A 288,358-nucleotide genomic window follows, 5' to 3' on the forward strand; every position below is an offset into this window, starting at 1 on the left:
TAATGTAACAGACTGATTCTTTGTGGAGAACAGACAATGCAGAGAAATAAAGACCTGCAGGAGAAGTTATGGATTTTATTGTTATTTGAAGGTAAAGGGTTGGAATGCAGGTAGGCACCAGCATAAAAGATTTGCGCATCAGGACAGAAGTCTATAGAAAAATCACAGTGATGGACTAATACTGGAGAACGCTGCAGCAGAACTGTCTGGGCTTGGTTTTATGTTGCCACAAAACTGCTAGATAATCTTGGGCAAATTACCTTAATTTCATCATCTGCAAAATGGGCATACCTCTCAGTTGTTGAATGAATTAAATAAAAAGTATAAAGTGACTGGCACCTAATAGACAATAAATCAGTTATTTTTATTAACATTATTTTTATAATTATTACCAGCTGATTATGACCAGTTGATTATTATTAGATTCTAATGATAGGGAATAGTTTCAACAGGAAAAAGAGTAAAGCAAAACTGGAAAGGCCAGTTTAAGAATACTTGGCTTGGGGCTTCCTTGGTGGCTCAGTGGTTGAGAGTACGCCTGCCGATGCAGGGGACCCGGGTTCGTGTCCCGGTCCGGGAAGATCCCATGTGCCGCGGAGCGGCTGGGCCCATGAGCCATGGCCACTGAGCCTGCGCGTCCGGAGCCTGTGCTCCGCAACGGGAGAGGCCACAACGGTGAGACGCCTGCATACCACAAAAAAAAAAAAAAAAAAAAAAAACTTGGCTTGATGAAACTGATATGAGCTTGGGAAATTGTATTAAGCCCTAAATAAAATACATATGCTGATCATTTTATATTACACAAGGCTATTTGCCTACTCCTGCAAGAGGAAGTACAAGAGTTTGAGTCTTTTCTGAAACAACTTCTACTACAGATACAGCTTCTTCAGTGGTTAATCGCAATGCAATTACACGTTTTTGTACACTTTTCCCTACAATACGAGCAGTTTTCAAACAGGGGGTCATATTTTCTATGATCCTGGCTCCCAACACAATTATAGGCTTTTAATAGATGCTCAATAAAGATGGGTTGAACTAACAAGAAATTTAATGAATGCCTAAGGAAAAATAGAAAACTCTCAAATTAATGAAACTCATTGCTGGTGTATATTTAACTAATGGTTGTTTTTTTTGTTTGTTTTGTTTTGGTTTTTTTGCGGTATGCAGGCCTCTCACTGCTGTGGCCTCTCCCGTTGCGCAGCACAGGCTCTGGACGCGCAGGCTCAGCGGCCATGGCTCACAGGCCCAGCCGCTCCGCGGCACGTGGGATCTTCCCAGACCGGTGCACGAACCCATGTCCCCTGCATCGGCAGGCGGACTCTCAACCACTGCGCCACCAGGGAAGCCCTAACTAATGTTTTAACATCCACTGGCATCCATACATCTATTTAGGTGCTTGTTTGAAAACCTCTCTCCTGCTTTACCCATTATCTAACATATTAAAAGCACGTATTAATTGAGCAGGTCTATCACACTTTTTCCATGCTGTGTTTCTCAGAATGCAGAACACAGGAGTAAACTGAGTAATATTAGACTTTTCAGCAAGGGCACTATAACATAATGTTGTAGAAAATAATAAAAGTCAAACTCACTGGTTCTTATTGCCTGCAACAATGTCAGTGTAATGCTCCTGGGTTGGGTGGGTTGGGTGACAGGCAAAATGACACAAAGCCATTCTGTATCCATAGAAAGAGGAATTTAATATTCCATGATAATAATGGACCTATATGGGCAAAGAGTTTAGTGTTTTTATTTTTAAAAAAATTTTTTTTAGTTCCATGCCTCTCTATATGGTATCCAAATCCTTCTTGCTGAACTTAATTTTGTTCCATTTTTCTTCCTTAAAAAATACGGAGAATAAATTTTTGATATCATTATCAGTATATAAACTATTCCTAAAACAAAACTCTCTCAAACTGTGGTTTCTTGCCTATTTTTCTTCATTGGTCTGCATGAGATAAGTACAGAAATTTTAATCGCCCACACACTTTCAATGAGTAATGTATATCGGTTTTGTGACCCTCGTTCTTCTCTCTCTGTTATGTTTACTCTGATATATTTATGGAAATTCAATTTTGTGTCTGTTGAATCTAATAAAAAACTGAGGCTTGAATTGTGTATGTATTGTTTTAAGTTCATTTTCTAAGTAATTCATCTTTATTGCATTTCAAAGAAGTGTCGTTCTGTGATAGATTGGGAAAAAGAAACTAGTCCTCTACCACAGATAGTTCGAGAAGCACTGTCCTAGAATATTATGGCCTTTTCCCCTACACAATTAAAAAAAAAAAGAACAAAAATAAGTACTTTTAACTTGTTAAATAATTTGTAGAACTTTTTTGTTTAATCTTCTCCAGGTGCTGCATTCCATTTGTTATTTATGTGGATGCGCTTTAACAAACCACAGAGTTGTCAAAACTGAGTTTAACAACAACAAAAATCTGATCATATTACTTCCTTCCTTAAAATGCTTCAGTGGCTTCTCCTTAACAAATATCTTTAATGCTTTTGAAGGCTTAAAAGATGCTCCAAGATCTGCCTCTGATTACTTTTTAGCTTCATCTCCCCTCCAGCCCCCATTCTCTTCCCCTCCCCTGCAGACCAAAGACATAGGCTCTCCTCATCAGGCCTCTGAATGAAAGTTTACCCTCTCTCTGTAACCCTTCTCTCTCTCTCTCTCTATCTCTCTCTCTCAAAATACGCCCCCACCACACACACACACACACACACACAAATACACATGTGCATAGGTGCATACATCTATGCACACTCGCTGATATTATTCATACTTACTGCTTCTTCAGATGTCAGACTACAGGGAACTTTCTCCTGAGTCCTTGGCCTCTTACTGATACTGTCAGGTCTTTCCATTTTCCTTCCATAAAATTTACTACATATGTAAAATGTATTTAATAGCTATATTTTTCATTGGATCGTGGCTCTGTAAGGGCAGGAAACTGATTTCTGTCTAGGCTTTTGCATTCCCAGAACCTAGCTCAGTATCTGACACATTGTGTGTTCTCAATATTTATTAAATGAATAATGCATAAAAATGATACAAGAGCTGATGATTTTAAATTACATATTCTCATAAATTCTTCGTTTGCTTCATATCTTTCTGAAATAACCCCCATAGCATTTCGAAGACAATATAATGTTAACTTATAGAAAGAATGCTATAATCTTTGTCTTTTTAAAAATCTTACTATTATGTAGGGACTTCCCTGGTGGTCCAGTGGTTAGGACTTTGCCTTCCAATGCAGGGGGTGCAGGTTCAATCCCTGGTCAGAGAGCTAAGGTCCCACATGCCTCATGGTCATACAACCAAAACATAAAACAGAAACAATACTGTAACAAATTCAGTAAAGACTTAAAAAATGTCCACATCAAAAAAAAAAAATCTTAAAAAAATATAAATTAATATATTACTGTTATGTAGATCCTCCCTCTACAGTATCTGCTGTACAAAGGAGTTTGTTGTCAAAAAATTCAGCTTGTCATCTGGCAGTTTATTTTTTCAACTTGTCAAGGGTATTTAAAGCTATAATCCTTTCCTTACTGTGATACAAAAACTTACTAAGGCAAACATTAACCTAGGAAGAGGGGTGGGATAAAATCTCAGGAATTCAGTGTAGTTGATCTTGATTTGAAATTAGATTCTTTCTAACTCCATTATTTCTGATTAATTTACACTAACTTCATCTGTAGCTCAATCTTCAATGTATGCTTTTTCGTGCTTTGGTCTTTTAAAATAACCTATTTTCTTTACTTATGAATTAATTATTAATTTTAAAAGATTTGTTTCTTGCCCACCTACCAGGAGCCAGACACCATGATAAGGACTTTTACAAAGACTTCATACTCATTGACGCCTCTGAGACTGTTATTTCTGAGAAACTGAATCCTAGAAAAATAAAGTGATCTGTATGAAATCAAGGAGCTAAACTCTCAGAGAGTCAAAATCCATACCCAAGCTGATTGACTCCACACCTAGTACTATTTCAAATACTTATCTTATCGTCATCACTGATATTTTCTAAAAATGTATATGGTTTCTCCAGCAGCTCTTAAGATTATAAAAATCTAAAATAATTGCCCTTGAAAGATGCAACCTAAAACACTTTCAGTACATTTGCTGAGCCAGTTGGAAACCATATAAAAGCAAAACATAAAGGAAAATGGTTGGCACACACGGTGATTTTTGGTTCACAATAAGAAATAATGAGTGACTGAGTCCCATATCATCATGGCTGGTTTGATGGCAAAGGGGCAATCATTCACCCTGTTCATAAGCCACTTGAGTTGGCTTGATGGCAACGGCAATGGGCAAAAGCATGTCTGTACAATTAAAATTCAAATTTATTTTAATAATTTTCAAAGCAGGAAAATCTAGAAATCTGAGTATTCCTCCCAAGTATAAGAGCATATCAGATATGAAACAAAGATGGATTAACTTGGTTTATTTCCTTTCCTAACTGATAATAATTGGCTTTATACCAGATTCATTAAGTCTATTCACTGTTCTACTCAAGGATAAAGGCAGAAAAAGACACCTGTAGGGAATGTGCTTTCCTGTGAAATGCGTTTCCAAAGAAAGACTCAGTCTTCTCCACAGATCATCACATTACTCATATTCCATGATCAAAGAATGTTGGTTGAGTTGCTTAGAACTTACTGCAAATGTGACCAAGCTAACTATCCAATCACTCAGCCATAGAGTGAGTTTTCTCTTATACACCACAAAACGTGGCCAGCTGTGTCACCAAAGTTTGCTATTGGTCACAAGCAGGATCAGATGAGTCTAATTGGCCACAAACGTAAGTTAAAATATATGACCTTCGGTTATGTGCCACTACACATGAAAGCAAACCTGATAACACATCTATAGAAACACTAATAATTTAAGTCATCAGTTATGAGATAGTCTTTTAAACATGTACCTGTTAATTTCCTTATATATGCTTATATAAATAAATCACATTAGCCTTCATACCAAATAAACATAATAATTTTAAAACAAAACACCCTTCAAACTAGCAAGTAGATGCTTAGTTTGGAACATGAGTTTTTTTGCTCTCACTGTATAGGTTTGCCTCCCTAAGAATAAAGAATCCTCTTATATGAAAACCCTATGGTTTATAAACAGGCAACCAGAAATTTAAACTGAGCCATGCTGTAATAAGGAAGACTGGCTGCTAGAAAATGTATAAATGTCCTTCAGAATAGCATTCACTTGAAATGGGTTTTGATGGTTGCTTTGATCATAGGGTTAGAAGCAATGAAGGAGGAGATCTTATCCACTATATAAGCTGAGTGTGGAAACCTGTATTAAGCAATCTGAGAAGCCTGGGTACAGAATACTAAGTCTCTAGAAATGCCTTACACATACAACTGCAATGGCAGAAAACAGAAATCTCTGGCCTTGCATAAATATATTTCCACTTTTCAATTTATAAGCGCAATTACTGTAGGGAAGGATATTTCATGGGGATTGATGACCACCTGAAGGTAATGATTCCTGTCCTTCTGTTGGGCCATCAACTCCCTTCAGAGATGAAAGCTAATCAATCTGTCATTATTGAGCTGATGTTTATAGGTACTTTTAAAAAAAACAAAAAAAACCCTGTCTCATTTGATGCCAATAAACTCCTGAAGATAAAGGAACACAGCCCTCTTTAGCAGGACCATCCTGATTGACTTGCCCCAAAAATCTGCAGAGAAATGTAACAGTCTGACTATAAGCTAAAATATTTGCCTATAGCCATATTCACAATACATTCAATGAACATTATTTTGGGAGACAATTAAGAGCAGGCACTGTCATAGGGGCTAGATATACAACTATGACTAAGGCATAGATAGTTCCTACCCTCAAGGGATTTTTAGACCATTGGGTAAGAAAGTCAAGGGATAAAGGAATTTCAGAAGACTGCAGACTCTACTACGGCTGGTGTCTGGTGGTGGAAGCATATAATGCAGTTCTCCATGAAAGGTGACTGGAAAAGTTTATCCATAGGAAATGACCCTGAAATAGCAAATAATCGGGCTAAAATGTGGATCTCCCAAGCAGAGGTTATAAAACAAGCAAATGCCTGGAGACGATTAAATAAAAAACAGCACACTCAAGCCACTGTAAATTGTCACTGTCTGGCCCAATAATTCAGGGCCTGGGTGATGCGAGAGAGGCTAGAGAACTAAGGAGAGACAAAAGCTTAATGGTCCCTCCTACACCACATTCATAGGGCTTACCCTGAACGAGATGGCAAAGTCATTTGAGTTTAGAGTGAAGAGCTGACGTGGTCAGATTTTAGAAGGTTAACTTTGGCCAGAGGGAAGGGTGGATCAGGGTGGAACTCAGCCTCAGCACTGCTGGCTGGAAAACCAGTTTTGCAATGCAGTCAAGAGATGATCGTAGCAGGAGAGAAAGAGAGACATTGATATTATCAAAAAATAATGAGGATGTAGGAGGTGGCATTCCCTAAGAGAGGGTAAAAAGGAAAAATTCAAAGGGGTAGATAAGACTTTCCCTTTGGGACCAGTGAAGTTTTAGGGGACATCCAAGTAGAAATGTCTGTTAGACATGGCGATGCAAAGGTCTCATCCTGAGGAGAAAAAGCTGGGATAGAAATAAAGACTTAGTAAGTATCTGAACACACATGCTGATTAAAGCATTCAAAGGGGATCAGACTGCCTAAGGGGCATAGTGAGAAGAGAAGAGACAAGAAGAGAGATGAACTGAGAAGTCGGCTAAGTATTTGAAACCATATGAGTGATGAGAAGTGACAGAAGGTACACGAAGGCACAATGAAGTATGTAGATGAGATGCGAAAACATTAGAGGAGTGTGTTGTCATAAAGGCTCTAGCGGAATTTGCGTATTTTTATTCTCAGCATCCATTCCCTCTTTTTATGGGAAAGCTATCTTAACTTTGATTTAGGTGAACTCTTCATTCCATTCTCAGCCATGTTCTTCAGATGAAATAGACATCACCCCTAGGATCCAGGAGTTGAATACGTGAAATAAGCAAAACCAGTCAGCTTATTCCCTTCCTGCCTACAATGACTGGTTCAAGGAGAGGGCAGGGCACAAACCTCAAATCAAGTCAATCCAAGTCAATATGATTCAATGATAGCATTCTGAGTTACTTGGGAAATAGATTCTTCTGTTGAATGGGTGTTGTGATTCTGTGAGGTTGAATCATATAACTTTTCTCCATAGAGTCTGAGAAGGGAGGCAACCCAAAGGTAGGCAAGGAAGATGGATCCTACTAACATCATAGGAGCTCTTAATCAGAGGTAGGTTATAGTTTGAAGTTCATTTTTTCCATCTTCCTACCAAGAGTCTCTGTCCCAAACAGTCCCGTGTTTCCTAACTTTCCTATACTCAAGTGTACCTAGAAACTGCTGCCATATTAACTTTCTTATTTTTGTTATTTTAAGCACTTTCTCCTGACTATAAAAGAAATACAAAACCATGGGAAAATTGAATATTGGAGAAATTACAATGAAGAGCACAAAAATTAGCACTAATCTCACTACTCAAAGATACCGTTTAAATTCCAACATAAAACAGGGATTGTATATGATATAATGAAAGAAAAACTTCTATCAAAAAAGAGAAATAGACCATAAGGAAATGTGTTAAAATATCAATTTAGGCTACTCTGAATGGCAAGAATAAAGATGAATTTCTTCTTCTCCCTATGCGAGTTAACAAGGCACTCTACCTATTATCTTAATGTGAAGGAATTTCAGAGATGTTTTTCCTTCTTCCCAATTTACCAGTGGTTCAGCTCTCCCTACAATGGACTGGAAGGATCCAGAAGTGAGACAGTCAGCATCTATAATTCTCCCTTTCTCCCTGAAGGGGTAAAAATTCTGTGGTAGAAGTTACGAAGACTTCAGAAGAGGTTAGTGTCATAAAAATAAAACAAGTACACTATATATAAAGTAAATATGCAACTGAACAATACCATGCCATTATCAGACAGGCGTGTGGGATGTGGAAATATGTGACAAAGGTTAGGTTTAATTCCAGACCACATGTTTTAAAATGTTGTTTTAAACTAGTAAGTGTGTATATATTTGTTGACATTTGAATGGTAACATACAGAATTATCCATGTAATCTTGACAAAATGACCCTGGGACAGGAGTCTGCATCTCTGGGTTTAACCAGGAATCTAGCACCAACCAACATGGGCAAATAATTCTGTTCAATTTTGTAAAGTCACAAGTTTATTTTTCCTGTTGTCAAAATCAGGCAAGAATTTTTTTACACAGCTTAAAATGAGCTCATTCTGTTTCAGGTGCTCAACATATTTCCAGTAAGGGGGGATTATTTTTCTTTCTTTTTTTTTTTTTTTTTACAAATCATGTTCTATAAAAATTCATAAAAACTTACATTGAAAAAAAAAAAAAGCCCCAGTTTCTTTTTGAGTAAGAAGTTGAACTGCTAAGCAGTGGCATCTTAATTTACATACAACTCTCCATGTAGTTGTCTGGAACTTAATAATGAAATAACATTTGAGCAATAAATAATGTATCAAATGCTTTCTCTTCTGATAGGCCACACTTTAATAGAGATTCAATGTGTGCTACCTATGAAAGTCCAAGTGAGATTTAAGATGACTCCTAGATATTTTAATTCCATGATATAAATTAATGGCCTCAGCAAATATTCTAATGTTACATTTCTCCTTACAAGAGTTCTTTCAGCAGTTGATGAGTCCTATCCAGAGCTGATATTAAACTCACGCTCTGGAGAAACATAATTTTAACCTGTCAAGTGGTTCAGACACTTTCCAAGGCAGAACAAGGATTAATTTTATTTAAGGCAATAAAATTTACTGCATAAACCAAAACTTTGTAGAAATTATACGAGATTCGCCCCCTAACTCTCGATTCAGAAATGCCCTTAGCATAAAGGGTCTGTATAACCTTCCTTTTCTGTCTACTCCAGTATCTACCCGCAATCTAGGGATGGGCTTTCTACTAACTAGATGTCTTAATATTTTCTCTCCTTGATGTGTAATGTGTACGCTTGCCTCAACAAACAAAAGAAAGCATTTGTTTTGCATTTTTATAAACAGATGACTAACAACTATTAACTATTATTCAGCATGTATATTGTGAATTTCTAAACTCCCTAATAAAGAATTCACATTATGTCTTATGCTGCTGTGCATTAGCTCATTTCCAAAAAACGTGCCTCCACTGCTTTAGATCTTGTGGGCTGAAGTATTGCCTGTGCAGTGGTGGGTTTTTTTGGGGGGGTGGGGAGGCTATGAGGGAATCCTAGGAAGATGGCTGAGATTTTTTACTTTTAGGACCTCCTACCTCTTTAAAGCCTCTGGGTATTTTGGTCACATCAGGATTCAAATCATGGTGGGAGGTGGGGGAACAGAGCGGGATGGGGTATGCATGTGAGTTCCTTTTTCCCTATCAGAGTTATCCCGTAACTCTCTCCGGAATTTGACTCCTGTTTGAACTTAGGGAGCAATTAAAATGCAGTCATGCCCAACTCTCAGCCCTAGCCAAATGCTTTACACTTTTCTATTAAAGGAATGTTTGTCTCTGAAGCCAAGATTCCAGTCTCTGTTTGTCCCTAAGCTGGAAAGAGTCTTCATTTACCCAGCTGTTTAGATTAAGCAGAGATAGGAGACTGGAGGCCTGACCTCTCACTCACCCTACACAGGAGCCTCTAAAGCACCTCTGTGAAACGTGGGGGCTACATGAAGCACAGAGTGAAAACCACTAGTGTAGAATGGTCTTTCAGAGTCCTTCCAGGTCCCCAGTCCTTGGATTCTATATAACCCAAGACAATCAGTTTCTTTGGGTAACATATATCCTTCCTTATTTAGGGATTTTAATACAGTCCCTCATACTCAAATACATAAGCAGTTACATTAGGGACAATATTTCCAGTACATCCACCATGATTTAGGAACACAGCTGTGGAGCAGATAGTGACACTGCATCTCTAATCTACCAAAAATGCCAAGATTCTAGTTATCTCCCAAGGGGTGGAGTAAAATACTATGATAATAAATGAATATAGGTAAATAGCAAAAAAGGAAACTTAAAGGCATTTTGTCTGTTGAATATGACAGAAAAGTTACATGTTCTTTTAGATTAAGATCAAGATGTCCCCCACTGATACACTGCGGTGCCCTGACACCAAGGTCTAGGACTGAAAACTTATCCTGTAACTAGACCCAACATATTTGTCTGGAGCTGATACTGCCCTCTGGCTGCCAATGTGAATTAAATCCTTACAGAAATAGACCTACAGTTCTTCATGAAGAAGCACCTTCATTTGAGGAACTGCAATTTTTTGACAGTATTCTCTGAGAGTCCCTCATCTGGGTCATGAAGTCAATACTCTCTTCATACTCTCCTAACAGTACTGCCTTTCTAAAGGGTTTCGTCTCAGTTCTCTGTTTCAAGCATTTGATAGTCCCAAAGAGAGGGAAGTTTTTCAAAAAATCACATTCTGCAAAAATAAAAATAAACAAACTTCATAGAAAATTACAATGAGACAAATTCTCTAACCAGCGTCTCTGGCTTTCACATGTTTTTGCATAATGAAAGGGCTAATATAACATAACAGATCCTAAACTGTTTTCACAAGGAGTGGAAAAAAGATGTGTAAAAGTATGCTCTGTCTTGCTTCCTTCTGTTCACAATGTATCTAAATAAAACAAATGGTGTTCTTGCTCTTTCTGTCTGTTTCCCAATCTGTTTGGATAGTAGCCACCATTCCAAAGCCAACCATAATATCTGACACTTCCTGACATCATGAAAGCCACCATCTGTCTATCACCAAAAACCCTGTACTTTTTAAAGACTACTTGGCTTGATCCTTAATGAAGCTTCACGTTGAATGCACAGATAAGTTTAGAAGGGATACAGGGAATAACTGACACAAGGAATCTGTATAAAATCACGTTTTCATTAGATTCCATCTGAAAACACAAAATGAAATATTAAGGCCCCTTTGCAGGCAGAAAAGGGTTGGTTTAGTTTCAATTGTGTTTCATTTCCGATTTGCCTGTGAAAGTTTAGACAGGGTTGGACACCAAGAATAAACCTCAACTAAAACCTAAGCTTTAAATCCAATATTTTCAGTCTTGTAAAATTAAACAGTTAGACATGACTTTGCAGTGTGTATATTTGAGCTATGGAAAAGAGAAGAAGAAAAGCCATCAATTACTTTTCCAAGGCTTGAGGAAATCATACCATTTAAAACTGAATCAACTTCTTTAACACCTGAGCGATTATCCAGGAAACAAAAGAAGGCTCTGTATGTCTTCACTTGTAAATGTCACAGGTGAACACAAACAACCAAGTGCTGGCAACGTCAAGTCACTCTTTGTTTTATTAAACTATTGTACCTCTATGTGTGCAACAAGGGACTACATTAACAAGGGAGACTGAGGAAGAATATTTTCCTAGGTGATATTTTCTTGCAGAAAAAGTAAAGCTTTCCAGGAAGAAGACAGAATAACAAGTTTCGTATACAAATTTCATTACTGCACTCCATTGAGGAGCTGATTTTCCACTAATTCTTTTTCTCCTCTCTTCACCCCAATATTATTCCCCTGGTTCCTTTAACAATCTCATAAATTCAAGTTGTGTGAAGTCGTAGAATTTCCTCCAGCAATCAAAAAAAGTATATATTATAAAATACACACAGAGACTATATTTATATATACGTACAAACGTGTATGGTCTACATATATATAGAGAGAGAAAGACAAAAAGGGAAAGATATTACATATTTTTATAGTCTGGAGCAGCTCAGTTTAAGTTTGAATCTTAAACTAGGAGAAAGCTACTTATGAAGGTGTATTTTAAGAGTCCTGTGGGAGTTGAAGTTGCATTTCTCTGGAAAATATCTTGGTAAAATATGATTTATTAAGTGCTTATTCTATGCCAGCTAAAAGGTCAAGCACTTCATACTTGTTATTGTGTTTGACTCTATGTTGGGCACTGTTATTATCCCATTTTGTTGAAGAGGAAATTGAGCTTTAGAGAAAGTAACTAATACTCCCAAGAGCCCCACAACTAGTAAATGCTGGATCCTAGATTCAGATCAAGATCTTCTGATTCAAAGTCTATGCTCTCTCCCGCCACGATCCTACATTATCTCTTGGTTAGACTGTATATACCCTGATACATTCTAGCTATGAAATTATAAAACTTGGAGCAGCAGTGGGGGGAGGGTAGAAAAAATGGACGTCAAACTATTTTCATCCATGAGTGACAGCTTTCAAAATCAGCACCATGAAAGTCTAAACACTTATTCCTGCAAGGATACTAATGCTTTGAAAGGGCTAATGACTCTGCACCAGTGCATCCGCCTTAAAAGAAAGGATCTTAGTGCATTTTGCCCCACCTTGTATATACAGAAAGAGCCTTGAGTTCATTAAAAAGCAGTCTCGTTTCTACTCTTTGCCTGTCCAACTCTTCATCAATGTCTTCAAATGGAGAGTGAAGAATGAATTATCCACTTGGAATAATAGGGAGGCAGAATGAGTCACTTGAGTAGCCAGTCTGTCCTAATACTTGACTCTTACTCTGCTTGAACAGAGACTGAAAACCAACAGATGCTCAGGGAGCTACATTCAACACGTCACCATCATCCCAGGTCCTTCCTAAATTGTCATGGAAATAGCTATAAATTTTATTTTCTGAACAAACTCAGCATAAAGCACATATCTTCATATCACCGAGTCTACTTTTTGCTCATCAACATACCTATTGAAAAAAATAAAAAGCCTTGAGTTGAAACATGCACAATACCAGCAGTTAGTCCTTTGACTGTGTGTGTCCTGAATAGTACAGTTGTGCAGGGACTCTCAACAGACATTTAATTTTACCCTTCAGTTTAGAAACATTTAATTCCTTCTCATCTGTAACATAAAAACACATATTTATTTCACATCACACTTCCCTCTACCAGGGAAATCAGGTTCATGTTTCTCAACCTGGAGATGGGACATTGTAGTTTTTAGAATAGAAACAATACATAAGAAAAAACTGAAAGCAGATTGTTTAAATAAAAAAGTGAATAAATTATTCAGACCAGCTGTTTGGATTTGGAAAGAACTTTTCCGTGTTGATTAAAACCTCTTAATTTGTTTTGCGCTACTGTGAAAGAGCAGGGTGTAAATAGACCCATGCCTACCACCACTGAGCTTGCTTTTATTCTTAACTCTTAGTATAAATATAATTGTGATAAAATGGCTTTTTCTTACCAATGAGTCTCTAAGCATGACTATCTTTTCCATGGAACTATATTAAAATCTCTTGTTAGTTTACCTCCAATAACTCAATAATCTTTTAACACTACAAAATACATACATTATTGAATGTAGTTATGATCGTGGTGATTTTTATGGAATATGATCTGATAATTATAGAATATTATTTGGAACTTCTATTACACCTTAGTTCTTCGGAATTTAATATAGGAACCAGCATACAAAGTTAAAAAATGATAAAGGATTTAACTCAGATTTGGTCAAAAATTGAAAATCTCAAATATGTACATGAACATAATAAAGTATCTGAAGTTGATTTTTTGAAAATGGTCTATTAAGTAGATTGAATATCAATGATTATCAATACATGTATATGCAACAGGTGCTCGTGTTTTCAATATATAGCCGGTATTCTTAAAAAGACAAAGGATTTTTTTTCTAGTGCTATAACTCAAAATGCTGAATCTTGCAAAATGTATAACAAAACTGTAAGTGTCTACAATGTTTTATATTACTTGATTTAATCTTCTTAAACAGTGAAGCACAAGGAGAACTTCTCCAAATTTTATGTCTCCCAGGTTTTTTTTCTTCCTCGAATACTGTTTCATTTTACAAAACAATTGCAATGTGGACATCTGCATGGAGACACCCTCGTTTGCAAGAAACTGCATTTACAAAAACAAAACACCAGGAAATGTAAGAGGGTAAAAAGCTTCCACCAGGGTCCTGTAGGTAAGCAACAACAGGATGTCTTCTCTTCGGGAGCCTAATTATCCTATGGCCCCCTGGGAGCTGGAGGGCTCTCTAGGATTTTCATCATCTGATTTTAACTTAAGCCATTTCTGGACTTTTTCACTTCAGGCAATCAACACTATCCTGTCAAGTTTATCGGGTGCGGATTGGTCACAACAGTCCTCTCGGATACTCCATTCTTTAACACATCACCGTATGGAATACTTGGTAGAACTGATACAATTAACATGAACCACAAATATAGGTATCCATGAAAGAGAACAGCTGCAACGAATGAGGATTTTTAATACAGAAGACGAGTTAATGTTTGCTCTAAGCTTCAATGACATTTTTTCCACATGTAAATTTCCCAATATCAAACATAAGGATATTTATACCTAAAATTATATAATTATATATTAGTGATAGAATTGCCTGCTGTGGCCCACCAATGAAACTATTCTCTAAGGAGACGACACCCTAAGCTAAACTCTTTTTTTTTTTTTTAATTATGGAAAATACCTTTAGAAATGTATACATATGCCAGACACCTAGGACTTCTGGAACCTGGCAAACCACATTTTTTTTTAGGATCAATGCCATCTTAACAGATGGGTGATAGTGTAGGCATGCCAGGGAATCAAAATGTACATCACATTCCACTATGAGGGGGCAGAATCTCATCCAGAAATACCCGTCTGTGCCACCGGCTAAAGGAATATTCCGTTTCAACCGCACCTCAGAGCCAGATCAGTTAAAACAGTAACTTCTAAAGTCACAAAACAGTTTTTTGTTGTGTGTGTGTTTTTTGGGGTTTTTCAGTTTTTTTGTTTTGGCTTTTGAGTGTAAGAATTCACACTTCACTGGGAAAAGTAGGACGGGAGTCATTGTAATGAAATTTTAAGCAGCAAAAATGCTATTATGGCCTATTTCATTTTTCACCTGAATGACTCACCTAAACAGGAAAACCATTTTGTGGAAGCCAGCATATATTTTTGTTAAATAGAACCCCAGAGATCTTTCTGACTTAATTATTTTGAAGTATTTTTTTCCCTCCCTGAAACCTACAGAAACCCATCTTAATTTGGGAATGAACAGTTTCACCAGAACTGCCCTGCTGGGCAGAGTTGTATCAACAGCCATAATTGAACATGCTGCACAGAATTCATCCCTAGTTCAAGGATGTTCACCAACTGTAGTATTAAAGAGGCTCTTCACAGATTTTCTGGCTTTGACTAGAGTAAAAGAGAGATGTTCCCTGAAAGAATGGAAATTTTGAGCCTTTGTACTTTAGGTTCCTTATCTCTCTTGAGTTTATGACTTCATAAGCCCTACCAAAGAATTTGTTCACTGATATCAGTAAATCATTCATGTGTAATGAGTTTTAATTCTCATCATGCTGCTGAAACTAAATATTTTGGTCTTGGGTCATAATGGGAGAGTGGAACCAATATCCATTGCAGACAGACTTTTTATAAAATTAGGCCTGAAAACAATTTTATCTTAAAATTTACATTTTCTTATATCTATATCTGCTTCCCCTACTAGTCAAGATATGCCAGCTACTAATATATTAAATTTGACTAGGTATAAAAAGTAACAATTTTCAATAAATTAATTTAAGAGGTCATTAATTAATATACTTCCTAATCATTATTACTAAGATAAATACAAATTTTTATTTTCATTTAAGCATTTATAGTAAAATGTAAATGAAACTCTTTTAGATACATGGGATCATAGAATATCAAGGAGCATTGTGATCTATATCAATTATCTTAAGTCATAGAACCTTAAATGTGACTTTTTGCATTTGCGATTTTTTTTATTAAACTTCTACAGGATTTTTTTTTTTTTTTTTTTTTCCGGTACGCGGGGCTCTCACTGCTGTGGCCTCTCCCGTTGCGGAGCACAGGCTCCGGACGCTCAGGCTCAGCGGCCATGGCTCACAGGCCCAGCCGCTCCGTGGCATGTGGGAACTTCCCAGACCGGGGCACGAACCCGTGGTCCCCTGCATCAGCAGGCGGACTCTCAACCACTGCGCTACTAGGGCAGTCCAGTTGCTTTATTTTTAATGAGGAACATTATTACTCAGTAAGAACAATAACAATAAAAAATCCTTAGTGAGAGCCCTGCGTACCGGAAAAAAAAAAAAATTTTTTTTAATTTTAAAAATGAAAAATACAGCAACAGAGTTTAGGTAGAACACTCATCAGATACAATAAGTAATATAGTGCCCTAACTAATGAAACAACTATTAGCAAATATACTTGGTACATGGTATAATACTACATTTATAAGTTCAAGAGAAAATGAAATCTCATATTTAGAGATTCTCTGATTTCTAAATTAAGAGCAAATCAATGATTGTTGGTGAAACTCCTGAAACTAATACCCCCCCCCATCAACCTAATCAGTAATTGTATATACTACAGAACTTTGAGAAGTGACATATTAAGTTGTATGAAGTATACAAAGGCATAACTCTACTTTTAAATATAAACAACCCATCTAAAGTTTTTCACAACATGAAGCATAAAAATCACCTGGAGATTAACAGCTGTAAAACAGGACATAATTTTTTTCATCATTTCCCAAACTGGTAAACTACTGTGGAGAAAAAAGGAAAACAAATGTGCAGCTCTCTCAAATACAAAGTTATCTTCCATTGGCCAAGAGAATTACCTAAATGTTACTTGCTGCCATTTGCTCTTCTCATCTCCAAATGAGAGTATGTCAAATGTGCCAAGTTGACTAGCCATTCTATTAAAATAAAGACTACCTTAGCCAAAGAAGAAATTGGACAGATTCTCAGCTTTGTCTGCAAACATGAAGAGGAAAAAATACACTAATGGAAGCAGCATGATTCTTCATTATGGACCCCTCCAGGTCTTGAAAATCATCCAAGGAGCTATCTCATCAAAAGCTGAACATCTTCCAAGGATCCCTTCACACACACCCTTTTTAAATGGTGAGTTGCTATCAAATATTTTCTCCATTCAAAGAGCTGAGAGGGGCTTCTGCAATGATTCCCATTTTCTGAATCTTGTCCAAGATCTATCCAAGGAGTAATAAAGGATTCAGTATACCTTATTCAATTTTTAAGGATGGAATACCTCTAAGGGAGAAGAAACCTATCGCCATGATTTCCAAGGACATGTCTTGCTTATCATTTGATGGTGGAAATTGTCCAGCTGATTCTGTCTTTGCTTCTAAATATATATCTTCCTTCAGCCCAAGGGATGAAAGTATTCCAAGGTCTCTTTTAGTCAAGAATCTTCTCACATTTACACATATATTACAGACATATCCCCTGTTTTTACTACTGAAATATTTTCAACTAGGAGCCGTAAAGTTGGGGAAAAGGTTTTAACTGAAAAGTAATTGCCAATCGTATCATTTTCATTTTGAAATAATACTTATGTTTCACATACTCTAAAGCATTTTATTTATTTATTTATTTTTATCTAAAAGAATTTTTTTAATTCCTTATTTACCAATAGCTTTTTTTTTTTTAACATCTTTATTGGAGTATAACTGCTTTACAATGGTGTGTTAGTTTCTGCTTTATAACAAAGTGAATCAGCTATACATATACATATATCCCCATATCTCCTCCCTCTTGTGTCTCCCTCCCACCCTCTCTTATCCCACCCCTCTAGGTGGTCACAAAGCACCGAGCTGATCTCCCTGTGTAAAGCATTTTAAAATACAGGATAAAAAATTATATAAGCATTTATCCAAATATAGCAGAACTTTAGCAACAACCCATTATAATCTTTATATTTTATGTTTGTTTCCAACAGTTTTTACATATTTCTTCCTATACTAAAAAAATTAAGCAAATAATATACAGGTTTCCCCAGATATTTAAAAGCAGAGCGTTCCCATGAAAGCTTTCCTAAGCTGAAAGGGTTTAAAGTGAAGCAGCAATTATCTTAGGACACATCTTGCTTATGGATGCACAAAATAAATTAAGATAAAGCACAGATGCTCACAGACACAGTTCAAAGCTATGGTGGCTTGATGCTGACATGCTGAGTGCAGTTCCTGGGGAAGGAGCTTGGCGGTGCCACTGTCCCTGCTCAGGAAGCACACTGTCTCTGTAAGAGCTTGCTTTAAAACAAATGCTGACCACTATTTTCCCTTTTTGCTTATTTTCGTAAAAGTGAAAACCCTCTTCAGACTTCTTGCAGTTAGTGAAAACAGGTACTAATGTAGGTATTTTGTAAAAGCTAAGTGGCATAAAGCAAACTTCAAAAAGTCGGGGGTACCTATACCCCCAAAGTACAAAGCTGAACGTGGGAAGGAATCTCTGGATGTAAGAAGTGGAAATTTACAAGTGTCCTGAGAGTGTGGAGCTAGAAGTCAGGCTTCAAATTGACCCCAAAGTGTGACTGTTAAGAATGCCAGAATGCGGAGGTTCTAGAAGAGAGTAAAGCCATGGCTGTTCCCTCAAGGTCACTTCCAGAACCACAGTGTGCTTTTTGATTTGACTGCCCTTTGCTGGCAGCAATATGCACTTTGGGTTCTTTAATCTACAGTGGCACTTTGCATTTGCACAAGTTACTTCTGGCTCCGCCTCTTCCTATGTGAATGTAAATGGGTAACAAATTTTGAAGAGGGCTTTCAGAGTATTCAGCTGTGTACAAGTAAAATTAGTCAATTTTGTATGAGGTGACATTTGGAAGCTGAGGGTATTTGTAACTGAAACAAATCCAGTACCCAACACTAAGGAATAAGCTACCATCCTTAAGATAAAACACTTGCTAAAACTGTTTTTTTACTGAGATATAAATGAATGTATAGTATACTAGTTTCAGGTATACAATAATGATTATATATATATATATATATATATAAATGATCACCACAATAACCACATTGTGGTTAACACTCATTATTACCACACAGTTACATTTTTTTTTCTTGAAAAGAGAACTTTTAGGATGTACTCTCTCAGCAAGTTTCAAATATACAATACAGTATTGTTAACTATAGTTACCATGCTGTACATTACATCTTCAGCACTTATTCTATAATTGGAAGTCTCTCCCTTCTGACTACCTTCATCTATTTGGACTACTTCCCCAAATCAAATTTTTCAAAATTGTTTGATATAAACTTTTTTTTCATTAAAATCGGGGAAGTTGTGGTCAAATGTACTGTTTCCTTTTTAACAGGGCTTAATTCACATCCCTGGTGGGTAAATTCAGTTATTTAGAGCTGCTCTTTTACTTTCAATGATTATTCCGAGTAAAGCTATAGAAATTTAGAAAACTGTGACAAAAAGAAAAAGAATGAGTCAAAATCTCATTGTCCTAGGATAATCGTTTTGATGTGTCTGCTTTCATTAACATATTTTTTATTATTGTAATCAGACTGTGCAAATAGTGTTCTTGACATTTTTTCTACTTAGTATCAAAAGCATTTTATATTTAGCTCATTTTTTTTACAATGAAACATTTTAGTGACTGCATTATATGCCATTAAGTGAATATGCCACTGGAAATTTAATAATCATTTTCTCATATTTTTAAACATTTAGCTTGTTTCCAGTTATTCACTTTTAATTTTTATTTGTAAATTATTTTTGTAATGATTTGTAAAATTTTTTTGCCTTGTTCATTTTTCAAATAAACTTTTTGTTCAGGAATAATTTTAGATTTATAGAAAAGTTACAAAGAGAGTAAAGAGAGCACCCACATGCTCATCACAGCCTTCCATTTCTCGTAATGTTATCACACTACACTGTCACGGTTTATTCATCTAAACTAAGAATACAATATTGGGACACTGCTGTTAACTAAATCCTAGACTTCATTAAGATTTCACCAATTTCTCCAAATAATGTTTTAATGATGCTGTACATTGATATGGACAAATAAACAAGTGGACTATGGTTACATAAGGCTATGAGAAGACCAAAAATGGTCTATCAGGTTCTATTAGTTTTTGTGTTGTTTAACATGAAATCAGTTATCACCATTAATTTTTCAGGCCAGCAGATTTCTGCTCTAAAATCTAAAATCTAATCATAGTAAAAAGAAACAGACAACATTAATTAAACATTAAAAGTACAAACAGATATGTTCCTGTTCAAATTAGAATATCTAAAATGTTACTAAGGAGAATATATTCTAGCGATTTGTCTATAGATTTTCGTGTATGTTTGTGCAGATAGCCAACCTTTCTTGAACTCCAAATATGTGCTCAAACCTCTTCCAAGTGCTGCAAAAGGAAATTGATATATCCCTAAAAGAGTTGACTCTCCCTTCAGAAGCTTAAAACTCCAACACTCAAGTAAACAACAGTAAGTTCATAAAATGGATATGTAAACATCGTGGCAGTGGAGAGCACAAAAACGACCGCAGAAGTTTTCCTGACACATAATTCTAAGAGAAAATGAAAAGAAAAAATACAGACTAACAAAGTTGTAGGCAAAGTGTCTTGCGGGGGGGCGGGAGCGGGGAGATTTTTACAGAATTTCTGGCACCCTCTTTGGAGTTACAACAATAGTTACTAATGATCACCAGTGCGACTGAGGACTTATTATGTACCAAGAACTACTGGGCAAGTCATTCATTCTCCAAACAAATGGAAGCACATAGCCCCACAAAAGCAGCTAACTCAGACTCCCCAGTTTCATGAATTGTAGGTCTCAATGTAAACCCCTGGAACAAAATGAAACAATGTTTTTGGTGGGCCTCAGAAACATGTGTTGGACAAAACAGTATAATAACTAACATTTACTGAGCACTGTTCTAGGCACACTTTTATACACTGTACATGGATTTACACACATAACCCTGACAACAACTCTTTGAAGCAAGATCTAGTGTTAGCTCCATTTGAAGCTGAAGAAACTGAGTCCCAGAAGGTTGCAGAGCATGTGAAAGAATGTTAAAGTAGGAAGCAGAGAAGTGTGTATTCAAACTCAGGCTACCCCACAAGGGAGGAGAAACCCGGGAGGCAGGGGGTTCTAGTCGGGAAGCCGGAAAGAGAAAGCGTTCCAAGTGGTAATCTTTCCTTTTGTTTTTAATGTGTCTTCTAGGCCACTCTAAGAATGCTCGTGTTTCAAACTCTGTACATTTGGTCATAATCAAACTGGCCATGCCCCACCCGGCACCCGCCAACACACACACACACACGCACGCGCACACACAAACACACACACGCGCGCGCACGCACACACTTTGGGGCAGGTTTCAGCATGCAATTTTTCAGTGCCTAATACAGTGCTAGACACTGCTATGGATCCACAAGGCAGGCAGTTAAAAGCATGATCTTGTTATCACTGGCCCAGGATCAGCATAATTCTCCCCAACCCAGAGCAGTTTTTAGGTTGGCAAATTCTTTCATGATCTAGAAACAAGAGAAACTTTAATACTAGGCTCTGTTATCAAGGCACTCAGTTCCTGCTTCTGTTCTTCCTGCTCCTCCTCTTCTTCCTCCTCTTTGCCCTCGTTATGCTAATTTCTTATGATTTTAAAATATGTTTAATATAGTTCCTATGAAGTATGATTAAGAAGTTGAATACAAGATATTTTTATAACATCTGATGTTCAAATTTGGCCCAAATTTTACTCCCTGGCTCCATACTGTTCAGAAAAGTAGAACACATCATTCTTTATGCCATGTAGTCATTATCATCGTTATTAAAGTTCACTGTGAAGGTAACATATGTTTTACAGATACTAATACAATCCTCACAACAACCCTTTAGGTAACTACTATTATCCCATTCTACACATTGGGCCATAAACTGAGGCACTGAAGCAAAATAAATTGCCCAAGATTACATATCTATTATGAATCTGTTGTGGTACCAGGATTCATCACAGACCTTGTGACTCCAGAGTTAAACACATGGAGTTGAACACATCATTACGATTTTACTCAATGTATAATAGAAACAAGTTCCCTAACTAACAGAGTGATCACTGAAGCAATTTACAGAAATATAATACACAAACGAAAAATTATGCACACATTCAGACACAGTGAGAGAGAACAACTTCTAAAAATAGGGGATGTTGAAACTCGTTTTGATTCAGAACCAATTTTATATTTTTTCAATTACCCCACTGTCTGTGATCATCCAGCATCCCTGTAAAACAACCACCACAGGTACCACTGTGAAAGATGTCATTCAAATGCTTGAGTGGGTACATAATGTTCTCAGTGTTTACTTAAGTATTTGATTCCATAATTACAATCTCCCCTGTTAATATTTCACCTTTAGTGTTCTTTATAGGGGCACATTTATTGCTTGAGTACTTCTAATGCTAGTTAGGAAAAATATATATTGCATGTAACTCAAAGTGGCTTCCAATGTGCATATTGCTTCAGAAGCATCAGATGTCCATATATGCTGATGGGAAGCACACCTGGGATTTATTGACAATTCATTATGTTCAGGTAACTGCAGTCCTATATGTGGCCTTTTTGTTGCTGATATATACTTTAAAGCTAAAATAAAATCTGTTTACTATTAACAACATGGTTAAATGAATGAATGAATATGATTTGTTGTATTCTCTAATAGAATCAACCAAGCCATTACAAATAAAAAAAGCAAAGACAATAATTGTTTCTAATGTTTGTAATCAGCTAATAAAATACACCACTGTTACTGAAATAAAGTACAAAGATAACACATTTTTATCTCTAATATCTCTGCTGCCTACTCCATGACCGAATTAAAATTTCTGAATAGTTCCTATCTACAAAAGAGGTGTTTGCTCTTGGCTTTTTCTTTTTCTTTGCTGTGTTTTGTTTCTAAACTTCCTACTAATCTAGAGACAGGCAATACATAGGCGGCAGTAAAAGATTTAATAGTGAAAGATAATTGCCAGAGTTGAACTACCTAGAATACAGGAGTTGGGCTGATTCCCATACTGGGTCTCTGGGGTCAGGAGTTCCACAGAATAGATTATGTAAAATAAAAGTCTCTATAGAATTCTTGCTGGTGATAGTTTAACACATACATGGCTTTGATAAGCCTTTGAAAGTTGGTTTTTTTTTTTTTGACTTTGAAAATACACAGTTCTAACAAATTTGGCAAGTTATCTAATTTGTTATATCCTCAGACTTTAAAATTTTTTTTAGTTTTTTCATATATACAATGGTAGTAAAATTGAAGGGCAGGTATAAGAATTAAATGAGATCATACATGTTAAACACCTAGCACACATCTTAGAAATTGGGGGTGGGAGGTGGTACTGTAGTGAAAACCTCAAGCCTTGGCTTTCAGTGTTTGAGCCCAAATTCTTGCTCTGGTCTTTACTAGCTGCGTGACTTGAGGACTATATAGCACTTAACAATGCTCAGTTGACACTCAATGGCATCATGACTTCTCCACATTCTACTCATGATCAACAATTTTATTCCACTTTTACTACTCTCCCCAACTCTTCCCTTGCTCTCCCTTTTCCAGAAAAGTAACAAAAATATACAGAATGATACCTGCGATATTGCCTTATTCCCCTTGAAACAGCCCAACCCTGGCAGTTGTGCCTTATCAACATAAGTTGTGCAACTTTAATGTCTTCTAATTAGTTCTCCTCTAAATAGCCAGATGTTTTATTTGGCGTCACCCCCGGACAGATCAACTGAAAACAGTAAATTCAATCCAAATTCAGGGAATTTGGGAACATCATGTGACTTTCAATTAGGAAACTAGTGCTAACTTATAAAGAAATGGCTAACTACTGAATACTGTTTGACAAATCAATTTTTAAAAACAAATCCTTCCAAATCTATCCATTTCAGCTTCAGATTTCACTCGCAGAGACAATATTCTTACAGATAACCTCAAAAAAGAAAAAACTAGCTCTGGTATCTATTTACTCAGAGAAGTGAAATGGTGCATGTAACATCTCTGTTACACAGAACCCAGCAGTGACTGACGTTAGCCCTTAAATTCGTCTGTCGTTCACTTTGACCGCAAAGTGACCTATGCTAATTTATGTTAGTTTATATCAGATAACACCCTTCATTTTTCAACTAACACCAAAAAATGAACACATTCTGGTTCAATAAGGAAAACCCAAATTTTCCAAACACGAAAGCAAGAGTTAGTCCACAAATGTCCAACGTTACATAAGTTTACAGAGAACAAGACACCAAATGGCAACCCCTAGATTTCTCCATTACTTGGGCTCCCTTCCCTCATACTTAGGTGGAAAAAGTATAAGCTTTGATTCAGTTCATATAAGCACAAATCCCAGCTCTATTACTTAATACTTGCTTAGTCTTTGGCAAAACAGTAAATCTCTTTGTACCTCAGATTCTTCATCAAGCAAAATGGAAACGGCAATCATAGTAATTGTTAAGAGGATTAAATACAATAATACATGTAGCACTCTTTAAAGAATGATTGGGATACAGTAAGTGCTCAAGAGATTTTAGTTATTAATACCCTCAATAATAATAATAGTACTTTAAAAATTTAATGCATTCTACTCACCACAGAAACATCCCTAGCTGATAAGAAAAAGAGTCATTTATTAAACCACTGGTGTACATCAACAACTTAATTATTAGTATCACCTAACCAAGAGCCAGGTTTTATGTCTGTATCCTAAAATTGCAACAGAGAGTCAAGAATTAAACGCATGGCTCAGAAAGATCCCTCTGGCAATATCTGAACCCCAAACTGAAATAAATCCAGATATGGGATTATGCCCAGAGTCAGAAGTAAGGGTGTTGAAGACCTACATACAGGCAGTAGCAGCTATTATATGAAGAATCGGAGAGACATGAGATGTATAAAGAAGGTGGAAACTACACAAAAAGATCACTGATGTAACATGGGTGGTACCAAATAAATTAAACCCTATCAAGTTTTTTTCTTTTTAAACTTCCTAGAGCAGGGACTCATTTATGTTTCTCTAGTATATACCTCATACAACAAGTATTAGTAAGCCAAAATTTATCTCAACTTCAACTTTTTAAAAAATAATTATGTCTCATCGTAGAAGATAAAAAGAATGCATACAGCTGGTAAAATATGATTAGACTCATTAACATGTCAGACTAAACTATCCATATGTTAATCAATATATTTATGTTAATTGCTAATTTTCATGTCTCACAACAAAGGTGCAAATTGTGGCATCATCTGACCTTCAAAGAACACATGATACCAGGGGATTTTTTTTTCTTACTAAGTTGTGCAACTGCTAAAATTAATTGCACCCCAGGGCTATTATATTATGCATGAATTGTCACCCAAATGAATGACAATGTTTGAGAGGGAGTGAAAGAATAGGGATTTACATGTGTTCTCAGTGAATGCTGCCAGCTACATGACAAACGACATGATACCCAATTATAAGATCACTAATTAAGGCTATCAAACAAGTTCGTGCATTTTTGCCCATCACTACGATTTTCCATCTCGTCCTTTGAATTTTCTTTCAGTAAATGGGGAAAAAACCTTTTCAGAGTAGTTTTTTCTGGCTTTCTGAAACTAGGATTTATCCATTTTGATATGTCATAAAATATGGTAATTTTGCTGTGCCCAATTCTAACATGTAACAAAACAGCAACAATATGGGTTGATGTCATTTTTCTTATCTCAGCACTCAAAAACAGCTAATAAAGTCAGGTCTAAGGTTCTCCTCTTAAGACTGAGCAATGCCAGTGAAATCTTAAGAGTTTCATTTCATGGGGAATGCAGGACATATCACAGAGGAGAGAGCCTTAAAGATATACAATTCATTATTTTCTTTATTGGAAAGGAATTTTAGCCAGTTAAAAGTACAGCTTAGGGCTTCCCTGGTGGCGTAGTGGTTGAGAGTCCGCCTGCCGATGCAGGGGACGCGAGTTCGTGCCCTGGTCTGGGAATATCCCACAGGCCGCGGAGCGGCTGGGCCCGTGAGCCATGGCCGCTCAGCCCGCGCGTCTGGAGCCTATGCTCCGCAACGGCAGAGGCCACAACAGTGAGAGGCCCGCGTAACGCAAAAAAAAAAAAAAAAAAGTATAGCTTATATCACTTCTTATAACACTTCCTTATTCACAAGTAAGATGAACGTGATGGCTCAAATTTCTCCATATATGAAGTGGAGCCACCTTTCATTCCACAAGGTAATCAATAAACGTCTTGATCCTTTCAATGAAATTCTTAGAAATGCATGTATATGTAGACATTGTACTCATTTTATTATGTATTATTTATTTAATATGTATTAATTGTATTACTTTATTATGTATTATTTAATACATATACTAAAAATATATGCAGATATACGCATAGTGTTTTGTATATACTTAGTGTTTATATGTATGCATGTCTGTCTGTCTGTTCAAGGTTTAACCAAAGGGACATAAAAATTTGTTTAATATTACCTTGCACAATAAAAGTCAGCAACACTCATACTTAACACACGAAGGTGCACACATACTCACACACAGCACCTATTTAACATATTTAGGGAGTGATGTCAGCACCATGGGAGCATAAGACATCCCTCCTTTTTGTCTCCACTTTTTAGCAACTAGTTTGGCATCCATTCATGAACAAGAGAAGCACTGTGTGAGTTGTGGGATCCAGTATCACACACCACGGAAATCAGGAGGTGTCCCAATCACCTATGCAATGAGTAATAGGCAGACAGACATTGATATTGCTATGGAACCAGCAGGAGCTTGCAAACTGATCACAGCCCCTCTCAACTTCGGCCAGGAAAACCAAGAGAGTGCTGACTTGAGTAGACACCCACAGATGAGAGCGACTATGCAGAAGTCCAGCCTTCCTGAGGAGAGATTCCAGCATCCCACTTGAGGAAAAAGAAAAGAATACAAGTTTGGATGCACTGGAGAGGGTTAGAGAAATTCTGCCACCACACTACTTCCCCTGATACCTCAGCACAGCCCTGGACTGAACAAGCTGGTGGGGACCACACCTGAAGGAAAAAGAGACCAGTGAATGAGTACCTGGCTACCCACGTTGTGTAGGAAACTGGGCTGAAGAAGCCCATTTCTACCTGCAGCACCCAGAGTACTGATGCAGGACCTCCAGGACTGGTGGTAGGGAGATCAAAAAGGAGGCAGATACAAATATCAAAGGGCATTAGAAGCATATAGTGCCTGCTGACTGCTTTCACGACTCCAGCAGAAATTTCACCCATGAGTCACTAGGAGAACCTCACTCAAGGATCCCCTCACCTGCCACACAGTTACCCCCCAATGCTCCAAGTGCCAAACTCACACCTCCCTACACTCTGCATTCAGCTGGCTCCTGGTGTTCAATTCAGAGCACAGCTGCAAGACCAAGGTCCAGGAAACAAGGAGTCCCTTCAAAAAAAAAAAAAAAGGCTGGGAACTATGGGCAAGGGATAAACTATAGCCTTTAGCTGTAGTACCACATTCTAGGAAAAAAAAAAAAAGGTTTCCAAGAGAAAGGCTGGTAAGTTGTAAGAAGCAGAGAAGACAGAAGATTAAGAATTCTGACACAAAAAGGAGTAAAAAGTGTAGAGCAGGTGCATCCACACAAGCTTGGAGAGAGTGCTAGATTTAAGCAGAACCAAAGAAGATTAGTTCTCACCAGAAATCAACAAGTAAAGATTTGAGAAGGTGTCTGCTGCTTCATATGTGAAAGCAGCAATGCTTTCACATATGAAGATTCAAGGAACATGAAGAATCAAGGAAACATGTCACCAGCAAAAGATAATAATAAACCTCCATAACGGAATTCAAAAGCATGCAATTTTGCAATATAGCTAATAAAAATTCAAAATAGCTCTTCAGAAGAAACTCAATGAACTATAAGAAAACACAAAAACACAGTTCAATGAAATCAGGAAAATATATGAAAAAAATGAAAAATTTAACAAAGAGATAAAAATCTTTAAAAAGAACCAACAGGAATTCTGAATCTGAAGCATTCAGTAAACAAAATGAAAAATGCAGTAGAGTGCAGCTACAACAGAATAGATCAAATGGAAGACAGAATCAATGACCAGAGAATAAACAAGTACTTTGAAAAAACCCAGAGGTGAACAAAAAAAAGAATGAAAAAGAGTGAAGCCTATGTGATCTAGGGAACACCATCAAGTGTGCAAACATTAGATTAATTGGGATTTGAAAAAGAGAAGGGGGGAGAAGGCAGAAAGTTTAAAAAATGATAGCTGAGAATGTACCAAACCCTGGGGAGAGACTAGGACATCTGTGTTCAAAAAGCGAATTGATCACCCTATTATCTTAATGAAAAAGACATTCTCCAAGACACTTTAAAGTGAAATTATCAAAAATCAAAGACAAATAAATAATCCTAAAAGCAGCAAAAGAAAAAAATGTGTTAACCTACAAAGGAACCTTCATTAGTTTATGGGCAAATTTCTCAGCAGAAACTCTACAGGCCAGGAAAGAGTAGAATGACATATTCAAAGTGTTGGAAGGGCTTCCCTGGTGGTGCAGAGGTTGAGAGTCTGCCTGCCAATGCAGGGGACACGGGTTCGTGCCCCAGTCCGGGAAGATCCCACATGCCGCAGAGCAGCTGGGCCCGTGAGCCATGGCCACTGGGCCTGTGAGCCATGGCCACTGGGCCTGAGCGTCTGGAGCCTGTGCTCCGCAATAGGAGAGGCCACAACAGTGACAGGCCCGTGTACCGCAAAAAAAAAAAAAAAAAAAAAAAGTGTTGGAAAAAATTGCCAGCCAAGAAGAATACTCTATCTGGCAAACCTATCCTTCAGTTATAAAGGAGAAAGAAATACTTTCCTAGACAAGCAGAAGGTGAGTGAGTTTATCACCAGTAAACCTGCCTGCAGGAAAAGCTGGAAGAAGTTCCTCAAGCAGAAATGAAAAGGTGCTAATTAGTATCATGAAAACATCCAAAAAAAAAAAAAATACACAAACTGTAAAAGTAAATATACAGTCAGATTTAGAAAACTCTAATACTGTTATATAAGTATGAATTAACCAGGTAACTATTGGTTGGTGGAAAAGAGTATTATAAAAATAACTATAGCCACAACAATTTGTTAATGAATGCACAATATAAAGAGGTAAAATCTGACAACAAATACATTAAAGGGATAAAGTAAAAGGGTAGAGCTTTTGTATACAATCAAAGTTAAGTTGCTATCAGCATAAAATGGCCTGCTTTACCTATAAGACGTTGTGGTTTTGTTTTTGTTTTTGTTTTTTTTGTGTGTGTGTGGTAAGCAGGCCTCTCACTGTTGTGGCCTCTCCTGTTGCGGGGCACAGGCTCCGGACGCGCAGGCTCAGCGGTCATGGCTCACGGGCCTAGCCGCTCCATGGCATGTGGGATCTTCCCAGACCGGGGCACGAACTCGTGTCCCCTGCATCAGCAGGCGGACTCTCAACCACTGCGCCACCAGGGAAGCCCCTATAAGACGTTTTATGTAGGCCTTATGTAACCACAAAGCAAAAGCCTATAGCGTATTCCCAAAAGATAAAACAGGGGCATTAGAGCATATCACCATGAAAAATCACCTACTTATAAAGGCAGGAAGAAAGAGAGGAAAAAAGAAACAGTGATAATGCAAAAGAGCCAGAAAGCAATTATATAACAGCATTAGTAATTCTTTATATATCAGTAATTACTCTCAATATAAATGGATTGAATTCACCAATCAAAAGACAAAGAATGGCTACATAGACAAAAAAACAAAACCCAACTATATGCTGCCTACAAGAGATTCACTTCAGCTTTAAAGGCACATATAGGCTCAAAGCGAAGGGATGGAAAAGATAGTCCATGCAAGTGTAAATCATAAAAGCAGGGCTAGCTATAATTAGACAAAATAAACTTTAAGCCCCAAACAGTAAAGAGACAAAGAAGGTTATTATACAATGATTAAGGGGTCAATTCATCAAGAAGATACAGCAATCATAAATATACATGTACCCAACATCAAAGCACTTGCATATATTAAGCAAATACTAACCAATCTCAAGGGAGAAATAGACCATAATACAATAATAGTAGGGGACCTCAATATCTCACTTTCAACAATTGATAGATAATCCAGACCCCAAATCCATAAGAAAATGTAAATTACACATTAGACCAGATGTACTTAACAGAAATTTACAGAAAATGATATCTAAGAGCAGCAGAAGACACATTCTTCTCAGGTATACATGAAACATTCTCCAGAAAAGATCATATGTTAGGCAACAGAACAAGTATTGAAGGACACAGCAAACATCGGAATGGAAACAAATAAAATTGAGACCATAAAAACAGTAAGACAAAAAAATTAAGAGCTGGATTTCTGAAAAGATACACATAATTGACAAACCTTTAACTAGACTACCTAAGGAAAAAAGAAACAGATTCAAATAAATCACAAATGAAAGAGAAGACATTGTAACTCATACTACAGAAATACAGTAGTAGTCATAAGAGACTACTATAAATAATCATATGCCAATGAATTAAACAAACTAGGAGATATGGATAAACGCCTAGAAACATATAAACTACCAAGACTGAATCATTAAGAAATAGGAAATCAGAACAAACCAATGAGTGACGAGATTTAATCAGCAATACAAACCTACCAATACAGCAAAGCCCAGTTCCAAATGGGCTTTTCACTGGTGAATTCCACCAAACTTTTAAGGAATAATGAATGCAAATCCTTCTCAAACTCTTTCAAAAAACTGAAGAGGAGGAAATACTCCCAAACTCATTTTACAAGGCCAGTATTACACTGATAACAAAGCAAGATAATGAATACTACAAGAAAATGACAGACCAATATCCCTGATGAATACAGATGCAAAATTTCAACAAAATGCTAACAAACCAAATTCAGCAGCACATTAAAAGGATCATATACCATAATCAAATGAAATTTATCCCTGTGATATAAGGGTGGTTAACATATGCAAATCAATAAATGTGATATACCACATTAACAGAATGAAAGATAAAAATCATATGATCATCTCAATAGATGTGGAAAAATAATTTGACAAAATACAGCATCCTTTCATGATAAAAACCCTCAACAAATTGGGTATAGAAGGAATATAATTCATTATAATAAAGGCAATACACAACAAACCCACAGCTAATATCATACTCGATATCAACAGTGAAATGTCAAAAAACTGTCCTCTAAGATCAGGGAGAAGACAAGGGTGCCCACTCTAAGCACTCTTATTCAAAATAGTACTGGAAATCCTAACTAGAGCAATCAGGCAAGCAAAGGAAATAAAATGCATCTAAGTTGTAAACAAAGAAGTAAAATTGTCATTATTTGTAAATGACATGATCTCACATAGAAAAAACCCAAAAGACTTAACCAAAAAACTGTTGGAACTCATCAACGAATTCAGTTAAGTCACAGAAATTATATTCAACATACCAAAGTTGGTTGTGTTTCTATACACTGACAGTGAAATATCTGAAAAAGATAAAAAGCACTATCCCATTCATAACAGAATCAAAATCAGTAAGGTACTTAAAAATAAATTTAACAAAGGAAGTGAGAGAGATATTACAATGCAAACTACAGCTCTTTAATGAAATAAATTAAGGAAGATACAAATGGAAAGATGTCTCATGTTCATGGATTAGAAGGATTAATATTGTTAAAATGGCCATACTACCTAAAGCCATATATAGATTCAATGTAATCCCTCCATATCATGATTCCAATGGTATTTTTCACAGAAATAGAAAACAAAATTGTAACACTTGTATAGAACCACAAAAGACATTACAGAGCCAAAACAATCATAAGAACAAAGCCAGAGGCATCACACTTCCCAATTTCAAACTATACTCCAAAGCTACAGTAATTAAAACAGTTCAGTATTAGCATAAAAACAGACACACAGACCAATGAAACAGAGAGTCCAGAAATAAATGCCTGCATTATACAATCAACTAGTTTTTGACAAGGGAACCAAGAATATACAATAAGGAAGTTCTCTTCAATAAACAGTGTTAGGAAAACTGTATAACCACATGCAGAAAAGTAAAATTGGACCCCTATCTTACACCACTCACAAAAATTAACTCAGAATGGACTTAAATGTAAGATCTGCTACTATAAAACCCCTAGAAGAAAACATAGGAAAAAAGCTCTTTGATACAGCACTAACTTTTTAGGTATGATTCCAAAAGCACAAGCAACAAAAGCAAAATCAACAAATGGGACTACATGAAACTAAAAGCTTCTGCATAGCAAAATAAATAATCATGAAAAAATAAAATAAAAAAAGAAGAAAAGGCAACCTATGAAATGGAAGAAAATATTTGCAAACCATCTATCAGATAAGTAGTTAATATCTAAAATTTAGAAAGAACTCATTCAACTCAATTACCAAAAACCCCAAACAATCCAATTAAAAAATAGACAAAGGATCTGAATTAACATATTCCAAAGACATACAAATGGCTAACAGGTACATGAAAAGATGCTCAACATCACTAATCATCAGGGAAATTCAAATCAAAACACAATGAGTTATCACCTCACACCTGTTAGAATGGCTAGCCTCAAGAAGACAAGAGATAACAAGTGTTGGTAAAAGTGTGGAGAAAAGGGAACTTTGGACAGTCTTGGTGGAAATCTAAATCAGTTCAGCCACTATGAGAAACAGTATGGAGGTTTCTCAAGAAATTACAAATAGAACCACCATATGATGTAGTAGTCCCAACTCCTGGATCTATATCCAAAGGAAATGAAGACAGGATATTGAAAAGATATCTGCATATCCTTGTTTACAGCAGCATTATTCACAATAGCCCAAATATGGAAACAACCCAAGTGTCCATCAACTGATGAATGGACAAAAAGATGGGATTATACATATAATTCAACCATGAGAAAGAACAACCTACCATTTGCAACAACATGGATGGACCCTGAGGGCTTTATGCTAAGGGAGATAACTTAGAAAAAGACAAATACTGTAGTGCTATCACTTGTATGTGGAATTTTAAAACATCAAACTCATAGAAACAGGGTAGAATGGTGGTTACTAAAGGCTGGGGAATGGAAGAATTGGGTGGTGTTGTTTAAGGTTACAAACTTGCAATTACTAGATAAATAAGTTCTGGAGATCTAATGCACAGTACAGTGAGTATAGTCAACAATCCTGTATTATAAATTTCATAGCTGTTAAGAGACTAGATCTTAACTATTCTCATCACAAAAAATGGATGATAATTATGTGACGTGGTAGACGTGTTAGCTAACACTACAGTAATAATCATATCGCAGTAGATAAATGTACCAAATCAACACATTGCACACAATGTACTCCTTAAACTTACACAATACTATATGTCAATTATATCTTAAAAATAACTATATTGTTATATATAGTATTTTTCTGAATTTTATTGGAAAATGATAATCATATTTACCTCTAGGATTAGATCTCATGTTCAAACCGGATTTGTACCTTGTTTCTCTAATTTAAAAATTGTTTTCATTTTTCTTGCATTAATTCCATACACCTTAAACTAGAGCCCAGTGATTATTCAAAACAATGTAATTGGTATCTTTTAGTGGACTGCTAGGTCATTTCTTGCCAGACTCCTTAAAATATGATGAGAGGAGGAGGAAAGTAGGTATGGAAAAGAGCAGAAATTCAAAGGTATAGAAAGGAGATGGACTGCTAGGGAAGCCCTGAACACCTGCATTACAACAGAGGATGGATTAACAGTTGTCTACCAATGACTTTCAAGCAATGCTGCTGTTAACGGTTGGATTCTTGCCTTGTTCTCCAAATAGATGATCCTGTTTTTGATTTTGGCACCCCAGCTCATGACAGAAATCAACCACATTGCTCCAACCAGACTAACTGCCTACCTGACCCACAAAATCGTGAGAAATAACAAATGTCTGTTATAAGTCACTGAGTTTGGAGGTGTCTGGATAAGCAGCAGGTGATAACTGACACACTGCATTAATCCACTGCAATTATGAGTTGATTCAACAACTAGGTTTTCCTTTCCTGACAAATATGACCAGTAACACAACTGACTCAGCAGTGTCACACCCCATGGCTGAGAATTACTGGCCTAAGTGACAGGCAATTAAATACTATAACTGAAAGTACTGTTGGTAGATTTTAATTTCAGTGGTTTAAAAACTGTTCTAGGGACGTCCTGGTTTTCAGGAAAAGCTTCAAAGGCTGTCTTGAAAGAAAGGCCAGAATTTCGCTCTGGTTCTAGTGGACCACATGTGTTAAATATAGGGCTTTCGTTTCAGAAAAGTTTTCATTTCATAAAAAGGCCCACCTGAAAATAAACTTTCCTAAAAATGTGAAAGTCACTAAAATTGTCTAAGTGCATTAGAATTATTAAGCCAACACCCAGAGAAGTATGGTGGTTTCTTCAAGTTCATGAACTTGAAAGTGGGGCTGAGAAAGAAGGAATCCAAACTCCTTTCTCTACCCACCTGACCCAGGGTTTTGCCTCCTGCAACATCCTGAGATTTTTAGTTTGGAGGATGAGGCCTCTGCAGCCCCAGAGGGCCAAGAAATGTCTCAGCATCTGTGCTTTGATTTTTTTTTTTTTATATTCAAATATTTACTAAACAACAGTCACTGTCACCTACATGCAGTTCCTACCTTAGGCATGTTTCCCTCTGAAGGAGGAAGCCAACCTAGAGTTATAAAATAGCAGGTCTGGGGTAGCATTTTTACAAAGCTCTAAGTCTCATTAGCTACTATGTTATTTAAAACTCGATTCTCTCCCCCTCTTCTTTTTTCAAAAAAAAATTCAATCCTTTAGATCTTATGTTACATACATACACAGCTTTTAATATTGAGTGTTTGCTTTTGGGTAATCCAATAAAAAGATCAGGAACTTTAGCCGCAATATAAGCTATCATTATATTGGATTGCCCACACTAACGCACAGTTTGAGTATTGTAAATGAGTTCCATTCATTTTGCAAACCAAGAACAAGTCAACAGTGTTTGCTTACAAGGTCAGGATTAATGGGCACACTGTATTTTTCTCTTTCTTCCACTCCACAGCAAGCACTGAGCTCTCAGAATACGTGCAAGGAAATAACTCTTTAATATATAGTAAAATCACATATATAAATGAAAAAATCCTTCTTCTTGCAAAAGGACACTTCTGTCTCAGGGCAAATCCCAAATGTGGTTTAACCAACGTACATCTTTATCAAGCAGTCTTTACTAAAAGTTAACATGCCTGTTTCCCTAAGCAGGATAAATGAATATGCTTATGAACAGCAACTATTTACAAACAAGTTATCACATTTATCAAGTCAAAAGAAGCATAATAAAAAGCTTGCCAGAAACCATCATAGAGAGAACTGGGCCAGCTTTTTAAGCGTCATACAATAAGTCACTTGCTACATCAGAATTGTTAATAAAGAGCTCGCAATATTTTAGATACATTTTGGTCAGTATGCTCCTCTTCGGTGCCAATGGGGACCTCACACATTTCATACTTAATGAAATTGATGTAAAATTACAGCACAACTAAAAATAATCACATTCCTGTCTTGGAGGAAGAAATTGTGAAAAAGAAAAAAAAAAGGGTTATTGTTTCGATTCAGGTTCAAATACTATTGTGGGACCCATGAGCCGGGCACTTTCATTACATTTGATCACTTAATCCTCTGAGTAGTCTGACAAGGCAAACATTATCATCACCTCCTTTCCACAGAAAGGAAAACTAAGAGTCAAAAATATATGTGAAAAAATAGTAACTTTGTAATAGAGAAGATACTTGTAGATACTATCTATGACTTCCCCACCCCCAAAAGATATCTACATCCTAACCATAAGAACCTGTGAATATGTAATATTACATGACAAAGGGGAATTAAGGTTGCTAATCAATTGACCTTAAAATAGATAGATTATCCTAGATCAAGCAATGGGCCTGATGTAATCACAAGGGTCCATTAAAAGAGGAAGGGAAAGTACTGACAGAAGAAGATGTTAGCCCAAGGGAGAGTTGAAGATGCTGATATGATGGCTCTGAAGACAGAGGAAGACAAACCACCGAGTGCAGCAGCCTCTAGAAACTAGAGAAGGAGCAAGGAGGCAGACTCTTTTCTAAAGCCTCCAGAGAGAAAGGCAGCCCTGCCAAGAGCTTGATTTTAGCCCAATGATTCCCATGTTGTACTTCTAACCTATAGAACTGTCAGAAAATAAGTTTGTGTTGTTTTATGGTTTTAAGACACTAAGTTTGTGCTAATTTGTTACAGCAGAAATAGGAAACTAATACACCACCATAACCAAGTGCCAAGTTTAACATCACCAGTGATGTCATGCTATGTCATGAGCCCCTGATACAACATGTTGAGGAGGACATGTCATCACTGTGATATCCTTCCCCCAAACTCATCACCCCAGTCAAATCATGAAAAGACATCAAATAAACCCAAATGGAGGTACGTTCTAGAAAATACTTCAAGTGTACTCTTCAAACTGTTCAAGGTCATGAAAAACTAGGAGAGACTGAGAAGCTGCAACAGACCTAAGGAGCGTAAGAAGACAAGATGACTAAATGTGACACTGCATCCTTGACTGGATGTTGGAGCAGAGAAAGGACATTTGTGGAAAAGGCAGTGGAATGTGAATAATGTCTCTCGTTTAGTTAATAGTATTGTGGCAAAGTTAATTTCTTAGTTTTGACAGTGTACCATGGTTAGGTTACCATTAGGAAAAGCAGGGTAAAAAGGAGGTAGGAACTCTGTACCTTGTAACATTCTGTAAACCAAAAATTATTCCAAACTAAAGTTGATTAGAAATATAGTTGTATTTTATACATGTATGTATTATATTTATATATTATTTATGATATATTTATATAGAGACCATATATTACATATAATGTGTATAATACACACCAAAGACACATGCCTTACGGAATCAACTTCAGAATCCATATCTTCTAAGTTCTGTTTCCTCATTCCCTCCCCAAGTATCCTGTTCTGTCTTCAGTCTCAAAATCCACTCAGAGTGAACTTGCCTGACCTATCTATACCATTAATTCAGTTAAAGTCAAAATTACCTGAAATAAAGCACAAGGTTCAATTACTTGCTTAAAATTAGGAAGTGAATGGTTAAAAAAAAGTTAGAATTTTGTGGATTAAGGAATGTCTCTACAACTAACCTTTTCTCAGTTTCTCACTTCTTTCCTGCTTAGTCACAACTATTTTTGTGGGATTTTATTTTGAATCAGGAATAATCTATCTAGTGTAGTTTCTGGTATTGATGTTGGCTTAAAACTCTAGGTGTCCTGAAGCAAGTGCTAATGATAAAGACATTTTATCACAACATTGGGATTAAGTGGGGAATGATACCCATAATAATAGTGAGCACTCACTGAGCTTACTACAATCCAGCCTTTAAATGTATTTATCTCATTTAATCCACAAAACCTTTTAATGTGGGGCTATCTTTACTCATTTCCAAATGAGGAAACTGAGACACACATCAATTAAGCAACTTGTTACATGCCCAATAAGTGGTGGAGGTGGATTTCAAACCTCACCAGTCTCATTCCAGGATTTAGTATCCAACCATAACTACACAAATTTGGAGGTGGGGCTTCCCTGGTGGCGCAGTGGTTAAGAATCCGCCAGCCAATGCAGGGAACACAGGTTTGAGCCCTGGTCCGGGAAGATCCCACATGCCTCGGAGCAACTAAGCCCGTGCGCCACAACTACTGAGACTACACTCTAGAGCCCACGAGCCACAACTACTGAGCCCGTATGCCACAACTACTGAAGCCCACAGCCTAGAGCCTGTGCTCTGCACACAACAAGAGAAGCCGCTGCAATGAGAAGCCCACGCAATGCAATGAAGAGTAGCCCCTGCACGCCGCAACTAGAGAAAGCCCCACGCACAGCAACGAAGACCCAACGTAGCCAAAATAAATTAAAAAAAAAAAAAAGTTAAAAAAAAAAATTGGGGGGTGAAAAGTAGGGTTTAGTACATCCTTATTTTATATGATGATATTAAGAGCTAACATTTCTAACATTTATTAAAACATCACCTCATTTAAACCTCACAACCAAGCCTATGAGGGTGGTATGTACTATCACTGCCACAGAGCAGGTTCTTTGGGAAGTAAACTCAGAGTGAGATTAGAACGCAGGAAGTTTATAGGCAAGTGTACCTCAGGACTGTAGCGGAAGGGAAGGAAATGAGATTGGGCACAGGAGGAGCGGGGCTGTGATACAGCCACAGCAAAGTTCTCAGCCATTCCTCCAGGGAGCTCTGGAGCTGAGATGGCCCTGCAGAGTTGTACAAACTGGGGCAAAGGGGCCAGATGTTTAAACCGCCTCCACAACCAGTCACTGGATGTGGGCTGCCCTTGGGAAGCGTTGAGGCCTTGGGTGAGAGCAGATGGCAAGTTCCAGAAGGGTGCTCGGCTATGAGTCATCAGCTCCAACACCCCCAGCAGCTAAAAAACAAGCACTTGAGTCCTGGATTATAAGTGGAGTGCCAGGTGGTGTGCCAGACAGTTACAGATGAAAAGACTGAGGAATAGAGAATAAATTAGTTATCTCAAGTCAAATGAATAGAAAGCAACATAGGTGAGGCAGGAGCCCAGCTCTGTTGGACTCCAGAACAAGCCCTAACCAGTGCGCTATGCTGCCTCAAGGTACACAAGAACAACTGGGAACCAAAGAAAAGGTTAGCTGGAGTGTGGTAGCAACAAATACTTCCAGGTCAATACAACTCTAAGGGAGGCTACCTGATTCAGTCGAGAGGCCAAGGTCAAATGCTCCCAGAGAAGTGACCGAATAAGGCAAGAATGAATTCAGTGTACATTTTTATTTTAGTTATAGTGATTGTTAGCTATCTTTCTAAAATGATGAAACCAAATTTCTTTCTTAAAAAGAACAAAAAATTAAAAATTTTTTTAAAGTTTACATGCAAAAAGCATGAAAGATTTAAAATGGAACTTCATATGCCTTAGTAGTATAAGAATGCAACTCCCATACCAGCAATCTCCAACTTTCTGGGAAATTAGGCTTTCTTCAACTAGAACTCACCTATGTGTAACTAACTCTGCTCATAGAGGGCAAGGGAATAGAATTCTGTGTACAAACACATTTGTGAAAATTGATATGGTGATACATTTTAATATATTTACTCCAGGCTCAAATAATTTAATGGTTCACTGTCATGAATAACCCTGAGAAATGTTTCACTTTTTCAGCTAATTGAACAGTAACTGAATGAACTGTTCGATTAAACTTTTTTCAAAAGTACAGACCTTGTCTTATAATGCCTTTGAGAGGCTCTAATTTCCAATGTATCAAAGAGAGAATCTTATTCTTTCCATTCCGCACTTAACAGATATGACTGAGCAAATTGAGAAGATCTGAAGAGAAGTAACTCCAAACATACATGGGAGGGTAACCAGAACAATCAGAAGGAGCAAAATGAGAGAACGAAGGAGGAGGTGGAGAAGGAAGAGGCAGAGATGGAGGAGCTTGTTTAAGGTCTGACTGTAGAAATAGTAAATAATCATGAGGTCATTAGAAATGGAAAAGATTTTAGAAACTTTGTGTTCAATGCTGATTCACTGATCTCCACAAAACTGCCAATAAGTCTCACTCTTCCCATAATCCTACCTTCATCTTGTCTTTAAACATAAAGACTAGAAACTGTCAAATGCCCTTCTTTTCCAAAATCAAGCTATAATACATCTATAAGAGCATTCCTCCAGATTTTCTCATCCAAGAAACACTGCCTAAAAAGGAAATGACTCTGGTCTGGCATTAGTTCCTAAAAAATGTATTCTATGATCACTGCATTCTTTTCTAAGGATTCACGAAATAACTGTTTATTAATCCATTTGAGAACTTGACCAGGGGTGGTGTCATGCTCACACGTCAAATCTGTACTTCAGAATTATTCTGCTCTTTGAGGTTTGCAAGATTTCCATCTTTGGCCCCAGGTTGTCAGTGGTTTCCAGTCCCAATGATAAACAATCATAAAAGCTATTTTTGAATGAATTTTTCACTATATTGTAATATGAAGATTATTCTCTCTAGTTGAAAAAGACATTTGCAAAAGAGCAAAACTTCCATGCACAGAAGTGTTCAAGCAAACACTGGATGATTCCATGTCAGAGAGTTAAGTGCTGCTACTGTCTTTCTGTCATCTATGGCTTCTACAGTCCTTCCAATGTGTTGGTACATCTACCACACAGATGTAATGCACTCATTCAACAAATGGTTACTGGGAAAAACGATTTGATTGTTATGTACTAAATACTGAGCTAAACACTGAGGGGACAAAGAAAAATTAGGCAAAATCTGAGCCTATAAAGTTTACATCCTTCTTAGTATCACCAAAACTCATTTAACTGGAAGACGTTAAATAAAAATGTTTTCTGAAAAAATTATTTTTAATTTAAATCAGTAATTTAGAACCAAAGAATGATATTCAGTATTACCATTAACACCAAGGACCATATAGATTCTACTACAGGACTTCTCAGCACCCTGAATATGCTAATACACATTGTGAACTTGTAGGAGCAGAATAGAATATATAGTGTTTACCAAAGTATGACCAGGGGTCCCTGTTTTCCCCTTGAGACCTCTTAAGGGAGTAGGGTTTAGCAGAAAGAAACATTCTTTCCAACCAGTGTGGGAAATAATGGCCCCCGAGAACTGTGTCTTTAGCATTGCACTGCCTGTTCCCATTTTGCAGCATCACAAAGCAATTCAAAGGCAATTTCAACACAACTAATGAATAAGTGCATGACTGAGCAATGCAGACCATATGCGTGAGGAAACTGACATTACATAAAGATCTTGTAGGAGAAACAGAAATTTATTTTTTAGTCTAAGTGAGAAGTTTCAGAGTGTATTGTATACATATGTACATTGAGTCCCAAATTTAAAGAGTGCCTATGTACAAAATGAATGGAGAAATTTTGCATCTACAAGGCCTGATTTTTCCATCATTCAGATGTTTTTTTTTTCTTTAGGAAATCCTTTTGAACTCTTGGGATATACAGTTAAAAAAAACTGTGCATTTGTTAACCTTACCCCCCACCCCTGCCCCCCAAAAAATCACAATCTCTGGTTGTGGTATCCAAGAATCTATTTTTTAAAAATTCTAGTGATTTTTATGTGTGCCAAAACTGGAGAGGCACTGAACTAGACTCCAATCTCTTCCTGCTCTTGTTCCCTAATTTTAAGAAGCATCTCCTTACAGTGCAACATTTTTAATCTCCAGGGCAAGGGATCAAGGGTCACTATAGGTGAACAGGAATCCACAGGGGAATAAGAAGCACTGTTGTGTCAAGGGTGGCAACCTTATTAAAATCCAAACCTTTCAATGGGGGAAAAACAAGAAAAAAAATAAAAATGGCTAGTTTGGGATTAATTTCCATCTCACTGCAAACTGGAAAAGCTAAGAAATCAGAGGAAGGCAGATAATAAGCTTGAAGACAATGAGATAATATATTTCTAAGCATTTTAATACATATTTATTTCTTAAGAAGTTAAAATAAGTATCTAGAATAGAAAGAAGATTCTGGGAAAATGACTGCCTAAGCTTACATTCCTGGCCTCCTTGTCTTCCCCTCAGCTCCCAGTCAAGAGGCTTAACCAATAAATTAACCTTGATGATAAAAACTCCAGAAAAAAGTACAGTCAGGTATGTCATTGTTGGTAATGCCTGTGACATAATCAACAGACCAACGGAGCTTAAGGTTAATAAGGCTTCTGAACTAGGGTTTGGTATGAGATACTGGTAGACTCTGGATTTGGGTAGGGAAGGGGGTTTCTGCTCTTCACTTTCTTCTGAAGGTGGCCTGTTTAGCTGGTAAAAGAAATCTAGAGGAAAGTACACTCAAACTGAACCATCTGTGGTCCATCAGTCAAGAGATGCCATTTCTCTTCTGCTTGGTCCTCAAGAGGCCCAAACTGAGAAGCCCTTCTCCTTATTCCCCAGTAGAATACTCACAGTTTTTCCTGCCTAATCCTCGCAGAGGTTCTCCAGGATTGCCACAGACCGAGGTCCCAAAATCTGTCTGTGCTGTACTGAAGTTACTTATACCTATGGGCATGCAAAGAAAAATTAACACACCATCAGTGTAGGCACCATAAAGACATCCACTGGGAGAAAATATTTACATTCCATGCATAACAAATTATCTATAAATATTTACATAAATACATAAATTCCATATATTTATCCCATAAATAACAAAGGTCTAGTATCTAAAATATTTACAAAGCATTCCAAATCATAAAGGAAAAGTTAAATGACCCAAGAGAAAACATAGTCAAAGAATATGAAAACGCCCTACAGAAACACTCATCCTGGAAAACCTCTTGCACATATATAAAAGGAGTCATGTACAGACATATGGATTTCAAAATTACAGAAATATGGGAACAACCCATTTTTAAATTATTGTTTATTCGGATCCGTGGTTATTTGTGTAGCTGAATACAAAACTAAAATGAATTAAATAGAAAGAGATTTGCTTCCAAATGAAACAAATGTTTCATTTGTAAAACTAAAAAAAAAAAGCCAAAAATTATGATTTCAGTCATGTGTTCACAGATGATTATACTATTTTTTCTATTGTTCTAAATGCTGAAAATGTTTTTTAATGCAACACGGATATAAAAAGATCTTAGCTTAGATGAGTAACAACTCAAGTTTTCAATTTAGAAGAAAATCACCAAACCCCTGTTATGATAAATAGAAGAGACACATATAGATAAAACTGATGATATAACTCTAAGAATAAAGACAAAATTTTACAAGCTTTCAGACAAAGGATAGATGAAAATAAAGAAAAGAGTCAGACTAGAAACAAATTTCTAACCTTCAACTCTAGGCAGCAAAATCTATACATTTATAATCTATTGTCAGGAAACAACTGTGATTTCAGAATCCTATTCGTAGCAAAGATATAATTTTTATATGAAAACAAAAGAACTTCCGGTTTCCTGTTCCACAAATAAGGAGCCTGTAAGACGCCATTCCGTCCCAGCAAGTAAAAAGCTGAACACTTAAAAAATCAACAGCTCTTCTTAGACCCACAGAAGAGAGGAGGGCACAGGGCCAACCACTGGCCCCAAGACTGGAGAAAGGGACAGGGGGATACAGGGAGTCCAGGTCCACTGGGCAGAGACTCACCAGTGGAAACCATGCCAGGAACCAATGCTGGGAAGGAAAACTTGAACTCTGATGAATTGCTGGCAGTTCAGTGTGGACAACTCTGAGAGTTAAAAATTCCAGGAGAACTCAGTTATAAGGGGCCCCACAATATTGTGAGATTTACCTCCAGGAGCTTGACAAGCCTCCCACAGTAACCAGAGGAGAAAACTCCCCCCATGCATTGGGCAGGGGGAGGGGAAATGGAACCACTTTTAAATAAGTCAGAACACGTTGTTCTTAACAAGGCCTGCACTCAGGAGAAACTAGTTAACCAGACCCCGAGTTGCTGGCATTTAATCAGAGCCTAACTGACCTGGGAGAAGGGAGAACACCAGCTCCCTTTAGCCTTCGTGTGGGGAGAAAGGAAATACCTAACTCTACCTACTCTAGCCATCCTGTCCCACCTAAGAAGAGAAAAAAACACTGAGAAGCACTGGTGAAGTTCACAGCTGAAAGGTACAGGCTCACTAAGAGTGACACCTGATCACAGGATTACAGGACACTTCCCCTCTTCCCACACCCCACCACCACATTACCAACAGCCTACTTAACAGCAGTCCCTTTTACCCAATACATCAGCTGCAGCTGTCATGAAAGCAAAAGAAAGACATTTTCTGACATGCAGCAAATAACGTATATATCTTCTATAATCATCCATACACTCTTTGAGGAAAATACTAGACATGCTCCTACCAAACGACAATTTAATGAGGAAACCATCAACAAAATAAAGGAAAACAAAATTCAACGAGTGGCAAGAAATGATTTTTAAATATAGATATAAATATGTATGTAAATACTCAAACTTATGTGACTTGGTATTATGATGAAAGTATTAAGCAATGATTTTTAAAACAAAGATATTACTATAGTTCATAAATAAAAATTCTGAATGGCTTAAATCCAGCAGTTGGAGAAGTAAATGCATTCCAAACATTTTCTGCGGTAGAGATTTTGGGAAACCAGTTATGTGAAATGTTCTGTGCACGTTTAGACATTATTTAATTTACTCTGATTTAGATATATCTTTACATAGATGGTTACAACAGGAATGTAAACAGTAATAGGATAAGAAATGCAGTAGTACTGTATTTCCAATTTAAAGTAGGGAGTAAAAGAGGAACAGAAAGACATTTAATCAAGTCAGCATAGAAAAAACAAATTGGAAATCAGAGGAAAGGAAACAAATGTACTCAATAATTAATATAAAGTATGGTGAAAATATTAATATTTATTTAATTACAATAAATATGAAGGATTGAGATTATTTATTCAAAGGCGAATACCATCAGACTGAATGAAATAAGGAACTCCAGTGACATGCCATTTACAAATGATACACGTAAAACAAAATCTCAAAGACAAAGTGAAAACAAAGGAATGACAAAATCATAGAATTACAAACAAAAGTAAAGTAGCATGGCTATACTAACATCGGATAGAGGGCAATTCAAGGTCAAAGGCAGGAAAAAAGACTAATCAAACTTAACGGGTACTGCACACTTGCTATTTAGATTAAACCACAAAAAACTGTCGTTTTTAGGTCACAAGTGGTCAAATATTGGCAATTTCAAAAGTGTCAACATATAACTATTAAAAGTCTTTAAAAAGTAATCAAACATCACTTTATTATAATTCTAGTAAAGCAAAGATTATTCAACATTGGAAAATGTTTAAAATTGTCAAGAAAAAAATAAGTAAACTCATAAGATTATATTGATAAATGCCAAAACATATTTGCTAAAGTTCATCAACCATTTCTAACAAAGTTTCTAAAAAAAACAGGACCAGGAAAAAAAAAAAAACAAAAAACTAAGGTACAAAAAATACTTTAAAAATTAACATCAAATATTTATTAAACAATGAAATGATACAGTCCAAATAAAATCAGAAATACATGAGGATGACCACTATCACCATACTTATTCAACTTGCTTTTAATAATAAGTTTATTTAAATAGTATATGAAATTGAAAGAAACCAATATTTTTATTGTCTGATTATACGATTGGTTTTAGAAAAGAAAATCCAAAAAATTCTTCTGATAAATTTTATATTTAGTAAGAGAGATTTGCACTGTAGCTGAATATATTTGCAAACTCAATTGTATTTCTTTAGAATTTCACTGGGCAGTTAAAAATAGGAATAAAGAGGAAAATCACAATAATAACTGTTGACTACCAATTCACCGAAGGGACCATCAAAGTAATCTTTTTATCAAGCACAGCCAAATTAATCGTTCTGTATTAAGGGAGAACATCACCTCCACAGACTCTTAGTAGAATCTTGGCAGGAGGGATATTTTTAAAGTTTGGGGGATTGGATTTAAGGTGGATCTTCCCACGCAGCGGGCAGATCTTGATCGGGATGGAACAAAATTCATGATATGAGAGTTTAGGATTGATGGACATAGGGAAATGAGAATTTTGAAGCAAGTCTTAAAGAGTAAAGCCCAACTGACCAAACGAATTTTTCTGAGAAGGATGCTGTTTATCCTGATGAGAGCAAGTTGAAAATGTTTTCTTTGAATAAATGAAATGTCTGAAAATTCCTGAAACAAACATATAATTATGTCCAACTGTTATTATCCTGACCAAAAATTTCTTGGAATAATAATGTTCTGTTAATGCACATAATCAATAGTAAAGTCACCTAGATGTAGGGTTTTATACTTAATCATATTAATCTGTGACTATTAATGGTTTTGTCTCTCATGAGCAAAACTGTAAAATGCTGAAGACTAAATTTAATAAGATTAGGTTCAAAACATAGAAACTTATAAAATATGATACAATGGAGACCTGGGTGGGAACACTTAAAATAATTAAACTGTGTTATTTTCTAATTATTACATAAATTTAATGCACTTCCAATCAAAGTTTTAGAGAACTTGGTGGGGAGAAAGGATCCTAAAAATTGGTTTTAAGTTTCTTATAAACAGGTATTTTGTAAAAACTGCTTTAAAAGTTTTGGGAGAAAAATGAAAACTCTAGAAAAACTGTAGAGTGTGGTAAAGTGTATTATTCCTCTTTATTCAAAACTGTATGTAATTGACCCAAAAGCAAATAGCTAGATAAGTAAACAAACTAGAGAGTCTAGAAATAGATTTAAGTGTATTAGGGAGGTTAATATAAGTGTGGCATTTTAATTGAATAAGAAAAAGATCTTTAATTTGCTGTACAGTTCTTGCACAGTAGCTATCCCCAAAATAAACCTTATAGATCATTTCCTCACAATATACATTAACAATCTAGAAGAAATAAAGTTCTAAATGTTCAAGAAAAACGTTAATTTAAAAGTAAAGAAAATTTTGGAAAATATTCCTGTAACCTTTACGTGATAAACTTTTACCAGAAAAGAAACTCAAAACCAAAAAAGAAAAAGTTATGTATTTGACTGCTTTTTAAAAAAATTATATTTAAAAAGACAATTATTAAAGTCAAAAGACAAGAGAGGCTGGAAGAAAACTGTTCTGCAATACATATGAAAACAAAAAAAATTAATATTCATAATAAGATGAGGAAAAGCCAAACCACCCAAAAGAAAATAAACACAGGATATGGCAGGCATTTCACAAAAGAAGAATGGCAAATAGCCAATAAACATGAAAGGATGCTTACTGTAACTAGTCGTCAGGAAAATGCAGTCAGATACCATTTTGCACACATCAAATTTGCAGAGACAGAAAAAAAACACTCAATAGGCTACATGTGGAAATAGGCCCTCACATTCTGTGGCTAAGACTATAAATTTCCACAACTTTTTGAAAGTCTACCAAGTTAAAAAGATGCACTTTGAACAAGCAAATCTCCTTTTGAGTATTTATCACACAGATAGAATGTACCAGTTTATAAGTGATTTTTAGGTGTATTTTAGTAATATCATACACTTACAATAAATTACTTATTTCATTTTCCTTACCAGTTTAAAATAATAGAGACACAAAGAGGATAGTCATCAAATAATGAACAGTTGATCACATTCTGGTACAGTCATTCTACAGAACATCAGAAAGCTATCATAGGAGAGGAAAAATTCTCCTCTACCCTCTGACTGTCTGGCTGGCCCTGAGGATTAAATTGATTTAAGACAGATTAACAGGAAAGAAAACATACCAATTTTATTAAATTTTTACATGTTCGTAGGAGCCTTCTCAAGAGAATGAAGACCCAGAGCAGGAAGCTTGTGTACGTTTTAGACAAAGAAACAATAAAATTGTGAAGAACTGACAAGCCAAAGGGGTTTGGGCTATGGGTAGCAAATGGTGAAGAAGTAGGTAGAAAGATAAGACTTTTACAGAACAATATCAACCAAGAGAATGAGTGCCCCAGAAGCCCCCAATGCCAAAGTAAACCCTCAGCCTACCAGAGGAAAAAACTTGCCAGAAATATGATAGAATAGTGAAAAAAATAAGTCAATACATGTCATGATTTTAGTATTTTCTGTAATACAGTTAGTAGTTCTCACCAAGATAGGAATTAAAAATAAAGGTAATATACATTTACAAAGCTAGTCATAACCAACTTATCTGGCAATTATCTACAAGCATTTTTTTCACCTTGTCAAATGTCATTCTTTCCCTAAATGACATAATATTTAAACTATGAAAGTACTATGATAAATGAGCAGACGTTTGATAAAAAATAGCCCATGGATGTTCCTTTATCAATCTTAAATTCCATGTATTCAAAGTCTGTTACCTTCTCACTAAAGTGTCTCCACTCTAACGACTCCAATTCTGTGAACCTTCTTAACCAAAAACCTGGAAAATCATCTCTAGTTCTTCACTTTATTTACATGTTAGCTGTTTCTAAGCCCCATTACATTTTCATTTGAAAAATTTCTTGCTTTTATCTCTTCCATTTCACTCTGATAGTCATCACTCTTATCAAAGTATTTATCACCTTACACCTCAATTATAGTTTATACCCAATCTCATGATTCTCTGTTTTGGCACCTCCTCTCCTCAAGTTCCTTTCCAAAGCACACATCTACTGTCCTTTTCAAATGCCTACACTCATCTCTTAATATAACAAATCCCAACAACTCATTCTGCCTGGCTCTTGAGTTGTACGGTACACACTCACTCTCCCTTCTTAGGCTTGGTCTTTTACCATAGCAACCTTCCACTTCCATCCAGAATAAGATCAAGAGCACAACATGGGCAGGGAGACTGTGGGTGCCCCAACCATGCTAGCAATTTAGTAATCTTTTAAAATAATAGATTTTGACTTCCATTTAGAGCAGAGCCAAGTACAGTTTGAGAGAAGGCAGGACAAAGACTCTCTACTATTGTCATAAGCAGCTTATTAGCTGTATCAAATTTACAATATTACCCCCCATAAACAAGCCCTGATGCTTGCCAAATCCATCCTCCACAGAGCGAAATTTAACAATCATCCATATTAACTCCAGTCCTTATCAAAGTATTCTTTCCAGAATACAGAATATTCATTCTCTCACAGAAATGATAGGAAACATAATTTTCTCCACCATGTTGTATTTCAATGATGTTTTTCCTCCTCAGTGTTTTTTCAGTTCCATTTAGAGACAGGTACCAGGATGACTGTCTACAGCTTAATCTACCTTCATGCACAATTCTCTTTCACTCCACATTTCTGCTCTTTCATACATGGAATGCTTCCCTCTTTCCTGTCCACCTATGAAAATGCAATTTACCCACAAGGGCTGACTCCAATTTCACTCCTGCCTAAAGCCTTTTCTGATTAATCAGAATATATTTTCCCCCCTTTGGCAATTGTTATTCTGTTACTGTCTCACCTATGTTAGTTTTGTCTCCTGGTGGAGATTGCAAGTTACCAGTGATCAAGCACCCTATGTTTTCTTTCTTTCTTTTGCGTCTCTCTAATCACATAGTACATACTCAGTGATCAATAGGTATGCGTTAATCAATTAAAAACTGTAAGCCATAATAGCTTATTTGACAGATCAATGTAAAAACAAATTTGACCAAAACTAAGCTTAATTACTAAATAACTTTTTACCTTCAATAATCTGTTACAGGGGCTTCCCTGGTGGCGCAGTGGTTGAGAATCTGCCTGCCAATGCAGGGGACACGGGTTCGAGCCCTGGTCTGGGAAGATCCCACATGCCGTGGAGCAACTGGGCCCGTGAGCCACAATTACTGAGCCTGCGCGTCTGGAGCCTGTGTTCCGCAACAAGAGAGGCCGCGATAGTGAGAAGCCCACGCACCGTAATGAAGAGCGGCCCCAGCTTGCCACAACTAGAGAAAGCCCTGGCACAGAAACAAAGACCCAATACAGCCAAAAATAAATAAACAAACAAATGTGGGGTTAAAAAAAAAATCGTTTAAAAATCATCTGTTACAATATCACAAGAAGTCCTCCCCAAACAATGTATAAATCAAGACACAACAGACTGTTCATTATTTATCAATATGACAATATCAAAGTAAAGTGGAATATTATATACGGGAATCACATTTTCTGCCCCGGAGATATTAATTCAAACAGTCTAAAATCCCAAATTTTTCAAGACGACGACTCTTCCTTTGTACCTGAAGACACCCAACAATCATTGTGTTTCAGTTAAAATAAAATAATACAGCATGGGGAAATGCAGGAGTCTGAGAAATGCCCCGTAAGAGAGGAAACAAGGGAAAGTTTCCATTAAGATCCTCTACTGGAAATGTTTCTTATATTTTAGATATTCCTAGGAGTGCTGGAAGAGAGGAATTAGCCATCAATGATGTTCACGAACATGACGACCTGGGGAATTCATAACAGAGCACACTGACATGCATGTTACATAACAGTTCTGAAAATCCTTCCAGATCTATTCATGTATTTGAGAACAGATGTTTCTTCTTCATGATTTTTTCTTCTTCATGATTTTTTCTTCTTTTCAACATTGAAAAACTGACTTTGAAGTTTGGGATCAATTTACAGATTTCCCATAATGTTAAGTCATTTTCTATAATGTTCTATTTGGAGTAAAATTCATGTTTATTTTTATAGCAATGGAAAAATCTCCCTTTGGAATATAAAATGGGACAGTCAGTATGATTAGGAAGTCAGTTAAACAATATATTTTGTTTGGAGACCATCTGTTTTGTTTTGAATTCTTAGAGAAAAAAGAAAAAAGTCAATTAGTAAAAATATCTGTTAAAATAGCACTAATTTAAAATTAATTCAGGTCCTTATTCAAAAAATTGTCTTAAATGTTTCATCAATTTCCCACAACTCTAATTTAGCTACGCTTGAGTTAATTTTAGAATCATGTTTCATGAGTGGGCCTCAAAACTTCAGGTTTAATGGTTCAAAAATGGTGAATGTTGAATCTACTAGTTAATAAAAATAATGAAATCAAAATATTTTAGAACAGATAATAATACAAAAAAGCAGGAAATGAATGTAGAATACTAATGCAAATGAAATTTTAGCACAAAGTGGAACAAAGTCCACGTCGAATTACAAAACATGGATAGGACAGGTCCATAGTATGACTGACTCCCAGTGAAGAGTTTATGTATTTACCAACACAAGTCAGCATTTTATTAAAGATTTTCCTAATAAATAGATGTAACAACGCAAGCCACACGATGTGTATTAAACAAGTTTTGTTTCTTTTCTACAGCAGAGCTCCTCCTTCCTTCCCTAGCATTGTGTTAAGTAAAACTTAAGTTAGAAATCTTTTGTAGTTTGTTTTTAGATATAAAATGTTTTGATTATATATTTACTGTATTTTGCTCCCAGTAAGTGAAATCAGTTTTGTTGATTACTCCTCCTTGTGCATGAGACAAATACTATTATAGCCATCAACCACTTAGGATTTTTTTTAAGGCTTTGTTCATTTAATGATCACTGAATCACATTTTAGTTAAGAATTGTCCAAAGTGGAAGCTCAATCAAATGGAGCTTTTAGATTTTTTCAAATAATAAATGTCATTAATTTTCCTTAATATTTTTAGTTTTTCCTTTTAACAATATATATTTAATTTTGCAAAAGTAGTTCTAAAGGATACCAGGAAGGTGGAAACTTATGTCAGTCCTAACCACCTTTTAATAATGAAAATCCAGGAATTCGCGAGACTCTTTTTTGTGAAATTAAGCAACAGCTTCTACCTTTGGCTGCTAATTGATCACAACATGAGCGAGGGCAGAGTAAAGATCAATTATCACACAGTGGTACCCGTAACATAAGGATAACTGCAATTAGGAGCCTTTAAAAAACCACATTCAGTCGGTGTATTTCTTCTCTCTTTTCAATGACTGAGAATGAAATCTTCCTTCTCAAACCATGTATAATTAGTCTTAAAAAGTGACTCAAGTGAGGTGAGGCACTGAGTTTAACACATTTGCTTCAGCATCTAAAATTTGCTTCATTTTATTGCTAACTTCTCTGGTCCTTTGGAAACTTTACTTCCCTTTTCAACCATATAATCAAACCTGTAACCAACCATGAAGACAGATTTAAGAGAAGATATTTCTCATATAATTTTTACAAACATTTTCTCATACAAATTTTTCTCACTATGTACCAGATTGTGACTCTGATTCTATTTCCCTTCTTGGAGTGGGCATTCCCTTGCCTAAAAAGAATTGGACAGAAGCCTATAGTTCAACCCTGTCCCTCAGTGAGGCAGGATAGTGATACTTAGGTTCATTTACATTCAACAATTATTTACTGAATGTCTATCAACTATACTTCTGGTACTCTGTGGAGCTGCTGTGTATATAATGGAGGGCAAAACATACATGATCCCCGCCCTAAAGAGCTTATGATCTAGTGGCAAAGACAAACAATAATAATCAAAGACACACGTACACAAATAAAGGCTTGAAGAGTGTAGTAAAGGAAAAATATAGAGTTCTGTCTTATGTCAGTTTCCTAGAAACAGAGCCTAAGATCAGGGTTCTTGTTCAAGTGACTTATTGACAGAGTGTTCCCAGGAAGACTGGAGTAAGGGAAGCAGGATAAACAGGGAAGAAATTTAAGCAAGAATGTGGACTCAGCTGGAGACTAGTTTGGGCTTGACCCCAGAGGGATCTCTGGAGCATGAACCACACCACCAAGCTGGTCTCACATTGAGGCAAGGAGGCACACTTTTTGTAGTCAGTCACTGGGTGAGGGCTATCAAGCAGAATAGGGGTGGCAGGAGGGGCACACTTCTCTTCTGAACATACCCAAGTTGAGATCAGAAGGTTGTACAGTGTTTGCCTCAGAAAATAAAAGGGCCTAGAACATGCAAGGTAGTGAAAGAGGTCAGCAATAACGGGGTATCACAAGTTGATACCGGGAGAGAGGCAGACAGGAGATAGATTATGAAGAATAACATAGAACATGTGAAAAATGTTATTTTTTATTCTAAGAGCAATGGACAACTTCCAAAGATTACAAGCAGATGAGGTACTTAATCAGGTACGGGTTTTTTTGAAAGATTTTTGGAGAAAAAGAATCAAGTGTAAATCTTGGAATAACAGTCAGGTGATAATTATAGGGATCCAAAAGAAATAATGATGGTTTGAACTACAACAGTGATAGAGCACATGGATACGTATAATTGGATTATAGAGTTAATTACTGGGGCTTCCCTGGTGGCGCAGTGGTTGGGAATCCACCTGCCAATGCAGGGGAACACGGGTTCGAGCCCTGGTCTGGGAGGATCCCACATGCCACGGATCAACTGAGCCCGTGCAGCACAACTGCTGAGCCTGCACTCTAGAGCCCGTGAGTCACAACTACTGAGCCCACAAGCCACAACTACTGAAGCCCGTGCACCTGGAGCCTGTGCTCTACAACAGGAGAAGCTACCGCAATGAGACGCCGTGCACCGCAACGAAGAGTGGCCCCCGCTCGCCGCAACTAGAGAAAGCCCGAACACAGCAATAAAGACCCAACGTGGCCAAAAATAAAATAAATAAATTTATTTTTTTAAAAAAGAGTTAATTACCATGTTAAACTGACAGGGACATGTTTACGAATAGGTACCACAAAGAATGCAATGAGGTATAACAATACCATACCAGTTCTCTATCTTGTGTTATTTTCTTTAGCTATGCTATACTACCCAGGGACTAGCACAGATAAAGAGGTCGGTAAAGTTCAACCAGATTTGATTATTGCCTGGATGTAATGAAAAGGCAAAGGGATAAGAGAGGTTAGGTCATGGGTGAGAGAGTTACCAAAACAGTGTATCACAGAATTCAAACAAGACCAAGAGATAACGAAGAAACAATGGGGTTACAAGTATGGAGAGATGAGGCATGAACGAGCTGGAGATATGGACTGGGTAGCATAGAGATTTGTGCTGCCTACTATGTACATTAGTTCAATTGTTCTAATTGTGAAATTATCCAAATTAAATAAATTTAATTTAATAGCAATGAGCCCCTGGAAGAATGCATAAAGGAAATTAAAGAAAATTTTACCAAGAGAAAAAATTCTGTTTATATATTACCAATGTAGAGATGATTCAACAATGTAATTCAATGGTACTCGAAGCAAATCCGTAACTGATTAGATGGATTTCGAAGCAGTGTGGACTAGCTTGGTACTAGTTAGTACATTCATCATGGTACTTATTAAGACTGTATAGTGAATTCTTCATTGCAACACTAAAGCAGATTAAGAGAAATTTGGAAAACCAGTGGAACCATACAAAAAGCAAAGTAAAAATAATCTTAAGGTGGGCCAGGGGATAAATTTGAGGTCACAATGATCTCACTGTTTGATCTGCTTGGATAATTTCTTCAGTTCTTTATTTTTGAATCTATACACACAATCTTTGTGAGTTTTGTGTAGATTTTGGAGTCCTTGAATTCCACTACTGTCAAGTAAATGGAAACAGGAGTGAAATCAGAAAGGCAAATCTGCAGTGTGTTCTCTGGAATAGTTTGGAACTGCCTGACAGGCTGCCCCAGTTGGCAGTGAGGATCTTGGATCCATGAAAAACACAGCTGTGCAGACCAGGCTGTAGATCAAAGGTTAGAATGCCTATTTTTATTTTAATGTTGTGAAAAATTCCCTGGTCCAAGAACCACACAGATTCTGACATAAAGGCTGCAAAGAGAGAAGTCAAACGCCTTCAGTTCTGAAGTCCCTTGGAAGGATCATATATTAGTGAATAGGTGGAAATGAAAATGCTCAGATTAAAATAAAATCATGTAAAATTTCAGCATGAATTTTGGAAGTCTAAAAATACCCTTATTGCAAGCAGAATGGATTTTAAAAGCTTCTATACTAAACTTTTACTTCTGAAAATAAACAACACACTGTTTACAGCAACAGTGAGCTGTTGTTCTGAGATTCTTAAAGGTGATTATAAATGTGTCAAGATGACATTTGGGGTTCCAGAAGCAGTGCTCATTATCAAAAACTTTTTTGGCTGAGCTGGGACTGCCTCTCTCTTAATTCTAGTAGAAAAATATGGTAAGGCTCTGATCTGTGCTATTTAAAAAATTCTTTAAGGTAGCAGGACTGAATTAACCATTCCGTGTCCCTTTTCCCTAATATGGCATCACATCTCCTTCCCACACTGCCTCAAAGAGTTCAGTATTTGCCTCAAATATATATATATATATATATATCTTGAAGCCAAGAAAATCGGCAAAACTGTTCCTGATAACCAGACACCTATTTATCTATATCTGAAACAAAGTCCACCGGATAATTATCTCCTGAAATTGGATAAGCCCCCACTGCCCAATACCCTTCCAAAAGCTGTTGAGTTTTTGTTTTTTGGGTTTTTTTAACATCTTTATTGGAGTATAATTGCTTTTTTTCTGCTGTATAACAAAGTGAATCAGCTATACGTATACATATATCCTCATATCTCCTCCCTCTTGCATCTCCCTCCCACCCTCCCTATCCCACCCCTCTAGGTGGTCACAAAGCACTAAGCTGATCTCCCTGTGCTATGCATGCGGCTGCTTCCCACTAGCTATCTATTTTACATTTGGTAGTGTATGTTAGTCCATGCCACTCTCTCACTTTGTCCCAGCTTACCCTTCCCCCTCCCCGTGTCCTCAAGTCCATTCTCTACATCTGCATCTTTATTCCTGTCCTGACCCTAGGTTCTTCATAACCTTTTTATTTTTTTTTCGGTATTAAACTGTGATAGCAGAGATGCCCCAGTCACTACTGAAAGGAAGAACCTCCAACAACTGAATACAACAGAACTTCCTACTCCACAAGTAGTTCCCTAAGATGTGAGAGAGAGGGCCAGCAGTTCCTAAAATCTACCTGAGTAGCTTTCCGTCTCATTTATTTTTATAGGTTCCTCACTTTCAGCAGGATTTTTTTTTTCCCACAGTGTTTTAGATTCCTAGTAAATGCCAGTTTTCAAAAACACCTGGTAAAAAATTAAAAAGTGCAGGAAGATCAATGAAATCTTTTAAATAGTGTCTAAAAATGTCCTGGGTTGTATTTTTTTTCCCTCTTTTGTAATCTATGGGATATTTGGGGAAGTCACTATAGCATTTTGACAGCATCTGTGACATTAACGGGGGTGGACCTTTAATGCATTACAGACATATGTCTTAACCACTTCAGTATATGCCATGCCTTTAAACCGATGGGTGTATTATAAAAGCAATTGGCTTTTAATCTGAATACATTACTATCAGAGCAATGTATACTTAAAAGAGTTCTATCTATAGTTAATTATTTAGCTCAGAGATTTAAAGCCACGTGGTAAATGGGTTTCTCATTTTCTTAACAGAAGGTTAGATCAGTCTTTTAAATGCTATCACAAGTTGGCAGCCAGGAGATCTCCGGTTGGCCTCTATTCTTTCAATTTGTTAGATGCTACCTACTATCAGTTTCAAAATCCATGTTTGCCAGCTGCCCTCATGTGTCCTGGGTAGCACCACGCAATGAAGCTGTTGTGTACAATTACACAACCGTTCCCAACCACTTAAATCTAACATTACCCTAGAACAGCAAAGGCAAATAGGTCCAAACCAATTCCATTCCACAAGTGTACTAATGTGTCAAATGATTTGAATAAAGGTTTGATGTCAAATCTCTTAGGGGATTGTGAGGAAAATAAAACTTCACCCTGCCTAAAATCAGAATTGTCTGCCTCTCTCTCACTGTGGGAATATGAATATTCTGCTGAAAACTAGGGTGGCTGTTGCTTTCTGTTGCTCTCTGCTACTCCTGTTTTCCAGGCCTGGGAACAGATGGTGCGCCACTTGACTCAGAATAGTCTAATGTAAGATTCATTGTGCTTCACGGGAAATCAAAGATCAAGCAACATTACAGAAGGTGACGCAGCACCTCAGCAACCAGGAACCCAGTATGATACAGTGGAGTGGCAAAGGAGGAGGGGAGGAGAGCAAGAAATTCAAAGCAAAAACTGGAAAAGACAAAGAGAGAGAGAGTAGAAAATCAGTCAACGTATTTGGAAAATAAAACCTTCAGTCCTTGAAGGCTAGCATGTGAAAATACTATCAAACTCCATCCCAAATATTTAGCCCAAAACAGTAATAACTCTCTCTCCAGAGGACTTTAGTTATCTCATCATTGTCAACACTAAGAGATTATTCTATCATGTCCTTCAAGATATGTCTTAAATTCAAATCACAACATTAGAGGCACAACAGTAGAGGTTGATAGTGACAAGTGGAAATTAGTAACTTTACCAAAACTACGGAGAAGGGGCCTAGGACAGAATAACTTGGATTACGTGAGCCAATCTGTCCTCAGAGCTATCGTAAAAGAATAGCAAGTGCAGTCCCAGCAATCCCACTACTGGTCATATACACAGAGAAAACCATAATTCAAGAAGACACATGCCCCCCAGTGTTCATTGCAGCACTGTTTACAATAGGCAGGTCATGGAAGCAACCTAAATGCCCATCGGCAGACAAATGGATAAAGAAGATGTGGTACATATATACAATGGAATACTAATCAGCCATAAAAAGGAACAAAATTAAGTCATTTGTAGAGACGTGGATGGATCTAGAGACTGTCATACAGAGTGAAGAAAGTCAGAAAGAGAAAAACAAATATTGTATATTAATGCATGTATGTGCAATCTAGAAAAATGGTACAGATGAACCAGTTTGCAGGGCAGAAATAGAGACCCAGATGTAGAGAACAAATGTATGGACACCAAGCGGGGAAAGTGGCGGTGGGGGGTGGTGGTGGTGGGATGAGTTGGGAGACTGGGATTGACATGTATACCCTAATATGTATAAAACAGATAACTAGTGAGAACTTGCTGTATAAAAAAATAAATAAAATTCAAATTTCAAAAAAAAAAAGAATAGCAAGTGAAGTAGTGCAAGCATCTGCAAGCCCTCCTCCACTCAACCTAGAAAAGCAGTTAACAAACTATGGCCTGTGCACCAAATGTGGCCCACTCCCTGTGTTTTTAAATAAAGTTTTATTGGAATACAGCCACATCCATTCATTTGTTTATTGTCTATGGCTGCTTGCACACGACATTAGCAGAAATTGGTAGTTATGGCAGAGAACATACGGCCCACAAAGCCTGAAATATTTACTGTCTGACCCTATACAGAGAAAGTTTGCCGAGCTCTGGCTTAGAACCTGTTTCCCGCTAATAATCTACACATGAACATGAACTTTCACCCAATCCAAGAAGTCCACGAAAACCCCTATAATAAGAGCATCCTATATATTTGACTCACTCTCTCTTTTAGAAATAAACCAGTTCTCATGGATGTAAATGAGGCAATGAATGCCTCCATCACTAGGAGGCAATGTTGTTTCTCTGGCTCCCCCACCCAGTACCACCCACCACCACCAGGAGTTCAAATCAGCATTAGCAGAAAATATATTAAGATGGCCTCTCCATGCCTGAATGTCAGCTTCTGACTTCCTTATAAAAAGAACCCTTGTGTTGGGCTTCCCTGGTGGCACAATGGTTAAGAATCCGCCTGCCAATGCAGGGAACACAGGTTCAAGCCCAGGTCCGGGAAGATCCCACAGGCCACAGAGCAACTAAGCCTGTGTGCCACAACTACTGAGCCTGCGCTCTAGAGCCCGCGAGCCACGACTACTAAGCCCTGTGCTACAACTACTGAAGTGAAGCCCACACGCCTAGAGCCCACGCTTCACAACAAGAGAAGCCACTACAATGAGAAGCCCACGCACCACAACGAAGAGTAGCCCTAGCTCGCCACAACTAGACAAAGCCCACGCACAGCAACGAAGACCCAATGCAGCCAAAAATAAATAAAATAAATTTATTAAAAAAAAAAAAAAAAAAGAAAGAAAGAACCCCTATGTATAATGCCTTTGGGCAACCGTATGCTAATTTGTCACTTTCTTACCCTTATGCTGCTAAATCTTGTTGAATCATTTGTTCCTGTCAGGCTGTCACAACACAAAAAAGTTTCAGGCCCTAGACAAATGCCACGTGAGGATGTATTCCTAACTTCGTTATCTCTGTTACTGGTTGTAACACAGACTCACCCACAGAGACAGAGTGGCATTAAAGTGCAGTCAAGACATTTACAAATAAATTACTGCCTGAAAAAATCATAATAAGTGAAACAGCATTTCATCCACAAAGAGCACACTTGAAAATCCGTTATCAAAGTCAATTTGCTATTTCCACCCTACATTAGCCTAATACAATGCATACGAGGCACAGTCGGTGGTGTTCCAGCACAGGCTCTCCGAAAAATAAGCCTTTAAGGATTTCAAAATATCTGAGAAACTGCATTACTGGTCAAGATAATGGCATTTTTGTAACAAATGAAAAATAGCAGCTGAAATGCACAAGGGCATGAGATTAGGCATGAACAATCTGGTTCCAATACAATCCCACCATCTGCCACTTCATGCATCATTCTGAAGCAGGTCAGCGCTTTAGCAATTTTATGTTTCAAATCAGTACCAGCCAGAGGGACAACCGGGAGACACAGGAATACCTTTTCTTACCCTCCTTCTCCAGTATTACATTGATAATGAGAACACCACCTTTTGTGCCGACAACCAATCTTCCTCCACCCCAACCCAAAGACACTTTTCTCTCAGAAGAGTGAGACCATAATAGACAGATGGGTGACTAGTTGGAAATACTAGGACAATTTCATCCTACAGAAAAAGTTTTACACAGGACAAAGAAAAAGTCAAAAAAAATTAATTGGCTCATTTGTAGTACATGTATATTCCTCTCCCAGTCAGCATTCACTCGTGTTAAGTAAAAAGAACATCAAAGATCATAGAAGAAATGGCGAACCTCCTTGTTTTTCTCTTTGAGCCGTTAAAGTAGATCAAAAAAAAAAAAAATCTAAAAAATCTATGTCACTGTACTGCCTCCATGGAATTACGACTGGTAATAAAGGAGTTTAGTTGCCAATGAGAATCACCCTGCCATGAATGGTGGCTTCAATAATATGCTCCACGACTTACATACATACATCACATGTAGTCTTTTGTGTTTCAAACACTTCATAGTAAAAACAGGGAAAAGGCAAATTTTAAAAAATATACTTTGAAAGGCAATGATTTGACTCTTAACTCACTAACCTAGTCAAAATGGCAGGAACAAATCTGAGACAATTTTCTCAGCATTACTGTTCTTGCTCAAGTGGGCACAGTAACTATAAAGATTTTTGCTTTTCTTCTTGGAAGAATGATAGTCTATAAACTTTTCAGTCTATATGACCCAAGACCTTCCAGAGTATAGTTCAAAGAGAAAACTTCTAAATAAGGTAAATCATAACTCAAATGCCCCATCAATATTGTCTTCTATAGTAAGAAACTGCTGAACCTATCAGTGCAATTGGGGATAAATCAAAAGAGTTACCAGTGTCTCCATGACTGAATGTCACTATCTCAATTTATACATTATAATTTCATATCAAGATTGAGCATACTAAAAATGCTATTAACTTGCCTAGCAAAACTAAGTAAAAACAATTTAAATTATAGCTTTCAGCTAGAATTTTATCTTTGATTCTCCAAATTTAAACAAACATATATATGTAATTTGTAATTTTATACAAATATTTTCTATTTACTCAAATAACAGTATAAGAAGCCAACATCTGATGCTATAAAGAGGAACTAATTTCACAAAGTTTGGGAAAACAATTATTCCAAGAGGAGAAAAGAGCTCAGTCTCACTTTCATAGCCCCACATGGAATAAATCAATGCAAGAATATTAATTTTACATTGAACTGAAAATTAGTATTAGTAGTTCTAATGTTATGTTGACATGTTTTCAGATGGTCCACCACTTAGATCAACAAAACAAAGTGGAATAATTCATTCAACAAACATTTACCGAATACTTGCTCTACCCTGTAGGGAACAGGAGATAGTTTGCAATGAAAGACTTCTTGAAGAAAATGACACCTAAATGATTTCTTAGGAATTAACTAGGTCAAGGATGGAAAAGGAGAGAGTCTTCTCAATAGTGACAGCAAAGACACAGGGCAGAGGAACCAAATGGTGTCAGACAAATATGCAAGCAGTTTGGCTTTGCTGGAGCAAAAAGTGTAAGACAATGTGTAGCCAGAGGTATGACTGGAAATTAGGCAAGGATTAGATGAGAGAGCTTTTGCCCTGAATTATGAAGCTTGGGAGGTATCTTCTCAATCATAAGAAGAAATTTAAAGGCTTTAAGCAGACAGTGTTATATTGTTTAAACCTGCATTTCTGAAGGATCATTCTAGCAGCTGGATTGAAGATGGATTTGACTGACTGGTACAAGAATGGAGAAAGGAGATCAATTAAGAAACTAATCAAGAGAAAGCAGCCAGATGAAAGATAATGAGGACTTGAACCAAAGGGATGACCAAAGGGATGGATTAGAAAAGATGGATTGGGATTTAAGAATCAGCAGTAAATGCACATATATGGAATCTTAAAAAGCAGTACTGATGAACCTAGTGGCAGGGCAGGAATAAAGACGTAGACATAGAGAACAGACTTGAGGTCACAGGGAGGGAAGGGGAAGCTGGGACGAAATGAGACAGTAGCAGTGACATATATACACCATCAAATGTAAAATGGATGGCTAGTGGGAAGCTGCTGCACAGCACAGGGAGATCAGCTCGGTGCTTTGTGACCACCTAGAAGGGTGGGATAGGGAGGGTGGGAGGGAGATGCAAGAGGGAGGAGATATGGGAACATATGTATATGTACAGCTGATTCACTATGCTGTACAGCAGAAACTAACACAACATTGTAAAGCAATTATACACCAATAAAGATATAAAAATAAATAAATTTAAAAAATCAGCAGTAATCAGGGAATTCCCTAGCAGTCCAGTGGTTAGGACTCTGCACTTTCACTGCCAAGGGATCCCTGGTCTGGGAACTAAGATCCCACAAGCTGTGTGGTGTGCTCAAAAAAATTAAAAAAATAAATAAACCAGAAGTAATCTATAATTAATTATATATGGATGGTGGATAAGGGGGAGGAGTAAATTACTTACAAATTTCTATGCAAGTTTCCTGGCCATGATTCCATTCGTGGAGCTAGAAAGTATGGGATGAGGAGAGAAAATTGGTAGGGAAAGACAAATTTGCTTTTTGACATATTACAGGTAAGTTTCCTATGAGTCGTTTGACAGTACCCAGTAGGCTGTGGGATATATAAGTCTAGGGAGAGGTTTAAACCATAGAGTTTGGAAGATGAAACTATGAGTAGATGAGACACCCCAATGAGCATGGGAAACTGATGTGGAAGAGGAGATGAATGTAACTGATTCACTTTGTTGTAAGCAGAAACTAACACACCATTGTAAAGGAATGATACTCCAATAAAGTTGTTAAAAAATAAAAAAGAAGACAAAGCAGCAGTATCAACATAGAAGACTCAGGACAGTGCCTGATCACAAAAGCCCGAGCAATAGGTAACAGAAGGATCAACAGCAACAGATACGGCAGATAAGGTCACAAATCAAACAGCAGAAAAGGCCTCAGTTACGAATTAGGAACAATTAGAAGCCACATTTGAGTGGATCCAGGACTACATAGGAGGTGAACGTGCAGTATTATTATGATCAGGCAAAATTATTGGGCAGATTCTCAAATAGCAGTAAAAAGGAAACAAAACCATCATTTCTAGTTATTTTTGTCAGAGACCAGGTACTATGTTATAATTTTTCCCAACCTCTGAATCTGTGCTTAATGCACATTTGATTATAAGAAAATGAATTTTGGAAAACAGAGAGATACCAACTTTAGGAGTCAGATCAATAGAAATGACACCTAGGAATAATGGCAGTGAAAAGGAACAATAAACAAGGTAAAACTGGAGCTTGGAGGGTGGCAAATGCCCACATCATACTCTCAACAAAGGACCAATTTCTATCCATCCTTCACTTTAGCAGGAAGTGCTTTGTGTTTATACACTAAATGAAGGTCAGCACACTGCTTGCTTGGGGGACATATAACACTCCGAATGAAAATGGTACTAGTTATCAAGACACATTACATTCTAAGCAAATGTGTCCTCTAAAATGTGACCATAAGTTATGCATCACCATATTTTCTCCCCAATTCTATTTTTTATTGAACAGTAATACAGGAAAAGAGTTTAAAATCTGATTTGTAGGCAAAAACTGCTTCCTTAGAAAAGAGCCAATTTCACAAAACCACTGATGAAGTTCAGACGATTCAATCATCAACCTCAACTTTAAAGTGAAACTCGTACTTTCCCCTATTTTGGCCAGAATGTATTACTGCTGCAAAGCAATTTGCACTTTGCAACTTTAAAGAGAGCAGAAAGGACTAGACTTGCCAGAAGGCACTTGGGCAATTGTCACAGGCAGATTGTTTATTCTACCTAGAGGTTTATTATTATTTTCATAGTATTCTGCAAAGATCAAGCAAAAGTGATAACAGACTCTGATGCTTTTTTTTAAGGTGGAGTTTAAAGTATTATAAAGCAATAAACCATCAAGTTGCTTGACAGGTTATACACATAGGTTGTTCATATAACTATATTAGCAGGGAATATACCTTATGTCCATTAATTCCAGAACTGTGTGGCCTAACCAGAAGAACAATCTGAAGGAATTAAAAATTTTTGTTTCCAAATTTTTAGCATAGCTCTGCAAGTGATTCAGGGCTAGAATGTAGTAAACCCACAGCATCTGAAACAGGAATCAATATTAGCACCCGAAATCATGATTCTGTCCATTTCCAACTTCAAATACAATTGACAAGCATAGTAAAAGTTCAATAATGAAAGCAGCAGTCTCAGAACTTAGGAAGGAGGCAGAAAAGAAAGAAGCTTCCTTTGTGATGACACATAATGGGAAGAAGTCAAGTTCAGATCATGTTTCATTACTATAAAGTAAAATTGGTCAAGCTGGGAACCAAAGAAGCATCTATATTAGGTTCCTGGGGCCTCTGAAACAAAATGGCACAAACTGGGTTGTTGAAGCCACCCAGAAATGTATTCTCTCACAGTTCTGGAGCCTAGAAGTCCAAGATCAAAGTGTTGGCAGGGTTGGCTCCTACTGAGGAGCTGTGAGGGAGAATCTATTCCATGCCTCTCTGCTAGCTTCAGGTGTTTTGAGTTTTTTTTCTTTTTTTTTTTTTTTTGCAGTACGCGGGCCTCTCACTGTTGTGGCCTCTCCCGTTGCAGAGCACAGGCTCCGGACGCACAGGCTCAGCGGCCATGGCTCATGGGCCCAGCCGCTCCGAGGCGTGTGGGATCTTCCCGGACTGGGGCACGAACCCGCGTCCCCTGCATCGGCAGGCGGACCCTCAACCACTGCGCCACCAGGGAAGCCCTGGCCTGCTCTTAATATAGTATGTGTTTAATGAGTTTCAAGTGAAAGACTCCTCACTGATTATTTTTTTTTTTTGCGGTATGCGGGCCTCTTACCGTTGTGGCCTCTCCCGTTGCGGAGCGCAGGCTCCGGACGCACAGGCCCAGCGGCCATGGCTCACGGGCCCAGCCGCTCCGCGGCATGTGGGATCCTCCCGGACCAGGGCACGAACCCGTGTCTCCTGCATCGGCAGGCGGACTCTCAACCACTGCGCCACCAGGGAAGCCCCTCACTGATTATTAAAATTTATTTCTAATTAGACTTCCTGTTTATAAACCTCATCTCCACTGCACATTTCTCTTGCTGCTAACAGAAAAATCCTTTTAATAGTTATACCAGGCTCAAAAACTTTCAGTGGCTTATCATGACTTACAAGATAAAACTCTCATCTCCTCAGCTGGTACATAAAGAACTTCATCCTTGCTTCAGCTCACTCCTTCAGTCTCATCTCCTCAACTTCCTCTCCTATCCCTTATCCAATAAAAGCAATAACTGGAGTTCCTTGAAAAATCTCATGCTCTCTCATGCCTCCATGTCTTTGTACATCTTCACTTTGCCTTTTCTTTATGCTTCTCATCCCACTGACTCAAACACATTCTCCTGTGTGAAGTCTTCACCAACCCCTCTAATCCACCTTTTACGTACATCTATGTTAGAAAAGATTGTATAGTGTCTATTTAAACACTTGTTTTTGTGGCTCACTTTCCACAAGACTGTGAACTCCCTCTGTTCCTTGAGGACCAAATGCAAAATATTTTTTCATCTTTGTATTCTCAGCACATAATATATGAGGCATGGGCAGGCACTGCATAAACATTTGTGGAGTAAACAAATACATGGGAGAAAAACTATATGGTCCAACGTACATTTACAGAGCCTACTTGGGACACTTTTCGTGGGAAATCTGACTTGAAAGTGTTTGTCGCTCTTCCAAATCAGGAGCCAGAGTCAAAAGAACACATACTTCAATAATAACCTCAATGTCACCATTCCACCTGTCAAATCTAGGCAAGCAAGCAAGGACAGAAGAGGCTTAGAAGCTCCCTTTCTTAAGCCATGTTAATTCAGCAGGCAGTTACTGACTGATAGCTCAGACAGTAAAATCAAACCAAATCTAAAATAAAGAATGCAGGAAAAAGGGTTTGTGTGTGTGTGTGTGTGTGTGTGTCTGTCTGTCTGTCTGTGAAATAGCTATCCTACATAGCGTGATCATGGCCCACAGAGATGGTTCTGTTTAGTATCAATCTTCAGATGCAGAGGTTTGCGTTTATTAAGTGCTTCCTTCCATATGAAGGCAGCAGCGACATTAGCAAAAACTCTCCAAGGAGATGTTTGATGCCTGAAGGTATGTAACTATGAGGCACTGGCATGGCTACCTTGGACATTTTCTCTTCTATTTCTAGCTTCTGTCATTCAGGCATCACTTAATTATGGGAGCTGGCAGATTAATTTTTCATGCCTCTGGGTATGCATGGTGCATGGTATATACAAGATGATACTGCAGGCGCTGAAAATGAAAAGATGGCTTCTCTCCTCAAGAAGGTCACAACCTACTGAGGGAGGCACCTCTTCAAGTAAGTCATTATGACAAAATATGTGTCAAAAAGTTTTGCAGAAGGTACACTGGGGTCCTAGAAGAAGTCACTAACATTGTCTCCCTTGTCCTTAAAAAAAAGAAAGTACATCAGAGTTCCATGCGCCTTCATCATTTCTGCACTGTATCACTGACATTTCCCAGTGCTGAAGATGGGGGATGGGCAGAGAAAACGGGTGTGCTTCTGTCTGAGCTGGGTCAAGGTGAAGTACTAGTGGGAAACTGGAGGGCACAAGAAATACAGAAGCCCAGTTATCTCTGTCCTTCTCTCACTGGCTGGGGCAGCATCTTCAGTGTGGCTTAGTGTCCTCCATAGCCCCACACAAGCAAAGCTGTCCTGCCACGTTTCCTGAATTCCACATGCCTTGATCCTCCATTTCAGGGATGGCAGTAGCCTCCTGCCAGTACTGATCTCTGTGTTTTCTACCATCCTCTGGCTTCCTAGCTCTTTCATCAACTGTGTAACCCGTTCTGTATATTTAATTCCCCCTGTCTGGGATGTCCACTGTTCTGTTGGACTTTGATACACATAAAATAAAACAAACCAAACTAAGAATGGAAAATGTGAACTTCTCTCTCCAAATCTGGGATCTTCTAGGTGCAACGAGTTGAGCAGTCAGATACATGACTAATAATTATCTCAGGTCTTATTTCACTCTTTTTTACATTAAGATCAGCTTTGGAGTCCAAATTACTAATATATTTTTGAAAAATCAGTGCCAGAAATTCTGAGATTTTTTTTTTTTTTAATATGGGATGGAACAAGTTAGTCAAATAGTTAAGATTCAAAGGCTATGTGCAAAACCTAGCACAGTTCCACAGCAGAAAATAAATAATATTCTAATCTTCATAAATAGAAAATGCTAGTAATTTTCCTTTTAATTTCAAATTTTGCTATAATTTTTATATTAATAACAATAATCTAATTACCCTAAGGAGAGGAACTAAATTTTCTTTATTATCCTGACTGAATAACAATAGAGATAATATGAAATAAAAATTCAATGTTAATATCAATAATGATAAATGACTAAAAATATTAAAGCCAATAATAATGATATAAAGCAAATACCTATGAGTTGCTTTTAGATGTTTAACTACCTTTAAACATTTGGCAAAGACATTAACTCTTCGGGCTTCAGTTTTTTCCTGGGGAAACTTAAGAGTTTGGATTAGAATAGTTGTTCCCAACCATTGGTTCACAGGTCTAAAAGTTCCGAGATAATATTGATCTCTACTGAAATTTCCATTCTTTAAAAATAAAAATAAAGTCATTGTTTAAGAAATGTTTCCTTTATAAAGGAACAGTTTCAGACCCTCCATGCGTCCTCAAGTGAGCATTTTCGGTGTTTGGAGGAGGTCAGATGAGCTGGCTCATGACTCAGTCTTTTTTTTTTTTTTTTGCGGTACACGGGCCTCCCACTGTTGTGGCCTCTCCCGTTGCGGAGCACAGGCACCGGACGCGCAGGCGCAGCGGCCATGGCTCACGTGCCCAGCCGCTCCGCGGCACGTGGGATCTTTCCGGACCGGGGCACGAACCCGTGTCCCTTGCATCGGCAAGCGGATTCTCAACCACTGCGCCACCAGGGAAGCCCATGACTCAGTCTTAATTTCTGACTCAGCTGATAATCTCAGCTAGTACATTAGTTTTAAACAGCACATTGCTTTTTTTTCTTTAATTCTCAGTCAAATATTGTTTAATTTATATCCATAATTAACCATTCATTAAAGGCAGGAAGCACAAGGCACACTGATGTTGAAATGCAATAAGGAAACTAGGAGCATAATGATATAATTCTGCAAATTTTGTTCAATTTTCCCTTCATCAGATGAAAATTCTTGTGTATGTTTAGTACTTCAAAAATCAATTTGAGGTCTTCCCTGGTGGCGCAGTGGTTGAGAGTCCGCCTGCCGATGCAGGGGACACGGGTTCGTGTCCCGGTCCGAGAGGATCCCACATCCCGCGGAGCAGCCGCGCCCGTGACCCATGGCTGCTGAGCCTGCGCGTCTGGAGCCGGTGCTCCGCAACGGGAGAGGCTCACATATCACAAAAAAAAAAAAAAAAAAAAAATCAATTTGAAAAGCATAAGCTAATGTAATGAGTATTAAATATGGCTTAGCATCATGGGAAACAAAAAATCACACTGCATACAATATGTTATTTGCAGACTTTTCAAATAACATCTTAAATATCATTTCTTATCTATTCAGTTAGAAACAAAATGTAAAAATTATAAAAATAAATCAGTTAACTTTTAAAGTAAAGGGCAAGAACTCTACATACATATTTGGTCACAATGGTACTTTTTTATAACATGCATTAAAAATATTTTATAGATATTTATTCACAAAACCAAATATGATGTACCCTTAGGTTGTTAAATTTACTTTTCAATAAATTATGACCTTTACATGAAATTAAAATAAAAAGCTTTTATTTTTAATGGACACGGTTGCAGTTTATATTTTTATGTGTATCTCTTCTTAAAAATAGCATTAAAATATTTTATATTTTTGGATAATGTATTAATCCAAAGCTATACATATATTTATTTAAAATATATTTATTATATGTCACTCAAAAGTTATTTTAAAAATGAAAGCCTGGGGGCTTCCCTGGTGGCGCAGTGGTTGAGAGTCCGCCTACCGATGCAGGGGACACGGGTTCGTGCACCGGTCCGGGAGGATCCCACGTGCCGCGGGGCGGCTGGACCCGTGAGCTATGGCAGCTGGGCCTGTGCGTCTGGAGCCTGTGCTCCGCAACGGGAGAGGCCACAATGGTGAGAGGCCCGTGTACCACAAAAAAAAGAAAAGAAAAAAAAAAAAGAAAGCCCTACAGACTATGTGGAATTACACATCCCACTGAAGAATTTTTTCAAGTGAAAAGGATTTTGAAAATGCTTATTTTGGCTAAACTCAGATCTTTCTAGTTAAGTCTTCATGAATCCAGTGGTTTTTATGATCCAAAGTAGATTATCTTCAAGGGAATCCTAATGTTGTTATTTAAGTCTATAAATGCTAAACTTAAAGATAAAACTGAAAGGAAGGAAAAGAATTATCTGTAAAAGAACCATCCATTAAAAATCTCTGTCTTTCAGATGCAAACTATTAGACAGAGAATGGACAAACAACGAGGTCCTACTGTATAGCACCAGGAACTATATTCAATATCCTGTAGTAAACCATAATGGAAAAGAAATAAATAATTTTTTTTAAAAATCTCCTTCACTGTCTTCTCCCTCTCTCATCGTGTCCTCTTTCTGGGCTATGGAATCCAGTTTTACACAGCCTGACACAAAATCAGGCCTTATGAAAACATTCATGTCATCCAAATTTTTTTATAGAAACCTACTTTTTTTTCACATTTGGAAGTTAAGGATTTCTGTTTGAGACATCTGAGAATCTGGTGCCTGGTATTTAGGGTGTCTATTGGCTCTCTTCTGCTTTCATTTCTAACATTGCAAAACACAGAGACCAAAAGAAACTGAGTCCTAATCCTTAGTCATATGGGACTGAAGTAGACAGAGGATGGCCTATACACAGATGTGAAGTGTTCTTGATTTGAATGTTTATATGGAATCCATGAGGTGCATAAAGAGTTAAAAGGAGAGAATTCTCATAGGCAGTATGCTCATTCTTTGGATTCCAGCCATTGTGTTTAAATTATAGAAGAAATACCTATGAATGTATACTTGACAAATTTTCTGGTTTCCAACACCCTTCACCTACTCCTCCTGGAAAACATTCAAATGAAAGTATATAATACTGTGTCTCTAGTGCTGACAGCCTTTATGCCATGAGATCACAATTTAAGTCAACACTCAGATGTAAAATTGTCACTCTTGATGTTAAGTAAAGACTTGCTCTTGCCTTCTTGGGGAACAGTGAACAAAAGCAGCTCAGTATCAGAAATATTGCCCATGTAGTAGAGACAGTAGTTTGGTTTAACAGCAGGTGTTTTGCACTTGATAATTACTGCCAGCATCTAATCTGATGTCTATCTTTCTTACTGAATAGAAATTAGAGTAATAATTTAAGAAACTGCTGGGAATAGAGTTAAGTTAGTTTTATGGACTGAATGTCTGTGTCTGCCCAAATTTATATATTGAAGCCCTACTATCCAGTGTGATGATATTTAGAGATGCGATCATTGGGAAGTAATCAGGTTGAGATGAGGTCATTATGGGGGTGCCCCATGATGGGCTCCATGGCCTTATCAGAAGAGGAAGATACCAGAGCTCTCTCTTTCAGCCATGTGAGGACCCAAGAAGGCATGCCACAGAAGTCAGAAAGAGGGCTCTCACCAGAACCTGACCATGCTGGAACGCTGATCTTGTACTTGCCAGCCTCCAGAACCATGAAAAATAAACTTCTGTTCTTTAAATCACCTAATCTATGGTATTTTGTTATAGCAGCCCAAGCTAAGACAGGCAGCATAGAGATGAATTACTTTTTTTTACAATGTGCCTCTTCATAGAACATATTAACACTCTTCTGATGACTCTTATTAGTAAAATTTCAAGATGCATAAAAACACTGACACTATACAAGGAGAGAGGATTTTCTTGTTATACAAATACCAAATTTACAAGGGCATGTATTCCATTAATGATGAAGTAAGATCCAAGTATCTGGATGAAATAAAATGCATTTAACACTAAAAATGTGTTGAACAACTTCTAAAACTTGCAGGTTCCAGAGTCATCATGAGCATATGTAATACCACTCTACTGATGTACAAGGTTTATTGCATTTGTCATACCCTTTATTTGTCACGAAGAGAATATTTTTTAGTGACTCTTTGATTAGTTCAATACCAAGTTATCCAAATATAGCTATAATTGGAGATAATAGATGAGTCAAATCCTACAATATAGCCAACATTTTTGTAGATATAATTCTTTGGATACCTGAAATCCCTACATTCTTTCCATCTTTATACTTTAGCTTTACCTATCATTTAATGTATATCTATTATAAACTAGGCAAAGCCATGGATTGATGTTTACATAAACATTGCTTAGTCTTCATAACACTCTTACAGCGTAGAGATCATAACCTTTTTTTTCCAGAAACGTTAATATTCAGAATGTTTAAAAGCCACACAAATTTCTAGCCCTATACTGTCCTTATTGCTGGCAATTTCATAGAAATGAGCATGTTTTACTTAGCAAGAGTTCCCTCTGATTTTCCAGAGATAACTCTAATCAATTCGCTTGGTATTAATACCCTTTCTTGAACCAACTGCTCTGTAAGAGGATGGCACAATCTCCCTGGACAAGCCTTGGTTTTCTGCTTATCCTGAGGCTGGAAGTTACGAGAGGGGATTGCCAGTCTACATAAATCACATGTACTAAGGAGAGGAAACAGGTTTTTCCCACAGGGATTCTGAACAGTAGACCAAAATTGAAATATATTTTTATAATGTCCTGTTCCTTGATTGTCAGCATCTATACATGCAACTCTTCCCAAATAAATATTCAAAACTGCCTGGCCTTATATGATACCACTATCCCATATACAACCCAAAAAGGTCACACTCCATCCCACCAGGAGACAACTCAAAATTGTCCAATTATTACATCCTGATATCCAATAAACAAACCATGATACATGATTAATTTAACCATCCTCAACATACTCAATATACCATGGCGGAGGGTAAACAGGATATCTTTGATAACGACTGGAAAGAGGACACAGGAAAATCACAATTAAAATCCAAGCACAGGCTTTGTCATGAGAATGAGAAGAGCCCTTACTCTCTCAGCTGACAATGAGTAAGTTGCTCAATTAACTGGATTTCTCAGAATTCTTTTCTCTGATAAAATCTCCCTTGGCCTTTGTTTGTCTTGACAAATTATTTTCTCTGATAAAATCTCCCTTGGCCTTTGTTTTCCTTGACAAAATATGAGTTGTACAATGGAGGAAGATTTTCTTTCTGGGGGTTGTAGCCCTTCAAGCAGCCCAGATCCTGTTAAGATGGGTCATGAATTTCACTTTAAATGCAGAGTAACAATGTGCTTTGTTTGTCAGTTTGGGAATTTCTCTCACAAAATAATTTCTCAACTCTTCAACTGTTTATTTTCCAATTTCTAATAGGTGCTATTTATTTGGGTTTATCAATGACTGTCTTTAATTTGCTTACATTATTTTTTCAACTAAGGATGACAGTGATAAAAATTTTAAGAGTTAAAATCGCCAAGTCTCAAATCCCTGCATGTAAGAATTTACAGAGAAAACGGGGGAAAATTTAGAAGTAATCACAGTCAGGATAGAGACCACAAGTGATAATATGATAAAAGTGACAATGCACTATTGTTTTTGGTTTTGTTTTCATGTCAAGCCTTTGATTACAAGTCGCTTATTAAACAAAATACTTGATATGGCAATTAGTTGTAGTGGGTTTTTTTGTTTTTGTTTTTTTTTGTGGTACGGGGGCCTCTCACTGTTGTGGTCTCTCCCGTTGTGGAGCACAGGCTCCGGACGCGCAGGCTCAGCGGCCATGGCTCACGGGCCCAGCCACTCCGCGGCATGTGGGATCTTCCCGGACCGGGGCACGAACCCGTGTCCCCTGCACCGGCAGGCGGACTCTCAACCACTGCACCACCAGGGAAGCCCAGTTGTAGTGTTTTTTAAACACCAAAATGAACCAAGCCATACTTCAGATCTATAATTAGGGGGTGAGAGACCATGTAGTGATCAGAATAGCAAAGAAAAGTCAGGGAACAAGTAAATAATTTTTGGTAAATTATCTAAGCCCTCTGACTCTCCGTATTCTCAGGAAAATAAAGATTGTGATAATCTTTAGGACTTTCCAAATATAGTCTGACTTTCCTCTAAAGACACAGTAAGATTGTAATTCCCTGCCTCTTTCAAGTTAGGTGTGGCCACATTTAGCTAATGAAATATGTCACGACTGAATGGACGATGGAAGAGTCAGTGGAGAGTGACCTCACTGAGATGGTGGAGTAGGAGACACCAGTCTCCATTCCACGTAAAAGATCAACAATTAGACAGCTATCCATGAACAAGAAACAGCTCTCGGAGACCTCGGGAGTCCACCCAAGAAACTTCAGCAACCCAGTAAGACAAAAATCCTCTAAATAATCACACAAAAAGGGAAGGAAGAGTAGCTTCATTTTACCTGCATCATCCCATCCTCCCAGCTGGCACTGCTCAGCACTAAGAGGGAACTCCCAGCTAGAAAGAGTTTCCCTGAATCAGAAAAGCAGAGTGAGGTGAGCGACTTGTTTCCCCAGTCTTTCAAAACAGAACCCACTTCAGTTTCATTCCACCTAGAGACTGGCAAACTGAGACATACACAGAAAGTGAGGAATCAGGATGAATGGCAGGGACTACCATATCAACTACAGGAGTGACCACAGTTCCCAATGATCTGCTCTGCAGAAGACCTCGGCCGCTACTGCCATTGCAGAAACCCATGGCCAGAATGGCTGCCATGGACTCACTGCAGATTTCACCCTACAGGTTATTTATTTATTTATTTATTTATTTTTGTGCTAGGCGGGCCTCTCACTGTTGTGGCCTCTCCCGTTGCGGAGCACAGGCTCCAGACATGCAGGCGCAGCGTCCATGGCTCATGGGCCCAGCCGCTCCGCGGCATGTGGGATCTTCCTGAACCGGGGCACGAACCCGTGTCCCATGCATTGGCAGGCGGATTCTCAACCACTGTGCCACCAGGGAAGCCCTACCCTACAGGTTATTGCATTTGCAGATGCCAGTCACCTGAGTCCCTCCTCACCCCCTCCATCCACTACCAGGACCTAGTACCCCCAGCAGCTCTTTGGCTGCACCAGTGTAAGACACCAGTCTAGACCCGCATGGCTGAAGTCAACCACCATATCAGCTTGAGGTCAGCCCCTCCAGTTATGCACCTGCATGACTCCGGCCTAACTTGAAACACTGGCCTCCACTGCCACACTTGCCCCTGTGGCAAGACTGCAGCAAGAGGAGTATGCAACAGGAGTGTGCACTGACAGCCAAGGCACCCACAGCTGCTAGTGCACAGGCAGTCCAGCCCAGCCCTTGCTGCTGACCCTGGCCCCTCACCACCACGTGAGTGCCTGCATTTGGCCTCTGTCACTATAGACACCAATAGCTGGCCTCCACAGCCAAGTACGTTGCACCACTGGCCCAGGTACCCCTGCTGCCTGCCCTGGTCCCTAGCTGCTGGACTTGAGGGGCACTGCTGAGGACACCAACAGCCCTTGCAGGAGCTCAAGTGGATCCCCAGAGAACTCACCAAGAACCACACAGTTGTTGACCTCTATGGCCTGAGCTATGGACACACCACACACTCTTGAACTTGACACCCTGCACCACTGTGGCCACAGCATGCTCCAGCATGCCCCCACCAACAGCTAAAGGTAGTTAGTTCATAAAGTATAGAAGAGATGACTGCTTCTTCAAATGTGCATACATCTACGCAAGGCTACCGGGATTGTGAAGAACCAGAGAAACAGGACACCGTCAAAGAAACACAAGAAGCTTCCAGTCACTGACCCTAAAGAAATGGAAATACATGAATTTCCTGACAAAGAATTCAAAATTGTTCTAAAGATGCTCAGAGAGCTACAAGAAAGCCCAGACAAACATTTATGAAATCAGAAAAACAATATAAACAAAATGAGAAGTTCAAAGAGATAGAAAATGTAAAAAAGAACCAAATGGAAGTATTGGGCTGAAAACTATGACTGAACCGAAGAATTCAATAGAGAGCTTCAACAGCAAAATGGCCAAAGTTACCAGAAAGGAGTACATAACAAAGATTTGATCAGAAATAAATGAAAAATAATAGAAAAAATCAAAACACTAAGAGTTGATTTTTTGAAAAGATAAACAAAATTGACAAACCTTTAGCTAGACTACTACAGAAAAAAGGAGAAAAGATTTAAATAAAATTATAAATGAAAGAGGAGACAAAATGCCTGAAACCACAGAAATGCAAAGAATCATGAGACTTCTGTGAATAATTATATACCAACAAACTGGATAACCTAGAAGAAATGTATAAATTATTTAAAAATACACAAACTACCAACACTGAATCACGAGGAAACAGAAAATCTGAACAGACCAATTACCAGTAAGGAGACTGAATCCGTAATCAAAAAGCTCCCAGCAAAGAAAATCCCAGGATCAGATGACTTCAGAGGTGAATTCTACCAAAATTTTTAAAAGAATTAACACCAATTCTTCTCAGACTTTTCCAAATACTTGAAGAGGAGGAAACACTCCCAAACTCATTTTACAATACCAGCATTACCCTGACACCAAAGCCAGATAAGAACACTACAAGAAAAGAAAACTACAAGCTAATATTACTCATGAAAGTATATGTAAAATTCCTCAACAAAATACTAAAAAATGAAATTCAACAGCACATTAAAAGGATTATACACAATGGTCAAGTGGGATTCATCAATGAAATGCAAGAATAGTTCAATAAATGCAAATCAGTCAATGTGATACTTCACACTAAAAGAAAGACAAAAAACACACTATCATCTCAATAGAAGCAGAGAAATCACAGGACAGAAGTCAACATCCATTTATAATTAAAAAATCTTCAACAGCTTAATAAGTCAGACAAAGACTAATACAACATGATTTCACTTATATGTGCAATCTAACAATGTTGAACTCAAAGAAACAAAAGGGATTAATGGTTACCAGGAGCTGGAGTGTTGGGGAAATGGGAAGAGGCTGGTCAAAGGGCATAAACTATCAGTAGTAAGATGAATAAGTCCCAGTTATCTAATGCACAGCATGGTGACTATAGTTAACAATACCATATTGTATACTTGCAAGTTGTTATGAAAGAACACTTTAAATGGTCTCACCATGACAAGAACAACAAAAAAATGTGTTCTGTGTCCCTGTTTTGGTGATGTCAAAGCTCTTGTAAAGCTCCTCCATCAGTATGGGTCCCTGAATTGGTGCAAAGCATCCCTACTGACCCATGTCAAATATGCTGGGGAAACAAGAAACATCTTCTGTTGGGTTAAGCCACTGTGTTCCAGAAGTTGTTTGCTACAAGGATCAAATAACACAACATGTTTAGTTTTCATAGTGCATAACACATAATAGAAGCACATAAATATGTGTTTCCTTTACTCTGGTCACAAATATTTAATCTTGTTCAAATGCTGTCTCAGTTTTTCCCATGTATAAAGTTGAAATAATAATTTCAGTTCAATAATAATTCAATTCAAATGAGTACCATGAAGCTCAATTAGCTGATTATTTCCATCAATTCAACTATTTTCATATTTATTCCTCTCCAGTCTAGCTGTTTCAGGGCCAGATACTGTCACTGAAAAAATGTTCTCTTCTGTGTGTTTTAGAAAAAGTGTCCTTTTTGAGTTATTAAAAATTACTGATTATTTTTGAAGAAATAAATCACTAAATTTGAATTGGCATCTTCTCAGTAACAAGAAGGTGGCTCCAAGGTCCCTGAAAGATGGCATATTCATCAACAAAATTAACTTCTAGAATGAGCCTGTTGAAGACAACAGTGGGAAAGGGATACATAATGTCTAAGAAAAAGAAATCACCCAGAGAGAACAGATTTTTTAAAAAATAACAATGAGGGGCTTCCCTAGTGGCTCAGGGGTTGGGAGTCCACCTGCCAATGCAGGGGACATGGGTTCAAGCCCTGGTCCAGGAGGATCCCACATGCTGCGGAGCAGCTAGGCCCACGTGCCACAACTACTGAGCCTGTGCTCTGGAGCCCGCGTTCCACAACTACTGAGCCCGCATACTGCAATACTGAAGCCTGCGTGCCTAGAGCCTGTGCTCTGCAACAGGAGTGGCCACCGCAATGAAAGGTCCGTGCACCGCAACGAAGAGTAGCCCCCACTCGCCGCAACTAGAGAAAGCCCACGGGCAGCAACAAAGACCCAACTCAGTCAATAATAAATAAATAAATTTATTTTTTAAAAAAATAAAATAAGAATGAAAAAAGGTAAAAGTATAATATACAAAGAAGTCTCATCCTTAGAAGGATAACTGTTGTCTTTTCTATTTAAAGGTAGCCTACATTCATGAAGGGTTTAGCTTGTACTTCTAAAGCCTATTTTTTTTCCTGGCCTTTGTTTTTCTTCATTGTTTCAGTGTATATCCTGGACTTATAAACATTCTGCAATGAGCTTTTATTTTTTTTTTTAATTTTTGTGTGTGTGTGTGGTACGCGGGCTTCTCACTGTTGTGGCCTCTCCCGTTGCGGAGCACAGGCTCTGGATGCGCAGGCTCAGCGGCCACGGCTCACGGGCCCAGCCGCTCCGTGGCATGTGGGATCCTCCCGGACCGGAGCACGAACCCGTGTCCCCTGCATTGGCAGGCGGACTCTCAACCACTGCACCACCAAGGAAACCCTGCAATGAGCTTTGAAAACTCCATTTCTGGCCCATAAATAGAGAGTTCTCTTCTATACCTGAAACTGCTGCCATTGTGAGAGAGTGTGGCAAGGGAGAGCCCAGCATAGAAAAAGATAGAACAATCACCTGAAAGCTGGTCAGAGACCATGGTTCCCAAAGAGCCACTATGGTGTACAGTCAGATAGGAGACACTACCATGGTTTTCCCAACAGCAGAATGTGATTTGTAATACGTTTTCAAGTTAATCTGTTTATCTCTTGTAAGGTTTTTCACATATTAGGCCATGAAACATCAGCTGTATGATCGTATTGCCTCTCTTTAAGCTTCTATTCCACTCTAGTTGCTCTGGCTTTTCTCACTGAAATTCCCTGTTTACAGAGACACAAAGAGCTGTTTTAAATTGGAAGCCAACACTTGGGTGCCAGACAGCATGCTGGTGCCACATCACATTCATTCCATAGTGAAACTGCAAACCAAGACCTTTCTGTGCTAAATGCCACCGTATCTCCTCTCCTCCTTCATTGGAGAAGACTCCCTCCATGATGCCAGCTGCTGTTCTGGCACCAGACATGAAAACTCAGGCTGAATTATCCTCACTCAAACCATCGCTGGTCTCACTGTGCCAGACGCACCATTCAGACCTCTTTCACCACACGATGTTGGAAGGCACATGTCCTCTGGGGCTGTTCTAGATTTTTTCTAGTTTTCCCTGGATCTTGTACCCCCGTACCATTTTTGTGGGCACTGTGTCCGATAAACGAGCTGATTGCTGCCACTCATGAATAAATTTCACAGCTCTTCATGCAGAGGCTTGCTGCCTTTTCTTCATGACATTCCCTGTAATAAGAATGATATACTTCAAAGAATCACAAAGAAATAGGAATTATTAGTTTCTATTCAAGGTGAGACAAAAGTCATTGTGTTGTAGGGAATCTGCCTCTTCACCAAAGCGTAGCTCTGTGAGTGATTTTCAAACAGCCCTCAGTGTAAATTATTGGTGTACAGGCGTTACTTGTATTGTGCATTTTATAACCGTTTTTCCAGAAGTAGAAGTACTTCATAGAAATGTCCACTTCTTTTCTTTACATTTCAGCTTCACTGACATATAACTGACAAATAATAATAATGTTCACTTCTTTTTCCAGCTTAAAAATGTAATCCCCTTCACTGTTCTACAATGTTAAGCTAATGGCAGAGAGCAAGGATCACCTTCCTTCACCAAAGCTGAGCCACAGGAAAGGGTATTTGGGCACAGGTTCAATGACTGCAAAGCAATCTGTGCTCATCTGAGTCTAAAAAAGGGAGGAAAGGACCATACTGTGTTTGGAAACCTGTCTTCACCTCACAAAGAACACTATACAATAAGAAACAGAAAATAAAAATCAAACTGACTTAAGCAGAAAAGAGAATCTATTAGTGTATATATGTGGATGATGCAGAGGTAGATAGGGCTTCAGATTTGGGGTTGACTCAGCAGCTCAAGGATATCATTAAGACACTTCCCCTTCCCCATTTCTGCATCAACTTCCTAGCATCAGGTTCGTTCTGAGCCATTCTCAAACGCTGCCACAGTTCTAAGATCCATATCCACAAACCACACCATCCAGAAAGACAGATGCTGCAGGCTGCAGCCAGCTCGCCTAGAAAGGTGAGGAGCTCTCTCCCCAGTGGCTTAACGTCCACCCATGTTTCCTGGGCCAGGCTCACCCATTCCTAAACCAACTTAATTGACACAGGAATAGCATGGAAAGCTAGGCTTAAGGCAGAGCCCTCCGAAACAATCAGCGTAGCAGGAGGGAGGAGATTTTCATGATGGGGTCAATCAGGGCACACCTGCAGGTGGGATGGGGTCAGGGTGCCTTCCACCCACCCCCCACTCTTTGCTCCTACACAGGGGGATGATGAGAGGGGAATATGAGACAATCACAAGATCCATATTACTAGCAGTTACTAAAGGCTTTCTCTTGCTCCCAAAAGGCTTTGCCCAGGGCTTCTTTAGGGGAAGGACTATGCATACTCCCCGACCATTATCAGTGAGCTCTCTCAGAGCTGAGGAAGCTAAGCTTCTGTTCCACATTCAGGGTACTTTTTGAAATGAAATCACAAATTGCACTAAAATATTTTACAGCCTTTAAAGTACAAGATCTCATGAACAAGTTGAGAAGCACAAAATTCCCCGCTTGAGGAACTATCCTGAGCAACTGATTTGATGAAAATTCAGACAGAAAATAAAAGACAGTATCACCTCTAGGATAAAAGAGTAAACTACGATCCTCTTTTTTTTTAAAAAAAGTTGTTACCCAAGGAATATATAAATATATATACATATATACACATGTATGTATATATGTACTCACACATATATACATATATACTTGTATTCACATATGAGATATATGTAGATATAAATATAATGTTTATGCATATGTGTGAGTCCATATGTATCTGTGTATACAGATATACATGTACACACATACACTTTGATCACCAGATAAATTTTGTCTTAATTTATAAAGAAACAAAAGGGAAATCTTAAAAGTCTCCTTTAACCATGTGATTCTCAAAAGATTCTTATCTCAGTGTATCCATTAGGGATTATAAACTGAATGTGGTCCACAGATACATGCGTAGACAGGTCATCCTCTCTCCACTTTAACCAAAGGCCACAACTTCCCGTCTTAGACCAGGTCCAATTCATAACTTATTGTTAGTCCAGCCTCCAAAGATATTAGAGTACCCTTATCAGAGATGTGATCAAGATGGGATCACAGCCTGTCTTAACATAGGTATAAAAGTTAAATTAATAACCAGGCAACTCCTTGGTAAGCAAGAAAAAAGAAACACGATGGCACATTCAGGCCAAGGACATTCAAAACTACCAGAGATTTTGCTGGGCTTTTTAAAGTTTTCTTATAACAACAAACTTATTTTTTTCTTTTACAGAAAGGATCAAACAAAATCGAGTATGTAACAGCTTTAGCCATGCTAAGGCAGCCACCCAAGAACTTAGTCATGAAATTTGTTGTTAGTTGTTCCTAGACTCCTTAGTCACAGATTATGGCTTTAGTCCAGGTATTTCTATAGCTGACTGATCTCAGTTGTTTCATGATGATTGTGTCTAATTTCATTCTCAGAGAGAAACCTGAATCCTAAGAGCTCAGGTTACCTAGCATTACCTCCTAGATACTAACTACAGTCTTCACTATGGGTGTTAAAGTCAAGATTTAAAAATATTGGTCCAGCATCACAACATGATATTAAACTGATACTGATGAATTCTTTTCGCTCTTTTAAACATTTTCCTAGTTTTCTCTCTCTGTAGGGTTGTTTTCTCTTTAGTTAAAGTATGATAACACATTTTTAAAGCACAGAATTTCCATACATCACACTCTGACAATCTTGGCATTAAACAAATCAGTTTTGGGTACATACAGCATTTGAACCCGGCAGGTCATCCCTCACTTGCTAGGCTACATAAAGGGGGTTGATAAATTGCAAAAACTGACACACCTTTAGAAGTTAAGTGATGGTATAAAAATTTTGTGGACCAAAAAGGATGGAGCTACATTTCTTTAGGACACTGTCTTCTTCGGCATTTTCTTCCTAGCACCTAGAACAATGCCTGGCACATATAAAGGGTTTGATGTATATTTTTGAATGAACTAATTAACCATAAAAGTTAAAAAACAAGTCCAAAGAAAACATATTCTCCTGCTAAGTCATTTAGACTACAGGGAGATTTCTTACAGAGAATCTCACCCAATGACGTAACAACTGATTCCTCCATTTGAACAACAATTACTTCCAAATTCCATTTACGATCCATATAACTTGTCAAAATTCACAGGTAGAAACACCTGTTCTCTATGATTTGTTTTAAATAAAATCAGATAGTTTTCTTTAAGGAGGACACATTGTTAGGAGAAGTTTTTTTGTAAACTCAGCTAGTAAAATAATACTTTACTTCCTAAAGAGACCCTTCTTAAGAGGGACGGACCAGCAACAGAAGTAAAACATTTCTCAAAGTAGATATGGATGTTGAGATGTTACAAGGGTTATATGAGCAGTTATTTTGATTTCTTTAACTTTGGCATATATGCCAGGAGAGCACACGTTACTTACTTTAAGTAAAATTAAAATTAAATTAAAACCAAGGCTAATACTATTAGCTATAACCTGCTTAGATTATTTAGAAGTTTGGATCATAGACATGCTTCAATTCAAAATAATTATTAAAAGCACTAAATCTTTTTCTGGGTGGTGAAAGTTAGGTGAACAATAATTAGACTAGAGCAACAGGAAAACAAGAGGACAGACTATCACCAATACCACCTGTAACTTTCCTTGGTCTAAGCAATTCAGAATACAACTTTATTTTACTTATAATTCCAGCTTGAATCAAAGCATCTTCTACCCCAAGCATCAATGCTCTTCAATATCTAATTTCACAGTTTTCTTAACACGTATCTCATGTTATTTATTATAGTCAGGGGCATCCCAACACCTTTGTCTATCCTTGCTACCTTTTAAATGATTTATCTGGCAAACCATCAATCACAAATCATGAAGCATATTTTAGTCCAAGTAAGATCAGTTCAGAAAGAAAAAAAGTCTTGTGTACCCTAATTGGAAACATTACTCACATCAATAAGTGATAAATGCTTGTTCTGAGAAAGATTTTTCCCTCAGATCTGTCTGTAATGTATAATATGGACAAGATTTAAATCTCCAATCACCTTCTAACTTGAGGCCATAAAGATATTGATAAAAACCACCCAAAGTTTTGTGAAAAGTTTCAAAAACTCAAATTAAGGTGCAGAAGATTGCTTTTATTAGCAAACAAACAACAATATGTACTTTATTTATGACTTACTCTCTGGTTAAAACCAGAACTGATAAACAACTTAAAAAAAAAAATGCCCAATCAACATATACAAATGTTTTGCTGTGTTACAAAAGCCTTGATAAATCTGCTAACTTGGCTTTACTCCGAATGACATGTGCTGGACGTTTTCAATCATTTCTTATTTGATATTTAAACTATTCAAAGAACTTGTAATGATAATATCATAAAATATATAATTCAGAATTTATTAACATTATATATAGTATTTTCTATATCTTATGGAGGATACCTTAAATATATCCTAGTAAACATATTCTCAAAATAGGAAAAGTCCTTATGTTTCTTTCATAAAATTTTAATTTAAAGGACATAGATGTGCCCACTTATTCCATGAGGTCAATTTCACTACCACCACCACTTTACCCAGGTGAAGTTCATTTTCACGTTACAGGTCATTTATTATAATTGCAGCACTGTCACAGGGATGGGTCACACAAATAATTAAACTTAGGTAAACACCATTTTCCAGTAATGATAGGACAAAACAAACTTTAGGAGCATTTATGAACAGTAACATCTTATTCTCAGTACACATTTGCCAACCGATCTCTGTTGTTTGCAAATGAATTAACAATGGCTCAAAAAATCATTAGAGCCATCTGCTTTGATAGTAAGGAAGAACTGCCATGATCATTTTATTATAGGAGCAGAGACTAGGTACTATTGTAGCGTATTTTTAGCATCATTTATCTTAAATTTCCCATGCTATCTCAAAAGTTACCAGGAGTATCCATCCTCTCACTGAGGCTCCTTGTAAATCCATTTACTGAGAAACCTCTTTGCACAGGTAACTGTGCAGTTTTTTAGAGATGTTGAACATGGGAAATGTCTATTTTTTCCTCCAGTAAAACTGATCATTATGGCTTTTTTCAGTATGTTTTAATCCCTCAAGTAAAAAACTGATGAAATTAAAATCAGCTTAACAAATTAGCTCCTCTGATTGTTTTTGAATATAAATGTACGTTTGTTCAATATACTTCCCTGTTTAAACAATTTATGTGACTATTATTTTCAATGCTACCAGAATTTGAATAGCGATTTTTCTCACTTGCTTAAAAAGTATCTATCTACTTTCCTATCAATCTTTGATTCAGAAACATGTTTGTAATGTAACTTTTAGTATTTGCCTGTATTTGGCAGGTAAAAAGAGGAAGAGAAGAAAGAAAGTTCAGTAGTGTTTATCTTTGACAGAAAATTCCCAATAATCACAGAGCTTAAATAATATTTGATACGTAATATTAAGACACATGCTTTACCATAAAAATATCATTTTGCTTCTTTTACGGATGGTGGTGGTACAGAGATGACTGTAAAGGAGGACCTGTCCGTATTCAAGTGAATTGAATTCAGTTGAATTTCAAGAGCTAAGTATATGTTGAACATATATGGAAGAATGGATGGATGGATAGATATATGGATGGATGGATGGAGGGATAGATACATTTAAATACATCCTATCTAAACCTAAGTTAAAAGCTAAGAGAGAAAACAAAACCTGTCTATGTACTAAAAAGCAGTCTTTTTTAAACTCAGAAGAGCATCTTTTCTTATATGGGTTTGCAGCTAACAAGGGAACAAAAATATAGTTTTAAGCCATCAGATTAGCTGAATCAAAGTTCTTAATCTGTGGAGTGAGAAATATGCTAAATATATCTTCACTAAAACTGCATACAGAATTGTCTTTACCAATAGGATATAAAAAGAGATAAGCAGGTAGATTTCACAGAAGTTTCTCATAATTCTAAATTTAAGTAGCCAAATAGCAGATACACTTAAGACAGTGAATATAAATGCATATATACTTTACAACTTAGGTTTGTGTATTCAAAATGAAATTTCACAATCTGGTAACTGATTTTTTTTTTATATTATTGGGAAAAACATCATTACACTTTAATGGAGGTTTAAGTCAGTGAAGCCAAGGGCTGGCCATAGGCTGCTAGTAAACACTGGCCACTTTCTCTGGCTGGGCAAGCAATCTGACAGAGAACAAGACAGAGGACCACTGTCTTTTTGCCACTTAATCTTGAAACTAACACCCCGTCACTTCCATGATATTCTTTAGAAGTAAGTCACTAGGTTCCTGTCCACACTCAAAGGAAGGGAATTACAGAAGGGAGTAAATATCAGGAAATGGGGATGGCTGCCTACTACAGCTCCTTAGACCATGTCAGCCCCTTCTCCATTGCTTTATTCCAAGGTATTGCTCTTCTCTGAATTTCAATTATTTATTTTAAATTCAAACCTGATGACAATTAGCTTACCCATAGGTAAGCCATACTTTCCTTCTTCCCATAGATCTTAGAAAAAAGATCTGTCCTTCCACCAATCCTACAGGGTTACTGAAAATATTAATCATGACAATGAATATCTAACACCTTCCAGAGCACCTGTCGTATTTAGTAGCCCTTATTGGGCCATCTTTATCACCAACATTGTTGCTCGGTGTTAGTTCCTAAACCTCTACTCTGGATCCCATTTCTGCAAGTTCTTACACCATTAAACACTCTTCTGCCTACTTTAACACCAGTAACAGACAATTTCAAGTCACTATCATTTTATTTATTTATTTATTTACATTGCAAATATTCCTTCCCATATCCTTCATCTTCAGCAGCAACTGCCCTATCTTCAAGTCAAGTTCCTTAAAGAGTAACAGGAACTGCTGAATGTACTTTCTGACTGCATTGCACTCTAGTCCCCCAGGCCCACTATGATTCTCTGCTAAAGACTGACAGGGATCTTCCAACTGCCTTAACCAATGATTCTCAAAATGTGGCACCCAGATCAACAGCATCAGTGCCAAGCGGGATCTTGTTGGAAATGCACATTTTGGGGTCCTTCCACAGACCTACTAAAAATCTGGGGCTGAGACCCAATAATCTCTGTTTTAGCAAGCCCATTAGGCCATTCTGATGCCTGCTAACATTTGAGAATCATTGGCTTAGACCACCATAAAAGAACCACTGGCCTAAACTAATGGACTCTCTTCAGTTTTTATCTAACTTTCTTTCTGCAGCATTTAAAATAGACTCCTTTAAAGAAGATGTGGTACATATATAAAATGGAATATTACTCAGCCATAAAAAAGAACGAAATAATATCATTTGCAGTGACATGGATGTACCTAGAGATTGTCATACTGAGTGAAGTAAGTCAGACACAGAAAGACGTATCATATGATATCGCTTATATGTGGAATCTTAAAAAATGGTACAAATGAACCTATTTACAAAACAGAAATAGAGTCACAGATGTAGAAAATAAAGTTATGGTTACCAAGGGGGAAAGGGGGGAGGGATAAATTGGGAGATTGGGATTGACATACACACACTACTACATATAAAATAGATAACTAATAAGAACCTACTGGGTAGCACAGGGAACTCTATTCAATACTCTGTAATGACCTATATGGGAACAGAATCTAAAAAAGTGGATATATGTATAACTGATACACTTTGCTGTACAGCAGAAACTAACATAACATTGTAAATCAACTATACTCCAGTAAAAATTAATTTTAAAAAATAAATTAAATTAAAAAATAAAAGACTTTGGAAGTCTCATCACAAACATTCATTCTCTTCTCCACACATTGTCTTCTCTTTCACAAAAACATTCTTTCCTCCTAAACATTTTCTCTTTCTTCCTCTGATAATTCATTCTTAGTGTTCTTTTTGCACTTGTCTTGCCCCACCTGTCCCTAGCAGGATGGACTGGTCCTCAGTTTTCCTCTTTTATCATTATATATGTTTTCCCTAGTTAATTGTGTCCATCCCATTAATTTATACATGGGGCTGCTAACACATATCAAACTCATATCTCCTGCCCAGTCAAATCCCTCAGGTACAGACTTATATTTCCAACGTCCTAATCAAGGTTGTTAAATGTATGTCCTCCGTAAGTTCCAAATCAACATGTCCAAAACTAAAATTACCATTTCCCCTCCCACAGTTTCCAAATCTGTTCCTCCTATATTCTTTATCATAATAAAATGTAACATCATTTTTAGAGTCATTACATTGAGAAAACTGGCATTCAACCCACGGAGCACCCTCTTCCCATACTTTCATATAGTCAATCAGGACTTCCTTCAGATTATGTCTCCTCTTTTATGAGAATCCCTCTCTGGATCTTTACTGCCATTCCTAGAACTGGCGGTTTTCTTATTTTATCCTTTAAAAACATTTCTATTCTTTTATAAATAACATATTTTTATGAAATATAACTAAATTTTCCAACACAAACAGAAAAAAAACAGTGAGAACAGTGCTATTGTTTTAAGTGTCTATGAATCTCTTTAAAGTCTGGCTTAATAAAAGATAACTGGATTCTCATATCTGCTCCTGCATTCAACCTGATATAATATGTTGTACTGACTGAAGTAAATGAAGAAAACCCTGCTTCATATTATTATATAATTGAACAGATGGAGAAGTGTTTTAATAACTTTTGCATATAATTGTGAATATTCCTCTTTGATATCATAGTAAACTCACCAAGTAGCAGTTTCTTAAAGAATAGTTGCAATGTGGTATCTGAAATCATAACAATAAACTTTCTGTAATGTGTTACATTAAAATCCATTGGTTTATCATGCATTTTGAATGTATCTGTTATCACGTAACGTCATGCATTGGCTGTTTGGAAAATCGTAATTTACTGAATTATGCAGATCTTCCAACTATTGACCCAGTTTATCACATAATATTTTAAAAATCACATTCATTAATATCACCATTAATCTCATCAGAAAAATCTCTAGTACTAGAAAGTAATGGATATGTTTCCCAGAATTCTAATTATCTCTTTGAACACTTAAATTTTTTCACTGACATCAAACATTGTCAGTTGTCTTCCTTGAAGTGATACACTCACTTTTTTCATTTTCAAAAAAACGTGTCTACCACCCAAGTCTCAATGGCCACAGTTTTGTCTATAAACCATTCTTTCAAGTGCTCCTGAAAAAGATGACTAGTTCAGCTTGCACCTGAAATGATCACCCAAGTGCTTTTGAAATAACTGTCCTACCTTAATATTTAGTAGACGTTCTTTGAGTACTTCTCATCTCTTCACACAAAATATTAAACAGACATGAACTCAAAGACTGAGATTTAATAAGATTAATATTGCCATGGCTTGCCCCCCTCGGTGAATGAATGGTGGTAAGGAACGCAATGACTGCTAGTACCATTTGGTGCCAAGGCCTTTAGTTGTGCTAATATACCAGAAGTTTTGTCCACCATTGCTTTGGTACCATGAATGCAACTGTCAACACAATGAAAATAAGTAAATAACTTCCTACTACTATTATTACAGGATTTTAACCTTGCAAACTCCTTAAAAGGATCTCAGGGACCACCCCAATCACCCTAAGGACACCCCAGACAATGCTTTGCGAATAGCTAATCTAAGCATTCTGCCTCCAGGGCCATGCCCCTAATTTTACACTCACTATCCGCCCTCATTTGGAGAGTTATTACAGTAGAGGTCTCAGTTATATGGTCTCTGAGGACAGAATGCTGAGATTTGAATCTCACTGTGCTAATAGCTGTGTAATTCTAAACTACAAATGTTACCTATAATTATTATTCCAGATAAAGAAATTACAGCTGAGGAAGTTGATAAACTAGGATTTAAATCCAGGTTTGCCTGCTGCTGCCTACATTTAAAATCTTACATCCTTTATGTGCCCTTCAGGACTCCCCATAATCATGTTCTTGTCTCTAGTCTCCCTCTCTGCCTTCCTCCGGTCTCACTCTACTCCCAGACAGCCAAACCCCAGGAGCCCCAGCACTAAACTGCTTGCAGTCTTGACATTTACAAACATATCGAAAGATGTATTTCACATCTATTGACCTATGAATACTCTCTTGGTGGTCTCTCCGTCTCTATTACTAATCCCAGTACTGAGGACCTACATACTTTTATAAGAACATTAGTGCATTTTACTCCACTTAAATGTTTACATAACTGGTTTCCCTTTCTTGTGGGCAGGCATCTTTGTACAGTGGAATGGGTGAAATAATAATTGTTTTTATAACTTTCAAAGACTTCAAAACACAATGTAGGTTTAATTTAGAAGATATAAAAGGGGATTTATTGCAAAGCACTCTCATAAATATGTTGGCTTTCAAAGGAAATTATGAGAAATTTTCTTGCAAAGGGCTGGAAATTTCCTCTTATCTAGAGATCAGTAAGTAAGTAGTCTTAAATGAAATCTGGCTTAATTACTGTATCTAAAGCTGGCAAAGAATAAACTAAATTACCATGTATAAAGGAAAAATGTGCTGATGTAGAAGGGGTGGGGAGGTGGAGGGAGGCCTTAATTGAAGGACTAAACTTGTCAAGAACCATGATGGATATCCTGGAACTGTAAGGGATATACAGTAACATGTGAACAGCGTTTTCTTTGGTTGGTGGAATATGTATCCATGATTTTATCCTCATATTTTTCTTTTTTCCCAAATTTTCTACAATGGAAAGATGACAAATTTATAATTTGAAAAAAATGTTATTTTGAAAACTATCTGAGGAAAACAATACAGAGTTGCCCAATCACAGTAGATAAAAGTGAAATTCAGAAAAGAGAAAATAAAGGTCCAGAAAGGTTACCTGTTTAATCACAGAGCTGCAAAAACTATTTTGTGGAACACCAAAGACAGGAAGGGACATCCAATGACATTTAACATTGACTCTTACCAATCTTCACACACCCCCCAACACACACACACACACGTTTTCAAGCATCCCCAATATTCCTTGAGATATTTGATCAAGGTTTGTATGTCACAACCACATCTGGTCTCTGTTAATATTTACTGCAAAATGATCCATGAAGTTGAGAGTAGAAAAAGTTAAAACAATTTATATCTGGATTTTCCCATTAATAACGAGAAAGGGTTACTACTGCATCTATTGTATAGGGTTGCTGAAAAGGGCATATGACTTAATTCACAAAAAGCACCTAAAGTAGTTTGGAAGTTCCTTGACCAATAAATGAATGGTAGCACTTATTGTTCTAACTATTATTGATGTTGTCACTGATTCTCTAATTTGATACAAGCAGAGTTTTACCTGTATTTACAGAATGGGACAACAGCGATAACCACAGAAATACACATATCTTGGACATTCATATTCAAAAATGTTCACTGATCACAATCAAAATTTTGGAGATCACTGACATACAAAACAAAAGACACAACTAAATCTCACCTCAACCCAGAGTTTGCCTAAATTCAGCCAAGGTGACCCGCTGTTTCTATATCCATGTAAATGGAATTTCTCCTGCCTGGAATTCTCCTCCGCCTCCTCTTATCTGCTTAGTAAATTCTTCAATCCTCAAGTTAACCAACTGTGAACCGTCCCATTCCTATTCTCCTTTACTTCCCACTTCGCTCTTCTCCTTGCAATTTTTCTCTTGCTATATACGTGTCTGTTTTATGACTCCTATCTTGTACTGTAATTGATTATGAATTTGTTTTTCTTACTTGATTATCAACCCCCTGAGGATAAAAATCGTCTTAGTGAACTTCATCTCTCTGGTGACTAACACAAAGCTGGCAGTCAACAATTATCTGTGAAATAAACATTGAATGATCTCCCTCTCTATGTTGATGTAGGGATGGGTCAATTTCTTTCCCTCTTGAGTGGTACAGGAGAAACAAAGCACACAAGAAAAATCTAAAAAGGGTAAATATTTATATATATTTAATGTGTATTTATATTGTACTTTATGTATTATATATAAAATATTTATATATGTATATTAAATATTTACTTACACTTTAGATTTTTTTGTATTTTGTTTTGTGATATATGTGTATATCTCACAGATCTCTTTTTCTTGGATTGTTAAAATCTGGTCAGAGGTTGACTCTGCGATACACATCTCCTTGGAGGTGAAGAACTCAGTTTTCCTTCACTCCTGTCTGACTTTGATCAATACGCTCAAACTGCTAACCTGGAGGTTCCTAGGAGGAGCACACTGTAGGAGAAGGGACTCACTTTCGAGCCATAAGAAAACCTCAGCTTGTATGTTGACTCTGCCACTTAGGAACAGGATAACTTTGAGCAAAGTATGTAAGCTGTTCTGTCTGTCCATTATTTTATCAGTAAGTTAAAATTGTAAAGTTTAATTCGTGGATTGTTTTTTCTTTAATAGAATGTAAAATCCTAGACACTATCTGGCATAGGTGGGTTTCCATATACATGGTAGATATCACTACTGACACCCATGTAACACAATCACTCTCTCCTTCTAAAATGGGGCTTGCACTTTAAAATTATTTTTTAATGTTAGATGATTGCCTCATTTCTTTAATATAGTAAGCTCTTTGATGACAGACTCAATGTCTTCCTCTTCTTTACCATCTCTTCAATGCTAAGCCTGGGACAGAGTGCTTGCTGGATCGGTATTTGTTTCTTGAATTGAACTGAACTGATGGTAAGATTTCCCTCCAGTTTTGGTTATTTTCAGTGTGTGCTAATGTAATGGATGATCCAAACACACGGTTTATGTGCCCTTGTTCAGTCTGCCAGGCTGTGAACACCAGCCAATTTTCAGCTGCAAGCCCACATTTTTTTTTTATTCTGGGAAGTTATAAAAATAACAATTCTGCCATCACTTTTTAATTCACAAAGTGACTCCTGCTTTCTAATTCCTTTCAATTCTCCTTTATAGGCCTGCCAAAAGCCTTGGCCTTTGCTGGCCTTACATATATAATCAGAGTTACCAATGCTGATGATTTTTGCAGGGAATTAAGTTTGATTTGTTTTGAAACATTTATTTATTCCATATGGCATTTAAAGTGACAGAATTACTTTTGGTTTTGAAATGAGGTTGCGTGAACTAGATTCAAATTTTCTTTAAAAAAAAAAAAAAAAAAATCAAAACCACAACCAAAAGCCCAGGAGTAATTTTGTTTAAAAAAATCCTGTGTAAAAGGAATTAACATACAACTGAGAGATCAGATCAGATCTAGCAAAATCACAAGATAATTGGGTAAAGCTAAGTCTTTAACATCAATTTCCTCAATCTCAGGCCAAGACTTGGTTCCACACTGTAGTAGACCCTGGGTTTTTTTCCTCCCTACACGCACCAGGCCAGTGCCATGCTGCAGTACTCTGGTTTGGCCAGCATTAGCAGCGACACCCTGTCTTAGCTCAGGGAATGAGCAGAGAGGGCTAAGTGGCCTCATCCGTTCCATGAAACACCTTCACTCTTAAACAGGTTCAGGGTAGTCAGGGGTCCAGGCCTAAGCCTCAGCATCGGGCACAGTGACTGATTGGTGGTTGGGTCAGAGGTAGGGATGTGACCTAATTTTGTCCAATTAGTAAAGTCTACTCCTTTTTTTCAATAGTTGAGTAAAGATAAATTATTCCAGATCCTGTGGTTAGAGATATACATCCCAACACTTCTGCAGCCATTTTCCTACCATGACTAAACAAACAAACAAGAAACAACCTGAGAAAATTAGAGAAATACAGTCATCAAAAAAGAAATACTGTTCATCAAACATTGCCTAAGTCCTAACCTGGATGTGAACCAAAATATACAAAAAGTTGCCTTTATAGTGTAAGTTAATATGAGTTGCTGTTGTTGCTTTTTTGCATTCAACAACAAACGAAAATCCTGATACATAAGCAAAGATGCAGAAAAGCAAGTGTATAATTAGTAAATCCTTATGCTGGGGTTCTTCTGCTGGGGCAAGTAGAACATGGTATATATTATTTCACACATTCCCTTACTGAAGTAAGATTGCCCTTCAGCCCTTAACCACGCTCAGGAGGAAAGATTGTGCTGGGAAGACCACTGTTTCTAATGTATGTTACAAAGTTAGTGCTAATGCTCATTTTAAACCAGCTAAGTGCACCACTGCTGTTTCCCTTCTCTGGTGGTTAGAGGTGTGAGTCATGCTTCCTGTTAAGCCCAGGGATGGTGCCTCTGTTTCAGGTTTTATTATTTGGTAACAAAATGGAAAGCACGGGGGGAGCTATGTCAGGGAGCTGAAAGCAATCAACATTTACTAGGCTTACACACAGGAGAAACGCAAATATGTTTCATTTGCAGGGATATGGGTTGGTGGCTTGACTCAAACAGCTCATACCCCCAGGAAAAAGGAAGTTTAACCACTGGCTTACTCCTTGACTAAATCTTGAGGCATTTAGAACCACAAATTAGAAAATTAAAACCAAAATGTGTTCTGCCTTTCTAGAATCAAAGAGTTAAGCTCTTACTTTAAAAGCTGGTAAATCCCACCACCTTGGCCCATTTCACTTGATTCTTACCCACTGGTTTACTTTTATGGCCTCCTGCCAGCTCTCTTAAGGCAGAGCTATGGAATCATGACTCTCAGCTATGGAACCAGAGACTGGGCTGCAATTGGGCTTGAGAGGGCACCAGAAGCTTCCAGTGATAGTTAACTGCTGAATTTATTGGGATAACCTTGGACTGTCTGAAAAAAAATATTAATCTGAAAACTCAAAGCCTTCACAGTTGTTGTGAAAAGTGTTAATTATAAAGTTAAAGGTAGTTTTATTCCTGTAGAGATGATAGCACCAAAAAAGGTAGAGAAGAGGTGCTATCTATGTCATTCAGTATACAAGGTTCTCAGCAAACAGTAGTTGATAGTGATGATACATTTACTTTAGGAAAGCAAGAAAAATAACAGTTCTCTGAATTCATCTTATATAGGCCTAATTTCATTCCACACACCAGGACAGCCGGGAATTTTTAAGAAAATTGCAACAATCTCTGAGAATTGTTAAATTGAAATTCTTGATATGAAAAAATAATCCAGAGAACAAAGGTTGTTAATGATTCATTTAAAAAATGAACCATTTGTGAGAGCACAGAAATAAACACATGCAGGTACAGTCAGCTTATGCCTGATAAAGGAGCCAAGAAAAACTCACTGGAGAAAAGACGGTCTTTCAATAAACAGTGCTGGGAAAAGTGGATATTCATTTGTAAAAGAATGAAACTAGACCCCTATCTTATACCACTCAAGAAACTAACTTGAAACGAATTAAAGACCTAAATGTAAGACCTGAAACCATAAAACTTCTAGAAGAAAACACAGAAAAAAAGCTCTTTGACACAGATATTGACAATGATCTTTTTGGATATGACCTAAAGCACAGGCAACAAAATCAAAAATAAACAAGTGGGACTACATCAAACTAAAAACTTCTGTACAGCAAAAGAAACAATCAACAAAATGAAAAGACAGTCTATGGAATGGGAAAAAATATTTGCAAACCATATATCCAATAAGGGGTTAATATACAAAAGAACTCACATAACTCAAGAGCAAAAAAGCAAACAATCCAATTAAAAAACAGTAAAGGACCTGAATAGACATTTTTCCAAAGAAGATATACAGATGGCCAACAGGTACATGAAAAGGTGTTCAACCTCACTAATTGTAAAGAAATGCAAATCAAAACCACAATGAGATATCACTTCATACCTGTTGGAATGGGTATCATCAAACAGACAAGAGATAACAAATGCTGGTAAGGATGTGGAGAAAAGGGAACGTTTGTGCACTGTTGGTAGGATTATAAATTTGTACAGCCACTATGCAATACAGTTTGGAGGTTCCTTAAAAAATTAAAAATACAACTAAGACATAATCCCAGCAATCCAACTCCTGGGTATATATCCAAAGAATTAAAATCAGTATATGGAAGAGATATTTGCACCCCCATGATCATAGCACCATTATTTACAACAGCCAAGATATGGAAACAACCTAAGTATACTCTGACATATGAACGGATAAAGGAGATGTGGTACATATATACAATGGAGTATTACTCAGCCATAAAAAAGGAAATCCTGCCATTTGCAACAACATGGAAGGAGTTTGAGGGCATTATATTAAATGAAATAAATCAGACAGAGAAAGATAAACATTGTATGATCTCACCTATAAGTGGCATCTAAAAAAACCAAAACCTTACAGTAAAAGAAATCAGATTTGTGACTACCAGGACTGGGTGAAGGGGAAAAGGGGAGGCTGAATGAAGGTGGTCAAAAGGTATAAACTTCCAGTTATAAGATAAATAAGTACTAAGGATGTAATGTACAACACAATGACTATAGTTAACACTGATGTGTAGTAAGTGTGAAGATTGTGAAGTAAATCCTAAAGAGTTCTTACTTCAAGGAAAAAAACATTTTTTTCTTTTTTATATCTATATGAGATGATGGATGTTAACTAAACTTATTGTGGAAATAATTTCACAATATATGTAAGTCAAATCATTATGCAGTACATGGTAAATTTATATAGTGCTGTATGCCAATTATATCTCAATAAAACTGGGAAAAAATGAATGATTTGGAAAAATGGGATGGAGAAGTACATAACCAACTTTGAGAACCTACAACATATAATTCACTTGACAAACTCCAGTATATTTAATGCTCACAATTTAAAAAAAAAAAAAAAAAATCAAAGTTTCTACTAATCAGAATTCCAGAGATGAAGCCATGTTAATCTGTGCTTCTACAATGATCCTGAGGTATTCTAATAAATGTTGAGAAGAGTTGAAAGCAATATGTATTAATATCTTTCATTAATTCATTCCGTAACTATTTAATGAATACTAATTGCAAAATATATAGAGCTATGAGGCTACAAAAGTGAATAAAATAAAATTGAAATGTCTGTCTTCAAAAAGGTCATCACCTAGCAGAAGAAAGGCATGGAGCTGTGTGTCCCTCTTTAGTATTTGGGATGCAAACTGTATCCCAGTTGTCAAGCTTGGAATCTGATTCTATTCCATTTAAAACTGGTAAATTAGCCTATTTATGCTTCATAGACACCGGCAGAAGACAAGAGGCTGCTGGTTTAGAAACCAAGGACTTTATTATTATTTTTTTTTTTTTGCGGTACGCGGGCCTCTCACTGTTGTGGCCTCTCCCGTTGCAGAGAACAGGCTCCAGACACGCAGGCTCAGCGGCCATGGCTCACGGGCCCAGCCGCTCCACGGCATGTGGGATCCTCCCGGACCGGGGCACGAACCCGTGTCCCCTGCATCGGCAGGTGGACTCTCAACCACTGCGCCACCAGGGAAGCCCACCAAGGACTTTATTAATCGTACATGACACAGCAAGCAGCATGAGTGTCAACATGATTGTGTCGATTCCTACTGCCCCACACCCAAGTCCAAGGGGAGATGCAAAGAGCTCAGATAGATATCTGCACACTCAGTAGATTGTGTTATAGCAGAGGAACACTGAACTAGAGAATCTATTACTTTCATAGTAAGCAATAAGCAAGCCAGTACTGCTCATCAAAGAGGGAGACTTCAGGGGCTTCCCTGGTGGCGCAGTGGTTGAGAGTCCGCCTGCCGATGCAGGGGACGCGGGTTCGTGCCCCGGTCCGGGAGGATCCCGCATGCCGCGGAGCAGCTGGGCCCGTGAGCCATGGCCGCTGAGCCTGCGCGTCCGGAGCCTGTGCTCCGCAACGGGAGAGGCCGCAACAGTGAGAGGCCCGCGTACCACAAAAAAAAAAAAAAAAGAGGGAGACTTCACCTATCTGTTAAAGCTGCTCTCTGTGAACACAACCCTGAGAAACAGCAGTCAGGGTCTTGCATTCTTAGTATACCAACAAGACACGCAGGAGTGCAAGGACTCTCACAACACCAGGCAAGATCCAGAGTTCAATACCGTAAATGCCATGTGTTGCTAAAAGCAGGAAATCCAATCTCTCTCCCTTCAACAAAAGCTATTTTCTGCATTCTAAATGTGAAAGGTTGCAACACAGAAAATCATTGGGAGGACTGGGAGCTAAGGTCAGGGAAACTGCTGTCCTCAATCTCAACCTAAAGCACCAAAGTAGATGGGTCTCAACAACTCTGCAGGAAGCTGATAAAATTCTCAAGAATCTCCCGAATGCTTCCAGTCAATACCTCAACTGCTACGGACTGAATTGTGTCCCCTCCCAAATTCACATATTGAAGACTTAACAAACCCAATGTGATGGTATTTGGAGGCGGGGCCTTTGGGAGGTAATTAGGCCTAGATGAAGCTGTGAAGGTGGGGCTCTCATGATGGGATTAGTGCCCTGATACCAAGAGGAAGGGAGACCTGAGCTACCATGCTCTCCCACTCACACCCACCCCACCCCGCAACATCCACTCCCACCCCACCACCACTGCCAAGTGAGGACACTGTGAAAAGGCTGCTGTCTGCAAGACAGAAGAAATCTTTCACCAGAACCCGATCGTGCTGACTTCTGATCTTGGACATCCCAGTCTCTAGAACTGTGAGAAATAAATTTCTATTGTTTAAACCATGTCATCTATGGTATTTTGTTCTAGTAGCCCAAGAATTCTAAGACATCAACCTAGAGCAGCAAGGTGAATCCTGACTGTCCACAGGTGTGGCTGCTTTTGCCTAAGAAAAATAATAGCTACTCCTATTCACATTTCAAATTACATGCAAGGGTTTCATGTGGAGAAACTCTAACCCAGGGACACACAGTGAAGTAAATTCTGTGAAATATAGTTCCAGCCTATTCTCTGTGATAAAGAGAGCAGTAATGATGCTGAGTGTATTAGAAATAATCAACCAAACTGGATTATTAAACTAACAAGCCAATTATGTAAGTGCCATGTGGATATTATGAACTAAGTAATGAGTATGACAGTGATATAGAAGATAAATGTACTCCTGAACCACCGCAGAGCTGGGGTAAGCTATGACCACCTAGAGCAGAGGACACAATTCAAACTATGATTGACACCACTCACTAGGTTCTTCTCAGAGAAGGACAGCTTCCTGGGAAAAACTGGAGACTTTGCTGGAACCGCAAAGATGGGAGAATCTTCCAGAGGACTCCCAGAAATATCAAGGGGCCAAGAGAGGATGAAAATTTCCAGAAATTGTGGGTCCTTTGTTATCAGGTGGTAGCAAGCATCAAAATAGTCTTTCAAAAATAAAACAATCAACTTATATTTAATAATGGACTTAATGAACTGTATTTCCCAAAGAATAAAATAAAATGGAGTAAGGATATTCCTGTGGATCATGGGGAATTACGCTGGAACAATGGTTTGGATGGATTCAAAAAGATGAACTTTGGCCTGTAGGCAGGTAGGGGACAAGTGAAGATTTCTGAACAGAGGAATGATATGAACAATGTAGTGTGCAAAATGGGTTGAAGAGTAGACAAACCTGAGGCAGGAAATAAGATAAAAATTAGGCCACTGTATTATTTAAACTGATGATAATCAAATGTCCGACTACAGCGATAGCCCTGAGGGGATTCCTGATCAACATTGTGAAGAAAGAACCAAAATAACCTAATGACTTGGAAAGAATCTTTTTTTTTTTAAACCTGAGAATGTCCTTCACCTAATCTTAGAGACCTGTATTCACTGAAACCAGTCCAGGGCCTTTTAGAGCCACCTCATTGATCTTCAATTTTAAATCCTCTCAACCATGACCTTGGCTTCATTTTTAAGAGGATTCATCTTTAAACACAAGCTGGAAACAGAATAGGCATTTAGCATTTCTGTCTTCTCACTCATGTTATCTCTGCCTGAATCCTGAGCCCATTCTTGATCTTCTCTAGATCTGAATAGGATCGATAAATTCTTTTGCATCTCCCCTAATTTTTTTTTCTCAAATTAATTGGTTCATCTATTCGTTCTTTAGAGAGTGGCTACTATATGCCAGATACTGTACTAGATGTCAGATATATAAAGATTAATAAGGTGTGGCCATGCCCTCAAGGGGCTCACGTTCTACAGCTAGGCACACAAGTATGCCGCATAACACAATAAACAATATTTTTAAAGTGTCCTGTTAGCACAAAGGAGAGATTAGTGACATGGGCTAAGGGATAGGCAGTTTGCAAAGGCTTCTTAACAAAGGAAGTTTTTCTTAAACCGTACCTTAAAGGATTGGTCAGGTAGACAAGATCAAAGGAAGGGAAATCCAAGCAGCTACAAGGCAAAGAAAAAAAAAGGACCATGGCTTTGGACGTAAAGCATTTATCTGCACATCTGATACTTCACACGCTTCTTGCATACACCACTCTAATTTTCATAAGTAGGTTGACCGTTTTCAAATTAACTGCAGTAAAAAAAAAAAAAAACTATATGTTTTTGAATGAATCTATATTTTTATGAATTGTTTAAAACACCTACATATTAGGATGTGTCTATTACTTGGAACCACATGGAAACACCGTAAATTTGTTTGAGTCTGTTGCAGAGGACGGGCGCCCTGATGCTGTATTCCATTACGGGGAAAAGTGAGAATTCAGCTGAGATGTGAGAGGCAACAATAATAGACTATTTCAGTAGAGAGCAATTTTAGCTATTTTTTATCAGGCAATTTATGGTTGTAGATCTAAACTACAGCTCTAGTGTATTTTCTTCTTTGGATGCCATTTACAGAATGCTACATTTGCATGTCATTTTAACTTTGAGAAGTTTACATTAAATCCAATCTGCACTTATTTAGCTTTGGTCTTTAGTTGTATGTAACTACCTCTTCCCAGGTCACCATCACCAAGCCACCAAGTTTAAACCACCTTGTTAATCACGAACTCACTTATCTGTATTGATTTACTCTGGTTTTACACACCCCTGCTTTCATTCTTCATGGATGTCCTGTTAAAATCAGATGTCATCAGAGATCTCACTTTTCAACTTTTTTTTTTTTTTTTTTTTTTGGTCTCTTCCTCCTTAGAAAGCTGTTTTATTTGAAGTCTCTTGTCCCTCTTCATTGTATTATATTTTGGATTCTCTATTCATGGCATCGTAACATCTTTTTCCTGAGAGTTTCTCCATCTATATCACAGTATTAGTTTGTTAGGGCTTCCATAACAAAGTGCCACAAACTGGGTGGCTTAAAACAAAAGAAATTTACTGTCTCACACTTGTGAAGGCCAGAAGTCCAAGATCAAGGTGCTGGCAGGATCGAGTTTCATGTTTTCTCTGAAACCTATAGGGGAATACTTCCTTGCCTTTTCTAGCTTCTCTTGGTTTGCTAGTAATCTTTGGCACTCCCTGGCTTGCAGCTGTATAAATAAAATCTCTGCCTTGTCACATAGGGTTCTCCTGGTGTGTCTCTCTCTTTCCACAGCCATCTTCTTATAAGGACACCAAGCATATCAGATAAGGGGCCCACCCAACTCCAGTATGACCTAACTTAATAAATTACATCTGCCACAACCCTAAATCCAAATAAAGTCACATTCTATAGTTAAGACTTCAACACATCTGTTTTTAAGAGACACAATTCAAATTCATAACAGTTACTGATATTGAAAAACAATCACAGTGACGCTCACCAGTAGGGGCTTTGGAATGAAAAAGCTCTGGTTTCAAAACCTTGTCCTACCACTAACTGTGACCTGAGTCAATTTATTGAATCTTCCTAAAAAGACTTAGTTTTCATGTATAAAGTAGGATTAATGACGATACCTTGGAAGTTTTTGAGGATTGGATAAAATATCAATACATTAAGGTGATTAGCTTAGCACCTGGCTTACAACAAATGCATATAAGTAAATGGCACATAGTAAATATTAGCAACTGATATTATCTTAAAGCGTATCAACTCTTTTTTTTTTTTTTTTTTTTGCAGTAAGCGGGCCTCTCACTCTTGTGGCTTCTCCCGTTGCGGAGCACAGGCTCTCAGCGGCCATGGCTCACGGGCCCAGCCACTCCGTGGCATGTGGGATCTTCCCGGAGTGGGGCACGAACCCATGTCCCCTGCATCGGCAGGCGGACTCTCAACTACTGCACCACCAGGGAAGCCCTCAACTATTTCTAAATGTATTCAGTTTTCCCTATTGTGAATACTATAAAGGGTGAAATAGTAAGGAAGGGCAAAGGAGTCACCAGCTTTAGCCTCAACTGTGTCATCTGTTGGAGTTCAGATATTCTGATAATACCTGTAAAAAGGATGAAGAGGAACTAGAAAGAGAACTACTTGCAGGGGGAACTGGGAAGTCTCCAGGGTGTGAACTCATTCCAAGGAAAAAAAGAGCTTTCAAGGACCAACTTGATTACCTACAAGATGTTTGGTTTTAGAAGGGAAAAGTGATTCTCGTGTCAGGCTGTCACTGGCCCACCACCATGGATTTCTATCTGGGTCCTAACAGAGAGACAGGACTCCAAGTTTAAAACAAAAGGACAATTTCAGTGAAAATTTTAAAACTGTGGAGCACAACGTGTATTTTTTTGGCATGCCTCTAACAAATTTTAAAGCAAAATGGTGCCACCCTATTCGAAACTGCTACAAATAGCTGTGAAACTTTGGAACTTTGAGGACCTTTGTAATGCCTGGTAGTCACAAATGTATGTAGTAAAGGGTCAGCAGGGATGACAGAAACTGTAATAATCCCTGGAAGACACCAATAGGGAAGCAATACAATAGCATAGATGGAGTGAAAATCAGGAGCAGTGGTGCTTTTAACTCTTAACATATTTAGTTGGTCCTAGCAACCACCCTAGTAGAGAAGGATTATTATACTCATTTTATACATGAGGAAAACTCAAAGTTGAAGAGTGGCAATGTCTAGTCCAAGACTACAAGGTTAGTAGGCAGAAGAAAAAGTACTTTAACCCAAGCAGTCAAATTTCCAGAGCTGAGAATTCTCTAAAACGTATGTTAAGTTTGGAGGTTCCTCAGAAAACTAAAAGTTCAATTGCCCTATGATCCTGCAATCCCACTCCTGGGCATATATCCAGAGAAAACTCTAATTCGAATAGAAACATCCACCCCATTGTTCACAGCAGCACTATTTACAATAGCCAAGACATGGAAACAGCCTAAATGCTCACCGACAGATGAATGGATAAAGAAGATGTGGTACATATATACAATGGAATATCAGTCACCAAAAAAGAACAAAATAATGCCATTTGCAGCAACATGGATGAACCTAGAGATTGTCATGTAGGGCCTTAACTATACTTACACCCCTACTTCCCTATCGATACTTTTGAGCTTTGAGCTTTTTCGGCTGGCAATACGGAGTGAAGTAAGTCAGAGAAAGACAAATACCATACTTTATCACTTATATGGAGAATCTAAAATGTGACACAAATGAACTTTTATGCAACAGAAACGGACTCACAGACATAGAGAACAGACTTGTGGTTGCCAAGGGGGCGGTGGGAGAGGGTTGGTTTAGGAGTTTGGAACTAGCAGATGCAAACTATTACGTATGGAATAGATAAACAACAAGGTCCTACAGTATAGCACAAGGAACTATATTCAATATTCTGTGATAAACCACAATGGCAAAGAATATTAAACAAGAATGTATCTATAGTATAACTGAATCACTTTGCTGTACAGCAGAAATTAACAACACTGTAAATCAACTATATTTCAATTAAAAAAATACGTAGGCCAAAAAATGCATTTTAAGCATCCTTTTGTGCAGAGGTCAGAGATCTTTTTCTGTAAAAGGTGAAATAGTAAGTATTTTCAGCCTTGGGGGCTTAATGATCTCTGTTGCAACTATTTAACTTGGCCACTGTAGTGAAAAAGCAGTCCTAGACAATATGTATACAATGGCCATGGCTATGTCCCAATAAATGCTTATTTCCAAAAACAGAAGTCAGCCAGATTTGGCCCACAGGCCAGTTTGCTGACCCCTGCCTCCTTTTAACTGCTGTGGCAAATGATTTGTTCAGTCATGAGAACACGCATATAGAAACAGCATTTAAGCCTACATCACCTCTTCTCCTCCTTTACCCTTAACCCCTTTAAAACTGTTAGATGTGAGTAATCAGCACTGATTAGTTTCACTTAGTGAGAATAGTCCCCTTCCTAACAGAGCTAGAAACAGACCCTTGATGTGAATTTTCCATAATAAATCATTAATCTTTGCACCTCTCTTGCTGCACCTGCTCATCGCCTAGATGCTGCTTGCTTAGATTTACGCTTCTCTTTTTCTACACCTGTACTAGCCCATCTCCTCTTTTCCTTTTATTTCTCAGCTAGCTTTTACTTATGTTTCTGAAATTTCACTTGGTTCCTGAACTTTTATTTTTTCCTTTAAATCTCTGACTTTTTTCCACTCGCTAGCTGTGATTGCAACACATTTACTTACTGCATTTGCGTCTCTGGACACCATGTAAATTCTATGAGCACTTCAAATGATTAGAGGATTAGCAGTGGGTGGGCAACCTCTTAAAATTCAAGGTTATTCAAAGGTTTAACTATGTTAATACATCCTAAAAACACTGAGAAAGAGATACAGGATGAAACAAAAACTATCTAAAGGGAAGGTAAACTCACCACACTCCTTAAGATGAGGGTTTATTACAGCTGAAAGGAACATAACTACCAATACATCCACCACTTTCTTCCTAAGAAAAAAACCAAAGTCGAGAAACTTGGAGAAATTAACCAACCTGATTATGCAGTTTACTGCAAAGCTGACTCAAATTCAAGTCTGCCAACTGACCAGCGAAGGATGTTTCTACCCATGTAAGACCTGAATGGGTGTAAAGAGAAAGAACATTTCTAAAATGTTTTGCCTTCTATCTAACCTATTGCATCATTATTCCTGGTTCTAATCCCTCAGGCAAAATGACAGGGTCTTCTTCCCTCATCTACATATATAAGGGCCAGAGGTGCTTACATCTTTAAAGCAAGTTCAGTTTTAAATAATCTCAAGTCAAGCAACCTTCTCTTCTTGCTGACTTCCACCTGCAAAAAATTTCGGGGCCAGCTAAACCTGTCTCAGTCTTTCTACCTATGATGTGACGTGAGTTTTCCTAAAGCACAATTCTGAGAGTGCTGCTGGGCTGCCTGCTGCAGAAACACTGGAGGCTTCTCACTGTTTCCTCAGACGACAAGTATTTCCTAATCCTCAAATTTTGCTATTTTTTCCCACTGTGTCTACTACCAAAACAAACCAAAAAAATATCTTTCTCATTATTCTAGTCAAAGCCCTTGTGTTAGTTTGCCAGGGCTGCCGTAATGAAGTGCCACAGATTGGGGGACCTAAACAATGGTAAAGTATTGTGTCACAGTGTTCTGGAGGCTTAAAGTCCGAAATCAACCTTAGCAAATTTCTAGGAGTCTATTTGAAAGGGCTGGTTCCTTCTGAGGGCAGGGAGGGAGAATATATTCGAGTCTCTCCCCTAGCTCCTGGTGCTTCGCTGACAACCTTTAGCCTTCCTTGGCAACGTAAATCCAACCTTCACATGGCATTCTCCCTTGTGTCTCTGTCCAAATTTTCCCTTTTTATAAGGACACAAATCAGATTAGGACCCACCTTAATGACTTCATCTTAACTCAGCTACTTCTGCAAAAACCCTGTTTCCAAATAATGTCACGGTGTGAAGTACTGGGAGTTAGGACTTCAAGACATGAACTTGGGGCTAGGGGCCAAAGTTAAACTCCTAACCACCCGATTTGTGTTTCCAGACCTATGCAAAAGCAATCTCTCTCATTAAACATTCCCCTGACTCCAGGCTCAGGGAGTATCTTCCCCTGCTGAGTCCCTCAGTGACAATTCTCTCTCCCTACTTCATGACAAGATTCTTGAAATCAGGGATTGTATTTTTCTTAGTTTGCTATTTTATCCCCAAAGTCTATCATGCTGTGTAACATGTAGTAGACCTCCCCAAAATGCTTGCTGAATTGAAAAGGTTTCTCCCCTTAAGGGGGGGCAGGGATTTTTCTGCAGTTGGGAGCCAGGCAAGGACTCTCCAGCTTCGTCACATTTACACCATCGTACTGAGAGACAGCATAATACTGTGGTTAAGAGGTTGGACTAGGCTCAAATATCGCTTTTGTCACTTATGTATGTATGTAACCTGAGGTTTCGTAATTTCTCACAAATTTCTCTCAAGTGTCATTTATAAAGCATGACCTATAGTCCATACCTTGAAGAATCTGACTGAAAGTTGATTAAGGTAACCGTGCAAAGTTCTCAACAATGGTAGCTAATAATACTATGGTACAGGATGGCTACAAGCTTAAAGCGCTGACACGATTCTGCAAGACTTGCTAGAAGTTCTGTGGGTTTTTTTCCCAAAACACTTAAGAAGTTTTATTGAAAACAATAAAATACAGAAACACCATCTTCTCATTTTAAAGTAAAACTAACAGCATCTTCCACAACTTTCCTAGTACTCCACCATTCTTATCACTATTAAAAAACACCAAGTTCCAGATCCAAAATAATTAATGAACCTGCTGGTAAATAATTTTCTCATGGTTCTAGCCTCCACTCCACTTATTTTGTAAATTTTACATTTGCACCTTTTCAAGAATGAGTAGCAATTTTTATTTGATTAATATCTGTGAGAACTGGACTTAACTTTCTTCATATTAATTAAAAAACAAAACAAGGGCTTCCCTGGTGGTGCAGTGGTTAAGAATCCGCCTGCCAATGCAGGGGACACGGGTTCGAGCTCTGGTCCAGGAAGTTCCCACATGCCGCGGAGCAACTAAGCACATGCGCCACAACTACTGGAGCCCGCGTGCCTAGAGCCCATGCTCTGCAACAAGAGAAGCCACCCAGTGAGAAGCCCGGGCACCGCAACGACGAGTAGCCCCCACTTGCAGCAACTAAGACCCAGTGCAGCCAAAAATAAATAAATAAATTTATTAAAACAAAAGAAAACAAAACCACACATACCCTAATCAAACTCAGAGAAAACACACATTTGTTCATTAAAGCTCACCTGCTTTAGATAATTTTTTCCCTTCACACATTAGCATAGTAAGCCAATGTTGGATCCATGCTGCAAAAGCTGTATAAAATGACAAGACCTGTTAATTCCCTAGGGAAACCTTAAGGCAAAAGCAAAAGCCTCACTCTACAAAAGAAAAACAAAGCAGAGGCATGGGGACTATGAAGACGGCTCAGATGGGTAGATACCACAAGGATGAAGACAACTTTTTTTTTTTAATTTATTTTCATTTTTGGCTGCGTTGGGTCTTTGTTGCCACACGGGGCCTTTTCTCCAGCTGCGGTGAGTGGGGGCTACTCTTCGTTGCTGTGCACGGGCTTCTCATTGGGTGGCTTCTCTTGTTGCAGAGCACGGGCTCTAGGCATGTGGGCTTCAGTAGTTGTGGTGCACAGGCTCCGTAGTTGTGGCTCATGGGCTCTAGAGCACAGGCTCAGTAGTTGCGGCGCACGGGCTTTGTTGCTCCGCGTCACATGGGATCTTCGCAGACCAGGGCTTGAACCCGTGTCCCCTGCATTGGCAGGCGGATTCTTAACCACTGCGCCACCCAGGGAAGCCCCAGATGAAGACAAGTTTTGTACAAATATATGCAAGATAAAGTTTTAAAAGGAGCATTGAACATCCAGTTTCCTGCAGAAATAATGATGTCAGATAAAATGACTCCTGAAACAAGTTCTGCTTGGATCTTAATTAACAGAATCTTGTTAGTTCTCTCCTACGTATACCCGTGGTATCAGAGCCTTGTTTCAGAGCTCTTCTTTCCTCCTGTTCACTGTACAGACCTGGATCCCAGGCCTGCCCAACAATCCCTATAGAAGACACTGTCAGTGCGTTTGGATCCTTCTTTGAAAAGCAGTCACCTCTCCTTCACCTGAACACTGGGACTAACTCCAAATTCCAGGCAGTCACTTCATGTTTTTGAACTGTAGCAGAACAAACTTTTTGGCATGGAGATTTCTTTAAGGCTACAAACTTTACAAGTTGGTCCCATTAACAATGACCTAAAGGCAGGACTTCTTTAAAAGGCATGAATCAAACACTTAAGACTTGCTAGAAGTTTTTAAAGAATTTAGCGTGGCTATAGATCACAGGGAGGCCTCCATACACACATAGAAAAACCATCTGAGCCAGATTCATGAAGAGGTTTTTTTTTTTTTTTAAAGGGATACTTTGTATGACATTAAGGAAACAGTAGTCACTACTGCTCAAGGAGCAGAGCCAGCGACTGTACAGAAGTAAGCTCCAGAGCCTACCTTTGACTTTTTAGTCCTGCCACACAATTATCCAGAGGGGCTGTTTTCAAATATCAAGGGCAATACACACAGAGTTATCATCACTCGCTCTTCAAAGCAGTGACCTTTACTCTGGGCTAGTTTCTTTGGCAAGGAAGTTTGGCATGAAACTACTAAAGTAACATTAAACAGCAAAACTCTGTTCTTGCAACTCAGCTCTCTTACTGGCAATGTAACAAAACACCTAACTTCGGGCTCCAGAGGTAAAACTTCTTAAGATAACCCACCTGAGACTCCCAGGAAGCATATTTATCAAAACTAGTTAAAGTCACCTTCTGAGTAATTGCTGTGGAGGTGTTTCAGCACAGCAGACAGGCACATTTTCCGTGGGTTGAGCGATTGATCACTCAGTTCTAGTAACAGGTGCATCCTGATTCTGGGGCCTTGAAACATGACAGCCTGTAGAAAGACTATTAAAATAGCTTTGCTAACAAAGAAAAATCAATTGTTCTCCACAAGGAGGTGCCCTCAGGCACAATCAATATACAATAGCACAAGGCTGGGCTGTAAAGCCCGGCAACAAACAGATTGAAGCTTTTGATTAGGTAAAAGTAAAAAGAGTAGCCTTCATCTCTCTGATGGACTAAGAGAGATAAACATGTATTTTGCTGCAAGTTGCATTTGGTTTTCCTTCAGCAGATCAACATGCTAAAGGACAGTTTTTTTCTTTCGAGTGTAATCCTTTCTAAAGTATCATTTTACCTGTGTTCAGTTCAAAGTATGTGGGAGAGAGCCAGAGTTGATAAGGGACCTACTTATGAGACTAGTCGAAGAATCAAAATGGAGAGGCACATGGGAGCCGTGACACCATCAATTGTTAAGTGCTCTGGTTGAAAAGTATACAGTATTGTGATTTCTCTGCTAAATGTAAGAGATATATGAGTGAAGATGTGGGTGAGGTCGGTACTTTTTGTGCATTTTTCTACCAACAAATCAATAATCATCTGTCATTTACAGACATATGTTTCAAGAGTAGAAAAATGGCATTTTCATGGCATTTACAACCTCCATGTATTTTCGTAAAGCTTTACCTGTGTGCCAATAATCTCTGAAGCAGGTACAAAATTCAAAATAAAACTCAATTCAGGCTGTTCAGATGTGTAAAAGGCACACTCTCAGGAACAAAACTTTATGCTGAGAACATGAAATGCTTTTTTACTCAACACTAAGTAAAAATGTTACTAACATTGAGTAAAAATGTTATAGCTGAATAGTGCAGACAAAACCCATTGAACAATTGTCAGTAACTTTTCAGACTTAGCTAAAATGTGTATACATTAACAAATTTGAAATTCAATGTCAAAAAATATTAAATGGTTTTGATTTTATACAATCAGCAACATACATAATTCAGTTTTTCATGGAAAATTAACTATATGAATTGATTGAGCATAAAACAAAAAGATACTTTGAAATTTACATGGTATTGGGAAGTACACATAAATGAGGAGGTAATTTTTGTTCAACATAGATCAGCTAGTAAGTATCATTCAGTAAAACTTCCAGCCTCATGAGTTTGAGTTTAACCAGATTAATCTCTGGTTAATCTTGTCCCTGTACGGATGTTTTGGCCATAGAGGAGTCAGGTAGATTGCCCGACAGAATGCAATGTGGTTCGCACTCTATGTATCCAAAATAAAGATCTGGAAGTTTGACAGTTAGTGTTAGGAACTGAGGCCAAAATTCTAAGACGAAAGAGTGCTGTAGAGTCAAAAACCAGGAGAGGTCTATGAGATTGTTTGCTCTAACAGCCGCCTACATACTACTGCCAACTTTTCAACTGAAATGAATTAGACATAGCTGTAAGTTATCCCCGATCTGCATCTCCAGAAGAGGGCTACGTTCATCTCTGATCAGACACCGTCATTGTCCATATGTTTTGCTCAGTAAATTCTAAAGGGAGTTTATCAGGCAGATGAAACTGGTAAAAGAGGGAAGCATAAAAGTGAAGAAAAAGTATTTGAAAGAGCAATGTATTTGGAAATCCATAAGCAAACTTAAATAGTTACTGACAGTAAAAAATAAATACAATGTTTTAAGTTTAAAATATATACTGTTCTAAGGTCACTGTATTGTCTGGAAAATAGTAAAGGTATTCATTTATATTTGACTTTAATCAGTCAAAAAATGTGTTGTAATCTCTAGGGTGGATGTTAAAATGTCAAGGAACCATTGTAACAGTAAAAATAGTACAAGAATGTATAACTAACAAGCTAATGGGTATGGAATTTAACAATTAAATACAAACAAAAGAAGACTTAGAAAGAGAAAACAAGGTACATAGGACAGATAGAAGAAATACAAAACAAATAAGATGGTAGATTTAAACACCAATATGTAAGTAAAAACATTAAATGTAAATGAGCTAAAATTACAAGATGAAGATTTAAATACTTGAAAACAACTAAATTCAAATAAATGCTGCTTGTAAGAAATACTTTCAATTTTAAAATTCAGAAAAGTTAAAAATAAAAGAATGATAAAAGAATTATACAGCAACATAAAAGGACGTTTTTAAAACTACACTAATATTAAACAAAGCAGACTCTAAGGAAAGATACATTATTACAGATCAAATATACATTTCACAATGATAAAAGGGTAAAACCACTATAAAACTAGAATAATTCTAAATATGTACACACATATTAGCATAGCCTCAAAATAGTGAAAAATTTCACAGTTCTACAAGAAGAAACAGTCAATTTCACAGTTATATTGAAAGACTTTAAAACAACTCTCTCTGACTGATAGGACAAGCAGATAAATCAGTAAGGATAGAAGACTTGAACAACATACATAATTAACCAATTTGGCATAACTGACAAATATAGAATATCCAAACCAACAACTACATACTATAAACTAATTTATGCTAAAACGAAAGGGAATCTGTTGATTTATTATAATTTATTATAACTAGGAGGTCTGTGCTTGGATCTTCAGGTTTCAGGCATCACTGAACCAGGGACTGAAAATACATTATGGATGTTTCTGCATTTTTTTTTTCCTAGCTCAGTTCTGCTTAATTTTACATGTTTGATCTCATTATTTCCTGCTGCAAATAGGCTGTCTTTTTGAAATCTAGTAATATTGACCCAAGCAATTCTAAATCTGTATTATTCTAGTATTGAAATTCCAAAGGCAAGAGACAGTCATCCATAGTACTACTCGCTAAAAAAATATGGGGAGTACACTGATTGACCTGGATTTGGTCTCATGCTAATCCCTGAATTAAACATTGAGGGCTGGAAGATGGGTTAAGTATCTAATTCTGTAGCAGCCCCATTAAATTTCCATGGAGCAGAAGAGGAGTTTGCCAATTAAACATGTTTCATGTGACTGGATAAGAAGTTCTAAACTTCCATCTTCCAGTACTGTGAGCCCAAAGACAGTCATTGATGCTGGATCATAATAGAAAAGTTATAAGAAAAGTTATGATTGGTCCATTTTGGGTTACAAATTCATCGTTGAATAACTAAAGCCATACTTTAATAACTTCAGGGAATAGAGAGTATTCTTATTTTCTCCTCTTTCAACCTTTTATTTGGAAATAACTTCAAATTTCCATAAAGGTTACAGTAACATTATAATTAACTCCTTTATTTCCTTCACCCAAATTTACTAACTGTTAACATTTGGTCACATTTTAAAATGTATCACAATGTTCATAATGTGTGTGTGCACGCTTATGTTTCTAAGCCATCTCAAAGTATGTTGCAGGGGCTCCCCTGGTGGCGCAGTGGTTGAGAATCCGCCTGCCGATGCAGGGGACACAGGTTCGTGCCCCGGTCTGGGAGGATCCCACATGCCGCGGAGCGGCTGGGCCCGTGAGCCATGGCCGCTGAGCCTGTGCGTCCGGAGCCTGTGCTCCGCAATGGGAGAGGCCACAACAGTGAGAGGCCCACGTACCACAAAAAAAAAAAAAAAAAAAAAAAGTATGTTGCAAACATCATGGCCTTCACCCTTCTCAGCACTCATGTTCTAAGTACAAGGACATTCTTTTATACATTATAGCATAATTATCAAAATCAGGAAATTTAATGTCAATAAAATCCTATTATATAATATATAGCCCATATTCAAAGTTGATCAATCATCTCAATATATTTAACCACCGTCCAATGTTGGATATTTAGGTTCCTCTTTTCTATCCAAACTAATTTTGATCCTATACTTTCTGAACCCCTGTATACCATGGTAGATTATCTACCTTCTGTGTCTCCTTTGTCTTGTTGCCTTCTGCTATTTTCTTCTCTCATTCCTTCTCTGTGTTGCGTCTTTTGAGATCCATACATACAGTTGGTGTTTCCTTCTGTCTCCTGCTATATATAGTTACACCACTGTGTTTATCCCCTTTTGATGTCAACAGCTATGCCTAGGTATGCATGTACTTTGGGATTCTATGGTTCTATGGCCATAAGATACTATTCACTACAAGAAAAAAATTGTTTGCTTCAGAAAGAAAAAGGAGACAATGTTCCTAGGTCTTTACCAATGTTCCTCCTAAGCCCAGAGTAAATTTACATCTTCCTGTAGCTAATCAATTACTCTAATAATATTCAATAAACTACACTGAACTTCCAGTCACTTATCTTAACTGAAAAAATTTCATTGATTTGTTTTTGCATGGTTACCTTTTATTCAGGAATATGGCTTTGTTATTTTCTCAAAAATGACCTTGACACAGCTTTCCTGCTGGTTGATTAAAACTTCAGCAAAAGTTAAAATAATGCTACAACAGCATATCCTGTGATCCAGTGCTTTCACTCCTAAGAAATTTAACAACTCTAAGATAAAAATACAAAGATAAATCTGTCTAAAATGTATAACAATACAAAAAATCCCTAGAAGCAACTAAGTGTCCAAATTTGAAAACTGGCTAAATAAATCGTAGAACATCTATACATAACTTTAAAAAGTCACAATGTACAGTTATACTCAAGAACACAGAAAGTCATCCAGGTCAATAAATCAGGTTATAAACTGATTATTCTAGAATTATTCCCAGAGTTAGTAGCAAAAGTTGAGATTAGATAGAATTCTTACTCTGGAGACAAAAGGAAAACAGAGCCAGAAGCAAAAACTAAACATGTTCTTGAGGGAAACTGTAGACAAAATACATGAAACCCAAAAGAGTTTTCTGGGCCAACATCAGTCTTAATACAGTGTCTTCCGTATATATTAATACCCACCAGTAACACTGTACATTTAGAAGAGTAGCTCCCTCAAGACCACTTGACTGTCAGATTCAGAGCAACCCCATACTCAGCCTCTGTGTCTGTCACGGAAAGACTCAATCCAGTACCTTACAGAGCTCAGTGGGAGAGCCAGACTCTTTCAGCAGTGTGTACAGTTTGTATTCCTCTTCTCTAACCCATCACTCTCTTAAGCATGTTAGCCCTCCAGCCTAAGTATAGTGGCAAAACAAAAAATATCAATATTAACACAACTATTCCTTTCCCTTCCTCCAACCCGTAGGCAAGGTTGGGATATTTCTTATGCCAGAACCAAAATGACTGGGTTCTCCTGAAGCAGGAAGAGTGGACACATTATAGGCTCTGCAAGTCAGGTCTGACACACCCAGTCAACACAGTCCAGGATAATTTTGCTCATGATCTTTATGGCTTTTATCTTCTGCTTCTAGAGGACAGACACAGAGGACAGTGTCCTACTGTGCCACATACAGGGGTAAAGATTGGCTCTAGACTTTCCAGCTCATTAATATCCCTGGTCATCTTCATGTCTGTGCACATAAGATATTTGGAATTCCACTGCCCCACTGTCCCTGCTGTGTTTATCAAATTAGCAATAGGACACAATTATTCAATGTTTGCTTACTATTTTATTAAAATACGTGTCACACAAGGTCAAATTTAAACAACTTATTGTTTCAATTAGTTATGAGACACTAATACTAAATACAGATAGAATAAGCAAGGAGATACAGTTGGAGGGTGAATTGTAGAAGACTTACCAGAGTAAATGCTTATAGGGTGAGGTGTGGGACCAGTGCAGGGAAACAAAGGGCCTGTGAGAGGATAATTATTGGGTTCGCTTTGGGACACAATACATTTGAGAGTCTTGTGGAATACCCAGATGTCCAGCAGGAAATCTGAAATTGGGATTTGGAGCTGGGGTTAAGAGTTAGATTGTTAGGGCTTCCCTGGTGGCGCAGTGGTTGAGAATCTGCCTGCCAATGCAGGGGACACAGGTTCGAGCCCTGGTCTGGGAGGATCCCACAACTAGTTGCGGAGCAACTAGGCCCGTGAGCCACAGCTACTTGAGCCTGCGCGTCTGGAGCCTGTGCTCCACAACAAAAGAGGCCGCAATAGTGAGAGGCCCGTGTGCCACGATGAAGAGTGGCCCCCGCTTGCCACAACTAGAGAAAGCCCACGCACAGAAACGAAGACCCAACACAGCAAAAATAAATAAATTAATAATTAGATTTTTAGACTATGTCAAAATAAGTGGTGACAGGAACCATAGGCTTCAAAGAGATAACCCAGGGAGAATCCATAAAGTGAGACTAGAAAAAGGCCAAGGATGGCCAGCAGAGCAAGAAGAACACACAGAGGGGACTGACAAGAGTGACTAAAAAGGCAGGACAGAGCAATATCTGGAAGTCTCTTAAAGACAGAAAAAGCAGCCAAGTGTTACTAAAAGGTTTTATTTGTCTCTAAGTCCCCCACAAATCAACCTAGAACTCAAATTTCTCTAAGTATTTTCATTATAACCCACCCTCTCCATGCACAGGAGAAACTGCCCCTTCTGATCAGAAGCATCTAGTGCTCGATAAGAAGGTTCCTGCTAGTTTTCCTTGATTTAGGCTACCTATGTGTGTTGACTCTGGCTGTACTCAACTTTTAGGTCCTGTTAAGATCCTTCCTGATGCACTGGCTCCTGCTCACCTTGATGATGGGCCTTGGCCAGATACTCCTTTTGCTTTGTTCCATTCCTTGTCCAGCCCCCGTCCACTCCTGTTCATGCTGCGATGCTACCAGACTGGAGTCTATCTCTTATCTGGTTTCTATTGGCATCAAAACTTTTCAGCTACCCTGTTTCTCAGTGCCAATTATTCTAATAGGCCCTAAGTGATGGATGCCTGAACTATATAGGGGTATTTTTGCTCTTTTAACTTTCTGATTTCAATCTTTCGCTCTTTAGGACCTATAACAGGAAGCAACGGTAACAGAAGCCAGGTTGATTCACTAGCCTAAATACGTGTGTGTGTGTGTGTGTGTATGTGTATACACACAACTACCTTCAAAGAAACTCTACTCAATAATGCTTTAAAGCATCTTCCTCAAGCTGGAAGCTCCAAAACCTCAACCCTGGAATTCTTTTTTTATTAGGATGAGTTGATGGATCATGATAGGTAGAGAATAAAGACATACATCCAAATTCCAATCTTCAGGCTCACACAGTATTCTACAATGAACGCCAACACTGAATAATTGTTCAAACAGACCTGTTCCTTTAATCTCCTCTATAATTTATAAATGAGCCACGATGCTACTACTGAGCTGCAATTTGGGGCAGACTTTCAAAGACCCTTCAACCAACTTGTTTCAGATGTGGGTATTATGCTGACCTCCCTAGCATAACTGGCAATGTATTTAAAAGCAGTGTCTCCACACGAGGGTACCACTGTTCTTATCCAGACCAAGCCTGCGCTCAGAACCTTCCCACACACCCTTTCTTTCTTGGTTTATTCCTTTTCATCATTTAGAATGTCAGATTTTAAGCTTCTTGAGAGCAGATGTGAAGATGATAGCTTTGTACTCTCCACAATTTCCTTGTGCTTTTAACATGGAAAGCACAAACTACTATTGGGTAGGGGAAAGGGAGGAGCATAAACCCAGGGTCCTTCTCTTAGGCTCTTCCCAGAGGAAGTCACAATTTCTAGAAAATGAGGCTCCAGGGTCTAATTATGATCCTCATCCATCTCTTGCTGTAACTAACTGCATTCTAATTGATGAGCTTGTCTCCACTCCATATCCCCCAACATACCCTTCACACATCTACAAAAGAACATTTTTTAAACAAAAATATCACTCTTCATACTTATGCTTAATAGACTTTGATGGCTCACCTTGGCCAAAAGCTGAGTTTCTAAAACTTGCTTTATATTAAGAATCAGTTGAGCCATTTTATGAATTAAATTACATACAGTAAAATTGAATTTTTTCCTACTGGTTTGCAATCCTATGAATTTTATGCAATTCTATGCCTGCATGTTGCGGTAGGCAGAACAGCAGATCCACATATTTACAGGCCGCATGAAACCCTTATCTTTTTCTTTCTGGTTTTTGGTTTTTTTCAATTTTTATTGGAGTACAGTTACTTTACAATATTGTGTTAGTTTCTACTGTACAGCATAGTGAATCAGCTATACATATACATATATCCCTTTTTTTTGATTTCCTTCCCATTTAGGTCACCACAGAACACTGAGTAGAGTTCCCTGTGCTATACAGTAGGTTCTCATTAGTTATCTACTTTATACATAGTATCAATAGTGTACATGTCAATCCCAATCTTCCAATTCATCTGATCCCCCCCTTTGCCCCTGGTATCTACATGTTTGTTCTCTATGTCTGTGTCTCTATTTCTGTTTGAACCCCTTATCCTTCCACAGAATAATTTCAAGCTCTAGTTTCAGCCTCTCCCAATAACCTCAACCCCAAGCATACTTCCTCATATCCTGTATCCCACAAAAGTGAGGGTGGTGGATCACTTATAGTAGAATCACATGGGATAAGGATTCCTGGGCCCTATCCCAGGCCTACTGAATCTGAAACCCAGGAATCTTTATTTTAAAAACAAAACCCCAAGTGATTCCAATGTTAAAGAACACAGCTGGGTGGGTTGTTGATCTACTGGAGAGCAGATCAAAGCATGGAGTGGTAGTGGTGATGATATTCGTAAGGGTTGTGCGTGCATTAGAATCACCTTGGAAGTTTTATCAGAACGGTCATGTCTCCTGCTTTTTTCTGTCGTGTCATGGGGAGTTGGGGGATGGGGATGCATAGCTTAAGAAAGGTTCCCAGAAGATTCTGACAATCCCAGATTTTCTCTCTCTCTCTCTTCACTTGCCAGTCTCTATTATCTACCTGAAATTATCCACCAAATTTACATGCTTGGGCCCTACATCATTTCATCTATAAAGATGTCTCCATATCCACATTCAAGCAAGATTAACTGCTCGCATAACTGTACTCAGATACTTATTAGATATTTGTTATACAAAATTTCACACATTGAATTACAGACAGTGATCTCTGTGTCTTTCTTGCCTCCAACACTGACTTCCTCAAGAGAAGCTGTGTCTTCTTTATTTTTCTCATTTTTCGAGCTTATTCAATAAATATATGTTGAAGTAATTAAGAATTACTTGTTTTATAAACACAACAATACACATATCACAGTAACAGGAGTAAGGAAGTCAGTGAGACAAGTTCTAGTGTGGTAATTTTGACCCTCTCATCTCTAGAAAACTCTGCATGGCCAGATGCAAAGCAGTTCTGTTCCATGTTTCCCTAAAATTTTTACTATGAATATCGGTGTAGCAACCATCACCTTGTTTAAAGGTGTGACTTCCACTATGGGAAATTTTATGATGAATTCCAACGTTATTTTCCTTGAAATTCAAAAAGAATATTCAGAGCCAAAGATGGTTTGTTTACTCATATTAAATGCCCCTCCCAGCAGAAAAGTTGTATATCCCCATTCTCTGGAACTCAAGCATGGGCAAGTGACACCCTTCGGCCAATGAGTATGAACCAAAGAGCTAGTGTAACTTCAGAGTAAAAGATGGTTACCATGTTCTTTCTCCCTATGCCATAACAACCATCAATGTTCTGCCTTAAGACTGCAGTATCAAAACAAAGTCTGAGACAGGACTGCAGCTGACCTATGGTGGATATGTAGACCGAAAAATAAACTTTGTTTTTGTAAGCCACTTAGCACAAGTTAATATATCCTGACTGATACAAGGTTCTTGTGACACTGACCCTTGAATTCCCCAAGCAGGTATGACAATAAACCTAAATATGGAAACCTTAATTAATGAGCTTGCTATGGTGAGTGTGCTTAAAACTTTTTTGAACTTTTCTGGGATAGAGGGTGACATTAGGGGAACTTAGAAATGTGTGTGTGTGTGTGTGTGTGTGTGTGTGTGTGTGTGTGTAAGGATTTGACTGTTATCGTTGCTGGAGGACCTACTGGCATGTAGTGTCTGGGGGTTGAAGATGCCATACATCCTATAATGCACAGGAGTCTTGCTCAAGAATTGTCTGGCCCAAATGCCCAGTGTTCTGGTTGAGAAACAGGGTAGCACACAAACCACTTAAAAACATGCAGGTGAATCATACCAAAAGAGAGAGAGAGGGAGAGAGAGAGAAAGAAAGTGGGGGAAAGAGAGAGAGACAGAGAGGGAGGGAGGGAGGCAGGGAGGGAGGGAGGGAGGAGGAAAAAAGAAAAGAAGGAAGGAAAGAAAGAGAAAGAGGGAAGGAGGGAGGGAAGGTGGAAGAAAGAAAGAGTGAAAGAAAGAAAAAGAAAGAGAGGGAGGGAGGGGGAGGGAGGCAGAGAGAAAGGTAGAAAGGAAGGAAGGGAGGGAGGGAGGGAGAGAGGGACATACAGATCCAATAGTTATGGTCATAATGGATATATGAAAAATGTGTATTAGAATTTGAATTTTTATTCAAATAAGTTATTGAATCTCTGAGTTTGTCAAGAAAATTCTTAAGTTCTTGGCAAACCCTTGTTCAGAAAGCCATTGCATTTCTCTACAGTAATCAAAACAGCGTGGTATTGGCATAAAAACAGACATATGGATCAATGTAAAAGAATAGAGAGCCCAGAAATACACCCACACACCTACGGTCAATTAATCTTCGACAAAAGAGACAAGAATATACAATGGAGAAAAAACAGTGTCTTCAGCAAGTGGTGTTGAGAAAGTTGGACAGCCGCGTGTAAATAAATAAAGAACACTCCCTCTCACCATATACAGAAATTAACTCAAAATGGCTTAAAGACTTATAAGATATGATGCCATAATAAGATATGACACCATATAACTCCTAGAAGACAACACAGGCAAAACATACTCTGACATAAATCATACCAATGTTTTCTTAGGTCAGTCTCCCAAGGCAATAGAAATAAAAAAATATTTTTAGCATCTTTATTGGAATATAATTGCTTTACAATGTTGTGTTTCTGCTGTATAGTGAAGTGAATCAGCTACACGTATACATATATCTCCATATCCCCCCTCTTGCGTCTCCCTCCCACCCTCCCTATCCCACCCTTCTATGTGGTCACAAAGCACAGAGCTGATCTCCCTGTGTTATGCAGCTGCTTCCCACTAACTGTTTTACACTTGGTAGTGTATATATGTCTATGCTACTCTGTCACTTTGTCCCAGTTTACCCTTCCCCCTCCCCGTGTCCTCAAGTCCATTCTCTACATCTGCATCTTTATTCCTGTCCTGTCCCTAGGTTCTTCAGAACCACTTATTTTTTTAGATTCCATATACATGTGTTAGCATATGGTATTTTTCTCTTTCTGACTTACTTCACTCCGTATGACAGTCTCTGGGACCATCCACCTCACTACAAATAACTCAATTTCCTTTCTTTGTATGGCTGAGTAATATTCCATTGTATATATGTGCCACATCTTCTTTATCCGTTCATCTGTCAATGGACACTTAGGTTGCTTCCATGTCCTGGCTATTGTAAATAGAGCTGCAATGAACATTGTGGTACATGACTCTTTTAGAATTATGGTTTTCTCAGGGTATATGCCCAGTAGTGGGATTGCTGGATCATATGGTAGTTCTATTTTTAGTTTTTTAAGGAACCTCCATACTGTTCTCCATAGTGGCTGTATCAATTTACATTCCCACCAACAGTTCAAGAGGGTTCCCTTTTCTCCACACCCTCTCCAGCATTTATTGTTTCTAGATTTTTTGCTGATGGCCATTCTGACCAGTGTGAGGTGATACCTCATTGTAGTTTTGAGACCTAACCAAACTTACAAGCTTTTGCACAGCAAAGGAAACCATACACAAAACGAAAAGACAACCTACAAAATGGGAAAAATGTTTGCAAATGATGAGACTGACAAGGGTTTAATTTCCAAAATGTACAAACAACTCATATAACTCAACAACAAAAAGACAACCCAATCGAAAAATGGGCAGAAGATCTAAACAGACATTTCTCCAAAGAAATACAAATGGACAATAGGCACATGAAAAAATGGTCAACATCACTAATTATTAGAGAAATGCAAATCAAAACTACAATGAGCTATCACCTCACACTGGTCAGAATGGCCATCATTAAAAAGTCTACAAACAATAAATGCTGGGGAGAGTGTGGAGAAAAGGGAACCCTCCTGCACTGTTGGTGGGAATGTAAATTGATACAGCCACTATGGAGAACAGTATGGAGGTTCCTTAGAAAACTAAAAATAGAGCTACCATGTGACCCAGCAATCCCACTCTTGCGCATATATCCAGACAAAACTCTAATCCAAAAAGATACATGAACCCCTGTGTTCATAGCACCACTATTCACAATAGCCAAGACATGGAAACAAACTAAATGTCAGTCGGCAGATGAATGGATAAAGAAGATGTGGTACATATATACAATGGAATACTACTCAGCTATAAAAAAAAGAAGGAAATAATGACATTTGTAGCAACATGGGTGCAACTAGAGATTATTATACTAAGTGAAGTAAGTCAGAAGGACAAATACCATATGATATCACTTATATGTGGAATCTAAAATATGACACAGGGAGGGAGACACAAGAGGGAAGAGATATGGGAACATGTGTATATGTGTAACTGATTCACTTTGTTATAAAGCAGAAACTAACACACCATTGTAAAGCGATTATACTCCAATAAAGATGTTTAAAAAATAAATAAATAAAATAAAATATGACACAAATGAACCTATCTGCGAAACAGAAACAGAATCAAGGACATAAAGAACAGACTTGTGATTGCCAAGGGGGAGGAGGTTGGGGAAGGGATGGAGTGGGAGGTTGGGATCAGCAGGTGTAAACTATTATATACTGAATGAATAAACAACAAGGTCCTACTATATAGCACTGAAAACAATATTCAGTATCCTATGATAAACCATAATGGAAAAGAATATGAAAAAAAGAATGTATAATGTATGTATATTTATATATGTATAACTGAATCACTCTCCTATACAGCAGAAGTTAACACAACATTGTAAATCAACTATACTTCAATTTTAAAAATTGATAACCAAAAAGAAAGCATTGCATTTGTAACTTTTTGGCATATTCAAGTCAATTATTTAATCAAAGGGTGAAATTTGAAGACTTTCTCAGATACATAGTGTCTCCCCTTCTCAAAATTTTAATTTTTTATTAATGTGGTTATAAATTTATTCTCAGGTTTTTCAACTGACTGTTTTCCTGCTCTTTAGAAAATACTGATTCTCTTCTGCTACTCACCTTAACAGATTTTATTATACATCTGCAGATCAACTGTGTAATTCCTTTTCCTTTTAACAATACTATACACATTTTGATCTTTCATTGTGAGACTATCGTGCCACTTCATAAACATTTTTTGTTGCTATGCTCTGATTTCCCTCTGTACCTTTTTGTTATTCTGGAAAAGGATGTTTCCAAAGGGAATAAACTCAGTCTTCCAGAAGGGACTTGAGCATTATATTAGAAACTGATGAATCTTTTTCAAACTCATCTAATAGATCAAACATTCTGCTACATCTCTTGGGTGATATCTGACATTGTACACTCACATGCAAGTTGCTGCTTCCTGTCGCCTCCGGCATTTCTGCTGAATGGTTTTCTCCTTTCCAAGCGACTCTTGCGCTTTGCATTTGACATACACATCTCTCAGCTGTGCCAGGACACCAGCTGTAATTTTACTGGTCTCACTGCTTTTAGCAGCACCTCCCAATTTAGCTATCAACTGCGAATTTCATTGGAATGCTTCTACTCCTTCCTATTTACTTAATTAGGTATCCTTTTAACTTGCACCTTGAGGGTGGTATCTAACGTGAAGTCCACACACGGTGGTGGGATTTAAGTCTCCTGAACGCTAAAAAGTCGGGAAACCGAGAGAGCTTGTGTTATCTTCTTCATTGATCTTTAGTATAAGGCCAGGCAGACTTACACTACAGTATGACTTACCCTACGTAAAAATATGGATGATGTTACTGGCTCATCCTGAGACACAGAAAAGGGATCAAATAACAGCATCACAACAAAATCTTGGAGCACTAAGTGAATTAAATGATCCAGTGATATAAATAACTATTTTTAAAGACATCAAAAACGTTTGAGGCTAAGTCTATTTTCTCCTTCCCCCAAACCTGGATTGACTATACATATGGCCTGAAATCATGGGGTGCATTCTGAATCCTTATTCCATTTCTTTTTATCAAGCCTGAGAAAGCTGTATGAATGTTAATATGGACTGAATAAATCCTGTGATGGCTGTAGTACCTATAATGATGTGTTCCCAGGCTGCCATATCATGATTGATTATGACTTCTTTTTCTTTGCAATCCTTCATTTAATTTCTATTCCTTACCTCAGTGTTAATATTCCTGACTCTTTGAATTCTTTTCAGAGTTCATGAGACGCTGTATCAAATGTTTTGCTAAAATCCAAATGTATTACATCTCCCTCTTTGCATTCATCCACTAATCTTGTAATTCAATAAAAAAAGCAATCAGGTTTGTTTGGCATGATTTGCTCTGTGTAAACCCAGGCTGCTTATTGCTCAATGGTGCTTAAATTATAAGTAGTGCTCAACGCAAATTTCCTCATCTAACTTCTCATTTTAGCCTAGAAAAGTTTATAGTGTTTTTGTTCATAGATATTTTTCTCCTAGCACATAGAAAGTTTCTATGTCTTAAAAACCAGAAAACAGAAACAACATACTAATTTTTTTAGGGTACCACTTTTTCTTCTTTTACTTTCATATTACTTATTTTTCCCATTTATCATCCCTACAATTTCCTTTTTATTTTGCCTGCACCTTGAAGCATGTGGGACCTTAAGTTCCCTGACCAGGGACCAAACCCACACCCCCTGCACTGGAAGCACAGAGTCTTAACCACTGGATCGCCAGGAAAGTCCCCCTACAATTTCTTATTAGATTCTCATTTTACTATGTGAGTAATTCCTTTACTTCTATTCTCCTATAACATTTTTTTAGGAAAAGTGTTCACTGGTAGAGGGACAAGAGGACGATGAAAATAAAATTTATTTTGAACATCCTCATTGAAAATAAAGGGCAGGGCTTCCCTGGTGGCGCAGTGGTTGAGAATCCGCCTGCCGATGCAGGAGACACGGGTTCATGCCCTGGTCCGGGAAGATCCCACATGCCGCGGAGCAACTAAGCCCGTGAGCCATGGCCGCTGAGCCTGTGCGTCCGGAGCCTGTGCTCCGCAACGGGAGAGGCCACAACAGTGAGAGGCCCGCATACCGCAAAAAAAAAAAAAAAAAAAGAAAAGAAAAGAAAAGAAAGGGCAATGACTTGGTTATATTTATGCAATATCTTTATCCACATTAGTCAAGTAATATAAGAAAGATACAGTTGTAATTTCTCTCTTAAGCTTAAATCTCATATGTAATGGATAATAACTTCATTTTAATGGATTCTTTCACTTTCGCTTGACCATAACTTGCTACGGGTTGAATTGTGTTCTCCCCCAAAAAGAAACGTGAAGTTCTAACTGCAACAGGTCTGAAAGTGACCTTACTTGGAGATGAGATTGCTACCGAGCCAGGTTCGTCTTACCTGTCAAGTCAAAGCGCTGAGACACCGAGGTTTGCAGAGAAGAGAGGGTTTACTCGCAAGACAGCACAACGTGGAACAGGAAAACGAATCCCAAAGCCGCCTTCCGCCTTCCCTGAAGGCAAGGGGCTCAGAATACCAATGGGATAACAAATAAGAAAGCAGGGCGGTTTGAGGCCTGCGGAGCATGGGGAAAGGTGATTGGAGGAAGGTGTGTGGTTCTGCGCAGGCGTAACTAAGCTACAGGCTTCTGCCAGTTCAGGTCAGCGAGAGGACGCTAGCGCATGCCCAGTTGGAGGGTCTTAGCTTCAGATTGATTTAGAGGCAGCTGACACCAAGTTCCTAGAAAACAACTCAGGCAAACAACTTATCGTTTAGGCTACCTGCAGCTTGGAGGGCATGCAGATCTTAAAATGGCCTTGATTAGTAAAGGCAGGTGAAATGGATTTAACCATGGTTTCAGGGTCTTTACAGACGTAAGTTAAAGTGAGGTCATTAGGGTGAGCCCTAACCCAATATGACCAGTATTCTGAAAAGGAGAAAGTGAACACAGAGGCAGATGCAGGGGAAAGACGATATGAGGAGAAATGGGAAAAAGAAGAACAGCTAGAAGCCAAGGAGAGGGACCTGCAACAGATTGAGCCCCATGGAAGATACCAACCCTACCACAACCTTGATTTTGGAAGTCTAGTCTCAGAACTTGAGATAATACATTTCTGCTGCTCAAACCACCCTGTTGGTGCTACTTTGTTACGGCAGCCCCAGTGAACTAATATAGTATATATCCTATATGCATATTGGTTTGTTCTCATCATTATTCCTCTTAGATTATACTCTTCTAGAACTTGGTAAATACGTCCAGTTCTTGCTAATCACTGCTGCTTTTATGCACATTACCATGTCAGCAGGCTTTAAGGACCTATAGGAATCAAAATACTCTTGAAGGAAATGGAAGAACAAAAAGGACATTCTATATTCAGCAGTTTTCCCATTCTGAAGATGGAATATTATTTTTAGGGACTTTGAGAAAGACTGAACACCCAGCCGGCAATTCCACTTCTTGTTTATGCCAGTTACTTGAGGGAATTACTTCTCATCCAGCATGCAAGGGCTTGATGGGACTGTAAGATTCCATGCCCTTTTACCGGCAGAAGGTGAGGACACAAGGGGCAAACCCTTGGGTTCTCTCTCCTGGGCTCTGAATCTTGAGTAAAGTAATGCAAGAATGGAACGATAGTTGGTAATCTTTGATTTCAGTAAGTGACCTGAATAGATTGATGATTATTTCTTGCTACTAGGCTGTACACATACACAGCAAATGGGCATTTGATAAATGCTTTTAGTCAACATTCTCAGGGTCAAGACAGTCTGGAAGTTAATGAGTCAGTAGTCTGCCCTGCCTTGATTTTTAGTTAAATGTTCAGCATTCTTCTCCATGATGGGCCACGTAGACGTGCACATAGTGATTAATTGAATGCTTCATTTTATAGCAACAGGCATGGCATGATTGACCTGAAACACTCATTATATTTGAATAAAAGTATCCCTGCTTCCCACTGTCACTAGCATTTTAAAGGCCACTTTGTTACCATACTCCTTTTCCACAGACTTTATGCTCTAAATAATGGATTATTTCAGCCTAATTGATATAGCATATGTAGTTCTCTAAGTGTGGGTTAGATTCACGTGGGTTAGTCTTATGTAGTTTGAGGGCAGGGATCACTTTTATAAATCTACTACATCTTCCATAGAGTCTACTTATGAGGTGGGGTAACTTAATTTGGATGCAGTAAGTACACAATCAACTGAATTTATAACAATGTTTAAGACCAATTTGTAGAAGATTCATAATTGGGGATTTTTGAGGGATGAAATCAATGGATTACCCAACAAAGAACAAATTGAAATGAATAATCCAAAGTTTGTTCTAATATGAGTGAATTAATAATCAATGAATAAATTAGTGAGCAATGTATTTCTCTTTTGAGATCTAAATTATCCAAATATTAATTTTTATATTTCTCCTTGTTTTGGTTTTGGAAAACTGCCTCAGGATTTCTACATGATCACAAATTTTTATGAAAATAACAGTAAATTCTAGGGAAGAATTCTTTTTTTTGGTTGATTCTATTTCCTAACTTTTTAAAAAGATTTATTTATTATTTATTTTTGGCTGCATCGGGTCTTAGTTGTGACACACGAGCTCTTCATTGTGGTGCATGGGCTTCTCTCTAGTTGTGGCGTGAGGATTTTCTCTTCTCTAGCTGTGGTGCGCAGGCTCCAGGGCATGTGGGCTCTCGTTGAGGTGTGTTAGTTGTGGGGCGTGGGCTTAGTTTCCCCGCAGCATGTGGGATCTTAGTTCCGTGACCAGAGATCAAACCTGCGTCCCCTGCATTGTAAGGTGGCTTCTTTACGACCGGACCACCAGGGAAGTCCTTCATAATTTTCATGATAGTGAATTTCAAATGTTGGCATATGAAATAATTGAAATGGCAATTTTATGGTTTAGTTGTTGCACCTGCAAAGCAAGCTCTTCATGAAACAGACAAAAATCAACAAACAAATTTGGAATGTTATCACATTTGGTCCTGGTATTATATATCTGAGGAAAAAAATAATAGACTCTTATCTCTTCAGATGCTGTGCTTTCAATAATAAACCAAAATTTACTCTTTAAGTGAATGATTATAAATAAGTCACCTTGTGATTAAGCACCATATTTCAGGGGACAGATTTTGAAAGGAATATATGAGATTTGAAAAGTCATAGAAAAATATTCAATTTCTGTTTTAATTTAGCGAGTTCTTAGTGTTTGGTGAGGGGGTGGTGGCGTGATGCCCAATGTATCTTGTTAACCTGATTTCACATTAATTCAGTACTTTTATTAAATCTCACGTTTCTGTTTGGGAATTTTTTCCTAAAAAAAAAGTTACCTGAAATTATCACTGTATTAAAGAGCATAGCTTCAGTATGTTTGTGTCTTTATGATATGTTAATCAAATCTGTCCATTCAAACTAAAGAAACAGCGCAAAATATCAGTTCTCTGTTTGATGTAGTTTATTTTAAGGTTCTGGGCTGTTTTTATTTGTTAACATAGATGTAAATAACTGAGTTATTTTCAGAACATCCAGTAAGCTCCTTATCTAAATGTACTTTTTTTCCCTGCAAACATTGGGACTTTGTAAAAATAGTGTTTATACATAAAGTTCTTTTTTTTTCTTTAATAACGCTATTAAACTACAGTATGAAATCAAGGCCAACCTATTAATAAAGGAACTACAAGTAATGTGAATTATTAGAAAGCATAAGGTTGCATTTTTTACATTTCTAATTCCAATATATAACAAAGTATCTCCTATAGTATATTTTTTTAATACTTTAAGAATAAAATAATCTAAATGGATTGGAAATACTAGTGGTGATGGTTGCTCAACACTGAGAATGTAATTAATGCCACTGAAGCGGACACTTAAAAATGGTTAAAATGGCAAGTTTTATGTTACATATATTTTACTCCAACTTTTTTAAATAGAAAAAATTTAAAGAATTTAATATTTTAAAATATCAAGTAAAATATTTCTCAAGTATTAAAAGTAGGAGAGCGTTTTGCAGTTTAAGATGTAATGTCAGGACTTTCCTGGTGGTCCAGTGGTAAAGAATCTGCCTTCCAATGTAGGGGGACGCAGGTTCGATCCCTGATTGGGGAAGTAAGATCCCACATGCCGTGGGCCAAACTAAGCCCATGCCACAACTACTGAGCTCACGCCTCAGCGAGAGAGCCTACATGCTACAAACTACAGAGCCCACACATCCTGGAGCCAGCACACCACAACTACAGAGAAGCCTGCATGCCGCAACAAAAGATCCCGCGTGCAGCAGCTAAGACCCGACACAGCCAAAAAAATAAATAAGAAAATAAACAAATAAATAATTTTTAAAACGTAATGCCACATGCATTATCTTATTTTCTCCCCATCTTTTTGTGCCATATTTGTCTTCTGTCAGTTAAATTCACAATAAATTTTCTATAGGACAAATAGTTTTACTGGCTGTTCAGAAAATTTAAACGTACATAAGATGTCATAGTCCCCTCTAAAACAATGTGATAGTTTTTAAAAATTAAGATTTCTTTGGAAAATAGCTGCTGTGATTTCAGTTCTACTTTCTACTTTAAAAATTCACTTGTTGCTTCTTCTGAATCACGTGACTTCAAATCTGCCATGCTTTAAAAGTTTCCTGGGGAATCTATTACTTTCAGAACTCATGTCTAATAGCGTAAGTCATGGGGGCAGTGTTTACAACATTCTGAAGAAGTTGATCTGTCCCTTTGGGGATCATTAAGCTGTATCCTTCTCCAGTGGAAAAACCAAAGTGGTACTTCAATAATTTTGATTTCTAAATGCTTAAAGACTCAAAAAAAATTCATGTTATGATACTGCTATTGTTTAAGTAGTACTTGATTTCTTTTTCAGATTTTTCTATAAAGACTAATCAAAGATGTTTAAAGAAATACATTTTAAAAGACTGTGTTTCAGCAAAATGTGAGTCACTGTTACATAATTTTTTTCTTTTTTAGTAGCTAAGTTTTATTTTCTGCAGTAATAAACATTGAAGCATCCCATTCCTCAAGCTGCCGGGAAACAAAACAAGTGAACCAAGAGATACCAAGGGCCAGTAGAGGCAAAAAATTAAACCCCAATAACAAAGTGGCAATTACTCTAAGTTTGAATTCCCTATGCCTTGCCTAGTAGGGGACACAAGGTTAGGCCTCAGCCCCCTTTCCTCCGCCTAGCCTTTGGGGAGGCAGGGGCCCAAAGCTCCAAATATTCCGAATCACCAGGGAAAGCTGATCCAGGAAGGAGTTGATGGAAATCCAGAAGAGGACAAGGTCTTCAGCAGTCCATCTACTAGCCAAGGCACTGCCATTCACTGTATATTCCTTATGAATCATGCCTTGGTGGCATTAGGCATCTGGGATCAGAGATCTGCGGGGCATGTCTGCCCCCACCCCCAGGGGGGGTCGGAAAGGCACTGTGAGTGTGAACACCCGCAATCCACTTCCAGGCCCTACAGCCGCGGGTGCTACATCTCCACCATGTCCTAGGGCACGTGGTGCCCACTCACCCTTGGGACCAGCGGCAGCTGCTTCCATCACTGCTCCTCTGCCAGGCCCACCCTGGCCTTCTGGGCCCCGGTGACCACCCTCGCCTCCAGGGCTACCTGAACTACTCTGGCGATGAGGAGTTCCAGAGCTTTGCTGGCCAACTCCGCCGCCTGCCCCTACAGCGCTGTCCCCCGGGGCCTGCACAGCCGCCGTGTCCCTCTCAGAGCTGAGGAGAGACTTACATACATTTTTAAGTTATTTAAAATTTAAATCATGAAAGTAGCTAGGTCCAGGTTACCAAAAAAAAAAAAAAAAAAAGCATTTATGAATTTGCCTGTGGTCATGACATTCTGGTTTTGTCTTTAGCCTCAGCTTCTCCTCAAAGCCAATCAGTGATGGAAGCAGTAACATCTGTCAAGCATGCACGCTGGCTGGCACATGGGAGTCACTGAAATAATTTAGATAGTTCCTTTCCCAAAATTTCTTCCTGATATAGTTGCTGAACAGATTAAGTGAAACAATGTATTGAAAAAGATTAGAACACAGTACTAGAAAAATATTTATCAGGTGTCCTGGGACCTAAATTACCAGAAAAAGAATAACACGTGGGAAGTGACAGGAGGGCAAAACACTACTCAAGTACACTGGTCATAAATTAAATGATTAAAATGATTCAAAGCAAGTCAACAACTTAGACGATATTTATCAGTTTTACATGTGCCACCTCCCAGAGTGATCACAATAGTGCAATATTTTCAGTTTCTGGGCTTTTATTTTAGATTTAAATTTTAAGCATATTTATTTGCTATTATCACATAAACTTCATGGAATATTTTCTCAAACCATAAGTATAATTTTAATACATCCAAGTGAATTAAAAATTTCTTCTCCATAGAAACATAATTTTAGGACAGAACTAAATAAGAATATTGGAGTCTATATGCAAAAAGAAAAAGAAAAAAAACAACCCTATCTTACATGAGTTTATAAACCACAGCTATTCTATGTATACTTTTAATGGAGCATTCTAAAATCGCCAATATTTTTCAGTAAAGGCATCCACTACTCTGATCAAATTCTCCTCTTCTTAAACTATACTTTTCCATAAAATTTTTTGTAATAAATAAATCTTTCTAAAGGAGTCTATTAAAAAAAAGAAAAAAAAAAAACTAAGTCCTCAAAGTATGTACTAGTTGAGCTCTGAGTAAACTGAGCCAAATTCTTCAGTATCATGTCCAACACTGATATCTTATGGAAACTTGGCGTTTATGTAATTCTTATAACAATTGCTCAATATGTTCATTTGCCTTCTTTAACTTCCTTCTATTATTTTTACCCATCTTTATTTTTTTCTTACAATTCTATTTTTCCCCTTCCTCATATCAAACTGCTACTGGAAAATAGCTCACTCATTTATTCTCAAATTTCAGTTTTTCTCTTAAGATACCAAGTAAGAAACATTCAAATGGTCTTCCCCTCTGTAATGTTTTGTCGTTATAAGCTCTGAAAATGCTGCCTGATAGAACATTCATTTTAGAAGCACCTATGATCTGGCCAAATGCTAAAACATCTGGTAATAGATTTATTTCCTTGTCATATAAACATGTTGACTCATATTTTAAAATTGCTCTTTTGAGTAACAAACATATTCTATATACCATTCTTTCTTAAACAGTAATAACTTGTAGATGTTAAGGTTGTATAGTAACAACTCATACTAGCACCAAAAGAAATTTATATTTAAAAAAATCTGACTTAGATAACATAATTAACTATGCTATAACTCTGTAATTATCACACTATTTTTTTCTCTCATTATATAATTTTTACATGTGGGGGAATTAAATAAAAGCTAAAAGCTCTATGTGATTATCAGATGCTTTAGTGGAGTAGGTGAACTTTAACATAGAATGCTTTCATTACCTTTTAGGCAGAGTAAACTGAGACCATCTCAATGGTAAACAAAAATGTTCTTCAGTAATTTCTCACCCTAGATCCATCAATAGAACATTTTTGTCCATACGTAAGTCAATCGGTATTTTTAATACACAGTGTCTTCATCTGTGTGGTAAGCTGAATAACAGCCACCCCTTTTCCTCCATGCCCCTTACCTGTGTCCTGATCCCTGTGAATGATAACTTACCTGGCAAAAGGGACGTCAAAGATGTGATTAAGTTAAAGATCTTGAGATGGGGAGATTATCCTGGGTTGTCTGGGTAGACCCTAAATGTAATCACAGATATCCTTATAAGAGATAGGCCAAGGAAGATTTGACTACAGTAGAGGAAAAAGAGATGTGACCACAGAAGCAGAGATTGGAGTGAGGAAGCCAGAAGCCAGGAGCCAGAAATGACAATAGCTTCTAAAAGTAGAAGTAAGGATGGGATTCTTCCCTCCAGAAGGAACCAGCCCTACAGACACCTTGATTTTAGCCCCTTTAGACTCATTTTGGACTTCTGATCTCTAGAACTAAAAGAGGATAAATTTTTGTTGCTTTAAGTTATTAAATTTGTGGTAATTTGTTATAGCATCTACAGGAAACTGATAAAAACCTATAAAAAGGAGTTTCAATTAAGTGACCTCCAAGAACCTTCTATAATTTGAGAAAACTGGTCTGCACTGTCAGCTGTGTGAATTTTTATTTTTAAGCATTTTTATAGGCATAACTTAAAGAAAATCATCTTTCATTAGTTATTGGAGAGGTGACATTCTTTGTTGTAATTAGTCTGTTGGGTATAGCATCAAAAGGCAGCAAACATGAGGGGAGATAATTCTTTTAGTTTCCTTTACCAGGTTGAAGGAAAATGTTGTTGATTTCTATGTTTGAATAGCCAATTCAATTAGAAATTCAAAACACAAGAATCTTGCAGAAATCAGCTGCCAGATTTATTAATCTATCTGAAAATAAAAATACAACCAAACAAAAAGTAGAATAAGAACAGAACCAAAAAAAAAAACTTTAGATACATTTCCCAAGAGTTTACAATGCAATGTCTTGAATCCTTCTGTATGAGAAATATACTTAATGTTGGCCAATTACTTACTTGATTCAGTGAGTTATTACTGTAAACAGCAAAATATATAATTTTGTCCTTAAATATTATATAATCAATACCAATTCTTCCTTGATTCCTTAAAATAACTCATAGCCCAATTTTCTCACTGTCAAACTAGAACTAGAAGTTTTAAAAGAATAAAAGAAAATGAGAGGAAAAAAAAGAACACTCAATATAATTTTCATTTAGATCATATTTTAAGGACCCACTTTCAATTTCTCCTTCAATTTCTCCAAATGTGTCAATTCTCCTTCCAGTAAAACTTTAGCTGAATATTTTAAAATCTGTTTTTATTCTACGTGCTGTAAATGGCCACATGAGCAAAGTGGGGGGAAAAAGTTCTGATTTTTAAGGCATATTTATTAGCCCATAATGGGCCTAATGCTATATAATGTAAATGTAGAAAAAGCATTGAAATCACAGGTTACATAGATATGTTGAAATTAGAATATGTTTTTTTTGTGTGTGTGTAGGATTAAATGTGAGTAGTATTGATTATGGTATGTGCGTTTCCCAATAACTGTTCAATTTAAAGACATGAGTTGTGATCCATGTCATGTTGGAAAATGGGTAGCCAGGAGATCATCTTTCAACAATTTTTCCTGTGTTCATCATGAAAAGCTTTTATAAGTGGATTCTGGCTTTGTGTTTAGGACTTTTTTAAAATTTTGCTATTGACTCTTTAAAAATTTTTGTTCCTCTGGGATATTGATGGATTGAACAAAATTCGTGTTTCTTGCTTGAATCAATTTAGCAAGCTCTCCAGAGATACTGTAACACCATTTACTTATGGTTTTGTTATACCCTGCTTTCAGTATTTTCTCCAAATGCAAAACCAAACCAAAACAAAAACCTTTGAAACTTTAAATCTTTAAATCTTCTTTCAAACAATCCAATCACATTTACACGAGTGTCCAAAACAAGATGATGGATAGTACCAGTGCCAGCACTATGTCATACAGCAACTTCCTCATATTCTTTGACAGATTGTAAATAATTTTCCTTTCACCAAAAGTTACAAAATTTTCCACAGTTTCCCTTAGCAAGCTGAAGCTTACTCTTCATTTCGTCAATGTGCATAAAAGCTGCTTATAGCATAGCATGGCATAAGCTATTTTTTAAGCAATAAATGGTTCGAGTCATCTATTTTGTCCTGAAATACTATCTGTAGTTAACTGCATTGCTTATAAATGGTCATAGTAAATTCAGCATGAAAGAGAATATTACAGAAAAGACAGCAGCAGAAGCATTAGCATTATCTAATATTTATATATGTTTCAACATAACACAGCAGTAAAATGTTTAAATGCATATCAATGGGTACCATGTCTAAAAATTACTATAGTACCTATTTAGTGTATTGGATATTTTTCTTAAGGAGTGCTTGCTGTATCTAGAACAGCATATTATGTGATTTAGTACAGTTAATTCTTATTGATTAAATAATGTTTTTATGTACTGAAGGAAGCGAAAGGAGACAGATATTTTTTGCTTCATTGTGATCCCAGATTTAACATTTAAATGAAGATCTCAAAGGACCATGAAAAATATCATTATTTAACTGAAATGAGCTTCAAAATACTTTAACAACAGTATGATTTGTATCTAAAGAGCAAGGTGGCACCAGATACGTATACTGCTACTGGCCTGTGACTCAGTTTGGAGCCAGAGTCCAAAATTGTGCCCCTCATTTACAGTCATGGTGATTACTCAACTTCAGAGAGAATTACCCATTTTATGGTTATCCTCTATGAGTCATATATAAAGCAAAAGGAAACAAAAAGCAGCAAATGCAATCTCTAGATACCTTTTTACAAGAGGTGCAAAAACAGTCATTTCTAACAAGTAAACTGCCTTTTACAGTAGTTTTTTTTTTTTTTTGTACACCTTGCAGAGACTCAGAAATGATAGGGGGAAATGCCCAAGGCAAATAGTCTCCAAGTGGATATTTACACAATGTGAATTAACTGTGTACTATAGACACCCAGAGGAAATGAACATTTTCTAGGTTGTTATGAAATCAAATCAACATGATAGAGCTTCATCATACTTAAAACCTGTAGGACCCCATCCCAAGCCTAAGTAAAAAGTAATCCCCCAATCCCCCCCTCCCATTGACCCATTACCTTCCTGTTACACAGAATAAATGTTTAGATTACTCCCACCCACCCTCAAATAAAGTGCACAGTCCATGGCAGACCATAGAATAATGCAACAGGAAAAGCCCCTTTTTGTGTATTATTATTTAAAAATAAAATACAAACAACAAAAATCAGACAAAGATTGAAGAGAATTCAGAGATTCTCTGCATCTTGCAAAAGAGGAGAAGCGCGAGGAGGCCCTTGACTGTCACTTGTGTTAATACACATAGCCTTCGTTATAGGGGTGAGGGTTGCAGCAGCCCCCTTCTGGCATATAGGCCATGCTCTCGTCAAAGTGGGACAGAGGTACTGTGTCCTCTTCGTTGATATGACGCTCCATGTCTGTCTTCAGCAGTGGGCGCTGATTATCTGGAAAGGCCATGGAGAAGAGGGCTTCTGGATCACATACAAATTTGTAGACGTATCTCTCTCCAGCCACCTAAGGGAAACATGGAAGAGAAATCCCATCCTTATGTGCAGTACTGGATGGTAACTAGACTTAGTGTGGTGAGCATTTCACAAGAGATACAAATATCCAATCGTTGTGTTGTACACCTGAAACTAATGTGAGGTTGTTATGTCAACTACATCTCAGCTTAAAAAACAACAACTCATCTTCACCATCCCAGATTGGAAGGGCAGAGAAAGAAATAAACAAAAACATGATTTAATACTCCAGAAAGGATGAATAACAAAAGAAGCAATTAACTATTAACAGATAGAAAAAAAATCGTCACTTTGTGGGATAAACTATGATTCAATCGAGGGAAATGCAAAATGTTGATCTTGAGTAATAATTACATTCATTCCAGATATAGCTAGAAAGCTTAGCAGTTTGCTTGTTTTCATGTAAGTGTAAACTTACATTGCTATTTGGGGAAAAAAAAAAAATCAATGATTTCATGCAGGCATCTTCACATTACAATTTTTCCCCTCTGTTTGAAAAGGTAGTATCTATAGTACTTATAAAAAACCAGGCCTTTAAAGTGTAGTATCTCCCTCTTAACATTATATTTCTGAAACTGTAGAAAAACTAAATTTCCAAACCTTAGAAGAAAAATGTATTGTGTTCCTAATAAGACTAGACTAGTGATTCACTGATTCGCAGGGTGAACTGTTCTGGTTTTTTTTATTTTTATTTTTATTTTGCACTGTATATTCTCACCTGAAAAAAAAGATACATAGCCTTATTTAAACGAAAGATGGATCAAGAGGGCAGCATTATCCTGGGTACATCACTTTTAAAAATGAAAGCAAGATGCCTTAGACAGAAGTTAAGGATGTATATAAAGTGTCAAATTGAAGTAAGAGGTGTAAAAAGTGAAAGGAATTTAAAATACACAATGCATAGGGAGGAAATGAAAAAAAGAAATGTGACAGCTGCCTGAAATAAAGGAGAAGTGGTGTAATTTGTAGGAAATAACATGTCCCAAACTTAAATTTTGAAGAGTAATGCTTCTCTAGGAAATTATAAACAATTGAGTGGAACAAATACAGCCCTGCCCCCGCTGCCATTAATAGACAATGCTGAGCTTCTCAAAAACCCAGGGGGGTTGGGCAGGGCGGGAGTGGATGAATACAGTTCTTTGTATTAAGTTTGGCAGTAACTTTTTGTGTGTATGTAGAGTTCAGTAATTTTAGAAAGGTGAAAATTACTCAACTCCTCTGCTACTTGCTGTGTGATGTGGGGGTATGGTGAGTTCATAGTTTATAAACTATCTGTGCATGTTTAGGAAGAAAAAAAAAAATTGCCAAAGAGCACTGCTGTTCTGGACTCAGATTTAGAATGTTGTTTGCCCTGGATTTTTTTTACCCTGTAAGAAGAATCAATTTAGAGAATTCAAATACTCTGAATATCCCTAGGCTTGAAAACAGCCAAGACTTAGTTTTTATGAATTTGGACATGTTTCTTAAACTGCCCCCAGTTCCCCTTTTTTTTTGTGAAATGGAGTCAGGAATGACTTCTTGGAAAGCCTGCTGAAAGACTAAGATGGAAGTCTCTAGCACAGGGCATGGCAAACAGAGGAGTCTGGCATAAATTTATTCACTTCAGTCCTTTATAAAAAGGAAATTAAGTTCGTAAAGGTGAAATGGTGAAACTGCCATAAAAGTAAAAATAGACCATATCAGAAACAAAGCTTAACTATACTAAATCCTCATTTCCCTTTTTTCTTTGTTCAAAGCACTTTGAGAATAAAAATAAAATAAATGGCCTGCATACCTCAGGGCATTTAATAACCTGCTTTGTTTTGTCTGCAACCGCTGAGAAGGAGGCATTTGCTTTAGGATACTGGAAGTTTTTTTGTACAACCTGTTGCTATTGGTTATAATTAGAAATGATTTGATAAATCACTGTGGGGAATTAAAATGTATAATATGCAATCAAGATTATAAAACCTCTTAAAGACTCTGCCTTGACTCACTGTTTTATTTTCCTTACAGTAAACACATTTAGGGCTACTACTATAATTACTGGACTATGTTAAATGTCACAAAGTTTAGAACAAGGGCTGATAACCAACCAAGGGACAGAACATCTTCTGTTATTCAGTTACAATATGGAAAATGCTATACATTCAGTATACACAAATTGCAATGCTTAGATAGATAAAACATGAATTTTGAAAGACTAGCTATTTAGATTATGTATTAACTTTTAAAATTTCAGAAGTAATACAGGGATATTGGAAGAAAATTTTAAATTACAGATTAAGCCAGAAGAAATAATAATCTGATTATAGCAACCAGAAATAACCAATGCTTAAATGTTTGTATATACTTTTCCCATCATTTCTAAATTTTGAAATTCATACATGTACTGTCTATAAGGTATAATGATCATTACTTCATTTCTTATTTCTTTCATAGCTACTAAATTAATCAGGGTTTCTTTGATATTTAGATCCACTTGGGTTTTATTTTATTCTCTAATCTCTCCATTTTATTTTCTTTTACATATACCACATACATACAGAGTTTTAAGTTCATGAACAAGCGTGATCAGATAAACACTTTCCCCATACATTAAAATATATAATTCTACATCAGAGTTCTTTTTTTTTAAAGGACTGCCTAATTTTCCTCTGAATGACTATACTAGAACTTACTTAACCATTATGTTAACAGGTAAAGATAAGATGGCAGGACATTCTAAAAAGAGTGAAGCAATGAGAGAGTCACAGGTGTGTCAGAAAGTAGCAAGTAGAACGGCTCAACATGTGGAAGGAAGAATAAGTATATGTGTGTCTGTAAAAATTGTCCAAAGTCTTGATTGTTGTGCTAGTTATAAGTAGACTTTAACTTTTGCATTTTTCACCTTTAAACGATCTGTTTTTCCTTATATCATATGCAATAGCCCAAAAGGCCTGTGAGGTACATTTTGCTCTCCTATATTAGCTGACAAATAAATAGTTGCTAATAGTTTCCTTTGGCAATTACAGCATAATAGAAAAAACGTGAGGAGCCACAACATTTTTCTTTGTTTTTTCAACATCTATGCTGTCATTTGACTATTAGATAGCATCTTGCCTTATTAATTTATTAGAGTAAGAGGCAAATAAATAGGATATGTGATAACTGGATAAATAAATAGGAACATGGAAGTGGTGGTATCAGTAATAAGCATAAGTTTGAACACCTTTGAGAATATTTAAGACCAGACATATCATCCTGCAGATACCCCCTCAAACACTGTGTCTAAAACCTGAGGTACGATTAGACATTTTATGATACTTTTTAGCTCTCTGTGACGGCTCCATTTAGTAAGGGACTTACTGGTCAAGACACACAAGCTAAACATGACTTGGCTTCAGGGTGTGAGATGCATTCATAGCTACCATTTGTTGAAGACTTTTGCACCAGGTACAGTGCAAGTGTCTCAAGTACATTATTTCATTTAATAATCACAGCAGCTTCACGAGGTAAGAATACCACTGCTTAGTAGCAGAAGAATCTGTTCAAAAAAGGTGATCTAATGAGAAGGTAGTAGCATGCAAACCAAAGTCATGACTGCATTTTGTGTAACACTGTCCAGGAGACCTGCAGAGCACCTACTGTGCCAGCCCACTTGATGTGCCCAATTAGGAAGATGGTGATGAAAATGAAAACAATGGGATGTATCTGAAAGGGGTTGGCTGCAAATGGGAGTGGTGGATGAGAGAAAGGGAGGAATTAAAAAAGACTCCAGGGTTGAGATGGAGAAGACAGAGCAGATAGTAACTGGTTTTACATTTTGAAGATGAGATTCAGGGAAATAGGAAGAAATTAAGAAGAATATTAAGAAATTAAGAAATTAGGAATTAAGAAATTAAGAATTTAAGAATATTAAGAAATTAAGAATCTAATTCAGGACTTCCCTGGTGGCGCAGTAGTTGAGGGTCCGCCTGCCGATGCAGGGGACACGGGTTCGTGCCCCAGTCCGGGAAGATCCCACATGCCGCGGAACGGCTGGGCCCGTGAGCCATGGCCGCTGAGCCTGCGCGTCCGGAGCCTGTGCTCCGCAACGGGAGAGGCCACGACAGTGAGAGGCCCGCGTACCACAAATTAAAAAAAAAAAAAAGAATCTAATTCAGCCTTATCTTTTAAAGATCTTCAAAGTTCTAACTTCCAGGCTGGCCAACTCCAGAGCACAGATTCCCTTTGGTCTAGAAAACTCAATGGTGCAGTTTCCCTGTCTTCTAGTAAGTTTCATGGACCAACTGGTCTAGTTTTTCTTGGCAGAACCATGGTGACATAAAACTATGCCACAGTCTGTAATATACCTCTGTGTCCCCCCAAATGAACAAAGGACGCATAATAAAACTATAATGTAATATTCACAATGAATAAATCCTAAACGTTGTTCACAGTCAAGACTATTAGATCGAATATGCATGCAAGGCTGAAGGATGTTAACAATAACAAATACGCAAATGTTTTATCTTTATTTATTCATTTATTCATTACCTTCTTCAAAAATTTTATATTTTGTTCTAGGTGTAATTCATTTGTTTTATCTCACACCTTTTAAAAAAGCTACCTGGAAATATTAAGAGACACTCATTTGAAATAAAATAAATTTAACTTCATTATACCAATGAAATAAGATCAAATACTTATTTTTAACCAATGGTTTAAGATGCTAAGTTGTCTAGTAATGAAATTAGCCAACAAAAAATGTTTTTCAGAATGAGAACAAGCAATGTTCTGAATGTTTTAAGAATCAGAACAAGAGGGAAAAGGTAACAATTCAGTTAGTATTCAAAATTATATACTTGTGGAGAATGTAGCAAAATATCAACAACTTCTGGGGATATATGCTTGCCATGTTAGTACTAAAACAACAGTTTTTCTACCAAACACAGGAAAGTGGTGACTTCCAGAAAGTCTACTACTTTGTATATGATATTATTACACATTTGTCTACAATGCCCATGAATTTATAAACAGAAAGGTTTGTAATAGCAAAACAAACAGCTAAGCATATGTTAAAGTGGGCGAAAACCTTGCTTCAGCAGTGTAATGATATGTGGCTTTAAAGTATGACATGCAGATGAATGTGCAACATTTCAATGAATTTTAATGCTGTATTAGCTGCTCACCTTTTGCATGATTCCTTTCTCATAATAATAGCGGAGTGAACGGCTAAGTTTATCATAGTTCATAGCTGGCCTGTTTTTCTGAATGCCCCAACGCCGGGCCACCTGCCACCAAAACAGAATTACATTGTAGTGTTAAGTATAAACTTATCCAGGTATCTCATAAAAATTAGTTAATTCATTAATTACTTCCAAACACTCTAAAACACATCCAAATCAAAAGCATAAGTAAAGACACAAAAGCTATCATGATCTGCATATCCTGTGTCCTGGTTTGCTTTTTAAACCAGGCCTTCAGTGATCATTCTGAAGCATCACAATAGAATTCTTTGTCACTACTGTTTTAAATACAAAATTAAATGGAAATAAGGGACTGTATTTACAATGGTAATGAACAGGCTGCAATTCACCAAAATGAGGCATGCTTCGCATTCTGAGGTACCCTGTCTGTTTTTTCCTTCTTATTTTTTCTTTTCAGATAAAATCTATAGATCAAGAGCAGCTTCGTGATCTCTTTGTAAAGGTGTTTTTGAGGTTATGATAAACCAAAGGAAAACAGATATCCTGCATGACACTGAATAAAAGAGTGAACAAGTGGCACAGTGTGTACAGCAGAGGAAACAGTATACCAATTAGTCAGCTGAACTGCAAATAATTTTTATTGCCTGAAGCAGCATCAGAATAAAAGTGTAGCCAATACTACACTGGGGAATTAGGCATTCATTTAAAGAACAGTAATCAGATGCTAAAAATAAGAAGGTCACCATGTATATGAGTCCACAGACAAAAATCTCTAAAGCAGAATATCCACTTTTGTTGTTTAGTGAACAATCTCCGAGCTTTTTATAATGTGGCTTTGGAGGAGCAACTTTTCTGGCAAAGAGAGAGAATTCTTCAACAGAGCTTCAGCAAAACCTCCTTCCTCAACATATCTGTATCGCCTACCTCACCACTACCCTGGCTAGCTGCAGCATTATCCAGAACAGGGTGGCCTGCTTCTGTGACCCCAGCTAAAGCCACCTTCGCATTAACTTCCACTTTTGCTTCATCTGAGCAGAAATTGCAGCTGCCATGCACACCTAGGTAACCCCGAGAGAGCATTTTTAAATAAGGTTAGAGTTTTCCTTCATGTTCACAGAATTCCAAGTTGTTGCTATGTGTAATAATATACTAAAAAAACAGAATGCTTTGCAAAGAGATCATTCTGTCTCTCTCTACTTCATTAGCAATAACCTTTCTCCAGGGTTTTTTTTTTTTTTCTCTTTTAAAAACACTGATCCTTGCTATTTTCTCTCTCACTAATTTCTACTTCCTGAATGAAGATACAATGTAATTTAGTCACATATATCAGTATAATATTTTAAGAACAGAGAGATGTAACGTCACAGGGACGTGACTATATATCAAAACAGAGTCACTGTGACAGGTACATCTTAATGTACCAAAGATAAACTTCATTTTAATGTAAATGTTCTAAGCAATAGCAAAATGAGCGGATGGCAATAAGAAGTGAAAGCAATAATTTCTAAATAAAATGTCTTTTAAAAATCTAACAATGGACATCAGTGAATCTTTAATAGACATGACAACTGAACAGCCTGCGAACCTGGAGGGGATGTGAAAATAAATTATTAGTATCTCCTGAAATTGAACAACAATTTCTGAACACTTATGCATTTGTAAATGATACTTTTCTAGAGGCTCACCAGGAGGCACCTAGAAAGTAAAATACCTGCAACAAACTTCAAGACAACACAGTGGAAGTCTTTGGGGGAGAGAAAGATGTTTTTTTAATAGCATAAGCAGAGTTTGACTTTTATGATGCCAGTTAATTCTCAGCACCATGGGTATCAGTAGACATTTTAAAACAATCACATTTATTCTTAGAGCTGTTTCAATATCACATTCATTATAAAGTTGAGGGAAATGGGACATACTCATATGCCTAGGAGATGCAGACAAGTTGTGCAAGATGAAGGAATAAGATACAGAAATCTGTTGTACAACACTGTTCCTATAGTTAATGATACTGGATTGAACACGTAAAAATTTGATAAGAAGATAGATCCCATGTTGTGTTACTATCATGATAAAATTTTTTTAAAAGATTGAAACTTAAAATTAACAGATAACATAAAGAATTCCCAGGATAGGTTAGACCATCCAACAACTAAGAAAGTCCATTCAGCCCTCATATATGACCCATTAATCACCACTATATCCAGCGCCACTAAAAGTCAAGGTACCAAATGTAAAACATATAGCTAGTGGGAAGCAGCCGCATAGCACAGGGAGATCAGCTCGGTGCTTTGTGACCACCTAGAGGGGTGGGAGGGAGACGCAAGAGGGAGGAGATATGGGGATATATGTATACATATAGCTGAGTCACTTTGTTATACAGCAGAAACTAACACACCATTGTAAAGCAAATATACTCCAATAAAGATGTTAAAAAAAAAAAAGCCAAGGTACCATTTTCAACATGGAGCGGGTACGATGATGGCAATACTTCCAGTAACTTCCTTTTAACACTCTTTCAAAAGAAAACTTTGGCTGTTAATGAGGAGAGTGAAAAGATCTCTATAGCACTCTAGCATTTACCCTTATCACCAAATGAATTAAACAGGAAAATGCAATCGTTCAATTATTATTCAATTTATTTTTTAAAATCATGCTTGAATATGTAAACAGTAAACCTAGAAACCACAATCAGGGCCTGGCTATTAGACTTCTTGATAACTCTTCCAGCTCAACAGCTTGAATATTATCAGAAGACTTCTACTCTGCATCCTACAGATGCTTCACTATGTCAATAACTGTTCCCTGGAACAATTCCCCAGAACCCATGATTAATTAAAAAATAACATCTCATTATCTCAAATATCTCGAAAAGAGAGATGTTAAAGATTATGTGCTTGCTAAAGTTATCCAAACACACTGAGCAGATAATCAGCGCAAGACTGCAGCCTCACTCAGTATCATTTTAAACTGCAAGAGGAAATATAAAAAGTGGAACTCATGAGTAATTCCAACAAGGATGGCTTCAGAGCCACCTTTCATGAGCTGTGCTGTCACAGGCCCTCAATTAACTGCTGTGTAGTTGAAAGAAGAGGGTGACCGTGGGCCACAGAGACTAAAGAAATTTCACAAACATTTTCCAAAGAAGAAATTTAAACATAAGCAGCACAGTCACCGCCTGATGGAAGCAATTGTAGCAGTGAGCAATGCAGCAATCAGAAATGGAATGTTTCATTTTGAACAAAGGGCCTTAGGAGACATTGAGTGCTTATTGCACAATTGCCAGGGAGTTAGGATGACTCTGAATTCCCTTGTCCTTTTTTACTTTCTGAGTCTGATCCAGAAAAGGTGTCTAAATGTTGGTTTGTTGTATGGAACAGAAGTAATTGTATTCCTTCCCGGTATTAAAAATAAAATAAAATCACAGAAATTCACAATTTGATGTAACTTAATGGTCCCCTGGTCAAGTCTCTTATTCTACTTGTTCAAACATGATCAGCTTAAAAATCAACAATTGCTATATAATAAAGAACTTAATCACGTGCCTAAGTATTTTTACACTTCTGAGTGGATCAATAATCACTGACATAATTCAGTCATTTCCCCTATCTTAACAGATAGATGGCAAAAATAAAAATTCTGTTTCTGCTCACTTTATTTTAATCACAGATGGACGGAAGTAATTGATACAAATCCCTGTTGAATGTCCTCAGTTCTAGCATGAACCAACTCTTGCAGAGATTATTAACATCTTTCATGAGGTGAAGAGCACACATTCCCATCATGTTAAAGGGCTTTCAAATTACTTTACGTTAAGTGTTTCTAGTCTCAATTTTTAGTGCTTCACATTTTTGCGGTTCTTTCACTTACATCATTTAAGTACACCTACATAAAAAATGAATTTCTTTTGACAGCTAAATTAAGTTTTAGATGCAGTACAAAATTCAAACACCCAAACATTTAGCCATTTACTCAATAATGGATACTTTGAATTTCTGATTTAACTTGAGACCTCAAATGCTACCAGCATATTGATGTAACCTGGAGTACACTTAATTCTGCTAACCACCTCCTCTGATTTCATACTTTATTTAATACATATTCGAATCGGATAATCTCTTAAATCTTAATAAGTAATGTCACCTTATCTTCTGGATATCCAATTAGAACACGTTATCTGATTATGATTAAATACATGGTCTCATAGAGCAGAAAATGCAAGATGTATAGGCCCATTAGCCTAGTCTAGATTGTAGATGTCTAGTCTACGTGAAACTAATCACTTTGAGTTAAGAAATAGCTGGATAACTCTCTGAATTTTTCGACTTTTCTGAGGTGTTTAGATCCTATAGCCAATACAATCAGTCATAGGCATGTTAGCTAAAAGTCTTCCATTGCTTTCTCAGCTAACGTAAACAAAGTCAATTTTAACAGCAGCAGAGAAAGCGTCTTTAATAAGACACAGACATTTCATATAAAAGTCACCTTTCTTTTGAGGTCCAAAATGCTATTCGGTAGGTTATGTTGTAATAATAATAGTAGGCTTGGGACTTCCCCAGTGGTCCAGTGGTAAGGAATCTGCCTGCCAATGAAGGGGACGTGGGTTCGATCCCTGGTTGGGGAACTAAGATCCCACATGCTGTGGGGCAACTAAGCCCGTGTGCCACAGCTATTGAGCTCATGCACCTCAATGAGAGAGAGAAAACCTGCATGCCACAACTAGAGAGAAGCCCGAGCACAGCAACGAAGAGACCGCCCCGTAATGAAAAGATCCTGCATGCCTCAACAAAGATCCCATGTGCCGCAACCAAAAAAAGAAAAAAAAAAAAAAAAAATAGTAGGCTTAAGCCTAAAGTTAGTCCTGGGAAGAATAAAAATTGAACTGAGAGGTTTTTCAGGAAAACACTCCATTGCTATGTGCATGGGGGAGGGTTGGAAGAAGTAAGACAGCTGAACAGAATGAAAGGTGTTCCATCTACCTGTATTATCTCTATCCAGAGTCTTCTTAGGTATGGTGACATTTTAAACTTTATTCCTACCTTCCAAAGGAGCGTACACAGCCCAGCTGATTCAAAACAGATGTCACCAATAATCAAAAGGAAACAATGGTCGTACAGGTCTGTGTCTCCTAAGAAACACTTAAGGAGTGAGAATTTCCCACTGTGGCCCTTGTGTGCCTTTATCGCCCCACAGCTATGTCTCCCCTACACCCTCTTACACATGACTTTGTTCTCTAAATGTTCCTCTCTAACCCTCTTGACAAAAATCAAGATTGTCCAAATAATAACTGCTAATTCTCAAGAACAATTCCTCCATACTCAAAACTAATTGAACTTTGATAGACACCTCTCTTCCTCAAACACCATCAAATATGCCCAACTTAGACGCACCTTTAGAGACTTCCCAAGCCCTGCTCTCTTGAATAAAGGATTATGCTAATATCTGGTTGATTTCCTTCAATTCCTGTAGGATGGTATTCAACTGGAAAAAGCCTGCAACATATTCATGTCTTATTTTAAATATATTCCTGCTTTTTTTTTTTTTGGCCCACCTTTTAATTCAAAATGTTTCCCTATAGTTTTAAAATTAAAAAATACTTTTTTGGCATATTAATCAAGTATATGTTTCTTTATATTAGAACATATATGATCTCCTAACTAGAATCTACTAAACTCACCTCTTCAGGCTCAATCAATTTAAATTCCATGCCTCTCCCAGTCCAGGCAATGAAATGGGAATTTGAAGGATCGTCCAGAAGAGCTACCAAAAACTGCCAGAGCTGAAGTGATCCGCGCCGCTGGTATGTGGGTCCTTCCCGATACATTCCTGGCTCTTGTTTTATATCTCCTAAATTAAAAACATTTTAAGTTTCTATGATTAGCAATGATATTTACATAAAATTTATATTAAACCAATCACTAAAATAGTTACACCACAACCAATTTAAGTGTTTCTATGAAATATACTGTTACCATTAAATAGGGATTTAAAATAGGTAAAAGGGTGAATATAACCTAGGAATCTACAAATTTACACACAACTGTATATATAAAGGTCACTATAAATGCACAAAGGGCAGAATAAATCCATGGATGTCATTTACTTATAAAAATGCTGTATAACTTTTTTTCTTTAGATACTATTTTAAAAACTATAGTATCCGATCATACTTCTTTCCTTCATTGTTAATGCCATTACTTACTGCTCTAAGTAACAATGCAGAGGGAGTAATCAATTTTAAGCTCTGTGCATTTTATTTGCACAAATTAAATTTTGCAATTTGTAAATACCTTATTGACCTGCACATGACAAACTAGTGAAAATTTTAATGCAAATACTTCAAAGCAAAGCTAGTAGCATCTTAGACTCTGTGAGTTAAGTAAAAACTAGGACAATGTCATGGGTAATTCAGGGCATACTGTATTACCGGTATACCATCTTTCTTCCACACCTTCACTGGCACTCTGCTTTCTCAACTGGCAGCAAATGAAAATTCTCTCATTTTTCCTTGTCTCGTTTGTATTGCACTTATTTGAGTTTAGCTTGCTATTCTTTTTCTAAAAGTCCAATTTTATAATGTTTATACACACACAAAAAAGAATACACCAGAGTTTTCTGTTATCTATATTTTTAAACAAGAATGGTTTGTTTGTGCTACGTTTATTTGTAATTCATACAAAGTATAAAAAACTCTATTAACTAGATTACAGCAGCAAAGGTGTTGGTTTCCAATTCTTTGGAATATCTGGCCAGATATTTTGAATTTACCAAAAAACAAACAAACCAAAAAAAAAAAAACCACAACTCAGTTTCATGACTACTGATTATTTATTTCTATCTCCAGCAAACTGTCTCAAAAATATGTGGAGGGGCTTCCCTGGTGGCGCAGTGGTTGAGAATCCGCCCGCCAATGCAGGGGACATGGGTTCGTGCCCCGGTCTGGGAAGATCCCACATGCTGCGGAGCGGCTGGGCCCGTGAGCCATGGCCGCTGAGCCTGTGCTTCCGGAGCCTGCGCTCCGCAACGGGAGAGGCCACAACAGTGTGAGGCCCGCATAACGAAAAAAAATTTAAAAAAATTTGTGGAATTAGTCACATTGGGGATTGAATGTCTAGGGCCCTACAAGCATATCACTATTAATGCATGAATTTCTCTCCTTCACTAAAGAAACAATTCAGACAATATACTCGAGTGGATCTTCTGACATTAAATGTGAATTATACATCAGACCAAATCACAAGCTTTTTAAAAATTTCCTTTGGTCAAGAGACAGAAATACACCTCTTAAAATAATTACAGAAAGAACACTTTAGAAACCTAAACCAAAATAAAATTATTCACTCAACAGCTGCTAAAAATCATTATGTTGTTTTGGTCTAAGCTATAAAATATAGAAGTGTCTCTTCATACTGATTTCAATGACAGGTTTATTTATCTCAGTTTTTCCTTCTGAGATTTAGAAATTTTCATGGGGGTAACTGAGCAATTATGCAGATAGAGTGAAACACTGTCAGATTTTCTAACCTTCAGATTGCTTCTGCCTATAAATGTGACTGATCATACTGGCCTTGTACAATGAAAAAATAACCCTTTGTTCTTCTTTCTTCTTGTTCTCTATTCCTTATAAAATGTAAGCCCAATACTATCTTCCCAAAAATATTTTCTTAGTATAAAATTGAGGAGTATTTAAAAGCCAAAGGGAAAAAATAATCAAGACAGTTAGCTTCTGCAAACATGTAAGTGACTTAGACTTTGCCCTGTTAGATTATATCATTATCCTGTCTGCAGTTTTGAGCTACTTTCCTTCTTTACATGCCCATACTAATTATCGCGACTTCTTAAAATGTTAAGCTCACTAAGAATGAAAGAAACTGATGAAGGTCATGCCAAAAAGTAGACTTTATGCTTTATCTCAAGAGAAAAAGCTGGATTTTAAGGATTTTGATGCTCTGCGAATGATGCTAAATAAAATAACACAGATCACGCCTCTGAAACTCAAAGGTTAAAACTAACATCTATTATCGAGTAAGGCTGAAAAAGTTATCCGTATTGGAGTTTAACACTGTGACCTTGGCATGAATTTAGCAATCTAAAGGGAAGCTAAGGAAAGAGATCTTCCCAAGACTTACATCACCCCTTCTGAAAAGTCTATGTGTAGCCAAAGCCTGGGGAACACAGTAGACTGCAAGCAACTAATTAGAGACTGAGGAGCAATCTGCGCATACACTTTGCTGTTTAAATAATGACAATTAAAAACTCCTGAGAGCTACCAGGTCATTACAGCCATGATCCCCAAAGTTTGTGCAATCAGCTAATCAGAGTGCCCCTGATCGTTTCCTGTTAAACAATCAAAGCAGGAAATATGGAGACCACTCTGAAAAACCACTAAGTCAATCAACTGTTCACTTTTTACCCAAGCCTCTGTGTAGATACTGACTGCTGCCACGTTTGTCAAGAAAAGAAGATTCTAACTTGACACCCCTTTCTAACGTTGGGGGGGGTGATATTTTCATTTTCTTTGCCACAGCAAGTGAAGTTAAAGGGTAATGCTTTCCTAACTCCATCTGAAGCAATTACAAAGTAATGTCACATTAGTAATGAACATCTTCCCAGGGGAAAAACAAAAAAAAGGAGGACTCACAATCACTAACTAAATGGGCAGCTGTATTGTTCCTGTGTTCCGTAATGCATCTTTTCATGAACAATAAAAGGCAAGAGCCTGCATTAGTCATCCATGCATCCACAGTAGCATGCTTTCTCCTCTGCTTTGTTAATTACGGGATCAGCTCTCAATAAATCTCGAGCAACAAGCTGCATGTTCTCAGCCGGGCAATGGAAAGGGCCCTCTTATTCTACATAAAGCTCAGCAAGAAGGATACTCTGTCTAACTCTAAAAATGGGATCTCTCATAGGACAAAAGAGAAAAGCTTCTTAATGGGCAAAGGAAAGGGAACTTATAAGAGGCAAAGTTTAGCCAGACTTGAGTGCATCCTAAGTGATGGGCATAAAAATCGTTAAGTAGCATGTTGACTGCTTTCAGGAGAGGCGAAGGTGATCTCTCCATGCCCTCTTACAGAAATCAAAACTTGATACACAATGAAAAACCTACCATCGAATTTCTCTGGGACAACACAGGTGTCATCATAAAACTGCCTGGGGCCCTTTTCAAACATGCAGCCTGTGGGGGGAAATGAAATACATTTATTCATGACAGAAATAACAGTCACAAATAAATCAAAATATAACCATTAACGCAAAAACGGAGGTAGAAAAGGACTCTTCTACTTTTCCACTCCGTGACCTTGGACACATTATTTAACCTCTGTGCCTCAGTCTCCTCATCTATAAAATGGGAATGATAATAAAGCATCTACCTTATAGGGTTGTTGTGAGGATTAAATGATTTAATATATGAAACTTTAGAACACTGGCTAGCACATGGTAATACATGAGAGTTAGCAACTTATGTTATTACTAACCAAAGCATAGAGCTTACGTAAACACTGGCAAACCTGGGATGTATAACATATCATTTCCTTTCCCATTTTCTTCCAAGTTTTGTTATTCAACCAGAAGAGAGGGAAATCAGAGTGAATTACTACCATGTACCTTGCATTATGACCCTGATGAACTGAAACAGGTACGGTTTACCTCCTTACTTCTTTGGAGAAATATTTAGCTAGGTTAACTTTCTCATGTTTTCATCTTCAATAGCCAAGGCAGTTAAAAAAAACTTGCCTTTTTTACTGTAACGTAACTAAGTCCATAGGAAAACTGCAAAATAAATTGACAGCTTTTCACAATCATTTTCTCCCCCAAATATCCTTGACTGTGGGAACTTCATTTAATTGCTGTTATCTTTCATCACCAGGAAGAAATTTCCCATAGTTTAGTCACAGTTTTATTTCTCAAAAGCATTGGTCTCTGTGGTAGGTACATAATATTAAAAATAGCAACAATAATGATACTGCATTTGTGTAAAATTTTTGGTCTCATATTTTCTGGATTTACCATCTCATAATACTATCCTTTAAACATGGGGATTTACTTCTATTAATGTTATTTAAACAAAACAACCAATACTGGACTCAACCTAGAAGGATGGATCTAAGTCATTCACTGAAGATACATAGTGCTGACATCAAGGACCATGCACATAATTCCGGAAATACTTTAAAGGGGAGTCTATCCAGATAAAATCATTTTCATTCCTTACTTTGCAGGTATCATGCCCATTAGAACAAAACATTCCCCCCAAGGTTACCATAACACATCCACAACAGAAACTCCTTTTCTAAGTCTCTTATGTGAAAGTTGATTCTTAACAATTACTTGTCCCCAAATGTAAAATCTAGGCTATTTAAAGGTGAATGTATTTAAATCAACAGTGCTTTATTTCAAAACAATGACTTAGGTCTCTAAAGCAAAACTGAAAATTTCTCAAAGATACATTTCAGTAGAAAGCAGTACGGTAAGGTGATCTTATAAAAAAGCACATGTTCTCTTTCAAAAGGATGTAGTTGCTGGCAAAAAAGAACAGAGAAGTCCACTTTTCAGCTGTTTATAGGCACATGACTCATGTTAACAACCAAATATAAGAGATCATGACCTGAAACATCTTCCTTTTACTTTAAAAAGAAGTTTTTAAAAATAATGGTTTAGTGGACGTAAGTGATTTTTCCCATGTAATATAATGCTAATCTGACAGTATCCTTAGGATGTCCAATTATGTTGACAGGTATTTACAAGAATTTCAATAGTGGAAAACTTAACTTCTGTTCTGCTGGGATGAGCCAGGAAGCCTTCTTGCCTCATATAAATGGAGTGGCAGCTAGGCACTTCTGCAAGAGGAAACAACATCGGTCAAAGATGTCTGGAGCTGAAAATGTGCTGTTATCAGTGGACAGAGTGCAGAAAGGAAAAGTAACAGAAACTGACACGAGTCTCTTGAGGGGAACTTGTCAACACATAGTTAACATTTCAGGCAGGGCCCACACAAGAAACGTAAGGATGAGAAGCACATCATGGTGAATACTGAGTCTCCTGAACAGGCAGGTGAATTCAAAGTTTTACCCACACCAACCTTACTAAAGTAAAGGTGGCTCTACTAGCAACCCTGCATAAACGTGATTGTGTCCTCAAACAGTGTCATGAGTTAAAAAATATTTCAGGACATGTATGGAATAACTTTGTATACTCAATGTCATCCAAAGATCAATGAAAGACTCATTCATAGTTTATTTCATGAACACTAGTTAGAAATTATTTTGAGAAGACGAAATTGTTATATCTCTTAAAATTACTCCAGCCTATTAAGGTGACTGCTCTTTTTTCTTCAGATAGAAACATGACTGACTTTTCATTTTGTTAAGCCCACAGGTCCAACAACTTCATAGCAAACACCACTGTTACCTTAAGAGTGAGGCCTTGCCTGTGTGACCAAGTTAACTCATCCCTGAGAAAATAAACTTGGTTAATGGTTAAACTTGAGTCATAGTGATGGTTGTATATCTAATGTGTTTAGTAGCTTTAGATATGGAGAAAAGGAAAGATATATAGATTAAGAGACAAAAGATTAAAATTCAAGTCCTTCATTTACTACTATTAAAGCTACATGACTTTAGATAAGCCATTTTGTGTCTAATTTTATATAAAACAAAGGGTTGGGTGAGATGTTATCTAAGTCTATTATCGTCCCTGGTTATTTAACTCTGAATATAGAAGTTCACTCACATAACCAGAGGTCTATTCATGGTGAAGACAGTGAAGTTTCAACCTCAAGACCCTCTACTTGCAAGAGCCCTACTGAAATCCTATGCCTAATTTTGTATATGTCATTTCATTTTCTTTTTCTTTCAGAGGGTTCCCCAAATTTTATAAGTTTTACGTACCAAAAACCTGGGCCCAACCCTAAATATAACATATATAGGTTCCACAGGAATATATACACATGTGATTAAGTTGATTCTATCTTCTGTATGTATTACTTAAGTTTTTAAAACAACATGTATAAAAATAAATGTATAAAATATGTATGACAAGTGTGCTATTTAATCTAAGAATATATCTTCCTTTCCACCACTTGTAGTAAGCACTTAACTTCTGAACAAGTAATAACTTTTAAATGAATAGGAATCCAAAGGCCCTTATCTCTCTCTCTCTTTTTTTTTTGCGGTATGCGGGCCTCTCACTGCCGTGGCCTCTCCCGTTGCGGAGCACAGGCTCCGGACGCACAGGCTCAGCAGTCATGGCTCACGGGCCCAGCCGCTCCGCGGCATGTGGGATCCTCCCGGACTGGGGCACAAACCCGTGTCCCCTGCATCGGCAGGCGGGCCCCCAACCACTGCACCACCAGGGAAGCCCCCTTAACTCTCTTTAACTATCCATCTATATACTTTCATGCTGTAATAGAAAATGAGCACTATTTAGCCCAGATGTCATTCTTTCTTGGTCTGGAATGTTCCATGTTTAAAGTCTACCTGATGTTCTAAAATTTTTTCTAGTGATAAATATCAACCAAAATATGAGATAATATTTCAGAGAAAAAAGCTTATCTTATGTGGTTTTAGTCAAAAACAGCTTAATGGCGATCCCTAATAGCAGTAATATTGAAAAGTATGTAGTAATCAATAGCTTACAGGCTGAAAACAGTGTAAAACTCATTTTAAAACACTTTATTACACTTCGCCTTCTTTATATAAAGTATTATGTAGTATATAATTCTGACCCTACAGGGTTAAACCTTGCTTTCTGATATCAGTGCTTACAATAGGGTTGCAGTGGAGTTGATCTGGGTTAACAAATGATTAGCAATGCATTTTATCCCAACTCTTTAACCAATGGTACTTCAAATTAATTTTTAATGTTATTTTGATTTATTACCAAGGCGTAAGTTCCCTCAGGCAGCTGGGCCTGGAAGGGAGAGTGTTAATGACTCTGCCATCAGCTCCCCAGCTGCTCAGAGGCAAGCATTTTGTTGTACCAATGTTGACACCCTGCCACAAAATACTTTTACTGACTGCTGCCCAGCTGGAGTGTGGCTGTAAAAACAGCTGGCTGGCTCTGGAGGCAGCTAGGAAATGTATAGGTTAAACTCTATTATATATTAAGTGTGACTAAATGTAGTTTCCTCCCCAAAGGGGGAAAAAAAGAGAAAGAAAGAAAATGCAAGCGTTTCTGAGAAACCCACTATTCAAAGTTGAACAGTCAGCTTATAAAAGTGCCCTAACATCATATGAAATAATCATAATCCTGGAAAACTAGACATTTGACAGCAAAGATAGGATTCGATGGATAATTTCACTAATACTCGTACTGAACTAGCTGATTTATTGGTTTTTGTTGTACTTACTCTGTAATATTCTTCATAAATTCTACTTACTATTCTATGATATTTAAAGTATACTGATTTAAAATTCATCATAAATTAATGACATAAAATATGCCTAATGCCGGAACCTCCATTACATTTCCAAAGGCTCAACTTGTGGTCTAAATTCTAAACAAAAAAGCACTGAACAGCAATTTAGAAAAAAATGCATACATGAGAATATATTTGTGACTATGCCAGTTCTTAATACTATTTATTATACCCCAGAGTAAATAAAATTAACATCTAGCTCTTGAAATTGAGACACTTGGCCAGCATTGTTTAAGTCCAGTCTATCTTTAAAATCGGTGTCCTCTATATGGTCCAGAGAAGCCTGAAAAAAATATGGCTAAGAGAAGTTTATTCCCCTAAAGTAACTAAAGTCATGTTATCCTAAAGTGATATCAGTTAATTTATGACCATCAGAGTGGGTCAGACTCTAATCAAATTGTAGAAACATTTCCAAAGTGATTATTCAATCAAATGACTAACATGGTTAATTAGGAGCCATAAACATTGCTCTGAAGTTCATCAAAGTAATGACTTGCCCAGAAAAATTACTGCTAATTAAATTGCCTGCTGCTTTCATTTCTACCTTATCTAATAAAAGATCCAACCAATGAAGTTTGGCATTACATTTTAACTTTTGCTAAATGCTCAACTCAGATCCAAACTAGCTAAATGGGGACTTCAAAGGGAAATGTTTTGTAGCAGAGAATGGAGGCATTTCATATGTACCCGTTTATGTTTATCCATGAAATAAAACTTACATAATTCAATGACAATAATAAGCTGCAGTTTATCCTATTCACAAACGTTAAGATGAGAGCATATTTATACTGTCTTAATATGCATCCATAATTATAATCTTAGGATCATTAGTACAGCAGTGATTACAAACATTCACCTTGTCATCTAAGAGACCTGGTTTTGAATCTCAGTTCTGATATTTTATGGGAGTATAACATTTTGTTAGTTATTTAACACCTCAACTCTCAACCTCCACATCTGTAAAATGGGAATAACAGTGATTTCCTTCAAAGAGTTTTTGGAAGACCATATGGAGTAAGCCACGGGCAACATTCTGCCCACTTTCTGCTAACACTAAGGATTCAATATAAGGTATTTATTATTAACAGAATATATTTTCAAGTGAACCTCACAAGTATTTAAACTGTGTGAATCACCGTACTTAAAACTCGAAATAATTACATACCAAAATTATTTTTGTAACTTAATTTGCTATTCTTAAATCATGTATCTATTGAGATGGTTGACATTGCTTATTTGTGTATTCAGTAGTATTCTTCATAAATCTATTAACCTATGATATTTAAAATAGATTGATTTTAAATTCATTATACATTTATGATTTATAAGGTTTAAGTGAGAAGCTCCATTATATTTTCAAAATATTTGGAGGTACCTCTTTTGAGTTTCTTTTTACAGTATTACTTCCTGATATTTGATGCTAAATGGCTTTAGCCTAAAAAGTTTTAAATTCAATCTGTAAATTGAATTATGTATATTTAATTTAGGGTAAAGGATTTTTTTTATTATTTGGAAACTTATGGATCAAAGAGCTCTTCAGCATGACCTTAGGACGGGGCCAAATCAGCTTGCAGAAACTAAACTGCCTATAATTTGTCACAGATGAGTTCATGGTGATGAAAGCTGATCTAATATGCTGCAAAAATTCAAAGCAGCAAAGTACTGTTGTCATTTTAATGCGCTAGTCATAGTCACTGTGGAGGAAGTTTAGAAGTAAACTAACACACTAAACTACCTGATTTGATTAGTCTTCACCTTTAGTAATGCAGTTAAAATTTCCTTTAAATTAAGATAAGCAAGTATGAAACTAAAAAGCTGTTTCTTGACTTGCATTTTAAAACTGTATTGGGAAACATAATACTGATTTGGGAAGCTTTACCAAAGCAAAGGTCTACCCACAAAGTGCAGTTTTGAATTTGCTAGGCACTTTTCTGATTTGCATATGCGTTGCCCCATATGCAACGGATGAAGTTTCCTCTTCAGGATATGTTTTGCCTAAAGTTTCTAGGAGCTGTAACAGGCCGGATCAGAGAGAAACTATTTGCCACAGTTGTATGAGACATCCCTATAATTTGTTGAAATTGTTTGTTATCAAATAGTGTACACAAAGCTGAAAACACTTCAGAATGTAAACTCTAAATAAGGGGGGAAAAGCACCTTGCTTTCATTTGATGCTTCTAGTTAAATTCCTGGAGAAACAATCAGTGTGATAATTTAATTAAGCATTCAAATCTCTGAGAGTAAATGAGAAATCCCAGTAACATAGAAATAAGTTCGATGTTGTATTTTAATGTGATTTTGCTTTCATGTGAGTGTGCACTGCAGAGATGGCTTGATTACACACTTAACTAACTCCTTGAGGAGGTGATGTAACAAGATCAAGTCCACCTAAACTTGTTTATGGTATAATGATGATGGTGGAAATTAAAAACTCCAGGACCAAAATGTGTGTGTCAACATACATCTGAAATTAACAAGTACTTGGTGCGAAATGTGCTTGTGTGTGTGTATTTCAGCGTAAACACAGGAGTTTATTAATTTTTTGTGTGTGTGTGGTACGCGGGCCTCTCACTGTTGTGGCCTCTCCCGTTGCGGAGCACAGGCTCCGGACGCGCAGGCCCAGCGGCCATGGCCCACGGGCCCAGCTGCTCCGTGGCACGCGGGACCCTCCCAGACCTGGGCACGAACCCGCGTCCCCTGCATCGGCAGGCGAACTCTCAACCACTGCGCCACCAGGGAAGCCCAGCGCCACCAGGGAAGCCCAACACAGGAGTTTAAACAGGTTTTCAAAGACATTTATCTATCATCTAAACAAATACTGAGCTGTACCAAAAACTAATGGCATCAATCTCATTCAAGAAAGAGGAACATTCTGACAGATCTTGCCTAAGTTTTGTCTTTCTTTCTTATGTACGCGGGCCTCTCACTGCTGTGGCCTCTCCTGCGGTGGAGCACAGGCTTCGGACGCGCAGGCTCAGCGGTCATGGCTCACGGGCCCAGCCGCTCCGCGGCATGTGGGATCTTCCCGGACCGGGGCACGAACCCATGTCCCCTGCATCGGCAGGCGGACTCTCAACCACTGCGCCACCAGGGAAGCCCCTGTCTTTCTTAAACTTAAGTTTTTTGTTTCTTCTCATTTCCTGGCAAACTCAGTTTAATGTTTAAAATCCAAAGGTTTTCCAGAGTGCATAAATAAGTGAGCTTCATAAAGATGTATTTAAATGCACAGGTCTTCGCATACATTCTAGTGTAGCATCCTTGTACTCTGCATTTCCACTTGCCACATGAAGAGATTTCGTGTAGCTAATCAAAATATATTTTATAAAGTGTTCTAAAAAGGATGCTAACCTGAGGATTTTTTTTTACACCTATACAATCTATTTATAGAACAAACCTGAAAGTAATTAACTCTAAAAAATAAGACCCAGTATTAATACGTCTGAATTCAAGTGTGAAGGCTTTAAGTCAAGTTTTAAAAGATCTATCTGTTGTCAGTCACAGAAGCTCTATGTGAATATAACAACTTAGTCACTGAAACTCACGTGAAGAAGGCAGAAAAGTTGGAGGTGGCTGAAATCGTAAGAGAGTGATGCATTTGGTATTAATTACTTCATTCACACTTAGATGGGAGCTTTGTCATTAGGATTTTTAGTAAACTGTGAATATAAGTAATGTAAAATCTGCAGAGATATTTCTTTTGCCACAGATCAGATGTACTGAATCTACTGTTGACAGACTTTGAGGACAGAAAGAGAACTATGTCAGTCTTTGTATGCCTAGAATAGTGCTTGCAAAACCTTAAAAAAGAAAAAGTAACACAGTTATCTGCATTCAGATGCTTTTAAAACGTAAAGGCTACATAACCTAAAATAACAGCATAGAATTTTACCTAAGAAACCACAAACGTCTCTTGTAAGCATCTGGGTTTTTTTACTTTTTATGCTTTTTTTTTTTTTTTTTGCAGGGGACAGTATCCTACACAAATAACCACCACATTCAAATAGTAGCTCATTATGATCTAGTTGGCTCACAGTTTTACAAGTTTTACAAGCCTGTGGAGGTTTCAGTAAGTTAGAGTTGAAAATAAAGTTGAAATGATAGGAAACACAATTGCACAAAATAAGCACAATTTTAACTTTGACTACTTATTAGATATTATTGCACTCTGACAATTAACGGAAGTTTAAAAATATATATGAGAAAAGATTCCATTAGTTGCCAAAACGGGCCACAAAAAAAATTCGAAGTGGGGGAATTTTTCATGATGAGCTTCAATACTGAATTTTTCCCTTTCTGGAACCTACACAATTTGAAACAAATACATCATGAATTACTTTGTCCTCTCACTCATTTCTCCTTGGATCACCTCAATATTCAGATGATTTAGTCTCCTTGCTTTAAACATGAATAACACTAGCAGTAAGTTCAGTATGATTGTTTCACTACGTCAGAAACAGCATAACTGTACACTATCTTGTTGGCCATGCACAATATGATTGTTTTAACATAAGAATATCTCTTTTATTTTGTCTTACCCTTTAGCACCGAAGTATATTTATAAATATTAGATATAATAGTGGCACCTCATTCAAGAACTAGCAACAGCCTGAGGACATCTCTAGAAGTAAAGATAAAATCATATCAACAGAAAGCCTTATTCTAATTGCCTGGACCCCTAACACTATATTAGCAATTTTACAAACATAGTCATATTTAATCCTTACAAAAACACAAAAGGTATAGGAATTATTTTCCCCTTTCCATGAATGAGGAAACTGAGGACAAAAGAGGTAATAAAACATGCTCAAAATGACATTAGTAGTAAATAGGTAACAGGTCCAGGATTCAGTAAAATGTTTCCAGTGTCATACCAAGTGGGTGGTTTTATTTTTTAATGCTAAGAATAACAAAAACATGTGGATGAAAACAGTGAACTGTGAGGGCCCACACACTGAAAAGAAGGGTTAGCAGAATGGAATGTTCAAAGATACTTTTCTAAACTTAAGAGAATAGTAAATAAATCATAATGATATATGCGTGTCTTTCAATTTTGCCTTGCTTTGTTTTTCACATGTGTTTTTGAATAGCTATCTTTGTAAAATTTTCAAGACTGTATTAGAATGAAATAGAAAATTTACACACATGTACACACATGATAAAAACAATAATCTGTTTAATTTGAAAAAAATTCCTTGAAAAGATTTCAATTAAGTTATGCCTATGTTAGGTAAAAATATTTTATGAAATAAAAAGTCTCCCTTTCCTCTAAACTATTAAATAGTTAAGTCACTTAAGTATAGAGATCCTTTAAGTGTAAAATATTCTATAACAATATTCTAAACCTAAACATATATACTCAGATATATACTTGTAAAAAATAAATATTTATCTTCCCTCTCTTGTTCACATTTATGAAACACACACACAGAGGGAGAAATCCAAATGCGCATCCTTAAACTGTCTCATTTAACTGCAAATCTTAGTTGCACATATGAAAACAGTTGTATGTTCACCTCACCCACTCGCAATAAGCAGTTCTGGGCCTAAGCATCCTGGTTGTTTTCTTTAAAAAAAAACTAAAAATCCCACACTAAAAAAGTACACCCCCCTCCCCGTTCTAATTCCCTTTTTTCATGCTAGTTCAACTCTCAAGCAGATTATCCCTCCCTTCCCCCTTTCCTGCCTGTAAAATCCAAGTTAGACAAACACTGTGTGGCTGAAATGACATATTTGAATGGAATTCAGACCCACCAGTTCCTGTTTATGTTTCTGATTTGAGAATGTTGTCTTCTCATTCACTATACATTAGGAACACTGCAAGGCCATAAATAGTGTCAGGTTACATGCAGGCAGGACCAATGAGCATTAATCATTACTTCCAGTCAACTGGCAAAAGCAGCAGCTGATGGAACACTATACCCTTCAGCTCTGTATAAATGGACATTCCAGAGAGTGAGAGAGAGAGAGAGAAAGAGAGAGAGAGAGAGAGAGGTGTGTGTGTGGGGGGGAGTGAGTGTGTGTGCGCGTGCATGTGTGTGTGTGTGTTTCCTTTCAGTCTCCATTTTATGAATGAAACTCCAGGCTCTATAGAGTCCATTCATGTAAGAGAAATGCTTACAGGGCTCTGCCCCTAGGGATCAATCAGTCATGGGTAAAACTGATATGATTGGTTTAAGACAGCCTTCAGCCTTCCATTACTGACTTAAAATACAGTCCCTGTCCATCTGACCTGTGTTAATGCATAAAGAGTAAATCCAGACCATAGTCTCAATTCGCAAATCAAATCACTAGCCAATGCCACTTACTGTAACTGTAGATTTAGAGCATACTGAAGTATTTCTTAGAAAAACTGATATAGTGGACCAAAGTACTGTTTGGGGAGATTTGCTATTTTAACCCAGAACTGAATGAGGAAAACTCATATGAGATCTGCTAAGCAATAGAAAGCAAAGTCAAATTGTGAGCTCTATTATAATAACAAAATCAACTAGGAAGGCATCACCGTCACTTTTCACAATTTAAGCACCTAAAAATCAGAGATTAAGTGATCTACTAGTCCACAAATCACACACTGAGAAAAAGAAAATTATATTTGGATGCTAGAGAAACAGCTAAGATGTTAATTTTTTCTGAAGGATCAATAGCTCATTCTTTTAAATTCCCAAGTGATTCTCCACTTGAAATTCTTGGAGCAATGGTTTCAAAGTTAGGAGGGAAAAAAATCAGCTGCCATGTTTTAGGAAAAAATGTGGCCATAAGCAAATGATGCTTAGTAATGGAGTAGGGCCAAGGCTTGGCCTTTGGGAGTGTTAAATATCAGGTACAAAAAGCCAAAGTTCATGGAACCATAATCATCGCTGCGCAGGAAATTACTAAAGATGGTAATGCTTAAAAATATCTAGAGTTTTTAGAAGGGAAGAAAACTATTCATGAACAATTATGGGAATGATTTGTAAAGAGTCATTCCAATACCAAACACTGTTAAAACATATAATCGGTTTTATCAGCCATCTGTAACTTGGTCCTTGACTCCAGAGGGAAGAAAATACTTTTCTCTTCCAGTGACCTGAAGCCATATTGGGAAATGGTTGCAGTCAACAATCCCTGAATATATCTCTAACTGATTTCTCATAGGATTTCTGCTATGCCTATAGAAGAAGGAATGAGGAGAAACATGAAAAATGCATGGTCTTTGGTTTTAAATGTGTGCAAGATTTTCTACTATGGCGTTATAATTTAATATTTATCTTCCAATTTCTAATATCTGGCTAATAAAATGATAGAGAATAAATCAAGTTACCACCATATTTAACTTTAAACTAAAATTAAAATACTTGACACAGTCAGGAGGGGAGATGATAAGGAATCCTATAATCTATCATCCAGAGAAAACATGGAACAGAGAAAGACCACTGAAGAGTCAACGTACATTCAATTATTAATTCTTAAATAACATTCTCTTTTTTTGGCTTTAAAAAATTTCAGTATTCTTTTAAGAATTAGTTTTTAAGGTGGGTCAAAGATACGTAAGTAAAAGCGATGAAGTAAAGCTTAATATTTCTAAATGTTTTTATTTCACATTTTAAAAAATTAAAGTTATAATTATCAATCATGGGGCCTTCCATTTCAGAAATGAAGAAGCTAGTCTATGGCAAGCCTGAAGTTCAAAATAAATATCAGTAGCCTTTACTTCTATTCTCTCTGTTCCATCCAACTTTTTTTTTTTCTTTTCTTCTTTATTTATTTTTTATTTTATTTTTTTAACACCATCCAACTTTAATGAGCATTTTTCAACAGTTTCCTTTTGTCATCACTACATTCCTTGTATTTCTTGAACAATATTTTTGGTTGTTTCCTTATGTATAACTCAGTTGTTCAGAAAACATATAAGAACATTTATTATAAAATATATATGAGGTTAATTTCCCTAAAATATATATCCCCTCTTAAAAAGTAAATAATAAGAAATCATTAAAAAATAATATATCCTGACGACAGAATTTCTGAGCTATTACTACAGTAGTAGTAGTAGTAACAATCTTAATAGTAACAGTTTAGAAATAAACTACTGAGTACCTTTGGCCTTCTGAATTTTGGTGTTTTTTGTTTTTTTTTGTTTTTGTAATTTTGTGCAAGTTGAGCCAGTTGATTGAGGCCCTGACAAATCATCTCCAAACACATAAAGCACTATTTACTCATATTTCTATGTGGCTGCAGAAAACAATTATGTTTTTCTTGCTCTATTATCTACTGATTTCATCCTATAACTTTAAGCTTAAAACCATGTTCTAAATTCTGCAAGGGGAATCCCAAGCAATGCTCACTAAGAGCAGCATTAGGAATTACTTCACTATTTTCTCTGCTATATGAGTACCCATCAACACAGCAAAGCACAGAATAACATTTACAACATAAAAATCTTCTCTTGCCATTTCAGAAATGCAAAACTATTTAACTCTTATGACTACAGTGCCAGCTTGGACCTATGTGAGTACCAGATATATCTGTCAGCTCTCACAGATGAAAGTTAAACATATTCCTAGTTTTAACATATTTAACATGAGCTAACTATTGTGCATTTATTTTATCATTTCTCTGCCTACATGTTATTCTTCTACATGCTAAGTACAGATAATTACTCTCTAAATTTGAAGGTTTGTCTATTGCCCTTCATCAAAGTCCTAAGGTGATGAAGTATATGGAGAACTTGGGAAGGGTTGCTAGGATTTAAAAATGAAAGATAGAAAAGGCCCGTCTTATTTTTCCAAATGTAAGCTTTCCTTATATGTTCTTTTGTTTGTTTTGTTTTTTAATTTTTTGGCTATGCCACGCAGTATGTGGGATCTTAGTTCCCGAACCAGGGATCGAACCCTCAGCCTCTGCAGTGGAAGCGTGGAGTTCCAACCACTGGACCGCCAGGGAAGTCCTGTATCTGTTTTAGATACCGCAGTTCTTCACAAGCTTTCTGCTGAAAAGTAGAATCAGATGACAAAAGTTTGAAAATGACTCTTAGAGTTAAATTTTAAGCCATCAAGCTATCAAGTGTTTTAACAAAGAGCGAAGTCCAATAAGAAAGAAGGCTCAGACAAACTCAAAGTTTATATAATCAATCAAAGAATTTTAGAGCTGGCTAAGCCATCAATTTTATACTTTTCCTTCTAATTATTATTATTATTTGTTTTTTATTTTTTATTTTTTCAGTACGCGGGCCTCTCACCGCTGTGGCCCCTCCCATTGCAGAGCACAGGCTCCGGATGCACAGGCTCAGCGGCCACGGCTCACGGACCCAGCCGCTCCGCAGCATGTGGGATCCCCCTGGACCGGGGCACGAACCCGTGTCCCCTGCATCGGCAGGTGGACCCTCAACCACTGCGCCACCAGGGAAGCCCCCCTCTAATTACTGTTCAGCCTTTTCCAGAAGAACTATTAGGAAAAGTTACTTCTCTGACAATCTCAATTTTTGATCGGTTTACGATGTATTTTTAAAAAGGAAATAGAACGCATTTTAATCTGAAATATCATTTGAAGTTTTATATTTTCCTATCTTACAACAGTGAGCACCTAACAGTTAGAATAAAATCTGGGGAATGTCCAATGTGAAACAGATACCCCCCAATTAGGAAAAGCACACCTTAAGTTTTAATGCAAATACTTTCTTTGCCCTGGGTCACATAAAGCTTTTAAAAGACACAGACAGGGTTTCCCTGGTGGCGCAGTGGTTGAGAGTCCGCCTGCCAATGCAGGGGACACGGGTTCATGCCCCGGTCTGGGAGAATCCCACATGTAGTGGAGCGGCTGGGCCCGTGAGCCATGGCCGCTGAGCCTGCGCGTCCGGAGCCTGTGCCCCGCAATGGGTGAGGCCACAACAGTGAGAGGCCCGCGTACTCATTCTAAAAATATTAGAGAAAAGGATAAATAATATAACAAATTGTGGATTAACGTACTTTATTTTGGACAATTATATAGAAAGACAGGCTGTAGACTGTGCACTAAACTAAGAATAAGAAAACCTTGGTTCTGGTTTTGGCTGTTTCACAAAACACCTTTGTAACTGATGGTAAGTTAACTTGAACGAGCCTCGGACATTTTATCTGTACAATAGGGCGTAAAGAAGGAATGTGAATTAGGTGATACCCCAGAGCTTTCATGAATTTAAAGATTTATGATTCTATGAAACAGCTATTTGCATCAATTTCCCAACTGAAAAATAATGCTAACATTTACTACCACATAAATGCGACATGCCTCCAAGCTGAAAGAAGGCCTCATCAGTACCAGGACTCATGGCCCTAAAAAACACAATTAAAAAATACAGAAACTTTTTCTTCAGAAAACATGACGTCAGCTTTCTCCCCTACCCTCTACAACTACTTCCTCCTCTCCCAAAGCTCCAAGTACACACTTTCTCCCTTTTCCTTATGTCAGAAACCTTACTCTGTCCCTGAAAGTTCTCTTTCCCCTCTTCCTTCCCAGCTCCTAGCTTAAACTGCTCCACCACAGGGCTGGGAGGTATCTTTTATAAACTAATTAAAGTAATAGAATAGGCACTGAGTGTTAAAAACAGCTTATTAATGTATCACCCCCTCCTATCAACTCCTAGGTTAAGATTTTTAAGACCCCCCAAAATGCAAAGGAACGTAATAGCATTAAATGATGGGACTGTAAGAACAGTGCAGGAATGAACCTGAAACCCACCAAGTAGCATATTCATTCTCCTCCCTCTCTAAGGCAGTCCTGGAAACAAACCAATAGAAAGTCAGGTTTGCAATGAATGAGACTATGTCATCCTTAACTTAGCATTCTTTTCACTTATAGGACTGATATGATTAATTTGGACACATTTTTTCTTCAACTCTAAATTGGTTGATACTTTAAAATATAATACGTACTCTGTCTGATAAAGAAAGCAGTACGTAAGCACTATTGAACTTTACAGACAAAATAAATATTGACTATAATAGCACCACGCATATATAACCACAGTACTTCTGTCCTGAGTCTTATTTTGCATGAGTTGGGCTTTACACTTATAATTTTTTTTACTCAATAGTCTCATTTCACTAAATATTTTTTAAAACCTGACTTCTAACGGCTGCATAATATTTCTGTTATTGATAGCCATAACTTACATTACCATTCAATTACTCTGTAATATTCCTCCCCCTCCCCAAACATTCATCCTCCGTCTCCCCTTCCTTAAGATAATTTTCTGAGAGTGAAAATACCTACTAATCAAAGCACATGAACATTGTGTGCTGATATTTTCTTGAGTCAAACTTTACTTTCATGTGCCCACCACCCTCCTAAAAATACTACCCGAAGCTATCCAAGACCAAAACCAAAACCAAAACAAAAGACGAATCAACGAACACATACAACTCTAATAAAAATATGTTGTGAGTATCTAAAATATTTACCTCATTGGGCATTTTGAATCTGCAAAACCTCATATGCAAGCATGAAAATGGGGAAATAGCCACGATTTTATGAAAATGGAGCATTGCATCCATATGAAGCGCACAATGCTTATTCAATGCTTTTTACATAGTTCACTTGGCCATAGGGGCAAAAGAGAGGAAACAGGTTGAATTCGAGAAAAACCAACCAACAAACAAAAAACCTGTGTCCTGCTTTATACAGTACTATTAGGCTAGAGAAACAGAGGAGGAAAACAGTAATAATAGATGCAGTTGGACTGTTGAGAACTTAATATCATATAATCATGATCACACTGTACTGGTTCACCAAATTGGCCCTAAATATCCATTTTTTAAATCTCCTCAGTGTCTTCTGATCCAAGATTTGTCCCTTTTCCTGAATAAAAATTTCTACTCTACTAACATAATATTTTGCAATTTGGGGGCTTAAATACTCAGCAGTTGAAATTGCATTCCTGTAATTATAATTATAACTAATAGACCTTCCATTTCCCATATCATAATTAATGTCAGGCTTTATTAAAGCATAATCATGCTACCTTTTCACTTACAAAGCTTCTTTTATTTTCACAACATTTATGTTATATTGAATTAAGCAATAATGAGTTCTAGAGGCCTTTATAAAGGACAACCTTTGGATCACAGATGCTGAGTAAATGGACTATGAAACGTTTTTTGCATTGTCTTTAAATCACATAAAGTATTTTCTAATGTGCTACTTGTTCAACATCAACAAGTGAACAAAGAACTTAGTAATTCAGTGATAAATACATTCGATTTCCTAAAAATGTTATTTAATATTCTGTCAGCAAGGATGAAAGAACTAATGACAACAAAACAAAACATCTGGAGATAGTACTTGTTGACGGCAAGGTATGACGTATACAGATGCATCAACTTAATTGCAGCAATTTGGTGGCCAGTAAAACATATTTTGAAACACACAGGTTAATTTTTCATCTGCCCTGGTTACATAGTAACTACAGTTCTTTAGACCACATTCATCCAGAAGATACAACTTTACTATTTAACTATTCAAGCAAAACTGATGAGTATCTTACTGGCAGTATTGAAATTAGAATTCAAAGGTGTTGTCCAACTTTAGCAATTTGAAATATAATTTACAGGGGAGAAAGTAACATAAATTAACAGCTTCTTAAATATTAAACAAATATTCCACAAGTCATTTGCAAGGTTTATGGCAACTTACAAAAGAGATGCCCTATGTACCTTTAAAATAGGATACTGGACTGTTATAGACTGAATAATCGTGTCCTCCATAATTCATTGTGAAGCCCTAATGCCAAAAGTAATGGTATTTGGAGGAGGGCGGGGGCTTTGAGAGGTAATTAGAATAAGACTAGGTCATGAGGGTAGGGCCCCCGTGGTGGAATTAGTGTCCTTTTAAAAGAAGAGGAAGAGAGACTAGAGCCCTCTCTCTGCCACATGAGGACACAGTGAGTAAGTAGCCATCTGCAAAGCCATGAAGAGAGACCTCACCAGGAAATGAATCTTCTGGCACCTTGATCTTGGACTTCCCAGCCTGCAGAACTGTGAAAGTTAAATGTCTGTTACTTCAGCTTTCCCACTTATGGTGTTTTATTATAGCAGACTGAGCTAAGGAATGGACTCTCCTTCTTTAGGTTAGAAGTGACTGAATCTGTGCTTTTGAGGGTCAGACCATGGCTGACTCTGAAATACATATTATATATATGGTCCACAAATAATGCAATTAAACCTCACAGCCCCAGTTCCTATTTTTTTTGCCCTCAATGGATTATTTAAATCTTTTTCTTGTTTGGTTCACATCTTCTTAAGAAAAGTTACACGTCTTCAACATCATGTTATATATAATTTTATACACAATATAAATATAAGGAGAATATATATATGTGTATATATATATATGTATATATATACATATATATATGTATGGAAAACCACAGAATCAAGAAAATGATTTCAATGATAATCTCGCTGAGATTATACATATAAAAACATTTCTAAAAAACACAAAGAAATTTCTAAAAATGCTATGACCTACAAGTCCTTTTGAACCAATTTTTTGGGCTATTTTAACTGATTTCCATGTAAAGTTTCTTGAAATCACGATGAATTAAAAAAACTGTGCAGCAAATTAAAATTTGGTTTGGAGAGTAAGGATAACATCAGTTAACAGGACTAGAAACTTGCAGAGAAAAATGAATCGTATCTATAATAAAGCCCATTGGGCTTCTCTGGTGGCGCAGTGGTTGAGAATCCGCCTGCCGACGCAGGGGACACGGGTTCGTGTCCCGGTCCGGGAAGATCCCACATGCCGCGGAGCGGCTGGGCCTGTGAGCCATGGCCGCTGAGCCTGGGCGTCCGGAGCCTGTGCTCCGCAACGAGAGAGGCCACAACAGTGAGAGGCCTGCATACCACAAAAAAATAAATAAATAAAAAATAAAAAAATAAAGCCCATTGTAGTGCAGAGTTCTTAATTATGCCCGTAAATCATGGACAAACATAAAAGGTTCTAAAGTGTAAACACTATGGTACATTCTAGGACCGTCTCCAAATTACAGGGCCTGGGACAAGCATTCAAGTACAGTCCCTCACACCATATGTTTAAATTTTTAAACTATAAACCAGCCAAACAAACTGATAAATAAATATGTTCTCTCCTCCTATTCCTTGAAACTATAACAACATAACAAGTTGGAAGGCCAGGCCAAACCTAGAATTCGGGGAAATCTCTAGGATTAGTGCTGAAAGAAGATGGTATGGAGCCAGTTTTCAGTCTTCAGACCCCGGCCCCACCCCACCCCCTTCCTGCCTCTCTTCCTATCCCTCAACCCCACCTTGTTCCACACCACGGGGGCCTCACACACCAAACATATGGGCACAACCAAGCTTCATCCTCATCCTCCCACAAACAGCTGTCCTTTGGCCACCTCCTTGGACCTAGACATATACACAGGAACAGTGTGCTCTGCCTTCAGAAAACTAGGCCTGGGATAAACTTGCTCAGGCCCTGGAAGTGGACTCAAGGCTGGCTGGGCAGGGAATTCACGGGTCCTGGGTAACTGATGTAACTTCCAGAAGTAGAGGTATAGCCTCTCAGTGGGCAATTCCCCTTCATCCTTTTCAACTTCTTGTCCAATGAGTAAGGGTGGCCAGAGGGGGACTCTCAGTGGTAGGGCTCCTTCTTGCTGAGCTTTAAGACCAGTTTATAATAAAACAGGTAACTTTATGCAAGTTGGAAACTTAAGACCAGGAGACAATTTTCTTTCGTCAAGTAGAACTGATAGAAAAACTCAGCAGAGTTATGCCTAGAGAAGCAATAGTTCCTTCATAAAGAACATCCATAACTTTGCATCCCGATGAAAGGAAGTCATATTGTTTTCAAATATTTTTAAGTCCACAACCATCTATTGAACATGCTTACAATAACGTTAGTAATATTTTGCCTGGTGCCCTTCTTAGAAGCATTAGCCTTTATTTCATACGTTTTCCCCAAATTCCTGAGATTTCTGAAAGCAGGTGTCCTGATTTTGAGATTATAACAAGAGAAATGAGCACAGAATAGTTAAGTAATTTTTCTGAGTTCTTAAGGTCAAATATTGGCAAAGTTGGTGGTAACATTAACAATAGACATAAGTGCTTTTTACTTTCGGGAAACCCCAATTCTCCATCTTGACGTACTACTTAGTGAGATCTTTCAGGCTCAGTGAAACTAGAGCTAAGTCTATTATTGCTATTTTTGCTATTCCTCTCCCAATATGGAAGAATCCTTACTTCTGGACCCTTGGAATCTTGCCACAAGATTAAAGAAACAAACAAACAAACAGTTATAAGCAATAAGTTACTCAGTACAGAAGAATATTGCTTTCTGTAAATATTGTTATTAAACAGTGCAGTAGGAGCAAATGGAAAGAAAGCCCAGAATCAAGAAAAGAATGATCATGTTACTCTCTTGGGCCAAGAGTGTGCGTAATTTTACAAACTGTACTCGTCTTTGGACAGGTTTCATTTCTAGACACTATTTCACCCATTGGCTCATACCAAAATGGTTTGACAGTCCAACCCTTCAAATAAAGAGAAAGATTCAAAGAAGTAATAAATCAGAAAGATTCCACCAAAAAATGGTCAGGAGCCACCCAATCTGTGACCAACACTAATGAAACTGACAAGCAAGTGAAAAGGTATCTGAAACATAACTTAAAGCACAGGCCTACCTGAATCGTATGCAAAATCTCTGGGCTCCTGTTTGATCATCAGAGGAGGGGGGAAGCTTTGGCTGGCCGCACCACCAACCATGGTATTGTGTTCATACACTGGGTCGTGGTACTCCTGCTTAAAGCCTTGAGGTGGGAAGGGAATGTTTGGCTCAGACATCTGCCGTTGGTACATGGGACGTCCTTCCCTTGGCATTGTCGGCAAAGGAGGAAAGGAATTACAGGGTTCAGAAAGTTGGCGGCGAAATCTGGGAAATAAGAGAGCATGTTTCAAATAAAAGAGTAACAAGGAATACCCTTTAAAAATACTGGCACGATTTTTAACTGCTTAGTTAATGAACATAACACCAGCTGACCCGAAGTGTAAATCTTTAACAAAGACTAGGTATCTCCTTCCTGGCTCAGGAGCACTGTGCTTTCTAATCATAATACACCTTGTGTTCCCCTTCTAATTAGTTCCATTCAGCACCATTTCAGTACATGACAAAAAGTTAAAGATGTGCTTCGAGGAAGGCTAGGAGAGCATTGTAGTGTTTGCAAGAAATACACACTCTAACAGTTAAAATGACCAACTAGAAATCAACTGGATCATTTACCAGATTTCCTTATTAAGAGGGTCTCAAATTAATTATAGACAAGAAAAACAAACCAAAACAAAACAGGGGAACCAGAAAGAATCTGATTTCAAACTACAGCCTCCAGCTTTTAATTCTGTTATCAAACTAACCAACCAACCAACCAACCAACAAAATCAACCAAATAAAAACCTCCTTATTGGTTTTCCTTCCCTTACCATCAGTTATCAAGGGAACAAGAAAGGAATGACTTTCTTCTCAAATGTGCAGGACTCTTACATCTTCAACAATGTCCTAAATAACACTGTATTCTAGTGAGAAATTAAACTGGGAAATATTATAGAGACTGAAATCCAAGCTAGTTTTAAAAGACTACTTCTTTACTGTCAAACAGCAACACAGAACTCACTGGCTTCCAAGAGCTTCAAACAAAATATCAGGTTGATAAAAATAAGCATAAAATATTACAGCAGACCTCCAATGATGGAAGGAACATGCATGCATCACATAGCTTTGGGACAGGTCGTGCTGTTAGGTCATGAGGAAGTTCTGAGGCCTTGGCAGAAGGCTGAAAAGTGAGTCTCTACGCTCCTTCCTTCTTGGTTATCCTGTGTACTGATTGGCTAATCCCTTCATCATTCAGTTCTGTGTTTCTCATCCTAATATCATTGACCCACCGCAAAGATGTGGATTAATTAAAGATTTAACAGCTCTAAAAATGCCCAGGAGTGCTTAAAAATAACCTATCCAACATTTCTATTAGTAAAGGTAAGCCTATTAACTCCCCTGCACCCGCCCCCAAAAGAGTTCCTCAGACTTTATTTTGGAAAGTTAACATTTAATTTTGGTAGCGTTAAATGAAAACAAAGTAAAAGCGAAAGAATGCCAAGACAATTGCTTTAGCATTTCTAAGAACACTCCACCCTGTGATTTAACTCTAGCCTCTCTGGTTGCCATTGGAAAGCACTGAAATTCCACCTACACCTGCAGAAAATAAACTTAGAAACTCAGATATAGCAAAATAGGCTGACTGGCACTGCATTCACGTCCCTTCTCTTGCTTATTTCATTAGCCAAAAAAAGAAACAAATTATCATTAAGAACTGTCAAGGAATGAATAAGAAAATTGTACGCTGAAGTTAAAAAAAGAAACCAGCTCCCTTGGGAAGCCTTCTAAGGAAGATAATAATACTTCTACTAAAAGCTTTGTTGAAGAATCAAGCCATTTGTTTTCACAAGTCAACATGATTCCAGTTGGTACTCACTGAGGACCAAGAATATATCAAACACACGTGCTTCATAAGAAACTACAAGTTTGTGGTATCATTCTTATGACCAATTGTAAAGAGAAAGCGACTCCAGAAGCTTTCTGGAGAGAGTTCCTGGGTAAGGAGAGCGTGCTGATGAACTCCTGGGTGAAGAAAAACAGTGTCTAAGTGGTGGGAAACACTGAGAAAAAGAGACAGGGCTCCTGCACAGTGGGTTCAGGAAAAAGTGCAAAAGGGCTGGCCCAAGGAAGCAGAATGAGGCTGAGGAAAGGAAGCGGGGTGCAGCCCAGTTGGCCATGAAGCATTCCCAGAGTGAGGTGGGGTGCCTCGGCTGGATGGGGCTATTTGGGGGAAAGGATCTGTTCCCAGAACAAATTTGCCAATTATAACTGAGGGACTGTCATTTGTTGGCTAGAGCTCTCCAAGAAATCCTCCTCAGAAGCATACGGCTTCAGAGATTTTCCTGGGATGGGCCAGCTGGTGCTGTCCTCAACACTCAGTTGGGGGTAGTGGGAAAAGACCCTGAGCTTCCCTCTTCTAGTTCCGGGCCGGCTGTTCTCAGTCTCAAATATTTGACTTCAAGTAGAGAAACTAAAATGGATTTGGCTACAGCATTTCAAGTTAGGTCACCTAAAAACAGCCATACTGCTTGTTCAGCAGTAACCTTCCATAAGAAAGAACTATTCTGCACAGAGTACCTGAATATGCAATCTCTAATTCTGGCCCTCATTTGAGGTGTGAGACAAGCTATCAAGAACTCTGGGAAGTCACCAGAAGTAGACAAAACAAAACTTGCTTTTCTTTGTCATCCTCTTTTTCCCTTTCAGCCCTGCACAATGTGCATCTGTTTAATGGCCCACCCGGCAATAAGATGTCTTTCATCTGTATTTACAAAACTGTTTACACAGATGCACATACCATTACACTCAGACAAAGTCTCAAGTCCACAGGGTGAGAAGGGAAAGATAATGGGAAGCATTTCATAACTAAAGCACAAGAGGACTCAGGGATGGAAACCAAGGTAGGAAAGTTATTACTTGGTCTCACATTGGAAAGAATGCTTTCATCTTACCTTCATATCAAAAGAGTTACTGAACTTGAGATTGAGTCCCATTAAATAACCTATAAAAAGGAGATCTGAGTATTCCCTTATTTTCAGAAAGTTGCCAGTGGCACATCTTCTGGTTTCCTCTGCTGATCTGGGAGATTCCTCTGGCTGAGCTATTTTTATAATGGTGTGTCACAGCCAATTTGCACGGGCTTATTGTTAAATTTTCAGGAATTCTGGGAGCCAACTCTTAAACACAGCCATTGTTAAGAATTAAATTATGTAAATTTAAAATTATTTTAAAATTATATTTAAAACAAAGGCAGAAAACACTCAAAACTCATCACATCCTAATTCTTTTAATACATTTTACTACTAATTATACTAATTATGCTCTAGAGGTTATGTCTATCGTATCTGTTTGGTAGAAATACTGTTTCATGGCATGTTACTACACATCTCTTTGCAATTCCACATTCAAGGTTGTCACAGTGATACCCTGGAGTCTGCCATGGGGGCAATATTTACATCACAGACTCATCAAATGCTATAGATCAAGGTCCTTGGGTTTTCTCCCATAGAGCCTGTTGTTAACCATTTACCAGCACACCACTTACTCTATATTAAGTACAAGGTAGAAGGGGAAGAAAGGATGCTATACATAATTGACTTGTGTTTTAAGCTGTATTATTAAGGCCTCTAAAGGTCCTCCAACATTTTATTTTAATACGAATTTTTTCATCTCTAGGAGTCGAGAATTACCCACAGTAACATTCTCTCTAACTCTATGTTGTGTCTTGCCTTGTTCCTTTCTAAGTAATACTAATTCAGTCTCTACCTCTTTATATCCTCAGTGTTCAGGGTCATGCCTCTACTGACATTAAATATTCATCACTTGGAAAGGAGGAAAGATAGTTCTATCACATAAGTTTTCTTCTGCAAAACTATGTACAGCTAAACCACTCATCTAAGGTAAAGAACCTAATTCTGTAAGCCACCTACTAAAATTAGTCTCCTAACTTTATAGAAAAAGTACACACATATGCTCATAAAAATGGGATGATCTGATTTAAAGTTTAAGTGAAGCAATTTAATTCAAGCAAAACGAAAGGGAAATGTTCAAATGTCAGTATATAGATTAATTTTCCATTTTAGCAACCAATTTAAATGTTTATAAAGGAATGTTTATAAATGACCTTCTCCACAAATTATTTATAGCTAAAGATAGAGCAAGCTCTTCCTAAAAATATTTTGCACAGATGTGCAAAATTAATACACTCCCCTTGAATTTACTATAGGCCTTAGGAATTGGTAGTAATAGGAATTTCTTCCAAGAATGCTATAAACAGTTGTTTTTTTGGTTTGTTTTTTGTTTTTTTAAATGGTACTTGCAGTTACCAGGGGGTAAGGGTAGGAGAAGGGATAAACTGGGAGATTGGGATTAACACATACACACGACTACATGTAAAATAGATAACTGATAAGGACCTACTGTATAACACAGGGAACTCTACTCAGTACTCTGTAATGGCCTATATGGGAAAAGAATCTAAAAAATCAGTGGATATATGTATATGTAACTTAAGCACTTTGCTGTACAGCAGAAACTAACACAACATTGTAAATCAACTATACTCCAACTAAAATTTCTTTTTAAATGGTACTTGCAGTTACCTGTGGTCCATGGGGTAGCTGCTGTCTTGAATGGGTTGCGACGGAGGGATGTGAGCTGGGAAGGCGCGGTCAGGTTTCGAAGTGTGAGCTGAGTTGGGAGACGCATGGTGCAGGGGGGACACTGGGGTGCTGGATGGTGTTGGGGGGTTGGAGGGCCTCATTCCCACTTGTGGCTTCTGATCATAGGCACTACCCAAGGAATGAAAGAAAAGAGAACATGTGCTTCTTGGGAGCAATTAAAACTTTTTTTCCCCGAACCCAAGGGAAGAAAAAATATTTTAGGCTTAAGTCTTAAGAAAGTTGGAATTGCATGGTTTTGGTACATGGTCTAGTACATGTAATATTTGAAACTGTCACACACTTAAAAAGAAAATAGGATAATGAATGTATAACTTGGTAACAGCATAAATAAAAAACATCTATTTTTAACATATATACAAACAACACAGTATAAGGAACATCTCTGTCAATGAAAGCAGTGGCATATTATTTCCATCTATTCTTGATATGTCTCCTTAAGCAAGTTTCATAGATCTTTTCTAGATCAATAAATATTTCTGATATTATAATCTTTCTATATTACATAAGATTTTAGAATAAAATAAGAACTCACATTAGTTTAATGAGATGCGGATCACAGCTGGCTCGCCTTTATTTGTGGTAGAACTCTAAGAAGGCCATGCTTTTGCCTTATTGTCATTTTTTTTTAATGTAAAATAAATGATGCCTGGCATTAATTTCCTCACATAGGATAATAAAGTTTTATGAGGCAAATTAATAAAGATTTATGTCTCTGATATCTCTAAATTTTCTTGGAGTATAAGAATAGGAACAAGGCTTCCCTGGTGGTACAGTGGTTGAGGGCCCTCCTGCTGATGCAGGGGACACAGGTTCGTGCCCCGGTCCGGGAGGATCCCACGTGCCGCGGAGCGGCTGGGCCCGTGAGCCATGGCTGCTGCGCCTGCGCGTCCGGAGCCTGTGCTCCGCAGCGGGAGAGGCCACGACAGTGAGAGGCCCACATACCGCAAAAAAAAAAAAAAGAATAGGAACAAAATAATGTTCTTAAGAGTAAAATCCTGTTATCATCATCTAACTTCTGAACACAATTACAAAATAATAAAATGATTAAGCTTGTTTTTATATACATTATGAATTTAAGTTGCTTTCTTTAGCGTAGCTCTCAAGAATATGATTTAACTAATTTTTTTAATCTAAAAAATATTTTATTGAAAACAAATTTTACTTAAATTTCTGAACAAAAAAAGATGTTCTAGGGATTCCCTGGTGGTGCAGTGGTTGAGAGTCCGCCTGCTGATGCAGGGGACATGGGTTCGTGCCCGGGTCCGGGAAGATCCCACATGCCGCGGAGCGGCTACGCCCATGAGCCATGGCCGCTGAGCCTGCGCGTTTGGAGCCTGTGCTCCGCAACGGGAGAGGTCACACCAGTGAGAGGCCCGTGGTACCGAAAAAAAAAAAAAAAAAAAAAAAAAAAGATGTTCTAGATTAAAATACTATATTCCATTTTAAAATAAAAAGCATTCATTAATATATATTTTTCTTTAAAAAAGAAACTTAAAGAAAAACTGACTTATGTAATAATTTACCCTGTTGCACTATCTATACAACAGAATAACATCCAAGTGCAAAAATACTTTATAGAAGTGAAGGAGTATGTGCTGCATAAGTCTTTCTTGCTTTAAAGCAAAGTCAGTGGAACTCATATTATCTTTGGTTCTACCTATTTCCCTTACCAATATTTCCGAATGTGAACCCACTTCTTTTATAAAATGGTTCACCTGTCTCATTTCCACATAAAAATAAAAAATGATTCATCTCCTGTCCTAGAATATTACTTTTTTCCCTTATGAAATGCTGTATTGAGTTACACTGTTTGTATAGAAATGCAAATAACAAAATTTAATCCATATATCACTGTGGGAATTATTGGTCCCCAAGAAGAACCTCAAAATCTTCAGGTAAGTCTTCTACCATTAATTTATGAAAGTCAGAGATGTCTTTCTTCTTTATGAGTCCATAAAGCAGCAGTTAATTCACAGTCACACTTCTGATCATTGCTAAAATGCAATGGCAATTCTATACGTATTTGGTTTATTAATTAAAAATTCCTCCATATGTTAAATAATTACTCTGAGAATACACAGAACTCTTAAGGAGAAAATGCAAACATTAAAAACACAATAAAAATAAAACTCAGACTGATTAATATTGTTTTATCTGAATTCAGTACGTTTTAATAGTTGGCTTCTACAAGAGTTCTGTTTTATAAAAGCTTTGCAGTTCAATTGAACTGCCTCATCATTTCAGGCTCTGGTGAACCTCCTAGAAAAGCAGATATAAAAGACAAGTTTGCAAGAATAAATAGTAATAGAATATCCAAGCACTGGTCAGGTACTGTGAGCCTGCACAAATCGAAGTTTCTCAAATCTTAAATATCTTGGACAACAAACTAGTGAATATAACAAAAAGGAAGCAGACTCACAGATATAAAGAACAAATGAGTGGTTACCAGCGGGGAGAGTGAAGTTGAGAGGGGCAACACAGGGGTAGGAGATTAAGACGTACAAACTACTAGGCATAAAATAAGCTACAAGGACATACTGTACAACACAGGGAATATAGCCAATATTTTATAATAACTATAAATGGAGTATAACCTTTAAATGTTGTGAATCACTATCTTGTACACCTCTATCTTATATAATATTGTACATCAACTATACTTCAATCTTTAAAAAAAGGAAAACAAATTATTCCACAAAAAGAAAAAAGAATATATGTAAAAAAAATCTGAGGAAATAGAAGACTCCTTTGGATTATAATGTATTATGAACTTGAATCAACATAATTTATAAGACCACAAATATTTGCAATCATTTTTATAAGTTTCTAAACTAACTCCTTTAAAGAACTACGTACGTCTCTACTATAATTGAGAGTAATAACATACAATATACAGAGCCAACTTTTCCGTACACAATTAGAGGCCGATATGAAAAGCAGCAGAATGCAATTTACTATGAAGGGTTTTTAATGAACATACATGTTATCAAATTTTCCAACAAATGAACAATGCACTTCTACTGCTCCACCCTTTATTATCATCCAAAGGAACTACTGGCTTTTTAATAGATAATAGCCTCTGCTAAGCCTTATAAAATTCTAACTTTACTGCAATTGTCCATGAATGCATCTTATAGATCATCTGCAAAACATGTCAGATAACTAATATACTGCTTAAACCTGCCAAATGGTTCATTTTTTTCCTACACACTCTATCTAAAGTGCATAACGCTTTCTTTCTAATGAGAACTTTCAGCAGCTATTCATGCATGCAAAGTAAGAACCTCTCTCTCTCTTTTTTTTTTTTTAAGTGAAGATAGACACAGGAAGCACCTTTCTCTTTTACTTGTTTATTTATTTATTTATTTGGGCACACCACACAGCATGTAGGATCTTAGTTCTCCGACCAAGGATTGAACCAGTGCCCCCTGCAGTGGAAGTATGGATTCTTAACCACTGGACGGCCAGAGAAGTCCCCAGACCCTCTTTTCAATCCCATAGTGCATCACTACAGTAGAAAAGCAACTCATGATTTGAATAAAAATGACTGCTTTAAAATGATTCTGGGGGCTTCCCTGATGGTGCAGTGGTTAAGAATCTGCCTGCCAATGTAGGGGACAAGGATTCAAGCCCTGGTCCGGGAAGATCCCACATGCCGCGGAGCAACTAAGCCCATGCGCCACAACTACTGAACCTGCGCTCTAGAGTCCGTGAGCCACAACTACTGAGCCCGCATGCCACAACTACTGAAGCCTGCGCACCTAGAGCCTGTGCTCTGCAACAAGAGAAGCCATTGCAATGAGAAGCCTGCATAACGCAACGAAGAGTAGCCCCCCCTCGCCGCAACTAGAGAAAGGCCGCACACAGCAACAAAGACTCCCCCCCCCAAAAAAAAAGATAGGTCTTTGACTTGACCTTTAATTAAAATGATTCTGAAAGTATGTAATCAGACAGTAAATGGTCATTCCGAGTTCTGCTAAACACATAACCTAATTAGCTTGTTATATGCTGAAGAAGTAACTCATAAAATATGACGAGATTTTATATTATGCTGGAACTGTGTTTCAATAAGAACCATCATGCCTTCTCTATACACCTGATTGCTTTACCTGACATTGTACAGGCACTTTTCTCCATAGCTGAATTTAAAGGGCTGTTCTTGACTGCAGGCAGAACCAAGTTCTGAACATGGACTGTGGGGTTCTTTCTTGATTTTCAGTGGGAGGCCATGAAAAGCCACTAGAAAACAAAACACAAATATCCACAAAAATGAAATACAGTTAGGAATTAAGTACACCAATCTGTTCTACTCCTCTTTGTTAAAATGTCACTAACATTTCATATTAACTTTCATACATAAGAAAAATCACATTGGATTAATTTCATGCAAGAAAAGATTCTGGAGAATCTCCATGTACTCATTGTTTGCTTTTATTGCATAACGAAATGCATGCTTAAACTCTCTCTCGTTACTTAAAGTCAGATGAACTACTTGTAATTGGCTTAGCTGATATTGACAATACTAGAAGTTTTCAGAAGGTAAGCTTGAAAACATTTCAGAAAGGTTTCCAATGACTAAAGCAGAAAAAATACAACTGATTATCCAAGAATTAACTGAAGACAGAAACATAATTTTAAGTATTATTGAAAGGAAAATATCTCAAATGCACAAATAGTAATGGTTTAATGGAATAACAACTGGACTATGAGAAAGAAAATCCAGATGTATGCAGCTCTCAGGGTAACTAATGATACTTTGGACAAAAGGACAAAAAACTCGACCTCTTTTTAGGCCAGCACTCATATATAAAAATATAGATAAAACTATTTGCCTAACTACTTACCAGAAGTGTGAAAATACATCATGAGAAATATGTTAAAGTTATTTTTCATATATAATCTACCATAAAACAATTATTCTATATGAAATGATGTTTCTTCCTTTTTCATATGACTTAGTGTCATATGTCATTACTGTTTAATATAATATAAAGACAATATCATAAAATATGAAGAAATATGTGTATTTGGGGTAGAATCATAGCTTTCAAACCAATAAATAAATAAGATTATATATTTTTATTCTTCTATATGAAACTGAACAAATGCATATTAGAGAGCCTCAGAATAATTGAAGTTTTAGTATAACTGGAAAATGAATAAAAAGATAAGGGGAAAATAGACATGAGAATGAATTTTATTTTCATACAATTTGCACAGGTATGAATTATCAAGGATAAACACAAGAAGGACACACTGTGGATAGTTACTTCAAGTCCTATAAAACCTGGGATTAAAACAAAATATTCAGTGTATATACTATAAAGGAAGATCTTACAAGAGAAACTTTGTGGCTTATGATGCCATTCAATCTTGATTATGATACTGCAGCATTATGAACTTGTACTAACTTGAACGTCATATAAATTTTTGTATAAGAAATTGATATCAAGAGCTACCAAGCTCTAGGAAAATAAATGCTATTTGTTTATATAAGCACATAATTTTGACAAAAGTGTTCAGTGGTACTCAAGAGACATCTGAAACACTGTAGAAAACAAATGTGCCACAGAAGTAAACAAATTTCATCTAAATTAGTTGTCTAAGGAAAACTTAATAAATAATAATACGATTATTTCGCTGATGGTCTATTTCAAAGTATTTTTTTCTAATTTAATGTGTGTTTAATATACCTACTCAAAGTAGAGAGTTAGAGGAATAGAAACAAAGGGGAAATTACATGTCTCTTCATGTGCAAAGGGTACATATGTTCATTAACTTTACCAAGTCAGAAATTACAATTTATAAAACGTCAAGATAGAAGAGGCTTAAGAACCTCAAGAATCAATTGTAACATGGGGACTTGTTTGGATTCTGACTTGAACAAACCAACTGAAAGAGACACCTTTGCAACAAATAAGATATTTCAATGTGGACTAGGTATTAGATGTTTAAGATATTATTGTTAATTTTGTTGGATGTGATAATGAAATGGCAGTTGTACCAAAAAGAAAGGTTTAAAGCTAAAGCTTCATAAAATATTTACAGATAAAAATAAGCTCTGGGATTTTCTTTAAAATACTCTAGAAAAAAATGTATGAGGGAAGAATCAAATAGAAAAATGTTGATAAATGTTAAAAGCTGACTGATGGATAGGTGGGAGTTCACTACATTATTTTCTTTACTTTTACCTGAATTTGCAAGATGAAATGTTTTTAAAATGTGGGAAAAAAATCACAAAAGATTTAAAGTAGTATAAGAAACTTCTCTCCCTCTGTGTGTGTGTGTGCTACTTCTTAGAATGACAAATATTGTATGATGCAATCTTGTAATATCTTAACCATGCATTTGTTGCTTTCTTAACAAATAGTTTTCCACTGTGTATTACTTACTTGAACATATACAACAGAATGTGTATACCCTAGTTCAGCACTTTAGATTAAGTAGTAGGTTTCATATTTTCCTAAGAAAAAGCAGTAGCAACATCAAAGGAACTCACTTTGCCATTCAACTAAGTAACAAATCATTATACCTGAGAGATGAGATCGAAATTATATGAATGAAAATGGATAAGAACTTAAAAGCTAATAAATTGCCAGTATGATGCAAAGTTTATCATATTTATCAAAATATCAAACATACCAGAGACTGCCATATTCAACATTACTATATTTTAAAAGTCTTTGGGACCATAGAGTAGGAAAAGATTAGTAAACAGGATGCAAAAGTCATTAAACATAAAAGGAAATAATCTATGAATTAGGTTTCATTGAAATTAAGAACTTCTGTTCATCAAGACACTAAACTACAGACACCAAGAGAATACTTGCTACAGAAAGATCTGATAAAGAAATCATATTCAACATAATAAGAATTGCTACAAATTAATAAGAGAAAACAAGAGACCCAATTAAAAACGGGCAAAAGACTCAAACGGGCAGTTCATAAAAGAAGATATCCAAATGACAAAACAAACAAATGAGCAACAAAGCAAGCATATATGAAAAAGTATTCAGCATCTTTACTCATCAGGAAACTGCAAATAAAATCACATGAGGTTTTCACTATACACCCACTAGAAAGGCTAAACTGAAAAAGACTGGCATTACCAAGATATGAAGAAGACCTAAAGCAATAAGAACTGCTTATATATGCTGCTAAGAGTATAAACTGACAAAAACACTTTGGAAAACTTTTTGAAGTATCTACCAAGTCTCCATATAAATCTCCCCTATGATCCAGTAACTATACTCTTAGGTAGATATCAAAGAGAAAGGATTGACTATGTTTACCAAAGTACATGTTCATAGCAGCTTTATTCATAATACCAAAAACTGGAAAAATTCCAATGCTCATTAGCAGAAAAATGGATAAGTAAGTTGTGGCTTATTCATACAATGGAATATTCCACAAGAATTAACAAGGAACACATTGATGACACATGCAGAAACGTGGATGGTCTCACAGATGGTAAGTTGAGTAAAAGAAGACAAACACAAAAGAGTATACAAAGAGTACACAGTATATAAATTTCAAGTACAGACCAAACTAATGGATAGTGCAAGAATCTCCTTCTGTTGGTGGATGGGAGTGTTAAGGACTGAGAAAGGGCACTAGTAACCTACTACAGAGCTGTAAATATTTTATATCTTGCTCTTGGTGGTGTATATATGAGTATATACCTATGTAAAATTCATCAAGTTATACACTTAAGATTTTTGCATTGTAATGAATGTGTATCTCCATAAAAAGATTTAAAATTATGAGAAGCATCAAGCAATGCTATACAAATTAGGGTGTTTGAAAATGTGTGGTGGCCTCCTCTTCCAGCAGAGACATCTGATAATGTGCTTAAACTTCGCATAATAAATAATTCCAGATGACTCACGGGAGGCATGACAAGTCTGGGGTACCATTGGGAATGGTTGCTAGCAGGACAGTAGCGTCCTATCAAAATGTCTATTGATATCCACCTAGAAGCAAAAGGCATGACCCATCCTTGTAGATACACCATCTGGAGCTCTAGTGCTTTCCAACTGGCCCCATGAGTTTCCCGAAGTGACTTTAGAAGATAGAACATAAGGATTCCCAAAGTGCTATCAGAGGCAAGTAGATCCCTAAACAGGGGACCCCCAAATTTGGCCAATTATCAGATTACCAAGGGAAATTTTGAAAAAAAAACAAACAGGTATTCCCATACTCCATATGTTACAGGTTCAGTTGTGTCCCCTCAAAATTTTATCGTGAAGTCCTAACCCCACCTCAGAATGGGACCGTATTTGGAAAATTAGCTAAGATGGGGTCATTAGGGTGGGATCTAGTCTAGTATTACTAGTGTCCTTGTACAAAAGGGGAATTAGGACACTGAGACACACAGAATGCCATGTGAAGATTAAGGCAGAGATTAGAATGGGGCTTCTACAAGCCAAGAATCACCAAAAATTACCTGCAAACCATCACAGTCTAGGGGAGAGGCATAAAATAGATTCTCTCTCACAACCCTCAGAACCCTGCCAACACTTTCATCTCAGACTTTTAGCCTCCAGCTGTGAGACAATAAATTTCCATTTTTTAAGCCATCCAGTTTGTGGTACCTTGTTATGGCAGCCCTAGCAAACTCATACCCTGTTCCCAGAAACTGATTCACTAAAGCTGGTATATAGATCAGGATTCTGTATCTTATAAAATTTTCTAGGTGACTCTCATAACCGGGCAAATTTCAAATCCACTATGATGCTTGGCAACACCTGGGTCCAGTGTGTGCTGCACTGAAACAGGTCCAGTACTTGAAAAGACGTTTTAAAAAAAACTAACAATGTCTGCTTTTTTGTTAGATGCCAACACTCAAGGATTCTCACAGGTTCTCCAAGAAGCTTAGGGCTCCCCTACTCTCTCCGTGTGTGGGCCTCTTAATCACTGTGTGCCCTTGGAATCATGACTTTTTTTTTTCTAATCGTAAGCCAAATGCTAGGATTTTTTTTTTTAATTGCTGTGTTAAGGGGAAAAAAGAAGCCAACCTAAGATCGTCAACTTTTTGCACAAGAACCAGAGTTACTTTATTTTCCTCATTTTCACTTTTCTGCTTCCTCCAGATTTTAGATAACAAAAATGACTTCTGCTATTTATTATTCTTCAGTAAGGGTAGTACAGAGACTCCCACCAGAGAGGGCAGAGCTGAGACTGTGTTGGGTATTTCATCACAGGGCTGAGAGCCTGAGCGTCTGTGAACAGGCAGTTTTCCAGCTCACTGGCACAGTCACAAGTGGAAGCAGCACATTCATTTTGTGCAATTTGCTTTACCTTCCCACATGGAGTTGGTGCATGTAAAAGGCTGTTAAGTACTAAATTATTCCTTATCAAATCACCATCATCTGGAGTCATGATCAACACTAATTAAATTACTTTCGCTGAACATGGCTCCAGCCTGCTGCCGAGGCTGCTTAGGTACATTTCATCTCGCTTACTGTACTGTCCTGGCTGGCTCTGGAACCAGGGCTACAGGCATCCACATTGTTTGTAGTTTTAATTAAAGTGAATCTTTCCTTCTTCAAGTGTATCAAATCAAGTGAGTTAACTCCTTCATTTCATTTACAAAGAAGTGATGGCTCCCAATGATATTATGTTATATCCTTATCCCTGACTTCAGACAGTTCAGATCATTTATCTATGAAATCTGCTGTCTTCCTCAAACACATTTCCATGCAAACTTTTATGACCTGCAACTCCTCTGGACAATCAGATTTTTAGCAGGAGAAGCCAAGAGAACTCTCAAGAGATGCATCTTGCATTTTTTTCTTTGATGAAGGCTTGACCTTTAAAACCACATCTTAAGGCTGACTTACAATGACTGAGTTCCTCTAATGATTAAATGTAAGTGCTCCAAAGTACCAGGACTTTAAAAAACGCACTTCCAAAATAAACTTAACCACTTCTTAATTCACACAGTTTACTTGGGGTTATGGTATTCATCGTAAAGTATTTGTTAGATTAGTGATTGTTTTCATTTTAGAACTATGAACTATGAGGCATCATCTTGGCTTCCATTTTTTTCTGATCACTTTTTTTTTTTTGCGGTACGCGGGCCTCTCACTGTTGTGGCCTCTCCCGTTGCGGAGCACGGGCTCCGGATGCGCAGGCTCAGCGGCCATGGCTCACGGGCCTAGCCGCTCCGCGGCATGTGGGATCTTCCCGGACCGGGGCACGAACCCACATTCCCTGCATCGGCAGGCGGACTCTCAACCACTGCGCCTCCAGGGAAGCCCCAAATATATTTTTGAATAAGCACACTTAAGATCTCCTTCACGCATGAGCACCACTACAACATTATATCAGATGTTTCTTTATCCATTTACTTCTTCATTAATTCATTCATTTACTACAGCCCAGATATTATGCCAGTTGCTAAGGGGCAGGGAATGTGGAGCTATAGAAGAAGCTGAACAGTAAGGCACAGTCCTAACCATCAAGAGCTCACAGAAGTCCAATCAGAGCTTTATTTAGTTGTTTTTTAAAGAAAAGTTCTAATAAATACATTAGCCAGTCTTCTTTAAGTTGGATCAATTCATGTCTATGCTATGCATACTTCTGTATACATGACCTTAATAATATATTCTCGCACTTGGATCTAAATGAAAACGCTTAGAGCATTCATGCTTGCTTTTAGGCATTCTGCCTTCTTTCAATTTATTGCTGTGGCCAAAGGTATTTAAAAATTCACACCACTCATATTCCACTGAAGGAAAAACATTGCTATCCAACATCTAAAGCTTCCCCTTGATTCTGATAACCAAAATGTCACAAGTGATGGGTCCCCTTCTCTATGTGGACAGTGAACGTAAATACACTGATAAATTGTCTTAGCTCTGACCTTTCACTCTGCTTTCCTCCCAACTCTTATCCTAAGAGTGAAAAAGAGCAGTAATTTCTGTGAATACAAAACAATTACCCTGGAAAGAGAAGCACCCCAGAGTTTTAACTACTTCTTATGTAAACAAAACTATGTCTTTGAATCACATCTGTAGTTTTTGAATCAATAGTAGCTGGGAATTTAGAGCCTTGATGATAGTCTCCTGAGTTTGATGTTGTGATTTCTGGTCTGCTCAAAAAGTCTGTTTTAGAATAGTCTACTGTACAGTATTCTAGAACAGGGGTTAGAAATTGCAGCCCATGGGTCAAATCCAGCTTCCCACCTGTTCTGGTAAATAAAGTTTTATTGGAACACCATTCTACCCATTCATTTAGGTAGAGTCTAGGACTACTTTGAGTAACAATGGGATATTTGTGACAGAAACACTTTGACCCACAAAGCCTAAAATATTTACTATCTGGCCCTTCACAGAAAAAAATGTCTGCTGATCCCTAGTCTAGATTATGGTCTGCAATGAGAAAGGAGAAAGATCTGGCACAGTGACCCCTGCTAGTGATAGGGAACAGCTAAATTAGTTAACAACGGATATTTAATTTTGCTTCACTAACCCTGTGTTTACTCTGACATTCAGGATCAAGCATACAGCCCTGTGTAGCCAATTTAAAGGGATATACACAAAAAAGATGGTGAAAAAAATGACATGATATTGAGGCTCTAAAACACTAGAAATTTATGTGTTTTGAGGTATCTCAGGGCATTTACTTAGACCATGGTTATGTACAATGCAGACAGTTTTTTACACTTGTCTATAAAATATAGCTGAGGAAGTCAAAACAAATCATTCTGTGGACACAAAAGTGTTTGTAAAATAATTTCACTTGGCTATAGCAGCAAATTTTTTAAAAACTCTGTAAAAAGGGGGAAAAGTAAATGGTATGCATAAATTAGGTTATTTAAGACTAGATACAAGCATGGCATGAAAAATGCATGTAGCCTTTTATACAAATATATATAGTTGGGAATACACTCACTAGATGAAAAGCATTCACTTTAAGTTAACATCACTTCAATTTCAGGTGATAAATGGGTAGCAATGACCTCAATTAGTACCGGGTTAAATTCCAGAAGCAAAGGGGAAGGCTTGTGTACAAATAAAGACAACAGTGTCATATGCTCTGTAAATCCATCTTCCAAGTCTTACAGAAAATCGGCAGGCACTTCTGCTGCATCTGAGCCTCTCAAAGATTCTTTTCCAGTACATTTACTTCTTCCAAGCCCTCCCCACCCCCACTGTGTACACATACCACTCACACATACACACATCGACATCCATTACTAAAGGGCCTAATCTCAGCTATCAGCAGAGTGCCTTTATGGGGCCATTAAACCATTTCTCTTGTTTACAGTGCCCGAAGAAAGATGTGAATTATGTCTGTGACAAAACAAGCGATAACATTTCTAAACTGCTATCAAAATGCAAACTGAAACACATTTAAAGACAGAGACCTTGATTCCACTTTCCATGATTTTCCATTATTTGCAGCATCTGGAAAACCTATAATATTTCCGAGACAAAAATTTAGACCACTGCACAGCAAGTTGATATGTATTTTTTTCTGAAAGAATATTCTATGAGTAAAGCAGTTATCAAAAAGATAATACAATGTTTTTTAAAGGAATATTATCAGTGGGGATAGATCCCATACCTAGTGGGTCCTTTGATGTTATTTTGACACACATAGAATGCTGCTCTGCAGTAATCACAAAGGTAAAGTAAGGGAGACTCTCATCTCTTGTTATCAATCTCAGAATTTTTAAATTGAAAACATTAGATACGATCAAGTTTTAGCGATGGAGCCGGTGTTTGTACTCAGAAACCTCTGTGCTAAAGGAATCATAAGTGGATGCCCTATGGGTAAAAATATAAACAAGAGGAGCTACTTTAATTGGAGGAAGGCAAACAGTCATCAAACTGCCCCTGCATTGCTCCCAGAAGTAAATGCTCAGCACATGCAAGGAACTTCCTGGGCAGTCTGGAAACCAGAATTGAATCTCAGAGAATCCACACGTTTCTCAGAAGGGCATATCAAACTCTTTGTCCTAATACCAAACTCGTCCTATCAGTAACAGGGACTGCATGCTCCACTGCAGAGATTCCTGAATGGTCCTGCCAGGGGTGTACCTACCCGAACAAAAGAGGGGATGGAGCTTGAAAAAGTCCCGGAGGTCATCCTGCATCTCACAGCCCCATCCAGAATCTGGTGTGGTGTCTATAGACGTGGAAAACAGTGCTGAGGACAGAGCCAAAATCAGAAGCCAGGAATCCTCACAATCTACAGAGTGAAGCCTCACGCAAGACTGTTATTTCTTAAAAGTACACTTCATAATTCAACTTTCTCTACATCGCAGCCTACCATTATGCCATCTTAATAGACAGAATAGAATGGACAAGTATTCTGGATTTGGAACCCTCCCCTCTTCAAAAGCTAGTGGTGATAGCGAGATGCAACCAACTCTGACTCATCTGAAGGTCACTTATCTACCAGTCCTGATGGTCTAAACCAGAGGTTGCCAATGTTTCTGTTTGATTCACATAGTGGCTTCATATAATTTCAATTAGTTCTGATCATTTAAAAATCAGCTTAAAAATCTTATTCTGCTTTAAAAATCCAAAATTCTGGCTTCTCTAGAAAAAAACACAATATCCAGCAACACTGAATCCACTTTCCAGCCTGAAAAAATAGGACAGCAGTTGACTGAGCCCTATATCAGATTCCCCTTTGGCCACAACCCGTGTTTTCCTATTTGTGACAGTTCCCACCATCGTTACCACTCCACACCCCATTCTCTCTGGCACTAAATTCACTTCCCTCATTTCTATCCTTGGCATGAGAGTTTTCTACACCTCATCAAACACATAGCTAAGAAATCATTAGTCAGTTTGTTTCCACATGTGGATGTGCACGTGCCCAGACACACACACACACACACACACACACACACACACACACACATTACCTCTAATCAGCAAAAATGACTATTACAAAACTGGCTTAGGTACTCAAGTACTTGTTCTCAAGCAATAGAGCAGAGCAGTGAAGGTAACAAGTACATAAATCTGCCTGGTTTCAAATTTTGCCACTGTTACTTACCAGTTGTAAGACTGGGCAAGCCTCTGTGCCCTTCACTTTCCTCTTCCATAAAATGAGCATGATAATAGCACTTGCCTTGTGGAGTTGCATTAAGATTAAATGGGACGCTACGTGTAAAGTACGTAAGTGCTCAATAATATTAGCTATTGGCATTGTTATGATTCAAACCCAGAATATTTACACATGACAGCTAAAAGAGAACACATAGATCACCCAGAAATATCACAGCAGTGGCTAAGAGCGTGGAGATGAAATTTGGCTTTGCTACTTACTAGCTTAAGGACTTCTGGTCAACTAGGTAGCTGCTACAGGATTCGGTTTCTCCCTGAGTAATATGGGGCTTATCATAGACCTTCCTCATGGGGTTTGTGTGAGAATTAAATGAGGTAATGAACAGGAGAACTTTGAATAGTACCTGGCACGTGGTAAGAACTCAGGAAACGTTAGTTATTACCATTATTACTCCAAGCACTTCCTTTCACAGAAGATAAACTGAAACTCAAGAAAGTAAAGTGACCAATGATAGGAATGGGATTTCAACCATCAGACTGTTACCATACTACGTTTTCTATTTCATCCTGTTTCCAATTTCACATGGAAACTTCACACATACTACACATACTACTTCACAGTAGTATGTCAAGTCAACTACTCACTAAGAACAAAAACTGTACACATGGAGAAGAATCTATAAGGAAGGTACCTTGACAAAAGGAAAAAGCAAACAGTGTGGGCTGGCAGAATGAGCATTGGATAAGGAGTCAAGTAATCTGTGCCTAGTTCCTACCCCACTGCTAACTAGCTGCGTGACCTCAGGCATAGCGTGCCACCTCTCTGGGCTTCTGTTCCTCATCTCCAAAACGAAAGCATCAGACTAAGCAATCTTGTAGTTCTAAAATGTAACTCTGGGTGTAAGTACCTGCTTAATGATGTCAAAGAAAAATGTAAAAATCTGATGCAAGAATTCAGAGGGCATAACATTCTGAGGCCACACAGCTCTAAGCACCTCAATAATCCCTGAGGGCATTACTGCATTTTAGCAAATGGTGGTCACTGAAATTCATACTGAGACTTAATCACCAAGAAAAGGCAAAATTGGGTGTAATCTACTATATTCAAGAAAGGAGGGTGCATAACGCACATTACAAAGGTGTACGTATGGTTAACATTTTAAAACACGTGATGCTTTAAAAGGCATTTCATGGACCACCTTCTTTCCAGCTGAAGATGAAAAGTAATGTTATTATGTTGATAAAATAAAAAGCAGAATCAAAAGACAAAAAGTTATATTCCTAGTTTAAAAGCATCACAAGCACCATTAATTTAAAAATAGAGACACCTCAGACAGTGTTGATTCATTCCTCTAAATTTTAAAGCCTAATCCTACTATAATAGTACTTCAGCAGTAGTGGTGCTAAATGATCCTCACCTTCACAATTTAACTGCCAGGAGAAAGTGCCCTGGTGGGAAACTGGTTCTTCCATCTGGAAAAGGGTAAGAACAGGGAAAAGAAGACCTAATGTAAAAACAATCCAAATCTAATCAGTTTTGCATTCAGTACTGGCTTCAAATCAGATCTTCCTTCCCCTACTGGTCCAGTAGATGGAAAGCAGCACGACACTATTTTTTTGGAAAGGGATTCTGTACAGCGAGCCCAAACAGAGAGTACTTCATATCCAGCTGGCAGGAATCAAACCTGAACAAGCTGCAGCTATTTGAAAAACAGATCTAATAAACTGAAATGAAGTTCTGAATCAAGATGCCCACCCAAACCCACACCCACTGCCCTACTTCATCAATTACCTACTAACGACCTTTATAAATAATACAGAAGATATCTCTTCTGCAGAAATTGTTCCATTGTGCTTTGATATGGATACTCGTTAAGACCTATACAGTTACACAAATTAATATTACTTCTCCACCTTGTAATTCTGTAATTTCTTTCAAATAATGGACAATACTGTCTTGGAAAAGGCTGACCAGTATCGATTATTATTCCTAGCTGACTTGGAAGATGCCAACACTACCTGGTATTTCTCAGTCTAGCATGAAGAAGTTCTGAATAAGGCCATGACAGATGGGCCCTGCAGAATACCCAGACACCAAGAGTGCTCTGTTCTCAATACTGTGCGACCATGAAAACAGGTCCTTTCCATAGGAAGGACATGTAAAAGGTGGGCTTCTTCTATCCTGCACTCCCCTGCCTCGTCCAGCTCTCCGGAACAAACCTCAGAGTACCACCCTCTGCAAACTATCTGTATAGATCTCTAACAAGTGGTTCAGATAAAAGGTGGTAAATATATTCTTTGAAATCTATTGATTAAAAAAAAAAAGTAGACAACAAACAGTAGAGAAGAACCAAGGCAGAGAGTAGCATCTAAAGATATTTTTACTTAGAAGTAGCAAACGATAAATGTAATCTGTAATTTTCCTTTTTTATTAAATCACAAATACAGAAACTCCAACCTAAAATTTTACATTAATTACTCTATAGACCATAGTAACATAAAAAACAAAATTAAGATGGTATTTCATTGCCAAAGAAGACTGCCAATTACTAACATGCCTGTCATCGCTTTGGAATAATAATTAGTAAAAAGACCAGCAGTTTTCTATGATTTGTAAGTCTTACTCACTAAGAACAAGTAGTCAAACAAATAAGTTTTTAAGAAATAAAGTATAACCACTTTCTCCAGTATTATTTTCAAAGCAATGAAATAAGTAATTAGTGATGCAAAGACCTGCTTAAATGAATTTGGTGGTCTTCAGAACTAGAGCAGTATCATTCTAAATTTAGAATTCATCACACATGTAATGGCTTGAACTAGAAAAGTCTTTAAATAAGCCCAGAGGTAAGAGAAATGGTACATGGGCAACAGAGTGAATACCAAGACAACTGAAATTCCAAACGTATATGTCACACTCCCAAGTCTAACAAAATTCTATTATAGCACCATTTCTTCAATGTTTGGGCTTTACTTCTTTTAATATTCACCTCTTGAAAAGAATCTTGCAATTCTGATTTGGTGACCCAGTATTGCCTGAAAGATTCTATTTTCTTTCAAATTAGTGAATCCTCACTTCCGATTCATAATTTCAACATACTTTTTCCTCCAGGCTGTATGTGAAAGAGCCTGTAATTTGCATGGTCTTAAATTGACTACTTTAGTACCAAAATGATACACCGGGTAAGTAGGATACAACACTCAAATGGCTGAAGTACACCTGCAGTATTCTGATGTCACTCTCCTGAAGACATGATTGAGAACAATTCAGACATTATTAGCCACTTGGCTCCTTGTTCAAAAAGCCACCGTCAGTAGACAAAGATGAAAATATGTTGTGAATACCAGAGCTAGAAAAGTTTACCCCCAAAAGAAAGGCAGCTGGCTAGAGCCAAAAAAAGTACCTTTCAGTAAATGCCAATAAAACTTTACAGGCTGCCAAAATAACGGAGTAATTACAAAGGAAACTTTGTAATTTTCCTGACAATAAACACCTTCTTAAAAAAGAAATTATCTGTCACTTGGCCTCAACTGTTACAGATGTTACTACTAATGAGGATAAATCCCACAAACACATCTTACTTAAACCAACTACTAATTTGGTACAAAACTTTTAGAATTTCCTCCCCAAAATAAATTTGGGGATTTTCTTTAAATATGCCCTGTAATATTTAATTCAATGTACACTAGAGCATTTTCCATGAGAAATTACCATTCTTACAGAAAAGCTTTTATCCAAACTATTTTGCCCATCTTGAAAAATGGTTATTTAACTGTACCAGATTAAGAACTCTCTCCAAGAAAAGGGACATTCATGAAATATACAAGTAAATACTATGATTTGGGAGCCAAATTTTTAACCCCAAAATAGCCTTTATGAAGAAAAAAAAGTTTCATTATTATGTAGAAACATTTAGAAAAGTACACGGTATTTTTCATACAGCAGATAATATTGCTGACCAAACTTCCTTATGAAAATCCGTAAGATTTTCTTAAAAAATGAACTCATAGCTAAGTAGAGTGTTTGCTTCCTAAACTGTGACAATACCATCAGCACCTCCAGATGCCAATCAAGCCCTTTTATCATTTCTTAACAATAAATATTAACTTAAAAAATCTATAGCATGAGTGATATCAGAATAACTATAAAAAGTCTCTACTGACACAGGCCCAGCCTTCATAAATAAAATAAACAAGCCGAAGGATGATAAAGAAAACCAACCAAGAGAACTTTGGATAGGCTTAACTATGGCCATGAAATAAACAGTCAAGAGATACCACATAAGATACAGTATATAAGGAGCTGATTTTACTTTGCAAATGTTTCAGAAAGCAAATGTAAACAATCAGTGTATACACAGATCGCATTTCCACAGCTAAAGGATATAATTCCAAGAAAATTGTTATTGGGATGAAGAGTTTCAGAATTACACTAGCATTTTGTAAGTGGTTTCTGTGATTTCTTAACATACTTATTTTATATATATATATTTTTTGCGGTACGAGGGCCTCTCACTGTTGTGGCCTCTCCCGTTGCGGAGCACAGGCTCCGGACGCGCAGGCTCAGTGGCCATGGCTCACGGGCCCAGCCGCTCAGCAGCATGTGGGATCTTCCCGGACTGGGGCACAAACCCGTGTCCCCTGCATCGGCAGGCGGACTCTCGACCACTGCGCCACCAGGGAAGCCCTTAACATACTTATTTTTAATAGATTGCTTCCAGGGCTTCCCTGGTGGCGCAGTGGTCGAGAATCTGCCTGTCAGTGCAGGGGACACAGGCTCGAGCCCCGGTCTGGGAAGATCCCACATGCCACGGAGCAACTAAGCCCATGCACCACAACTACTGAGACTGTGGCTCTAGAGCCCGCAAGCCACGACTTCTGAGCCCACGTGCCACAACTACTGAAGCCCAAGTGCCTAGAGCCCTTGTTCCGCAACAAGAGAAGCCACCACAGTGAGTAACCCGCTCGCTAGCTGGCTCGCTGCAACTAGAGAAAGTCTAAGCACAGCAACAAAGACCGAACGCAGCCAAAAATAAATAAATTTATTTTAAAAAAATAGATTGCTTCTTTTGAATATGTTTTTTAACGTATTATATTATAGATTAATTAATTTTTTTCTACAGGAAGACATCTCTAATTTTTAATTGGTGTAACAGTTGGGAGTTATGAATCACAAATGAACCAAGTCAGTTTATGGTATTACATGAAGAGTTTAAGAGACAACTCTTGTCCACTTTCACAATCATCACAATGAACAGTTATTGAGAAAGACTTTAACCATGGATATACAACTTTTTAAATATGATTTTTATACCCTGCAGCCTAATTTATCTCAAGACATATTTATATAAATTTACAATTATATGTGACTTACTTGCTATGATCTAGGGATATATAATCATGAGAATAGCTAAAAATATGAAATCAAGTATTATACAACTATTCATTAATTACACACACTGATAACCTTAGAAATTTCCTTAATTTTCACCCTATTCACAGTATTCCAGAAGGGCTTCTTAAATGTGTAGAAAATTATTCCAAAATTTTTATTACACTTCATAGAGTTGTTGATGTAACTTCGCAGCTGCTAGTTCAAAGGAAGTCTGTTCCTTTTTTCCCCTACTCTAGAGTCTTCCTATTGCACGATCCCACAAGTGCATCCTTGAGGTTACATTACAGGGGAAAACGCCATGTAATAAGATCATTCTGCTTGGTCCTTCAGGAACCAGCCCTGTCAGATAAGAACCAAGACTTCTCACCAGTTACTAAATTTGGCTCCAGAGCAATAGTGTCATGGCAACTTTCCAAAGTACATTTTTTACTTTGACTTGCTACTTGCAAATAAGGGGAAATTAGATTACCACATTAAACATAAAATGTAGAGCATAACTAGGTAGCAGTATTGTACAGGTATTATTGGAAATAGAAAAATCACAGCATGGAGGCACTAATATTTGTATATTACAAAGCTTTTTACTTCTACTTTGGACAAAGCGTTTTATGGTAACATCAAGAAGCATATCAAATCATACTAATCCTTGCGCAATGCAAGTCTTCATGTTATCCATAATATATAGATACACTAACTGGGAAATAAATTCTGCATTGGATTGCATTTTCACATAAATTTCACTTTACTAATAATCCTTGTGGATTTTAAAAATTAAAGATGTAAGGTATATATAAATGGATCTCCATGCTCAAATGAGGTGGTATATCCGAACAATCAATGTATTCTCATGTTTAACTGCTTTCTTTTAAAACTGTCAAAACTATATTCACTGCTGTGTCAAGCTAAAGCACCTATTTAAAATTTGCCTCTTGAGACACTTAGATGTTAACAGCAAGCCCATGTGAATCAACGGATATTATAATGTCTACTGTAGATCACAAATTATACAGGAATAATCATTTTTCTACAACTTAGGGATCAAAGAGGATGACAATGAAAACAAACTGTTTTTTCAAGCCACTTAATGTTTTACTGATGTAACATAATGTAGGAAAATCATGAGTAGAATGGACTTTTTTATATTTCTTTTTTATGTTGTATTCTGAAATATAATCTCATTCTTTAGAACAGAGAGCTCTACCAATGCATCTGCTATAACTGCAGGTGTAAAGTCAGTATTAAGTGTGTCAAATACTGTAGCCAGCTGATACGTTCGGCAGCTTATATTAGCACTTAAACCACACAAAGAAGATTTATACAGACCTCCTTTGTAATTGACATTTCCAAGAAACTAGAAAAATAGGAAGATGAAAGAGGACTCGGCTCTCCTTCTGTGTGTGCAAATAGAAAAGATGAACTTTGGAGAAACACATGGATACCACCCACAAAACAAGTGTATGATCACAAACAAAACAGACCTGGTTTGCATTCTCTCCCTCGCTCCTCTGAAGTTAATAGAAGCTTTGTAAATTGAGGGTGTGCATAGGGATAAATATTAAGTCAGATTAAGCTTGATTCCCCTCTCCCTTTACAATTGCATGCATATAAATTCTTAGCCACTGCACATTTCTTCAATTTACCACATTAGATTCCACCGACATAATTATAACATTTCTGATCCAGGTGCATTACTTAGTAGGTATCTCTTTTAAATACGGTTAACTACAGTGTGCTTATATGCTGAAATATATGTACAAAAAAAATATATATTATGTGCCTTTGCTTTTTTCTCTCCACTTTCTCTTCCTCAATAACACGACATCTGATCTCATGCTTAGAAATTTCCAGGCTGGCCTGTCTGTCCTTAGGAATAAATCCCAAATGTACCTGATTGAGTTTTGCTGACTCACAAATGTTGACTGTGACCTATCAAACTTCACCTTCCCACTATCCAATGCACACCTAATCTCCAAATACTGCTGCCTTTCTCCCCAAAGGACAGAAAATGCTCAGGCCTTCTTCAGAGAAATTAACACCTGGCCTTCATCTCACCTAATGGGCCCTCCCATCATGACTGGGGAAATCACACAAATCATGAAGAGCCTGTTGAGGTGGCAGATGCACAGAAGTATTGGAAATTAGGCGCTAGGAAGGATTAAGTGCCTAACTTCTTGGGCACTAACTACTAGTCACCTTGAGCAAATTGTTTTCCCCCACCAACCCTAGTTTTGGCACAAAACTCTATCTGGAACAGCACAGGATAGCGGTTATGGGTGTAAACTCTAGAGTCAGATCTGCAACTTGGTCGCTGTGTGATCAGAAACAATCCACTTAACCACTCTGTGCCTCAATCTTCCCAACTGAAAAAAAGGAACGAACAGTTTGCAGTACACAAGGTTGTTGTAAAGATTGGATGATGCATGAAGATATATATAAAGTGCTCAGAAAAGTACCCAGCACACAGGGAGCACTAAGCAAGTATTCACTACTACTGCCCATGAAGGGTGGATAATCTCTAGGTTCATTTCATTTCATGGATCATTTCATTCCATGAATCTGGGTTTCTAGTTCCAGGTCATGTTTCATTTGCCTCATGAAGACATTCTCAACTACTCCAATTTACATTAATCTCTTAAAAAAGCTATAGAACTTATGTAACATTTATTTAATTTGTTAGTTGTATAGGACTTTTATTAATTTTATAATAGTAATGGTGTCAATAATTATGAACGCCCTGATTAGTTGTATGCTTGTTCCCTTGTTCCACATCTATAGCATCCTTACCATTGAAAGCCTTTTTGTTAGCTGAGGAAATGGAAGTATTGGGAGCTTAAGTGACTTACCAAGATCACTGAACTAGAAAGTAGTAGATCAAGGCATGAGCCTAACTAGTAGGACCCCAGAACCTGTACTGGTAGCTGCTATGTTAACTCCTCATTCTACTGTATCTTAACTAGCCCAGGCATATTTCACCCTCTTCTTCCAAACTTCCCACTATGTTTTTTGAATTCAAGGATGATGGTTTTGGTTTTTAACATATTTTTATGCACAAGAACTGTATTCCATGTAAATAAAGACTTAAATATTTGTCTATCTTTATCTTGGCACTACATCTATGCAAATAATTCACACAATTTCTAAAATGGAATGACTCTTAACCATGGTTTAAAAATGGCTGGGTCTCAGAATTCTAAATTGTTGATATACTTTTTTTCCTCCACTAGAAATACACTGAGGGAAAAAGATATTCCATGCAAATGGAAATCAAAAGAAAGCTGGAGTAGCAATACTCATATCAGATAAAATAGACTTTAAAATAAAGAATGTTACAAGAGACAAGGAAGGACACTACATAATGATCAAGGGATCAATCCAAGAAGAAGATATAATAATTATAAATAGATGTGCACCCAATATAGGAGTACCTCAATACGTAAGGCAACTGCTAACAGCTATAAAAGAGGAAATTGACAGTAACACAATAATAGTCGGGGACTTTAACACTTCACTTACACAAATGGACAGATCATCCAAAATGAAAATAAATGAGGAAACAGAGGCTTTAAATGACACAATAGACCAGATAGATTTAATTGATATTTATAGGACATTCCATCCAAAAACAGCAGATTACACTTTCTTCTCAAGCGTGCATGGAACATTCTCCAGGATAGATCACATCTTGAATCACAAATCAAGCTTCAGTAAATTTAAGAAAATTGAAATCATATCAAGCATCTTTTCTGACCACAACACTATGAGATTAGAAATCAATTACAGGGGGAAAAAATGTAAAAAACACAAACACATGGAGGCTAAACAATATGCTACTAAATAACCAAGAGATCACTGAAGAAATCAAAGAGGAAATCAAAAAATGCGTACAGACAAATGACAATGAAAACATGACGATCCAAGACCTATGGGAGGCAGCAAAAGCAGTTCTAAGAGAGAACTTTATAGCAATACAAGCCTACCTCAAGAAACAAGAAAAATCTCAAATGAACAATCTAACCTTACACCTAAAGGAACTAGAGAAAGAAGAACAATCAAAACCCAAAGTTAGCAGAAGGAAAGAAATCATAAAGATCAGAGCAGAAATAAATGAAATAGAAACAAAGAAAACAATAGCAAAGACCAATAAAACCAAAAGCTGGTTCTTTGAGAAGATAAATAAAATTGATAAACCATTAGCCAGACTCATCAAGAAAAAGAGGGAGAGGACTCAAATCAATAAAATTAGAAATGAAAAAGGAAAAGTTACAACAGACACCTCAGAAATACAAACTATCCTAAGAGACTACTATAAGCAACTCTATGCCAATAAAATGGACAACCTGGAAGAAATGGACAAATCCTTAGAAAGGTATAACCTTCCAAGACTGAACCGGGAAGAAATAGAAAATATGAACAGATCAATCACAAGTAATGAAATTGAAACTATGATTAAAAATCTTCCAACAAACAAAAGTCCAGGACCAGATGGCTTCACAGGTGAATTCTGCCAAACATTTAGAGAAGAGCTAACACCCATCCTTCTCAAACTCTTCCAAAATATTGCAGAGAAAGGAACACTCCCAAACTCATTCTATGAGGCTCCCATCACCCTGATACCAAAACCAGACAAAGATACTACAAAAAAGAAAATTACAGACCAATATCACTGATGAATATAGATGCAAAAATCGTGAACAAAATACTAGCAAACAGAATCCAACAACACATTCAAAGGATCATACACCATGATCAAGTGGGATTTATCCAGGGGATGCAAGGATTCTTCAATATATGCAAATCAATCAATGTGATACACCATATTAACAAACTGAAGGAGAAAAACCATATGATCATCTCAACAGATGCAGAGAAAGCTTTTGACAAAATTCAACACCGATTTATAATAAAAACTCTCCAGAAAGTGGGCATAGAGGGAACCTACCTCAACATAATAAAGGCCATATATGACAAACCCACAGCAAACATCATTCTCAACAGTGAAAAACTGAAAGCATTTCCTCTAAGAACAGGAACAAGACAAGGATGTCCACTCTCACCACTATTATTCAACATAGTTTTGGAAGTCCTAGCCATGGCAATCAGAGAAGAAAAGGAAATAAAAGGAATACAAACCAGAAAAGAAGAAGTAAAACTGTCACTGTTTGCAGATGACACAATACTACACAAAGAAAATCCTAAAGATGCCACCAGAAAACTACTAGAGCTAATCAATGAATTTGGTAAAGTTGCAGGATACAAAATTAATGCACAGAAATCTCTTGCACTCCTATACACTAATGATTAAAAATCTGAAAGAGAAATTAAGGAAACACTCCCATTTACCACTGCAACAAAATGAATAAAATACCTAAGAATAAACCTACCTAGGGAGACAAGAGACCTGTATGCAGGAAACTATAAGACACTAATGAAAGGAATTAAACATGATACCAACAGATGGAGAGATATACCATGTTCTTGGATTGGAAGAATCAATATTGTGAAAATGACTATATTACCCAAAGCAATCTACAGATTCAATGCAATCCCTATGAAATTACCAATGGCATTTTTTTACAGAACTAGAACAAAAAAAATTAAAATTTGAATGGAGACACAAAAGACCCCGAATAGCCAAAGCAGTCTTCAGGGAAAAAATCAGAGCTGGAGGAATCAGACTCCCTGACTTCAGACTATATTACAAAGCTACAGTAATTAAGACAATATGGTACTGGCACAAAAACAGAAATATAGATCAATGTAACAGGATAGAAAGCCCAGAGATAAACCCACACACCTATGGTCAGGTCAACTAGTCTATGACAAAGGAGGCAATGATATACAACAGAGAAAAGACAGTCTCTTCAATAAGTGGTGCTAGGAAAACTGGAGAGCTACATGTAAAAGAATGAAATTAGAATACCCCCTAATACCATACACAAAAACAAATTCAAGATGGATTAAAGACCTAAATGTAAGACAGGGCACTATAAAACTCTTATAGGAAAACATTGGAAGAACACTCTCTGACATAAATCACAGCAAGATCTTTTTTGACCCACCTCCTAGAGTAATGGCCATAAAAACGAAAATAAACAAATGGGACCAAATGAAACTTAAAAGCTTTTGCACAGCAAAGGAAACTAAAAACAAGACGAAAAGACACCCCTCAGGATGGGAAAAAATATTTGCAAACGAATCAACGGACAAAGGATTAACCTCCAAAATATATAAACAGCTCATGTAGCTCAATATTAAAAAAACAAACAACTCAATCCAAAAATGGGCAGAAGACCTAAATAGACATTTCTCCAAAGAAGACATACAGATGGCCAAGAAGCACATGAAAAGCTGCTCAACATCACTAATTAGTAGAGAAATGCAAATCAAAACTACAATGAGGTATCACCTCACACCAAGTAAAATGGGCACCATCAGAAAATTTACAAACAACAAATGCTGGAGAGGGTGTGGAGAAAAGGGCACCCTCTTGCACTGTTGGTGGGAATGTAAATTGATACAGCCACTATGGAGAACAGTATGGAGGTTCCTTAAAACACTAAAAATAGAATTACCATATGACCCAGCAATCCCACTACTGGGCATATACCCAGAGAAAACCATAATTCACAAAGACACATGCACCCCAATGTTCACTGCAGCACTATCTACAATAGCCAGGTCATGGAAGCAACCTAAATGCCCATTGACAGATGAATGGATAAAGAAGATGTGGTACATATATACAATGGAATATTACTCCGCCATGAAAAGGAACAAAATTGGGTCATTTGTAGAGACATGGATGAATCTAGAGACTGTCATACAGAGTGAAGTAAGTCAGAAAGAGAAAAACAAATACGGTATATTAACACATATATGTGGAACCTAGAAAAATGGTACAGATGAATTGGTTTGCAGGGCAGAAATTGAGACCCAGATGTAGAGAACAAACGTATGGATGCCAAGGGGGGAAGCAGCAGGGGATGGTGGTGGTGGTGTAATGAACTGAGAGATTGGGATTGACATATATACACTAATCTGTATAAAATGGATAACTAATAAGAACCTGCTGCATAAAAAAATAAATAAAATTCAAAAAAATAAATAAATAAACTGAGTTCCTCATGGGAATGAAATGGAGAATTGAGAAATGTAAAGTACTTTAAAATACACTATTGTGGCATGAATTGTATTTTGTCACTGAGATTCTTCTGTCATTGTGTGATTCTGGAGAGGGATGCTTTCTTTTTACATGCATTTTCCCCCCCTGTTCTCTAGGGAGCTTGTAGTACTTAAAACTGTGCTGAACAATCGATATAATCACTGTAAATTAAATATGCCTCTGCCGAAAAAAATAAAATAAATAAAAATGGTTGGGTCTGTCAAACCACCTTTTTTGTTTTTGCTTTTTTTTCCAATTGTGAGTCACGAATACAGTGTTTATCTTTCCTATAGGAAAAACTTCAAGCACTGGGCGTAGACAACCTACCACACCAACTAGAGAAAGAGCAGGATCTTCCACAATTTTGTAATGTATACACTGTGACATCTGTAGTGTTTCTTCCTTGTGGGTTGGTAATGGAGCATAATGGAAAGGAGGGTGAGGTTTACTTTTTAAAGAACAATCTATTCATTATCTCTATCTAGAGTAGGTATATCACCAACAGGTGGTTAGGTAGCAGGAATGACAACACAAACCAAACTTCTTCACTGCTCGGTCAATCAAATGCAGTCATTTTCAATTGTTTTTAACTGTATTATTAGCATTACTATTCTGAAACTGTCACTGTAGCTTATGAAATCCTCTGGCCTCAAAAGAGTATAGACATCGATAATGTCTTCTATAGAGTTACTGAGTTATCAAATACTAACCTGCATGCCAAAATCTTGACATAAAATATCTCATTTAATCATTACACCAATCCATTTACTTTCTCCTCTTACTTACAAAGGTTAAAGAAGTTAAGTAATTAGCCCAAGATCACAAATATGGTATATTGTGGAACTTAAGATTTGAACCTAAAGCCAACGTGTTGCCTTGTGAGATTATAGCTACTTTAAGATCTTTATTTACTTCAGTGCTGAACAAGCATCCAACGTTAGTAATTCCGGTTCTGTTTTAGGTACAACTAGAATCAATTTTTCTTAAATTTAGCACGCAGAGTCCAATTCTTAGGTTGAACACAACTGGTCTGGTAGAAGCCCAGCCACTGCCTAACTAATTCATTCATCCTATTTCATAAGGATGATCTTAGGTCATTCACAACTTAAGCAACCAGTTACTTTTAAATGGGCTCCCAAAGGCCACATCTAAAGCTGAATACCCTTTCATTTTACATAGTGTTACAGCAAAGGTCCTGGGGATTAATTTTTATTATTTAAATAAGAGAGGATCATAAAATTAGCACCCTTCTAATATAGTTCTCATCTTGATTATTGCTATTTAACTGGTCAAATTTTTTCTTCAGGCTGAGTGAACACTATAATTATTATAGCTTTGCATTGTAAAGGTTGCATGTTAATTGAAAAATCAACACTTTTTTTCCCTTTCAATGAATACATCAACTCAAAATCAACAAAAACATTGAAGATGCAGGCAATTTTGCTAGACCCACAAATCAGGGTGTCCTTGATCAACCAGAATGCATAACCCATAATCTTAAACCTTGTAAGATGTTAACTGATCCTATAACCAGGTCTGTTTTTCAAGTACCGAATGTTTCCAGGTCAACTTTCTGTTTATGAATCCTTCGAGTCAAAATGACAGTAGGTTTGAACAAACAACACTTCTCAGTGTCTTCTGACAGTATCACTGTGGATATGCACTGAACTGCTTAGTGTGACCACAAGTAAAAGGTCAAATTGTTCTTATACTATTTTATAATATGTGTAGATAAGCCTGTAATTTGGGAGGTATAGATAATTTAGGAATATGGCAAAAGCAAACAAATAAACAAAAACAACACAGAAAAGTAAACTGATCAAAATAAATGCATCTGTGAAATATTATATCATGTATTTTGTGTATTTCATATATATTTGTGTATATATAGAATAAAAGCTCATATGGTGTTTTCTATGTGCCAGACATACACAGTTGTTGCCTAGGCATCCTCAGAGTATTAGTTCTAGGATCTGCTCCCACCCCTGGATACCAAAATCCCAATGCTCGAGTCCTTATTTAAAATGGCATAGTAGTTTATTACTCACTGTTTATTACTTACATATTTTATATAAACATACACAAGTGACCCTAAGGGATGAGAACATTATTATCCAGGTTTTAAACAGGAAGAAACTGAGGCACAATGATCTTAAGTTGCTTATACAAAGCCACACACCTAGTAAAATACAGATTTCAACTCAAGCATCCTAGGTCCAATGTCTTGCTCTTATGTAGTACACTGCCCTTCGTCCCCTGAAAGGATCCCATGTTTATATTACATGGCTTTAGTGTCTACAGCATTAATACTATAAAACAGCATGAATAGACATTAAAAAGTTGTACCAGACAAAATGTCAAATACAATGTTCAATTAATTTCTGCACAATATTAGGAAATATTTCTGGCCAAATTATACAATGCTCAAAGAGAAATAGTGTTCCAAACCAAAATGTAAAAATTCTCTTTTGAGAGCTTCATTACTTTGTTAATCAAACATTCAGGATTCCTGAAGCTGAAGGCTTATGTATACACAGGACTTAACCATACCTCTACAAGTCAAAGTATGAGCATGATTTCCATAGAGTAATAGGGAACTTAAAGGGCTGTCTACTCCACCCGTGCTTTCCATATATATTATTTTGTACACTGTTATAAATTAAAAGAAATCTATAAACAGTAAGAAACTTTTGGATGTTTTCCATTTTTCCTTTAATTTGTTACAGTATACAAACATGAATTTATGTTATGTATACATGCAAATGGAAAAAATACTTATGTATTTTATTCACTTCTCTAGTCTTAGCATTTCAAGGAATGACAGGTTAACACATTATGCTCAGATGCGTTTAAGAGAAAATGCTACAAGATGAGTCTTGGTTCTGACATTCACTATCTATGACACTTTGGTAATCTCACTAAACCTGTATGACGTTGTCTGCTCTGCCTACATCCCAGGACCACTGAGAGGTACAAATGAGACCTGGGTGTGAAAATGATCTATGAATTCTAAATTGCTAAACAAATAGAGATTAGTATTATCACAAATATTGTTTTAAAATTTCATTCTATAGCACCTAGCATAAAGCCTGGCACTGTGAATATTTGTTGGCAAAACTTACTTTTCATTATGGGAAAAAAAAAAGCAATGGTAGGAACTCAACCAAAAGAGCAAGCTTCGATTTACCAAAATAAAGAAGCGAAATCTTAAGATTCTTAAACTATTATCTATTTAACTACGTAATTAATATGAAAATAAGAGTATTATTTTTCTGATTTCACAATCACAGCATTTGAACCTTTTTCTACTATGAGTGCAATTACTGAAAATTCACTTTAGGGGTTTAGAAGACATCTTAATACCAGTCTTAACAAAAATAGGTTTTATATATTTAGAGAGATAGGGAGAGAGAGGTTTACTGATCAGAGTTTGAAAAAAAAGTTTTAAAAAAGTGAGAACAATATTTTAAATAAAATACGTTAAAGACATTTTTATATGTGGATCTGCTTCTGTGTACACACACACACACACACACACACACACACACATGAACTCATATGACTACCTCTCAATATACATAAGAGGACTGAGCTATACATTCCATAAGCACATTCTCCAAACCTTCAGAAACTGCCATTTAAAGGCTAAGGGCCTAAATTTCCACTTTGATCAATGAAACAGTTTTATCACAAGATGGGATGACTGAAGTTTATTGATTAGCTGATAACCTTCTAATGCACCAGCCTTTAATCTGCAATAAAACAGTGAATGAACGTAGAGCTTTCAGAAAGGAAAATAAGGTTTGATTATCCTAGAAGAAAACAAGAATGTGGAGAGACTGAGGAAGGCAAAAACATTCAGAAAAAAGGGAGCAATGACATCCAGTTACTTGGCTTTCCCTGCAGCCCTGTCAGTTGAGACAGCTGAGTCACCTGACATTCTAGCCCCAGTGCCATGGACTAGAGAATCAAATCAAATCAACATAATAAGGCTGTTGTGTCCATGAGATTGGAGGAAAATAACCTCAAACAGCATTAAGAGTTCACTTCACAGCATGACCTCCATCTCAAAGGAAAAGCTAACGCTATTGAAGGGTTTGCTTCAATATTATCCGTACATCTTGATAGGAAAGAGCCACTTTTAACCAAGTCCAGTTGCCTTGAGAGTATTTGACAGAACTTTTCCTGGCAACTCTGTACCTGGAAGACAATCTAAGAAGAGCATATTATGGTTTAGGATTAAATGTCAGTGTTGAAAAGTTCAGAGGGAAAAGTGGACAAAGCAGGGTATATATTTCTTTCTGATCAAAATGTATCCAGAATTTTATAGCAGTTTATAGATTTTGATCATACTTAATGTGAAAAACCTAAATAATAGTAAACTAAGAATTATGTACAGACGCACTAAAATTGGTAAAGCAGATAAACAAAAGCCTACCATAAAGATGTCTCAAATTAAATTCATTCCTTTATCTGAAAAATACACATTTGTGCTAATAGGGTTGCAGAGTTTAAAACTACCTTCTTTAATGAGAAAATGGTTGAGAGAAATATTTTTTATTCCCGGGTTACAGAGAATTTGATAAAGAAAAGGTCACATATAAGTGAAAATGTCTAGGTTCGTATAATTTTTTTTTCTTTTTTTTTTTTTTTTTTTTTTGCGGTACGCGGGCCTCTCGCTGCCGTGTCCTCTCCCGTTGCGGAGCACAGGCTCCGGACGCGCAGGCTCAGCGGCCATGGCTCACGGGCCCAGCCGCTCCGCGGCACGTGGGATCTTCCCGGACCGGGGCACAAACCCGTGTCCCCTGCATCGGCAGGCGGACTTTCAACCACTGCGCCACCAGGGAAGCCCTCGTATAATTTTTATTTGCTGTTTTACCTACACACAAGTGAGAGCATATACTCTTTTTAAAATCAGAGAGAGCCTAATAATATTTCTGGATTTCAGTTTTTCATCTTTAAAATAAGACTGTTGATATCACTAAACTATAATATCTCTTCAAGCTGCAGCTTTGGGATTTTCATGAATATTTACTACTATTTTGGCAATTCCATGAACACTACTACTGTGACTAGTACTCTTACTAATTCTGCTGCTGCTAACTACTACTACTGTCATAATTACCCAAACTATTCTCCCTCCTCCTCCTGTGAGGAAAATATGCCAGGTCTGAAACATTTCTGAAGTCAAAACCTGCACATAAACATGAAAATATATAGTGTTGTCATAAACCTCTCAAATGCTGGAAAAGTAAGATAAAATATTTGAGGAAGAGGAAAAAAAGCACTGTAGCCTAGATAAGAATTGGCAATAGTCCCCAAATACCAAGTCCTCCCATCTTGCTTGCCTGCAGGTAATTAGCTCTTATCAGTTCACAGAATATCTTTCTTGGGACAAACGCCTGGCTCTCTTGGTCTCTGTCAATTTATCACGCCTTGCAAGAAGAATTTTCAAACAATATGAAGAACATTCCTTTTTAGCAATGTTGGTTTTTTCCCAAGGGTAATAACAGTTTTGAAATCTTTACAAGTGGGCTAAGGAAGGGCTCTCAGGGAAGGAAGATTTCCAGGGAAGGAAGATTTCCACAGAGAACGCAAGTATGAGTTGGGGTCTGACCTCTGTAATATCAGTCATCACATGCTTTACCTACTGAATTATTTTACATCCTAGGTTTCTCTCTGTATAAAATTGGAACAATACCAAGTTATTTCAGAGTATTGGTGCTAAATAGAGATTACTGAGAAATGTGAGATATGAGGCTTAAATAATATTTATCAGAGAGCCCTAATCTGGTAACTGAGACTTAGCTCTAATTGTTACACAAATGCAAACAGCTTTCCAATATCCTTCAAATAAAAATGAAACATGGAAAATAAAAGAAGATATCTGCGTTAGATTTCAAACAACTTAAGCCACCTGTGCATGAATATGTTTTTAGAAAGAGTCCAAGCACCCAAGAAGTTATTCATTCAATTCAATACTCATTCAATCCCCACAACATGTCATTCATACAAGGATGAGTAGGACATGATCCATCCTCTACAAGCCAACTGAAATAGTGTTTAAACTCAGATGCACACAAAGCATTTATGGGCACACAGAAGTCATTAATTCTAAGATAATTAAGGAATAAATGACATATGAACTGAATCTTAAAGTACGAGTATGATGTCAAAACGTAGAGGTTAATACACTGTATATAGTAATATACAGTGTATGGTACTGGGTTGGCCAGAAGGTTCGTTCAGCTTTTTCTGTACGATGTTACACCAACTTCCTGGCCAACCCAATATTAACATGAGAGTACAGAATTTTTAAAAAGCCGTAAAATATTCTTCTTAGTCAACCATCACAGGAAGTTAGGCTTAGGCTAAAGAGGTATGAACACAGAGAGTCCTCCACTGGGAAATCCAGTGGCTACACCTTTAAGCAGAGTGCTTTCTGTGGAAATAAACATAAAATTTGAAAAAAACACCTAAGTACATTTTCTTCAGAACATAACAGATCAGAGTCTGAACAGACAATGACTATGAATACACACTGACCCCGATACAATTTCACATCCCTCAACATGGGATGAATAAGACTTTATCAGTTACATGCAATAAGAACGAAAGCTTCATGAGCAGAGGTATTTTTCTGGTTTGCCCACCACTATATCAGCAATGCCTAGAACAAAGCATGGCATATGATAGGCTCAAAACACAGTCGCTAAATGAATAAACTTTTAGTGTCTTATAAACTTACTTAGCATCCTTAATATACAACTGTATAGGCGTATGTATCGGTAAATAAGTTAAATTAAAATCTCATAAGTAAAATAAAGATGTTTATACTACTAAGGTTTATTATTAATATTTTAAATAATAAAAATGAAGATAATGGACATGGCTCACATTTGTAAGCATCCATAAGCACTCCAATTTTGCAAACAGAAATATGAATATACTATTTCCCTATAAAACATAAAGGAACAATCACAATTCAAACCTCTTCCATGGGATCTAAAAATCGCTCGTAAAAGCACTGTAAATTCAACAACTAGGAGTAATTATGAAATAAACCTGAATAGTTTAAAAATGTAGCATCCATGGCAAAATGAACTTTGCTAACCTTAGATTTAAATAAGATTTAAAGATGGCATACAAAATCATTAGCGCACAAAAGTAGTTTTTCTTAAACTTTAATCAGACATTATATAAGTAGGATTTTTAATCTAGCCACTCCTGATAAATTGTCGATAAATACGTTCTTGAGTTAACAAAAGCCTCAGCTAATGCCAAAGCAAAGTAGTGCTTGTTGGGGCACAATTCATTAGATTTAAAAAAGCAACCACATCAAACCAACCATTTTTACTTAGCGAGACACAGCACAAACTCTCATTAGGAGAAAATTCATTAACAGACAGAAGCAAATAAGCACTACGCATATTAAGTAGACATTTAATGTTATAAAAGGGAAAAAATGGGAAAAAAAGAATGATATAAATAAAACACCATAAGAACACTAAACATACAATTATGATATATAAAGATTCTCATGTACTAGTTTAGCTCAGATTATCTCTTCATCTGTCCTTTACATCAGATTTCATGAAATTTACATAAATTTGGTGGCCCCAAAATGTACTCATTTTCATGACTGCTTTGGCTTTATTTGCAAATACTAATAAATGTTGTTTTTGCTTTTTTTATTCATCAATATATATACGTATCTGTGTATATATTAAAAATACTAGAACAAAGAACATAACTTTGGTTCTGCAAATACTCTTCCACCTTCATCCCTTACCTAAATTTTCCAATAAATACTGTTTGGCTTTCAGACTAATAAATCCAGTTACTGCATAACGATATACTTATTTAATATTGAGTAACGTTCAACCAAAGAAGGCACCGATCACTTTTCTCAAAATAATTTGTTACTAATTATAGGCAGGCTAAGTGGAAAGCATTCGTTGACGTACTCCCTTTGAGCATGTTTCTGAAGTTAATTTCTAGGATAATTTGTTATACTAAAGGCAAAATTAAAGAACGATAAATAAAATAGGAAGCAAAAAGCTAAAATCTTGGGTTGAGATACTTTTAGCTTTCAGCTATAAGGAAACAACAAACTCCAATTTTCTTTGGAAGGTGGGGTTGTTTTCCTTTGTCTTTTGGTTTTCACTTTGGCACTGAGTCTGAACTATCTACCTTATGAAGAATAAACCGGTAGGACCAAAATTTGTGAAAGGGATCTATCTTCTAGAGCAGATCTTAATAAAACTGATCCAACTGTTTACTTATAAGTACATAGTAATTTATTGTAATTTCTATTTATACATTTCCCCATTAATTATGTTTTTTCTAAAGTCCACTTTCAAATTCAAGCAAGCATTTACCATATTTAGATGTTACCCTTCCTTTTATCCCTTGAGCGTGGAAAAAGAGTCACAAACACAACGTGGCCTGGGTCTGAGAGATTATTTCTTTGTCATTTTACGGATAAGTAAATAAAGATTAAGAAACAGGCCCAAGGTGTATAATTTAGATTTTCTTTCTTCTCTAAAACTTTGTGGATTCCTGGGAGGTTATCTAAAATGAAAATTATTGAAAGATGCAGCTTATTTTTCACTGGGTTTCTATTTTGGTTTGAAAAATACATTCCTTGTGAAACAATCAAGCACCAAATTAAATTTTTTTTGCTGAAAATGTGGCTGCTGGGCTCAAAAACTGGCACAGATAAGGCAGATGTGCACTACCAATGGAAGAGTAGACTATCTCATAACAAGAATCCCTAATATGTACTTGGAAAAGGATGGGGCCCCCAGTGCTTGGTTCTGTCTAACCAGATTGGGAAAATTCACAATTTACTAGGTAGCCTTCTAAAGTAGAATTGATTCAAGGATGACAGGGATCTACAATCAGCCATTACTTTCTTACAGCTAAAGGTAAGAGAGAATGAGTAGAAAATAGTCTTTGCATTTGGAAAACACAAATAACTCAAGTAAAAATGATAAAAATGAAGAAACCACTTCAACAGTATCATTTTATATAGATTTAATTCCCTAGTATATTTCAATAAGATGACAATATATTACTTAATAACATCTTCAGAAACTGTATCTATTACATAATGAATTGTATATGAATAGCCAAGTCCATCTTGCAACTTAATTGCAAAAAAATGATGCTGCTATCTTTATTCTACAAATAAGTAAATAACAGGATAGTAAAATGTCTAACGTTGTGTTCCTTGGAAGGCCTGCATCAGAATCACCTAACAGCTCGTTAGAAATTACAGGGCCCAGTTCCAGACCTAACCAGTCAAACTCTCACAGATAGGGACCATAAAGCTGCATTTGAATAAGCTTCCCAAATTATTCATATTCACACTCAAGTATGAATAAGATTACTGGACTCATGTAAAGTTACATAGCTGATGATTTTCAGGAAAATAATATAAACTTACCCCAAATGATTATCTATCTGAACAGGACAACAAAAAAAACCCCTAAAACTGATAAATCAATAAGTTGCAGTACAATTACATTATTTAGTATGTGAGCCAACCACAAAGGAAAAAAAAATGGTTGCCTCTAGAGAAGAGAACTGTGAAAAATGGGGAATGATCTTACTTGTGTTTTCCTACTCTATCAATATATTGCTTTGATAAAATATTTAAACTGTAAAAAAAAAGAAAAAAGAAGAAGAAACAAAGCAATAAACAGACCAAAACCACAACAAAAACCATACACAAAAGAATCAACCTTCAAGGGCTGGCAATGGCTGAGATCGTAGATATACATATGATCTCAGGTGAGAAAAGCAGAAGACACTTCTTCCTTGAAATCGATAGTTTAAGTCTGATGACAGTGACATGCTTAAATTTAACTCCAAAAAAGTTTAAAAAGAAGACAAAACACAGTAAGAAAACTCATTTCCTCAAATCTCAGAAACAGAATTCCTCTGTGAATGTGTGCTCACCTTCTGGTAAAAGCAGTTAGAGAAATAAAAGACAAAATCTTCCTGACCAGTCACATCCAAAACATGAATCAGGTAAAAAAGGTTTCAAAATTAGTAACAAAAAGTAAATTTTATAAAGTACTCACTGTCTGTGTAGAAAGGAACAGAATCCAGGAAGGTAGCTTAGTAGAAAGGAAGAAAATTAAGAAACACAAACCCTAAGTGGAACTTTCCAACCCAGGACAAACGCATGTTAATATAAAAGGAATTATTCAGTCAGGGTCTGCATAGACCTAACTTCAGCTTTTTTCAGAAGCAGATTTGTAACATGAATCTGTTAAGGTATTTTTTTTCTCCACTTCACTGCAAAAAGCACCCCAAGTGCTATTCTTTTTAAAAAAAAATTCCTAAGAAGATAAAGTGCAGCTATGACTTTCATTTAAATAGACAACGTATCACCCATGTAATAAAGGCTTTAAACAGTTGAGTCCACACACACTGGTTTGTCTTGATTATTTTCAGAATGGGTTACTAGTATTGTGTTACAAACTTCAGTTAAAGTAGAGAAATTTTCAAACTTTTTATATTTACTTTCATAAATATATCAGAGAAGAGTCAAGGTTATTATTCCTTTAATGACATCATTCTACTAATTGATTTGCATTCCAGTGTTCTTTTTCGGGTGTGAAAGAAAGGTGTAGAGTTACAAGGATCTATCCTACTGGGAATTTTGCATAACCCTGGCTAAACCCCTGGGAATGTTCTGGGAGAACCTAAAATGTAAATGTGAATATCATCTATCATGTGAATCACTGTAAAGGAAACATGGAAAGGAACTAATGTAATCAAATGGAAACGAACAAGTTAGAAAAATAGTAACACACAACTTTGTAAATGAAGAAAATGAGGGGTGGTAGACTTTAAAAGACTAGTGGTATAACTAAATTTAAAGTATATGATTTCAAATATAAGATTATTGATGCATTGAATTTAAAACACATGATTTAAAAAATTCAGTCTATACACAAATTTGCATCTACTTTGGAAAGATAAGGCTCGCTCATCTATTATTCTAAATACTCTTTTAATTCTCTTTTCTGAAGAGATATAATTCTACTTCCTCTGGACTAAAGCGTTATCTTAAAGTTATTCTATCTTTTTCCACAGTGTCTGAATTCTGAAAAGATTCATTTCTAAGAAACAGTTTGTTTGAGCCACATAATTGTTTTTCTTAGCCTTCATTCAATTCCTAGGATGGGCTTGTATGATGTTTTCGTTTGTTTTCATTTGTTTTGAATGTCTATATATGCTTCAAACGTCAGTATCCTTCAAAGGTTACCAAACTATAGCATGACATCATTAAGATTCCAGGTTTCCAACAGAAAAACTTTATAAATAAAAATAAAAAATGCTCAGGAAAATTTTTAGGAAATACCCCAGTGTTATGGTTTAATTTCATTTTTCAGATTTTTTCAATGCTCTGTTCACTACTCTTCTACGTATGTTTATACAGGTTACACTCGAATGTATGTTCTGTAATACAGTGCTGGGCAGAAACTTGCCATTCATTCTCCTAACCTACATTTACCAAAGGGCTAAAGCAATAAAAGCAAAAACAGAAACATTTTATTTGATTGAGGTACGTAAGGAAATCTGATTATTCCCATTGGAAAAAAATCGCCCCATAGAAGTTATAGACGGGCCACACAGAGGGGATGGAGTTTCTTTCTATTCCTAGAGATAGCATCTCTCTGCCCCACTAAGCTTTTCCAGACAGACAAGCATCAAACATTTGTAAAGGACATTTAGGAGACAAGATAGCCTTTCAATTCCAATATTTGATAACCTTCTCCATCCAGAAATGCTCTTTAGAATCTAATCCATAGGCCCTATTCCTCTTTTTAAGTTATTTCCCTCTTGTTCCATCCTCAGTGAAGACTGAAATTAGCTGGTCACCATCATCTGAACAATGGTCCTTTAAGTCAGTGAAACTTACAATAAATCACCTCCACTTTTTTATTAGACTATTTCAGATTTATTTTTACGTGTGTTTATAGGTTTCCCTTTATAATTAGGTGTTTTATTCACAAGTCCCAGAGCCATATTTGTTAAACTGTAAATATTCACTAATTGAAGTAAAATAAAATTTCAGCATTCTGAAAGTGCTTGGCTAAACATTCATGGTTTTAGCATGTTTTTTCAGAAGGACACTATATATAATGCTTTAAGGCATGATCAGACGTTTCTACCTTAAGAAGTAAATTAGGACTTCGAAAATACCTAGGAGAAAATTAGTACTAAGAAGCTGATCATGGTTATGACAACAATTTTACTCATTGTGCTTCTGAAACATGCTAGGCATACTGACTATGACATGCTCCTAATCCTCAAGAAGTTCACAGTCTTACTGACATGTATCTAAAATATTATAATAACCAGAACATACAAGATGCTATGTAGTCTAACTCTGCAGGGTAAGGATGCAAAGAAAGGTCAAGAAAGACCTCAGTGTGGTGAACTTGCAGCTGAGTCTGGAGTTGGAGGTACACCAGACTGCAAAGCAAGATTTTAAAAAAATTTAAAGCAAAATGAACACATGCAAAGGTAAAGAAGCATAAGAGAGCTCACTCTGTTTGGGGAACTGAAAAATTAGAAAGGCTCAAGGTTAGAGAATGGAGAGACACAGGGTGCTGGGATAGCAAGAGTTAAAACTGAAAAGATAGCCAAGGCCCAGGTTATAGAACAATGTTCTGTACAGTTAAAGAATTAGGACTTTGTCCTGAAAGAAGTTTAAAGAGAAAATTAACAAGGTCACATGGCTGTGTGTTAATATCACTGCAGAGAGCAGACTGGAAGGAGGGAAACCTGAAGGCAAGAACACCAACAGAAAGGCTGATTCACAAGTTCTGTAGAGGCAGAAAGTGGGTGTGAACTAAGGCAGTGAACTATTAGAAATGGAGTGGAAGCCATGAAATTAAGATACTTTTGAGATGTAGAATTAACAACTTGGTAAGCAAAGGGAGGTTAATGGTAAAGAACTGGGACGGACTGAAGATAAATTAAAGGTTTTCAGCTTGGATTGGTGATGCCATCAACTTAGAAAGGCAAAAGAAGTTGAAGAGAGATGCTGGGCAGAAAAAAAGTAAAGATTTCACCATTGGCCTTACTGAGAGTGAACTGTCAGTGGAGCATCACATTGAAAACTGGGGGTGCTATGTAAGTGGTGTTTTATGCTGATGCTCAGCTGAGGGCGGAGGAGGTGAGTGCAGAGGTGCTGCGTTCTTCTAATTTGCACAAGGACCCCAGTGGTGGATCAGGGGCATCAGTTGTTCAGTAGACAGGGACAGACTGGAGACCCGCACTAGAGAAAACGACGTAGGAGACATAGCTCGACAGAAGCATGCTGACCACAGTAGCTGATAGCCAATGTGTTCACATAAATTTAAAGTCATAAAAAATAAATAAATTAAAAATTAATTTCTTCAGTCCCATTAGCCACAGTTCAAGTGCTCAATGAGGAATGTGGTTAGTGGCTCCTATACTGAACGGTACAGACATAGATTATTCCCATCATCATTGCAGAAAGTTCTGTGGGACTGTGCTGACATGGCACAAGAAAAAGAGGAAAGGTCTGGGGACAGAACCCTGGGAAAGAGAGGGAAAGTAGATGAGTGACTTGAGAAGGAGTAATCAAAGGAATAAAGAAAGAAAGAAAAAAATCATATGCTGTGAACCTAGAGAAGTGAGTTCAAGGAGACAAATTAATCAAGAACACGAAAAACCAAAAAGAGGGCAAATAAGAAAAGGAGTAAAAAATTACCTTTAGGCATTTGATAGAGTATTAAAATCATTACCAATTTCTTCCGATATAAAATGACTCCATGAGACTAAGTCTCCCACTCAGAAGACAGGTTTAGTTTTTAGAAAGAACTCCAGTGCCTCACAGGAAGGGACATGTGGACATGTGACCATTCTCTTCCCACACTTTACCGAAGAAAGGGAGACCTTGCCTAGCTGTCATCCTTAGCCATCATCCTTCTGGGAATTTCTAAGCGTCTTTAATTAAGGTCTAAACCTTAGCTGAACAGGTTTCTTGAAATCCTATGTCTAATAAATATAACCAAACAGTACAGAAAATTCTCTTCTCAGATCACAAATCAAGCTGATACAACAGCAGTTACTGGGTGCTGGGGGCAGGGTAAGTGGGGAGTTATTTTTTAGTAAGTACAGACTTTCAGTAGGGATGATAAGAAAGTTCTGGAAATGGATGGTGCTGATGTTTGCACAACAATGTGACTACCATCGAACTGCACACTTAAAAATGATTCAAATGATAAATTTTCTGTAATATACATTTTACCACAAATGAAAAAAAAAATTTAATGACGTCAAACTAAAATATGTAACACGGGAGAGAATCTGTAAGAAACCTCTTACAACGCTTGACACCTGGGAAATGTACGATACCAAACATAAAAGTTGAAAACATTGCTCACAAACATCTGTTACTCAAAGTAACGTAGGTATTTGTGTTAGATTTATGATATTAGGTGTGAAAATATGGGTTTGATAAGTTGTAAGGTATTAAGCATCTGTTGTTACTGTTGCTACTGCCTCCTGTGAAACCTTCAATGGCCTGGAAAAATGAAACAAGTTAGAGCTTTAATTGGTGCTAAAAGAACAAAAATGTATTTGGTCAGTTTTATAATCAGGATGGCATTTATACCCTTATCTTTACTATTCACACCTCAGGTCAATAGCTGCAGTTTGCTGATAGAGGCAAACGATAAATTTTGGAAGTAAACCCGGAGGCAACCATGTTGATACACGCAAAATGCTCATTCTTTGATTAGAGGAGGGGAGAGCCCCTGAATCACTCCTCTCGCATGCTATGACAGGCCCTAGAGCAAGGCTCAAGGAAAGAAACACAGAAGGGATCTTAAGAGAAGCCAATGGCTACTTGCATTTGTGTGACTGCAACCAGGAAGCAGATAATGAGACTAAAAATTAAATCCAAGCAGGTGAAAGTTCATGAGTGTAAAAATAATACAATAAGCCAGAGGATGTGTGGTCTAAGATTTTTAAGTTATACAATAAATCTCATAAGGATTTGAACTACTGACCGTCTCCCATCAGCACACACACTTTTCCTGCTGAACATACTGAAAAGCTGGAAGTAAACACTTGCACATTCATGGATCACACCCTGTTTCTTCTCCGAGGATATTAACAAAATAGAGAACAGGACCCTCTTTTAATCCAGTTTTCCTAAGCTCTGCTCAGATCCTACAGGGGTTCTACTGATGTCACAACCTGACAAATACAATCACCTCATGACTGTAAGCTAAAAAGGCACGGACACAATGCAAGAAAAGACACTGGAAGTGGAGACCAACCAAAGAGAAAGGACAAAAGCAGGAAACAAAGACAAAGAAAAGTTCAAGAGATGAGTCATACTATACTTACAACTTTCAGCCTGATAGTCTGGCACAAACTGCTCATCATTGTCAGGTACCTGAGCTGAAGAAAAAAAAAAAATGAAAACAAAATTAAGAGAGAAACTGCCAAGGCATAAAGAATGTCAAGTAAGATCTCTCATGGAAGACCTTTTTAGACTGAGACCAAACCTATGATTATTTGCCAATGAACTCCTATTTAAAATGGCATTGACAGCAAAATTTGGGAGGAGAAATAGAAGCCATCATCAATGTCAACCAGAAAACACATATGTCAGAAATGATATGGTGGCAGTTGTAGTCCCTCTGAATTTCACCAGCCACATGGAAATAAAAGAAACATGCAAAATAAAAGAAGCTACAGGAATTCCATTAAATGCAATGGGGGGTTTTTTGTTTTTGCAAGAATGGAGTAAGATGTATTTCAATTCACCTACTGCCGGTGCTTAAGCAGCCCATTTAAATTAACCACACAATTCTTTCAAATGATGTGTAATTACTACACATATCCCTCTGCTTTTTATAAACATCTGCTTTTGATATGTTCTGTCTACTGCCAATTAGACTACCATAATTAAAAATGTTTGCCCTAAATTTGGCCAAAATATGTGACAAAGTTTTTTACATGGAAAGATTATCATTGATTTTGGTTATATATAATAAAATATTATATCTCAATGATTATAGTCACAATAATAAAAATAATAAAAACAAACTCCATCTTTTCATGCAAAATATTTTCCAGGTGACTATTTAGCACTAACAAAAGAATATCACTATTTCATCAGTCCTAATGTCAAATGACTACCCTATTTTTAGTAAAGGAAAAATCTTCTGAAGAGCAAGAACTTAATGTATTTGGCAATCAAAACACAAGTATATTTTTCACTTCTAGAATATTTTCATCACAGTTAATTTAGATGTCAAAATAACCTATTCCAAATTGACATATTACAAAAATGAGTTTTCATCTGCACTCACAAATATGCACACTTACTTACACACATACAAACTACATAAAAGCTGGGTTTAAAATGAGTTATCATCCTAATTAACTTTAGCTATAACCTGATTAGCTAGTATTACTTTACTAGTATTATCTAATAGTGAAACTTTTTATCCAATCAAGTCATACTAAAACAGATGTCAATTAATTTTTTTAAAAGTGCCTATTCTGTATGGAGAATCCTTATTAACATAATCAGCCTTTGTTGAAAGTTTTGTGTTGGTAAGTTAAGAAAAAAAATTCATATAAAAAGAAATTCTACATTTTAAAAATTCTGTATAAAAAAGGAACACAACATACATAGAATTAAAATGTCTGTTGTGTCAGCTTATTTAATAGGATTTTAAAAAACAAATATTTGGTTGAATAAAATTTATGTTATATTATTAAGAGCGGAACAAACGATAATTTTGTCTATCACCAAGACATGCAGTTTGACATTCAATTATTTTCTAACAACTTTCTTCTGTACACCAATACTTAAGTTTATTGAAGACAAATTTCATCCTCTGCCACTTAAGGAAACCAAACAAGTTTAGCACTTTTTTCCAAATTAGAACTGATACCTATTTGATCAGCCTATACTGAGGGAAGAGGTGCTTTTTTCTTCCGATTCCACTAATACCTGATACCAAGGTTAACTAAAGGCCAACAACCTTCAAATCATTGTTCTATGTTATGCTGTGTAAACTGTGTAACATTATTTAACCTCTTTGAACTCCATTTTACTCATCAGTTTAATAGTGATAATATAGGTTTTTCATGAGGATTACATGGAATAGTCTAAACACAACGCCAGACACAGTATCAGATACTCAAGAAACGTTACTTATATTCTTTTTTCCAAACCTCCACCACCCATCCCTTTTTTTTCCAATTCTCACACGAAGTACTACTCAAATCATTACAATGCAAGTTTAATACCTTTACTTCTAATGAATTTTATTGGAGATGGATAAAAATCGCAGCTAAAATTTGTACATTAGCATTCTCTTAACTATAAACATTTTTTGACAGTACAGTAAACCTGATTTTTCTCAAAGACTCACACATTATAAGTGGAGGAGTATCCATTAAAATACATCTTTTCACCAAAAAAATTACAAAAAATGTTTCTAATATCTCTTTCATAAATAACAGCAGGCAGATAGAATCAAATCCTATACATTTTTCCCACCATATCCACAGGTTTTGGTTTTCCTTCGAAATTAACAGCTAAACCCAGATAACTACCGAGATGCAAAATTATCAACCACAGCAATTACTATGCTTTTAAAAAGCCAACATTTACAAGAATCTAATAAAAACGTAATATCCCTTTACAGGAATAGTTAAAAATAGCGGGTGAGTAACAAAAATGGAACAGAATATGCTGGTATGACTGTCCCAAAGGCCAGACTTTTTTTTTTCTTACTATCAGAAGACAAAGTTGCAATTCAATGATATATATTACTGCAAGAAAGGCGTAAAAATCGCTGATAGATAAGCAGCGTACGTTGGGAGATGCGAGTTGGGAAGGCAAAACTTCAGGAGAAGAAACCAGAAGTTATACCTCACAAATACAGAAAATAGCTACATACCAACAATTTTGTAAAAAGAATAAGAACTGCTATTTCTGTTCTAACTCCTTAACATACTGAATAAATACTTCACACTTATGCCTGAACATATTCCAGAATTTTAACAAAAAACATATGACTCACATTTTCACAGAAGCTAATCTTAAGAAACTGAATAGACCAAATGAAGCAGCATGCTACTTAAATAGATAAAAGCTGAAGTCTACCTCTAACTCCAAGTTAGAGTCAAAGGAAAGCAGCTAACGAAAAACACAAGTTGGATCTGGGCAAGGAAAATATGACAAAGTATTGCCACACTCGTATCGTACATTTCCTTTTTTTCCTCCATTCACGGGGAATTCTGTGAAGTAGCAAACTACAGCTTCCTGAAAATTTGCGGCAAGCCATACCAACTCCAAAGTGGAAAATTAACAATAGAGGCCAACCTAAAAATGAATTAGTTTTTTCACTGCTATCTGCTTGGAATAATCACCTTTGGGGAAAGAAAATGTTTCCCCACACTCTGTAATTAAAGAGGAAGGGGAAAGAGTAAGAAAGGAGAAGAGAAAGTACATACCAAAAGACCAATAAAAGGCTTTCAAGAGGATGAAGCATGTGGATTTTACTGGTAATAGCTGGAGCGTTTCTATCAGTTCATCACACATTAATAGACAAGTTGCCATCAAGTCTCAGGACTTCGCCTTTAAAAGGGAAGTATTTGCACGCTCAGCTATTTACCTAGATTATTATCCGAAGTTGTTTCTCCTCTCTCTCTCTCTTTCTCTCTCTCTTGTTCTACTACATCGCAATACATATTATGAGAAAGAAACTCATGAAAATATTAATCACAATCTTGATGTCACAGAATCACTAACCCTTATTTTGAATTTTAATATACTTTCTTAACTAACATTTCTTGGGCGGGGCTGGGGTGGGGAGTGGACAATTTTTAAACAGAGTTTGTTGTCTTTTGTGCTTATTTGAAACCTTCAAATAAAGTAATAATCATTACTTAAGGAAAGGTGAGTGTTGAAATATTTTCTAAGTTTGGCTGCAAACGAGTAAAAACCCCCTTTTCCTTACAAACTAGACGCCTGTCAGGTTTTCTTTTAAAGCTAGGGAAAAAGTGGAAAAATTACAACTGAAACAAATGTCAAGTTGAAAAGGGGTTAATATTTAATTAAAACCAGTTCTATCCACTGTAACAATGACCTGGAGCCAAACAAGGCGGAAGATGTATGAGTCATTCTTTCTGCCCGTGAATGAGACAGCTGATCTCCTCAGCAATTCCTCCAGACGAGCAGGCAGAGCTGGAGTTCCGCCTCCATTCACAAAAACACAGTCCAGCATGAGCCATGGGGCCCAACCGCAATCTTTTCATGTCACACCCTTCCAAAGAGCTAAAGCAAGTCAACTTGAACTTGCAGTATAAACATACCAGTTTTATTGCTCTGTCTCAAATACAGCTCAAATCCATTAAGGTACACGTTTAAATAAATGACAAAGTTAAATCCATATATATATTTACATATGTTTAACCCATCCTGCTTTATAGGGTAATTTGTCACAGAAACTTGAATGTATAAAACTAAGAAGGAAAAAAGAAAAGAGGTAAAGATAGACGGTGGGATGGATGGATGGATGGATGGAAGGAAGAAAGGAAAGAAGGAAGGGGGAAAAAAAGCCAAACCATTAAAGAAATACCTTATTTTTCTTGCTTATTATTCAAATGCTCTTTTTATCTTAAGATTATAATAGTTTATTGCTGAACTTAGTGCATTTCAGTCTCACAGGGTTAAGAAACAAGTTTCTCTAAAGAAATTTCAATTTTCTTTTAAATAAAAGTAAAACAACAGGGAGGGAGGGTGACGCAAGAGGGAAGAGATATGGGAACATATGTATATGTATAACTGATTCACTTTGTTGTAAAGGAGAAACTAACATACTATTGTGAAACAGTTATACTCATATAAAGATGTTAAAAAAAAAAAAAGTAAAACAAGAAAATCAACCTTTACACAGTCATATTTTGTTTAATCCTAAAATGAAGCTTCAGGCCGTGGAAGAAAATAATCATGAGGCCACTAAGCCTGGTTTTATACCACATCACTTTTAACATTAAAAAGATTGTACCAATGTATAAGCATTAATTAATGCAGAAGTATAAATACATTTAATCAGACGAAAAAAGGGGGGGCATTTTCCCCATGACAAAAACATCTTTAATATTGATAAAGGCATTCTTTCTGTATGCTCTAAAAGAAAGAAAACAGTTTTAGTTGCCTTTAGTCTCAAATCTACTTCAATTTCCTAACTCTAACCTATAGAGAGGCTTGAGAACTTAAGCGTAGCTCACAGCTGTTGTTACTACCCATATACTTTCTCTAATGATACTGAGGTCTGACTTCTATTATTATTATCATTATTATTATTTTAATTACAATGTTGTGCACAGATCAAAGGAAATAAAGTTATATTATGAAATTCAAGAAATTATACATTTTCTGTAACTGAATTAGAAAAGCTCAGCATTATTTCATTAACATGTATTAGGACCCTCTGGAAAACCGATATCTAGGCTGCACCAAATCCGAATTCTATTTTTAACAAATTTTTCTATTTTGCAAATAGACCCTAGATGAAAATGCATTTATATACTTCCAATAAATGTTGAGAAATAGAATAGTTCTACTCTACCTGCTATCCTTTAATGAAGTCCAAACAAGAAGTCTTTGTTGCATAGTTTAGAGTATTTCTTGGTACAAGAAAAAGATGGATAGTTGCTCCCCCCTCCCCCCATACAATGACTCTTGCTCACTCTAAGAAATGGTATGGACTTCTGTAATTTAATGCCTAATTCTCAATTCCTTTTTTATTTAAACCATACAAAATAATGTAGTTTTTAAAGCCTTTTCTCCTTACTGCCTCACATTAAAAATAAATCATGAGTACATACCCAATTTAGGTTCTGTTTCAAAAAGAAACAGTTTAGTTTTTAAAAAATAAAAATGAGTACATTATGACTACTGTGTATTATGGGTGGCATTATGTACATTGAGTAACAAGAGCACATATTATTTGAGGAAATTCATAATAAATGATTTTGATTATAAATTTAATATCAGCCACTAAAGTGAACTGAGGAGACAGAATGATATCTCTACTTTTCAGCAAACCTGACTATTAATAGAAGGTCACATAAAACAAAAGGAAGAAAGCTTATCGGCATGAGGGCATGAGGTAATAATAATCTTTAGTGTAGAAAGGTTATTCTTGGAGGCACAACTTTGACTCAAGTGTCCTGGCAGCATGAAACTTGACTTACAACACAATTGAAAAACATTCTACCCTGATGGCAGCAAATCACTGTCGACAATTTTCCTTAATATTACTGATGAAAAGAAACCTCAAGGACATCTAGACCAACATCAAAAATAACACTCAAAAGTTGCTATGTATTTATATTAGATACATATGAAATGTATTATTTTTCTTTAAGTTGTGTTAAAGGTAAACTTTAACAAGCAACTTTAAAAGAATGTGATCCTCTTTTAACTCAATTTTACATCCTTCTATTTCTGTTCCCCCCACACAAAAGGTTCCATTTTAACTATGAATTTCTAGGACACCCTTCCTTAAAGCACCACTTAAAATAAAAAAACAGGACGTTACCAGGATGTTGATAGAATTGATATTTGAACTCGTTATTTCATGGGATCAAATAATTGGAATTGTCTTTCTGTCTCTGTCAGTGGCAATCTAATTCAAAAGTCAAATAATCAATAAAGAATTGTACACAGTAAAATGACAATATAAAGTGGCTATGGCAAAATTTAAAATAAGCACATTCTTCACTTTTTTAACTGCTACTCTGGTCACTGAAAACATTACCTTTTCAATTTTCTTCAGAATAAGATGTGATTATTTTAAATTGTGGTGTATATATTAAAAAACCTTAAAATTGCAGTGTTAGTACTTCAAAAGTGATACTAATATAAAGTTATATTCTTAAAAAACGTATTTTTGATCCCTGTTTAGAAATTTGGGGGAAGAATGGAAGCATATTTTTTGGAGAGGACTTTAGTGAATTGAAAATACTGGTTCCAACCCCACCCTCAAATAAGTCCTGCCTTATCTATCCAAATTTTTCCTTGGACATAAAACACATTTCATAATCCATAATAATTTACCTATGACCAATCCATGTTATACTTCGGGTCTACCTTATAAAAATTTTTACAGGAAAAAAATAAATTAAACCTGAAATAATATATTATTTCCCAAGTATTTAGGGACTTTGATAATTTTTTTAAAATTCATATGACACATTACAAATACCTTGACTCTCCTGCCTAGTAACATTTTTAGACCTGTTTAACTTCCCAGTGGGATTCTTATGGGAGAAACTTGGTTAATTGCCAATGGTCTTTTTAAAAAGGGTCAAAATGCCTTAAAATTCCATGGTCCCTTTCTTGGTGATAAAGAATTATGAAAAGAAATATGTAAACCGTTTATAGTCTGCCAGTTTGGCAATGTTTTAATTTCTGGAGGACCAGAAGAACATAAATGAACAGATCTAGCTACAAATAAACTAGTATAATTTTGAGATCTCTTCTTAGCTAATATTGTTCAAGATGTGGGATAAGTTAAAATGCTAATACAAATAGTATAATTATATAAAATTGCTAAAAATAAACGTGCAGTCCATTAACAGATAATTTTAAAAACCCACCTCTCTTCTTACTCTTAGATTTTTAAAAATAAAATTAATGTTATGCTTATATCATGACAGGATAAATTAATGTAAAGTATTCTGAAAAAATGTTTAAATTATCCTAAAATGCAATCTTACTCATGGTTTGTAAATAGAAGCCCACCTGGGTATTCAATAAAACACTCGGAGGATTAATTCCTGAACTTATTTAAGCTTATAAATTCTTTTCTAAGTAAAAGTCCATGTTCTTTCAAATACATCAATCATTTTCTAGGTTTATTTTATATGAAGCTAAATCTTCAGATCTAATTTACAGGTAAGTTAGTTATCATGGGTAAGAATATTCAGTGCAGAGTTTTAAAATAAACTTGGATAAATTACCAAATCACTTAGCCAAGGGACAAAGAAACAAAACAAGTCAAAAGTAAAACACTGCACTGAAACTGATTATAAAATGGTAAGAGTCTGTCACAGATTCCACATTTTTAAATTCCAGGAACAGAGTTTCTGTGCACATTCAAAATCTGCCAGCAAGTGCACTGACTTGGAATCAATGAGACTTAAACATCTTAAGAACCAACAAACCTTCCAGAACAATTAAAATAGATATCTGAAGGTATTTTGGATAAGCGAATAAATTCCCTCATAAACATAATGTTCTCACAACATTTAACTTTGCAAAACTTACAGATAAAATTCATGCAAGAGCCTCTGTGCAGATTTTTCTTGAGAAAGTTACATTTGAATATATGGCTTATGTTGCAATAATAAGTAATCTATTGCAATAAGTTTCATTTACAGTGACAAGCAAATGACCTTTAAATGTAACTAAAACTTTCATTAATACTTACCTTTCATTAACATACAAATACAATCACCCTTGCAAAGGGATACTGGAAAAGGTATTTAACGTAAAAGCTTTATAAAGATTGCAGAAGCCCTTTGGAAGAACTAGAATATCAGCAAAACAAAGAAACTTATTTTACATGCTAACAGCAACTTGATCAACTGCAAGCAAGACCACTAGAAAAAACACAGCAGTCTGCCTCAGAGTAGCAACAGCAATGCTTGGGTTCCATTTAAACAGACCCTCTCTCTTCTTTGAACCATCTTAAAAATCTGTTCCAAAAATTACATGTTTCCCATGTAATGCAAAGACATAAATAACACAACTATACTCAATACCTAAATATCTATAATTTTCTCTTTGTATTTCCCACAAAACACATCGTAGGATAAAATTATTATTTCACATTTAGTATACCAAATCCAAAAGAAAAATTTCAAATTATAGACGCCAACAAAAGTCCCTCAATATTAGACATTTCTCAAGTTGTATAAAGCTGTACTGAAGCAATATCTCCTTGTTCCTATAAAATAAAGTTTCACAATAAAAGATACGATAGACTGCAACACAAAATTTTACCAAAAAGCAATCAAAAATAAAAATGCCTTTAAATATCTCCTTGCTATATTAAATAAATCCTAATAAAAGTGTTATAATAGCAAAGGTCAATTTCAATAAACATCACATCATAGTAACAAACAGAAAACATTTTTAAAATCCTCCAATCCCCCCAAGATTTATTTTAAAGCCATGGATTTCCTTAGCACTGGATACACACCTAACGTTCTGTGTTGTGAACAAGGTGGAAAGAAGACACTTGCACTTAAATCTTGAAGCATCCCGTCCTGATGAACCCAGAGAAACTAATTTCTGCCATCAGAAAAGTCCTCCACCAGAACACCAAATAATGATATGCGCTGCTCTAAAGGAAACTGCAAGCCGAGTTCTGGCTCTAGATCTCTCGAGGTACAATAATATAAACCTGATCAATTGCAATTAAAATCTGAACAGAGGCTTAGAACTTGAAGTCTTGGTGCATTAGTTCTTGCCAAAAGCAGATGTGATTGTGAGCTGGAAGCAATTTCTCCTGGTAATTTGTGATGACACTGGGTAGTGCAGTCCCAGATTCCCCGAAGACAAACTCATCAGAGGCTCTAATGTATGCATGACACATGAGGTGGCTCTTTTAGAGCTCAATTAATTGGGCTGAACATTAAGACAGCAAGTTCAGGACGTTTTTTTTCCCCTTCTAGAGTTGCTTTTCCCCTCCTTTGAAAGCAATTTTTTGCCTTACCTTCTGCAAGCCATGTTTCCTGTAATTGACTTAGATCTTGAAAGAGTTCTAAAAAACAAGTCAAAGACATAAACACAAGATTTGCAAACCTTTAGCCTACATTAAATGAAAATGTCATGAAATTAGTACTATAGGTCAATTTAATTTGGGGAGGGTCATCAATATAAAAAGAAATCAGGATTTATAACTTAATTATATCAATAATCCTGCCCATTTTGATGCCTATTAAGCAATACTTCTCAATATCTTTTTTCCCCCTTTTTAACAGTTAGCTTAATAAATAAGCTTAGGGACCTCAAACAACATGCATACACTAGAACTCAAAAAGGCTGAGGTAGAGGCATGTCCATCCACAGAAACCTTTCTTAAATATATTAAACTCTTGCTAAAACAGTAGTAGGGGAAAAATCAGAACGACTGAAAAACGTTTTATTTCTAACTTCCGAATCTTATATAAAACATGTAACAGTACATTGTATAATTCTCAAAGTACTATATATGTTTTGAAGTTCAATGCCTCAAAACTAAAAGGGACAACTTTTAAATACAAGATTTTGGAAAAGAAAATTTCTACAGTAATAGGTTTACAAAAGTCAGAGAGATAATTCTCTGGTACCTGTTTATTAGCAAGTCCAAAACTGTGTATCCTGTCATAGTGGGGAGGGAGAGGCATATGTAACTTATTTATACTTATATGAAGATTTGAGGATGTTTCAGAATTCAATATACCTAATCTAAATGGCAAACTGAACTTTGGTAATTAAATCTAAGTATGGTAAGTTTATTATGAATGCCTGCAAAGGGCTGGAATAATTTATAATATATTGACCTCCTACCAACAGTTCATAAAAAGAATCTGTGACCCAATTTCCCAAATAGGTATTATAATTACTAATTAGGCCTTAATTATGATTCATTGAACATTTTAAGGCCTCACCATGTGGTCATCAAAATCATCCATGAAAAGTTTGATAACAGTATATGGTTTTAGTGTAAGGGGATGGGAAATCAAACAATCACGTATATTGCTCAACTTCTAATACAGGAGAAAAGAGAAATTAAGCAGTGTGCACAGCTGCCTAATTTGTCCCACTGTGTTGGATATTTCAAAATTGTTACCTTAGTGTATGGGATTACTTGTATGCCATATGGACAAAGGTATTTAAACACAAAATAATGATTAAAAGAAGGATGTCACTGTTAAGTTTTTATTTCCTTCTTGCATTAGTTTGTGACAGAGCCATAAAATATCCCTCAACGCAAACTGTCACATCATGTTTATTGCTCCAAATAAAAGTCTTGGTTAAATGCAGTAATTTGAAAGTGTATTATTCTTATAGTAAGACTGAAGTGCTTCTCTTCTTTATGAGGGTGGGAAGTATAGGTAAAGAGGGGGGGATTCAGCCCAAAATCAAACCTCACCTTCTGAATCATGAGCCAGATCTCTGTTAATGAATTTTCTTTTCCTGACATTTGTTGGTTTCTCGTTACAATTTCTCCCACGCTGATTCTACAAAGGGAAAGATAAAATCCTTTAAAAGAATGTAAACCTCACATGTCACACACACATAGAAACACACATGCATACAAAAGTCTACTGGATCTTCTCCCTAAATAGAAAAATTAAAGTCCATCGTATCAATTCCAATCATCATTTTCTCTGTTCATTTGACTGTGAAAGCTTATGCTGAGAACTCAACAGCCAGGGAGAGTTGCTTCCCTGTGCCGATGGTAATATACTATTTATCAGTCATATATTCATGGTATCTCAACATCAAAACAACATTAAGCCATTATACTTAAAGTCGTTTTAGGCTGGATCAAAGCTAGATTAAAACACAGTGAATTTTATTCTATCTGATACCCCCCTAAAAAAAGAACAAAAACAGAGTGGTGAAATGAAAAATGTAAGAGAGACAATGAAAAAAAAAACCCATATAAACAAAAAGTGTCAGCATTTGTCTCAACTTCATTCTTTTCAATGTGGCAGACAAACCCAGCCAAAAACTTTGAGAGCAGCAGCTGCTGCTGCCCTCCATCTCCTCTTCCACTCATCTTGAGCACTTTAATCAGAAAAAGGAGTCTTAAAAACAAAACTATGCCTTATCCAAATCACTGAAAGGTAAGCTCATTTTGAAGATTGGGCTTCTAGAAGCAGAGTCGCCCTACAGTGGCAACAAAGCAGATAAAGTATCTGCAATCCCAGCCCCCTTGCCCCCTCCCTTCTCATTCTCTCCCTCCTCCCCACCCCACCCCCTCCGTCGGAGTCAAGTTTATAAACAGCAACTTTCGAACTGATCACTCACATTGGTGACCATGTAAGGCACTTGCTGGTCATAAAATCCATCCATTCTGCTGCTCTTCGCAAATCTCAGCTCAGTGTTTTATATTTTGAGCATTTAGCTGGAGATTTCCTCGGGATCTGGACTTCTATCAACCTAGAGGGGAACAAGATGGCTTTTAGGCTAAAAAAAAAAAAAAAAAAAAAAAAAATCATGAATGAAGCTCTTGAATTTGCATAGCTAATTACCCTCCGACAGTCCCATTCACAAAAATAACCCTCCCTACACCGCCTCCTTCACCTGGATCCAAAGAGAGCCAAGAGAGTTCACAATTTACATATTTTCGGCAGTAGCAAAAATCCGAACCAGAGGCGATGTATTTATTTACACTCTCGATGTTTCCCTGCGCGGTCGGTGTACCCCGGGCAGCTCTGATTCGCAAACGTGTGCAAAACTAGCAATGGCGATCAACGAGACTTGCTTTGCACCTAACGGGACTAAAGAGACGGAGACACCTCTTTCATAAGGATAGTTTTTGCAACCCACAACCATGCAGTTAACTGGAGAGACATAAAAAGTTGTTGGAAAGACCCACCTGAAGGCCACGCTAGGCGAACGGCTGCAAAAAATTCCCTCCAATTTTAATAAAAACATTAATTATTGCCCAGCACTTCCCCCTTGGAAGCCGAAAGCGCCTCTGACAGAGCTCAATTCGGTGGTTTTTCCTCTACTTCTCCTCCAGGGGCCTCCAATCCAAACTGATGGATCGCTGCCTCCCATTGGCTCCGCGTCTCTTTCACAAGATCGGATTTCGGGCTGTCAATCAGGAGGCTTGCTGCCCTTGCTCGTGAATATCCCGCGCCCCTTTGCCCATACCCGTGTTCCGCCGGCTGGCGCGGTGACCACAGCCTGGAAACGCCACAGAGCAAATTGACTGCCGTCCTCACCCGCTGCTTATTGTTAAGGCGCCCGGGGACACCAAAGCCATGTGTTTCGAGTCGCCAGTTCTCCTTACTGGTGTGTTTGGTCCACTAATTGGGCTGATTTCCTAAAAGCACATTCGTTCGGGTCAGATATATACTCTGAAGCGCGATCCACCAACACCGTGCATCCTTAGTCTCCCACCACCCCTCCCTCAAGATCTCCAGCCCCTCTACTTTGAACCTGATAAGGAGCCCACCTCACACTATAGCCTCGTTCCCACTAAGTTTTTGGCCCAGATTCTCTTCCCATTTTTCAACACCCACCATAACCATTATGGCGCATCAAAAACATTATTTTTTTAACGTCATCCTCAAGTAAAAATCTTTCATGGGACAGTAAAATCTATGGGGAAAGCACCTGGAAGAAGCAGAGGAATTGCTTCAGGAGTGATTGCGTTGGGAGAACTACAGAGCGATCTAGGTGAGGGAAAGTATTAAAATAAAATCTGTCCCACGTGTGCACTGGGACAAGGTGTTTCCAGTCCCTGGTGGAGGTGGGGAGGAGCAGGGATAGGTTAGGGGTGGCTCGGATATCCTAGGGACCCGCACGCTTCCTGAGCTTTTGTTATGTATACACGGAGGCGGAGGGTGTCACTTACTGTACTTGACGCTTTCACTTCCTCTCCAGCTTTTAAACAGCCAGAGCCGGGAGGTGGGGGAGAGAGGCGAGGGGGGTCGGGTTTCAAGGACAATGACTAGGACGTTAAAAAGTGAGGGCTGCAATTCTGAAACCACTTGCCCTGACCCTCCTACGGGGCTTAGAGCTGTAAAGAGTCACTTAAGAAGCCTCGGCCCAACCGGGGATGAGAGGCCTCGGGGATGGGACCAGGGACTCAGTGGTGTTGAAATTCATTTGTGATCCTGGTGGCGACCAGAACTAGAGACCAAAGGATGTTTCCGGCAGCTGTTCAGCCCTTTGAGAAACGTGCTGCAGTTCTTAATTTCTAATTGAAAGTTTCCTTCCTTAAATGGAACGTTATGGAGTCGTATTAAACCGGAGTGTGAATGCACAAGGCTCAATTCCGGACCCATGGAGGTCATCGGTCAAAAAATTTTTTAATATTAAAAAAAAACTTATTACTGGGGAAACACCCAGTAACTGTGGACAGCAAGAACACACACAGTGCGTTCCCTGAAAGTAGTAAATCAGAGTTAGCCTGTCCTAAGGCGCGCACCTACAAGCATTTTGAGCGGGAACTGCACATTTACCCGAGCCGGGGAGGGGTTCGGGCGCAGCCTAGCCTCGAGGCTGGCACCGTGAGGCTCTAGGATACTTTCTGAGGGTGCAGTCAGGCGGCAAGTGTGTCCCGCCGAACCCAGCCCCCGTAACCTGACCAACAGTTTCCAAAGATCTTCTCTGCGGCTGGAGCCTGACGGGTAACGATGGTAACCGGGAGGGGGCGGAGCTTCAGACTCAGCCCCTGCGAGGTTCTCTCGGCAGCCAATAATTTACCGTCTGTTCCCAGCCCATTGTTGTTTATTGCTGACCCCGCAGCGCTCCGCTAGGAGATTGGCCGCTTTAGGAAAAGAGGCGGAGCCTCTCCCGCCCCTGCAGCCACCTTTCGGTTCCATTCACAAAATTCCGGCCTTTCTTGGTCACGTGGTTGGGGGCGTGGCGGGGCAGGGGAAATGACACAACAAAGGCCCAAGTTTTCCAAACCACAAAACTTTTTTCTGCCTCGTTACCTCCTCTCTGTTCCGTCAACGAACAAATACTAGAAGATGAGGAACAGGAGGCTTGGGTCTGGGAGCAACAAAGAGGGGGGAAAAAAATAAGTCCGAAATTAAAGGAAGACTCACAGGGAGATAATTACGGGGTACATACACTGCATATGAGAAAAGCTGCGAAAGAGGAAAGGAAGAGAATAAAGGAGTGGGGAGAAAGCCTTAAGGAAGCTAGGAACTTAGGCTTGCTGCTTCAAGTCATTGCTTTTAGACTGTCAAAGAGTAAATGGATTTCAGTTTTCTCACAACACTCTGTAATTTTCATTCCTACCTTAGATTTATCCCATAGTTTGTTAACTTTTTAAAGCTTCTTTCAGGCACACTGCAGGTTTTCACTGGCTGACAGTTTTAGTTTCCATTTGCCAAGACTTCACTCTTTCACAGGCCCCCCAAAAGCACTACCCCGACTTCCCACCTATGCTGGACTGACCAACAGAAGCTGAGCCTTAATCCTCGGATTTGACTACGTATTGCAGGGGCTCCATATTTTCCCTTTGTATTCTTTAAGCGAACTCAGCTTTTCTAACTATTTGATCTTAACAGTAATTGAATATGATGATATGTGAATGAACAGACAAGCCAGTCTCGCTACAGCTCAGATTTGTTGAAACAGCACACAGTTTTGAGATTGTTTCCCTCTAGCAAGTGGACTATCGGACCAGGCTCCCTCCTCCCTCCCACTTTCTCTTCTGCCCTTTCTCTTTCTGTCATTTTTGTGCCGTGATACTTAGTGAGACACTAGCTTTTAGTTTGGCTGCTGTTTATCTTCTCTGCTTGGCGCTGGGAAAAACCAGTAGACCATTGGAAGGGCTAAAAATTCGTTTTTCAGAAATTGTTACCATTGTGGAAAATGTCTGCAGAGGCAGCTGTTCTATCCACAGAGATGAACGTCAAAAGTTGCACAAAGTTTCCACTACTTTTGAAAGTGAGTCTTTAAAAATCAGCTTAGTAAACGCCAGTCCTTCTTGAATGGAAAATTTCATTTTGGCAGGATTTCAGGCATAGAATGGCAGAGCAGAGGCCAAGAGGCTTTGACATTTATTTACTTGTATTATGAAATTCCATTTGGGTTTTGAAATTAGAGCTCTTGAGAGAAAGCCCACCTCCCCCCCTCGGCCCCCCATAAAAATCCATTTCTGAGTTTGGAAAGTTTTTAACTTGCATAAAAAGCTATTTAAATCTTTATAGTTCCTTTGCTGTTATTTAATAAAATAAAATTCATTAGTGGCTTTTCTGCAGTTAACTTATTATAGTATAGGGCTTCCCTAGTGGCGCAGTGGTTGAGAGTCCGCCTGCCGATGCGGGGGACGCGGGTTCGTGCCCCGGTCGGGGAGGATCCCGCGTGCTGCGGAGCGGCTGGGCCCAGTGAGCCATGGCCGCTGGCCTGTGCTTCCGGAGCCTGTGCTCCGCAGCGGGAGGGGCCGCGGCAATGAGAGGCCCGCGTACCGCAAAAAAAAAAAAAAACAAACCAACAAACAACTTATTATAGCATTATACTGAAAATGCCTGATGTTAAAGCACATTTCTAAAAGCAGCAGAAAGGAACTAAAATGGTACTGATAGTTTGAAATGGTTAATATGATTAAAATTAAATGAAATTTGTTCAAATTGGGTTGATTATTAAGTAAAATAGTAACCTGTATAATTTTTTAAATTCTTTATAAGCAAACTGTTAATGGCCTAGTTTGCACAGAGCTACATCAAATAGATAAGGAAAAGACAGACCATTAAATAGACAAGTGGGCATAGGAATGAACAGGTGAATATAATTTTAAAGGAAAACTTAGAAACCTGCCAGAATAGTGAAAGATAATGAGTGGCTATAGTGGGCTCCCTGTGAGAAGAGAGGCAGGGATTTGAGAGGAGTGTAGACCCTAGGAAGAAGGTAAGGGTATCAAGAAAATTGACACTGCGTACAAGGTGTTAGCTCCCACTCTAACCCTGCCATTCTCAGCAGGGCAATATCTCCAATATTCCCTTGTAGAGGAAATGTGATTTAAAAAATTGTTAACTGCATTGGAAGTCAGGACATTATTCATTAAAAAAATTAAAAACATCTTTATCCCATCAAGTTGGAAAAAAATTCTAATGTCCAGGGATGTTAGTGTTGGGATAAGGGCACTCACATGTATTGCTGGTTGGAATGTGACTTTCTGCAACCTTTTTTTTTTTTTTAATTTATTTATTTTTGTCTGCGTTGGGTCTTCGTTTCTGTTCGTGGGCTATCTCTAGTTGCTGCGAGGAGCGGCCACTCTTCATCGCGGTGCGCGGGCCTCTCACTGACGCTGCCTCTCGCTGCGGAGCACAGGCTCCAGACGCGCAGGCTCAGTGGCTGTGGCTCATGGGCCCAGTCGCTCCACGGCATGTGGGATCCTCCCAGACCAGGGCTCGAACCCGTGTCCCCTGCATTGCAAGGCAGATTCTCAACCACTGTGCCACCAGGGAAGCCCCTGCAATCTTTATAAAGCAAGTATCTACTAGACCCTAAAATGTCTAAAGTATGAAGTCAGTATCTACTAGACCCTAAAATGTACAGTATCTATTAGACCTTAATTAGACCCAATAATCCTGACTTGGGAAATCTATTCTATAAAAATAAAAGCAATGTGCATAAGAACATTTACTGAAGTATTATGTATAGAGGGGGAAATTTAGAAGCAATTCCAATACCCACCAATAAGGACATGGTTTTTAACATAGTATGATCATTTCATACGTTGGAATTCAATTATGGTGCTTATATAACTGTTAAAAAGTATGCTGCATTCTTGGTTCTCAAACTTGAGATTACTTAAGAAACTCCTTGTTAAAAATTCAGATTCATGGATGGACCCATAGAGTTTCCGATTCAGTAGACCTGAACTTGGGCCCAGCAAGCTCATCACCTGAAAATTCTGTTGCAGAGGATTTTGTTGTAGTTGGCCTCCGAATCTTTCTGGGGAAACTCTGGGTTGGACCTCTACCAGAAATCCAAAGGGAGACCTGCAATGTTTACTAGTTTGGACATGTTTTGCTGGACCCACATAATGTTGACATGCTTGGAAATTTCATCAGCAACACGGAAAATTTCGATTTCCACTATTGTTTGACAAATCAGAGAATATGATAATGCTGAGACTAAATTCCCAAATAGCAACCATCAGCTGGAGCTTGTGAAGCTCTTGTGAAGGAGCACGGGTTTCAGTTTTGCCATGGTCCACACTCTTCCCTAATCCCTGTTTTGCTTATTTATGTTATGTTATTTATGTTATCCACCTGACCCCTGTAAGCATTTGCATGTGTCAATCCCGAATTACATGTGGCATAGCATGTTAATAAAAGCAAGGGACAGAATATAGAGTATCATATATTCTGTTTTTGTTCAAAAGAAAAAATAGTGTGCATAAAGGTGCCTGCATACACATATAGGAGACATATGTGTATATATACCTATACACCAGTATTTCTCAACAATTTTTCATTACTGCCCCCCCACAGAGCCTTTGTGGACATTTTTTATTTCTAATTTCCCCCCTCCCATTAAACTTTAATATGACAGATATACTGTATATTTGTTTATGAATATAAACAAATATAATAAATAATAATTTTTAAAATGTAATGTAAAAAAAAATAAATGTAATCCTTTGGAAGGTCACAAATTAGTGTAATATCTAACATCTATCCCTCCAAGAACCAATTTTCAACACTTGGGGGCAATATCACCCCCACTGAGAATGTATAATATATACCTTTATTTTTCTCTTTCTATAGGTACTATATTTAGCTAAAAATATTGATTTTTATCATCCCAAAGAATACACATCCATCTCTTATTATTAGTTACAGGTACCTCTAGTAGGTCTGATTGGAGGTGTGAGGTAAAAGATAATCATAGGTGGCTTCCTTGGTGGCACAGAGGTTGAGAATCTGCCTGCCAAAGCAAGGGACACGGGTTTGAGCCCTGGCCTGGGAAGATCCCACATGCCGTGCAGCAACTAAGCCCGTGTGCCACAACTACTAAGCCTGTGCTCTAGAGCCTGCAAGCCACAACTACTGAGCCCACGTGCCACAACTACTGAAGCCTGCATGGCTACAGCCCGTGCTCCGCAACAAGAGAAGCCACCGCAATGAGAAGCCCGCGCACAGCAATGAGGAGTAGCCGCCACTCACCGCAACTAGAGAAAGCCTGCACACAGCAACAAAGACCCAACACAGCCAAAAATAATAATAATAATAAAAACCAAACAAAGACATTTATAAAAAAAGATAATCATATTTTTCTTTTAGCACGTGTAATGGTTTGCTACAACATACATGTATCATAGTCATTTTTTAATCCATTTAAGGGGTGAACACATTAGTAGTTTAGAGTTAATTTTGTAAGAACCATAGAAATTTTCATTTATAGAATAACAGTATATCTAGATAGTCATGGATCTTAACTTTGAGTGATTTGTAAATTTTAGAATAAATAACAAGGAGCAAAACACATCTTTTACCTTTCTTTGGAAAGAGGACTACTTGCATTTGAAGGCATGGCATTGGTAACATTAAACAGTAAGACATCGGTGGAGTTCACCAATCTCTACCCTTGTAGTTGTTTTCTGGACCACTGTGAGAGATGCAGGTTTGGTGGAGGTGCTTTCCTCATGTAAAAGACAGGTTAGTAACAAAGGGAAAAAATGATTCTAAAAGTCCACTTTAGAAATGGAATTTTATTCTCCTGGGACACAACTTGATTTAGATCATTAACTTTAACAATAAAGTTAAGTTTTTATGTGTATTACACGTTGGGAGGACTATTTCTAGGCTGGCTTCCCAAAGTACCTCCTCTGGGTGGTCCTCCTGGAAATATTTTGTTTTCCCCAGTTCTGAATCCCAAGGTAGCTTTAGGAGAATTTCTTCTTGTGGCCTCTCAGACTGGCATTTTTTCATAGCTCTAAATTCTGTGTAAATGTTAATAATTGTCCTTCATTCAATATTTAGGACCTGATTACAAGTATCTTAGCCACTGGCATATAGAAGGTATTTAATGCTTGTTGTAGGATGAATGAATCAGTGAATGGATAGCCTACTACTGAACTGCCTCACTCTACAAATATAAACACATTTCAAATATTAACTAAGCCATGTTGTAGGCAATGACTGTTCTGAAAACAAATAAAAATTTGCTGGACAACTGAAAAGGGCCGATTTACCTGAGTACAAATGGCTTTCTGATAAAAGTTTGTTCTTAAATTATTATTGGAAAGAAAATTAAAAGCTGCATTGAGCTAAATATATTTCTCCTATGTATAGGTTTCTTTCATTTTTTTTGACACAGAAAAACATTCTTTGTGATTTCTAAGGATCTGATATTTGTGACCGACAGCAAAGTATTTGAAGTATATAATTCAGAATCATAACTTGTACCAATGTAACCTTTCTTTCTTTTTTAAATGTATTAAATGAAGGGTTTGTAATAGATGCCCTTGAGATCCCTTATGAAAGAAGTCCCCTGATCTTATTTTTAGTCAATGGCTGTGTTAAAGTCACTCAGAGGAAATAAAACAGTGGTGTAGTAGAAAGAGGATTTGGTATCAGGCGGTCATAGATCTGAATGCCTGTCCAACACAGGTTAAATTACGTCATGTCTCTGAGTCTCAGTTTCCACAGCTATATAATGGACATAAAACCTCTTTTCCAAAATTGCTGTGAGGAGGAAATGAGCTAATGTATTTAAATTGCCTTAGAGAGTTGGTACTCATAGTAGTTGCCTTTCTTGTCCTGTGTGTTAGAGCTTTTCTCTGACATGATATAAAAGATTTCTCCTCTCTGGGTCAGTCCTCTTTGGCCTGATGTCACAGATCTATTCCCGTGACCTTCCAGATGACTTTTAGAACTGTCCTTAATACCTAAGAACAGTCAGCCGGACTTCCTGTCCATGTTTAAAATAATTTTCTAGCTTCCCATCAATGTGGAGGTCAATTCCTGGTCTCCAATACTTATCCTGCTCAGGCAGGAGACTGACACATCAGATTCCTCACCCTGGTCTCTAGTGATCAGCCAACGTGACGCCTGACACCACATGCCAATTATCTTGCAGTTAAGATCTCCTTGCTGAGTTCAAAACTCTAGCATAGTAGTTGAAGGAGAGAGAAAATGTTGCTTGACAGCAGTGCACAACAGAGGAATTAGTCTCAAGAAAGTAAAACAGAAAATTTGTCCAAACAGAGCAGTTTCTGCAAAGGGGGCAAAAGAACAGCCTCGTGTCCATCATTTCCTTAATACCTAGAAAGTCCTCCCTGAATGAGGGTCACCAATGATCCTTAAGTCAGTTTCTTGGTATTTGAAGAACAATGTGTCTTTGAACTTTGTAATAGTGATTTCACTTCTTTGTGATCTTCCTGAATTCTCTTTTATATTTAAAATGTTCCTTTTGTCCTGAATTTCTTCTCAAGTTTAAAAATAGCCCTTTGACTACAGGCATTTCATGTGAGCACATCAAAGAAAGCTACAAATCTTCTTTGTATCTGTATGACACGGTCTAAATACAACTCAGGTTTTTATTCTTGGTTCACTTTTACATTCTAACTTGAAATTACTCCCTGTTTCTCTTGTGTCAAATCATATCAATGCTCATAAGTTTATCAAATATATCTTGGAGCAACATAGTCCACCCAGAAAAATAAGTTATTTATGATGAGAGTCTTACCTTTGTTAGGAAAGATTTGTATCTGACACTCTTTACATCATTTGAGTCCATAAAAGAAGGCATTATCAGAAAGTCATTCAGGAAGCAGGTATGTATATGGATGAGACCTAAAAATAATTTTGCATTCAGAGTTAAAACAAAGATATTCTTTCCTATACATATACATATTCTCACACCCACTCCTACTGAAATATCAGAATTCTTAAGATAATAAGTGTTATCAATTAAAACAGAGGAAAAGGCCATGACATTCATTACAAATAGCTCTTGTTATTTGATTCATTCGTGACATAATGCGCGATATCCATGCTTGGTTTCCAGATAATTCAGTCTTACAGCTCAAAGGGGCATCAGTAGCTCATCAAGGTTGTTATCAATGCCATCACTACTCTTCTTATTTTCCAACACATAGAGCCATACTTATTTAGAGCTTATCAATTCTTACTTAAGCCTTGCATATCTGATAACTGATCAAGAACACTCTAGATCACTGTCTCTCAAATTATCTGCAGTGAAAGACCAGTGTTAGTTATCCATCACTGAGTTACAAACTATCTCCAGATTTAATGGCTTAAGTTAATCCACGTTTATTATCTCACTAACTTTGTGAATCAGGAATCTTAGAGAAACCTAGCTGAGTGTTTCTGGCTCAGGGTCACTTCCGAGGCTGTAGTCAAGCTGTGATCTGGAGCTAGGAAATCTGCTGCCAAGCTCATTCATGTGGTGGCTGGTGGTCTCAGTTCCTTGTGACTATTGGCCACATAGCTCAGTTTTTCACCATGTGTGTTTCTCCAAAGGGCTGCTGATGACAAGGCTTTCAAGTACCAATAATCCAAGAGAGACAGCTCAAGATGGAAATCAGTCTTTTACAACCTAATCTCGGCAGTGACAAACCATCAATTCTGCCATAGACTATTGGTCATACAGACTAATACAATGTGAGAGGGAGATGGCACAAAGGTGTGAATATTAGGAAACTGGGATCGCTGGTGGCAATCTTAGAGGCTGACTATAAGAACTTTTTTCTTTTCAAATGTCCAATCTATCACAGATTGAACACAGATTTACTTGCCATTCTAATTTATGCAAAATGGCTTCCACAATTAGACCCAAGGCTCCAAGAGAACAGGGACTTCATCTTACTGAGGTGTATTCCTATCGCCTCAGTCATCTCTGAGGGATGACTGTTAAAAGACTTATTAAACACATCTTCTTGTTAAAGATGCATGTATGGACTGAATGTTTGTGTCCCCCCCTCCCCAAATGCTTATGTTGAAGCTCTAACCCCCATTCTGATGGTATTGGGAGGTAATTAGGGTTAGATTAGTTCATGAGGGTAGGGCCCTCACGATGGCTTTAGTGGCCTCATAAGAAGAAGAAGAAGGAAAAGAAAGAAGAACTCTCATTCTCTCTCTCTCTCTCAAATCCCTTCCTTCTCTCCCCCTCCCTCCCTCCCTGTCCACTCACAGCTTCTTGAGCACATAGTGAAAAGCCAAGCCAGGAAGAGAGCTCTCACCAGAACATGACCATGCTGGCACCCAGATCCTGGATTTCCAATCTTCACAACTGTGAGAAAATAAATTTCCATTGTTAAGCCAGTCTGTGCTATTTTGCTGTGGCAGCCCGAGAAAACTAAGAGCCAAAGGAAATCAAGAACTTCAAATTACAACACCATTTAGGGATTTAACGCTTCAGGATTGGGATATGCTTAGTAATAGCTAAACTAAATCCCTTATGCTGAAGTGGAAACATATTTCCTCTTATTAAATTCTCTGTTCAGCAAATGGAGAAGTGCAGCTGCTACCGGCAGGTCTCAGAACTCATCATCACAGCATACCAGGCACTGTGATATATGAGGAAGACACAAATAACATAGCACCCCCAATAGATGAAAAGCATAAGCTAGAAGGAGAGATACCCCAGCCAAGCAGCCTTTTAGAGGGGCCCTCCATGATTCACCCCATGTTTCCCCTAACTCATGGCTTCTCCGGCATATTAATCTGCTTTATTCATTTTGGGATTTAGCTTGTTTAAAATATTCCCACTTGTTTACGTATATGCCCTGGTTTTTGTTTGTTCCCTGACTCTTCCTTCCCCACTACAAGATGTAAGCTCCAGGAAAGTTGGGTGGATCCTGGTGGTCTTGTTGATTATTTTATTTACAAACCTGCCTGGAATTGGACTTAGCTCAAACGAAGCATTCACCAAATACACACTGAATGAATACAGTTAACTAGAGGTACGTTCAAGGCAAGATGGGATCTATACGCTTTTCTATAAATCCTGTCTCAAACTGTCCGTGACAAGGCCTAAAATTCTACTTTGTTCATTTACGCTTTCACTTAAGTTCTGGCCTTTCAATATTTGATCATTGTTTTTTCCCTCCACTGCGTCTTCTTCTTCCGGCTTTTTAAGCTGTGGAGCCACAGTACAAGCACAATATTCTTGTGTCTGTTCAGTGATTCTACTTCATCTTTGGATCACCTAATTTAGTTTGGAATGAAGTGACATCAATGGGAGTTTTGCATGAATAAGGGCTGCGGATGAATCTGTTCAAATGAAATGGAAATTAAAGAGATGTTTTCAAGGACATTTGTTCTAAAAATTGATCTGCTTTATAATTAGTCTCATGTAAAATTATTTTTCAGTAGTCATGGAAATTGCCAGGTAGCCCACTAACGCAAATGAGTAAATTAACCATTACCTAGGAATTTACAAAACTGGGATGGGAAAGGCTTTTTTTAAATCAGAATTTTTTTTGGTTAATATTTAACTGTTTATTTGTGAAAAATAATTGAATTCTGCTCTGTGCTAAGCTGTGCACTGGGCATATTATATACTGCATGATTTCTCTCACTAGATCTTCAGAACAATACTGCAGCAGTGGTACCTGCTGTCCCATTTTACAGTCTAGGAAACTGATTTAAAAAAAAAAGTAAAAGGAATCACCCAAAGTCACAGAGCCATCAAGTGGAGGAACAAAGCTACAAACCTCAGCTCATATGACTCCCAGGCACCTCAAGACCATGAATAACTGGCTGCTGAATAATTGCTCAAGTTTGGTTTGAAGCACTTTTTAATGTGTAGTCGGGACAAATGTGACTACACAATAAACGGAACAGTTTCCCAAAGTTTTTCTTGAGGGAAGGACTTGATCTTGAAATACTAATAGATATCTGGAGAGGAAAAAGTTGCCAGGGTAGATTTGAAAGTTTGAGAAATCCTGAAGGGAACACAATTAAATCAATTTAAGACAAAACAAACGAAAGCAAATAACCCTTTGGCAATTATCAGAACCTTCAACGCACTAATGCTCTGGGGGAATTAAATCTCCATGGTGGTGGTTTAGAGCCTCCTAGAGATGGGGAAGGTGGGGACCTGGATTGAGACAGTACAATAAAATTTCCAGAAGTAGTTGATCATCTAATATTTTTCCCTCTTAGAACATTTTTAGGACTAAAGCCTTATGGGTTACAGTTTGTAAAATACTTGCATAAATTATTAGAGCAAAAACAAAGGAGCAATTCTGAAGGAGTTTACAATGAGGGCTGCTAATTATACTGATTCAATATTACCACGTGAATACAAAAGATGCCCTTTTCGAATGCTCCTACACTGTTGGTGGGAACGTAAATTGGTACAGCCACTATGGAGAATAGTATGGAGGTTCCTTAAAAAACTAAAAATAGAGCTACCATATGATCCAGCAATCCTACTCCTGGGCATACATCCAGAGAAAAACATGGTTCAAAAGGATACTTGCACCCAAATGTTCACTGTAGCATTGTTTACAATCACCAAGACATGGAAACAACCTAAATGTCCATTGACAGAAGAATGGATAAAGAAGAAGTGGTACATATATACCAGGGAATATTACTCAGCCACTAAAAAGAATGAAATAATGACATCTGAAGCAACATGGATGGACCTGGAGGTCATCATACTAAGTGAAGTAAGTCAGACAGACAAAGACAAATATCACTGATATTACTTACATACAGAATCTAAAATTTTAAAAATGATACAAATGACCTTATTTATAAAAGAGAAACAGGCTCACAGACTTAGAGAATGAACTTGTTTGACTTCAGTCCTAGGCTTTGTGAAATTGACCTCAGCTACCTTTTATTGTGTCTACTTTTCCTTATGATTGTCAGTATGGGTTTAAAAGTAATAAGTGATATTTGCATGAAAAGGATGATTCTTTTTTCTTAATTTGTTTTGGTTGGGAAAAGATAATGGCATGCCATTGGGAAATATGAAGGATGCTAAATAATAGGCAGATAACTATTGGGGAAAGTTATTTCTACAACAAAACTTAAGAATGTTTGACTGTGAACTTTATTTTTTAATGAGAGGCAGCATAACACAATGGTTAAGAACATGGATACATTTGACACCTTTGAACCCTGAATATCTTTGCTTTCATGGGCTCCTTCCTCCATTAAAAAATAATAGTAAAACTATATAATTATATTGTTATATTTTAAGACTGTCTTGGCATAAGAAATCTGAAATTATATATTCACTGTTATGATATTAGTTACATTATACACTCGATATTATACTTATTATCTGCTTGTTATTATTAAATTCATTTTTTGCTTCTGATTTTAAAAGAAACTTAAATTGAAACATTTTTTATGGTCCTCTAAAATATGGCAGGCCCTTGGTTCTATGTCTGTGTGCCTAATGAGAAGTCAGCCCTGCTTAAGAATGTAGGTTCTGAAGACAGACTGCCATGTTGCAAATCCTAGCTTTTCTACTTAGCAGCTGTGTGACCTTGGGCAAGTTATTTTACTTTTCTGTGCCTTTATTTGTTCTTCTGCAAAATGGGGATAATTAAATACCTCCATCACAGAGTCGATAAAAGGAATTCTCTCTTATCAAGTGCTTAGTTCAAGGCTTGGCACATTCAGTTTCTAGTAGGTTATACCAATTTATTTTATCAAATTAAATTAGCTGATATTGGAGTTGAAGTTCTTCTGAATAGAAACAGGCTTCTCCTTGCCCAGGAAGAGAAATAATAATAAAGAAGTTGCATTCAGCTGAGAGAAGATGGGAGAGGATGTGGACATTGAGAAGGATGAATTCCTGGGGCTACGTTGCCTGATTCCAAATTTGCTTCAGCCATTTAATAGCTGTGTGATCCTGGGCAGTTTGCTTAATCTCTCTAAGCCCTGTTTCTACCTTTTTGAAATGCGGATAAAAGTAGCATCCAGTTTATAAGGTTTTTGTTAATTGAAATGACCAGTTTATGATACATTTATAATAACAGCTACATACTGTCAACAATTATTTTTATTTCTTAACTTTCTACCAGCTGTTTTGCACTCTAGTTCTCCCTTATTACTACCACCTTTCCTTGGAATCCAGAGTGTTGGCCTCAACTCTATGCAGTGACAGCTGTAGCTGTAGCTGGGGAGCCCAGAGTAGCCTCCTTGACCTGAAGTGTGTAAGGAACTATGAAACTAAGGAAATCCTACAGTATAAATACAAATTTTTTATCATTAAAAACTTCTTTCTCTCCATTTTCTCACTGATCTGTACAAGCAGAAATCCTTTCTTGATTTGTATTATCAATTTAGCCATTACTAAAATACAAAAGTGGTGGAGTGTGGGGAATGAGGATGTAAGAGGGAAATATTAAGTGTAACTTCCAATGACATTTGCTGGATACATCATTGGTTCTAAAGAAGAACCTCTGATATATGATCATTACCAAGAATGCCTGAAATGATGTTTAAATACAAGCTAATCAATCTTTTCAGGGCAAAATTATATTTGGGGACAAAAATTCATGTGAAGGCCTATATAAGTGTGGGACCCTTGTCAAGTATGAGTCCCCTCTTGTCTAAGGAGAGAACTACTTGGATGCTTCATAAGTCTCTTCTATTCCCTTCTATTCTCCCACACGTTTAAGAATGAAAGGACACGTATGTACACTTGATATTCATAATCTCATTCTAATGGTTGGCTTATGTTCAACAAAAGTCTTTAATTCAATGAAATGGCATATCTTTAATGGAAGAATAACAAAGAAGGGCAATTTGCATTTCCTGTTTGGTAAAAGTGAATACAATATATAGAATTTAGGAAGTGACTGCTAATATTGTCAGGAGGTAGTTATATACTATTACAAAAGATTTGTTTTCCAAATAATATCATACATACAGACATAATTTTTTTTTTTTTTTTTTTTTTGCGGTACGCAGGCCTCTCACTGTTGTGGCCTCTCCCGTTGCGGAGCACAGGCTCCGGACGCGCAGGCTCAGCGGCCATGGCTCACGGGCCCAGCCACTCCGCGGCATGAGGGATCCTCCCGGACCGGGGCACGAACCCGTGTCCCCTGCATCAGCAGGCGGACTCTCAACCACTGCGCCACCAGGGAAGCCCCAGACATAATTTTTAAGTCTTTAAAAAAAAAGAGTTGTGAATTTTCTTTATTTTTTAAAAGATTTTTTGACGTGGACCATTTTTAAAGTCCTTATTGAATATGTGACAATATTGCTTCTGTTTCATGTTTTGGTTTTTTTGACCCCAAGGCATGTGGGATCTTAGCTCCCCAACCAGGGATCGAACCTTCACCCCTGCATTGGAAGGCGAAGTCTTAACCACTGGACTGCCAGGGCAGTCAGTCCCCATGAGGTAAGAATTTTAAATCAGAGATTGAAAATATGGGTACTTTAGGATAAGTCTATGTGTGTACAGATAAATATATAAATATAAAGACAATTTTAAATATGGGGAGAAAGAAAAATATTTATGACATTTGTCTATTCATACAAGTTTCTACAATTTGACTGCTTATTTTCTGTGGGTTAAAGAAATCAAAGATATGATTTCTTTGCTGTTTAGATGTAAAAATTTCATAGAAACTTCACAAGACAGACTGCATTTCCCCCCCCAACCACCCCGTATTATCTATTTTGTGTTAGTTAGTCGTATAATTTTCCTTTACGGAATGGGCAAAAACTCACCTTATTGGCTAAAAATTCTTGTACTTCAGTAAGTACAAAGTATAGCCAGAAAGTTTTACTGTGAGACTTAATCTAACTTTATTTCTTTTCATCCAATGGAAGATAAATGGCTTACGATTCTTTTTTTTTTTTTTTTTTAATGGAAGTATTGTTGCTGTACAACATTTCTGTGGATTTTCCATTGGAAATTTCAGCAGTTCTGTTGATGTCACATGCTAACTGAAGTCCACATCGACTGCTCTTGATTTCTCGGAGTCTCATATTTTGAGACATGAAAGGGGTTCCAGAATGTTTTAATGGGAAGATTTGAGACAACAACCATAAAATAATCTTTCCTGGCTGAGAGGAAGGACAGCGGAACATGCAGCTGCATTTGCCTCACAAGCTTACTGTTCTTATATAGATTTTATTTAAGGTGTCTTGGGACACTGATCTTCAACTCAGATAGAAAGAGAAGAAAAAAAAGACCATAGTCAATATTAGAGCTATGTTAATTTAAATGTCTTTATTAGTTATTTATTTTTCAAAAAAATGACTCGTTGGGTAGCTATTAAGGTACTAGAACTGATAAATGTGTACAGGGTCCTTCTTCAATAAAACTGCCTATGACTTGGAAAAAAATTCTTTATGTTCTAGATTTAACATCACCTCCTCCATAACTTTTGGAACTCAATTATGCCTCTGCTTCAGTTTTCCCAACTATAAAATGGAATTACTACCTTTCTCTGCTTTCTTTCCTGCCCTCAAATCCTGTGGGCTCCTCTGAGTACTGAGTTCAAATGAATGCCCTTGTTTTAGTCTCGTTAAAGTATTGCAAACAATTCCCATTGATAAAGGCTAATGTACAAAAAATATGTATGCATATTGTGATTGTGTCATTATTGAGCTGATTTCCAGCAAACATTCTAGATCTTTCAATTCAAAAGAATGCTGGCGGTTTGATATTTTGGCTCTTTGGTTAGCAGTGGGCACATGCCTAACAGATGCTTCTGGAAAAGGGCATTTCTTGAAGAAAATTGTAAATAAGGCAAATATACATTCCTTATATTTAGTGAATTGAATACAATATATAGACTAAAGGATGATGTTTATTTCAAAGACACCACCATCACCTAAAACACTTTCAGATTTCATCCCTTGTAGCTGGCATCAATGCTGGCAGGATATTCTTACTGAATAATTTTAACATAAGGGAGTCTTTGAGTATGGATTTTCTTTGAAACAACTAAAACCTTTTGGAGGGCATCTTGTGGATAAAACAAACTGGGTAATGTTGCTTTTGTTCAAACACTGATGTGAGTTTAACGTACTAGTATTGAGACTCACTCTGTTGTGTAACTCAGATGGACTCTGAAGACAATTAGAAAAGGGAATTCCAAAAGTGTTAGCTGATGAGAGAATCATTGTAGTGACTCCTTTAACTTTCAACATTAATACATGAATGGCAGTTAAGATGGCAGTTCTTAGGCTATTTGGCTAAAGGCCAGGGAAACAAAGTATTTGGAAAAAATTACCATTGTAATAGAAAATTCAAGTTGGCTGAAGCTTTGGAGCCTCTTACACAAACTTTTTAACTTACAGAGGATACTTTTGAGAATCAGAAGAGTTAGCAATTTAACCAAGTCCGCAGATGTAAAACAGAAACTGGGACTAGAGTTAGGATACTTGACACACAGTAGAGTTTTTTTCGCACCACTGCATCATGAATGGTGACAAGTTCACTGGGCTGTCTCTCAAAATAACAAAGCTATGTAGAGGCAAATCTCTTGAATGTGTAGTGATGTACACAGATAAGGGATAAAGAATGCTGTATTTTTTTAATGTTAGGTCTCACCCCTTGAGTTTGTAAAAACAAATTTGAGAGCTTTAAATTTTTCTGTGCATTGAAGAGTCCTAGAGAGTTTTTACCTACGATGATGCATTCTAACAAACAGAACACTACTTTCATTCTATTGAAACATATATGTCTATTTGATAAATATAGTTTGAACTTTGCCTTTTGATGTTTATAGCAGAGGAATGTAATTCTAATTTAATTATTCAGAGTTATGTTTATAGTTAATTTTCAAAGGAATTTTTATTGTTCAATACTTGCAGCCATTGTAATTTTCAGTTTCTAAGTACATGAGCAAGAAATGTCACATTATCTTTCTTGTTGTTAAATCAAATTGCATCTGACTCCAAGCCTCTCCTTGTTTGGCTGGTAAGAGATCCAAATTCAGTCATTTTGGCAACATCCATCTGCCTCTCTAGGACCACAAAGAAATCTACGTATTTAATAGGAAGACTGGAACATGGAAGAAGGCCTCAGTTCTTTAGTCAAATATGACTTTAGTGATATGCTCAATATCTAATCCCAGTTTTTTTCCTAAAAACTAAATTATATTTTAATTTTACTTTTTAGTCAATTTATTTAAACTAAAAACAAACAAACAGTTCTTTCATTTATCTCATCCCCATCCCCAGCTCTGGCAACCGCTACTCTTTTTCTGGACCTATAAACTTAGTTTTAGGTTTATTCTTTTTTATGCACCAACACACACACGTATATAGTATTTGTCTTTCTCTATCTGACTTATTTCACTTAGCATAAGATCCTTGAGTTCCATCCATGTTGTTGCAAATAGCATGATTTCATTGTATTTTACGGCTGAGTAATATTCCATTGCGTGTGTGTTTGTGTGTGTGTGTATACACAGACCACCTCTTCTTTATTCATTCATCCATTGATGGACACTTAAGTTGCTTCTATATCTGAGCTATTGTAAATAATGCTTCAATGAACATGAGACTGCATATATCTTTTTGAAGTAGTGTTTTGGTCTTCTTTAAATAAATGCCCAGCAGAACTGCTGGAACATATAGTAGTCCTATTTTTAATTTTTGAGATAGTGTTTTCCATAGTAGCTGCACCAATTTATATTTCCATCAACAATACACAATGGTTCCCTTCTCACATCCTCGCCAACACTTGTCACTTCTAGTCTTTTTTATAATATCCATTCTAATAAGTATGAAGTTGTATCTCATTGTGGTTTTGATTTGCATTTCCTTAATGATTAATGATGTTGAGCATCTTTTCATGTACCTGTTGGCTATCTGCATGTCTTCTATGGAAAAAAGTCTATTCATTTATTCTGCCATTTTTTAAATTGTTTTGTTTTTGTTTGCTTGAGTTGTATGAGTTCTTTATATATTTTGCATACTAGTCCCTTAATAGTTACATGATTTGCAAATATTTTCTCTCAGTAGATTGCCTTTTCATTTGTTGATAGTTTCCTTTGCTGTGCAGAACTTTTTAGTTTGATGTAGTCCCACTTGTTTATTTTTGCTTTTGTTGTTTTTGCTGCTTTTGCTTTTGGTGTCAGATTCAAAAATCATCAACAAGACCTATGTCAAGGAGTTTACTGCCTATGTTTCCTACTAGGAGTTTCATGGTTTCAGGTCTTACATTCTGTAAGTCTTTAATCCATTTTGAGTTAGTTTTTGTATATAGTATAAAATAGTATTCCAGTTTCATTCTTTTGCTTGTGGCTGTCCAATTTTTCCAATACCACACATTGAAAAGAGTCTCCTTTGCCCATTGTTTATTCTTGGCTCCTTGTCATAAATTAATTGACCACATATGTATGCGTTGATTCTGTTCCATTGATCTATGTGTCTGCTTTTATGCCAATACCATACTGTTTTAATTACTATACCTATATATACTATACTATACTATATATAAATCAGGTAGCGTGATGCCTCCAGCCTTGCTCTTTCTTTTCAGGATTGCTTTGGGGTCTTTTATGATTCCACACAAATTTTAAGATTTGTTTGTTCTAGTTCTGTGAAAAATGGCATTGGAATTTTGACAGGGATTGCATTGAATCTGTATATTGCTTTGGGTAGTACGGACATTTTAACAATATTAATTCTTCCAATCCATGAGCATGGAATATCTTTCCATTTATTTGGTCTTCTTTAATTTTTTTCACTAATGTCTTATAATTTTTAATATACAGGTCTTTCACCTCTTTAATTAAATTTATTCCTATGTATTTTGTTCTTTTTGATGCAGGTGTAAATGGCACTGTTTTCTTAATTTCCTTGATTGTTCATTATTAGTGTATAGAAACACAACAGATTTGTGTACTGATTTTATAACTACAACTTTACTAAATTTTTTGTTAGTTCTAACAGGTTTTTAATGGAGTCTCTCAATTTTTTTCATATGTAACATCAGGTCACCTGCAGATAGTGACACTTTTCCTTCTTTCTTTCCATGGGTGAGTTATTTTTTCCTGCCTAATCGTTCTGGCTAGGACATCTAAAACTATGTTGAATGAAAGTGGCAGGAGTGGGCATCTCTGTGTTATTCCTGATCTCAGAGGAATAGCTTTCAGCTTGTAACCACTGAGTATGATGTTAGCTGTGGGCCTGTCATACATGGACTTTATTATGTTGAGGTATGTTCTCTCTCTACTCACTTTGTTGAGAGCTTTGATCACAAATGGATATTGAACCTTGTCAAATGCTTTCTTTGCACCTACTCAGATGATCCTGTGACTTTTATTCTTCAATTTGTTAATGTGGTGTATCACATTGACTGATTTGTGGATGTTGGTTTATTCTTGCATCCCTGGAATAAATCTCACTTGATTGCGGTGGTGTATGATCCTTTTAATGTATTTTTGAATTCAGTTTGCTAATATTTTGTTGAGGATTTTTGCATCTGTGTTCCTCAGGGGTATTGACCTGTACTTTTTTTCTTGTGGTGTGTTTGGTTTTGGTATCAGGGTCATGCTGGCTTTGTAAAATGCTTTTGGAAGAGCTCCTTCCACTTCAGTTTTTCTTGGAATAGTTTGGAAGGATTGGTATTAATTCTTTGAATGTTTAGTAACACTTACAAGTGAAGCAGTCTGGTCCTGGATTTTTGTTTGTTGGGAGGTTTTTGATTACTGATTCAATCTACTTATTAATAATCAACATCTGTTCAGATGTTCTATTGTATCATGATTCAGTGTTGGTAGGTTGTAAGTTTCTAGGAATTTATCCATTTCTTTAGGTTGTTCAATTTGTAAGTGATTATTCATGGTAGTCTCTTATGATCCTTTGTGTTTCTGTGGTATCACTTATAATATCTCCTCTTTCATTTTTGATTTTTTAAATTTGAGTCTCTTTTTTATTGGTGAGTCTAGCTAAAGGTTTGTCAATTTTGTTTATCTTTTCAAAGAATCAGCTCTTAGTTTCATTGACCTTTTCTGTTTTCTTTTTAGCCTCTAAATTCATTTATTTCTGCTCTGACCTTTTATTTTCTTCCTTCCACTAACTGGGCTTTCTTCTCTTTTTCTAGTTCCTTGAGTTGTAATGTTAGGTTGTTTATTTGAGACCTTTCTTATTTAAAAAAATTTATTGATTTTATTTATTTTTGGCTGTGTTGGGTCTTCGCTGCTGTGCACGGACTTTCTCTAGTCGCAGTGAGCGGGGGCTACTTTTTGTTGTTTCGGTGGCTTCTCTTGTTGTGGAGCACGGGCACTAGGCATGCGGGATCCAGTAGTTGTGGCATGCGGGCTCAGTAGTTATGGTTTGTGGGCTCTAGAGCACAGGCTCAGTAGTTGTGGCTCATGGGCCTAGTTGCTCCGCGGCATTTGGGATCTTCCCAGGCCAGGGCTCGAACCCGTGTCCCCTGCATTGGCAGGCAGATTCTTAACCACTGCACCACCAGGGAAGCCCTTTCTTGTTTCCTGAGGTAGGCATTTATCTTTATGAACTTCCCTCTTGTAACTGCTTTTGCTGCATGCCATAAATGTTAGTATGTTAATTTTCTATTTCCATTTGTCTCAGAGTATTCTTTGATTTCTTCTTTGACCCATTGGTTGTTCAGTGGCATGTTGCTTAACCTCCTCATTCTTATGACTTTTCCAATTTTCCTTGTATAATTAATTTCTAGTTTCATAACACTGTGGTCAGAAATGATGCTTTATATTATCTCAATCCTCTTAAATTTACTAAGACTTGTTTTATTGTGTAACATATGATCTATCTTGGAAACTTTTCCATGTGCCCTTGAGAAGAACATATACAATTGACCCTTGAACAACACAGTGGTTAGGGGTGCTAACCCCTTGGTGCAGCTAAAAATTCCTGTACAACTTTTGACTTTCCAAAAACTTAACTAATAACCTACTGTTGATCAGAAGCTTTACTGATAACATAAACAAATGATTGACCTGTATTTTGTATATCTACATTTTTATTCATTCATAACATACCTTTTTCTTATTTTTTTTGATATTTCTAGGCTATGCAGTTCACCTGTGAGCTTTTCAAATTGTTTCAAATCTCCAAAAGATTTTCCAATATCTTTATTAAAAAGAATCTATAGTGATTCCCTGGTGGCGCAGTGGTTGAGAGTCTGCCTGCCGATGCAGACAGAGGACATGGGTTCGTGCCCCGGTCCAGGAAGATCCCACATGCTGCGGAGCAGCTAGGCCCATGAGCCATGGCTGCTGAGCCTGCACGTCTGGAGTCTGTGCTCCACAATGGGAGAGGCCACAACAGTGAGAGGCCTGCATACCAAAAAAAAAAAAAAAGAATCTATATATAAGTGGATCCAAGCAGTTCAATTCATGTTGTATAAGGATCAACTGTATTCTCTGGGTTTTGTATGGAATGTTCTGTAAGTACCTATTAGGTCTATATCATTTAAGGCTGATGTTTCTTTATTGATTTTCTGTCTGGATGATTTATCCATTGATGTAAGTGGGATATTATAGTCCCCTACTATTACTGTATTGCTGTCTATTTCTTTCTTTAGGTCTGTTAATATTTGCTCTATATATTTAGTTGCTACTATGTTGGGTGAATAAATATTTACAATTGTTACATCTTCTTGGTGGATTGACTCCTTTATCATTATGTAATGCTCTTCTTTGTCTCTTATTATAGTATTTGTTTTAAAATGTAGTTTGTCTGATTAAATATGGCTATTTCAGCTTTTTTTTTGTTTACAGTTGTATGGAATAACTTTTTCCATCTCTTCACTTTCAGTGTGTGTGTTTCCTTACATCTAAAGTGAGTCACTTGTAGGCAGCATATAGATGGGTTTTGCTTTTGTTTTTGTTTTAAATCCATTCAGCCAATCTGTGGCTTTTGATTGGAGAATTTCATCCTTTTACATTTGAAATAATTATTGATCAATTTGTGCTTACTGCCATTTCGTTAATTGTTTCTGGCTGTTTTTGAAGTTTCTCTCTGTTCCTTTCTTCTTCTCTTGCTTTCTTCTTTTATGACTTAGTGACCAAGCCCACTTCTTCTTGAAGGTAGGTAGTGCCAGTGAAAGGAATCTTTGTTAAGTCTTTCAAGAGCAACCTCCCTAGAAGTCCTGTGTACTCAACCAACCTCCCCCAGCTTCTTCCGTACTCTTGGGGTTTCTGCAAGGCCTGAGGCCTGGATCCCTATAAATCAAGGGTTTGGTAGTCTTTCATCCCCTTCCTTTGATGCTTCCTCTACCTTGCATCTTTCTCCATTCCTCTCTCTCTCTCTCTCTCTGTCCTTCTCTCCAATCTCTAGTAAAACCCCTCAGTAAACTGAAAACAAAAGCTGGGGAGTGAGTTTATCTTCAGGTAACAAAAGGAACACAAATTCTGGTCTTTTACTGGAATGAGGATGGGAATGTAATAGCGGTGTCAAAGTAAAAATAATTCTTGTTCCTTCTGATCCTTCCATAGCAGTGAAAATGAAACACAAATTAATATTTCAATAAATTATCCTATCATATGTTCTGCCTTGAATGTACATTGTATTTTGATCATTATAAATACTGGTATATAAAAATAATGGCTAAACAAAATTCTTTACTACTCCAGTATCCTATCATCAGAAGGGACTCTGAAGCTGATACAGTATCAATTCCCCATTTTATAGGAAATGAAACTAAGATCCAGAGTGAGACATCTTCATTCTTACCATCGTATACTTTGGTAAAGTTAGTATTAACTCCTGGTCCAGCGACTTTGTATTAGAGAAATTCAAACACTTTCTCTTATCAATAGGAATAAATAACTCCAATGAAAACCAAAGAATTTCTTAAAGCACCAACACTGACAACCTTGACAATAGTTTCAGAGTAATTTGCACATAGCTCTTCCCTGATATAGACTTAAACTCTAGTTAAAATCAATCAATAAAACATTGAATAAATGCATAGAAATAGACAATTTTCATTACAATTTACTTCAAATTAGAACATTCTTCCTGCCTCTCCACCCCACCTTATAGAGACAGCAGAAAATCAACATGGATAGGCATGAATAAATGAATTTTTTCCATTTGTTTCCTCTCTTTTTTTTGAAAGAGAAAGCATCTTTTAATTGAAACAAATATTCATACAGTATAGGTCACAAAAATCCAGGTCTTTCAAAAAAATACAGGTAGGGATAGAAAATAACCACTTTTACACTGTCATCTAGTAAATCCCTTTACTGCAGCTGAATTATGAACACATTTATAGGTAGCACCGGTGGTTGTGTTTCTTCTTTAATGATGTAATGAAAGCTTGGGGGCCCCACTTCTGTATGGAATCTCCCTTACCTTTTCTCTAACCATGGCAACTGGGGGCAAATAACATACTTGATGGTTACCCTCTTCAGAATTCCTTAAAAAAGAAAGAGAGAGAGAGAGATAACAGCAATTATTAAACTGTGGGGGAAAAAAAGTCAGAATTATTAGGCCCATTTTGACATGAAATTTCTAATAAAACTGGGCAAAGGATTTTTGGGTTGGATAGCCAACCCAAACAAATATAAAATAACTGAGAGTTAGAGAAATTTCAGTATTGAATCTTTAAGTTATAGTAACACCATTTAAACAACTTTATATTTTCAGACCCCAGGTCTTCAGTGTGAGTGTTGTACAATAGTTACTAGTTGCATATTAATTTCCAAGGGGAAAATAAAACAGTTAATCCCTATATTCTCATTATTTTGAGATTTCTAAAACTGTTCCATCTCGTATATAAGGGGTTTAAAAGGAATTTAAGGGTTTGACCATCTCAGTACTATTAATGAAAAATATAGCTAAATGTATAGAGGTAGCTCTTACTAAGTATCATGGCAAAGTAGTAGAAATTTTGAAATAAAATTTTATGATATATAGTATTTTGCTTCTCATATAATATTTTGATGAGACTATAGGCAATCACTAGCAATCACTCAGGGAGGCAAAGTTTTGGTAAAATTAATAAATGCTGGATATTTTGTTTAATGATGTCATTTTCACATGGAAGTCAATTTAAATGTGTAAAATATTCTGGAGTGTATCTATATAAACATGATTCATGAGGTTTCCCTTTTAAGAAAGGGTTGACTGAAACTGATTTTGGGTAACGTATATCAGAATTAACCTGAGTAATTGTTAAAAGTTCAGATCTTAAGCAATTTTCTCATGAATTTTATTACTGCAGATTAAAAATTGTACCTTTTCATTCTTCTGTTTGGTGCAAACAGAAAACAAAATCCAAATCCCTCAATATTTTAAAACATAGTTTTACTCATTTAAATTGCTAGCATTTAAATGAAGTCATTGTAATTTCTCACACTAGTAGAAATATGAATAATCATGAATAATCAGTATAGGCCAGTCATATAAACATTTTGTCAAGTATGAAGACAAAACTGAATATATATATATTTTTCAGTTTCATAATGGAGATACAGAAACTAAATTTCTATATTGGTTAATTTTCATTTATTTTCTTACAAGTTGCACTTGTTGCAAGGAATATCTAGAATTGTATCTTTAGAAGTAAACCATTTTGACATATATACATATTTCAGATATTAAATATAAATGTAAACATCATAAAAATCACTTCCTCTGGCCAATGGAATGTGTGCAGAAATGATAGTTTGACAAATCAGAAAAAAGCAAAACAGCATGCCTTAGGTAGCTGCTGCCCCTTTCACTTCCCATCAGAAAGAAGACACATGAAGAAAACCTGAACCCAACCATCAGTCTGTAGCTAAGCCCAGCTGAATTGTAGCCTAATGCAGAATTCAGTGTAGTTCAGCTGAAGAACAGTGGACATCAATCTCCTAAACATGAGGATCAATGCTTCTTGTTGTATGCCAGTAGAACTCTGAAGATTATACAGCATTGTTGAAACAATAGAATAAGCTTATATAGGACAGTTATAGAAATTTGAAAAATAAATATACTAATGTACATATATACAAACGAAATAAGTGTATAAATCATCTGAACAGAGAATTAGTCCAATATACTTCTGGATCCAGTGTCATCCTTAACAGTATGATTTGGGCAAGTCATTGTGTTACTCATATTTCTCAACTATAGTGCTAGTGTTGGATAGGGTAGTTTTTAAGGTCCATATACAGCCGATAAAGCAAGAACACCCTTGCATTCCAAGAGTAATTAAAAGTACCAAAGATTAATATTTCATAAGTTGAGTGTCTCTAGAAAACGATTATTGCAAGTTACATGTTACGATCATTAATTCATTCAGTGGTTCCTTTGAAACAACCATCCTGAGACCAGTATTTATGCCAAGCACAACAAGGGATGAAGAGAAAGAGATAATGATGTGCTTTTTTGTCTGTAAGAAGTGAAAAACCTAACAGGTGACATAATACCAAAAAGAAAAATCTAAGTGTTTTAAGAGTATTACAAACTAAGGGCTTTAAGAAGGTAATCTCTTGCAGCTGAAGAGATTAGGAAAAGCTCTTGGGAGGAAGTGCCATTCACACTGGATCTTGGTGGACATGATTTCAATGGGAAGAAATTTTAAGTCATTTGTTGACTGAAGGAAGGGCATTGAAACAGGGCAGAACTATTTATTTGAAATGCTGAGTTTTTTTTTCCTTTTTCTTTTCTTTCAGTAGAGTATACTGTGTCAGGGACAGGGTAGATATATGGCTGAAAAGAGAGATAGGGGCTATATTTTGAGGATTTTGATTTCTATGTTCAGAAGCTTAGAGCTTATCATGTACAGGATGGTTAACAACTAAAATTTTTGAAGTGTGCATAGTGAGCGCTAGAAAGTTCCAACGGGTTATATGCAGGAAGAAAAATGATGAGGAAGACTCAAGGGGAGTTAGAAGCAGTTTTCAATGGGCCTGAGCTAAGGTGAGTGGGAGAGGGAACAGGCATTTTAATTTAATTTTTTCCTCTGGTTTTACTGAGATATAATTGACTACAGCTCTGTGTACGTTTAAGGTGTAGGCAGACTTTTTCTTTTGTTCACTGTGCAAAAGCTTTTTAACTTGACGTCCCATTTGTTTGTTTAGTTTATTTAATCCCATTTGTTTATTTTTATTTTTTCTTGCCTGAGGAGATAAATCCCAAAATATATTACTGTAACTGATGTCAGAGAATTTACTACGCGTGTTTTCTCCTAGAATTTTTATGGTTTCAGGTCTTATATTTAAGTCTTTAATCTATTTTGAATTTATTTTTGTGCATGGTGTGAGAAAGTAGTCCTGTTTGATTCTTTTGCACATAGCTTTCCAGTTTTCCCAGCACCATTTATTGAAGAGGCTGTCTTTTCCCCATTATATATTCTTGCCACTTTTGTCCTAGATTAATTGCCCATATAAACATGGGTTCATTCTGGCCTCTTTATTCTGTTTCATTGATACATATGTCTGTTTTTGTCCTAGTACAGTACTGTTTTGATTATTGTAGCTTTGTAGTATAGTTTGAAATCAGGGCACATGATACCTCCAGCTTTGTTGTTCTTTATCAAGATCATTTTGGCTATTCAGGGAAGGGAGCATTTTAAATACAAACCCCATCAATGTGCACTTATTTTCTTTCAGTAAGATAGCATATTGATATGATAAAATGAAGTTACTAAAGAGTGACTTTAAACTACTGCCAGATGATAAGAAAAGAGCATTTTAAAAAAGGAAATTCAAGTATTAAAGTAATGTTTCTCAAACTTTAATAGAAGAAGTAAAACTACTGCTGTTTGCAGATGACATGATACTATACATAGAAAATATGACACTATCAGTAAACTACTAGAGCTCATCAGTGAATTGGGTAGAGTTGCAGGATACAAAATTAATACACGAAATCTGTTGCATATCTATACACTAACAACAAAAGATCAGAAAGTGAAATTAAGGAAACAATCTCATTTACTGTCACCTCAAAAAGAACAGGGCTTCCCTGGTGGCACAGTGGTTGGGAGTCCGCCTGCCGATGCAGGGGGCGCGGATTCGTGCTCCGGTCCGGGAGGATCCCACATGCCGCGGAGCAGCTGCTCCCGTGGGCCATGGTCGCTGGGCCTGCGCGTCCAGAGCCTGTGCTCTGCGGCGGAAGAGGCCACGGCAGTGTGAGGCCCAGGTACCGCAAAAAAAAAAAAAAAAAAAAAAAAAAAAGAACAAAATACCAAGGAATAAACCTACCTAAGGAGGCAAAAGATTTGTACCATGAAAAGTCTAAGATGCTAATGAAAGAAACTGAAGACCACACAAACAGATGGAAAGATATACCATGTTTTGGATTGAAAGAATCAATACTGTTAAAATAACTAAAATGCCCAAGGCAATCTACCAATTCAATACAATCCCTATCAAATTACCAATGACATTTTTCACAGAACTAGAACAAGAAATTCTTTAATTTGTATGGAAACACAAAAGGCCCCAAATAGCCAAAGCAATCCTAAGGGAAAAAAAGGAGTTGGACGAATCAGGCTCCCTGGCTTCAGACTATACTACAAAGCTATAGTAATGAAAACAGTATGGTACTGGCACAAAAAGAGAAATATAGATCAATGGAACAGGATAGAAATCCCAGAAATAAACCCATGCACCTATGGTCAATTAATCTATGATAAAGGAGACAAGAATATACAATGGAGAAAAGACAGTCTCTTCAATAAGTGGTGCTGGGAAAACTAGACAGCTACATGTAAAACAATGAAATTAAAACATTCCCTAACACCATACACAAAAATAAACTCAAAATGTATTAAATCCCTAAATGTAAGGCCAGACATTATAAAACTTTTAGAGGAAAACATAGGCAGAACACTCTGCAATAAACTGCACCAATATCTTTTTGGATCTACCTCCTAGAGTAATAAAAACAACAACAAAAATAAACAAATGGAACCTATTTAAAGTTAAACTCTTTTGCACAGCAAAGGAAACAGTAAACAAAACAAAAAGACAACCTACTGACTGGAAGAAAATATTTGCAAATGAAGCAACCTACAAGGGATTATTCCCCCAAATATACAAACAGCTCATGCAGCTCTATATCAAAAAAAAAAAAAAAACCCAATCAAAAAATGGGCAGAAGATCTAAATAGACATTTTTCCAAAGAAGACATACAGATGGCCAAAAAGCACATGAAAAAGTGCTCCACATCACTAATTACTGGAGAAATGCCAATTAAAACTACAATGAGTTATCACCTCACACCAGTAAGAAGAGCCATCATTGAAGTCTACAAAGAATAAATGCTGGAAAGGATGTGGAGAAAAGGGAAGCCTCCTACACTGTTGGTGGGAATGTAAATTGGTAAAATCATTATGGAGAACAGTAGGGAGGTTCCTTACAAAACTAAAACTAAAAATACCATATGATCCAGCAATCTCACTCCTGGACATATATTCATAGAAAAGCATCATTCAAAAAGATACATGCACCCCAATGTTCACTGCAATACTATTTACAACAGCCAAGACATGGAAACAACCTAAATGTGCACTGACAGAGGATTGGATAAAGAAGATGTGGTACATATATATGATGGAATATTACTCAACCATACAAAAAGAACAAAATAATGCCATTTGCAGCAACATGGATGGACCTAGAGATTATCATACTAAATGAAATAAGTCAGAGACAGACAAATCATATATCACTCATATGTGGAATCTAATTTAAAAAATAATACAAATGAACTTATTTACAAAACTGAGACAGATTCATAGATTTTGAAAACAAACTTATGGTTACCAAAGGGGAAACATGGCCGGGAGGGATAAATGATGAGTTTGGGATTAACATATACACACTACTATATATAAAATAGATAACCAACAAGGACCTACTATATAGCACAGGAAACACTACTCAATATTCTATAATAACCTATATGGGAAAAGATTTAAAAAGAATGAATATATGTATATGTATAAATGAATCACTCGGCCATACACCTGAAACTAACACAACATTGTAAATCAACTATACGCCAATACAACTTAAGTAAAAGAAAATATACATAAACATCAATGTTCATAGCAGTACTATTTACAATAGCCAAGACATGGAAGCAACCTAAATGTCCATCGACAATGGATAAAGATGTGGTACATATACACAATAGAATACTACTCAGCCATAAAAAGGAATGAAATAATGCCATTTGTAGCAACATGGGTGGACCTAGAGATTATCATACTAAGTGAAGTAAGCCAGACAGAGAAAGACAAAGATAATATGATATCGCTTGTATGTGCAATCCAAAAAGAAAAAAAAAGTTATACAAATCAACTTATTAACAAAACAGATATAGATTCACAGACATAGAAAACACACTGTGGTTACCAAAGGGGAAATGAGGGGAGGGAGGGACAAATTAGGAGGCTGGGATTAACATATGCACACTGCTATACATAAAAGAGATAACCAACAAGGACTTACTGTATAACACAGGGAACTATACTCAATATTTTATAATAACCTGTAAGGGAAAATAATCTGGAAAAGAACAGAGATGTGTGTGTATATATATACATATATATATACACACATACATTATACATGTATATATGTAGAATTGAATCACTAGGCTGTACCGCTGAAACTAACATAACATTGTAAATCAGCTATACTTCAAATTTAAAAATAAAAAACCTGATTAAAATTGGAAAAAAATGTTTTAATATGCATAAGAATCACCTGGGGTTCTTGTGAAAAATGCAGATTTCTGGGCCTCAGCCCTAGAGATCTTGAAATAGTTGGTGCTGAGAGAGACCCAGCATTTGTAGTTTAATAAGTACCTCAAGAGATAAAAATGCAGGTGGTTGGCAAATCATTCTTTGACACTGGTTGGAATATATAACAGTAACAATAAAAGGAAACACTTATTGCCCACTTGGCTAAATGCATGTATACAGTATCTCATTTTACCCTTTTAGGAAGCCTAAAATGTAGCTATTAATATTATTTCTCCAAGTTACAAAAAACCAAGAATTAGAGGGGTTTTACAGCACTTTAAAAGTCATAGAGTTAATAAGTGATGAATTCAGAATAAGAGTCAAAGACTGTCCAACTTCAGAACTCACATTAGATAAGTTCATGTTATTAAAGACTGTAGCTTTTGTCTCTCTTCTTATACTTTCTCTTTTCGAAACTTTCAACTGATTGGGACGAGTGCCACATTTAACAGGATTTTCTGATTAAATTTACTCCAGTAAAAAATTTCATTCCTAAGTAGAGAAAGACCAGCTGGAACATAATCAGTCATCATAGTGGGATGCCCTAGATATGAAGATGCCCATCCTACCAAGAATAATACATATGTGCATAGCAGTAATTCTAAAATAAATATAGGAAATTTCTGCAGCATGTGTTATTGTAACTATTTAAGCAAACACATAAGAACTTTAAAGTAGGACGTTATCATTGCCTAGAACATTTTTCTCTCATTTTTCTTTCTGTCTTAAAACTGACAGCTCAAAATAAATCCATCATCTAGAAGTCAAAGCATTAATTGTTGAAAGGAATGGCCCACAATAAAACATGCTAAAAGTCAGATTTAACTTTATTCTTCTTCACTATCTCTTGACCTAAGCTACTATTTTTTTTTTTAACACTGAAGGGCCAGTCATTTATCTACATTTCCTATGATTATGGAAGCAGTAGTAGCTTATGGTGCTTGAAGTAAAGGAAATGAGTTAAATATGTTATGTGCCACTATTCAAAGTCCAATCAACCCAGAACAGACTTTACAAACACACTGAGAAAAAGGCGTAAAGTGGGAATCATTAATAGATTCTTTCCTCCAAAAATTTAAGGAGAAATGAACTCAAAAATTTTCTAGAGTTGGAGTAGCAATTGATATCTGTTATCAGTTGTAATTTTCCAGTTTCAAACCCAACAACTGTTCATTGTTATTTGTTCTTGAAGACAGTGACTGAGAAAAAGGTGATGGTAGTATGTTGTCCCTTTAAACTGATAACAGAATTTTTATTTGCTTTTCTTATCAATGATATTCTTTCCGGTAGTTCCCTTGCTCCGCAAGTGAAGAGGATAGTGTTAGAAAAATTTCCTTTTAATTTCAGACTTACTAATCAAGGTCCATTTACAAAGTTATCATTGTTTTTTTTAGGCCATGTAGAGGGAGCTTCTTTTATTTTTTTCTAATACATCTTTGTTGGAGTATAATTGCTTCACAATATTGTGTTAGTTTCTGTTGCACAACAAGGCAAACCGGCCATATGCATACACATGTCCCCATATCCCCTCCCTCTTGAGCTTCTCTGGCATCCTCCCTATCCCACCCCTTGAGGTCATCGCAAAGCACTGGGCGGATGTCCCTGTGCTATGCTGCTGCTTCCCACGAGCCAACTATTTTACATTCGGTAGTGTATATACCTCGACGCTACGCTCATTTTGCCCCAGCTTCACCCTCCCACCCCATGTCATCAAGTCCATTCTCTATGTCTACCTCTTTATTCCTGCCCTGCAACTATGTTCAACAGTACCATTTTTTTTTAAGATTCCATTTCTTTTTTCACATCTTTATTGGAGTATAATTGCTTTACAATGGTGTGTTAGTTTCTGCTTTATAACAAAGCGAATCAGCTATACATATACATATATTCCTATATCCCCTCACTATTGCATCTCCCTCCCACCCTCCCTATCCCACCCCTCTAGGTGGTCACAAAACACCAAGCTGATCTCCCTGTGCTATGTAGCTGCTTTCCACTAGCTATCTATTTTACATTTGGTAGTGTATATATGTCCATGCCACTCTCTCACTTCATCCCACCTTACCCTTCCCCCTTCCTGTGTCCTCAAGTCCATTCTCTACTTCTGCATCTTTATTCCTGTCCTGCCCCTAGGTTCTTCAGAACCATTTTTTTTAGATTGCATGTATATGTGTTAGCATACGGTATTTGTTTTTCTCTTTCTGACTTGACTCTGTATGACAGACTCTAGGTCCATCCACCTTACTACAAATAACTCAATTTCGTTTCTCATTATGGCTGAGTAATATTCCATTGTATATATGTGTCACATCTTCTTTATCCATTCATCTGTCGATGGACACTTAAGTTTCTTCCATGTCCTGGCTATTGTAAATAGAGCTGCAATGAAAATTTTGGTACATGACTCTTTTTGAATTATGGTTTTCTCAGGGTATATGCCCAATAGTGGGATTGTTGGGTCTTGTGGTAGTCCTATTTTTAGTTTTTTAAGGAACCTCCATACTGTTCTCCATAGTGGCTGTATCAATTTACATTCCCACCAACAGTGCAAGAGGGTTTCCTTTTCTCCACACCCTCTTCAGCATTTATTGTTTGTAGATTTTTTGACGATGGCCATTCTGACTGGTGTGAGGTGATACCTCACTGTAGTTTTGATTTGCATTTCTCTAATTAGTGATGTTGAGAATCCTTTCATGTGTTTGCTGACAATCTGTATACTTTGGAGAAATGTCTATTTAGGTCTTCTGTCCATTTTTGGATTGGGTTGTTTTTTGATATTGAGCTACATGTAAATTTTAGAGATAAATCCTTTGTCGGTTGCCTCATTTGCAAATATTTTCTCCCATTCTGAGGGTTGTCTTTTCATCTTGTTTATGGTTTCCTTTGCTGTGCAAAAGCTTTTAAGTTTCATTAGATCCCATTTGTTTATTTTTGTTTTTATTTCCATTTCTCCAAAAGGTGGGACAAAAAGGATCTTGCTGTGATTTATGTCATAGAGTGTTCTGCCTATGTTTTCCTCTAAGAGTTTTATAGTGTCAGCCTTACATTTAGGTGTTTAGTCCATTGTGAGTTTGTTTTTGTGTATGGTGTTAGGGAGTGTTTAATTTAATTCTTTTACATGTAGCTGTCCAGTTTTCCCAGCACGACTTATTGAAGAGGCTGTCTTTTCTCCATTATATGTTCTTGCCTCCTGTATCGTAAATTAGGTGCCCATATGTGCATGGGTTTGTCTCCGGGCATTCTATCTTGTACCATTGATCCATATTTCTGTTTTTGTTCCAGTACCATACTATCTTGATTACTGTAGCTTTGTGGTATAGTTTGAAGTTGGGGAGCCTGATTCCTCCAGCTCCATTTTTCTTTCTCAAGATTGCTTTGGCTGTTCAGGGTCTTTGGTGTTTCCATATGAATTGTAAGATTTTTTTGTCCTGATTCTGTGAAGAATGCCATTGGTAGTTTGATAGGGATTGCACTGAATCTGTAGATTGCTTTGGGCAGTATAGTCATTTTCACAATACTGATTCTTCCACTCCAAGAACATGGTATATTTCTCCATCTGTTTATGTCTTATTTGATTTCTTTCATCAGTGTTTTATAGTTTTCTGAGTACAAGTCTTTCACCTCCTTAGGCACGTTTATTCCCAGGTATTTTATTCTTTTTGTTGCATTGGTAAATGGGAGTGTTTCCTTAATTTCTCTTTCACGTTTTTCATCGTTAGTGTATAGAAATGCAAGAGATTTCTGTTCATTAATTTTGTATCCTGCAACCTTACCAAATTCATTGATTAGTTCTAGTAGTTTTCTGGTGGCATTTTTAGGATTCTCTATGTAGAGTATCATGTCATCTGTAAACAGTGACAGTTTTACTTCTTCTTTTCCAATTTGTATTCCTTTTATTTCTTTTTCTTCCCTGACTGCCTTGGATTGGACTTCCAAAACTATGTCGAATAAGAGTGGCTTGAGTGGACATCCTCGTCTTGTTCCTGATCCTAGTGAAAATGCTTTCAGTTTTTCACCATTGAGTATGATGCTTGCTGTGGGTTTGTCATATATGGCCTTTGTTATGTTGAGGTAGGTTCCCTCTATGCCCATTTTCTGGAGAGTTTTTACCATAAATGGGTGTTGAGTTTTGTCAAAAGCTTTTTCTGTATCTACTGAGATGATCATATGGTTTTTATTCCTTAATTTGTTAGTGTGGTGGATTACACTGATTGATTTGTGTATGGATGATCCTTTTAATGTGCTGTTGGATCCTGTCTGCTAGTATTTTGTTGAGGATTTTTGCATCTATGTTCATTAGTGATATTGGTCTATAATTTTCTTTTTTTGTGTGATATCATTTTCTGGTTTTGGTATTTGGGTGATGGTGGCTTCGTAGAATGAATTTGGTAGTATTTCTCCATCTGCAGTTTTTGGGAAGATTTTGAGAAGGATTGGTGCTAGCTCTTCTGTAAATGTTTGATAGAATTCACCTGTGAAGCCACCTGGTCCTGGACTTTTGTTTGTTGGAAGATTTTTAATTACAGTTTCAATTTCATTACTTGTGATAGGTCTGTTTATGTTTTCTAATTCTTCCTGGTTCAGCCTTGGAAAATGGTACCTTTCTGAGAATTTGTCCATTTCTTCATGGTTGTCCATTTTATTGGAATATGGTTCTTTGTAGTAGTCTCTTATTATCCTTTGTATTTCTGTGATGTCAGTTGTGATTTCTCCTTTTTCATTTCTAATTTTATTGATTTGTGTCCTCTCCTTTTTTTCTTGATGAGCCTGGCTAAGGGTTTACCAACTTTATCTTCTCAAAGAACCAGCTTTTAGTTTTATTGATCTTTGCTATTGTTTTCTTCATTTCTATTTCATTTATTTCTGCTCTGATCTTTATGATTTCTTTCCTTCTACTATTTTTGGGTTTTCTTTGTTCTTCTTTCTCTAGTTGTTTTAAGTATAGTGTAGATTGTTTGAGATTTTTCTTGTTTCTTGAGGTGAGATTGAATTGCTATAAACTTCCCTCTTAGAACTACTTTTGACATGTCCCCTAGTTGTCATGTTTTCATTGTCATTTGTTTCTATGTATTTTTAAATTTCTTGTTTGATTTTTTCAGTGATCTCTTGGTTATTTAGTAGCATACTGTTTAGCCTCCATGTATTTGTTTTTTTTTACAGTTTTTTTCTGTAACTGATTTCCAGTCTCATAGCGTTATCATCAGAAAAGACACTTGATTCGATTTCAATTTTCTTAAATTTTCTGAGACTTGGTTTGTGACCCAAGATGTGATCTATTCTGGAGACTGTTCCATGTGCACTTGAGAAGAAAGTGTATTCTGACACTTTTGGGTGGAATGCTCTATAAGTATCAATTACATCTATCTGGTCTACTGTGTCATTCAAAGCTTGTGTTTCCTTATTTATTTTCTGTTTGGATGATCTTTCCTTTGGTGTAAGTAGGGTGTTAAAAGTCCCCTACAATTATTGTGTTACTGTCAATTTCTCCTTTCATGTTTGTTAACATTTGCCTATGTATTGAGATGCTCCTATGTTGGGTGCATAAACATTTATAATTGCTATGTCTTCTTCTTGGACTGATCCCTTGATCATTATGTAGTGTCCCTCCTTATCTCTAGTAACAGTCTTTATTTTAAAGTCTATTTAATCTGATATGACTATTGCTACTCCAGCTTTCTTTTGATTTCCATTTGCATGGAATATGTTTTACCATCCCTTCGCTTTCAGTCCATATGTGTCCCTAGGTCTGAAGTGGGTCTCTTGTAGACAGCATATATATGAGTCTTGTTTTTGTATCCATTCAGCCAGTCTGTGTCTTTTGGTTGGGGCATTTAATCCATTTACATTCAAGGTTATTATAGATATGTATGTTCTTATTACCATTTTCTTAATTGTTTTTGGTTTGTTTTTGTGGGTCTTTTCTTTCTCTAGTGTTTCCTGCTCAGAGAAGTTTCTTTAGCATTTGTTGTAAAGCTGGTTTTGTGCTGCTGAATTCTCTTAGCTTCTGCTTGTCTGTCTCTGTCAAATCTGAATGAGATCCTTGATGGGTAGACTAATCTTTTTTTTTTTTTTTTTTTTTTTTTTTTTTGCGGTATGCGGGCCTCTCACTGTTGTGGCCTCTCCCGTTGCGGAGCACAGGCTCCGGACGCGCAGGCCTAGCGGCCATGGCTCACGGGCTTAGTTGCTCTGCGGCACGTGGGATCTTCCCGAACCAGGGCGCGAACCTGTGTCTCCTGCATCGGCAGGCGGATTCTCAACCACTGCGCCACCAGGGAAGCCCGGGTAGACTAATCTTGGTTGTAGGTTTTTCTCTTTAATCACTTTAAGTATATCCTGCCACTTCCTTCTGGTCTGCAGAGCTTGCACTGAAAAATCAGCTGATAAGCTTATGGGGATTCCTTTGTATGTTATTTTTTGTTTTTCCCTTGCTGCTTTTAATATTTTTTCTTTGAATTTAATTTTTGTTAGTTTGATTAATATGTGTCTTGGTGTGTTTTTCCTAGGGTCTATCCTGTATGGGACTCTCTGTGCTTCCTGGACTTGGGTGACTATTTCTTTCCCCATGTTAGGGAAGTTTTCCAATATAATCTCTTCAAATATCTTCTCAGACCCTTTCTTTTTCTCTTCCTCTTCTGGGACCCCTGTAATTCGAATGTTGGTGCATTTAGTGTTGTCCCAGAAGTCTCTGACATTGCCTTCAATTCTTTTCATTCTTTCTTTTTTATTCTGCTCCTCAGCAGTTATTTCCACCACTTTGTCTTCCAGCTCACTTATTCGTTCTTCTGTCTCCATTATTGTTATTGATTCCTTCTAGCGTATTTTTCATTTCAGTTATTGTGTTGTTCATCTCTGTTTGTTTGTTCTTTAGTTCTTCTAGATCTCTGTTAAACATTTCTTGTATTTTCTCAATCTGTGCCTCCATTCTATTTCCGAGATTCTGGATAATCTCTACTATCTTTACTCTGAGTTCGTTTTCAAGTAGATTGCCTATTTCCTCTTCATTTATTTGTTCTTGTAGGTTTTTACCTTGCTCCTTCATCTGTGACATAATTTTTATCATCTCTCTTTTTATGAGTTGGATTGTGTTCCTGTTTTACTGGTTGTTTGCCCTGAGGCTTCCAAACACTGAAGTTTGTAGGCTATTTTGTAGAGCTGGGTCTTGGTGCTGAGATGAGGAGCTCTGTGAGACCTCACGCCGATGAATATTCCCTGGGGTCTCTGTTAGCTCAGTGGTTCGGAATTGGAGCTCCCACTGCAGGAGCTACCGCCTGACCCCAGGCTCATGAATCAAGATCCCGCCAGCCACGTGGGGCAGCAAGAAAAAAAAAAGAAAGAATAACAAAGTAAAAAATAAAATTAGACTAGGAAACTAACAGATATGTTAGAAAGAACGTAAAAGTTAAAATATAGATAAATCAACAACTGGAGGTACATCAGTACCACAATAGTAAAAAAGAGAAGGAGGGAAAAGAAAAAAAAAGGGCGGGGGTGGGGCAGGAAAGGCCTTGGCTGTGGTGAGTGGGGCTAAGCAACAGCGAGGTTTGTGTGGTTTGTGGGGCGAATGCTCAGGAACCACAGGGCTGGAAAATGCCCTGGGAGCTGTGGGGGATTGGGCTTAGGCTCAAGGAACAGAAGGGGCCCAGGCGTGCCCCTCACCCCTTGTCTCAGAGGGCAGGGGACCTCACCTGGGAGCCCAGCAGGCTTCCTGGGCTCAAGTGGGTGGGGTAGACACCCTCCTCTCCTCTCCTCTCCTGCTCCTCTCTTCTGGAGTCTGGGAAGTCCCCTCCCGCCTGCCTCTCCTGATCTCCCGGGCCACCCTCCTATGCCCCCAGGACCCACACTGCCTGGATGGGGCTTTGGAGGTGGGGGAACCGGCTTGGGAGCTCAGCAAGCTCCCCCGCCCAAGTGGGCCAGGTGATCACCCTCCGCTTCTCTCCTGCTCTTCCTGGAAAGTCCCTCCCACCTGCCTCTCCTGGTCTCCCCAAGTTCAGGGGCACCGATGTTGTCTGGCCTCCACTTCTCCTCCCCGCCTCGGTCCCCCTATGTCCTACCAGTTCATTCTGGGGTTCCTCCCATCTCCTTGAGGGTCAGAGTTCTCCACCAGCGGCCGGCAGACACCATAGTTGTGGGGAGACGCTAACTCCACATTTTCCCACACCAACATCTTGACTCCTCGGGAGCTTTTAAAGTTTATTCAGAACCAACTATGTCCCAGACACTGTGCTAAACTATATGCAGAGCCCTGGTGGGTACTGATTTCTCTGCTTTGCTTTCCATTTGTATCCAGCTTGCTGTGTATCTTCTTTTATCCTCCAGGAACTTATTAACACTTCAAGCATAAGGGAAAAATTAAAATCTAATCAGTACCATGAACAGAAATTTTGATATATGATAAAGTATGTATATTTGAAAAATCTATCAAATGAGAGTGGCTGAATTTCTTTAATTCCTTTAAAAGAATCATTCATCAGAGGTGCTAGACATTTGGGGCTGACAGAAGATGTATCAGATAGTCCTTCAAGATCCCACTTTACATATGTTCTCTGGTTTATACTTCAGCATAAACTTTTTGATTACTTGATAATGTGGAGAGAGCCTGGAAGTAGTTCTAGAAATGGAAGACTGACAACAGGGTGCCACAGTTATTTACTTAGGATATGATTTTATTTATTGTGAAACCAAAGAGAATCAACTGAAACTGTTTAAAACCAATGTATAAATATGAAAAGCAGACACAAAATGAATATATCTAAATCAATATTCTTACATTTATCAAAAAAATACATCAGTAATAAAAGGAATATCCCACTCTTAGCAAAAAAATACAAAGTAATAAACCTAAAAAATGGACAGAACTTATAAGAAAAATCTCTAGAAAATTATTATCTCTTTATGTAACATTTGCATAAATGAAGAGATAGCAGATGTGAATACTCAATATTGCAAAGATGTTGATCCATTCCAAGTGAATCCTATAAATTTAGCACAATTCCACTCAATATCCCAATTAGATTTTTCTTATAAAAATAAATAAGTACATTTTCTTTTTGATGGAATGACTTTCTATCTTCAACTTTTGTTTCATTTTCTGGCAGGAATTTATATTCTTTGAGTGAATTATCAGCCTGCAATACTCGTTTTATTTTTTTCAGTTTAGAAAAATCTCTCTCAACCTCACGTATTCCTCAAGCTACCATTTGTTTCCTCTTTCTCTTTATAGCAGTACTCCACCAAAGATTTGTTTATATTTTTTAAGTTTCCCTCTATCTAGTCTTTCTTCAATTCACCCTAACTCTCCACCAGAATGCTTTTATCAAGGTCACCAAGCAACATGACATCCAACATCCATGTTACTAAAACTAATTGTCCTTTCCCAGTCCTTATTGTATTTGACCTGTCAGCCTCCTTAAACACAGCGAGTTAAAGCATGTTTTTCTCCTGACCCCCAGGATACCACACTCTCCTAGTCTTCCTATTTCCTTACAGTCTTCTTCCTCTCAGGCTCCTTCTTATGGATCCTCCTCAGCTCCCTGATCTCTAAATTTTGGGGTGACTCCCAGTTTGGTCCTTAGATCTTTTTTCTGTTGATATATAAGTTCTAGGTGGTCTTATCCAAACTCAAGTCTTTAAATACCACCTACAGGTATTCTGAACATTGCCAAATTCATGTTTGCGATTGGGCCCTTTCCCTTTATTATCTGACTCATACATTCAATTGATGACTTGAAGCTTCACTTGCACATACATTACGCATAGTCAATGGACAGTCGTCAAACTCAGCTCCTATATCCATCACCTCCAAACCTGCTTCTCTCATAGCATTTCCCCATCTCTGTAGATGGCAGATCCATCTTGCCAGATACTTTGGAGACATTCTTGACATTTTTCTTTCCTTTCCACACCCTCCATCTATTCCATCAGCAAAGTCTTTTGGCTTTTTCTTTAAATGTATCAGATTCTGATCACTTCTTAACACATCCAGTGCTGTCACCCTAGATCAAGCCTCTATCTTCTCACTTGAACTAGAGCAAGCAAAAACCTCTTAAAACTTTGCCATGGATTGCATGTTTGTGTCCCCTCAATTCATATGTAGAAACCTAGTGCCCGATATAATGATATTAGGAGGTGGTGTCTTTGAGAGGTGCTTAGGACATGACGGTGGAGCCCTTAAGAAAGGTATTAGTGCTCTTATAAAAGAGACCCTACCCAACTCTGTAGCTCCTTTTAGCATGTGAAGATACAAGAACTCAGCAGTCTACAACTTGGAAGAAGAGGGTTCTCACCAGAACCCAGCTATGCTGGTACCTTCATTTACACTTAAAACCTCCAGAATTGTGAGCCATATATTTCTGCTGTTTATAGGCCACCTAATTTATGATGTTTTGTCAGAGCAGCCTGAAAGTACTAAGATACTCTTCTTCTTGCTTATGTCCTTATTCCCCTAAAATTCTTGCCAGTAGAGCAGCAAGCAGAATCCTTTCAAATGCAAGTCATCACAGCTCTGCCCAAAATTTTGCAAGAGTTTTCATCTCACCCAGAGAGATAAAAAGTCACCACAATGACCTATAGGATCTTACATGATATATTAGTCATCTGTGGTTATATAACAACTTACCCCAAAACTTAGAGGCTTAAGACAAGAAATGGTTATAAATCACAATTTTTGTAGGTCAGGAATCTGGGGGCAACTTAGTTGGTTCCTCCAGCTCAGGGTCTCTTAGAAAGCTGTAATCAAGGTGTCAGCCAGGGCTGTTGTCTCATAGAAAGGGTCCACTGTGGAAGACCCACTTCTACTCTCACCCAGGTGGTTGTTGGCAGGTTTCAGTTCCTTGCTGACTGTTGGTTGGAGGTCTCCCCTAGTTTTGTCACAGACCTCTCCTTAGGTCAGTTCACAACACGGCAGCTGGCTTCCACCAGATCAAGCCAGCAAGAAAGTAAGAGAAGTAAAGCAAATTTAGAACCAGAGTCTTTTTACACTTAACCTTGGAAGTGGTATCCCAGGATTTCTGTTTTATTTTCTTTACCAGAAACAAGTCACTACGTCTGGCTCACACTTAATCGTTGGTAGTGAAATATGAGCATGAATGCCAGGAGGTGGGCACCATTGGGAGCCAACTTAAAAGCGGCCCACAGCAAATAACTGCTCCTCTTCCATTACACATGTGGCTTTTTCTCTTGCCATTTTCATCTCGGTCACTCTGCTTTAATTACATTGGCACCATGGATATCCCATGTGTGAGTTATACCCTCTCAGGCCATTTGGGCTAGACAAGTTGAAGAGATTTTTGATTTTTAAACGTTACACCCAAATCCTAAGAAGTTGTCTGGAGGATCAAGGATGGTAGTTATCTCATCTCAGTTTCATAGGAATCCACTGTTGTCCTGATATCAGGAGCATGTTTAGTATCTTGCTGCTGAGACTAGGCTATGTGAAGTATTACCATGAATTCACAGCATCCTGCATGATGGAAAGTATCTCAGAAATCATATGAAGCTGGCCTTCTGAACTACAGGATTCTCTTGACCAGTTATGATTTTATCAGCAGGTAGGAAGTGAATCTCAATTATCCCAGAGCTTATTCATTAGTTAAGATAAGAATGTCATGGTGGCTGCAATGTTCAGAATGATCAGAATGATCAACAGCAACAAACAAACAAACAAAAAACCAAGAGGAAAACAAAGCTATCATAAAAGTTTACCAGGTTGAGCTTCACAGGACTTGAAGCTAAGGCTACAGACAACCTAGAAAGTCTGTGAATGAAATGAAAAGTGAATATGATAGGATAGGGGTAAAATATACCATTATTATAGAAGCCAGGCCAGAGATGTGTACCTAAATTGTGACTGTGAAATAGTACACATCATTAATCTGTTCTGATGGAACAGTGAGAGGAAGAGAGAAAGTCTAAAGGACAATAGTATTAAAAGAACTCCATTTTGATACAATATCTTGCCTTTGTTCCACCAGCTCTTTCATTAGTAACTCCTTATAAAGGTTGGCTACATTAGCAGATACTCCTTCAGACAAAGATCAGGCTTTGTGGGTTTCCATGGAACTTTATTGACGATTAATAAGTACTAAATAATTAATTTCAACTCAGCAAACAATGACAGGATCTTCAACAATAGCACTACATTTTCCCATTACATTATCTACAGATAAACAAATAAAAAAATAGTAGGATTATTTCGAGTATATCTTTTCCACTAAGTTGCTATCTCCTACAAAACATAGCGTATTTATTATGAACTCATATTTTCTATTTAAATATCAGGTAAAATTTGAGTATTATAATTACCAGTGTAGGTATCAAACACTAAGAAAGAATACTTAAAGAGAAGTAATTTTACCATAGTATTAAAAGTTCTAGACCTTTTAAAATTCTTATTCTGTAAAAGTTCACTGTAAGTTAGACTACTAAGGCAAACATTCCCAGTTGCTCTATAGCACATAAATAGTAAGGTTTTTAATATTATATGGTAATGGAAAGGGGTCATGGTTTGGATTAAATGTTTCTAATGCTAGCTAATCATATTCAGAGTACTCTTTACCTAACATTGTTTACCTGACATTTAAAAATGGAAAGAAATGCATCTAAATCTATACTACACGTTTGAAATTGATAGTTTATATTTGGTATAAAAGGGATAAAATTTATAGTCCTGAGTGACAATTTTATGTAACAAGGCATGAGAATGTAAAATTCCATTCAAATTCCCCTCTTATCACTATTCATGAAAACAGCATTTCTCAGCTGGGAAAGCTAACAGCGATATTACATGGTGACATTATTTCAGAAGAGTTGTCTACGATGCAGAATATCTAATTTTTTCACACATGAGTAAGGACTATGTAAAATTTAGCATTTAAGTTGCATTCTGTACACAATATTTTAAAGGGCAAGGGTAAGTACTTTTTGAAATAATATAATAACCTAAATTAATTTCAAAACAAAACTTAATATTCATGTACTTATTTTCTTTCAAGTCTTTCCAAACAGCTTTTCCAAAAAGAGTAGTATATCTTGATATACTAAAAATACAAACACTATTATTGCTGCTTTAGTAAAAAGGAAACTGGAGCATGGAATTGCATAAATGATTTTTCGAAGGGAACCCAAATAAAGTATAGGGGTAGAAGAATCATAATATAGCCACAGTATTCCTAATTTTAGTGCTTGATGCTTTTCTTTTAAATATTAAAACCAGTGGAACAGCTTAATAACATCATATGCAAGCAAGGAAGATGTTAACTGCCCTGTTTTCACAACCTTATGGAATCACAGCTGATGCAAAACCATGCAATTTAATCCCCTGTATTTATGGACAAGGAAATTTAAATTTAGAGGCATTGTGACTTGCTCAAGGCCATAGAGTATGTAAATAGCACATACAAGAATCAAACTCAGGTGTCCTTTATCCCTTGTATAGTGCTGTGTCCACTATGATTAAAATGAAACAATTTATTCGGATTGCCAGATATCAATACTTGGATCCTTTATGTAATTAGATTAATGATATACAGAGTTTTGGTTTTGACTTTAGTATGTTTCAAATATAGTCTGCACATGAGGCATTATACTGCACCTGCCTTTTATATTTAAGAGGTAACATAAGTTTAATAATCATTTTTACCTAATTCAGAAATAACAAGAAAATATTTGCTACTCTTCACAGCTGATTTTCCACATTTATTTTTTAACAAAATAGCCAACTCTTATATTCCTGCAACTTTAGCCATCTAAAGCAGGTGTCAGCAATCTTCTTCTTTAAAGAGCCAGGCAGTAAATGTTTTTGTAACTACACAATTATGGTGTAACCACCAGGGTTTGTATCATGAAAGCAGCCACAGACAATAGGTGACTGAACGGAAGTAGCCGTGTTTCAATAAAACTTTATTCACAAAAACAGATCATTGGCCCATGGGTTGTAGTTTGTTGACCCTATCTAAAGCATGGTGATTGCAGAATGAAGGATCAGAATGGTGATATGCTATGGCATTTCAGTTCAGGAGTATTTCAAGTTCTGTAATAAAAGCACCATCAAAGTCTGAGAGTTCTGGTTTTCCTAAGTGATAGCTAGAGACCTGCTGAGTTGGCATAACTTAAAAAAAAATAAAATATCTTAACCTTTCTCAGATTTCTTTTTTTAAATAGTTATCTTAGTGTTATCACTGGCAGCCAATTTTTAGGAGAGAATTAGACAATATACAGAGTTTAAACTTTTTTTTTGGCCATTTTGCGTGGCTTGTGGGATCTCATTTCCCCGACCAGGGATGGAACCTGCGCTCTTGGCAATAAAAGCGTGGAGTCCCAACCACTGGACCACCGGAGAATTCCCTACAGACTTTAAATAACACATTATATTCTTTCTTAATTTGAACCTTTCCAAACTTTGACCCTCACACTCATTTGTCTCATCACTCATTTTTGTCTCTTCAGAATCCCAATGAAATGCCAATAAAAGAACTGAAAACAAACTAGTGAATGTAACAAAAAAGAAGCAGATTCATGGATATAGAGAACAAACTAGTGGTTACCAGTGAGGAGAGGGAAGGGGGGAGGGGCAATATAGGAGGAGGGAATGAAGAGGTGCAAACTATTAGGTACAAAATAAGGTAGAAAGACACATACAGCACAGGGGATATAGTCAATGTTTTACCTGTAAAAATCGTGATTCACTCTACTGTACACCTGAAACTTAAATAATATTGGACAGCAACTATACTTCAGTGTTAAATAAAGAATTTTAAAAGGTATAAACTCACAAGGTTACAGAGAACCAGAGGAGTAAAATGATGGGCCAAAATTCTAAGCCTATTTTTGGAAGAAGGGAACGAGAGGGAGTGGTGTTGAGTCAGATTAGTGGAGGAAGCTAAGCGTAAAGTACCTGCAGAGGAGGTCCTGCAGGGGAGAGGGCTGACCCCAGCTTCAGGGTGCAAAGTACCAGGAGACTCAGCACTTGAAGGCAAGTATCAGGGCAAGTTGACAAGGAAGTTAAGATGTGAGGCATGGAAGCAAAGATTGGATTAGAGTTTGCATATAAAAAATGGAGTTGCCTTTTTCCCACTCCCAGGGTCCAACTGTCTCACATCCTTACGTCGCTTCAATGCCTCCATAATTAGTAGGTACTGGACATTTACTTGGAAGTAACTGAGCCAGAGAAGCTCAGGGCTCAGGGCCATCCAGTCTGATGGGGAGCTGGAGAGGAATGGGACAGAAAGCAAGGAGATCAAGCTCCAGTCAGCACAGTGAATTCGAGATCTTCTAGGCTTCCTTTTACCTTGTTCCCAGAACACCAGCCATAAAGCCCAAGGAGACTTCTTCTGAGAAACTAGTAGTCTTGGAGAAGAAAAGAGAAAACAAAAAAGCCCCACTAAAGGACTTCCCTGGTGGTGCAGGGGTTGAGAGTTTGCCTGCCAATTCAGAGGGCCCGGGTTTGAGCCCTGGTCCGGCAGGATCCCACATGACGCAACTAAGCCCATGCGCCACAACTACTGAGCCTGTGCTCTAGAGGTCACGAGCCACAAGTACTGAAGCCCACACACCTAGAGCAAATGCTCCACAGCAAGAGAAGGCCCCACAACGAGAAGCCCGCGCACTGCAACAAAGAGTAGCCCCCACTTGCCACAACTAGAGGGAGCCCGTGCGCAGCAACGAAAACCCAATGCAGCCACAAATAAATTAAGTAATTTTTAAAAACCCCACTATGTCTTAACATATGAGGGTCTCAGTTATTCACCCTAAATTCTCAAACCTCAGACTGAGGGCAAGTGGATTATGACATATTGGAATGATATAGTGTGAATAAAACATCAAACAATGAAAAATCTGGGTCCTAGAGCTCAGGATAAAGATCATTAAAATTGGAAAAGAAGAATATAATTATTCAATATTAATTAAACACAATGCATCAAATGGTAAGACAAGCATTTGAAACATGTACATACTGATTTATTCTCAATGACAATCGTGTGGAATGATTATCGTTATCTTCAAGTAGTCAATTACTAAACTGAGACAAAACTATACAGGCAAGTTGCTATTGTTATAAAAGTAATTTTTACAGGTTGTATATTGTTCCCAACTCCTTTCCAGTAGAAGGATTATATATGTCTGCTCCTTGCTGTATCATTTGCTATGCCTCCCTGAGGAAGGAATATACTTTTGAAGATCATGAGCATCATACTTGTTTATATGACTTACTCTAGACATATACATAAGCTATATTCAATTAGAAACTTCAAGAACAATCACATGAATTTGTGATTGTTCTTTTCCTTTTTCCAGAAGATAGGATTTTCTCCTTCAGACTGGCTCCAGTATAAATAAAGCATGTGAAACAGAGTAGAATATATATGACATAAAATATAAGCAAGGAAGTAAAATTACGTATTGCAAACAAAGTTCTCAAACCTCACTTCCCTGTCTCTCCTTTCCAATCTCTCCTCCCCACCCCAGCTCCTCTCAGCTTTTCAGCATTTTATTATTATATGTGGTTTGTCAGCTAAAGATCACCAGTTATTGCAAGAAAGTCTCTGACACAAAAGAAAAAGACACCAAATAAAACATTAAAAACAAAAAAGAAAACTCCAGAATAGGAACCTAGAGGAAACAGACCTAACACAGGAAATAGAAGGATACTTACATTTAATAGTGTCAGAGGGATAAGAATATTTATTACATCTCCAAAATGGGAATGGAATGCTATTATAAAGGAGCAATGATAGAATAAAGGGAAATCTCTTAAAGTTAAAAGTGTGACCGTGACTATAAATCAAAGGTAGAAAGATAAAAAGATAAAATCTCATAAATTAGAACAAGGAAGCAAGAAGTGAAAAATAAAGAACAAATAAAATCAAAGGATTGATCCCAAGTGACAAACATCTAACAAAGAGAGTTTTCTGGAAACACACAAAAGAGAAGGGAGTTAAATTACCAAAGAAGCAACAAAAGAAAAATTTTGAGAAATTATAAATACTTTAAAAAATTCATAAAGTATTGAGCATATTTTAATATTTTCTAGTCTATAGTACTTTTATATATAAAGAATGGTTATAATAGAGATCAGAAAATGTGATACTATAAAATTTAGAGCAATTTTAAAACATTGACAAATGAAATGAATTATGTATAATGTAGGAGAGGCTAATTTTGATCTATTCTGCTTTAGTCATATTGGAAATGGGAATACTGTATTCTGTATCATACTTTCAAGGGATAGATACTCCAAGGATGGAGTAATGGAATGAGTAATGGGAAATTTACTGTATCAGTTATTTACTGGTAGGTAGATTTGAAACCAAATCTTTGTGGTTTCAAACAACAATTATTTTGTTTGTTCATGATTCTGGAAATCAGCAATTTGAGCTGGGCTCAGCCAGGCAGATCTTCTGCTGATCTTGTCGGGGGTCATTCCTGCAACTACAGTCATCTGGTCACTAGACTAGGACTGGAGACCTCCTTTATGTGTCTAACAATTTGTGGTGGCTAACAGCTGAGCCGCTCTCATCCTCCAGGACACCAGCCCAGGCGTCTTCACACGGATGTCTCAAATTCCAAGAAAGTAAGACTAGAGGCAACAAGACTTCTTTAGGTCTATATTCAAGACTCTCATAACTTCACTTCTACCATATTTTATTGGTCAAAGAAAGCTGCAAGGCCAACCCAGATTCAAAGTGGTGAAGCAACTCTGTCTCTCACTTCCTGTGACAAGCTAAAACGTGCATACAGGGATGCAAAAAAAGCTGTAACCATTATTTTGCGATCTGCTATATTTACTCCAAACCATGTCACATGAAGAATGCTTGAAAAAATTAGGCATGACAGTATAGGAGCAGTGCAGTACAGGAGATATGGTCATTATTTTTGACATTTGAAGTGTTGTAATGTGGAGGGGACATTACTCTTATTTTTTATGGACGCTACATATCAAATGAAATAAGTATACAGAAGTTTCAGAGAGTCAATTTCCGTCAAACACAAGAAAGAACTCTTTAAAACTTGTGAAATGCTCTATCAACAGGAAGGATTCAGGTGTATGTGGGAGCACTGCTTCTTTGGGATGTGGCAGAAGGGATTTGTTATAGGATGACAGCTATATGGCTTTTAGTGTCTCTTCCAATAGTAGACTCTTACCTGTCTTTACAATTTTTAGAGAGTATAATAGTCAGGACTAAATATTGTATTTGGGAGTAGCCTGTGAATAAATGACTCACTTCAGTAACCTACGTTTATAAACAGAGAGAAGAGCCAAAGAGAGGCAGAACAGAACATTGGGCGATACTGAAACTCTAGGAAGAGGAAAAAGAAGCAGTGCCAAACAAAGTAGCAGAGGAAGCTCAGAAAAAGAAAAGATCAGCATCACTGATTTAACAAAGTATGTTACTTCAGCATTTATCTTCACATGTAAAATTTTGTGCTGTATTCAGAATATCTATTTCACCTAATTCCTCTGTGATACATAAATCTTTTTCACCTGAAATTCCTATTTGTGAAGTTATTACTTGGTTTCAGAGTTACTCAGAATCAAATGGCTCCCTTCCCTCAGAGTTTTCCATTTATAATAGCATCCTAACTAGCATATCTTTCCTGGGAGGATAAATTACCACAGCTGTGGGTTTAAAAATCTATGGTTACCTTCCAACCTCCTGCATTTTTAACTGAGTTTATATTTGGCCTCTTCTGAGAGGAACACAACTAAACAACCAGGAGAAGGTTGCATTAGCTAATCCAGTTGTACATTCGTTGCAGGATAAAAACAAACTCTAGCCCCAATAAGCAAGGTAGACAATTTCCTGGAGACTCTTGTGTTTCCTACTTCTCTATTTAGCTCTTACCTGGGACTGACTCTAGTATGATAATGGTGATACAGAGACACCTATATTCTTATGAATCCCTCCCTATTCATATAGCAACAAGACCTGTATACATTTAGTAGCTGAAAGACCACAGAAAGAATAAGAGCAAAGCTGTCGATAAAAGATGAATTATGAGAAAGTTTTCAAATAGAATCATGAAGCCTGCAGGTATATTGGATCAATGTAAAAGAGAGGAACCTAGTATATGCAGTAGACATTATGCTCAAAGTAAGAATGGAGTTCCTTCCAGACTCAGAGTTAGCACTGGATGCCATTTGATGTGGGTGTGTCCCTTTACTGAGGCGGCTTAAGGAATGAGGAGGGAACTGCTGGGCTGGAAGAATCCATGGATTCGTCCTGTGCCTTCCTCCAGCCTCACTGGAGAGCAGACCATGATCAAGCAATGTGAATGTATGCTTTCCTGTCTGGGTTTTCCTATTTGGAAATCCCCTGGCTGGCACAATTAGCACTCATTTCCTTGCGGTATTTCTAGCAATGCAGATGTGTGTCCTACTACACCCATCATTAATTTTTTTCTACATTGTCTAAACTGGACTATGTCTAGGAAATTCATATTCTTCCTTCCAAATTCTTCTTGATTTTACTATGGCAATCTTTTATGACTAGATAACCCACATGTGCCCTTTTCCCCAGCTTTCTAAATGAATCTCAAATTTGGATGTTTATATTTATATAAATTTTACTTAAATATGTGTTGTATATAAGAAAAAAATTTATATGTATTATATATAAAAATTGATTTAGAGACATAAATATATGCCCATATATATTTTCATATATATACATAATTATTTCTAATTTCTCTTTCTATATCTTATGAGGTTTTAAAAAATCAAAATAAGGTTTTTAGGATACTTTAAGTAGAGTTTCCTTCCTGGCGGCTGTTAGCTTTGGCATTTGTCCTCAGTTACCAACAACAAAAATGTCCAGCATTTTATTTATATTCCCAAAGCAGAAGAAAAAAATACTGGGATTAAAGTAATATGCTCACATTTCAATAACTTCAGCTCCTAATATATTTCTTTTTCCAATAAGTAAGCAATCCTTGCTTAAAACACGTATTGCATATTCCTCAGAATGAGCAAGAACACCCCTCACTTACTTGAGAAATCACTAATTATTAATTTTGTTGATCCATGTTTTTATGTATTATTACTGATTCATATTCACATCACATTTGTGGGAAATAGATCAAGTAAGAGGAGAAAATTCCCTACACTTTTCCTCTAACCCCAAGTCTCAAAGGCCATTGCTGTTAACTATTTTATGTCCACCAGAATTCCCAGCTCACACCACTCTGTTCTTTTATTCCTGTCATTAACTGGCATCGTGCCATATGTTTTGATTTTGATAATTATATATCACTGACGTTGTTCCAGATCAACATACATAGCTATCTCATTAATCTTAATAGCTTACAGAATATTCCTCTATTTTATTAATTGATTTCTTCATTGACAGACATGTAGGATTTGTTTTTTACCCTATTACAATCAATGGTGCAATGAACATAAACACAGAGGCACAAACTTACTGTTTTTGTTTTTTTTACTATAGAGCATAATTTTTAAGTGGAATTATTTAATTAGAAACAAATTTACCTGCTAAAAAAGACTATCAGATTTGTACTCTCAACACTTTTTTTAAGAGTATCTTTTCTTCAATAATTCATGCCAAAATATTTTTAAATTTTTTAACTATGATGGGTAAAAAATGTTAAACTGGTACTTATTTAATTTTTAGTGGGAATAATGATTGCTACATAATCTTTGCCCATTTTTGAGTTGGGCCATCCTTTTTTGCATTGATTTTGTATCTAATGATTTGGTAAATTTTATATCTCTATATTTATGTCTCAACAGTAGATCTGTTATATTTGTTGCAAATGTTTTTCACCTGCCTATTATTTTTTCCATTCGTTTTTCTTTTTTTTTTCACATCTTTATTGGAGTATAATTGCTTTACATTGGTGTGTTAGTTTCTGCTTTATAACAAAGTGAACCAGCTATACATATACATATATCCCCATATGCCCTTACTCTTGTATCTCCCTCCCACCCTCCCTATCCCACCCCTCTAGGTGGACAGAAAACACTGAGCTGATCTCCCTGTGCTATGCGGCTGCTTCCCACTAGCTATCTATTTTACATTTGGTAGTGTATATATGTCCATGCCACTCTCTCTTTGTCCCAGCTTACCCTTCCATCTCCCAGTGTCCTCAAGTCCATTCTCTACAGCTGCGTATTTATTCCTGTCCTGCCCCTGGGTTCTTCAGAACAATTTTTTTTTTTAAGATTCCATATACATATGTTAGCATATGGCATTTGTTTTTCTCTTTCTGACTTACTTCACTCTGTATGACAGACTCTAGGTCCATCCACCTCACTACAAATAACTCAATTTCATTTCTTTTTAAGGCTGAGTAATATTCCATTGTATATTTGTGCCAAATTTCTTTTCCATTCATCTGTCGATGGACACTTAGGTTGCTTCCATGTCCTGGCTATTATAAATAGAGCTGCAATGAATATTGTGGTACCTGACTCTTTTTTTTTTTTTTTTTTTTTTGCTGTATGCGGGCCTCTCACTGTTGTGGCCTCTCGCGTTGTGGAGCACAGGCCCCGGACGCGCAGGCTCAGTGGCCATGGCTCACAGGCCCAGCCGCTCCGCAGCATGTGGGATCTTCCCAGACCGGGGCACGAACCCGTGTCCCCTGCATCGGCAGGCGGACTCTCAACCACTGCGCCACCAGGGAAGCCCCATGACTCTTTGAATTACAGTTTTCTCAGGTATATGCCCAGTAGTGAAATTGCTGGGTCGTATGGTCGTTTTTCTTATGAAAGAACTGCGTGCTGTTTCCTAATCACATCCTCTTACCTGTTCCCACTCCACAGAGATAATAATTGTCTAGAAATTTCTTTTCTCATTTCTTGCTCTTTTTAATAAAATATAATTTTAGCACATATGTATGTATTCCTAGAAAACATGGTGCTGAATTTTGCTTGCTTTTGAACTCCAAAAACATGGAATTGTACTGTTTATATTCTTCTGTATCTTGCTTTTTTCACTCAATGATATATTTCCAAAATTGAATTCACGTTGATATTTGTAGCTGAAGTTCATTTCTTTTCAGGTATTACTCTTATGTTCAAAAAACTGGGCTAAACCCTATTTTTAATTATAATAGATGATCCATGTACTTTGTTGCGTTTTCTATGTGGGCGATCATGACACCATTAAGTAAGGACTGTTTTATTTCTTCCACCCCAACTGCTATCTCATTTGTTTTTTTTCTTTAACTGATCTTACCCAGCCCTCTCTACTAGGTCGTGTTTTGACAAACCAGCTCCCTCCTACTGAGCCCCACTTTCCCACTACCCTCTACCCTGAAATCCTTGATTTGTAGTATTTGCCAGTTTCAGTAATGCAAATAACCATAGCCATTTTCAAGCTACCAATAGTATCTTGGAGACGGGAAAAGGGAGAAGGCCTACCTAAAGGACTCTCTTTGAGCCTGTACAAGCAGGGTCCATGAGCCCATCATATTGTAGGCACCTTAGTCTGGTCCCTAACTTCTTTTTATCATTGAATCAAATGATTGCTGTAAGTGTTTTTGTTCTTGTGGATTTTTTTTTTTTTAAAATAGATAACTTTGATAGGTTAGACAGTTCTTTTCTATTTCAAGTTTGCTAAGAGTTCTCATCATAGTTTTTTAATATTCGAGCAGGTTTTCTGCACCTAGGGAGATGATTTTTTTTCTTTCCTCCTTTATCTGTTAATATGTAAATGAAATTTAGAAATTTTCTTGTGCTGATACCCTTTATTCCCTTGGCAACCTAACTTGGTGATTATCTATTATCTTCTTTACATAATGTTAGATGTAGTTTGCTAGTATTTTCTTTGGGATGTTGTATCTGTGTACAAGTGGTAGTTTAGCTTTATACATACCATTTGGCAATATAATACCCTTAGTTAGTCTTAATGTAGTTTGGGAAGCTTTTCTTCTTTATCTGGGTGAGTCTATACATGTTCTCAATTATCTGTTCCAGAAATATTTGGTAGAATTTTCCTAAAAAGCTGGTTGAGACTGGTGCCTTCTTTGTGAGAAGATTTTAATTAATAATTAAATTTAATTAATGAATATAGGAAATTTCAGGGTTTTGGTCCATAGGTTTTAATCACTTTTGATAAGATTTTTTTCTAGGATTTTTCCATTTTTTGTATACTTTTAATAGTAATGAAGTATTTCATAGTGTTTACTACCATTTATCCTTTACTTTATCCCTAATTATGTCCCATTTCTAAATTGTCTTTTTCTTTTTTCTTTATTAGTCTTATTAGAAGATTGTACATTACATAGTTTTCTTCAAAGAACAAATTTTGTTGTTCTTGGTTGAGCCTCTATTGTAAATTTGTTTTTATTTTATTAAGTTCTGCTTGTATCTTTATTATTTCTTCTATGTTCTTTAGTCTTTATCTGCTTTTTAATAAATTTATTCATGGTGTATTTTAACATACCCAAGGTAATAAAAGTGGTATCATATATTTTCTTCTAGTACTTTTATCATTTCTTTGTTGTTGCTACTTATGTATTAAATCCAGTTGGGATTTACTTTTGTTATGGGGTGTGTTATTTTTCTCCCAAACTGACAGTTAATTGTCCCATCAAGGTTTAGTAAATGCTTTCAAAGTTTGATATCCTCCTTTGAAAACCATATATTAAATTCCCCTCTCTCTCTCGATTCTTCATTCCATGCTACCTAGCTAGTTATTTATTTGTCTTGTGGTAATATGCTGTTTTAATGATAATAGCTTTATAGATTACTTTTACATTTAATAATAAAGTCCCCTCTAATTATTTTTGTCATTCTCCTACAATTTTCTTAGCTATTTTCACACACTTACGTTTCTTGATGAACTTTATTCCTTTTAGGATTTGGTTAATATGTACATGTGTTACAAAATTTACAAAAGGAAATACAGAGAAAAGCCTCTTTGTACACCTCTCTGCCAGCTCCTTTAACCTCTTATTGGAGACATTTCCTCTTATTAGAGACATTCTATGCAATTTTTTAAAAAAACACATAAATATATTTTCCTTTTATTCTCATAAAATAATAGCATTTGTGATGTACTTTGCCTTTATTCACTTACTATCTTGGCCATTTTCTCAACATCAGACAAAAGGGTTTATGTCTGATGAACTTCAGAAACAATTTGGCGAATTTTCAAACAAGTCTATATGTTCTCTCAAACATATGACCAAATGCCATTTTCAAATGCTATTTCTAGCAACTTAAATCAAAGAAAGTAATATTTTATCATGTCATATGAGGTCGATTTTTCAATTCAATCAAATAACAAATTATATCAATTTGTGGATAATATTCTTTAAAAGATGAAATATACCAGCTTTCCTGTTATCACATTGTACTGAGGCAGGAAATGCTAACTTAAATATAAACTTTTCTATATATAAATACATATATACACACATATGTATACATATACATATTTTTCATAAATTTGGGCAAAGTACTTATTCTCTCTATGCTTCAATTTCCTCATCTTTTACAGCAAGTATGAATAACTGAGATCTCTTTCAGCTCTAAAAGTCTACTATTTTATTATATTCTTAAAGTCACTACTTCCTGTTAGCTCAAACACAGCAATGTATTGGAAGGATAATGTAAAACATCATTGCCTTTTCTGGAAGAGGTGAATCGTTGGTATTTAAAAAGCTTTGTGATCATAGCACCATCAGTGGCCTCAGCAGTAGCAAGCCATGGGCTGCTTAGCAAAGTATTGCCATTGATATGATTCAGCCTTCTAAACTTCCCTTTTCCCTGTCTCTGGGTTCAAAATTGCATGTTCTTAGGGTGGAGTATCTGGCCTAGCTTGGCTTGACTTGAGCCTTCAGCCACTTCTGTAACAAGAGGCCAAAAGGAGCAAGAATTGGAGCATTTCACTGTGAAATGAAGTTTTTCTGAAAAGAGGACAACATTGTTATGACTTTGGTAGCTGTATCAAGAGGTGTTTATTCATCCAATATGAACGGTACTGTGAGTATAATTCTGTATACTAGGCATATTATAGTTTTTGTGATACATTAGGGAAAGAGTACTGAACACCATTATTAAGCACATATTTTGATTTCACAGGGCAATTCAATTGTAAACACTAAATTTGCACTGCTTTATTTCTGTATACATTAAAATTCTTGAATTTTCTTTTCAGTTTACCTCCTTCTTGTTTGGGTGTGGTATTACTGCCAAAATATAAGGTTGATTCCTTAAAAATATTTTAGAGTCTAATAGAAAATGAAGTAGTATTGATTTCACTAAGAAGTCAAAGATTTCTTATTATCTTACCTAATTTCTAAGATAATACATTCATGTTTGTTATTATATAGCTATTTATTTAATGGATATGGCAGTAGACTGAAAATCAAGGCATGTTACTTTACTTATCTACAAATGAGGACTAATAACTTTGACCTATGGAAAAAAGAGACTGTGAGGGTTATAATGTATTTAGAGGAATTTGGGAATAAAGGAAGTTGAAAAGGTGACATTGTAAAGGTTTATTCATGGTCTAGCTTTTCCTCAATAGCTTTACCAGACGATTGCTAGTTTGTGAGCTCTCTAAGGGCTGGAATCAAATCCTTATCACTTATTATTCCTAGAAATTATGGCAAATGATCAATGCCTCTGTATTTGATAGAAGGAAAGTGGTACTAGGGGAAAATACAAATGGAATTACAATACAAAATATACTTAAAATGAGACTAATAAAGCCATAATTTAAAGGTAAACTGGCATAAAAGCTCGACAGGAATGCACACACAGAGGAAACAGAATCAGGGAAAATGGAGGTCATAGCCCAGCTGGGCCAGACAACAGGCACACACAGAGGATTTGGCCAGCCCTCAAACTCTACTACCCTAGGTAACTGTTGATCATCGTCTTGTCCTTGTGCCAGCCTGTCACTCTCCTCTGATTCTTTGAAACCATACAGATTCTAAAGCCATCCAAGGAATATTTCTCTTTTATGGCTTTGAATCTTTAAATCATATTCGGTTGATATTTGACATACTTGTTGACAGCCTAAATGGATTTTTTAATAGTATAGCTTAGATAAATCTCTCTTCCATTGTAGGGGAGCCAAAAATGTTTTTATGGCTAACTCTAGCTTAATAAGCAGCTAGAGCTTTAAAAAACTCAACCATTTAATTTTTAATATGGATTGGTTCCTTTTGGTAATTAAAAACAAACATTTTGTAAAACTGCCAACATATTAATCAAAACAATATAGGGTTATGTACATCAGGCACTTAAATATGTTTTAAATCTTTCTGAGGTGGAACCATGAAATAAAATTAAAATAGATGGAAACAAGGCCCTTTATTGCTTATTCCCAGTATAGACCAAAGGTCATATATAAAGTTCAGTTATGGCCATAATAAACTTTAGTAGATTCTAAATTTTGCTTGGGGTAATACATATCTAAATGTTGTGTCACTGTATTAACATGTAGGACCAGGAAATAAAAGAACTATATAGCACCTTGGTTATGCAAGGCTCAGAGTTTTTGCCACTAGTCAAGGCTGATCAATGATGATCCAAATCTCTTATATTTTTCTTATTAGCAGCACTGAGAATATGCTGCTCTTGGGTGAGGATAACAATGTAGCTACACCTTTTTTTTGGGGAAACTTAGAGCTAGAAACTCTCTGTTTTAGCTGGAGACCAAATTTTAAAAGCCCCAAAAGAGATGTTTCTTTCTTTCTTTTTCTGCCTAGAAAGCTAAGTAATTAGTATGCTCCCAGACATAAGGATTATCAAGTATAATTATTTCAAGGGCTTGAAATGGTTGTGCTTTGTGTAGTTCTATGCAGTGTGCTGGCGTTTCATTCACTTCTATTATTTCTGTACTGCCGGGGGTGTTCTAGAATTTTTTTTTGCCATCTAACTGTTATTACATCAGTAAAAAAGAAATCAGTAGGGTGGATAGCTAGTGGGAAGCAGCCGCATGGCACACGGAGATCAGCTGGGTGGTTTGTGACCACCTAGAGGGGTGGTATAGGGAGGGTGGGAGGGAGGGAGACGCAAGAGGGAAGAGATATGGGAACATATGTATATGTATAACTGATTCACTTTGTTGTAAAGCAGAAACTAACACACCATTGTAAAGCAATTATACTCCAATAAAGATGTTAAAAAACAGTTAAAAATAAAAAGAAATGAAATACTAGTTATCTTACATTGGTTTGTAATAAAAGTCAACATGTTAACACTTTTATCTTAATATTAACACGATGTGTCTTATTACTCTTTGGCTAATATCTTACTAACTTTCCAATATCAAATCCTGATATATATGTATGTGTATAATATTCTATTATGCCATCCTTGCAGTTCTCTTGGTTTAATCAGATTCTTATATCATTGGAATATTAAGAATGATCAGACAGCATATGGAACCACAGAAGATCCTGAATAGCCAAAGCAATCATGATAAAGAAAAGCTGGAGGCACCACAATTTCTGATTTCAAACTATATTACAAAGTTATAGTAATCAAAATAGGATGGTTTTGCCATAAAAACAGACATGTAGATCAATGCAACAGAACAGACAGCCCAGAAATAAATACATGTGATTAATTTTCAACAAAGGAGCCAAGAATATACAATGGAGAAAGGATAGTCTTTTTGATAAATGGTGCTGGGAAAACTGGATATCCACAGGCAAAATAATGAAACTGACCCCCATCTTACACCATACAGAAAAGTCAACTCAAAATGTTTGATTAAAGATTTGAATGTAAGATCTAAAACCTTAGAAGTCCTAGAAGTAAACATAGAGGTTAAGCTCTTTGACATTGGTCTTAGCAATGATTTTGTGGATTTGATGCCAAAACCAAAGGCAACAAAAGTAAAAATAAACAAATGGGACCACATCAAACTAAAAAACTTCTGCCCAGCAAGGGAAACCATCAATGAAAAGACAACGTATGGAATGGGAGAAAATATTTGCAAACCAAATGTCTGATAAGAGGTTAATATGCAAAATATACAAGAAGTGCATACAACTCAATAGCAAGAAACCCAAATAATCCAATTTAAAAATGGGCAGAGGGCTTCCCTGGTGGCGCAGTGGTTGAGAGCCCACCTGCCGATGCGGGGGACACGGGTTCATGCCCCGGTCCAGGAAGATCCCACATGCCGCGGAGCGGCTGGGCCCGTGAGCCATGGCTGCTGAGCCTGCGCGTCCGGAGCCTGTGCTCCGCAACGGGAGAGGCCGCAACAGTGAGAGGCCTGCGTACTGCAAAAACAAAACAAAACAAAAAATAAATAAAAATGGGCAGAGAATCTGAATAGACCTTTTTTTCAAGGAAGACGTACAAATGGCTAACAGGTACATAAGAAAACAACATCACTAATTATCAGGGAAATTCAAATCAAAACCACAATGAGATATCACTTTACACCTTCAAAAGGCTATACCTTCAAAAAGACAAGAGATAACAAATACTGGTGAAGATGTGGAGAAAAGGCAATCCTGGTACACTGTTGGTGGGAATGTAAACTGGTACAGCCACTGTGGGAAATAGTATGGAGGTTCCTCAAAATATTAAAAACAGAACTACCACATGATCCAGTATGTCCACTTCTTGGAGAACCTAAGGGCAGGACAGGAATAAAGATGCAGACATAGAGAATGGACTTGAGGACACAGGGAGGGGTAGGGGTAAGCTGGAACGAAGTGAGAGCTTTCACCATATATATATGGTGAAATCACAATCTCAAAGAGATTATCTGTAGTCCCATATTCATTGCAATATCATTCACAAAGGTATGGAAACAACCTAAGTTTCTGTCGATGGATGAACTAATAATGAAAAAGTAATGAATTTATGAATATGAATATGGATATTATTGGCCTGCCATTTGTGGGTGAAACTGGAGGGCATTATGCTAAGTGAAATAAGCCAGACAGAAAAAGACAAATATTGCATGTTTTCACTATATGTGGCATCAGAAAAAAATAAAAATAAAGACAGAGATTAGAATGGTGGCTGTCAGGAGCTGGGGCTGAGGGAAATAAGGAGAGGCTGTTAAAAAGTACAAACTTTTAGTTATAAGATGATTGGGGCGGATGATCTAATGTATAGCATGGTGACTATAGTTGACAACATTGTATTGTGTAATTAAAATTTGCTAAGAGTTGAACTTAAGAGTTCTCAAAAAACAAAAAAACACATAAATATGTGAATTAGTGGATGTATTAATTAACTAGGTGGGAATTGCTTCACAAAGTACACTATCATTTCATTGGTCAATTATACCTCGATAAAGCGGCAGAAAAAAATGAATTATCAGACATATTTGTCAATTCCACCCTTTCAAAAGGTTGAGCTGAGAACGTCATAAAGTTCCTTTTTTTTTGCGGTATATGGGCCTCTCACTGCTGTGGCCTCTCCCGTTGCGCAGCACAGGCTCCGGACGCGCAGGCTCAGTGGCCATGGCTCACGGGCCCAGCCGCTCCGCGGCATGTGGGATCTTCCCAGACCGGGGCACGAACCCGTGTCCCCTGCATCGGCAGGCGGACTCCCAACCACTGCACCACCAGGGAAGCCCCGGAAGCCCCTGAGAAGGTCATAAAGTTCTTAATTCTGAACTTAATTCTGAGAAGGTCATAAAGTTCTTAATTCTGAACCTAATTTTTCTCAATAAATAAAGCTAGTTTAATAGTGAGTGATCATCAATTAAATGGTGAACTCAGTGTAGTTAGTTCAACACACTGAATTCAAGAGAACATTCCTTCTGCTCAAAGACAATGCAGCATCATTAATTTTCAGAGAACTGATAAGTTCCAAGTGCTAATATTTTGGCCTATATAATATTTACAAGTTTTAAGTACTTTGAAATAATGTGAAGATGCAGATGGAGTTTGGAATGAATCTTGAACTACCATATAGATCTGTCTGCTTCCTCCTGATTGTTAGTTTTTCCATGTACTTTTGCAGAACTATGAAGGTGAAGATCACTAGACTCTCATTTTCTTTATGTTGATGGAGCCACTGAAAGCCCCAAATCACCACAAAGTCAGGAAATGTGAACTGTGGTCGCTTTCCACAACCTATTATGAAATAAAACTGCTTAGTCTTCTTACCTTATGTGAGGTCTCAGATATTGATCTGGAGCATACATCATCAACAAGCAAACAAATGAATGTGCCCCTCTTCCCCCCTTTAGTCTCCATAATAATCAGCCTGAATTATAGCCAGCTACAAACTTCTTTCGGCCCCCCAAAAGATTAGCATAGGTGCGCTACGAAAAAAGTGTTTTTTATTATTATATATCATTAATGTGCAGTTTATTTTTGCAGTGAGACTCTAAAAGTACCTTTTTTTGTAAGAAGATTTCCTATAGTTCTGTGTTTGGGAAATATAAGTATAAACAGTAAGAAATGCTCCACCTGAAATACAGTATACTGAATTTTGGCCGTTGGAATGTAAGGCCATTTTATAGATGCCACTGAACTGAAATGGTCTTTATTCACTGACCAAAAGATAAGATATATTTTGCCAGTTAATGCAGCTCTCCAAGTAAAAACGTATAGGTTGATATAAGCTTCCATTTAAAATAAATTTTTGCCGCAGCATCATTAAACATATTCTTTAAGCTTTTCATGTTTTCTTAAGAAATAACTTTATCAACTTTCCCCTGAAATAATCAGCCTCATTTGCAGCTGTGAACTAAGATTATTTATTAAGAGACAATTTGAAAATTCTTAAGAGTTTCTCTAAGGCCACCAAAAGCCTGTAATGCAAAATACTATAGGATTTAAATGTGCGCTTTGCTTTAGTATCACTCTCCACCATTACAAAAAGTAACACAAATGCAAGCCAAAATCCAAAACTAAAAACCCCAAACAAATTCTGTCATTACAATATAGTTGTGGAACATGTAGAATTTGGAACCCGGTAAACTCGGGTTTGAATCTCAGCTTTCCTGTATTACCTTGAACAAAATATTAGCTTTTCTAAATTTTAAATTTATATGTAAAATTCTGGGCAACGATAGTGTCAATCTTGTGAGATTCTTGGAAAGATTCCATGATATAGTCTGTTTAGCAGAGCAGCTGCCTCACAGGAGACAGTGGTTTTCAGGCAAATGCTTGTTGGCTCTTATCAGACTTTATCTATTGTTATGAGCTGATTTATGTGCCCCCAAAAGTCCTATTGAAGTCCTAATGCTCAGTAACTCAGAACGTGACTCTATTTGGAATAAGGCCTTTAAGAAGGCGATTAAAGTAAACTGAGGTCATGGGGGTGGGCCCTACTCCAATATGAATGATGTTCCCTCCAAAGAAGAGATTTTGACACAGAGGTGTGAGCACACAGAGTAGAGAGAAGTCAGCTACCCACAAGCCAAGGAAAGAGGCTTCAGAAGCAATCAACCATGATGGCACCTTGATATTGGACATCTGGCTTGTATATCTATGAGGAATTAAATGTCTGTTATTAAAGTCTGTGCTGTTTTGTTATGGCAGTCCTATATATCTCTCCAAATTTCTCCTCTTGTTTCAGACTTACTGTGTTGGACAGAAGGGTTGAGCTTATGACTAGGCTAGGCTGTGAACCTAGCACCTTATAATAGCCATAGTCATCAGGAACCCAGAGAGAAGTAAAGGTGAGCCGCAGAGAGAGAGAGTTCCAGAGTTGCCCTTTGATTCAGCAACTCTCTTTAATTTTGTGAGCTTCCCTCCAAAATTTTTTTCTTTTTAAGTAGGGTTGCAGTTACTTTTAGCTAAAAGAATACTGACTATTCTTTTGATTGTTGTTATAAAATTGAACATATGGTTTCATGAGGAAAAAAGCATTCTTACATCAACAGAATTGACATGTTATGGGTTAAATTGTATATTCTCAGTCCAAAAAATAAGATATGTTGAAGTTCTAACTCTCAGTACCTCAGAATGTGACTTTATTTGCAAATAGAGATTTTGCAGATATAATGAGTTAAGATTAGGTCATACTGTAGTAGGATAGGCCCCTAATCCAATATAACTGGTGTTTTTATAAAAAGATCGCCATATAAAGAAGCAGAGACACGCAGGGAGAATGGTTTTTAAAGGCAGGCATCATTTCACATTTTTAAATAATACCAATGGCCCTCAATACAGTAGGTTTTAAAAACTACTTT

General features: G+C 37.1%; 1 protein-coding gene across 11 annotated transcripts; it reads right to left on the reverse strand.

The window, feature by feature from the left end:
* Positions 1–129,595: 129,595 nt before the first annotated feature.
* Positions 129,596–225,948, reverse strand: ETV1 (ETS variant transcription factor 1). Of its 11 annotated transcripts, none has more exons than XM_067042578.1 (14): positions 225,525–225,762; positions 225,230–225,426; positions 224,954–225,085; positions 224,070–224,157; positions 222,648–222,695; positions 213,238–213,291; positions 175,352–175,481; positions 171,162–171,350; positions 166,598–166,845; positions 148,295–148,363; positions 146,632–146,700; positions 143,200–143,369; positions 137,508–137,609; positions 129,596–132,367 (listed from the first exon to the last, which is right to left on the reverse strand). In XM_067042578.1, the coding sequence occupies exons 3-14, from the start codon at positions 224,996–224,998 to the stop codon at positions 132,146–132,148; spliced, it is 1,434 nt and encodes a 477-aa protein (XP_066898679.1). In that variant the 5' UTR covers positions 224,999–225,085; positions 225,230–225,426; positions 225,525–225,762; the 3' UTR covers positions 129,596–132,145. The 11 variants fall into 11 exon arrangements, with proteins under 11 accessions (XP_066898679.1, XP_066898678.1, XP_066898682.1 ...); XM_067042577.1 differs by having other exon boundaries at positions 224,954–225,112; XM_067042581.1 differs by lacking the exons at positions 225,230–225,426; positions 225,525–225,762 and adding an exon at positions 225,806–225,925.
* Between the last annotated feature and the right edge of the window lie 62,410 nt (positions 225,949–288,358).

This window comes from Kogia breviceps, chromosome 9 (genome assembly GCF_026419965.1).
Source record: "Kogia breviceps isolate mKogBre1 chromosome 9, mKogBre1 haplotype 1, whole genome shotgun sequence".
NCBI classification, from domain to species: Eukaryota; Metazoa; Chordata; class Mammalia; order Artiodactyla; family Physeteridae; genus Kogia; species Kogia breviceps.

Coding starts and splice junctions, on each gene's coding strand:
- ETV1 (XM_067042576.1), bottom strand. CDS start 224,702: ATGAGTGGAAGAGGAGATGGAGGGCAGCAGCAGCTGCTGCTCTCAAAG. Junction 224,158..224,615: donor GCCACATTGAAAAGAATGAA/GTTGAGACAAAT, acceptor TTCCCTTTGTAG/AATCAGCGTGGGAGAAATTG. Junction 166,846..171,161: donor AGCTACCCCATGGACCACAG/GTAACTGCAAGT, acceptor CTTATTTCCCAG/ATTTCGCCGCCAACTTTCTG.